Source organism: Capra hircus, chromosome 11 (assembly GCF_001704415.2).
Source record: "Capra hircus breed San Clemente chromosome 11, ASM170441v1, whole genome shotgun sequence".
Lineage (NCBI taxonomy): Eukaryota > Metazoa > Chordata > Mammalia > Artiodactyla > Bovidae > Capra > Capra hircus.
The window spans coordinates 86,052,972-86,341,329 of NC_030818.1; the positions used below are offsets into that span (position 1 = coordinate 86,052,972).

The 288,358-nt window shown below is 41.5% G+C and overlaps 3 protein-coding genes across 9 annotated transcripts; 1 reads left to right on the forward strand and 2 right to left on the reverse strand.

Moving 5' to 3' along the window:
- Nucleotides 28,088–162,191, forward strand: ROCK2 (Rho associated coiled-coil containing protein kinase 2). Of its 6 annotated transcripts, none has more exons than XM_018055646.1 (35): nt 28,088–28,688; nt 75,756–75,837; nt 77,804–77,904; nt 92,019–92,156; nt 102,227–102,487; nt 109,255–109,399; nt 112,003–112,141; nt 114,209–114,300; nt 115,141–115,300; nt 116,809–116,869; nt 117,258–117,269; nt 121,314–121,393; nt 121,553–121,601; nt 122,177–122,312; nt 122,407–122,498; nt 122,719–122,965; nt 123,357–123,463; nt 126,435–126,594; nt 128,361–128,521; nt 128,883–129,067; nt 135,641–135,710; nt 136,419–136,522; nt 138,510–138,696; nt 141,108–141,201; nt 141,297–141,391; nt 142,451–142,630; nt 143,144–143,312; nt 143,642–143,818; nt 145,712–145,782; nt 146,848–146,936; nt 147,602–147,680; nt 148,908–149,169; nt 149,255–149,468; nt 157,502–157,603; nt 158,857–162,191. In XM_018055646.1, exons 1-34 carry the CDS (start codon nt 28,548–28,550, stop codon nt 157,587–157,589), a joined length of 4,428 nt encoding a protein of 1,475 aa, XP_017911135.1. In that variant the 5' UTR covers nt 28,088–28,547; the 3' UTR covers nt 157,590–157,603; nt 158,857–162,191. The 6 variants fall into 6 exon arrangements, with proteins under 6 accessions (XP_017911135.1, XP_017911136.1, XP_017911137.1 ...); XM_018055647.1 differs by having other exon boundaries at nt 143,642–143,812; XM_018055648.1 differs by lacking the exon at nt 158,857–162,191 and adding an exon at nt 152,898–152,961 and having other exon boundaries at nt 28,548–28,688; nt 157,502–157,570.
- Nucleotides 163,789–175,686, reverse strand: PQLC3 (PQ loop repeat containing 3). 2 transcript variants are annotated; one of them, XR_001918845.1, is made up of 8 exons: nt 175,381–175,686; nt 172,472–172,554; nt 172,326–172,395; nt 168,945–169,002; nt 167,361–167,481; nt 166,553–166,594; nt 165,854–165,963; nt 163,789–164,870 (listed from the first exon to the last, which is right to left on the reverse strand). XR_001918845.1 is itself a non-coding variant. In XM_018055653.1 (7 exons), exons 1-7 carry the CDS (start codon nt 175,518–175,520, stop codon nt 164,779–164,781), a joined length of 606 nt encoding a protein of 201 aa, XP_017911142.1. In that variant the 5' UTR covers nt 175,521–175,679; the 3' UTR covers nt 163,789–164,778. The 2 variants fall into 2 exon arrangements, 1 of the variants encoding a protein (XP_017911142.1); XM_018055653.1 differs by lacking the exon at nt 165,854–165,963 and having other exon boundaries at nt 175,381–175,679.
- On the reverse strand, nt 188,157–193,590 carry C11H2orf50 (chromosome 11 C2orf50 homolog). Its single transcript, XM_005686999.3, has 3 exons — nt 193,132–193,590; nt 191,154–191,193; nt 188,157–188,527 (listed from the first exon to the last, which is right to left on the reverse strand). Exons 1-3 carry the CDS (start codon nt 193,371–193,373, stop codon nt 188,336–188,338), a joined length of 474 nt encoding a protein of 157 aa, XP_005687056.2. The 5' UTR covers nt 193,374–193,590; the 3' UTR covers nt 188,157–188,335.

Genomic DNA, 288,358 nt, shown 5'->3' on the forward strand with positions numbered 1-288,358 from the left:
AATATCTGCCTTTCCAGTTAGACTGTAAACACAGGAACCAGGACTTTACTTTGGGCACCAGGACTGTCATAGAGCTTCAGGGGCATTCATGAAAACACTTGTTGAACAAGCTACCAGAATAAACACAGATGTTAACAACTTACACATTGTTTGATTTTTAAAATTCTTTCCTTTGTCATTCTTCACCACTCTTCTTTCTAGATATGAGATGAGAAAAGATATTTTGGGTGGGACTCTTCAATAAGGCCGTAAAAGTTCCCATTATCTTTCTCATATTGAAACCACTGAGCATCTGGCTGCAAAGTAAGACCAAGGTCTTCCAGCCAATCCCCGGATTCACAACTGTCTCTGCCCATCTCAAATGGGCTTCCCTGGTGGCACAGGGGTAAAGAATCTGCCTGCCAAGCAGGAGAAGCAGGTTCAATCCCTGGGCCAGGAAGATCCCTTGGAGAAAGAAATAGTAACCCACTCCAGTGTTCTTGCCTGGGAAATCCCATGGACAGAGGAGCCTCGAAGGCTACGGTCCCCGGGGTTGCAAAGAATTGAACACAGTTGAGTGACTAAACAACAACAAAAACAATATACTCTCTGAATTTACATATCAACATCTCATAATTTACATGGTCCCCAAAGCCTTGTGGGCACTCAAAGAATTCATCATGACTGTGGAGTAAGCCAATTAAACTTCCTTACCTATGTAAGACACATAGATCATGGCTGTTTCAGCGCTGGTGGAGAAGCTCAGTTTGTCTAGATAAATGTTCAACTTGAACAGATTCGGCCAAAGCTCAGACCAGGCTGTCATTAATGTCTTAAATGTGCACTCAGGTTAACTGCACCATTTCCTGGCTGGAAATGCTGTCTTTCCTCCTCTATTCCAACCCCAGTCCTGGGAGTTACCAGACAACCACTAAAGCTCTGACACGAACTCTGGCACACTAGGAGGCTTAGTACCTGCTGCCTTCATTCTTTTCTCCATTTGCCAAGGAGGCCTTGGTCCTGGTCCTCTCCACCCAGCCTCCCTGCCCCCAGGTACATCCCATTCTCTGAACTCCCATGTCCCTAACTCCTCCCCCTGCAACTGGCTGGAAACTCACAAACTCTGAACTGAGTCACTTCTCCTCTGAGAATGTGGGTCTCTAAATCCAGAGAGTGAGCTTCTTACAAACAGGGATTCAGACTTGTTATCCTGGTCCCCAAAGAACACTGATTTCTGGGCTGGTTTGCAGGGACTCAGTTCAGTTCAGTCGCTAAGTCATGTCCGACTCCTTGAGACCCCATGAATTGCAGCACGCCAGGCTTCCCTGTCCATCACCAACTCCCAGAGTTCACTCAAACTCACGTCCATCGAGTCAGTGATGCCATCCAGCCATCTCATCCTCGGTCGTCCTCTTCTCCTCCTGCCCTCAATCCCTCCCAGCATCAGACTCTTTTCCAATGAGTCAACTCTTCCCATGAGGTGGCCAAAGTACTGGAGTTTCAGCTTTAGCATCATTCCTTCCAAAGAAATCCCAGGGCTGATCTCCTTCAGAGTGGACTGGTTGGATCTCCTTGCAGTCCAAGGGACTCTCAAGAGTCTTCTCCAACACCACACTTCAAAAGCATCCATTCTTCGGTGCTCAGCCTTCTTCACAGTCCAACTCTCACATCCATACATGACCACAGGAAAAACCATAGCCTTGACTAGACGGACCTTAGTTGGCAAAGTAATGTCTCTGCTTTTGAATATGCTATCTAGGTTGGTCATAACTTTTCTTCCAAGGAGTAAGCGTCTTTTAATTTCATGGCTACAGTCACCATCTACAGTGATTTTGGAGCCCCCAAAAATAAAGTCTGACACTGTTTCCACTGTTTCCCCATCTATTTGCCATGAAGCGATGGGACTGGATGCCATGATCTTCATTTTCTGAATGTTGAGCTTTAAGCCAACTTTTTCACTCTCCTCTTTCACTTTCATCAAGAGGCTTTTTAGTTCCTCTTCACTTTCTGCCATAAGGGTGGTGTCATCTGCATATCTGAGGTTATTGATATTTCTCCCGGCAATCTTGATTCCAGCTTGTGTTTCTTCCAGTCCAGCGTTTCTCATGATGTACTCTGCATATAAGTTGAATAAGCAGGGTGACAATATACAGCCTTGACGTACTCCTTTTCCTATTTGGAACCAGTCTGTTGTTCCATGTCCAGTTCTAACTGCTGCTTCCTGACCTGCATACAGGTTTCTCAAGAGGCAGGTCAGGTGGTCTGGTATTCCCATCTCTGTCAGAATTTTCCACAGTTTATTGTGATCCACACAGTCAAAGGCTTTGGCATAGTCAATGAAGCAGAAATAGATGTTTTTCTGGAACTCTCTTGGTTTTTCCATGATCCAGCAGATGTTGGCAATTTGATCTCTGGTTCCTCTGCCTTTTCTAAAACCAGCTTGAACATTAGGAAGTTCACAGTTCACGTATTGCTGAAGTCTGGCTTGGAGAACTTTGAGCATTACTTTACTAGCATGTGAGATGAGTGCAATTGTGCTGTAGTTTCAGCATTCTTTGGCATTGCCTTTCTTTGGGATTGGAATGAAAACTGACCCTTTCCAGTCCTGTGGCCACTGCTGAGTTTTCCAAATTTGCTGGCATATTGAGTGCAGCACTTTCACAGCATCATCTTTCAGGATTTGAAATAGCTCACCTGGAATTCCATCACCTCCACTAGCTTTGTTTGTAGTGATGCTTTCTAAGGCCCACTTGACTTCTCATTCCAGGATATCTGGCTCTAGGTGAGTGATCACACCATCGTGATTATCCGGGTTGTGAAGATCTTTTTTGTACAGTTCTTCTGTGTATTTTTGCCACTTCTTCTTAATATCTTCTGCTTCTGTTAGATCCATACCATTTCTGTCCTTTACTGAGCCCATCTTTGCATGAAATGTTCCCTTGGTATCTCTAATTTTCTTGAAGAGATCTCTAGTCTTCCCATTCTGTTCTGTTCCTCTATTTCTTTGCATTGATCGCTGAAGAAGGCTTTCTTATCTCTTCTTGCTATTCTTTGGAAGTCTGCATTCAGATACTTATATCTTTCCTTTTCTCCTTTGCTTTTTGCTTCTCTTCTTTTCACAGCTATTTGTAAGGCCTCCCCAGACAGCCATTTTGCTTTTTTGCATTTCTTTTCCATGGGGATGGTCTTGATCCCTGTCTCCTGTACAATGTCACGAACCTCATTCCATAGTTCATCAGGCACTCTATCTATCAGATCTAGGCCCTTCAATCTATTTCTCACTTCCACTGTATAATCATAAGGGATTTGATTTAGGTCATACCTGAATGGTCTAGCAGTGTTCCCTACTTTCTTCAATTTAAGTCTGAATTTGTTAATAAGGAGTTCATGATCTGAGCCACAGTCACCTCCTGGTCTTGTTTTTGTCGACTGTATAGAGCTTCTCCATCTTTGGCTGCAAAGAATATAATCAATCTGATTTCAGTGTTGACCATCTGGTGATGTCCATGTGTAGAGTCTTCTCTTGTGTTGTTGGAAGAGGGTGTTTTCTATGACCAGTGCATTTTCTTGGCAAAACTCTATTAGTCTTTGCCCTGCTTCATTCTGCATTCCAAGGCCAAATTTGCCTGTTACTCCAGGTGTTTCTTGACTTCCTACTTTTGCATTCCAGTCCCCTATAATGAAAAGGACATCTTTTTTGGATGTTAGTTCTAAAAGGTCTTGTAGGTCTTCATAGAACCGTTCAACTTCAGCTTCTTCAGCATTTCTGGTTGGGGCATAGACTTGGATTACCGTGATATTGAATGGTTTGCCTTGGAAATGAACAGAGATCATTCTGTCGTTTTTGAGATTGCATCCAAGTACTGCATTTTGGACTCTTGTTGACCATGATGGCTAATCCATTTCTTCCGAGGGATTCCTGCCTGCAGTAGTAGATATAATGGTCATCTGAGTTAAATTCACCCATTCCAGTCCATTTTAGTTCGCTGATTCTTTTGCTTCCTAAATAAGGGCAAGGCCTTAGAGGGTTTTGGAGAAGGGAATGGCAACCCACTCCAGTATTCAGGACAGAGGAGCCTGGCAGGCTGCAGTCTATGGGATCGCAAAGAGTCAGACACGACTGAGCAACTTTCAGTTCAGTTCAGCTAGGGCCTTTTAAAGACCAAGGCAAAATGGATGGAGAACAGGCTAGGAAAGCATGTAAACGTGAATCAGTCTTTCCTTCTTCCAGTTCTGAAATGGGTTCTGTGATCCAATCCTTCTAACTCCCAGGCCCCCATCCAAGGGGACAGCATGGGCCTGTTGGGGAGTGGCGGGAAGTGGGGTGAGATGCTTAGAATTATGACTAGAGTTGAATCATGGTGGGAAAATAGCACCGAAGAATTGATGCTTTTGAACTGTGGTGTTGGAGAAGACTCTTGAGACTCCCTTGGACTTCAAGGAGATCCAACCAGTCCATTCTAAAGGAGATCAGCCCTGGGATTTCTTTGGAAGGAATGACGCTAAAGCTGAAACTCCAGTACTTTGGCCACCTCATGTGAAGAGTTGACTCATTGGAAAAGAGTCTGATGCTGGGAGGGATTGGGGGCAGGAAGAAAAGGGGACAACCGAGGATGAGATGGCTGGATGGCATCACTGACTCGATGGACGTGAGTTTGAGTGAACTCTGGGAGTTGGTGATGGACAGGGAGGCCTGGCATGCTGCGATTCATGGGGTCGCAAAAAGTCAGATACGATTGAGTGACTGAACTGAACTGAACTGGAACAAAAACTAAATTAGGATGCGATGAGAGTTGAAGCAGAGAGCAGAATTCTGTCCAAGGGTTTCCTTTCATGAAGCGAAAAATGTTTTCAAAGCTCAGAAAGTCAGAAGTCAGTCTCTCACTGAAATGTTAGAGAAGATAGGATAAGAAAAGCAGAAATGATGACTGAGAGAGACTTGTGAGCCTGAAGCTCATTTTTATGGGTGTGGACTTGGGATCTGGGAGGCTCAGCCCACTTTGATGACTGGCAATCTGAGGATGCCCGCAGTAGCCGCCCAGTTTCCCTTGGCTCACTGGTGTCCAGACAAATAAGGAACAAAGCCATGGACAAACAGAGGTACCTATTTCCTGTTTCATGAAAACTGTACAAGTGCCTTTTCTCTCCCAGAATCTCTCTCACAGTCTGTCCAGGGCCCAGCCCCTGGCCCTCGGCCAACTTGCAAGATTCCATTTCAGTCTGGAGTTTGAAATTTGTCGTGTGTTGACGTTTTTGGCCAAACGGCTTAGGAGTGCTCATGTCCGGAATCCACTAAGTCTGCATTTTGCAAAACTGCCCTCTCTTCACAAGGTGCTGTCTCAATTTTCGTGGAGAGTAGCTGAACATAGCAAGAAACTTCAAACTAGAAATTACCCGATTTTTCCCTGGGAGCTTCTGCCGGGAGACAGCAGGGCCCAGGCTGCAGACACAGGAACTTATTCATTAATCTCACTCCAAGTCTACAAATTGGTTCCTTTTTCACAACAGGGAGCACGTTTCAGTGAGCCCTCTTTTGTCTTTCAAATCAGATATACAAATAAGCTGATAGCAATTTTTAAAAATACAAAACAAGAATCTCCAATTATGAGAGCTCCCTGGGCTTGAGTTCCTGCCTCATTGAGGAAATGGATTTGAAATGCCAGAGAGGAAACAAGGAGGTCAACTTTCATGTCTATTTTAGTTTTCCAGTGAAGTCCCATTTCCTTTTGACTTTGTATAAACAGAAAGAGGACAGTTGTTAGTTTGGTTATTGCAGATAACCCATGTCTTTAAAGGGAATGTAATTTATCTAAATGGGGATCTAATAAATGACTCAACTTTTCCAAAATACAATTTCTCAGCTAATAATGAGGATAATAGCAGGTATCATTTTATTGAGCAGTAACTACGTAACAGACACTTAGCATACATTAGAAATATTGTTGACTGGCTCTACTATTGCTGTTTCACCCAGACTGAAAATCTACTGCAAAGAAATTAAATCGATTTTGCAACAAGTGTGTGTGTGTGTGTGTGTGTGTGTGTTTGTGCTGCAGCTGAAACAAAGTGAATATCAATAAACATGGGAGCAGATGAATAAAATGTTATTTCCAAATCATGAAAAAATTATGCAACTATTAAAATGAGACCTTCACCAGATGCCTAGAGTGGATTTCCAGAATATATTGTTGCGTAAGAAAATGATGCATAAAATTGTGTGTAATATGATCCCCTGGAGTAGGAAATGGCAAATAGTATTCTTGCCTGGGAAATCCCAGGGACAGAGGAGCATGGCGTGCTATAGTCCATGGAGTCGCAAAGAGTCAGATACGACTAAGAAACTAAACAATGATCTCTTTCTACAAATGATCAAAAACCTTTCACACAAGGACTTATATTCACTCAAGTGTACTTGAAAAGTGAAAGGGAAAGTTGCTAAGTTGTGTCCAACTCTTTGCGACTCCATGGACTGTAGCCTGCCAGGTTCCTCTGTCCATGGGATTCTCCAGGCAAGAATACTAGAGTGGGTAGCCATGCCCTTCTCCAGGGGATCTTCCCAACCCAGCGATTGAACCCAGGTCTCCTGTATTACACGTGGATTCTTTAATGTCTGATCTTTAATGTCTGAGCCACCAGGGAAGCCCAGTGTACATATCAATATGCTTTTATTATTGTATAATCATGAAGAAGAATACAGAGGGTATCTTCCAGGTTGTCAGCATAGTGGTGGGTGATGGGCCAATGGCCTGGGTTTGAAGAGGAGCTATGATTTGAGAAGTGCTGAGCCAAGTGGGATTTCTTTGGAAGGGATGATGCTAAAGCTGAAACTCCAGTACTCTGGCCACCTCATGCGAAGAGTTGCCTCATTGGAAAAGACTCTGATGCTGGGAGGGATTGGGGGCACGAGGAGAAGGGGACGACAGAGGATGAGATGGCTGGATGGCATCACCAACTCGATGGATGTGAGTTTGAGTGAACTCCGGGAGATGGTGATGGACAGGGAGGCCTGGCATGCTGCGATTCATGGGGTCTCAAAAAGTCAGATACGACTGAGCGACTGAACTGAACTGAACTGAACTGAGCTAAGTGGGAAGGAGAAGTTAAAACAAAGGAAAAGGAAATAAAGGACTCCACTTTAAGAAAATCCCCCTTTATATTTAATATAATCATGTATATGTATTTACATAAAATTATTCATGTCAGTTATAAGTAATGAAAATATTAGAAAAATAGAAATATTAATAGTATTGAATTTTTCTCAATAATCTTCTGAAATACTGGAGTAGGTAGCCATTCCTTTTTCCAGGGAATCTTCCCAACCCAGGGATTGAACCCAGGTCTTCCCCATTGGAGGCAGATTCTTTAACATCTGAGCCACCAGGGAAGCCCTCTGAAATACTACTTTTCTCATTTTATAGTTGAGAAGATGATGATCTGATTTGCCAAACGCAATATGATACCAAAGCCTAAAATCTTTTCCTGAAAACATGATGCACAGTTAGCGTGGAAAAAAAAAATTCAAATATGATTCTAAAGTAAAATGAAGATGGTAAACTCACTAAAAGCCAGAGACACTGCTGTTACAATTTAGGGAAACAGCTCTCCAGACATTTCTCTGTGCATATCTACCCTTTTAACATATCTCCCCAAATACACCAACATCACTCTCTGTTGAGGTTATGGTGCCAAAACCCTGAAGGAAATGGATGTTTCCACTGTCAGTCATTCTGGAAAGTGGACCATCCTGGGCAGGAAATGAGGCTGGTCTTGGGCTGAAGGAGGAGGCAACAGGCCCAGGACCTTCTCTGGGAGGCTTGAAAGAAGGGGTCTCTGTGGTGGGAACTGCAGGTAGCCAGCCCCCAGCGATATGCATGGTGTTGAGTAGGATGTACCATGGTCTCCACCCTCCAGAAGAGTTGTCCCCGCACCGCCCTGCACCCCCGCCCCCATAGCAGTGAAAGAAATTAGGAATGACATTTTGGATGGGAGGAGGATGGTGTCCCCACCCTGAGGTCAGGGAAGATGCTGTCCCTGGGCAGAGCAGGCAGCTGGCATTCGAGTCATTCCCAACATGGCCCCACCAGTCCTTGGTCACACCTCCAGAGACGTAATCTTCTGCTAACGTGTATAGAAGGGGCTGATCCACAAGAGCTGGCACAATGGTCGCCTCGTGGCTGCGGGAGGCCTCTTCCAGAAGTGACAGGGGCAGGAGAGTGCCCCCACTCCCTTTGCTCCTGGGGAGACACTGAGATGAAAGAGCAGACCACCATGGAGGCAGTGAGTGGGGTCCAGAAGACATGCAGCTGGCTGCAGAAGGGACCCTGGTGCTTCCCCCAGCTGCCCAGGGATGGTCACTGATCTAGAAAGACATGGACCCCCTGTGTTGACCACTGCGGCGAGACCACCCTGGTGGCTGTATGCAGAAGTCAGTTGTTCCCTGAGAAGGGGCGCGGCCTCAAAGGACATAGTCAAGTTCATGCTCTTTGGGAGGTGGCAGCAAGGACATGCCTGTGAGGACTGACTCACTCACCAGGGACAGGTCTTGAGAGATATTTGGGTCAGTTATACATGGAATCTAAAAGCGCTGAACTCATAGAAATAGAGAGTAGAATGGTGGTTACCAGGGGCTGGGGGTGGGACGACCAGGGGAGATGCTGGTCAAAGGATAGAAACTTCGAGTTAGAAGATGAGTAAGTTCCGAGGACTTGATGCATATATGGCCATCATTGCTACCTAGACTGTATCAAATACTTGAAAGCTACTAAAAGACCAGATCTTAAATGTTCTTATCACAAAAAACAAAGGACAATCATGTGAGGTGATGGAGGTGTCAACTAACTCTAGGGAGGTAATCATATTGTAATAACAAGTATATCAAATCAACACGGTGTATCTTAAATGTACACAGTATTATATACCAATTTTAAAAAAAGGAAATATATTGAGAAGTGAATCTCAAAGATAGAATCTTTCTTTTAATCTGAGTGGGTGGAGGCTCCTAGCCATTAAGATTTGAATTTTCAGGAAGGGTATACATCTTTGTAGACCAAGCTGGTGAAGTGGGAAATGTCAATTGCACAGATACTGATATACACATCCAAATACAAATCTTACAATGTCATTGGCCTACCTAAAATCCACCAATGAGTGACTTCCCTTGGGACAAAGCCCAAACTGTGCAATGCAGACTCTGCCACAGGCCCACTGATGTCTCCTAGCTCCTTCCTTAGGTCTCCAGACCTTCACACATGCTTCTGCTTCTGTTTGAACCACTTCCCACTCCAGCCACCTAAATAGTTTCTATTCACCCTTAGAGAGTCAGCTTAAAAATGTCACCTCCCCTGGGAAGCCCTCCTTCAGCCATCCTCTCAGATTAGATTCAGTCCTCCTGCTTGCGGTTCTTATAATCAGAGCATTTATCACACTTTATGGACATGTTTCCCTCCAGTAGAGATTCTGTCCTATTTGTTATTGCATCCCATGGTTTCGTTTACTAGTTTTGTCTTTCGGTTGCTAAGTCGTGTCCGCCTCTTTGTGACCCCATGGATGGCAGCAGGCTATCTGGTGAATGTTTGAATGATGAAGGTAAACAATTTTACACAAAGGGATCATGTTCTGTTATTGTTCTGCTTACATTCAGTGATGCTGTAAGTCTGTCCTGAGCATGGCATTCAAGCCTTTTGTTGTACTTACTAACCCTCGTCAGCTTTATCCTATCTGCTTTCCATTCCCTGAATATTCTTCCCTCTACAGTGCTCAGCACACATTAGGTACACAATCAGTGCTTATTAAACTGCCCAAGTGAGGTGGTTTTGGACCTTTTCACAGTCTTTCCTGTTTTAATGACATGTCTTTCTACAACCCATGCCTGGCTACCCCTCACCTGCCCTCTGACATTCCCCTGACATACATCTCGGCTTGAAACTGTCTCCACTGTTTCCAGAGTAAATCAGACTTCATTCTGTGATCCCTCACACCCTGCTCCTGTCTCCTCATGGCTCTCAATATGGACAACAAAGATGTGTTTATGAAACTGGTTTGCCAACTCGGCTCGGATCACTGATGGTGCTGACGCCGTGTCCTTGACCAACTTCCCTCTCCAGCATCTCACACCGTGTCTGCCACATAAGTTGAGCAAGGATTTGTTGAAGGAAGGAATGAATGAATGGAGAAAATGGATAGTTTTGCATTTAGAAAACTACCAGGTTAGACTGCACGATCGATTGGAACCCATCCCAATTTACTGCTACAGACTTGCAGAGCCTGTCAGTTGTGATCAGAATCAGAGAAATCATCCCAGCCTGCTAGAGTTGGGTAGAATCCTTTTTTTGTACATGATGAAATTGAGTCCTGAAATGTGAAGGTCATACAGCAAATTACATAAGAAGGAAAGTGGCCAAGGTATGGAGATTGATACCTGTGCATTTCAAGAGATCTGATGTCACCTCTACTGCTAGTGACAGGTAATGCACATTTTACTTCTTAATAAAATAATGATTATTTTAAAAACTGAATGGTGCTTTACGGCTTACCAAGTCCTGTTCAAAACAAAAAAAACCTCTGAGTGAGGTATTTGTGGTTAAATAACTTGCCAAGATCATTCAGCTCTTCAGCAATGGATCCAGGGCTTGCACTCAAATTTCCTGGCTCTACGTCCAGTACACTTTCCAGGATACAATCAATCTGCCTCCAACATCACAATAAATGGTGGTTAAATATTGATTCTAGACTCACTCATGGGAAACACTAGCATTCTTAATCAATACCATCACTTCCTACTTCTAAGAATTTTCTGAAGGAGGCACAGAACAGACTTGTCAAATCTTTACACAAGAGAGCTGGTAAAATCTAAGGTAGGCTACCAGAAGAACCAGAATGCTGCGTGTGTGTGTGTGTGTGTGTGTGTGTGTGTGCATGCGTGCGTGCTTGTAAGTATGTGTATAGGAGTGCACATGTGTCTCACAAGCATGTCAGTGACTCTGCATGTGGAATACTTGGTATTTAGGGCACTGAAAATTGTGAACATGAACAAAATAAGCAAATCCCCAATATATAATGTCTTCATAGAGTATGACCTTAATAAATACTTGCCGATTAATTAATGTGCCTATGTTGATAAATTCTCATATAATTTTTCTGCATTTAGCCAGTATTTTTATAGAATGACTTTTTAAAATTTAAATGTGTTTTCCAAATAACTAAGTCTGCTCATTTATGCTTTCATTCAATAAAGAATGAATGCCTACTAGGTGCCAGACACGTGGTTCATCCACAACAAGGCAGTGAAACAGACAAACCCTTACTCTTGTGGAGTTTACCTTCTTGTGGGACAGGAGAGAAGGCTCATAACCAAACAGTACTATTATATACTACATTAAGTGACAGCCAGTATGAAGAAAACCATGTTAAGAAAAGGAATTCAGGTGTGCCAGGGGTGAGTGGGCTGCAATTGAAACTAAGGTTTAGGAAAGTGACAATTGAACAAAGCCCCAAGAACAAGAAGAATAAACTGTGAGGATCTCTTGGGGGAAACTCTTAAATTTTTGAACAGATAATTATAATTTTGCAAGGAATTTTTTCCCCCAAATAGCTTACACTTCACTCTTCTAAGAGAAGATAGAGCAGATCACCTGTGTGTGTGTGTGCGCGCATGTGTGTGTGTGATAATTCAGCAGTTCTGTGGCTATCATTTCCGGACGATCATGTAACAAAGTCCAGAGAGGCTGAGACTTGACATTCAGAGGACTCTTTGCCCCTCCACCCAATGGCCCCAAGTCTGTTTCTCTTTCACACTGATTCTGTGTCACCCAGTCAGCTTTTGCATTCTGCTGACTCAGGCAGTCTCTCTACATCACCACCCCCAACATTTCATCTGCTGTTTCTAAGCTGTTTGCTTGTGAGGGTTGATTCCAGAAGAAAAAGACTTGAGCAGAAGCTTAACGTTTAATGCTGGCACTTTATGACATCTGCTCTGCCTGTTCCCATGGGACCTGTTGTGCCGACTTCTTTGCTCTCAATTTCCTCTCTGACTGTCTCAGTGCCAGAGAATTAAACTCCTCATTTGAGAAATACTGCTCATTAAGGCCTCATTTTCTTTCTGTTTAGAGCTCAGAACCGTTTTCTTTCTGATTTCAACAGATTATCTTAATATGAGGGAAGATGTAGCCAAGACAGACTCAGATGGAGCCATGTCTGCGGGGAAGATTCCCAGGAAATGATCTCAAAGGTGGGAACCCAGAGTCATGCAGGACAGGAGCTGTTTTCATTCCTGGTGGCTCAGTGGTAAAGAATCCACCTGCCAATGCAGGAGATACAGGAGACAAGTTTGATTTCTGGATTGGGAAGACCCCCACTCCAGTACTCTTGCCTGGAAAATCCCATGGACAGAGGAGCCTGGCAGGCTGGAGTCCCTGGGGTCACAAAGAGTTGGACATGACTGAGTGACTAAGCATACAATCAAGCCTCTTGTACACAACTGGCGATACTGGTTGAAAAATTAAGTACTGGCACATAGCTTCTTATACATAGCTATCAAGAAAAGTCCTTCAAGAGAAATTCATGAAAAGTCCTGTGAGTAATAAATTACACAGAGTATGAGTGATAAATTCTTAGTGTGGACCTTGGGGAGTGTCTTTAAAAGAGGTGGCATTTGAATAAAGCTCTGAAAGATGAAAAGATTCTCAAGGTAAATAAAGGGAGAAGGTTTTCCAGATTGAGGGAACAGCATGGACAAAGTCATGGGTGGGGGAGGGGGATGCATAGTTTATGGACCAAAAAATGAGAGGATAATTAGTCAAATTTACCTTTCCAGGAGCTTTTAAGCTGAAACCTATCCTTCAGAAAATTCCTGCTGAAGATGCTGGGTTTTTTTCCCCTGTTCTTTCTCCAAGTTTATACTTTTGCAACGTTCATGTACACAAAAATCATCGACTATAAATTAATAATTCATTGGCCCTGGACTTTGGAGTAGACAGAGGAGATGTAGGAAGTGGGGCTGAGAGTTACCGGGGACCAGACGGGGTCTTGAATGGGTCTCTCTCCTTGGGGACATCCTGGAGCCCTGGGAGTCTGCAGGAGGCAGCGAGACACACCAGGCTGCCTTCTCTAGACTCAGGTGATGCGGCCTGGGTTTCCAAGGACTGCCTTGCAGGATGGGGGCCTCTTGGGGATACACTACTGCTACTCAATAAGGGGGTGTCACCAATGCCTTTGAGCTGGAGAATAACCTCAACCACGGAGGAGCCCCCTGTGAGCCTCATTGTATGGGCAATGGCCACAGGGCCACCCCAAGGATCACCTACCAGACGTGATGAGCCCTGCTCCCAGCAGTGGCAGTGAGGCAGGCCCATGACCCGTTCACAGAGGCCCAGTCTGATTGCAGGCTGGTGCTCTTGGTCTCCTGCAAAACCCACGCAGGGTTCAGAGTTGGGCAGCTGCCATAGCTTTGCAGCTCCAGGGGGCAACAAAGGGGTAAGAGGTCAGGTAACCAGAAACCAAAGTGGTACAAGTACCCTTGTGCCCTCCCAGGAATGCTGTTCTCAACAGAGGGGAAAGAGAGCTGGGAGTTCAGGGCCTGCCCGGGCAGGAGAGACTTCGAGAACCCACCTTTGCATCAATATGACATGTAGGGAGACTGAGATCACAGAATGAAGAGACCCACCTAAACTCCCACTGCTGGCCACATTTTCAAATAACTCCATTTATTTTATGGTAGTTTTGAATTGTTATTCTTGTCAGTTTTCATAAGTTTTTCCAAGCGTTTTGACTTCATGTCCAGGATCCCTCAAGGTAATATTCTTGCTCAAGGTCCAATACATTTTTTTTTTTCTGGATTTTGACACTTCTTCAATAATTTTAAAAAGTCACTGTCTTTTGATTATCTTGACTTCAACTTTCCTAACAGATTTTTAAATGAAAGTAGCAGCCATGGAATTAAAAGACACTTGCTCCTTAGAAGGAAAGCTATGACAAACCTAGACAGCACTTAATAAGAGACATCATTTTGCCGACAAAGGTCTGTATAGTCAAAGCTATGGTTTTTCCAGTAGCCATGTATGGATGTAAGAGTTGGACCATTAAGAAGAATGAGCACCAAAGAATTGATATTTTCGAACTGTGGTGCTGGAGAAGACTCTTGAGAGTCTCTTGGACTGCAAGGAGATCAAACCAGTCAATCCCAAAGGAAATCAACCCTGAATATTCACTGGAAGGACTAATGCTTAAGCAGGAGCTCCAAGACTCTGGCCACCTGATGTGAAGAGCCTACTCACTGGAAAAGACCCTGACACTGAGAAAAATTGAGGGCAAGAGGGGAAGCAGGTGACAGAGGTTGAGAGTATTGGATGGCATCACTCGACTCAGTGGACATGAGTTTGGGCAAACTCTGGGAGATAGTGAAGGACAAGGAAACCTGGTATGCTGTAGTCAATGGGGTTGCAAAGAGTCGGAACGACTTAGTGATTGAACAACAACAACAACAAGGATAATAACAGGAATGAAATTTTTGCCAAGATTTGAACAGTGCCAGAAATATCCCTTACAAATGGTTTCCTCATCTAACACATTTTTTCTCAAAGAAAGGACTCACACAAGGGAGGAGATGAAGACAAGGACGCTGGCTGATGGCAGTTGAGAGGCTTGAGAGGAGGAAACTAGGATCCTAGTTCTCTTCTGGCTTCAGGGGCCTTGAGGAAGTCAGAATCCTTCCTTTTACAGTGTTAGTTCCTCAGCCTGATGTCCAAGGACCCTTATGACCCCATGAGCAACTTCTGTTCCAGTCATGTATTTATTTTGGTCATCAGAATTGACCGGCCTCTCTCCTTATAATCCCCTCTAGTCTCTGCTCATTTTGCTATGTCCTTCTGCTGCTCTAGTTCTTACTATATTGTTCAGGTCCCTACATCTGCCCTCGGTGCTTCCTTAATTTCTTCAATTCGAATTGTTACATGTTTGTCTGCAATGCTTAGTATCGATAGGATATTCAAGTTGGATGGCCCCTTAGAAGTTATGAACACAACTCTTTTGTTTCATAGGAGAGGAAATAGAGGCATGGCATGGGGAAATAATTTTCCTGTGATCACACAATTAGCAAATGGAAAAATTGATTCAGTTTTTCTGATTCTTGACTTATGTCCATTGTATGATAACACAAGAGTTAATACTATCTATTACATTCATTTGCCCTTTAATAAGAATTATAATCAATATTTTATAGCTAATACATTAGCATCTTGTCATTAATTCTCATAGGTATTCATCTATTCATTCATCCATCCATCCATCCACCCACCCATCCATCCATCCATCCATCCATCCATTCATTTTTTCAAGTAGCCAGCATTTATTGAGAGCCCATGTTCAAGTATGGTACTAGATACTGAAAGTGAAAGTGTTAGTCACTCAGTCTTATCTGACTCTTTGTGACCCCATAGACTATATAGCTCACCAGGCTCCTCTGCCCATGGAATTCTCCAGGCAAGAATACTGGACAAGGTTGCCATTTCCTTCCTCAAGGGATCTTCCTGACCTAGGGATTGAACCCAGGTCTCCCACATTGCAGGCAGACTCTTTACCAACTGAGCCAACAGGGAAGTACTAAGTATTATTATTATTTTCATTTCAGAGGGGAAAACTCTGATGCTCTAAGAAGTTCCATGTCATGTTCTAATTTTCTGAATGAGTTGAGTCTCAACAGGAAACAGAATTGTTTCAAGTTGTTTCTAGGAAGGAACTCTCTCCAGAGGCGTAGATAGGATTAAAGGAAGGCAAGGCATACTGCGGCTCCCAGGTGTGAGCAACACTGAGAAGCTAGGGCCCCAGGGCAGGGGGAGGACCCTGTGTTTCTGGATCCCAGTGAGAAGGGAATGTAGTGTTTGGGAGATGGGGCTGCAGGTGTCAGGCGTGGAGCTGCAGCCAGAGGACATGTCAGTGAGAAGGGGAAGAAACCTTGTCCTTCATTCCAGTCTCTTCCCAGTGATGCCTTTTGACCAAACCCAACCTGAAGAAAGACAACAGGGGAGCCCAGGGGAGGTGGTCCTTAGAGGTCAGGCCCTGGAGCACAGAGCAGGGTGAACAAGCGAGGCATCCAGCCTAATAACCATGTGGAAAGTGGGTGAGCTGGAATGTCAGCTCTGCCTTCAGATGTCAGATCCTGTGCTTTCTTCTGTACCATAGGCTTGCTTGCATTTATGCCCTTGTGTGTTCATTCATCAGTCAACCCTTTGTTCGGGTAATAAACAAGCTGAGAGCTTACTCCTTGATAAACCATATGTGTATGTCCCATTTCCCTCCAAATCACTTCCTGCCAAGCTCCCCAGTCATAGTCCATGAGGCACAGTAGGCATTCCACCCATTTTGTTGATGAATAAAGAGCTCCACTAAGGACCATTGGAGAAGGCAATGGCACCCCACTCCAGTACTCTTGCCTGGAAAATCCCATGGATGGAGGAGCCTGGTAGGCTGCAGTCCATGGGATCGCTAAGAGTCGGACACGACTGAGCGACTTCACTTCACTTAAGGACAGTAATGAACTGCACTAAAGGATGGTGCCCCAGAGTAAGCCTTAAGCCCACTCTCATTCGCTGAGGCATGGGGAGGGGATGCTGATGCACTCATCATATCGTCTTGGAATGAGAAGGTGGATTGTATTTGAGAGCTAATGCTTCTGATGCTCTGGGAATTCGCACCCCTTCTGACAACACAAAGTTGCAATGCCCATGTCTTGCTGTCAAAGCATCTCCACTTTGCTGAGCTCCTCCCAGCTCTCAGCTCTGGCTGTGAAATCTCAGCACTGCTTCTTCGAGGGTTGTGGTGAAGCAGATGAAAGCAGAGCTTGCCCTCCCTTCAGACTTGTGGCTCACACCTCTTGGTTGGGGTGATCCGGTGATATATGTCAAGGTTTGAATGGCTTCCTCTGACAGGTCCTGCTGGGCTGCAGCGAACAGTGAACATGTGTAAACAGCCCAGCCCTGTTTAAACACTGTCAGTGAGAATGTCAACAAGAGATGGAAAGACTTGAAGACTGTGGTCATTTGCATTCAGCTTCTGGTAGTTGCCATTATATATATATATGTATATATATATATATATTTTTTTTTTCTGGAAAAGTACAAAAGAATCACAAAGGATGATCCTATCACTTGCTTATGTTTTTTTCAAATTCATCTACCTTTATGTACTTTAAGGTAAATTTAAAGTGTTTAGATGCAATAATCAATCTTGGTTACTTCCTTGGAGGAGCCTAGTAAAATCTGGAGGTCATCCTTGATACCTCTCTTTCTCTCCTCGTCCACACCCAGAGTGCAAGCTGGGAATATCTCAGGATATAAGAGAACAGAGTTTGGATGTGTATTAGGATCACATTTGTAGAGTCCCCTCAAATACATTGTTTTCCACTGGACTCAACTCTGTGGAGTAGCTTTGACAGATGAGGAAGCAGAGTTCAGCAAGTCTGAGTGATTTGTCCAAGATCACATAACCCATAGATGGTGGTGCTAAGCCCTGAGCCCAGGACTCATGAGTACAACTTCAGCTTCTCCCACGGGCTCTGCTGTTTCAGATAAGGGAGAAAAATTGGCCCTCTTCCCAACGGTGATCAGAACAAGGATCTATCTGACCAGGTGCTTTTAGATTCATCTGCTTTCAAGAATTACTACCAAAAGTACTTAGAAAAATGGCCACAAAGAACCCTGCAAACACTGAGAGTGGACAGGTAAAAGAAAACTCTTGAAACCTGAGTGGGCTAAATTTCAGGGTTCTGCACAAGTAAGTGCTTCCTCTCTACCCACTGTGGGCCTGTGACCTTCCTGGTGTCACTTTTAATGAACCACACTGCTGGTGGCTTAACTATGGGCCTGGCTGTCATGAAATGCTTTTATTTGTTAAATAGAAAGAGACTTTTCTCCTTGACCCTCTTCTTCTCAGCCCAGTTTTCCCCAGCTCTAATTACTTTTAGACTTCATCAGAATTATTTCTTTGTCATGAACTTTCTCTGATCCCCATCTGGACTAGGCTCTCCTGCCTGTTATAATTCTCTTCACACTTTACAGTTTTTCTTTGTAGCACTTATCACATTTGCAATTGCTTGTTCATTTGCATTGCCATTTGTATCCTATCCATCCCTTCCATTAGATCATAAACCTAATAAAGGCCCACAGGGAATATTTCTCTGCTGATTACTATTGTGTAACCAGCACATAAATGTCTTCATTGAATGAATAAATTAATCAATGAAAGAAATAATGCCTGACATCCAGTCAGTTCTGATGGGTGGGAAAGAATCAGTCTTTCAGGATGCTGAATGGTGTGGGAGCCTTATTTGTTCCCCATAGGAGAGAAACTGAAGCTCAAAGAGGTAAGTTAATTTGTCTGAGGTCACACAGCTAGAAAGGGACAGAGCTTGGCCTGGGATGAGGTTTCTCCAACTCTACTGCAGGTCCCAACCATTCATTGCCTGTCTGAAGATGTAGCTTTGAGCTGTTTGCGCTTCCAGCCACACAGTTCTGACTCCTTGTGGGCCCACTTCCTCTGGGTTCACTTCACAAAGGCCCCAAATTCATCTGGAGGCCAAAGCAGCAAACGGAATATTTCAAGGGCAACTTAGACATCAAAGTGCCACTCTAAAGGCCAGGAAGTTTAAAGTGGTTCCTTATTTCACAGTCAGACTGGCTTTTATGAAAACTAAGTGTTATCCCTGTATTCTAAAAACTGATCATTTTAACTACAGTTTTGTCCTTTGTATGCTTTGTGAGTTTTTAATTACTCATGATCATAAACTACTTAATTACAAATGGTGGCCTGTGGATTATGAAACAGCTCTCAGACGGGCCTCCTTCCACTTTGCTTTATCATATTGTTGCTGAGTCCCAAGTCTGTTCCCCATCATACCCATAATTGCTGAGAAGACCCCTAATGCCCATCACAGAGGGCCACAGATCCAAGGGATGGCACCTTGTGCCAGCATCTTCAATAACAGCAAGTCCTGGAGGACAGTAGTGGTGTATGTGGCATTGCACAGCACATTAGTACAGACTCTAGGCCTTCAGGGAAGCCAAGGAAAAAGAGACCTCTGCTCTCTTTCTCACCACTCATACCTCTGCTCTCTGTCATTACTTGCTTTCTCATTTATTGATCTCACACTTAATCACACAAGTTCCTGTTTTGTTTGGAGGACTGTCCTCTTTTTCTATTTACAAACCCTAATGAACCTTGAGGACCCAGGTCACAAGCAACCTACATGTCCTGACCCCCTTGCTAGAAGATATCTCTTGCTCCAAGATCCTCTGTATTCTGTTAGCATATTATCGGTGAATATTTTCAGTCACAATCTTTCTTGAATTACAATTATCTGTGGGGTTTTTTTTTAATGGATACATTCATTCAGTCATTTGGTCATTAAACACTGAGTACCAGTTCAATCACCAGTTCTTTATTTCTTTGGCTGTACTGGGTCTTAGCTGCAGCATGCAGGATCTTCCATCTTTGTTGCGGCATGTGAGATCTTTAGCTGTGGCACGTGGGATCCAGTTCCCTGACCAGGGATTGAACCCAGGCCCTCTGCATTGGGAGCGTAGAGTCTTAGCCACTGAACCACCAGAGATGTCCCTCAGTGACTGATTCTCAAATGCAAACTCTACATAGGAAGAATCCATACTCAGTTCCTTTTTGTATCTGACAAAGAACCAGCACGATACTCCAGTTACATTTAGGAGAAAACAGGACATAAGAAGCTGGACTGGGAGGAAAAGGAAGGGAAGCTGCCATCCAGGGTGGCAGTGATGGGAAAAAAAAGAAAAAAAAAGACTGGGAGGTAGAGGATAGGGCAGGTGGAACAGCAAGAGCAAAACTCAGAAGCGGGGATGCAATGGTGCCTTCTGTGAACAGCACATCCCATATGGTTTATAGTGTGCTGGATCAAAGTGTTTGGAGAATGAAATGGTAGGAAAGCAGTCTTCATACGGTGGATGGTAAATGATGAGAAATCACCAATATACTTTGGACACATAAAAGACCCATTTGGTGGGGTGGTGGGGTGTTAAAACACTGAAAAAGAAATAGACATATTGTTCTTTTCATGTATGTGAAACAAACACTTTGCTAAATATTTTGTTAAAAGCCACAGGTGACCCAGAGCTCAGGAAGAGTTAAGCTCTTCATTCAAGGAACAGAAGGGCATGGTAGAGGATGGTTGGAAGCTTGGTGGGTGGAGAAAGGAAGGAAGAATGACATTCTGCCTGAATGGAAACTGGCTTACCCAAAGAGCGAAGAGAGGAGTCAGAATGTTCAGTCGGAGAAGAAGAGAAACCATAGGAGAAAAGTCTGGCAGGGAACGTTGTGGACAACTTGCAGAAAGACCTGGGTTTCAGACTGAGGATTTCATGCATAATCATGGAGGATCCAATGAAGGTTTGGGAAGGGAAATCACATAAAACACCCTAGGGATGCAGAGAATGGGGTGGCCAAATGTGACATCAAATTCTCCTGCCAAACTGGAATCCAAGCTGAGCTTTCCAGGATCCCAGATATTTCTTGAAACCACTCTTTTCAAACATATATATTTATGTCTACGTGACTTATGTCTGTGTGACTCAAGTATACCTTCGAGCTGTGACCAGCTTGTTCTCCTCTGAGAATTTTTCATAGTTTACTGCTGAATAATAATCTGTCCTGGACGCATCTAATATCTTTCATCTGGAGATCTTAAGGAGACTTAATGACAACCAAGCTTCATTATTTCTGTTTCGCTTATGAGGAGACTGACTCACAGAGGAGTACTGCAATTTTCTCATTCACACTGGGAGTTACGACCAGAACTATGAATGAAACTTAGGATGAAACTCTGTTTTATAAACCATTAAACCCTGCATCCTTTATAGGAATGGAGTTTGCAAAAATAATGACACCTTTGTATCAAGAGTTCATCCCTTTATTCTGTTATTAAATCTTGGCTTATGTGAGGCGGAAGCATCTAGCTACAATGCCAGCTTGTGTACTGTACATGCTGTTGTTCTGACATGAAGCAGGACAGGAAAGGGATGTGTTTTGGTGACGCCTAGACCATTGAGAGCTCATTGTTTTCATTTATCTATTCATTTATAACTTCACTTATTCATTCCATTATCATATATCTGAGTTCCTATTACATCACCTGGAAAACGAGTGTAGTAATACAATCATTAGCGAAAGGCTGTTTTGAGAAGTATGATAATTTCTACAAAGCACATTGCGTAGCACATAGTAAGCCCTTATACATAATGATAATTACTCTCATTAAACAAGTAATTGCAAGTGCCACATGGAAAGACAAAAACACACACACACACACACACAACATCATTTTACAATCCTATTTATCTGTGGAGAGAGGAAGGTTGCATCTAAAGGGTGGCTTAATTCCTGGGGAAGAGATGGCCTCAAATTAAAAACAGAGCAGATGGGTCTCAGATCGACCCAAGGAGACATGTTCACTCAGTCTGGAATGTGAAGTATCAGAAGAGCTAGGAAGTCATTGCTGGGTAGTGGAGGTTAAATTCTACTGTTAACCCAACCACATAAGAGATGGGCTAGGAATGAAGAGACAGAGAGAGAAACACAGACAAAATTCATATGAAAGAGAGGGGAGCAAGGCCTACAGATCAAGCTAGCTGTGGCAGCTTATTCAAAAAGCCTTATACCATAAGGCTTATACCAATGCCTTATTTACAAAGAGGTCAGCCCTAGAGTCTCTGTGTTTACTCTCCTATTATCCTTCCTTCTTCTTCTTCTAAGTCACTTCAGTCATGTCCGACTTTGTGCGACCCCATAGACAGCAGCCCACCAGGCTCTGCCGTCCCTGGGATTCTCCAGGCAAGAATATTGGAGTGGGTTGCCATTTCCTTCTCCAATGCATGAAAGTGAAAAGTGAAAGTGAAGTCGCTAAGTCGTGTCCAACTCTTAGTGACCCCATGGACTGCAGCCTCCCAGGCTCCTCTGTCCATGGGATTTTCCAGGCAAGAGTACTGGAGTGGGGTGCCATTGCCTTCTCTGATTATCCTTCCTTAGTACTGCATTAAAGTTTTTGTCTCACCTGTGTTCAGGGCACATCCAAGACAGCATTAAAAAGGAAGCAGTCACGGTGGGACAGAGTCACAGAGCAGCAAAAATCTCTCCGAGAAGAGCAAGCCCAAGGAGACCCTCTTTCTGTGGATCATTTGGAACGTGATGAGTTTGATATTATTAGGAAACTGCCATTTCCTTATAGTTATTACAATTTCAGGCCTCTGTGTGCCCTAAAAGTTGGAATTAAAAATCTTTCCCAATCCAGACACAAAGCCCAGGAGCTGTAGAGAAAAATATTGGTAGATGTGACTTCATAAAAGGTAAACATTTAATGAGACAAAAGACACCAACATCAAAACTGAATAACAGGCAACAGACTGGAAGAAAATAATTGCAAACTGTAATTTTAACATATTTTAACATTATAACAGGAGGAATATCTATAAAGCATAAAAGCTCCTATAAATCAGTAAGAAAAAGACAAATCCAAAGGACAAAGGATATAAATAGGTAATTTCAGAAGAACTAGAAAGACAAAATGCTCATTTTCAGTAGTAATTCTATGCCATTCGTGTTCCTGCTCAGTTATGTCGGACTTTCTTTGACCCCATGGACTGTAGCCCGTCAGGCTCCTCTGAACATGGGATTGTCCACGCAATAATACTGAAGTGGATTGCCGTTTCCTCCTCCAGGGGATCTTCGTAACCCAGGGATTGAACCTGCGTCAGTAGTAATTCAGTTCAGTCAGTTCAGTTGCTCAGTCATGTCCAACTCTCTGCGACCCCATGGACTGCAGCATGCCAGGGTTCCCAGTTCATCACCAACTCCCAGAGCTTGCTCAAACTTATGTCCATTGAGTCGGTGATGCCATCCAACCATCTCATCCTCTGTCATCCCCTTCTCCTCCTGCCCTCAATCTTTCCCAGCATCAAGGTCTTTTCAAATGAGTCAGTTCTTTGCATCAGGTGCCCAAAGTTGTGGAGTTTCAGCTTCAACATCAGTCCTTCCAGTGAACGCCCAAGACTGATCTCCTTTAGGATGGACTGGTTGGATCTCCTTGCAGTCCAATGGACTCTCAAGAGTCTTCTCCAACACCACAGTTCAAAAGCATAATTCTTCGGTGCTCAGGTTTCTTTATAGCCCAATTTTCACATCCATACATGGCCACTGGAAAAACCATAGCCTTGACAAGATGGACCTTTGTTGGCAAAATAATGTCTTTGCTTTTTAATACGCTGTCTAGTTTGGTCATAACTTTCCTTCCAAGGAGTAAGCATCTTTTAGTTTCATGGCTGCAATCACCATCTGCAGTGATTTTGGAGCCCAGAAAAATAAAGTCAGCCACGGTTTTCACTGTTTTCTCCTCTATTTCCCATGAAGTGATGGGACTGGATGCCATGATCTTCGTTTTCTGAATGTTGAGCTTTAAGCCAACTTTTTCACTCTCCTCTTTCACTTTCATCAAGAGGCTCTTTAGTTCTTCTTCACTTTCTGCCATAACGGTGGTGTCATCTGCATATCTGAGGTTATTGATATTTCTCCTGGCAATCTTGATTCCAGCTTGTGCTTCCTCCAGATCAGTGTTTCTCATGAGGTACTCTGCACATAAGTTAAATAAGTAGGGTGGCAATATACAGCCTTGACGTACTTCTTTTCCTATTTGGAACCAGTCTGTTTTTCCATGAGTGGTTCTAACTGTTGCTTCCTGACCTGCATACAGATTTCTCAGGAGGCAGGTCAGGTGGTCTGGTATTCCCATCTCTTTCAGAATTTCCCATAGTTTATTGTGAGCCACACAGTCAAAGGCTTTGGCATAGTTAATAAAGCAGAAATAGATGTTTTTTCTGGAACTCTCTTGCTTTTTTGATGATCCAGTGGATGTTGGTACTATTTAAAGTATGCCTACCCCTTCATACAATTTCACTTTCAGGAATCTATGCTATTTAAATATGTCTGCATCAAGGCAAAAATAGAAGGATGTTCACTGCAACAATTTTTGTGACACTGAGAAAACACTAATCAACTCTCACATTTTTGGGGGCCAGCATTATTCTAAGTGTTTCATAGCAAACATGATGAGGAAACTGAGACACAGCTAGTGTGTGGTAGTGGCAGCACCCCGGCAATCTGTTTCTAGAGTCTGTTCTTAACCATTATGCCCTCTTTGTTGTTGTTTAGTCACTAAGTCATGTCTGACTCTTTGTGACTGCATGGACTGCAGCATACCAGGCTTCCCTGTCCTTCACTAACTCCCAGAGTTTGCTCAAACTCATGTCCATTGAGTCGGTGATGCTATACAACCATCTCTTCTTCTGTCACCCCTCTCTCCCATCCTCAATCTTTCCCAGCGTCAGGGTCTTTTCCAATGAGTCGGCTCTTTGCATCAGGTGGCCAAAATGTTGGAAAGTGTTGGAACTTCAGCTTCAACATCAGTCCTCCCAATGAATATTCAGGGTAGATTTCCTCTAGGATTGACTGATTTGATCTCCTTGCAGTCCAAGGGACTCTCAAGAGTCTTCTCCAACACCACAATTCGAAAGCATTAATTCTTTGGCGATCAGCCTTCTTTTTGGTTCAACTCTCACATCCATACATGACTACAGGAAAAATCATAACTTTGAGGACGTGGACTTTTGTTGGCAAAGTGACGTCTCTGCTTTTTAGGTTTGTCATAGTTTTCCTTCCAAGGAGCAAGTGTCTTTTAATTTCATGGCTGCAGTCACCATCTGCAGTGATTCTGGAGCCTAAGAAATGAAAATCTTTCACTACTTTCACATTTTCCCCTTCTATTTGCCATGAAGTGATGGGACTGGATGCCATGATCTTAGTTTTTTGAATGTTGAGTTTTAAGTCAGCTTTTTCACTCCCCTCTTTCACCCTTATCAACAGACTCTTCAGTTCCTCTTCACTTTCTGCCATTAGAGTAGTATCATCTGTATATCTGAGGTGGTTGATTTTTCTCCTGGCAATCTTGATTCCAGCTTTTGATTTATCCAGCTTGGCATTTCTCATGATGTACTCTGTATGTAAGTTAAATAAGCTGGGTGACAGTATACAGCCTTGATGTACTTCTTTTCCAATATTGAACTAGTATGTTGTCCCAGTCTGGTTTTAACTGTTGCTTCTTGACCCGCATACAGGTTTTTCAGGAGACAGGTAACTGCTGCTAAGTCGCTTCAGTCGTGTCCGACTCTGTGCGACCCCATAGATGGCAGCCCACAAGGCTCCCCTGTCCCTGGGATTCTCCAGGCAAGGACACTGGAGTGGGTTGCCATTTTCTTCTTGTAGTCCCTTTTCTTTAAGAATTTTCCAGTTTGTTGTGATCTACAGAGTCAAAGGCTTTAGTGTAGTCAATGAAGCAGAAGTAGACGTTTTTCTGAATTCCCTTGCGTATGCCCTCTCATCCACGCTATGGAACACAGAATAGCAGTTAAACAGAACCAGGCCAATCTCTGTGACAGATCTGAAGATGTCTCTAGGACATACGACTAAAGGGAAAATATCAGTGGCAAAACACTGTGATACGGTGTAATACCATATACATGGGCAAGAGATACACATAGGTATATACAAATATGTATGTATGAGAATGGATTAAGGCCTGGAATGATAAGAGAATGTGTGTAGAGAGATTTGAGAGTGTCATTTTTCAAGATATGTTCTATCTAGTTGTGGTTTGTGTGAACTTTTACAAGAATGTATTTGTGCTCTCTTGGTAAAATAATTATTGTACTGAAATAAACAAATAAGAAATAAATAAAAAAGATTTAATTCCTATCAAGAGATTAGTCTTTTCTTCCACACAGACAATGGTAGAGGTAGTGGATAAAAATCTTCTATACTGTGGCTTTTACTAATCTATGTAAATGACCCTATGTAAAAGGTGCCTCTTCTCTATATCTTGTTGATTGTTATGTTTTTCTTTTTAAGTAAGGTTTTCATGCCTGGTATTTGGGGTCATGGCTTTCTGTTAGTCCACCAAGCTTCATAAAAATATATGGCCAGCCACTGAAAAATCAATTTGAAAATTGAGAACCATATGGTGTTCTTTCTGCTTTGCCTATTCTATTGTGATCAGGTAAAAGGATTGGTAATCAAGGATTATCTCATTATTTTGCTTCAGTGCAAAAGCAGGTGGAGTGTCCAGCTCACTCTGACCTCTTGGTGTGGTCTGTGGAGGTATAAATGAGTCACTTAGCATACACAGTGAAAGGACTGACCTTTGACCAGAAGTCAGTGTTATTATCTGACAGGAAAAAGCTGTATTGGATCCTCCAGGATCTCTTCCTGCCTCATCCAGGTGAGGGTGGCTTTAACACAGAAGGAAAGATGACGCTCCTAGAAAACTCACTGACTTAAAATGCTTTTACAAGATTAGGCCTTTAGAACTAGGTTGCTCTTCTGTGGGCTTCTGACATGCCAATGAGAGAGGTTCTTAAAATTCTTACTATTTATCAGATATCAGAGTGCAGATTTTTGGAGTGGCCCCTGTATCCTAGTATAGTTTTTCAATTTTTGAAATTTAAATGTTCTCTTAAGCATCTTTTAGGAAGGAAAAAAGATCGCATTTACTTAAAAACAACTGTATTCACCTCCTCTTCATAAGGCTGCTCATTTTAGTTTTGAGTGGTGTGTACAAATTATTTTTTTAACTTCGTTGTTTTATTTAACCTTATTTCCAATACATCTTTTCATGTACTTGCCAAAATTTGACGTGCTTGACTTGAATCCTGTATACCTGCCAGGATTCCTTCTGTTAATGTGACAGAGCTTGTTTGGATTATTCCCCAAGCTTTGGACAACTGGGTCCCTTCCCAGGTTTTGGTCATTATGGACATTCTGAACAGCCCTGCTGTAAACATCTTTATGCAAGTTCTCCCCCCACCCTCCTTGGGATCATTTCCTTAGAAATGGACTTCCTTAAATGGGTTTACTGGGTCAAAGGGGCTCAATGAACAGCTTTACAGCTCTTGGCACATATTTTTCAGATTGCGCCCTGGGTGGATCTGACCAATGGCGCAGGCCGGAGAAGGCAGGAATGTGGACAAGCGGCGGCCCCTCTGACCGCCCCTCTTCCGCCACACCCCCACCCCCCACCCCCCGCAAAAAGCCCAAGAGCTCGAGGTCTGCGGATGGAAAGCAGTTTTTCTATGGCCCCTCTCGTTCTTTTCGTGGTCGGGTGTTCAAGCCCAGCTGGGGAGAACGACAATTAAGGGAGGCGCAGCGAGGTGTTGGGCAGTCCCGGGACGCCTGCCCTAGGGCGGGGGGGTGGAAACAAGCAGCGCTTCCAGGCCCTCCTGCCGCAGGACTCGCATTCCACCCGCCCGTTCCTCGTCCCGTTTTCGAGTCCTAGGCACGCCCTCCCAGCCCTTCCACTACCATCCCCGTGGCCCAGGCGGGCCCCTCGCGAGCGCGGAGCTCCACACGCGAGGGCAGCCACCGAGCAGCCGCTATTATTCCGGCGCGGGTGATGCAAGGCAGCGCATAGCTGCGCGCTGAGTCAGCTGAGCCGGGCGGGGGCGGGGGCGGGGGCGGGGGCGGGGGCGGGGGGCGCCGAGCCGCCCATCCCCCCAACCCCCACCCCGGCCTCTGGGCCCCGCGTCGGGCGCAGCCGGGTGACCTCGGGGCGCCGGTGGGGGTGGGTGCGGTGGGCCTCCGAGTACGCGGGGTCGGTCGCCCGGGCAGGGATCGGCGGGAGCTGAGGGAGCCGGCGGCTGTAGGGTGCACCCTCCCCTCCCCTCAGCTGGAGCTCGCGGGTCCAGCAAGGCGGTGACCGCGCGTCGCCCGACCGTTTACCCTGTGAGAATCAACAAGGGGAGGGGGACACAGAGAAGGAAGGAGGCTGAAAAAGGAGAAATGCGGAGCCAAGCAGACAGGAGGAAACGATAAAAAAAAAAAAACCCACACGAGGAAACGGGCGTGAGGAGGCGGAGGCCGGCGGGCGGCGGCGGCGGCGCGCGGGGGGCGGGGCCGGGAGCGCGCGGGGCGGGGCGGGGCGAGCGCGGGGGCGCGCCGCCAGCCGCGGCCCGAGGGGCTTGTGGGTAGTGGCTGCGCGCGGCCGGAGACGGGCGCCGCGCGGGAGTGTGTGAGGGGCACGGGAGTGTGTGAGGGGCACGGGAGTGTGGGGCGCGGGCGGCCGCCGGCGGTCATGGGAGCCGGCCGGCCGCGGCCGTAGTTGTCTGGAACCGGGGCTTCACCTTCCCGGAGACCCCAGAGGGCGGGACAGCTCCCGGGGGGCCCGGTGGTGGCGGCGCCACTTCCCCGCTCCCGCCCTCGGAGTCCTGAGGGAGCTCGCGGCGGAGGAGTGGACCGGGCGGCGCGAATCTGACTGAGGGGCGGGGACGCCGTCTGCTCCGCGCTGCTCCCGGGGCCGGGCGGGCCTCCCACAGCCCCAAGGCCCCGGGGCGCTGAGCTCCAGGCGCGCGGTGGGCCCGGGCGGAGCCCCGGCCGGAGCCGGTGGTTCGAGGGCGGCGGTAGGCCCCGAGGCCGGCCGGGCCGGAGCGCGGGGAGCGGAGTGCGGGCCTGGCGGCGGCATGAGCCGGCCCCCGCCGACGGGGAAGATGCCCGGCGCCCCCGAGGCCGTGTCGGGGGACGGCGCGGGCGCGAGCCGCCAGAGGAAGCTGGAGGCGCTGATCCGAGACCCTCGCTCGCCCATTAACGTGGAGAGCTTGCTGGTATGTGGCCGGGGGCCCGGGAGCCCTCCCTGATGACCGCTCGAACCGTAGATTGCCCCGACTGCCCACCCCTCTGCCCACCCAGCAGTGGGGGCGGGCGGCGGGGGGGAGGTCTCGCCCCACCCTGCCCAGCTTCCCGGCAGCTGGGCCCCGGGTTGGGGAGACCAGACAGTTCTGCGACCGAGTTCCGGGAGTAGAGAGACCCACCTTGGATTCTTCCCTTCTGCCTCCTGGAGCTGGTGTCACCCGCGGCTGCCCGGGTCTTGGAGCGCTGGGAGGAAGCACCCTTCTTTTTCTTCGCCCCTGCCCTGTGGGTCTGGGGTCGGGGGTCTGGTGGGGAGACCTGCTGTCCATCAGACCTCAGGCTAGCCCATCTGAAAGAGCGTCATGCTGCCTGGGGACGCGCGTCAGAGCAAGAGAAACCCGGTGGCTGTCCCTACGGGAAGTCCCTACCTGGGGTACATGACAAAGAGTTCAGTCTGAAATCTGGTAACACACAGCCTGAAGTTTCCATGTTTTCAGTTGTCTATGAACATTAATCGTTACAATTCAGTGCATTTCAATTTCTGTAAGTTTAATTTCCGCGATTATTGCCCAGGAGCTATAGAATTCACTTGAATTGTAGTGTACTATCAGTCTCTCCTTTTCATTGTTTCTTTTTCCTGAGATGGCCTTGGAGATCCCGATTAATAGCCACGTAAAGCCTGCTAGTTGGCTTTGTTTAAGAAAGGAACAAGATTGATCAGAAATGCACTGTAGAATGCTTATTTATTTCTTGCTTTTGTTAGGATACACTGTTGTATTTTACAGACTCTTTGATTAGTATGCAATAGAGATGCATTTATGGGAAAAGGTAGGGGGTGTAGGTTTTTACCTTGGGGAGCAGAAGAAAATGAAAAAGATGTGCTGGATGTTAAATTAACTCTGGACAACTAGAATTCCGGTAGGTGATCCTTGGATCCTTTAGGTATTTTCTTCCAGAATGCCTGTTATACTCCCTGACAGGAGAAATCTATTGACAATATGATGAGAAAAACTGTCTCTTCCCTTTCCAGTGACTGACTGACTTTCCTTCAGAAGCTGTTATCCTTTGAGGTTTCTGGAATCATTTGCGGAGTGACTCAGTACCCTTTGGCCAAAGTGCAGGAACTGACTAAAGAGTGTCTTTCTGTACAGTGCACAGAATGTAGTGATGTACTGTGTCAGACGTGTTTGACATTTTCTTTTACTGATTTTCCTGTCAGTGTGTTGTTCATGTTTTCATGGGAGCATGACACTCTCATAGTGTTTCAAAGTCTTCGATTGGGGATAGAGTTGGTTGCATGAAGGGCATAGCTTTTCCCAGACCAGAGCAGAGACTCTGGGCTTCACTCCCAGCATTTTCACTTTGGTATTTTGCTAGCAAAACTCTGACCTAAGGCCAGAAAGTTCAGTTAAAAATAGTACAGCAAATCTCAAGTATTCATCAGGTTCATATTCAACCTCAGAAATTTTTTGCACTTTCATCTCTTAGGCTTTACTGATGTTAATTATTAGGGTCATTATGAGCTTGAGCCTAAGCTATTTATGATCATACATTCTTTTTTTATTAAAGTGTTTTCTAAATTATTAAAATGAAGGCTGCCTTTTAAAAAATGAAGCATTACACATGCTCAGTAAACTGCCTGGTCCATTCATTTATTGAGTGCCTAGGTCAGCCAAGACACTTTACACCTTTATTAAGGTAACATACTGCTAGTAGGACATCACATGCTGCTGACTGGACAGATTTCATCTTAGCTGTTTTTAGCTGATTAACTGTTATGGTTCTGGGTTGCAGTAAATCTTATCAGGCCCAAAATTGTCCTTTACTCTTTGAGGTTGCTGGTGTTTCTACTGTAGAACGACAAGCTGAAGATTTTTTTTTAAAAACCATGTTATTTACAGTGTTAGCTTTAAACATGTATATTTAATTATATCAAATAGTAGAATGAATTGATTTTTTAAAATGTGGTAATGCAGGAGACATGGGTTTGAAGATTCCCTGAAGTAGGAAATGGCAGCCTACTCCAGTATTCTTGCCTGGAAAATTCCGTGGACAGTCCATGGGTAGAAAAGAGTCGAACACAATTGAGTGCCTGATTGCGCAGGCACAGCCTGTCCATAACATAAAATTGACTGTTTTAACCATTTTAAATGTACACTTCAGTGGCATTACGTTCACATTATTGTGCAAATATCACCACTGTCCATCTCTAGGACTTTTTCTTCTTTCCAAACAGAAATTCCATGAGTTCATTTTTTTTAAGTGTTATAAAAACATATTTCCTAAAATCATGGTGAGGGTCACTTTAAAGATTTAAAACCTTACTGTAAACCTACTGTGAATGGCATTTCTTTTGATTTTATTATAGAAGATATTAATATTTTTTATAAAACAGAGACAATTTAATATGATAAAAACACAGCCACAAATCTTAGTTACTTATTTTGGAGCTTAGAAAGTACCATTTAAAATTATATGCGGCCTAAGGTGACAAAACTAAGAGGTGAAGTATACCAGAAGTTACTGTTATAATAGTTACTATTATAGGTACTGTAGGCTAGGCCTTGAAGTTAAAACTGTTTGTTGGAGAAAGTATTCTGTGAGATAACATGTAAAAGTGATTAGCTCAGTGCTTGGTACATAGTAGTGCTTATTAAATTTAGCTCACTTCTCTGCATTTAGAATATTTTTAGGTAAGTGTTTTTAATTTCCTTTGAAAAGGAAAATGGTTCTATTGGCAGCTGTTTCTTGCTATAAAATTTTGAATGAATGACGTTATGTTTTGAATTTGCCATCAGAAAAGTGCTAGCAGGCATAGATAGATCTGAATTCTAAGACTGTCAGTACAGAGACTAAAGTGTCTTTTTTCTCTGCTGCGGCTCGTTTTAAAGAGGCTTTATGTGGATCCTTCAGATTAATCTGAAGAGCATATATCCCTTTTGTGGTTGCAGATTGTAAGTTGCTAGGTATTACTTAAAAACAGAGTTTTGAGAGAGATTTGTTTCTGTAGTATACCCCACCCTCTCTCCCCCCGAGGGAAGGATCTTCAGTAGTATACTTTTTCATCGTATGAAACTTTTGAGTATATACCCATGTTTTGTTGTTAAGACTAAGCTTCCCATACTGCTTACCCAAATATTATGGTAAAAAGAATTGTCCTTTACCGTTGTGCTGGAGAGATGTCTTTCTAACGGTTTGTGCTTTGATTTATTATTTTAAAGAGTAAATGTTTATTGTAACCCCTGGGATTCAGGCTTGGGTAAAGTGTTCTATTAGGCTTGTGTTGATGGGAAAAGGTGATTAAAAACTTAGGATTTTCAGTAACTTAGAATACAAAACACTTCATTTGATTCATTTTTATTACACCTGTAAACTATGTGAAAATATTTTTTATCAAAGTGGTTTTTGCTAAAGCTTATTTGATGTAACATCTGTCCTGATCTGATGTTAAGTATTTTAGGCGGTTTATCTCCCTTGGCGTAAATAATAATAGCTTCCCCTGGAGAAATATTGGAGTTTCCCAGGTGGCTCAGTGGTAAAGAATCCGGCTGCCAATGAGGCATGGACTCAATCCTTGGGTCTGCAAAAGCCCCTGGAGGAGGAAATGGCAACCCACTCCAGTAATCTTGCCTGGAGAATCCCATGGACAGAGGAGCCTGGTGGGCTACAATCCATGGGATCACAAAGAGTCGGACACGACTGAGCTACTGAGCACAAGAGAAATAATAGCGTTTGATTTCAGGATGCTACCCCAGACTCCCCAGAGTTTTGGGGACTATACTGTACATAGTATATTTACTTTATTACTATTTTAAAATCCAAATATTCTGAATTTGGAAACATCTTGCTCCAAGGTAAGGCTAGCACAGACTAAGTAAGGAAGTACTGACTTAACACACACCTTAAAAAGTTGTAAAGAAATAGTGGATGATTATCTTGAAGCCTAAGCTGTTGTCCGTTGTTTGGTTGAGTCCTGATCAGATAGTTCTCTTTTGCAATTTCAAATTCTGAAGTATTCTAAGCATACTAAGAGAATATAGCATCCAGAATGGTGCTAAAGATTACGTTTGCCTTTTCTAGAACTTTATATAAGTGGAATCCATAGTTCAGTTCAGTTTAGTCGCTCAGTCAAGGCTATGGTTTTTTCCTGTGGTCATGTATGGATGTGAGAGTTGGACTGTGAAGAAGGCTGAGCGCCAAAGAATTTTGCTTTTGAAGTGTGGTGTTGGAGAAGACTCTTGAGAGTCCCTTGGACTGTAAGGAGATCCAACCAGTCCATTCTGAAGGAGATCAGTCCTGGGTGTTCTTTAAAAGGAATGATGCTAAAGCTGAAACTCTAGCACTTTGGGCACCTCATGTGAAGAGTTGACTCATTGGAAAAGAGTCTGATGCTGGGATGGATTGGGGGCAGGAGGAGAAGGGGACGACAGAGGATGAGATGGTTGGATGGCATCACTGACTCAATGGACGTGAGTCTGAGTGAACTCCGGGAGTTGGTGATGGACAGGGAGGCCTGGCGTGCTGCGATTCGTGGGGTTGCAAAGAGTCGGACACGACTGATGTACTCTTATATCAGGCTTCTTTAGTTCAGGATAGTTTCTGAGATTCATCCATGTTATTTTGTGTATCAGCAGTTTGTTCCTTTTTTTATTGCTAACTAGCATTCTGTTTGGAGAAGGAAATGGCAACCCACTCCAGTGTTCTTGCCTGGAGAATCCCAGGGACGGGGGAGCCTGGTGGGCTGCCGTCTATGGGGTCGCACAGAGTTGGACACGACTGAAGTGACTTAGCAGCAGCAGCAGCAGCATTCTGTTGTCGGAGAAGGCAATGGCACCCCACTCCAGTATTCTTGCCTGGAAAATCCCATGGACGGAGGAGCCTGGTAGGCTGCAGTCCATGGGGTCTTGAAGAGTCAGACATGACTGAGCGACTTCACTTTCACTTTTCAGTGTCATTAATTGGAGAAGGAAATGGCAACCCACTCCAGTGTTCTTGCCTGGAGAATCCCAGGGATGGGGGAGCCTGGTGGGCTGCTGTCTCTGGGGTCGCACAGAGTCGGACACGACTGAAGCAACTTAGCAGTAGCAGCAGCAGCATTCTATTGTATGTATAGTGCACAATTTGTTAGGCATCTTCTGTTGATGGATGCCTGGGTTGTTTTCAGTTTTGGGCTATTTTGCATAATATACTTTAGCTTTTAATAAAGCTTACTGTAAGCAATCTAGTAGTACGTCTTTATGAGGACACATTTTCATTTCTCTTGAGTTAAATACCTAGTAGTGGCATTACTAGGCCATAGGGTAAGTGTATCTTTAGTTTTTTTTTTTTTATGTAACTGTCAGATCTTTTCCTAAAGTGGTCATACCGTTTTACATTCACACAGCAACCTGGGAGAGTTCCAGTTCCTTCCCAACACTGAATCTTAAAGTTTAGCCATTCTGTGGGTGGGTAGTGGTATCTCATTGTGACTTTTGTTTGCATTTTTCTGATGACTAATGATGTACTTTTTTATGCACATAACTGGACATTTGTATATCTTCTTCTGTGAAGCATCTGTTCAAATCTTTCATCCATTTATTCCACCAAATTAATATTCTTTATTTTTGAGTTACACAAGCTGTTTATATATCCTGTGTATCAGTTTTTTTGTCAAATATATGGCAAGGTGGTTTTTTGATCACACTTTTTTTATCGTTATTGCTTTTTCTGCTTGAAAGACTATTGTCTATTCCCATGTTTCAAGAAGTTTTCCTTTACTTTCTTTTAGAAGCTTTATTGTTTTACTTTTAGGTCTAGAATAATATGTTAAGTCAGTTTTAGTGTGCAGTGTGAATGTTTTTCCTCATATTCCCCAAATCCAGTTACTTAGCTTATTCAGCAACATTTTTTCCACAGCTTTATGGAGATATTATTGACATGTAACATTGTATATGTGTAAGGTGGTGATACACAATACTTCCTAATGTTTACCACAGTAAAGTTAGCTAACACATCCTTTACCTCACATAATTACTGTATTGGTGTTGTCATCTTGAGAGTATTTAAGATTTACTCTCAGCAACTTTCAGGTATATCTGTACAGTGTTGTAGTAACAGCACAGTAGTACAGTATAGTCACCAGCAACAGTTTGTAAAAAAATGTTTTTCTTTTCTCATTGGATTGCCTTGCTTGGCACCTTTGTTGAAAATCAATTTACTGATAGGTGCTTTTATTTTATCAACTTAGTAACTACATTAAGTCCTTAGTCATGGTTCTATACTTTAACCCATGCTCTATTCAAAATTCTTCTTTAATTTTTAATTTGTATCATTTTACTTGAAGGAAATGAGCAGGCAGCAATGGTTGAGACAGAGAAACATGGATTTTATTTTTTGAAGTGAAGTAAGATTTGTTATTTTTTAAATAATAAAAATAATGTGTTCTTATTGTAGAAAATTTAGAGACTAAAGAAAGGTACAAATGCAAGTGACACTTCTCCATAGTTTCCTCACAGAGAGAGAGAAAATTAAATGTAAAAGAAGTAAAATTACACTGTATCTATGCTTTGTCATTTTTTTATACTTAATAATAGAAACTTTTATGTAATCAAGTTTATTAGTCTTCTCACTGTAGAGTGTTTTCTGGCTTAGGACATTCTCCATTATCAAGATTATGATATCATAGACCTGAATTTTCTTTTAGTACTCTAATGGTTTTATTTTTAATGTTACTTTTACTTCATTTGGAATTCTGATAGAAATTTTGATGAAGTAGGGGTGCAAAAGTTTTATCAGGAGGTTTGTCTAACTACTAGAGTTCACAAAATATTAATTGGGAACCTCTGTTATATCTGTATTGTCATATAACTTTATTTGGAGAGTGGTGCTTGGGAGAAAAGAGAGAGTAATGATTATGAATTTGGTCTTCATTTGAGCTTCTTGAGTTTCTTCATGGAAATTACATCTCTACAACCATATTTAAAATCCTATCCTGTGTTTACATCCAAAAAAGCTGTTAGTGATAAGGGTTACTGGTGAAAAGACTACAGAGACCCGGAGCAGCATATTATAATACAGCTTCTGGGAAAAAAACACAAAACATTTTCTGTTGGTAGCTTAGCTTATTTTATAGAGGTTGATATTTCAATTGATATGAAATCATGGTGGCATTTGGGACTGTACTAAAACTGTCACTTTTATCCTTGATTGGGGTCATCTCCATTCTTCTCATCTGTATCATTTGTACCTTTTAAATTATAGAGATATATTTGTGAGTTCTGCAATTGAGTGTCCCAGATGACCCTCGCTTATCTTTTTGAAAGCATTTGGATCATGATAGTTAGCAGCGGGGGGGTGGGGTGGGGGGGTGGGGTGGGGGTGTGTGTGTGTGTGTGTGTGTGTGTAAGAGAGGGGGCGGGGCAGACAGAGATAGACAAAAAAGGAAGTATTGAGATTCACTTTGGGTTCATTATTGGTAAACTTTTGGGGAATGTTTCTAACTAAGTCCAAGAATGTTTATATGGTTTGTTATTCCATTCTGGTAAGGTATGGGTTGTTTAGGTCTGCCATCTAGATTGCTCTGTAGGTTTTTTTTGGTTATGAACTGATGACTTAGTGCTCAACATCTATTTCCTTTATTCTCTAAAAGAGTTTCAGATTTTTAAGTTATAAAGCAGTTGATAGAGATTTTCAAGAGATGATAGACTTGGAACTAAATTTTAACACTTCATTGTTGGGGTTATTTTTAAGCCAGGGAAATGAGTAGCAGAACCTGCTAATACTTCAGATAGAAATGGAGCAGATCCTGTTTGCCGTTACCTTAATTACTTGGATATTTGTGATGAGTGACTAAGTATTGTCATATGTGCTTCTTAGTTTTTGGCTTTATTTGATGGATAGAATACAAGCTCTTTTAGGATATGGGTCATTTTTTTCTTCCTCTTGCTGTGTCTTCTATATTTGTTGAATAACAAATAATGCTTGTTTAAGTAATGGAAGTGATAACCTGTAGAAATAGATCCCTGCTTGAAGAGATATTAAAGTATTCCCCAAGTAAAAGTTTTGATATTAATATATGTTCTTGTCACTTATTTCTTATCTATCTATAGGAAGGAAGATAAGTGAACGTGTATATATATGCAGAGGGGTTGCGTTTGGGTGGTAGAATTAATTGGAAGTCAAGCAGGAGAAGTGAATTGTGATTTGAATATTTTCTGAATTGTGCTTAGGCAGTTTGTCTTGGAGAGTATTTAAGCTGATTTTATTCAGTGTTTTAGGTAAGATAAAAGCAGCTTCTGAGGGCTGAACGGCCTTTATCATGTTCTCCTACTTTTTAACTTTTCTTCTGATTAAACATATCCAGTTCCTTCTTATGTACCTAGGTGATGCCTGTGTTTGAAACAGCCTTTCATGAGTTAGGGCAGATAAAATGTTAGTGATGTGTTCACAGGGTGAAATTCCTTAAAGTGGCATATTGGGTGTTATTAACAGTAAGGCAACATTTGTTAGCAGAATTAAAAACAAAGCCAAAGGGCATGAGAGATTTTGATCAGGATTTAAGAGTGTTATTACAAGTCACTTTGAATGACTATTTTGAAAAACTTTCAGATAGTATCAAGCATTCTGATTACTAGCCCCAGCCAGCCACTGATTCTGTTCTGTTTCTATGAAGTTTTCTTTTCCAGAAATTCCATACAGACAGAGTCACACAGTATGGAGACTTTGTTCTGGATTCTTTCACCTGGTGGTGTTGAAGAGACCCCAGGGATTATACAGTCCATGGAATTCTCCATGCCAGATTACTGGAGTGGGTAGCCTTTACCTTCTCCAGGGGATCTTCCCAACCCAGGGATCGAACTCAGGTCTCCTGCATTGCAGCTGGATTCTTTACCAGCTGAGCCACAAGGGAAGGCTTTCTTTCACCTGGCATAATGTTTTTGAGCTTCATTTGTGTTGTAGCATTTATCAATATCTTGTTCTTTTAAATTGCTGAATAGTATTCCATATACCACATTTTACTTAGGAATTCATCTTAATGTTTTTATTTCTCTTGACTAGATTTCAAGAAGTAGGATTGCTGGGTCATGTGGTAAGCTTATGCTTAACTTCTAATGAGTGAACAAAATGTTTTCCAAATTGGCTGCACGATTTTTCTTCCCACCAGCAATATATAAGGGGTCCCAGTTTCTCTGCATTCTCAGAGAACACTTGATGTGGGGTTTGTGTTTATAGCAGCTGTAGTGTGTTTTACTAATGACAAGTGATGGCTGAGCTCTATTTCATGTGCTTGCTAATTTTGCTTGTTCTTTTGATATTTTACTAATGTATCGTGAGAATGGTATAGTAAATGAAATTTAACTTTGTTCACACGTGGATTCTAGTGTTGAAAAATAGAACGCAGATAAATACAGAACAGAGCCCTTTGTAGGTGAAATTATCCTACTGTGTCTCCACCTGAAAGGCCTATTTAATACAAGGCTTGCAGGTGGTAAAGTGTCTGCCTACAATGTGAGAGACCCAGGTTTGATCCCTGTGTCGTCGAGATCCTCTGGAGAAGGAAATGGCAACCCACTCCAGTACTCCTGCCTGGAAAAGCCCATGGAAGGAGGAACCTGGTAGTCTACAATCCATGGGGTCGCAAAAAGTTGGACACAACTGAGTGACTAAACTTTCACTTTCTTTTCTTAAAAAAAAAAAACAAACAAACAACGAAACCTTGTTATTATACTTTTTCTTCCAAGTAATGAATGAGCCTTGTTGAACTGTGTAGGCCCTGTGATGGCAGTAGAGTCTCTCCTAGTTGGGTCTAAAGTTGAAGTACTTCTGACATAACATATGGCTTTTAAATGGTTCTCCTTTCCGCTCTGTGCTCATCTTTTCTTTTTTGATTATTTTGAGCATCTTGAAGTAAGCTTATAAGCATATTTCTCTCTTGTTGGACCCAACATTCATCTTTATACATTTCTGTTTTACATAAAGATTAGGAAACAATTCTTAGTATCAATTTAGTAACTTGGTTCCTATGAGGGAAGGATAACTATTGATGTTTAAAACACTGTATATTATGCTTACCTTTGTTTTTTGCTTTGAGTACTCATCTGAATTTAACAACAGATACAAATGTTGCCTTTTCCTGTTTTTAAGTGGCATTGGGTTGGGTATTGATTTTGGGGGTTACATTATGTGCAGTTTTGGACCTTAATCAAAATAGTGTTCTTTCTTTTCAGATGTAATAGTAACTGCCTTATTTGTGCACTCTGTATCAGGATATGACCCTGCTGTTTTGCCTTGCTTTTCATTATGATTCCTTTAGAAGTCATAAAAATATGCTTATTGAAATTAAAGTTTTCCTTTTAGCTTTAGTTTAGATGATTGTGGTTTTTTGTTTTTTTTTTTTGAGTTTGTATCAAGGATAACTGTACATAGGACTTCTGGGCAGTGAAGGGAAATTTTACGAAGTTATTCTTTTAATCTATAAGATGCTTTAATATATTAAAGATGAATTAAAAAATTTTTGGTTTAGTATTTATTTTTCTAAAAGAAAAGTGCATTAGCATAGTTGTGAACTTTGAGGCCTGTAAAGTGTAGTGAAATGTGTTTTTGCATGTTGAAACCCTGTAAAAATATTGAAAGTATTGAATGTCTAAACAGTATGATTTTGAAAAATGCTTCACTTTTTGGGGATAACTTACTATAGAGTTACAGTTTGTGACACCTTATTGTGTTACATAGTGGATAAAGTGCAGGTTGAAATTGAATGGTTAAAAATGGTGTGTTATGGTTGATTAGTTTGCCTTTGTTAGAAGAGTCAAGATTTAAAAATTGTTTTATGAACCATTAGATTTCATCAAGTGATGGTAACAGGTTGTATAATATAACCAGCATCAATGGGAGTTAGTAAAGAATAGAGGGAAATATATCAAAATTATGATTTTCTTTCAGGGAAGTGAGATACCAAGTCAGAAATTAGAAAAAGATAATGCAAAATGTAGTGTTTAATGTTAATGACAGTATTCCATCTATTCTAAATTTAGGAAAATTTGCTTGGAGTTAACAGAATATTTGGAGTGCTTTTAAATATCTAAAGCACAAATTTTGAATTTTTGTATTGGCTTTTCCATGATTTCCAAAATTATAATCACTGAAACTAGTATGCAAATGAAATAACATTTTTCTGCATGATGTGATCCTATATTAGTTGCATTCAGCATGAAACAATTTTTTTGTTGTTGTTTTACATTCTCTCAAAAAGATATTGTTAAGCTTTAATCCAATGCATTGAAAAAAAATTCTTACTGGATTAAAATAAAAATGAAAATATATACATATATCTGGCAATTTAAAAACTTAATTTAATACCAGCAAAGTGTATTTAGTTAAGATTTTTCTAATCTGTGTCTGCTAAAGCCAATAGCTAAGGCAGTGGTCTCCAAACCTTGTTACACATAGGACTCTACTAGAGAATTTTGCAAATATTGATGCCCAGATTCCACCTCCACCCATTCTAATATAATTGGTATGTGATGTGACCTTCGGATCAGGAGATTTAAAAGTTCCACATCTGGTTTTCAAATACAGGAAAGTGAGCTGAGAGGTGCAATATTCAAAGATTGGCAGAGGGGCCACTGGGTCCAAAATGTATCTCAGAAAAGGAGAATTTTGTTTCTTCTTTTATATCTGTGGCTCAGAGAGGTTTCAGTGAAGCCAGAAAGTCAGAATTATCTGATGAATGTCAGAGTCAAAGCTAAGGTGGCTTGAATGAAGCCAGAAAGTCAGAATTATCTGATGAAAGTCAGAAACACTGTTAAGGTGCTTGGTGGAAATGGTGTCAGATCTTCTGATGTAGATGACCTGTAGTGAGGCCAGGAACTTGCATTAAAACAAGCATATCAGTTGATTCTGATGCAGGTAATCTGCCGGTCAAAGTTTGAGAAACATTGTAGTGTTGCTTCTTATAATGATGGGAAAAAAGCAAAAACCAATGGTTGAGATCTCTGGCACACAGAATTGTATATGTGGAAAATTCTGGCATATGGAGAGATGCCACATTTTCCGAAATACGAGTCATCACATTTTAAGTGTTTTTTTTTTTTTTTTAGAGCTCCATAGGAATCAGACCAATGTTTTTCTTTTTCTCAAAGAAAAAAATTTAATTTGCTGAGATTTTCTGAAGGGAGAGTCAGATAAGATACACCAAATAGAAATGATTAAAAAAAAAGATTGTGATAAAATATACACAGTACAAATTTCAATGTGGAAATGTTATCATTACATCTTACCCTTCAGTGGGAAATATAGTTTCCAGAGACTTACTGTCCTAGAAATATATAATTCTGATGTTTTACATTTAACAAGTGATGATGGGAAAATAGGGACAGTCTTTTTATTCCTTGATTTAATTTAGGAAGAAAAATTTCACTAGAAATGTATGGCCTTTCAGAGAATGGCACCTGAAGCAGGATAGCATATGTCTGTGATTGTATCTATGTTGAAAAAATTGTAAAATCATTCAAAAATTTTGTTTACAAGGAAGCAAAAAAAATTGTAAAATATTCAAGCCTTTATGTTAAACTTTTGAAATTTTGCTTTCAAAGTGGCCTTCAAAGTTACTGGTTACATTAATAGTCAATAACATGTTATAATTTAGATTTTTAAAAATATACTTTATTTGCAATTATTTCTCTTCACTTTGTTTAAAATTAGAGAAATCCACGTGATTCATAGACAGTGGATAAGGTGGCCATATTTTTCATTCACTTAAATATTTGTATATCAGATTTCCTGCTCTTAGGCCATTTTAATTTTGGTGGTTAAGGGGTGTATACCTGTTTCAAATTAAAATTTGCATGTGTTGATTCTTGTGATAATAGTAAAGCTATTAGAGGTATAGCAGTTATAATTTTTTTAATCTTTTTTTCATATTTGAAATCCTTGGCAACTCACTTTTTGTAGATTTTATCTTGTGGCTAGAAAACTGCATCATTGTGGCCAAAGATACAATTAATTATTATTTATGAGTCTAGGGTGATACATAAGTATCTTTAAAGCCTTAAATTTTATAACAGTTTATCTTTTAAAATGTATCCATTCTTTGCAAATAATTACTGAACAGACAGATAACTATAAACCTGAAACAAATCTGGAATTGGGTGACTCTTCTTTCACTGCATAAATATATCAGTACTTCTGCAGTTATCATTGGAAGTTTGTTACATATGATTTAGTAACCTTTCATTGGAAGTGTTTTTGGATTTAGAAACATTTTACAACTAGTGATTAGAATCCCTGTTGCATAACACCTCAGTATTGTATTGCTTCCTAGCATTTCTAAATACTTGACAAAATGCAGTTTGAGACTTCATGATTCTTTATTCCATATTTATGCCAAAAATTTCTAGGTTGTTATTTCTGACTGTAGCTTAAATGGAATGTATAATTCATGATTGCAAAATTTAAAATTAGCGTATGAATGTGTTTTGTTAATGTTGTGTTCAGGGTAGTGAAAAAATGTCACTAAAGCAAGATATAACATTATAAAATAATTAGAGAACTGAACTAAAGGATTTTCTGGTAGTTCTGAAAAACAATTTCTGCTGCAAGCATATATTTTGTATAAAAGAGGAAGCTGTAAAATTACAAATTTTGAAGACATTGCTGAAAACAGTTTTGTTTTCCACATTTAAGACATTTCCATAATAGGAAAACAACGGATGATACAAATAAAACCAAATTTAGACCTGATAAGAAATTAGTAAAAAAATCAGCTAAAATTGGCTTATGAAATTTCCTCCAGAGGGAAGTAATAAAGTGAAACACTTAAGCTTTTAAGTACTGATTTGAGGAGGGGGGAATTGTGGAGAGGGGATTTTAAATTTTAGGAGAAGGAAGTTTTGTCTTTCCGGATGATATGGAGAATGTAAGTCCCTGGCATAGTGTTTTACTTTACTTCTTGTTCTCACTTATAAACAAGATTTTTCAGTTTGGTTCAAGTTTAATTTGTGAAATAAAAATTTTAAAAATTTAAACAGTGACTTGGTTATTTCAAATTATTTTATGTAGGTAAAATTCCACTAAAATAAGTCCATAAAATGAAACCTGTTTATCCTGTATTCATAATATGAAAGTACAGATGAACTTTTTCCTTAAGAATGTTTTCTGGTCTAAGGTGGTAAAGATGGAAAACAATGAAATGGCTTGATTATTTTCATGCGTATTTTTATTTTATTTTTTTATTTTTTTCGTTTACAAACAAATTTTATTTAGAAAGAAAACAAATAGTTTAGGCAGAGCATGTATTCTGTAGCTCACTAGACATGTGTATTTTTAGAAGAGAATAGAGTAGTGTAATGGAAAGAATACTGGATTTAGAGTCAGAAGACTGATGTTAATAAATTAGGTGTTTTGTTAATTATCTTTCTGTCCATGAATGATAAAATTTATGTCTCCATCCATCTGCCTCAAGGAGATGTGAAGATTAAATCCAGTGAGAAACTATATGTGCTAGTGTTCTGTAAACTGGACAGAACTTTAGCTTCTTTACCGGCAGTTGAAGAACTATGTGTAAAACTGCCTGTTTGTATATGTCTCTGTCTTCAAAAGGGTATGTATGTCAGTCTCTTGATGTTAGTTATCCAGCTTTTCCCACAAAGGTAACACATTAATTTACACATACTCAATTCTCTGAAGTATTAAGTCTATGAATGAAAAGCATTTTTATTTTTTAATTTACTGAGGATAATTAATTTACTTGGGTGAATATTTGCTTATATTCATTTTTTTTATTACTTTATTGCACTGCAGTTGTCACTTTTCCTAACTAATGTTTATTCTTTTTCAGTAGGTATGATATTGAACATCAAAACAGAGTCAGGTGTTTTTATGTAAAATTTCAGAAATCCTGACATAAGTATATAAGGAAGAGTCATGACAGAATTTTTAAACCATTGCATTATTCACTTGCAAAAATGTTAATTATACTTTATATAAGGTATAGAGGAGCATTTGGGTTGTACCAACAGTTCTTGACTATGGCTTGAATTTAGCAACTTTTGGCCTGCATTTCTTAACAGAAGTTAAGTTTAGGAACAGGTGTGAAGTTGCAGATTGCCAGTGTTCTGCCGTGTTCCCTCTGATACAGATTCTGGTCTTTAGGCATACCAGGGTAATTATTAATTTATCATGTAGAAAAATATACACTGGTAGTGTAAGAGGATATGCTCATTCTGTGTTCATGGCCACTAATCAGTAACTGATTTTCTTGGCTTCTGTAATTTCAAAGCTGATTTTGGGATTTAGGATCTGTTAACAGAGCTGGGTCTTATTACATAAGTCCATTGTCAACCATTTAACAACCTCATGAAATTGGAATTTGTATTTCTACAGGCTAGCAAATCGGAATTGGTATCCAGGCAAAATTGAAATGAATATGGGGAGAGTTCTGTTGGTAGCCACTGTTACGGTGATAAATTATACATTTTCTCTGTTGTGGCATTTATGAATTTGAAAGTGGATTTTATCTTTTTAAATTTTTTAAAATTTCAGTATTTTTCTTAGACTAGAAGTCTTCAGCATAGACTTTTAAATGTTGCGGTTGGTCTCTTTGCTCAGGTGTTTATCTGTCTGTCTCCATAATAGTCAGGCAAGGTCTTGAGGTTTATGGCTCACAGATGGTGGGCTTCGGGGAGTAGAGGCTTAATTGCAGAGATGTGAAAAGGAAGAGAGTGAGCAGGACCAGTCATCCTTTCAGCAGTAACTGAATATGTCATGTTCTTTTATACTCCTAGCTTTTTTTTCTACCTGGAATGAGCTCTCTCCTTCTCTGCTTCTGTCAGTTTACAAAAAAACAAAATAAACTTCATTTTTTAACTTCAGAAGTAATACATGTTTGTGCAAAAAATTAAAAATGATAGAAGTAAATGTACATTTTTTCCTTAGCCCTGTCTTTTTTCAGCCACTTTATAACACATCAGTGTATCACTTTCCCTTTTTCTGTGCATGTATCATCATATTGATATTTCATTTTTCCCCCCTTACATTAAAAATATATAAATACATACTATTTTTTAAAAACCAAAATGCAGCTATCCTATGTCTGTTTTCTGTATTTGCTTTCTTTTCATTTGTTTTGGAGGTTGTCCAGTCAGGTAGTTCTTTTCAAGAGGTGTAGAGTATTCCATTATCTGCATTTGATATAATTTATTTTACTATTCCAATATTGATAGACATTTAGGTGGCTTTCTTCCATTATAAAAAATGCTGCAGTGGACATTATTGTAAATATTTTTGTGCATGTGTGTGAATATTTTTGTAGATTTCTAAAACTGGAATTGTTAATGTGTGTGCAGTTCAAAATTCCAAAATAATCTTTATTGCCTAGCAAATTGAATCCTTCCAATAGCAATGAGAATACATATACTCCCATGTCTTTGGTAGGCTGAATATTGTCAGCCTTTTATGTTATTTGCCAATTTTATAGGCGAAAAAAGCCATTATCACCCTTTTAAAAATATGTATTTCACTATTTGATTACTAATGAGAGAAAAAAGTGAAAGTGTTAGTTGCTCTTTGGTGTCCAATTCTTTGTGACCCCGTGGACTGTAGCCCACCAGGCTCCTCTGTCCATGGAATTCTCCAGACAAGAATACTGAAGTGGGTAGCCATGTCCTCCTCAAGGGAATCTTCCCACAATATCTGCTGTTAATCACTCCTGGGTTTTAATTCTCCTTTAAGATCCACCTTACATTTTTTTTCATCTTAAATTTATTTTTATTTCTCTAATTCCTTACTTGTGCTGTGCTGTACTAAGTTGCTTCAGTTGTGTCCGACTCCTTGCAACTCCATAGACTATAGCCTGTCAGGCTTCTCTGTCCATGGGATTTCCCAGGCAAGAATGCTGGAGTGGATTGCCATTTCCTCTTTTAGGGGAGCTTCCTGACTGTCTCCTGGGTTGGCAGGTGGATTCTTTACTGCTGAGCCACCTCGGAAGCCCTAGTTTTGATGGTAATGAGGGCGTAAGTGCTTTAAAGATAATATCATTTTTTCCTTTCATTTTTATTGACATGTGGTCGACCTGCAGTACTGTATACATTTCAGGTGTGCCACATAATGTCTTGACTTAAATGCATTGCAAACAGATACCAGAGTAAGTTTAGTTAACATTCATCACCTTATATAGTTATATAGTATTCATTTTTATGTCTTTCCTCAGTATCTAGCACAGAGCCTGTAGTACTTAGCATGTGTTTAGGAGGCTTTATCAAATGGTTAGTCTGACTCCCAACTGGTAGTTTATATGTGAGGTTTGCTGCCTCCTTTTGCGGGGGAGAGAGAGGGTTGGTGCTTAACTTAATGGTAGTGGTTCTAGTTCAACCCCTTCATTTTACAAATGAGGAATCAAGTATAAAGGAGGGGTGCCTTATTTAGTAATGAGGTGTTTTTATTTCTTTATCACATTCTACTGGGTATTGTGAAACATAGCAAAGCTCCAAGCTGGGGCTTATCTGTAGTGGAGGACAAATGTTGATTTCTAAAATCTGAGATAGACTGTGTGCTTTTCTCAATTAACAGGCAGAGTTAATGAGGCTTTTGCCTGAAGGTCTTAGCCTGTAGCCTTAAGCCAATACAATTCATCCAAATGTCATTTGGCTCTTTTCAGAGAAGTCTTTAAGTCTTCACATGCTCTAGAAACAGACTTTCCTATTAAAAATTGCAGTTGTTCCAGGCACTGGCAGTTTCCTCAGAGGTTTGATATCTTTTCTTCCAGAAAATTCTTGAAGCCTGTCCTCTTAGCTATCTTCTTGTGAAGTGACTCCACCAAATCTCATTTCATTGTTGCCTTTACCTGCCCAAAGATATTAGCGCTTATACACACACATCTCTTTTCACTCCCCTACCTATCCCCCCCACCCTTTTAAAAACTTTCTAACTCTTCTTCTAATGTTAACATAATGATTTGCATCTTCAAATTCTTTCCTGAATGTTACTTTTTAATTTGCTTAAATAACACCTGTCTTTCTCTGGAGGGAAAAGAGAAACTTTTTCCCTGTTTTCCGGAACTTGTGCCTTCTTTGCCTCTCTACATGACCTTCATGTAGGAAAGGGTAGGAGGGGTTTCCTTCATTATGCTGCTGTGCCTATAAAACCCTTTCTGGTAAAATTCCTGTTGTTGAGTCTTACATATTTGGGGTAATGCATCTTTTCTTGCTTGTTGAAAACTACTGGCTTACATTCTTTCATTTCTTGTGAGGTTGTGCCACCATTCCAGTGTTATGTGAGCAGAGCACCCAGGGTCCTGGCTTCCCTGGCGGCTCAGATGGTAAAGAATCTTCCTGCAATGCAAAGACCCGGGTTCAGTCCCGGGGTTGGGAAGACCCCTTAAGAGAAGGAAATGGCAACCCACTCCAGTATTCTTGCCTGGAGATTTCCTTAGACAGAGGAGCCTCGTGGGCCACAGTCCATGGGATCACAAAGGGTTGGACACGACTGAGAGACTAATACTTTTGCTTTTCTTTCATAAAGCGTCACCTTTGAGGTCATTAATTTAAACATCCTGCTCCTACCACTAATCCCTTATCCTTTTTACTCTTTGTTGCTTTTGTGATCTACATTTCCTTGACACCCTTTTCTGTCAAATGCTTCCTATATAAGCAAGCAGAAATCCATTGTCCATCACTTCAAAATGCTAGCTAGAATTTTCAGTTTCTTTGCTTTGTTGAATTACTATCATATGCATCTGGTAAAACCTAAATTTTGGGTCATTTTGTGTCTGTGGCTTATACAAAAGGTGTTTGTTGAGTACTCATGGAGAAAAATCACAGACTGCCCTGCTGAGTGTGCTAGGGCTTCGTAGTCTCTGCAGGAGTCCCTGCAGTAGTTGTCAGGTCTGCAGAGCAATTCGTTCATTCCCCATACAGGCTATTTTAAACATTTTTATTTTCTTTCTTTAAACTTAAGAAACAAAGTATTCTCCACAGATGGTCTTCCTACTTTGTGAGAAAACAGAAGCCATCAAAAGGTGATCCCTTAAATTTCCTGTTACTTAACTCATTAGTTTATCTCTTCTGTATCATTTGTTCTTTCTTTTCCTTCAGTTTCAGTGGATGAGATGTCCATCATTATGTCTCAGCTTGATTCTCCAGAGTGCTTTGAATCTCTTTCTCTCCTTCCTGCTGATTAACTCTGTTTTGTCTTTTAATCTTTTTTTTTCCTTTCTCTTAATTCTGATTCTTTCTTATCTTGCTAAACTTCTACTATCTCACCTCAGTTCAGTTCAGTTGCTCAGTCGTGTCTGACTGTTTGTGACCCCATGGACTGCAGCATGCCAGGCTTCCCTGTCCATCACCAACTCTTGGAGCTTGCTCAAACTCATGCCCATCGAGTTGGTGATGCCATCCAACCATCTCATCCTCTGTCGTCCCCTTCTCCTGCCTTCAGTCTTTCCCAGCATCACAGTCTTTTCCAATGTGCTTAACATTTCTTTAATACTGTCTTTTCTTGGCTTCTGTGACAGTTATTCAGAGTATCTCTTAACTGTTTCATCTCTAACTCCTTTGCTGTCTCCTCTCCCTCTCCGAATGAGAACCCTTTCCCTCTTTTACTGTATTCTTTTCTTTTAAAGCTTGTATCAGTTTTAGGACTTTCTTTATCATTTGTATGTTGATGACTTGCATTTTTCCACATGAGACTTGCCTCTGGGCTTCAGGCTCACACTTCCACCCAGTTACTAGGCAGCTCCACTTGGATACCATAGACTCTTCAAGATCAACATGTCTGCAGCTGTATTCTTCTCTCTTGCTCTCATATCTTCATTTTCTCTAATCAGGAATCAGTGACTGTTTCTACTCTCCTAGCCTGGATAAAGCCAGAAATTTGGCTGGCTGCATCCTTAGTCTGACATCCAGTCAGTCACCAGGTCCTGTCAGTGTTATCTCCTACAAAGCAGCCATGTCTCTCATCCTACTGCTGCTTTCTTATTGCAAGTGGTCATGGTTTTTTTAGATTGTTATGGTATTTTCTCCCTCGGTGTTCTTTCCTCCCATGTTTCTAAGCCTTCTTTTTCTACTCTGCAGCCAACTATATATTATAAGATGAAAGTCTAATCATATTATCCCAAATTAATTACTTAAATGACTGATTGTCCAATTCATTCAGGGAAAAGTTCAAAATGCTCATTATTTCTTACACAGTTGTTACGATCTCACTTCTGCTGACTTCTTCAGCCTTATTTCTTTTCACTTCTCTTCTTCCTAGATTTTACTTCTCTTCCTCCTAGATCTACCATTTCATTTGAAATGGCTTCCTTCCTGTCTCCAAGGTTTTTTTTTAAATAGGCAGATCCCTTTGCATAGGAAAAAATGCTGACTCCGGAAATATTACTGATATGCTGCATGTGGAAACACTTCTGCATTAGTTTGGTTTGAACTCTGATTCTAAATGGAGAGAACAAGTTTGTATTTACAGTGATATTTTTCAGAAAGTGACCTAGTTATGTTAATTATAATGTACAGTTGGTTTATAGAACTCAGAATTTCCTTAAGAGAAGTGTTCCAGGTGGAGGTTGGTAATGTGAACTCATACTTCTTATGAGCATTTCTATCATGAGAGGTGTATATAAAACACTGCTCATGGAAAGTGATAATATAAATGCTGACATAAATTTCCTTTAGACTATAGAAAATAGGTAAGTGAGTTCTTGATGATAAAAAGTTGAAACAGCATATTGAATAGAGGCTTTTAAAAATCGTCTATCGTTAAGATTATTGTCAGCAATAATAATGATAATGTTAATTATAATGATCAGTAATAACAATAATAATAATATTAGCAAGACATTTTTCCTGTGTGCCAAGTACTGTTCTAAAAAGTGCATTTTTAATTTGTTAGCGTTCTGTTTCATTTTTTCAGGAGCATCAAAATGACATGTTCTTTAAAAATGTTGTCTTCACAACATAAACAGATGGAGAGATATTCCATGTTCCTGGGTAGAAAGAATCAATACTCTGAAAATGACTGTATGACCAAATGCAGTCTACAAATTCAATGTGATCACTGTCAAATTACCAATGGCATTTTTCACAGAACTAGAACAAAAAATTTCACAATTCATATGGAAACAGAAAAGACCCCAAACAGCCAAAGCAGTCTTGCGAAAGAAGGATGGAGCTGGAGGAATCAAACTTCCTGACTTCAGATTATACTACAAAGCTGCAGTCATCAAGACAGTATGATACTGGCACAAAAACAGAAATATAGACCAATGGAACAAGGTAGAAAGCCCAGAAATAAACCCATGCACCTATGGGTGTCTTATTTTTGGCAGAGGAGGAAAGAACATATAATGGGGCAGAGACAGCCTCTTCAATAAATGGTGCTGGGAAAACTGGACAGCTACATGTAAAAGAATGAAATTGGAACACTCCCTAACACCATACACAAAGGTAAACTCAAAGTGGATTAAAGACCTAAATGTAAGACCAGAAACTATAAAACTCTTAAAGGAAAACATAGGCAGAACACTCGATGACATAAAGCAAGATCCTCTATGACCCACCTCCTAGAGTAATGGAAATAAAAACATAAGTAAACAAATGGGACCTGATTAAACTTAAAAGCTTTTGCACAGCAAAGGAAACTATAAGCAAGGTGAAAAGACAAGCCTCAGAATGGGAGAGAATAATAGCAAATGAAACGACTGACGAAGGATTAATTTCCAGAATACACAAGTAGCTTCATACAGGTCAATACCAGAAAAACAACCCAATCAAAAAGTGGGAAAAAGACCTAAACAGACATTTCTCCAAAGAAGACATACAGATGGCTGACAAACACATGAAAAGATGCTCAACATCTCTCATTATTAGAGAAATGCAAATCAAAACTATAATGAGATATTACCTCACACTGGTCAGAATTGCCATCGAAAAGTCTACAAAGAATAAATGCTGGAGAGGGTGTAGAGAAAAGGGAACCCTCTTGCGCTGTTGGTGGGAATGGAAGATGATATGGAGATTCCTTAAAAAACTAGAAATAAAACCACCATATGACCCAGCAGTCCCACTCCTAGGCATATACCCTGAGGAAACCAAAACTGCAAAAGACACATGTATCCAATTGTTCATTGCAGCACTATCTACAATAGCTAGAACATCAAAGCAACCTAGATGTCCTTCGACAGATGAATGGATAAAGAAGTTGTGGTATGTATACACAATGGGCTGTACTCGGCCGTAAAAAGGAACACTTTTGAGTCAATTCTAATGAGGTGGATGAACCTAGAGCCTATTATACAGAGTACAGTAAGTCAGAAAGAGAAATATTGTAAACATATGTGCAGAATCTAGAAAGATGGTACTGAAGAATTTATTTGCAGGGCAGAAATGGAGAAACAGACATAGAAAATAGACTTACGGACATGAGGAGAGTAGAGGACAGGGTGAGATGTATGGAGAGAGTGCCATGGAAACTTACGTTACCATATGTAAAATAGACAGCCAATGGGAATTTGCTGTTTGTCTCAGGAAATTCAAACAGGGGCTCTCTAACAATCTAGAGGGTTGGGATGGGGAGGGAGGTTCAAGACGGAGGGAAAATATGTATACCTATGGCTGATTCATGTTGATGTTTGACAGAAAACAAATTTCTGTAAAGCAATTATCCTTCAATTAAAAAATAAAAAAGAAAAAATGTCTTCAGGAATATTTATAAATTCAAATATGGTTTCAGATATTTCTAAAAAATTATGACCCTTCTCGGTAGAACAAAGTTAGTTGCCTGCTTTTTGCAAACATAGTGAAAATCTGTTACCTGTCTGTATTAAAGTCAAAAAGTCAGAGTAGCATACTACCTATTAGAATAATCTCCCCAGTTCTTTCAGTGAAGGTTTTACTTATTCTGTAGCTAAAGGATTTAGTGGTTTTTAGATATAATATTTACTGAGCACCTTTGTATGATGTCTCATTTGAGGTAACAATCTGAAAATACGTGGGCAGACGATGTTATTCATATTTTCTGGAGTAGTGAGGACGCAAATTTGGAGAGGTTTAAGTAATTTTAATTTGTTCAAAGAAATGCAGCTACTAAATGGTAGAGCTGGAAAAGAATCTGTTTTTAGAGTTCTGAGGTAGTGTTCTTAAGTAAAACTTAAAGCTCTGTATAAGAAATTGGTAGCTGTTATTTTTAGACAAGCTGGATATCTAGAAAAATAATATTCATGTTAAATGTCTTAACATTAAAAGGATTTAAAATTTCAGAATATTTAAAAATCAGTGATGGTTAACTTACTCACCCTAAAGTCCCCTTTAGTTTGGTTTGATCTTTTTCAAAAGAGTAGTCAGTTTGGTTTTTTGTCTGTAAGTGGAGAGCACACTTAATTCTGTATGATCCACACTTCCTGGAGGGCTACAGTAGGATGGATAATTCCAGAACAGTGAATTATCTAATGATCACTTGTTATTTATACACCTTTTAAAGGTTTTCTGGAACACTTAAATATGGATATGTGTAGAATTCTGCGTATTAATAAATCTTAAGGTTGCAAAGGATTACTGTAAGGAGGACTATTGTTACTCTCTCTAATTGGTTTGCTGTCAGACTTCAGGGTCCTAAATGGTGTATTTCAATTGAGATAGCCTTAAATTTTCTATTATATGTCTGACTGGGATACAGATGAAAATGGTAATGATGTCTTTAAAGGAGGTGATTGAAGCGTCTGTCTTTTATTTATGTTTGGATAGCAAAATTAAGGAGAGGTGATAATGATAAGAAATTACAATATTTTAAAACCTGCTAGTGTTGTTAGTGTAGATACTGTCCCCTGATCATTTGACCAAGCTAGGGAGGAAATGGAATGCATAGCTCAGGAGAGAGGAAAGGAGCTCTTCACAACTGTGGTATCCTATAATGATAAAATTAGCAGTTAAAAAGTTTTTTTCTATCTCATATAAGATACTGATTCAGACACAGACCAGGTAATTCCCAAGAAGTTAGAGTATTATTTGTGAAGATAAAGCTTATTGTCCAATGGGAAGTTGAATGATCATTTGAAGAACAGTAAATGTAATAATATAAAATAGTGCCTTACTTGCTATTTTGAACAGCAAACAGTGAACACCATGAATTAAGAAAGGGTAGCAGTCACTGGCGAAGAAGGCAATGGCAACCCACTCCAGTACTCTTGCCTGGAAAATCCCATGGACGTAGGAGCCTGGTAGGCTGCAGTCCATGGGGTCACTAAGAGTCGGGAATGACTGAGCAACTTCACTTTGACTTTTCACTTTCATGCATTGGAGAAGGAAATGGCAACCCACTCCAGTGTTCTTGCCTGGAGAATCCCAGGGATGGTGGAGCCTGGTGGGCTGCCGTCTGTGGGGTTGCACAGAGTCGGACATGACTGAAGCGACTTAGCAGCAGCAGCAGTCACTGGACTTTGGAAATAGTAGAAAAGCTTTATGAAGAAAGAGGGACTTGATCTGCATGTTGCAAGATGATAATGATAGTGACCATAACATTGGTGATAGTAAGAATAGCATATGCTTAAGGTATACATGATCCCTGCCACTTTTATGTGTATTAGCTCATTTGGTCCTCCCTACAGCTCTGTGAAACAAATAATGTGATTTTCTTGATCTTAGTGATGAGGACATTGAAGGAGGGAAGGGTTAAATAACTTGTCTGAGACCACACTGCTTTTAAGTAGGGGAGTTGGGATTCTGCCGAATGGCTCCAGATTCTTTGGTTGGGCTACAAGGCATCTCACACCATGGGATTGCTATAGACTGGGAGGATAATCTTCCTCTTCCTTAAGTGGTAGTGGGTAATGTGTGTAGGCCTTTGGAATGGCAGTATTATATTTCTGAATGAAAAATAAGCACTTAGCCAGGGCACAAAGCTTTGGCTTGTGAAGTTTGGCTAAAATCTTTTTCTTCCAAGATAAAATGTGTTTCAGTGAGGAAATTTAAAAAGCCAACATAGCAGATATTTTTAAATAAAAAAGAAAGCACGTTTTAACCTTTTTGAGTGGGATTTCCCTCCCCCTGCCGACCTATATCGTTTTCATTATATTGTATTAGGATATTTGAGTTAATCTGTCTAATTCTCAATGTATAACAGACTTTCACATATAAAGATAGTTGGTACTGTGTAAGTTAATTAGGAAATTAAAATTTTGAAGAGAGGATTGTTGGAAGATTGTTTAAAAAAAAAATAGTGACATTGGGTTAAGCAAATCAAAAGACCTAGTCATACCTTTGTGTATGTGTGTGTAAAAATTTATAGGACCACCAAAATGAGTGGTCTTTTATGTAAACAACTAAAAATATTGATGATATGTATTTTAGAGGCATTGTTGCATAACAGCCAACATGTAGTGAAATACTTAATATTGTTTGGAATATAAACATGGAAGTGTTCCATTGTGTATATAATCTTAAATTTAAAAGTATCATGCTTTGTTGTCAAAGCACACAAACTCTTTTAGCCAGGAGCTCTCCTCTGTATATTTATTATGAATGTTTCTTTTGAAAACACTTCCTTCGTAAATGTGATAGGCATTTAACAAAAGCAGTATAACATAGTATTTAGGGAGTCAGGCTCTGGAGTCCTATTTGGGTCTATTTCTTGTCTTTGCTGTGTTGCCTTATGAGTTACTTAACTTTTAAACTTAGTTTCCTCTCAGTAAAATGGGGGATAATAATACTACTGTATTAAGTTGTAAGTTTAAATGAAGGAATCAAAAGCAAATAATGACAGACATGTCAGCCTTCAACGAATACCAGGTTTGTTTATTTACTATTGTAAAAAAAAATGCATAGCATACAATCTAACATTTTGACCATTTCTAAATATACAGTTCAGTAGTGTTAAGCTCATTCACATTGATTTGCAACCAAGATCCATAACTTTTTTCATCTTGCAAAACTGAAACTCCATACTCTTTGAAAAACAATTCCCTATTTCCTCCCCTTAGCCTCTGGCAACCACCCTTCTACTTTCTGTCTCTATAAATTTGACTGTTCTAGGTACCTGATATGAGTAGAATTGTGATTTTTGTGACTGGTTAATTTCACTTAGCATTATACTCTCAAGGTTTGTTCATACTTTAGCATATGTTAGAATTTCCTTTTTCAAGGCTGAATAATACTCCATTATGTATACACTGCATTTTGTTTATCCATTCATATGTATTGATAGTTGGAAACTTGGGTTGCTTCTACTTCTCAGTTACGGTGAATAATGCTGCTATGAACAGTGGTTATACAGATACCTCTCGGAGACCCTGCTTTCAGTTCTTTTCAGTAAAACGCAGAAGTAAAATTGCTGGATCATATAGTATGATGATTCTATTTTTATTTTTTTTGAGAAACCTTCATACTGTTTTCCATAATGGCCATACCATTTTACATTCCCACCAACAGTGAACAAGGGTTCCAGTGTCTCCACATCCTGCCAACATTTAATTGTTTTGTGGTTTTTTGATAGTAGCCATCCTAATGAATGTGAGAGTCTTCTCTGCTTTTTATTTTCTTCTACTTGTAGGCTTAAATTGTTCTTCTTTCTCTAGTTTTCCTAAGGAACCTTAAGTTACTGAATTTAGATATTTTCTTGACCAAAATTTTCATTTACTGGTATAAATTTCTCTTTAAATACCGCTTTTACTGCCAAATGAAGTTTGATAAATTATATTTTCATTTTTTTAAGTGACATCTTAATTCTTGCTATGTGTTGTATTCCTAGGTTGATACCTTTTTGTTTTGGTAACTTAGAAATGCTGCTCTGCTGTCTTCTGACTTACACTATTCCTCTGTTCATAATGTATTAGGGTTCCTCCTGAAAAGATAAAAAAGAGTTTCAATTAATCTGATTATGATATGCCTAGCGGTAGTTTTTTGTTTTTGTTTTTGGCTGCACTGGGAGGCATGTGGGATTTAGCTGCTCGACCAGTAATTGAACTCTTGCTTCCTGCAGTGGAAACACAGATTCTTAACTGCTAGACCACCAGGAAAGTCCCTGTAGTTTTCTTTATGTTTCTTGCTTTTGTCTTGATCTGTTACAGTTTTTGGTTTTCATCAAATATAGAGAATTTCCAGCCTTTGAAGAATTTTTTCACATATTTTCCCTCCCATCTCTTCTTTTTCCTTCTCTGATGTATAGTAAGTGTATCTTAAGGTTACTTCATGCTGACCCACAACTTATTGATAGTCTATTTTTTTTTTTAATCTCTTTTCCCTTCTGAGTCTCATTTTGGATAATTTCTGTGGCTGTGTCTTCAGGTTCCCTTGTCATTTATCCTGCAATTTAGGATCTGTTAGTCCTATTCAATGTATTTTTCATCTCACACATGGTATTTTTTACCTCTGGATTTTTGATTTATGTCTTTTTAATATTTTACATGTGCCTGGCTCTAATCTCCTCAAACCAAGGTGGCTGCTAAACTCAGCTTTGGTTCTTTCTCCAGAATTGGGCAACCGGTAACTGTCTTTAGGTAGTAGACTGTAACTGTCTTGTTGTTATTGTTCAGTCCTGAAGCTCTGTCCAGCTCTTCACAATCCCATGAACTGTAGCATGCCAGGCTTCCCTGTCTCAAACTCGTGTCCATAGAGTTGGTGATACCATCCAACCATCTCATCTTCTGTCACCGCTTCTCTTCCTGCCTGCAATCTTTCCCAGCATCAGGGTCTTTCCCAGTGAATTGGCTCTTTGTATCAGGTGGCCAAAGTATTGGAGCTTCAGCTTCCGCATCAGTTCTTCCAGTGAATATTCAGGGTTGATCTCCTTGATGTTCAGGGGACTCTCAAAAATCTTCTCCAGCACCACAGTTTGAAAGCATCAATTCTTTGGCGCTCAGCCTTCTTTATGGTCCACCTCTCACATCCGTACATGACTCATGGAAAAACCATAGCTTTGACTGTATCCTGGACATTATCAGCAAAGTGATGTCTTACAATTAATATGCTGTCTAGGTTTGTCATAGCTTTTCTTCTAAGGAGCACATGTCTAATATCATGGATACAGTCACCGTCCACAGTGATTCTGGAGCCCAAGAAAATGATATCTGTCACTGTTTCCACTTTTCCTCATCTTTTGCATCCATCTTAGAGCTCACTTGATTTCATCCTTCTCAGGGATCACTGTCCTTTATTTTTATCTAGTGCCTTGAAAATTGTTATTTCACTATTTTTCCTGGTTCTTTAGGTGAGTGGTAGGGTAGGTGGGTAAATCCAGTCCTTGTTATTCCATCTTGGCTAAAAGTGAAGGTTGTAGATATTTTAACTTAATCCCCTAAATGTTAGATAAAAATCCATTATCAGACTATGGTAAGACCTGTATGATATAAATTTTATGATATATCATAGTTTATGTAAAGAGTTATCACAGTGCTTGCACATGGCAGAACTGTTTCTGTTGTTTTCCTCATTATCTCATCAGAGATTTAATGTTGTTTTTCTTTAAATGTTAATTATTTAAGATGAGATTTAATCCGATTAATTATAATTGCACCATGAGAGAGGGCTATTGAAGGAACTTGGTGTGGTGGTAAAGAATATTAAAAAAGTAGATAAATTATGGCAGAGACTTTTATTGGCCCAAATATTTATTATATTCTGCTTCTGTATTGGGAAAAACCCCTGAGATTTACTTGGTTTGAACTGAATGAAATAAAGACTATGTATGTGTACACACATCTACATACACATATGTATATTTTAACATATATATGTCCTAAAAATATATATCTCAAAAAATATATATATTTAGCAGTTTTGGTTGCGGTGTGTGATTGGCTGCATAAGTGGAGGCTTACAGAATGTGAGCATAAGGGATTTGTGAGTTGTATTAAGGAAGAATCCTTACAAGGGAGCTGTTTATGTATCCTTTTCTTGTCATTTGTTTTTAATGGCTCATGTTGGTGCTTGCTATCCCCCATCATGATGTGGAAGCCGTGTATTGAGGTTGATGGTAACAAAGCAGAGAAACCTGGGTCCCTGGTAATCATTGACCCGTAACTGCTTTGAGGCAGAAAGGATGGCACTAAGGGGAGTTTTCTATCACTTGCAGCTGAGCCCAATTCGAACTGATAAGATACTTAAAACTTCCCATCATTTCCTTAATATTGCCAAGGAAATAAATTTCCTTGCTTCTGAATTGCTTAGAAATGTGTAGGGAAGAGCAGTTTGATTGGTTTTTAAAAAATTAATAGTTACTCCTTGTTAGAGTTCCTTTTATGTATGTGTCTTATGTTTTACAGACATTTCTTTCATTTCCTTCACGTCTTTTTCACAACAGTACTGCAGTATTCATTACCTTTTTGTCTATGCTATTGAGTTTTAGAGAAGTTATATAAGTTGGTAGTAGTTTTAGAGTTCATATTTCATTTCAAGTCTGTCTGGCTCCAAAATCACACTTTTTTTCAGTGAGCTATGCTTTTTCTAGCACGTTTGTTTTAAATCTTTATTTTTGAGGCAACTTCTGGCTGGTAGATTACTCTCTTAACTTTGAGGGTATCACTGTTGTTTGTTTATTAATGAAGAATTGGAAATTAAACTCTGCTGAATCTGTAAAGATGAAAACTATCTCAAATCCTTATTGTTGTTTCTATTCTTTGCAAAACCGTGGACTTTAGCCTGCCAGGCTCCTCTGTCTGTGGGATTTCCCAGGCAAGAATACTGGAGTGAGTTGCCATTTCCTTCTCCAGGGGATCTTCCTGACCCAAGGATTGAACTCACATCTCCTGCATTGCCGGTGGATTCTTTACCACTGAGCCAGTAGTGGTAATTCAACCTTAAGGCTTGTATCATAGATGATGATTATTCTGAAGATATCAACCTAGCCTTTGCCTAAATTGTTTGACTATTCCAGTATTCTTTATCAGTTGAAGATTTAGCTGAAAACTAAATCTTTAACTGATAAAGAACATTGCAGAGAAGGCAATGGCACCCCACTCCAGTACTCTTGCCTGAAAAATCCCGTGGACGGAGGAGCCTGGTAGGCTGCAGTCCGTGGGGTCTTGAAGAGTCAGACATGACTGAGCGACTTCACTTTCACTTTTCACTTTCATGCATTGGAGAAGGAAATGGCAGCCCACTCCAGTGTTCTTGCCTGAACAATCCCAGGGATGGTGGAGCCTGGTGGGCTGCCGCCTATGGGGTTGCACAGAGTCGGACACCTGAAGCAACTTAGCAGCAGCCTTAAATTGGGCTTGTCTTGTGGTTCAGTGATAAAGAATCCGCCTGTAATGCGAGAGACCTGGGTTCAATCCCTGGGTTGGGAAGATCCCCTGGAGAAGGGAAAGGCTACCCACTCCAGTATTCTGGCCAGGAGAAGTCCATGGACTGTATAGTCTGTGGGATTGCAGAGTTGGACACGACTTTCACTCTACTTCACTTCAGCCTTAAATTAGGGCTTCCCTGGTGGCTCACCTGTAAAAATGTGCCTACAATGCAGGAGACCAGGATTCGATGCCTAGGTTGGGAAGATCCCCTGGAGGAGGGCATGGCAACCCACTCCAGTACTCTTGCCTACAGAATTCCATGGACAGAGGAGCCTGGCAGGCTGTAATCCATGGGGTCACACAGAGTTGGACACAACTGAAGCGACTAAGCAGCAGCAGCAGCCTTAAATTAGTTATTTAAGATTGACTCTTCTAGTTTATTCTTAATCTCTTAGCTTGAGAAATTTCTATGCATTTTTGGTTTTTATTCTCTTGTTTTAGCCTTGTCTGTTCAATGATGAAATGAAAGCAGTCACGGGACAAACATCATATTCTAGGAGTGTAAGAGTGCCAAGAATTACTTAAAATACATGATCACATATAACATTTACTTCTTAAATTTAACTTTTGGAATCTATTATGAAACATATTTTTAAAGCCTGAGTATTCTAGAACTTGGTTTACTTGTTATCTCTTAAGTGAAATAAAGGCTGATTGTATACCTGAAAAAGAAATTCACTGGTGGAAGAGACAGATGCCAGACCTATTGAGAATAAGTGCTTGTTTGTATAACCTTTTCGTTTGTTGAGTCTTTCCTTTTTTGGAGTACAGGAAATTAAAAAGTATGGAAGAATTTGCCATTCCCAGCTGGTCACATGTTCACCATTCTGTAGACATTCTTAATGCTGCTTTTATTATTTTATGAATCTGGCATAATTTTTCTTTTTAGTCATTGATGAAGTGTGGATATAAATTTAATAAGGAAAATTGTTTAAGATTGATAATATTATGTATGCAAATGTTGTGCATATTTCATTTGCCCTCTGCTTTCACCAACCTCGGATATTGGATATGTGTAAGTTGTTGTTTTTCTTTTTTTCCTTCTCTCTTCTTTTGTGATAAAGTACTTATCTATTTTTCCAGCTTTTCAAGTTTGAATGCTAACAGCTGAGGGTAATTGTAGTTTTAAGAGCGCTGCCTTAGAATTGTGTCCAAATATGCCTCTGCCCAATAGAGTAGCCACTAGCCACATGTGACTAAGTTAATTAAATTAATTAAAATAAGTTCCTCAGTTGCATTAGCCCTATTTCAGGTGCTCAGTGGTCACATGTGGCTAGGGGCTACGTATTGGACAGCACAGAAGTAGAACCTCTGTTGAGCATCTGAAATGCTGATAATGAGATTGTCACCTGAACAAGGTACTTGTGTGACTCTTATTATTTTAGATATATGTCATTTAATAATGTAATTATTCATTTGGATTTTTAGCAGTGGTTGTTTAGAAAAGTCAGATCATTCACCTCTACATATAAGCCTTCCTATATTTTGATGGAAGTTTTCTCTCTCTACTTTGAGGACATTTTCAGAAGTCATTATATAGTGTTGCCTAGTTTGCAGATAGAACTTTGTTCCTATGGTGATTTTGAAGGTTGTGTTAAGTTTCTGGATTTTTGTGGATCTGATTTTAAAAAATATTTCTCAGTTTTATGATAGTTTATCTTCTTGTATAACTCCTAATGCTTGACTGACTGCTGGACATTGTGTATAAACATATGCTTAGATAATTAGATAGTGTTATCTTTCTTCAGAGGGGATTTTGTTTTTTCCTGTTGGTCAGTTAGGATTGAGGCAGATCACTTTAATCTATTTAGTGATTGAACTGAGAAAGATTTTCAATCTTTTGAGGGTTGCTTTTTTTCTGCCTATTTTTTCCCCCTTATTTATTTCTAGGATACTTATTTCCTTATTTATTTCTAGGTTGGGCTTCTTATTCTTTGTGAGTCTAACACTTTAATTTCTGTTTCCAATCCCATGAGAGCGCTGGAAGCTCTCTTCAGCTTTTAAACTTTTGAGTTACAGCTTTGTAACTCAAATTTAGGCTCACCCCTCCTTGTGCCTCCTTCTCTTCTCTGCATTGTTAGTCTCAGTGGTAGGACTGGCTTAAAATGTTAAGTCTATAGTTGGTGGAGGTAGAAATCTCCCTGTTACATTGTCTACAAATTACATGTTTCTTTAAAGAGTCTCCCTTCAGTGTACCATATATTGGAATTTTAGGGATTTGATATGTTACAGTTATTCAGAGCTAGTTGAGAAAGGAGTAAGTTATTATAGATAGGGATCTAAATTTATTTATTGTTGATCTAAATTTATTGTTAACTCTAAGGTACAGTTTCAGATATGGGACAAAATAGATTCATTGTCCTGAGTATATTTGGACTCTTCCAACAGATAGGTCTCCCTCATAGAGGTAGAATCCTCCTTTCTGTGTTTATGCCAAAAACAAGAGTAGATGAGATTTAGTGTGTATCAATTATGTGGATCAAGATTCTAGAAAAGTAATTTTGTTGTTGTTGAGTCACTAAGTCATGTCTGACTGTTTGCTATCCCATGAACTGCAGCATGCCAGGCTTCCCTGCCTCCACTGTCTCCCAGAGTTTGCTCAAGCTTCTGTGCATTGAGTTGGTAACGCCATCTAACCATCTTATCCTCTGTTGTGCCCTCTTCCTGCCCTCAATCTTTCCTAGCATCAGGGTCTTTTCCAGTGAGAAGTGTAACTTAAAATAATTGTCAGTAGAACTTGTGATCATTCTCTCTGTTATATACAACCTATAATTCTTGCTTCAGTAGAACTTATATTTTTAGCAATTTGGCCATAAAGCATGGATTTATAGTAAGTTGAAATGTTGACTGTGTAAAGATACAAAACATTGTTTTGTATTGTTAAGAATACAAAATGGAATATTTTACAGTAATCATGCTGGCAGTATGATGACCTTTATACAGCCTTTTGAATTGAGAATTTATCTAGGAATCAGTGACTTGCGCGTGCTCAGTACTCTCTCAGTGTTGCATATACTACAGTAATGTTGCCAGTTACGAAGTCTGAACCATATGACTGAGCACAATAAGTACAGGACTCTTTCTTAAAATGTGCTTAACTTTTGATTCCAAATCCAACTTTAACCTTAAAATTTTTTTATAATAAATAAGACTTTATGGTAACGGCCAAACTCATATTTAATATTTCCTGAAGGTTGCAGTCAGTGAAAACACAAGGTAGCACCAATATAGTAACGCTGCTCCTGCTGCTGCTAAGTCGCTTCAGTGGGGTCCGACTCTGTGACCCTATAGACAGCAGCCCACCAGGCTCCCCAATCCCTGGGATTCTCTAGGCAAGAACACTGGAGTGGGTTGCCATTTCCTTCTCCAATGCATGAAAGTGAAAAGTGAAAGTGACGTCACTCAGTCGTGTCCGACCCTCAGGGACCCCATGGACTGCAGCCCACCAGGCTCCTCCGTCCATGGGATTTTCCAGGCAAGAGTATTGGAGTGGGGTGCCATTGCCTTCTCCGTAGTAACGCTACATCCCTTTAAAAAAAACTCCCCAGATTTTGTGATCAGATTAACATAATAGACATGACTGAGCACACACATACACACACACACACACACACACACACACACACACACACAGACTAAGTTAGAAGAAGTAAAACATACCAGTACTTGTTAGTTTGACTTTTATTTTATTTAGTTCTGCCCATTCATAGAATACCTCAAAAAATATCGACACAGCTTTAATACTAAATGATTGGTTTCATACTTAGTAATGTTAAGCTACTTTTTTGTGTTTACATTTTATTATTATTGTTTTTTGGCAGTTGGTAAGGAGAAGGATTGAAATAGGTTTCGGGTAGAGAACCCTAATTTGTAATACTGTTTCTGTTGGAAATTAGAATTGGATTTATATGTTTGGATTTCATCCACTGTTTATAAGGTGAATGAGGGTCATGTATGTAGCTCATTTAATGATTATCAAACCATATTTATGAATACATGTTTATGTTACGTGCACATGTTTTATATGTGCATACAGTTTTGTATGTGTTTCATTTTTAGAAGTATTGGCTTAGATTCAGATATGTTTAAGATAATATTGTCTGTCATTTTTTTGACAATTATTCAAGAAAGGAAGGTCAGCTATGTTACCTTGGCATAGGAGATAAAAGCATTTATAAAATGAGATGTTACTGATTTGACCACTTTGTATATAGAAACCATAAGATCATTTTGTAGATTTTTGGATTGTATTTTTTCTTAAATACAAATGATTTAGTATGTTTTATAATACTGTAAACTAATTGAGATCATTGTGGTTAGCTTAATTATAGTCTTGATAAGTTTTCAAGGAAATGTGATAATAAAATATCAGAGACTTTTTCTTATATATGTCTCTTACTTCCCACCATTGACCTTCTTTGAATATGAGTTCACTGTCTGTCTTTCTCCTAAGAGAAAACTTGATTTCTCTATGTAGCTGTATTTTCCAGTCGTCTGATAGTTAATTCTTATCTGTCAGCATTTGGATTGTTTATACTGTACATTATGCATGCTATTAGCAGATAATTTCTTGCTGTATTAGCTCACTGCAGTATTACAGCTTTGCTTTCTGATGGAAATAGGTTTGCTCACTGAGCTCCTTAGAGCAGGGACATTATTTCATTCATTTATGCTGTAGACATATTTTTTGAAAGGATATCCCAGAACTATCAAAATTAACAGTGGAGTTCTTTTTGCCTGTTTTAGTATTCCTTTGCTAAGATTGTGAAAGTGAACTTATTTTGTAATTATATCTGATTAAGTCTTTTGTGTTTCAAGGACTTTGTGTACATTCCGTCATTGACTAAATATTTATTTGCAACTGTTAGTACTACATGTCAAGCCCTGGTTTAGGCCTGGAATGTAACAGTGAACAAAATAGATAAAAACTCCCTGCTATCAGTTTACATTTAAGATAACTGTATGTAAGGTACTGATTTGTGTTAAGGGGAGAAAGGTAAAATAGGAGGGAGATATGAATATATAGGGTGTTGATCATTTCAGCGGTGCCTTTTAAGTACCCAATGGAAGTAGGAGAGCTGGGCATGGGCAAACGTGGATGTGAGCATTCCAGACACAAGGAAATAGCAGATCCAAAGCCAGGAGTCAGGAACATGCCTTGATGTGATTTAAAAAAATCAAATTTTATTTGGAAACAAACTACTGCAAAGTTTAAAAAAACAAAACAAAACTGTATACGCTTTGCTCAGAGACCTCATTCAAGTTTTGTTAATTGCTCAGATAATGTTCTTGAAAGAGGGTCTAATCCAGGCCCGTGCATTGGATCCAGCTCTCATGTCTCTCCAGTCTCCTCAGTTTGGAACAGTTCCTCAGTCTCTCTTGCTTTTCATTCTCTTCACATACTGAAGATTATAAGCTACTCATTTTGTAAACTGTCCTTCAATTTGGGTTGTCTAATGTTTCCTGATGACTTGACCCAGGATACGTATTTTGGCTGCAGTTTCACAGAAGTGATGTTGTTTTCTTGATGAATCCTTTTTCGTGGCATACAGTTAGTTTTTATCCCATTCGGTAGTGTTAACTTTGACCACTAGATTAATGATGTTGTCTATCAAGTTTGTGGTCCATGTAATTAATAAGTATTTTGTGGGGAGATACTTTGAAACCACATAAAATCACATTTCATTCCCACTTTGGTCTACTAGTTTTAGCATCACTAATGTTTTTCACCTAAATTAATTTTTACCATGGTGGTTGCCAAAGGGTGGTATTCTGGTTCAAGTAGTCCTTCTAGAGGTGGTGGTAGTATAGTAGTTAGCATAACTGTCTTCTGCGTATTCCTCCTCCTTTTATTAGTTGGCATTTTACTGTAAGGAAGAGAATTAATTAATATCTAAACTTATACAGTGATATATCTATTAATTAATATCTATTTACACTATTTTTTGGCCATGCTGTATGGCATGTAGGATCTTAGTTTCCCTACCAGAGAGCCCAAGCTCTCTGCAGTGGAAGCATGGAGTTCTACCTGTTGGATTGCCAGAGAATTCCCTTAACTTTTTAAAAAAACTTTTATCTTGAAGTAATTAGAAATTCACAGGAAGTTGCAAAAATAGTACAGAATGGTCCTGTGTACCCTTCACCTAATTTCCTCAAATGTTTATGTCTTAGATAACTGTAGTACATTAACAAAATCAGGATATTTGCTCAATACAATGCATAGGTATAGATCTATGCAGTTTTATCACCTGTGCGTCTTTTTACTTTTGGCACAAGGTTCTGTAGGCTCATCTAAAAATTTTCCTGCTCTAGTCCTGGGATCAGCCATTTCTTTGAGGAGCCCTAATTTTTTTTTTTTTTTCTTTTAGTGGAGAAGAGTGTTTCAGGACTCTGGGTGGTAGGTGGGGTCATGGCTGTTGAGATTGCTCATGGCTACTGCACTCAGACCTTTGAGGTGGGCAGGTCAAGCATCAACATATATATTTTCATATGTCTTTATATATTGAAAATCATGAATTTACACTGATGCGTCCAGTTCTCCCAACACCATGTTTTCTTTCTAACTCTTCCCCCATTCCATATTTGCACCTCTTCTCCCAAAATTAAAAGCTGGCCCCTATTACTGTATAGTTATTAGTTTGCTCTTTCTTTTGTATGCAGCCAGCCCATCACCTCCACAGAACTGTGATGATGCTTAGGTGTGCCTTCTTGTGAAGGCCCTGACAGCTGCTGAACTGCCTCCGTGCTCTGTTTCCACTTCTTCCTTATGCGGGGCCCCTGCTGTAATTTTAGAAACCTTCAGAAGGCCAGTCTGGCTGGAGTAGAATGAATAAGAATGGAAGTAATAGGAGGTGAGGCTTGAGAGTTAACCAATTAAGTGGGTGAAGTATGATTATAAAGAGCCTCATAGCTTATAGCAGGGAATCTGTGCTTTCATCTCAATGAGATGGAAGTCCTTGGAGGTTCTAAGTGAGAGTGATGGGATAAGACTGGGGAGGATGAAAGACAGTGGAAAATGATAGGATCTGGATTGAAGGTCCCTCTTGAGTCACAAGGTTGTTGAAGTATTAGAAAAAACTGGTAGTCAGTGAGTACTGCTGCTGCTAAGTCGCTTCAGTCGTGAGTAGGATGTTTAAAATTGAAATGAGATGTTGCAGTTACTGATAATGATTAGGTTAAGGAGACCATAGGAATCAATAGGTGTTAGGATATCTAGTAGTATAATGACATCACCAAGAATTTTGACAGGATTAGAGAGTGTTAGAGAGTCTGACAGTCAGCAAGGAGCTAAAATCTTCAGAGACTGAGGGTTAGTGATAGTGGGCAGGGATGCTCATAAGAAGGGGTGGTGGGTGGCTGATGATGTGGTTCAAAGCTCAGAGTTTGCAGAAAGAGGAAGAGTGATGTAAGAGTGACTGCTTGGAGCAAAGAGGACACTTATCCCACCTCCAGGCTTCTACTATTTGGGAAGGTTGTTATGGTAGGTAGTGTCATCAAGGGAACAAAAAAGGTTTCAACTAGAGTAGGAAGGTAAAAGAAATTGGTCATAAAAAGAAGTTCAGTAATTGAATTGCATATCTATATGCAGTTCAATAATTGAATTGTGTAAATAATACTAACATGCATACCTGCTTTCTTGCTTTAGTAAGTGTAACTTATGTAATATTAGGTAATTGTATCACCAGTCCTCTTGTCTGATATCTGATTTAATGTTTGAGAACATATTCTATCTATGTAAAATTTTATGGTAGAAACATTAGAGGAATCAAATGAATTTGACAAATTCTGTACTTAAAGAATTTACAGCTAATAGATGTGATAAGCAGTGTATAGAAAAATATTTTAAGTAAAAAGTGACGTGTTCATTGAAGAACATGTGATGTGTCAAAGTTTGGAGGATGGAAAATTTTTATCCTGGCATATCAAGGAAGAAGGCTTCATGGAAATAAGTACCGTTTGAACCGGTCTTGAAGCAGAGAAAAGATTTGGCAAATAGAGATGATCATGCAGAACATTTTCTTATGCTTAGCACTCAGTCATGGTACATGGTTGACAAGTTATTAAGAAGTTTTGAATGTTCTGTGGTGAAAGACTGATATAAGCAAACTTATGAGGGTAGAAAGATCAGTGTGAAAATTTTGTTGGTCTAGGTGATGTTATCAAATAGAGATAATGTGAACCAAATATAAAATTTAAGTTTTACTAGTGGTGGTGGTGGTTTAGTCACCAAGTTGTGTCCAGTTCTTGCGACCCCATGGACTGTAGCCTGTCAGGCTCCTCTGTCCATGGGATTCTCCAGGCAAGAATACTGGAGTGGGTTGCCATTTCCTTCTCCAGGGGATCTTCCCAACCCAGGAATATAACCTAGGTCTCCTGCATTACAGGCAGATTCTTTCCCAACTGAGCTATAAGGTAAGCCCAAATTTTACTGGTAGCCATATTTTAAAAATAGAAAGATTAAATTAATGTTAATAATATATTTATTCCAGTATAACCCAAATATAATTTTAGCATGTAATCAATATTAAAAATTACTAATGAGATACTTTACATTCTCTTTTTGGTACTAAGTCTTTGAAATCCAGTTTGTATTTTATATTTACAGCATATCTCAGTTTAGGCTATCACATTTCAAGTGCTCAATGGCCATGCATAGCCAGTGGCTTCTACATTGGACAGTACAAATCTAGAGCAAATAAGAATGAAAAGTAGTAGAATAATGGGAAATAAGATTGGAGAAGGTTAGTGGGCCCAGATGACAAAGAATTTTTTATGCTAATTAAAAGGTTTTAGACTTTTTTCTAAGCATTTGTAAGCTGTCAAATAATTTTAAGGAGGGCGTGAAAGGTACAGATTTAAATTTCAGAAAGACTGATTGCCCAGTAGTAGATTGGAGAGGGGCAGGAGCAGTGGATGATTAAAGGCAAGGAAACTAATTAGTAGGTAATAAATCAGAATCTGAGCAAAACAACAGTGGGGAATGGAACAGAGAAGGGAGCGCCTGTGAGACCTTAAAGCTAGTAGTATCAGCCATACAGACGGAATGACCTGATGTGAGGGAGCAAGAAAAGAATTTCTGAATCAGACTTACATAAAATGGCACTGCTTATTAGAAACAGAGTAGATGACTTTTGAGTGAGAAAATATGAATTGTTTTGGATATGTTAAAATGTTTAATAGAAAAATCCTGACATTTAAGAAATTTGTCATCTCTAAATTTTAATCTTGTGTTCCTTCAGTAGAATAGTTTTGAAATATTTTCAGGTATTCTTTCTTTATAATTTGTGTATGTGTTTTAAGATACTGTGTACATTATAAAATACACATAAAATGAGTTCAAAAGTAAAAGCTAAATATGTAAGCATATTTGTGAGATAATTTTATAACACTGCAAAAAGTTTTCTCACTAAGTTAAAAGTGTTTAATTGCATTAAAAAATTTTTGGCTTCATGTTGGTACAGTGAATTGATGATTGGGTTTGAAGTTCAATTTATTTTGCTACTGGGTTTTTAAGGACTATGACAGGATATTTTAAATTTCACAAAGATATATGGATACAAATAGAAGAAGCACAACGCATTAGTGGCTGCAGTTATTAAGTCACAATACTCATTTTCCGGTTTTGCCTACCAGTTACACTACTCATTGATTGTTGGAATTTGGTTAGTAAATTTCTGTTTTCTCTGATTGATAGGAGGCTAGTTGTTGAAAACAAATTAGAAATAATTTATTTTTATATTTAAACACATGGCTGAATATTTTTAACTGGGTCAGAAAATTATGTTTGCAAGTTTTAAAAACATAGATGTGAAAGTTGAAAAAAAAATTTTAATAGGCCAAGCATCTTATTATTTGTAAAATTCACATATGGATGGAACCATTTCCAGACATATCCTTTTCAAAAACACTCCTTTCCATAGCAAGAATTTCTTCCAGAAAGTTTTTCTTCTTTTCTCACTTTCTCTCAAGAAAATAGATTATAGTTTGTTTTTTTTTTAACCATATTTTCATACGTTTCAGCCATTAAAAAATTCCAGGGTTTCCCAGTGGTGTCTGAATTTAAAAAAAAAAAAAAAAAAAAATTTTTTTTTTCTGGTGTGAAAGAAACTAACAAAGTTATTTTTTATTTTAGTAAAAAAGTTAAAAATAATAATAATTTTAAAAACTAATTAAAACTAAATATAGGAGACTTTCAAACATTTATCATTAAGTTTAATGAAAATTGGTTAAGTGCTGGGTAGAACACAGGTAAATATTATGCAAGTAATTATAGAGATTTTTTTTCATGTTCCTGTTGTTTAGGTTTTAAATTGGGGTGGCTTTGCTTTTGTCATTAACATGGAAATATGAATTCTTGAAAAGCTTTGTGTTCTGCAGAAACCATGTACCGTAACTAACAAGGCTTATTAGAATAATAGAGTAGGAACAGACTGTGTAGAACCTATACAAATTTTAATTAAAATGCCACCAAAAATATTTCAAATAGCAATAATCAACAGTCACAGATATTTGAGTATCTGCAGCCTTAAACCCTGAGGCTTGAGCTTCTTTCTTTGAGATTTATGTCTTCTCAGCTTTTTCATCTGCACTTGTAAACTTACTAGATAGCTTAATGTCATGAGTGTAAGAGTTTTTGAAGCTGCTATTTATTCGTACTTCAGTAAGGCATTTCTACATGATTTTTTTGGCTTTTTTCTTAATGTCATCCTATATTGCTAAGGCTTTCGGTTTTAATTTGAGAAAGCTTGCTTATCATTTAAAAACATTACCAACCTGGAAAAAAATTACATATTTTACTTAGTATTTGAATTATTTCCTTATTTTCTACTTGCATTTGGGATAATTTGTGTTACAGAAATTCAGATGATAGCAGTACATATTATTCATCATTAATGATTATGGATGTAGCACCATATTTCAAATAGCCTTTAGATAATTTTTAACTTTGTGGGTGGTGATATGATTAGCTTGCATTGTTTTTAGCCTCATAATTTGGGCAGTAAGAGCTTATATAAGGAGTAGGTGAGTTATTAAACTGCCATTTTTTTTTCCAGTTTGTACAAATTGCATTTTGGTATTATCTTAAATCTATAATTATATCCATTATAGTCATTTTAAAAAGTTTTATTAAGGTGTAATTGATATACAGTAAATTGTACATAATTAAATTGTACAATTTGACTTTGGCATATCATTGCACCCCAAAGTGGAATGGTTTTTAATCTGCTTGGCAACCTTTCTACCAGTAAATTTAAAAAAAGAAAAAAAATCTGGGTACATGTAAGCTGTAGTATGTCACAATTCAGTGAAAGTTAACAAGAATGAGATGTTGCTGAAAACCCCCTTGTTAAAAACATTTTAAGGTTAAATATGCAAAATTGTAACATTTTCTTCTTGGACTTCAGTGGATCATCTTATTCCCATTGAGTACATTTACTCAACTTGGGAGATTTCTGAGGTCTATTGGATATTTGGTGGGTCCTTGCATATATAATTCTGGGTCTCGGGGTAGAAGTAGATAGAGGTATTGGCCATGGAAAATGGTTCTCAGGATAAAGTTCGGATATGTGTTTGTTTCATTAACTTCTCCCATTGAATGTGGTGGTGGTGTGGTTTAGTCACTAAGTCGTGTCCAACTCTTGCAGTCTCATGGACTGTAGCCTGCCAGGCTCCTCTGTCTATAGGATTCTCCAGGCAAGAATACTGGAGTGGGTTGCCATTTCCTTCTCCAGGGGATCTTCCTGATCCAGGAATCGAACCCGGGTCACCTGCATTGCAGGCAGATTCTTTACCAACTGAGCTATGAGGGAAGCCCCCCACTGAGTGTAGGAGAAATTATGGCTGTTTGTGCATTCCAGTTAAGGATGATTTTATGTTCAGTATTTTTAAGTAATTTTCGTTTTCTTTTTAAACCAGTGATACTAGTGTGTCTAAATTGATTGACAAGAGATTCTTATTCCTGCTTGCTGTTGTCCAGTCACTCATTCGTGTCTGACTCTCTGTGACTCCATGGACAGAAGCACACCAGACTAACTCTGTCCTTCATCATCTCCTGGAGTTTGCTCAAACTCATGGCCATTGAATCAGTGGTGCCATCCAACCATCTCACCCTCTGTTGCCTCTTTCTCCTGCCCTCAATCTTTCCCAGCATCAGTATCTTTACCAGTGAGTTAGCTCTTGGCATCAGGTGGCCAAAGTATTGGAGCTTAGCTTCCTCATCAGTCCTTCCAATGAATATTCAGGGTTGATTTCCTTTAGGATTGATCTCCTTGCTGTCCAGGGAACCCTCAAGAGTCTACTCCAGCACCATAGTTTGAAAGCATCAGTTTTTGGTCACTCAGCCTTCTTTACGGTCCAGCTCTCACATCTGTACATGACTACTGGAAAAACCACAGCTTTGACTATACAGACCTTTGTCAGTCAAGTGATGTCTCTGCTTTTTAATTATGCTATCTAGGTTTGTCATAGCCTTCCTTCTAAGGAGCAAGCATCTTTTAATTTCATGGCAGCAGTCACTGTCCACAGTGATTTTGGAGCCCAGGAAAATAAAGTCTCTCACTGTTTGCATTGTTTCCCCATCTATTTGCCATGAAGTGATGGGACCTGATGCCATGACCTTAGTTTTTTGAATGTTGAGTTTTAAGCCAGCTTTTTCACTCTCCTCTTTCCCTTTCATCAAAAGGTTCTTTAGTTCCTCTTTGCTTTCTGCAGTAAGGATGGTGTCAACTGCATATCTGAGGTTATTGATATTTCTCCTGGCAATCTTGATTCCAGCTTGTGCTTCATCCAGCCCGGCATACTCTGCATAAAAGTTAAATAAGCAGGATGACAATATGTAGCCTTATCATACTCCTTTCCCAATTTGGAACCCGTCCATTGTTCCATGTCTGATTCTAACTGTTGCTTCTTGACCTGCATACAGGTTTCTCAGGAGGCAGGTCAGGTGGTCTGGTATTCCCATCTCTTTCAGAGTTTTCCACAGTTTATTGTGATCCACACAATCAAAGCCTTCAGCGTAGTCAGTGAAGGAGAAGTAGATGTTTTTCTGGAATTCCCTTGCTTTTTCTGTGATCCAGTGGGTGTTGGCAATTTGATCTCTGGTTTCAGCTTGTACATCTAGAAGTTCTCAGTTCATGTACTGTTGAAGCTTAGCTTGAGGGATTTTGAGCATTACCTTGCTAGAATGTGAGATGAGTGCAATTGTGCGGTAGTTTGAACATTCTTTGGCATTGCTTTTCCTTGGGATTGAAATGAAAACTGACCTTTTCTAGTCCTATGGCCACTGCTGAGTTTTCCAAATTTATTGACATATCGAGTGCAGCACATAAACAGCATCATCTGTTAGGATTTTAAGTAGCTCAGCTAGAATTCCATCACCTCCACTGTTTTTGTTTGTAGTAATGCTTCCTAAGGCCCACTTGACTTCATACTCCAAGATGTCTGGCTCTAGGTGAGTGACCACACCATTGTGGTTATCTAGGTCATTAAGATCTTTTTTGTACAGTTCTGTGTATTCTTGCCACTTCTTAATCTCGTCTGCTTCTGTTATGTCTTTACTGTTTCTGTCCTTTATTGTGCCCATCTTCACATGAAATGTTCCCTTGGTATCTCTAATTTTCTTGAAGAGATCTCTAGTCTTTCCCATTCTATTATTTGTGTTCAGGAAAAGTTAGGAAAATAGGTCGTTCTATACATATATTTTTTTCTGCCATAATAATTGTAATGAGAAAGATTGGATGTTGACTTGTATCTATTTATTCAGAAAGACAATAAGATAAATCACTTTTCTCTCTTGCCTTCTTCTGTTGCTAACTTTCTGCATGCAGACAATTTAAGTCAGTACTGGAGCTGATTCCCATATTTATAACTAAAGATATTAGAAATGTGGGAGATCTGGGAAGTGGGCAAGCTCTGAGGGCTTAGTTTAAGATTTATTTGAAAGCTGTGTCTGAACTTCCTCCTTATGCAGTTTCATATAAAAGTTAGGCAGTAAGATTTTTTTTTTTTTTTAAATGTCTTTTAGGAGCTGGAGCTGGGGTTTTTCACTGCAGTTACTGTTTTCCCAGTAATTGATCTTGGGGAAACATTTTGTCCATTAGGTTCTTTTAATTTTCAGTCTTTGGTCTTACTGCTCTCAGCACTGAAATCCAGTAGATCTTTGCAACTTTAGCTTCTACTCATTGCTTGGCATTTTTCCTTCTTATTCTTGAATATTTTGTGATGATGGTGTTGTTTTTTTTTTTCCCTTTCAGTGGGGCTATAACTTTTAAATCTCTCCTGTCATTTCTGTGCATTTGAAAGTAGGGAAAGAGATAAATAGTGTTAATTTTCTTCATTGCTTTGAAGTTTTGGTTGTAGGCTTTTCCTTAATATGTTTTATATTTTAAAGTTTCTTTATCTCAGTTTTAGTATCACTTTCTAAGAATTAGTGTTGAAATAAAAAAAAATTACCTCCTAAGGTTTATATGAAACTGCTTAATGAGGATGGTCATAGAAATAGGGTTTTAATCAAGTCTTGAGCTAATCCAGCAACTTGATCTCAGCATCAGTTTCGTATACTGAAAATACTGGTATCTTTTAATAATTCAGTATTTGTTTTTTAAAAATAGTACTAAATAGAATAAGTTTCAAGTGTAGAAATTTATAAATATAGAAGTATAAATGTAAACATATTTACCTCTGCATTATCTTCTGATGTAAATTATTAGCAAATTAACCTATTAGTATTATTCAAAAATAAATGCTACCCAAAAAAACCCCTTAATGTACAAATGAAATAGTATATGATCTTTAAAATATGGTTTACAAAAACAAAATAGTATTACCATTGAGTTGAGCCACTGCTCAAGTATTCCAACTGCTGAAAAAGCTCTGTCTCTACACTAGTAGAAGATATTATGGGGAAATATTTATAAACTATTTCTAGGTTTTTTTCTGTTTATTTATTCTTTATGGAACTCCATCTCTCTGTGATGACTTTTGGGGAGGCTGTAAAGTAAGCAAGGATTCAGTCCTTTTACTGATGTCAAGCTGTAGTTTTATTTCAAAGAAAGCTTTCTTTGTCTTCATTATATGGACATGGAGACAGTATGAAGTGTACAAATGATGTTTCTTGGGAAAGTCTGAACTAGAGGAGAATATTATTAATAGAAGCTTCTGCCTGTCAATTTAAATGTTTTCTCCTTTGTGGAGATTTATGGAGGTCCTATAGTAGAGAACCTTTCAAATGAATGTACCCTTTTTGATTTGAAATGTTAACACAGAGTATAAATCTGGATATATCTAAAAATATGTGATTCAGATTTTGTATTTTAAACTTACTAAAATATCAAAATTATACCAACAAAGATATATTGATGTTTTGGTACTTATAAATAGCCTAGTATGCTAAAATGCTAGTATGAAAAGTAGTTCAGCTATCCTTGAGAGGGAATTTGTGGGATGAGGATGGAGGAAGGGTGTCAAAATGTGAATGTAACAGTCTCAACTTGACTGGAAGTTGTATATTAATTTTTAATGTATTTTTTTCTTTCAGTTGAAGAGAATCACTCGTTTCAGTGTATCTGCATTAATGATATCAGTGGGGTGTAGATAACGTTCATTGTGATTAAAAATATTTATAGTTTACTGTTAACACCTCTACACCATTCTCTATAGAATATTTTCACAAAGTGTTGACATGTTTCTTAACAGAAATTGAAAATATGAAATATTACTTATAAATAAACATTATATGTGCAGTTTTTCTAAAATTAGTAAGGTAAAAATCCAAGTTTCCTTTCTAAGTTTTGCATGTGATTGTCCCCACATTTTCTTCCTACCCAGATCCTTAAAATCTCTCTTTATTACTGTTTCGTTTCCTGCAATCCTTTAGCTTCCTTCTTTACCCTTGCAAGCTTCCACTGGTGGTTGAGATGAGGGAGATGATTTTAAGTATATTGAACCTTAAAAACTTAGGAAGTATTTTGCTACATCATTTTCTAATAGCAAGGCCTTGGGCATGCCAAAGTGGCTTAATCTTTCTAAACTTTGTTTCTTTTTTAAATGAGAATGTCTTTTTCTGCCTTCCTCAGAGTTACTCCCAGATGAAGCAATATATGGTGTTTTAGAAATACTGTTTCACCTTCATAAGCATATTCCCTCCCTTGAGTAATTTAGACTTGGTTTGTTTCTTATTAGTTTTTTTCACTGCCACCAAAATACATATATGTACTTTTTCCTATTTTGCTTATAAATTTAATACATGTTGTAGAAAGTCTAGAAAATACAGAAAACTTAAAAAAATAGAAACCTGAATATGCCTCACCCTGTTTTCATGTTTTTAAGGGAAATTTAGTTTTGAACTTCACTTTCCTGAGGGTAAGGATAGTTAGTGTCTCACTTATTTTTAGATTTTCTGTTCTTTCCATGTACTAGGCACACAATTAATGCTTGTTGAATGAATGGGAACTAAAACTTATTCTAGGTATATTTCTTAAAGTCAAAAGCTTTGTAAAACTTTACCAGACATTCGAAGAGAGAAAAAACATCTGACTCACAAGAAATAATAGTGGATGCACATTTTAAAATGACCTTTTTCTATTGGCTAAAAGTACAGTGGAAAATATGATAGGATCAACCCTAATATTCTCTGGCAGAAGTTAGGAAACTATTTAAAGCTATTGGACTGGGAATTTCATATCAAAGTGGATTGACATTTATTAATAGTGAGAGTAGCACAGTAAAATTTAAAGGCTTTTTGTCTTGAATGCTTGAAAATTGTAATAACTTTTCTTTCCTCTGTTTATTTTTTGTTAAACAGGATGGCTTAAATTCTTTGGTTCTTGATTTGGATTTTCCAGCTTTGAGGAAAAACAAAAATATAGATAATTTCTTAAATAGATGTAAGTATGTGTAAACTTCATATGTGATCACATAACTCTACTTTTGATGAGAGATTTATGTTTAATATCATTACAGTCCACAAACTTTTAAATTATTAAACAAATATTTTTAGTTTGCAGTTTGATGTATTTAAATACTAATATTTTTTATTTTCAAACCAAAATTGGAAAACCAATTAAAGTATGTGAAATAGATAAAGTTCAAAATTTTATATAAATTAAGGCTATTTAAGAGATGGGAATACCAGACCACCTGACCTGCCTCCTGAGAAACCTGTATACAGGTCAGGAAGCAACAGTTAGAACTGTACATGGAACAATAGACTGGTTCCAAATAGGAAAAGGAGTACGTCAAGGCTGTATATTGTCACTCTACTTATTTAACTTATATGCAGAGTACATCATGAGAAACGCTGGGCTGGAGGAAGCACAAGCTGGAATCAAGATTGCCTGGGAGAAATATCAGTAACCTCAGATATGCAGATGACACCACCCTTATGGCAGAAAGTGAAGAAGAACTAAAGAGCCTCTTGATGAAAGTGAAAGAGGAGAGTGAAAAAGTTGGCTTAAAGCTCAACATTCAGAAAACTAAGATCCTGGCATCTGGTCCCATCACTTCATGACAAATAGATGGGAAAACAATGGAAAGAGGGACAGACTTTATTTTCTTGGGCTCCAAAATCTCTGCAGATGGTGACTGCAGCCATAAAATTAAAAGATGGTTGCTCCTTAGAAGAAAAGCTATGACCAACCTAGATAGCATATTAAAAAGCAGAGACATTACTTTGCAAGAATGGTCCATCTAGTCCAAGCTATGGTTTTTCCAGTCGTCATGTATGGATATGAGAGTTAGGCCATAAAGAAAGCTGAGCACTGAAGAATTGATGCTTTTGAACTGTGGTGTTGGAGAAGACTCTTGAAAGTCCCATGGACAGCAAGGAGATCCAGCCAGTCAATCCCAAAGGAAATCAGTCCTGAATATTCATTGGAAGGACTGATGTTGAAGCTGTAGCTCCAATCCTTTGGCCACCTGATGCGAAGAACTGACTCATTGGAAAAGACCCTGATGCTGTGAAAGGCTGAAGGCAGGAGGAGAAGAGGATGACAGAGAATGAGATGGTTGATGGCATCACTGACTCAGTGGTCATGAGTTTGAGCAAGCTCCAGGAATTTTTGAAGGACAGGGAAGCCTGGTGTGCTGTAATCCATGGGGTTGCAGTCAGACATGACTGAGACTGAACTAAACTGAAGACTTAGCTTTACGTTACCCAGAAGACTTAATGAGCTTTATGTTTGTATAAATGTAGACATTTCAGTCTAGTCAAAGATAATGTGATAACAATTATTGCCATAAATGTGGCAACTTTTACTAACTTTTAATATTTACCAGTATTGATGTTGCAGTGAAGTTGTGAATGAATTGAATTCTGAGAATTAGAAATTCTCAAAATAATTGTGTACACTTTATGTGAACACAGTAAGCTTTTAAATTTGGAATTATCAGAGTCTGGGCTATTTTCCTAATTGAAAACTTACATATAGCTATCAAATCTACAGTACGTAATTAATGTTTTTCAAAGAAATAGGTTACCAGAATTCATTATGAAGACTAACCTTGTATAACTTCATAGCAACTTTCTGCCATGATTTAGAGTGTACTCCAGGATTGCTTGGGTCATCACAGTTTCAGCTGTCATCTAACTTGCTATACAATAGACTTAGAAACAGCATTGCTTAAATACTGCTTTTTTGATGGTCTTATACGTGTTAAGCCATAGAGTTTTCATCCTTTGACGTAAAGTTTACATGTCTTTAGATTTTTAACAACAGCATTTAAAAGCTGACAGTTTTAGCTGAAAACTAAACCCAGTCTTTGAAATACAAATTTGTTTACCAATATGGTAATTATTTTAAAATGTTGTTTATAAATATGGTGATTGATATTATGCTGATCTTTTTATTGTAGATGAGAAAATTGTGAAAAAGATAAGAGGTTTACAGATGAAGGCAGAAGACTACGATGTTGTAAAAGTTATTGGAAGAGGTGCTTTTGGTGAAGTCCAGTTGGTAAGAATTTATTTTGTTCTTTTTATTATTTGTTTTGATGACATGGTTTTGTGAAACATTTGTCAGTGGCCCTAGAGTGAATCTTATTTTTGTGTCCAACCATGCCAGAAAATTAGCATTATGAGTTTCATCATTTCATCTCTTAAGTGCATCAGTGTCTTCATCTATGAAAGGAGATAATTATACTCTAAATACCAGCTCTTTTATAGCTCTAAAACATTGGGATTTAGAATAAGGCCAGGTTGGCTTCACACATGATCGGCTTAGCAGTTAATATTCTTTCAGAACTACTGTGTTTTTATTATGTTCAGATTCATAACATCTCTGCCTAATTAACTGACATTTAATATGAAAAACCCAACAAAGGCATTTTAATATTTGAAAGAAAATGTAAAATTTGCCTTTGCAGGGCAAAATGATAGCACTAGAAATACTTATAAATGTTTGCAGACATTTCAGACACTTTTTATATATGAGGAACAGTAATGTAATAATTTCTTTTTTCATCACTTGAATATAGGACTTCTCTTTTCTTTTTTTATAGTTAAACTATAAGGGTCAAATTATTTTTTTAACTTACAGTCCTTTATTCTCCTTGATGGAGCACCGAGAAAAACTGTGTGCTAGCTTAGGTTTCTCTAGGAATAAGTCATGACAGAGTAACCTCTGTCTTTTTCTTTCATTCCTTGTCTCATTGATAGACTTATTGAATTTGTAGATCAAGATAGTGCAATAGATGTAGTATATATCTATAAGATATTTGAAAAGTCTGCAATACTTGTGAATATGTAGAGAAATATCAATGAATAAGCATATGGATAGAGAGCTTTAAAACTAAGTTAATAACTGTTGTAGGCATAAATGGTTCCTTGGACACAGATCCCCAAGGACAGTTTTTAGAATTCTTTCCTGTCCTATTAAACATTTTATTAATGACTTATATTGAGGCAGTGGTGACAGGTTGAATTACTTTGTAGATGAGTTAAAACTGAAGTATGAGGGTGATTTTAGAAGATGAGCCAAACCCCAGAAATCATCAACTGGGGAGATAATTAGCCAAGTAGAATAAATGAAACTTAATTACTCCTTGGAAGAAAAGTTATGACCAACCTAGATAGTATATTCAAAAGCAGAGACATTACTTTGCTGACTAAGGTCCGTCTAGTCAAGACTATGGTTTTTCCTGTGGTCATATATGGATGTGAGAGATGGACTGTGAAGAAGGCTGAGCACCAAAGAATTGATACGTTTGAACTGTGGTGTTGGAGAAGACTCTTGAGGGTCCCTTGGACTGCAAGGAGATCCAACCAATCCATTCTGTAGGAGATCAACCCTGAGATTTCTTTGGAAGGAATGATGCTAAAGCTGAAGCTCCAGTACTTTGGCCACCTCATGTGAAGAGCTGACTCATTGGAAAAGACTTTGATGCTGGGAGGGATTGGGGGCGGGAGGAGAAGGGGACGACAGAGGATGAGATGGCTGGATGGCATCACTGACTCGATGGACGTGAGTCTGAGTGAACTCCGGGAGTTGGTGATGGACAGGGAAGCCTGGCGTGCTGCGATTCATGGGGTCGCAAATAGTCAGACATGACTGAGCGACTGAACTGAACTGAACCAGAATAATTACCTGTACTTGGATATGAAGAATTCAAGGAATAGATTGCTAAACAGTATATTGAAGAATGATTATTCTTGAATGTAAATGAGGCAAAAACCATTGGTGATATGGCTACCCAAAATAGTAAAGTTTGGACTTCTTTAATAATTTTCTAAGATAATACAGATAGGTTTTCTCTAATTTGAGGTGATTGGGCCATACCTGAATATTTAATTCATTCTAGATGCCCTGTTGCCTTGTTTTAAAAGACATGTTGATGGAGAGTATCAAGGAACAAATAGTGCTCAGGGACTTGAAATAGTGCCACCTAGGGTATTATTGAAGGAATTGAGATGTTGATTTGGAGTAGATTTTAAGAATGGGCTGCCTTGGAAAGTAAAGAGGTTTTGTTTTATTTTTTGTTCTTAGTGGAAGTCCTGAAGCTTCAGCTAGCAGAATGCTCTAGTGGGTAGGGTGGGAGATTAAGTTACATGACAGTTCATATGAAAGTTTCTAGAAGAGAGGGAAGTTATAAAGTAGTTGAATCTTAGCTCTACTGTGGCCTAACTCAAAAGACCATGAGTACAGGCAGATTTCTCAATCACTCTGAATTCCAGTCTGTAGAATGCTGATAGTAATACCTGTGTCATGGAGGTTGCTATAGGAAAACTAAGTGCATTTAAAAAGTAAGCCTGGTTGTAGTATTCTCTGAGTGTTAACCATTGTCATTATTTGCTATTTGATATAGAAGTCATTCCACATGTATTTGAAATAGGCACATTGTTTCTTCATGCTATATGATTATGGAAGAGACCCTAGAATCTGACGTTGTATTTTTGGGGAGAAATATGACAGACCTTGACTTGTCATGTTTTTGTGACAGGATGGTCATTGTTCTGTGTTAGGTGAAATTTAATTTGTTAAAGAAGTCTTCTATTTTGTTGTTAATTCCAATCTTATATTTCATTTGGCCACAAAATGTGCAGAAACAAAGTTAAATGTTTTTAAAAATGAAAATTATTTTAACATTCCATTAATCTGATGACCTGACCTGAGAGCTTGTACATGTTTGTTGTGGATTTAGTTCTTGGTTGTTACCTTAAGCAGGGACTCTTCAAAAGAAGGGTGAGAATAAAAAGGAAAAGTCGAGGTGCTTTCCCCATTGCCTTTTAAAGTTGATTTGTATGTTGTTTTAAATTAGGCAGATGTGTAGGGAATGTCCCATGTTTGGCATATTTTTATGATTATGTTTTTCTGTCATCTGAAGAAAGTTTTATAGTAGTGGGTGCAACTGTGTCTTCCCTTATGAAATGCTTTTTCTGATCAAGTTAAAAATGCATTATCACAGAGGATGTACCATTCAGTTTCTACAAAGATTCTCATTGTAAAAGTAACTCTGGTATGTCACAGCAGCTATTCCGTAGTGTAAGAGCTAGAGTCAGGCTGTTTAAAGTTGAATTCTGACTCTTTTGCTGACTAGCTGTGACGTCAGACAAATTACTTAATCTCTCCATGCCTTAAATTTCTAATCTGTTAATGAAGATAACAGTAGCATCTATGCCTCATGGGATTACATGGCAGTAGTAAATGTGACAATATATATAAAGCATTTGGAACAGTTCCTGGATTATAGTAAATACTTAGTAAACATTAGCAGTTAATTATTAGATATAAAATGGCACATTTATCTGTATCTATCAATGAAATATTTAATCAGGATCTGTTATGTCCCAGGAGCTGTGCTAGCCTCTAAAGATAGAATAACCGCTCAATCATGTCCAGCTACTTGCGACCCCATGGACAGGGTCCTCTGTCTATGGAATTTTCCAGGCAAGAATACTAGAGTGGGTAGCCGTTCCCTTTTCCAGGGTATCTTCCAGACCCAGGTATCGAACCCATGTCTCTCACACTGCAGGCAGATTCTTCGTGGTCTGAGCCACCAGGGAAGCCCCCTTGCCATCTGAGCCACCAGCGAAGCCCCAAAGATACAGTAAGATAGCCTCTTGCAAAGAGTTGGAAGCGACTGAAGCGACTTAGAGCGTGTGCGTGTGTGCACACAGACACACACGCGCGCGCGCACACACACAAAATCTTGCTGAGAGTGGTAGTTTTGTGCAAGAGATGAAGAATTTTACTTTAAACAGGTAAAGTATTTTTAGATTATGATAAACACTATGAAGGAAAAGATCTGTATGCTGTGAAAGAGAATAATGGCGGAATGTGCCTTATTCACATTGGGAAGTTGGGAATGCCCTTGCTGTGAGAAAGTGACAATTAAGTAAAGGGGTTGGCCATGTGGAGAAATGTGGATGGAATAGGAGTCAAAATACATAGGGAGTACTTGTGAAAGTGGCATAAATCAGGAAAGTGACAAGTCATTTAACTTCCTTGGGTGTAGATTTCCTCATCAGAAGAGGCATTTTTTTGTGAGTTGAAAAGTTCTATAATCCCAGCAAGGCAGAATTTGTTTATCTTGTTGTCTTATGGTTTTTTTTTTCCCCTATCTACCAAGATGTACATTTAGCTTCTGTTTTTATATCATGAAAAGTTGGTAACAATATATGATTTTATGTATAAAATCCTTATTGTTTTTAGATTATATTCTTTTGGAATATTTTATCACATCTAACTTTTGTGGAACATAATATGATTCAGTATAGTATATTGATTAAGAGGATGGACTCTGGAGTGAGACCTTTCAACTACCCATCCTCTTTGTGACTTAGTATTCTCAGTTGTAAAAAGAAGATAATAATAGTTCGTTATTTATAGAGTGCTGAATGTTAAATGAGCTAATATATGGAAAAGATCTAGAATAGTGTCTGACACATAGTAAATAGGTAATAGATTGTAGGATAAAATTGGAGCCTTCCTGGAAAAGCAGTTAAATTCCTTTTGAAGACTCATACACTCATTTCTTTTTAAAAATTGGTTAATTTTTGGCTGTTCTGGGTCTTTGTTGCTCTGTGTGCTTTTCTCTAGTTGTGGTGAGCAGGAGCTACTTTCTAGGGGCAGTCCTCAGGCTTCTCATTTTGGTGGCTTCTTTTATTGTGGAGCATGGGCTCTAGGGCTTGATTCCCAGGCTCTAGAGAGCACAGGCTCAGTAGTTGCGGTGCATGGGCTTAGGTGCTCTGACATGTGAAATCTTTACTGGATCAGGGATTGAACCCATGTCCTCTGCATTGGCAGTTAGATTCTTTACCACTGAACCATCAGGGAAGTCCTACTCATTTGACATATTGGCTTAACAAAACATGCTTTTATAATTAAGGTAGTTTAATGTTCAATTTTAATAGATATTTTTGCAGAAAGTACTCTGGTACTGTGGAAAAAAGAGTCAAGGTCATCCACTTTTGTTTTAATTCTATGGTACATAGGTTTCTTGTCATCAGAGCTTTCATTTCTTTTATCTCCAAGTGGCACTAATAATAGGACTTTTATAAGATTTTTTTGTGAGTACTAAATTATATTATACATATGTGGTACTTATCCAGTAAATATCAGCTGTTGTCATTATTGTGACTTCTCCATTAAGATGTATCACAGACATCTAAAACGTGAATTAGAACACTTGATTCCTTCTCTAACTTTGCTCTTCCTCACCAAATCTGTTCCTTCTTTTACTTTCCCATCTTAATAAATAAATGGCTTTAGCATCAACCCAGTTGATGCTCAAACCCCAAAATTAGGGGTCATTATTGATTTCTCTTCCCCTTATTTCTTATATTTAATTTTTCAGTAAGTCCTGCTCATAATATTTCTCTAGTCTATCCACTTCTGGGGAATATTCACCTTTCTCCAAGATAGCTAGTCAAGTATTAGGGCCTGCTTTGTTCCTGCTTTGTTTTTGGCTTCTGCTAATAGTTTCACTGTTGTACTGTTGATATTGGATTGGTAAGTGCTGATGGAGAGAATACCAAGACTATACTTATTAAATCTTCTGCAAATTCATGCCACCTAAGCTCAGCTGAACCCTTGTGACTCTTTGGCAGACTGTTTTCCCCACATTTCATATCATTGTATTTTCACATACCACTCTCTCCCCCAACTTGGGTATAATAGAATTAGCTGTAGGGCTTTTCTAACATACATGTTTTGCTTCATTCTGTTTTCTTTATTTCCCCCCTTCTCCATGATGAGGTATATGAAAAATAGGAAGTATAGATCTGTCTAATATGAGCTGATGCTAAATTGATCCTTCTAAAATGTATTCATTGTACATATCTTGGTATTTTATGGCTCTCTTGTCTACTGAATGAAGCAAGAAGTGTTCATCCTGGCTATCTAGGCTCTCTTTTAAGACATCAGTTAATCTTTTTTACTCTTATTTTCCATTATGCTGTTCACTCTGTCCACTCAAGGCTGATATGAGATGAGGATTTTTTTTTTTAATCTCCTACTGACTTGCTTTTAATTTAAATGATTTTAAACTAAACTTTTAATGTGGAACCAACCAGAAAGAAAGAGCATATGGGAAATGATTCTGTAATACTTGACAGATTTTTTAGTCCTCTTTGGGAATAAAACAGTCTCCTCTCTAGTTATAAGGTTATTTCGGATTTGTTAAAATTTTATCTCCCTCCTTCCATCTACAATGGAAACCTCGGCGGCACAGAATAACTATTCCAGATCTGTCAAATAGATGCATTGAGTCTTATTGTAAAAATAATCTTAAATTTTGCATTAGAAATCAGTATTAAAGCCTCAAATGATTTTCAGAAGTTTTTTTTCCATAAGTGTTTTAGGACCTCAAGGTCCATTTTAGGATTTTTCCAAGCATGTCTCTAGCTACACTTAAGAATGTTTCATCTACTTAAAGTTTTTTTTTTAAAGTATATATTAGCTATGGAAAACATAATTATAAGAAAATAAAAATCTCTCAGAATTCTATCAGCCGAAATAAAACTGTTAACTGTTTTGACCCTTGTTATCTTATTTTTTAACTTTTTTTCCCTCTATTTAATAGAGTCATTGCACTCATCCACTTTTAAAATTAGAAGTAAGGAATATAGTATTCTTTTTACTAACAAATAGAAACATTGGAAGAAAAGTGACATTTTTGTCCTTTAGGTAACCATAGATTAGTGACATAGGGGAGACATATGTAAAGCTTCATAATAGAATGAACTGAGTTCCATTTGGCTATAGTGGAATTAGTTAACGTTTTTGTGGACTGTGTTCTGTGTGCTATGTGTTTATATTCATTATGTTATTTTATCTTTGCAACAATTCTATGAGATTCTTAAGTAGATGAATTCACTGAACTTTAGAGAAGTTAAATGAGTTGGCCATATCGTTCATAAATAGCTGGGACTTTTGCCCAGGTTTGTTGACATCTGTGTCCATGCTTTTAAGCAGTACTCTCTGTACAGTGTGATAATGAATCACCAGTGTATCTGACTATTTATCCATCCATATGGAATAAAGGAGAAAGCTAGAGAACAAAGGGGAATATACAGAGTTGCTAAGGGAGATTATAATAGAATCATTCAGAAGGAGATATCCTCACAAGGAAGGTCAATGGAAACCAGCTCTCCTAAAATAACAATGCGTTATTGTAGTACTTTGTAATACTAGTACCAATGTATTTTAAGGTATGAGGCAGACATTTGGCATGAATACAACTACTGCCTCTTAATGTTTGTCCTGTAGATCAAGTCAAAGTCTGCAAGCCAGTGGTTTCTGTCTTATGTGCTGTGAGCCTGTAAAGTGTCCTAAAGTATCCTTAGATGAAATTCAGGCCTCATTAACTAGTGTCTAACCAAGTTTTCTTTATTTATTAAAAGTTTTATAGGTCTTATATAGCTATAATTTTGTTGAATTGGATAATTCCAACATTGTGCTAACCATTTGGCAGCCTCGCAAATGAAAGTTTATATTCTGTTCTTAAAGGAGCTTATGAAGCAGGCATATACATAACTAATTATGATATTAGATTATTGGAGTGGGTAGTATTTCCCTTCTCCAGGAGATCTTCCCAACCCAGGGATCGAACCCAGGTCTTTCTCATTGCAGGCAGATTCTTTACCAGCTGAGCCACAAGGGAAGCCCAACAATACTGGAGTGGGTAGCCTATCCCTTCTCCAGGATATATTCCCAACCCAGGAATCAAACTGGGGTCTCTTGCATTGCAGGTAGATTCTTTACCAACTGAACTATCACGGAAGCCTTATATAGCTATAATTTTGTTAAATTTGTTGAATTGGATAATTCAACATTGTGCTAACCACTTGGCAGCCTCACAAATGAAAGTCTGTATTCTGTTCTTAAAGGAACTTATGAAACATACTACTAATTTTGATATTAGATTATCATAAGCATTTTGGAAGCAGAGAAAGGGAAACGGTTTTGCATAATCACCAAGAGTGAAGTCAGCAAGTATTTTTCACATGTTCAGAAAATCATCTTAAGTCTGTATTCTTGTTTATTTGAATGAATGGCTCCTTCTTCTAGGTTTCTTTTTGTTTGTTTAATTAATTCATATATAAAAGATTAAGTGTAAATAAATGTTTAACTATTTCCTAGTAGCTAACAAATATCTAGTTTCTGTTCATTGTTGTTGTTCAGTCACTCAGTTGTGTCCGACTCTTTGTGACCTGATGGATTGCAGCACTTCAGATTCCCTGTCCTTCACAATCTCTGCTCAGCCTCTTAGCCATTGAGTCGATGATGCCATCCAACCATCTCATCCTCTGTCCTCTTCTCCTGCCCTCAATCTTTCCCAGCATCAGGTCTTTTCCAGTGAGTTGGCTCTTCACATCAGGTGGCTAAAGTATTGGAGCTTCAGCTTCCTCATCACTCCTTCCAGTGAATATTCACAGTTTGTTTCCTTCAAGATTGACTGGTTTGATCTCCTTGCTGTCCAAGGGACTCTCAAGAGTCTTCTCCAACACCACAGTTCAAAAGCATCAGTTCTTTGGTGCTCAGCCTTCATTATGGTTCAACTCACATCCGTACATGACTACTGGAGAAACCATAGCTTGGACTAGATGGACCTTTGTTGGCAAGAAGATGCCTCTGCTTTATAATATGCTGTCTAGGTTTGTCATAGCTTTTCTTCTAAGGAGCAAGCGTCTTTTAATTTTGTGGCTGCAGTCACTGTCCATAGTGATTTTGGAACCCAAGAAAATAAAGTCTGTCCCTCTTTCCATTTTTTCCCCATCTATTTGTCATGAAGCGATGGGACTGGATGCCATGATCTTAGTTTTCTGAATGTTGAGTTTTAAGCCAACTTTTTCACTCTCCTCTTTCACCTTCATCCAGAGGCTCTGTAGTTCCTCTTTGCTTTCTGCCATTAGGGTGGTGTCATCTGCATATCTGAGGTTATTAATATTTTTCCTGACCATCTTGATTCCAGCTTGTGCTTCATCCAGCCCAGCATTTCTCATGATGCACTCTGCATATAATTTAAATAAGCAGGGTGACTGTATATAACCTTGACATACTCCTTTCCCAATTTGGAACCAATCTATTGTTCCATGTCCTGTTCTTGTTACTTCTTGACCTACATTCAAGTTTCTCAGGATGCAGGTAAGGTGGTCTGGTATTCTCATCTCTAAGAATTTTCTAGTTTGTTGTGATCCACAAGTCAAAGGTTTTAATGTAGTCAGTGAAGCAGATGTTTTTCTGGAATTATCTTGCCTTTTTTATGATTCAGTGGATGCTGGCAGTTTGATCTTTGGTTCCTCTGCCTTTTTCTAAATCCAGCTTATACATCTGAAAGTTCTTGGTTCATGTGCTGTTGAAGCCTGCTTGAAGGATTTTGAGCATTACCTTGGTAGCATGTGAAATGAGCACAATTGTGTAGTAGTTTGAACATTCTTTGGCATTCCTGTTCTTTATAGCATGATTCTTAAAACTCTCGTCATGGTCTGGATCAGGCATAAATAATATTAGGGTATAAATTAATTGGTTATTACTGTTGTATGATTGCTTTCTCTAATGAAGTTAAGCAGCATTCAAAATCTCATTTGCTCTTAGAGTAAGTGAAGGTTTGAAGAATGGCATAAGTACAGAAGAGAGAGTACCTTAGCTGTCTTTTTTTAATAACGTAAACTAAAAAAAAGGAACTTTTATTAAAAGCTCTACTGGCATGAGCATTTGCTTTGCTATAATTTGCTAAGTAAAAATCTTGTCTGTTCTGGGGAAGGGAATGGACTAGGATCATTCATTCCCTAATCCCACACTCTCACAGTCATGTTTTCGTATTGCTTTCCCGTGTATTTATTTCCATCATTCTGTAAAAGGCATAGCACCATACAAATAGAATGAATTGTTATTTCAGGTTAATAGTTTGATATAGAGAATGGATATAATCGATGACCCTCATCATAATTTATTTGGCCCTTTGCATATAGGATTCTTTTCGTGTAAACTGATGTCAAAATACTTTGAGTGATATAACCCATTAATATAAAATCCTTTGTAATTATAATATGATTGAGCAGTTTTTATCCTGGGCTGTATTTTCTTTCGATCCATATTGGTTTTATTTATTTGTTATATGAAGTACTGAAAAGGGATATTAAAATTTCCAGCTGAAATTAGAATTTGCCTGCTTCTTTCTTTAGTTCTGTCGATTTTTGCTTCATGAAGTTTTAAGCTTGTTTATTAGATGCAAGCATATTTAGAATTTTTAATGTCTTCCTGATGAATTATACTTCTTTTTTTCTGAATTATCTTCTTTATCTCTTGACCTTGTTGTCTATTTTGTCTATTATTAATATTGTTCTACTTTCTCATCCTTGCTGTTTGGATGGTTTATCCTTTTCTTTTTATTTTTAATGTGTTTGATGTTATATTTAAAATATATGAGGCTATGTTTTGCTTTTTAATTAATTCTGGAAGCCAACTATGCTCACCATTGTACCACCAATGCTGCTTTTTAATTAATTGATAATTTCTGCCTATGAATTGTATGTTTAGCCCATTTATACTTGCACATACTTTAGACTTTAAAATTGTCTTATAGGCCCCTAAGTCTATATACATTTTCATTTATTCATTTTTCTCTCTATTCAGATTGATTTGTGTTAGGTTCACTGAATATTCTTCTTTTTTAAAAAAATTTATCTATTTTTAATTGGAGGACAATTGCTTTACCATATTGTTGGTTCCTGCCATACATCAACATGAATCAGCCGAAGACTATCCCTTCCCTCTTGAACCTCCCTCACCTACTGAATATCCTTTTGTCTCCAGTCTCTGTTCCCATCCAAAGAATTTTCTTAGTTATTGTTCAGTTATAGAATTTCCAATTGGTTCTTTTTTTTTTAATAGTTTACATTTTTCTGTTGGTTTTTCCTTCTGTTCATTCATTAAAACTATTTTTTCCTTTTTTCCTTTAACATACTTTCTTTTTGGCTTTTGAGCAGATTTGAAAGAGATATTTAATGTGTTTGTTAGATAAATCCAATGTCTTTTGGGGCTGTTTTCTGTTGACTGCTTTTTCTTGATAATGAGTCACATTTTTATTTTTGCCTTTCAGGTAATTTTTAAATTATGTACTGGTCCTTTTGGATATATGATAGAGACTCTGGATTTTATTTTTCTTTGACAAGTGTTGATTTTCATTTTTATAAGCTGTCCAGTTACTTGTTGATAACCTTTTAACTTTGGAGCCTTAGTTTTTTACTTTGTAAATGTAGATGTGTTTAAAGACCAAGTTGTTCCCAAGTCCTTTTAAGGACTGTACCTCCAAACTCTACTCCCTTTTTGATCTTTTAGGGTTTGGTATTATAAAACTTTATTAGGTGGTGCTAGAGTAGGCCTTGCTTTAGAGCATGGTTCTTTCTCCTAAGATGTCTTGTCTGGATGCCCAGGAAACCATCAGGGTTTCTTCACTCTCTTTTTTGTTGGCTAGAAATTGAATGAATCCCATATTAGAATGTAAGCTCAACAAAGGTAGGGATTATTCAAAGAGGAAATACCAGTGGTATACCAGAGAGCAACTGCTATGCAGCTGATAACAAAACAGGGACACCAGATGTTAAACAGTATTACAGAGACAGACAATACAAGGAAGCAAAAACTGCAAGTTATGATGTCTTCTTAGAAGAAAACAAATTGAGTTCTCGGGTAGAGAACAATGAGGTTATTTCCACCACATCTGTAGTTAACTTCCTTCACTGAGTCTTGAACTCCTCAAAGTCAGCGGTGAGGGTTGGAATTAACTTCTTCTGAACTCCTGTTAGTGTTGATATTTTGACCTTTTCCCATGAATCACAAATGTTCTTCATGGTATCTAGAGTGATAACTGCTTTCCAGGTTTTTAGTTGACTTTGCCTGGATCCATCAGCTGAGTCACTATCTACAGCAGCTATAGCCTTACAAAATGTTTTTCTTAAATAGTAAGACTTGAAAGTTGAAATAACTCTTTGATCCATGGGCTGCAGAATGGATGTTGTGTTAGCAGGAATGAAAATAACATTAGTATGATCGTACATCTCCATCAGAGCTCTCGGGTGACCAGGTACATTGTTGATGAACAGTAATAATTTGAAAGGAATCTTTTTCTTTGAGCATAGATCTCACCAGTGGGCTTAAAATATTCAATAAACCATGTTGTCAACAGATAAGCTGACATCTAGATTTTGTTGTTCCATTTATAGAGCACCATCAGTAGATTTGGCATAATTCTTACAGGCTCTGGAATTTTGGGAATGGTTATCTCAGCTAGATCCTTTGGATAACTTGCAGCAGCTCCTATATTAGCACTTGCTGTGTCACCCTGCTCTTTGATACTGTGAGGAAAGTTCATGGGCAGCCAACTTCTGCTATCTTCCGACATCTCTTCTATAGCTTCCTTCTCTCTCTCAGCCTTCACAGAACTGAAGACAGTTAGAGCCTTGCTCTGGATTAGGCTTTGGTTTATGGGAATGTTGTTGCTGGTTTGATCTTTTATTCAGACCACCAAAACTTCATCCATATCAACAATAAGGCTGTTTCGCTTTCTTATCATTTATGTGTTCATGGGAGTAGCACTTTTAATTTCCTTCAAGAACTTTTTCTTTGCATTCGCAACTTGGCTCACTGGTGCAAGAGGCCTAGCTTTCAACCTGCCTCAGCTTTCATCATGCCTATCTTACTGAGCCTAATCCTTTCTAGCTTTCGCTTGAAAATGAGAGATGCGCAACCCTTCCTTTCATCTGAGCACCCACAGGCCATTGTAGGATTATTAATTGGCTTAATTTCAATATTGTTGTTTCTCAAAGAATAAGGAGGCCCAATGTGAGGGAAAGAGGGGAATAGTAGGTCAGTGGAACAGTCTGAGCACAAACAGCATTTAAGTTTACTGTCTTATATGAACATGGTTTTTGGCACCCCAGAACAATTGCTGATCCCAGATCACCGTAACAAATACAATACAATGAGAAAGTCTGAAATATTGTGAGAATTACCAAAATATGACACAGAGACATCAACTGAGGAATGCTATTGGAAAAATGGCACCAGCAGATTTGCTCAACACAGTGTTGCCACAAACCTTTAGTCTGTAAAAAAAAAAAATGATGTAATATATACAAAGTACAGTAAATCAAAGTGCAGTAAAACAAGGTATTCTTGCAAAAACTGTCAGACCAGAGTGGTATCAGTGGAGATAGTTAGAAATGGTTGGTTTTGGAGACTGAAGGTAGGACTGATGTGATTTGCTGATGAGCTTTATGAGCTGTATGAGAAAAAGAGGAGCCAGAGGTTTTTAGCCAGAGCAGTTAGGAGAATGAATATGTCATTTACTGAAATAGAAACTATGGGAGGAATAAATTCAGGGGTGAAGATGTGGAGTTCAGTTTTGGACATCCTATTAGGTAATTCAAACGTAAATGTTAGTAGTTAACTATTTATTATTGATTATCCAATAGATGTCAACTATTATAAATATTCATTAAATATTTATTGTTTCAGTGGTAGAGTTTGCTGTATTATATTCTAGGATTAAAATGATGGTCAAAAATAGACGTTGTCCTTGCCCTTATGGAATTAGCAGTCTAATGAGAAAAGTAAGAACTGATCAAATAACCATATTATTGGTGGTTCTCCCCCTTTTTAAAAAAAAATAACCTTTTAAATAAGATACCTAAAAAGAAGTAAGGATGACTTAACAAAATCACAAATAACCCTTGGTATCTAAATTTATTAGGTTCTTATGTTCAAATGGTGTTGGATACATGTACATATCCTACAGTTTTTTCATTTAACAATGTCTTATTCTTTAAATTGGTTAGCTTACTTAATATGAAGGAATGAAGCTTCATGAATTCGGTTTTATTTAGATGAAATGAGGTAGTTTTATAGTGAGTTTAGCATTTAAAGGTATAGTATATTTCATGAAAAATTTAGGCTTTTTAGAATTTTCTCCTCTCATTAAAAATGTTATGTTTTTGCATTTTGTTAGCTAAAGGTCATTTTTTGTTGTTGTTGTTGTAAACTAAATCTTGAAGAATAGCATTATAGTATGATCTATTGTTCACCATTTTCTCATAAAATTAAAGTATTCTTGTGTTAAAAATCAACAGGTTCGTCATAAGGCATCACAGAAAGTTTATGCTATGAAGCTTCTTAGTAAGTTTGAAATGATAAAAAGATCAGATTCTGCTTTTTTCTGGGAGGAAAGAGATATTATGGCCTTTGCCAACAGTCCCTGGGTGGTTCAGGTAAGCAGACTTTTTATATGTTTATTTCCCTTTTTTATAAGTGCTTATTATTAGTTAGAATTGATTTTGCATTCTGAAAGTCCTATATCTTATTCACATGACAGTGTAGTTATTTTTAATAAGATCTGATTCATTACACTTGTTTAATCTTCTAAAGCAGTATATTATTTAGACATGATAGATATGACATAAATTGTACAGAAACAAGTACTACTTGCAACTTTGTCTTTTCAAATTCCTTTTTAAAGAATTGAGTTACCAGTATGCCATTGTCCCCCACTTACTCTTTCTCTTGATTTGTATGATTGTATAAGAACAATAGTTTGTCTTGAAAAGGAGAAAAAATTCTACATTAAAACGTTTGAAGATTCTCTTTCAGTCCTTTATGTGTTACCTGTAGTGTAAGACAGTATTGGGATTCCTAATTCAGCCTGTTATTTGACTGTGAAGTAAGTTTATTTTGCCCTTTTTTCAGTTATATTCCTTACTGGCTTTAGTTTTCTAAATTTTTTTTGTTTGCTAATAGCTAATTCTGCAGACATTTTTGGTCAGATGTCATGAGTAAACTTAGATATATATCAGAGCATGTTCAGTATGCTTAAATGATCCACAAGTTTGATACCATGTTTGTGGAAGGCTATTTGGAAATAAAAGATTTGCTTCATTGATGACCATGTATTTTAAAAACTCATTACCATTGCTTTTTTTGTGTGATGTTGAATTTCACCCTTCCTCCTCACTTTATTTTTTAAATGTAGCCAGTAGCTAGAAATTCTGGATATGTTTAGTTAATACTAAATATTTTGTAGCAAATTATGTATCATGGTAATCTACTTGATTAAGAAGTGATGGTAGCAAAGTATTAATCCACTTTTAGCTTTAAATTGCTTTCATAGTAACAGATTAATTGCCAGTTCTAGTTGCATTTTGTAAATTTATATCTTGGATTTTAATTCTGCAGAGTAGACCTGTAAAAACTGTCTACTGAGATAGTTAATGAATTTGTGGAAGCATATCAATAGTGAAACATTGCACAGTTGAAAAAGTAATAGATTATAATCCTGGTTATCATTTGTTTATCTCTGATAAAGCACATTTCATGTACCATCATATTTACATGTATGAAATGTGTGACTTTTGGGAAAACTTGTCAAAATAACTGACTTATTTCTAGTTATTTAGTTAGGTTTCAGTAATTTCAGTGTATTTATGGAGTTGTGCAGTCAGTCATTCAGTTCAGTTCAGTCGCTCAGTCGTCCGACTCTTTGCGACCCTACGAATTGCAGCACGCCAGGCCTCTCTGTCTATCACTAACTCCCAGAGCTCACCCAAACTGATGTCCATCAAGTCAGTGATGCCATCCAGCCATCTCATCCTCTGTCGTCCTCTTCTCCTCCTGCCCCCAATCCCTCCCAGCATCAGAGTCTTTTCCAATGAGGCAACTCTTCGCATGAGGTGGCCAAAGTATTGGGAGTTTCAGCTTCAGCATCAGTCCTTCCAAAGAACACCCAGGACTGATCTCCTTTAGAATGGACTGGTTGGATCTCCTAGCAGTCCAAGGGACTCTGAAGAGTCTTCTCCAACACCACAGTTCAAAAGCATCAATTCTTTGGCGCTCATCTTTCTTTATAGTCCACCTCTCACATCCATACATGACCACAGGAAAAACCATAGCCTTGACTAGATGGACCTTTGTTGGCAAAGTAATGTCTCTGCTTTTTAATATGCTGTCCAGGTTGATCATAACTTTCCTTCCAAGGAGTAAGAGTCTTTTAATTTCATGGCTGCAGTCACCATCTGCAGTGATTTAGGAGCCCAGAAAAATAAAGTCAGCCGCTGTTTCCCCATCTATTTCCCATGAAGTGATGGAACCAGATGCCATGATCTTAGTTTTCTGAATGTTGAGCTTTAAGCCAACTTTTTCACTCTTCTCTTTCACTTTCATCAAGAGGCTTTTTAGTTCCTCTTCACTCTGCCGTAAGGGTGGTGTCACCTGCATATCTGAGGTTATTGATATTTCTCCCGGCAATCTTGATTCCAGCTTGTGCTTCTTCCAGCCCAGCGTTACCTAATTATAGAACACTTTATCACAAAACTTCCCTGGTGGCTCAGACAGTAAAGTGTCTGTCTACAATATGAGAGACCTGGGTTTGATCCCTGGGTTGGGAAGATTCCCCAGAGAAGGAAATGGCTACCCAGTCCAGTACTTCTTGCCTTGAAAATCCCATGGACGGAGGAGCTTGGTGCAGGCTACTATCCATGGCTTCGCAAAAGAGTCAGGCACGACTGAGTGACTTCACTTTCACTTTATCACAAAAAGAAACTTTGAACCAATTAGCAGTTACTCCGAGTCTTTCCTGCCCAGTGGCAACCACTCATCTGCTTTCTGTGTTGTAGATTTTCCTATTCTGAACATTTTGTGAAAATGTGATCATACACTATGTGGTATTTTGTGACATCTTTTTTTATTTAGTATAATATTTTCCACATGCTTAGGTTGAACATATTTCAACATATTTTCATGTTACAGCTTGCACTTGATTCTTTTTATTATGGGTGAATAATATTCTGTTGTATGGATCCACCACATTTTATTTATTTTTCAATTCATGGATACCTGGGTTGTTTCTGCCTTTTGGCAATTATGAATAAAGTGAAAGTGGAAAAGTTAAGTCTCTCAGTCGTGTCCAACTTTTTGCAACCCCATGAACTGTAGCCTACCAGGCTCCTCAGTCCATGAAATTTTCCAGGCAAGAGTACTGGAGTGGGTCGCCATTTCCTTCTCCAATTATGAATAATGTTGTGCTCAATTTTCTTTCATATGAATGTTTGGCACATATGTTCCCACATTTCTGTTAGGGATCTATCTACCTTGCAGTGAAAATAATGGGTCATAAATAAACCTATAATCAATTTTAGTTGATTAGCAAACAGTATTCCAAATATTAGCCCCCCCTTTTTTTAGCCCCTTTTGTTTATGGTTATTAAGTGCTTAATTGTATGAAGGCCCCCATAATTTATTCCTATACCCTTTTAACTTTTTTTATATAGATTATGGTATAATATAAATCTTTGACCTATCTGTATTTTTTAGAGCTATATTCTTAGTGTACTTTAAATTTAATAGATGAATATTACACATTAAAAATAATATTTTTGCTGAAAGAACTTGTTCTTTTTTAATCCACCTATATATCAAGTTTGCTGGGTTCTCTGGGTGCTTTCTAGTGTCCTTTCTTTTATAGTAAACACTTACCTGCTTTCCTTTATAGTTTCATACATCCAAGTAAGTATATTCCTAAACACTTTACTTTTAGCTTGTTTTCTCTTGTGCCACTTGGTGAAGAAACCTGGTTTTTGCTGATTTCATCCTGTGGTGTAGTTTTAACATGTTCCTCTCATTTATGTTTTTGTTAGTTGGTGATTAAATATAAAGGCTTGATCACAATCAGGTGTGATGGGGAGCGTGGCAGACAGCTTCATGGGTAATGTTTTCTTCTTTCAGGAGGCTAATGTCTGGCTATCTCTTACTCTTGTTATTTTACCAGATGTCTGTGCTTTGTTGAGATCATTAAGTTTGTAAAGATTGCAAAATGGTAATATTCCAATTGAGTTATTTCTTCTTGAGTAGAATACTTCTACAAAGAGAAATAATCTCCCACTTGGTTATCTAGTAGTTCAGGTCACAGGCCACACACATCACTGAAATCTGATTTTTAGAACAGCTTCATCATCCCCAAATGATCACTTATACCTAAAGTCATTTCCCATTCCCCTCCTGCCCCAGGCAACCACAGGTATGCTTCCTATCTCTGTAGATTTGCCTTGCCTGGACATTTCAGGTAAATGGAATCATAGAACATGCTGTCTGTCTTTTGGATCTGGTCCGTGTCCCTTATACTGATTTTGAAGTTCATGAACATTGTTAGATGTCTTGTACTTCATTTCTTTTTAGTACTGAGTAGCATAGCACATTATATGTGGTTTAATCAAGAGTCTTTGTTCCTTGTTCTTAGCACAGAGCTTCAAAAGCTCTTCAATTTCGTGTGTTATGCTAATGAGGCAACTCCTGTTGGCATTTTGATAACTTTTGGAGGAGATAGACATGAGTTTGTGTAAACTCCAGGAGTTGGTGATGGACAGGGAAGCCTGGCGTGCTGCAGTCCATGGGGTCGCAAAGAGTTGGACATGACTGAGTGACTGAACTGACTGAACTGGATGAGATGGGAGCTGATCATTAGAAAGAAATGAGCACATGATTAGAGGATTAGAACTCTCAGCCTTTCAAGTTAGGAGTACTAGAAGGAGGTTGGAAATTGAGTTTAATCACATGCCCAGTGATATAGTTAATTGTACCTATATAATGAAATCCTAATAAAAGCTGCAGACATTGACACTCAGTGGAGCTTCTTGGTTGGTAAAGACATTGATGTACTGGGATGGTGATTCACCCTGATTCCACAAGGAGAAGATGCAGAAGCTCTGTTGCCTCCCAGACCTCATCTTATGTGTATCCTTTACAGTAAAATGTGGTCAAAAATATGGTGCTTTCCTGAATTCTGTGGGTTAACCCAGTAAATTATTGAACCTGAGTCATGGAAACTCTAGAATTTGTAGTTAACCAGAATGCTGGTGGCTTGGGGACTCTCAAGGTACAGAAGTACAGCTAATGTCTAAAGTGAGGGCAGTCATGTGAAAGACTGGGCTCGTAACTTGTGGTGTCTGATGCTAATTCTAAGTACTTGGCATCAGAGTTGTATTGCAGAATACCCAGTTGAGGGAGAAGGAGTTATGTGGATATTCCATTATCTTTGTCCATTTACCATTTGATGTGTATTTGAATTGCTTCCACTTTAAACTGTTATAAATAGTGAATATGTTGTTGTGAACATTTGCATAAAAGTCTTTTGTGGACATACTTCATTTCTCTTGGATATATACCTAGGAATGGAGTCTTAGTTGTGTGCTAAATTTGTGTTTAACTTTTAAAGAAGTTGCCATACTATTACCCAAAGTGGCTGTGCCATTTTACATTTTTATCAGAATCTGTGAGGTTCCAGTTTCTCCATATTCTTGCCAACACTTGTTATTCTTTGTTCTTATTATTATTATAGTCATTCTGGTGTGTGTAAAGTGAGGTCTCACTGTGGTTTTAACTTTGACTAATGACTGATGATAGTGAGCACCTTTTCATGTGCTTATTGACCACTCTTGTATCTTCTTTGGTGAAATGTCTGTTCAGACTTTTACCCTTTAAAAGATTATGTTGCTTATATTCCTGTTGAGCTGTAGGAGTCTTTTGCATACTCTAGATACTTTATCATATATATCACTTGTTAGTATTTCTTTTCAGTCTGTGGTTTGTCTTTTCCTCTTATATGATTTTCTGAAGCCAGAATATGTTAATTTTGATAAAATCTTATACCAGTTTTTCATTTTGCCAATTTTTTTATATTAGAAATTTTTGCCTAGTCTAAGGTGATAAATATTTTTCCTTTGTTCTTTCATAAGATTTTTATAGTTTCAGCTCATAAATTTAGTCCTGTGATCTATTTTGAGTTAATTTTTGAGTATGATGTGAAGTAGGGGCCTAAAAATGTTCATATTTTTGCCTGTGAATATCCAGTTATTCAGACACCATTCATTAGGAAGACTATACTTTTCCAACTAAATTGCTCTGACACCTTTGTATGTATGTGTATATATATATATATACACATATATATTATATATATATTTTTTACCTATAAATATAAAGGCTATTTCTAGACTGTCACTTCTGTTCCACTGATTTGTATATCTATCATTATACCATACCAGTACTGTTTTGATACAGTAGTTTTGTATTGAGGTTTGAGATTGTGATGCTTTGTTCTGTTTTGGCTCTTCTGGGTTATTTGCATTTCCATGTAAATTTCATTATCAGTTTGTTGATTCCTAGGAAATAACTTGCTGGGATATAGAGTTTGTATTGAGTCTGTTGATCAATTTGAAGAGAGTTGTCATCTTTATGATACAGACTTTCTCTCCAGAAACATGAGTGTCTCTCCATTTATATCCATCTTTCCTTTTGCCATTTAGCATTAGTAGCATCACACACACACACACACACACACACACCCTTCTCAATTTGGTAAACACACACACCCTTCTCAATTTGGTAAACACACACACACACACACACACACACCCTTCTCAATTTGGTAAACACACACAGACACACACACCCACCCCCTTCTCAATTTGGTAACCAGCCTTATAATGTCTTTTTTGTCCCTCTCTTCTCTGCATCTTACCACCTTCCATTTAAAAATTATTCTAATTTTGACATGACTCTCTCAAAGTGTTTAATTTTGTATCAGTAATTATATTTAATAAACTTTTCTTGATTATTTTATTTGTCCCCTTTTCTTATGTCTCATATAATTCTCGTACTTGGATTTATTCATTTTGTCAAACCATTTTCCTTGAGCAGTTCTTTCAGAAGTGGTTTGTTATCAGATTTCTAAGAATATGAATGATGTGATACATATTTATTTTGCCATTTTATTGGGTTTTTTTTAGACTGCCATATTCTAGAATTGAAATTTTTTTCCTTCACATTTTTAAAGCTATATCTCTGTTCTTTGTATTCTGTATTGGCTGAAATGTTTGTTAACAATATGATTTGGGTTTTGTACATAAGATACGTTTTGTCTTTGTTGGGTTTCTGAGAGTTTAGCATTATCTGTTTCTCTTTGTTTCATTTGCAGTCCTTTCAATCTAGATTTTTGATTTGATTCACTTCTGGAAGTTTTTGTTTGCTATTTATTTTTTCTTTTTCTTCTGGTCTGTGTTCTCTCTTCCAGGCTGCATTTAGCTAGATGTTGGAACCTTGCTAACTTTGCTGTTTTTCATCTCTGAATCCTTCAGTGACTTCAGAGAGAGAAAGTTACTTTGCTCAATTTTCTTGCTTTCTAATTTGTTTTTCTCTTATCATTACTTGTATATTTAATGCCAAAGCTTCAGACTTTTTCCCATATCATCCTGTTGTTTACTTGATGTGACTTGTTACTCTTTTGAGGCTATTGGTTTTCATATTTTTAGGGCTGTTCTTAATTTGTCCTATTTAAGCATCTCCTTGACTGTTAACTTTCTATTTCTTGAATTGCTTTGCTTCTATTTCATGATACTGGTTTTTCTCAACTGTTGATTCTTGTTGTTGTTCATTTGCCCAGTCCTGTCCAACTCTTTGTGACCCCATGCAGCACGCCAGGTCTCCCTGTCCCTCACCATCTCCTGGAGTTTGCCCAAGTTCATGTTCATTGCATCAGTGATGCCATCCAGCCATCTGATCCTCTGACGCCCTCTTCTCCTTCTGCCCTTGATCTTTCCCAGCATCTTTCCCACTCATCAGATAACTAATGAGTTATCTCTTCACATCAGATGACCAAAATACTGGAGCTTCAGCATCAGTCCTTCCAGTGAATATTCAGGGTTGATCTCCCTTAAGATTGACTGGTTTGATCTCCTTGCTGTCCAAAGGACGTTCGGGAGTCTTCTCCAGCACCGGAGTTCAAAGGCATCAATTCTTTAGCATTCTGCCTTCTTCACATTCCAGCTTCTTACAACCGTACATGACCACTGGGAAGACCATAGCCTTGACTACATGGACCTTTTTTGGCAGTGTAATGTCTCTGCTTTTCAAAGCACTGTCTAGGTTTGTCATCGCTTTTCTGCCAAGAAACAACCGTCTTCTGATTTCATGGCTGCAGTCACCGTCCGCAATGATTTTAGAGCTCAAGAAGAGGAAGTCTGTCACTACTTCTGTCTTTTCCCCTTCTGTCTGTATGCCATGATCTTAGTTTTTTGAATGTTGAGTTTTAAACCAGCTTTTTCACTCTGCTCTTTCACCCTCATTAAGAGGCTCTTTAGTTCCTCTTTACTTTCTGCCATTAGAGTGGTATCATCCACATATCTGAGGTTGTTAATGTTTCTCCTGCCTATCTTGATTCCATCTTGCAACTCATCCAGCCTGGCATTTCTCATGATGTGCTCAGCCTGTACGTTAAACAAACAGGGTGACAGCAAACAGCCCTGTTGTACTCCTTTCTCGATCCTGAACCAGTCAGTTGTTCCATACAGGGTTCTAACTGTTGCTTCATGACCTGCATACAGGTTTCTCAGAAGACAGGTAAGATGATCTGGTATTCCCATCTCTCTAAGAGCTTCCCACAGTTTGTCATGATCCATACAGTCAAAGGCTTTAGTGTAGTTGATGGAAACAGATATTTTCCTGAAATTCCCTTGCTATCTCTATAATACAGCAAATGCTGGCTAGAAATTTGATTTCTAGTTCCTCTTCCTTTTCTAAACCCAGTTTGGACATCTGGAAGTTCTTGGTTCGCGTAATACTGAAGCCTGGCGTGCAAGATTTTAAGCATGACCTTACTGGCATGGGAGATGAGTGCAACTGTCTGATGTTTGGCACAGTCTTTGGTACTACCCTTCCTGGGAATTGGGATGAGGATTTTCCAGTCCTGTGACCACTGCTGGGTCTTCCAGATTTGCTGACATAATGAATGAAAAACCTTGGTGGCATCTTCCTTTAGGGACTTGAATAGTTCTGATGGAATTTCATCACATCCACTAGCTATATGATTAACAGCAATACATCCTAAGGCCAACTTGACTTCGCACTCCGTAATGTCTGGTTCTGGGTGACTAACCACACCATCATAGTAATCCAGTTCATTAATATCTTTTTTTACACAGTTCTGTATATTCTTTCCATCTCTTCTTGATCTCTTCAGTGTCTGCTAGGTCTCTACCACCTTTATCCTTTATTGTGCCCATCTTTGGGTGGAATGCTTGCTTGATGTTTCCAGTTTTCCTGAAGAGATCTCTAGTCTTTCACCTTTTGTTGTTTTTGTCTTATAATAGCATTGTTCATCGAAGAAGACCTTCTTGTCTCTTCTAGCTATTTTTTGGAACTCTTTGTTTAATTGAATATACCTTTCTCTGTCTGTCTTGCTTTTTGCTTCTCCTCATTCTTCTGCTATTTGTAAAACCTAGATTCTTGTTTTTGTTCTTTTTCCTGTTTGTGGAAATCTTTACTGTTTATGTTGTATGCTTTCAGGAAGGGGTGGGACATATTGTTGGGTGGAATGTACAGATACCTTTCCTTCTGAATTTGTGGTTTCTTGTCTCTCCTGGGGGTCAGGACCTATCTTAGGTGCTAATAATAATAGACCTATTCTCACCTGATTTATTAGGAGACCCTGATAACTATGCCCCAGCAACTCCCCTAGCTTGGTGTCCTTTTTCTCAGGTCCCAGTGCCACTGCTTTAGTCTGAGTGCATTAGCATTGCCAGTTGCTATTGATTATGAACAAGATGATGGGGAAAGGAAGGGAGAAAGCCCTGTCCCATATGTGGCTATGAATTACTCTTCCCAGTGGTATGGGACTTATTCCCTCTTCTGGTATCTATTGAATCTGGTATCTTAGGTGTTTCTGTCTACTCAGCTCTCTGCTGTGTGAGTTATGTGCAGGAATTTATTTGCAGAAAGTTGGGCTATTTTATTATGGATTCTTTTGTCATCACCTTGTATATTCCTCTTTCTTATTCTGTTTCTCTTTTAAAATATGTCTATTTAAATAGATTCCTGTATTCTCCAAGAGGGAAAATGATACATTTATGCATATTTTGTTAGTTAAGCATGAAGAAGATATCCATATAATAGTTTTATCTGATAACTGGTTCTCCATTAAAGATATCCAGATCTAAAGTCAAAGATTTCATAAAGTTTAACTCTGTGTTGGTTTTATAGTAATTTGTCTTTTTCAATAGCAGTATTGATTTTGGGTTTTTTTTCTGTTAACAGTTCTAGTTTTCTTTCTTTTTTTTTTAATATTTTTATTTATTTGGCTGCACTGGGTCTTAGTTGTGGCATGTGGGATCTAGTTCCCTGACCAGAGATCAAACCCAGGCTGTCTGTACTGGGAGTGCAGAGTCTGAGCCACTGGACCACCAGGGAAGTCCCTCTTCTTTTTTTTTAAACTTTTTTTCCTTCTTGTTTTGTTTTCCAGCTCTTTTGTGCCTTTCAAGATGATAAGTATCTGTACATGGTAATGGAGTACATGCCTGGTGGAGACCTTGTAAACCTTATGAGTAACTATGATGTACCTGAAAAATGGGCCAAATTTTATACTGCTGAAGTTGTTCTTGCTTTGGATGCCATACACTCCATGGGTTTAATTCACAGAGATGTGAAGCCTGACAACATGCTCTTGGATAAACATGGGCATCTAAAATTAGCAGATTTTGGCACATGTATGAAGATGGATGAAGTAAGTAACAAGCGAGTTTTTTTTTTTTAATGCTAGTTTTTTAAGAGACAAAAAGAAAACAACATATCTAGACTTCATAATTAAAAAAAAATAGAAATTTAGTTTTACTATGTAATGACTCAAACAAGATAATAAAATATCTAAATCAAAACATTTCCTTTACTAAATCATTCATCTAGTTATAGAATACTTTGTAGATTTGGTGAATTCAAGAGTAATAAGAACTCAGATAAGTAATCATCTTCCTCATAGCATTTTGACAAACATTTGCTACCAGTCAAAACTAGTTCATGTTTATAATGATCTCTCTGTAAGTGTGCTATAATTCCTGGCGGTAATTCCTGATTGGGAGAGATCATGTTTTATTTCTATGTATTCTTGTTAATTATCTTGTCAAGACTTTTATTTGGAATTAAGCTGATTTTTTTTTCCTCTTGACTTCTCAACTTATTTATGCCACCTATTTGATATTCACTTTTATTGATTGTCATATTTTATTGATCCATATTCTTCAAGCTCAGCTCTGATTTTTTTTACCTCATGTGGAAAGTTTTCTTTGATAATGCTAACGTGACCGATCACTCTCTGTCATAATGTCCATAATGTTACTCACTTAGAATTCATGCTGTACTTCACAGGCCACTTTTTTCTATCTAGGTTTGTATGCCCTGTCTACCCAGCTAAAATGTAACATCTCTTGGGTTCTCTGGTCTTCTTCATAGAGTATTACTATGTTTGTGTTCTGCATACATTAATCAGTGTTTAGTAGGTGGACCAAAGCTCCCTCTTGTGGTGTTTATGTAGTATAAAGTGATTACCAGTGAAAATTAATGAAAATGAAATAATTATCTAATAGAATACTAAATTTTTTAATGTCTATTATACATAACAAATGATATTTATGTGTTGCACTTCCACAAGTGTGCTCTGATTTTCATTAAACCAAGAACCTTTGGGAGGGTGCCAAAAAAATCACACCTTGTGTTTTAGGATGGGTAAAGGTAGTTAAGGAAAGAAAGATGTTGACTATGCAAGTGTGGAACAGGTCAGAATATGGTGTTTATGAAATTATTTTACAAGCATGTAAGTAAATACTAAATTCAGCTGTTTAAATATCTTAAATTGTCTCTAGGGCAAAATAAAAGATGGTATATATAATTTTGTTTACTATTTTTAATTCAGGTACATGTGGTTAATTATGTTCCTTGGCTCACAACTTATTGTATTAGTTATCCACACAAAGACCTCATTTGGTTTTTTTTAAAATTATGCTTTCCCCCTTTCAGTTGTTTTTGTTTTATTCTCTTTCTCTAATACATAGCCATTGTAATGTGTATACTATAAGCTCTTACAGGCTATTAGTAAGTAAGAGGTAACAAGAATACACAGAATAACTATACCAAAAAGATCTTAATGACTAGGATAACCATGATGGTGTGGTCACTCACCTAGAGCCAGGCATCCTGGAGTGTGAAGTCAAGCAGGCCTTAGGAAGCTCTACTACAAACTAGTGGAGGTGATGAATTCCAGCTGAGGTATTTAAAATCCTAAAAGATGTTGCTGTTAAAGTGCTGCACTCAGTATGTCAGCAAATTTGAAAGACTCAGCAGTGGCTGCAGGACTGGAAAAGGTCAGTTTTCATTCCAGTCCCAAAGAAGGACAATGCCAAGGAATGTTCAAACTGCCAGAAAATTGCACTCATTTCATATGCTAGCAAGGTTATGCTCAAAATCCTGCAAGCTAGCCTTTAGCAGTGTGTAAACCAAGAGCTTCCAGCTGTGAAAGTTGCTCAGTCGTGTCTGATTCTTTGCGACCCCATGGACTGTAGCCCACCAGGCTCCTCTGTCCAGGGAATTCTCTAGGCAAAAATACTGAAGTGGGTTGCCATTCTCTTCTCCAGCGGATCTTCCCAACCCAGGGATTAAACCAGAGTCTCCTGCATTGCAGGCAGATTCTTTACCATCTGAGCCACCAGGGAAGCCCTCTAGATATATAGGCTGGGTTTAGAAAAGGCAGAGGAACCGGAGATCGAATTGCCAACATTCATTAGATCATAGAGAAAGCAAGGGAATTTCAGAAAAACATCTGCTTCATCGACTATGCTAAATCCTCTGACCATTTTTTGTTTGCAGTAAATCTTTCGATTTATGACACTTTCTGGTCAGTTATGAAACACTAGATGTATTCAGCAAGCACACATTATCTGATCCATATAAGATAAAGTACTTCTGAGGAAGCTTTTGAAAATGCATACCTGTTTATGTTTCTCTCAAGCTTGAAACCCTTTAGTAGATTTCTATCACTAAATAAAGTTGGAACTCCTTACTTAGTTACCTGAAGCCTCCTGTTAAGGTGATATAATCCCTACCTAGTGTTTTACCTTCATTCTCTGTCATTTGTTCTCTTGTACCTTGTGTTTCAGAGGTCTTAAATAGTTTCTTTTATACCCATGGTATTTCATGATTCCTGGCTTTTATATAAGGTTGGTGCAAAAGCAATTGCCATTTTGCTTTTTTAAACTTTGCCAGTTGATACTGGAATACATAAATAAATGTGGTTGTGTTATACATCATTTTAATGCTTATTTCTCGCTTTATGTATTTTTTAATGACTTATTACTAGCTGTGTATTTTGTATTTATTTTAAACTATGGAAATGAAGTTAGACCAAAAGCAAATTCAAATGATTTTCTTATTTGAGTTTAAAATGGGTTGTAAAGCAGTGGAGACAACTCGCAACATCAACAACACATTTGGGCCAGGAGCTGCTAACAGACATATAGTGCAGTGGTGGTTCAAGAAATTTTGAAAGGAGACAAGTGCCTTGAAGATGAGGAGCACAGTGGCCAGCCATTGGAAGTTGACAACGACCAATTGAGAGCCATCATTGAAGCTGATCCACTTTTAACAACTACTACACAAGAAGTTGCCAAAGAGCAATGTCAACTATTCTACCATCGTTTGACACTTGAAGCAAATTGGAAAGGTGAAAAGCTCGATAAGTGTGTGCCTTGTAAGCTGACCACAAATCAGAAAAAATGGTCATTTTGAAGTGTCATCTCTTATTCTACACAACTACAACAAACCATTTCTCAATCGGATTATGACGTGCAATGAAAAATGGATATTGTACGACAATCAGCAACGACCACATCAGTCGTTGGACTGAGAAGCTCCAGTGCACTCCCCAAGGCCAAACTTGCACCCAAAAAAGGTCGTGCTCACTGTTTGGTGGTCTTCTGCCTGTCTGACCCACTAGAGCTTTCTGAATCCTGGTGAAACCATTACAGCTGAGAAGTATGCTCAGCAGATCAATGAGATACACTGAAAACTGCAATACCCGCAGCCGCATTGGTCAACAGAAAGGGCCCAATTCTTCTCTACAACAGTGCCCAACTGCACGTCACACAACCAATGCTTCAAAAGTTGACAAATTGGACTATGAAGTTTTGCCTCATCCACCGTAATTCACCTGACCTTTCGACAACTACCACTTCTTTAAGCATCTTGAAACTTTTTGTAGAGAAAATGCTTCCACAACCAGCAGGAGGCAGAAAATGCTTTCCAAGAGATCGTTGATTCACAAGGCATGCATTTTTACGCCACAGGAATAAACAAACTTAATTCTCACTGGCAAAAATGTGTTGATTATAATGCGTCCTATTTTGATTAATAAAGATGTGTTTGAGCCTAATTATGATGCTTTAAAATTCATGATCCAAAACTGCAACTACATTTACACCAATCTAATACATGCTATTGAATACACTGTACTTGGCAAGTTCCCACTCACACTTTGAAACTCAGTTGAAAGTTTGCTTATCTTGTGAAGTCTTTTAAATTGGCTCCTCTAGCTTTTTAACATGTATCCTCTGGGGAGCATTTTCTTTTCTTTTTCTTTCTTTATACTGTAAGAGGTTGAACACTATTTTGTATTTTCTGTGTCCCAGCCCTGAAAACAAATACTTCTCGAAGAAGCTCTAATTCCTTTTATTCAAGAATGGTATTTAAAAATGAGTATTTGGGTGTTAGATGTATTCATTGCTTTTGGGGTGTCATTACTTCTAGACCCTGTAAGTGGACATGTGTATGTTGTATATACTATACTAACTCACGTGCACATACATGTTCATATTTAATTCTGTACTTACCAGTCTGTATATGAAGTATATTCAAAATTATGAGTTCATATGATACTTCTGATTCTAGTTTTACAGCACAGGATTCATTCTAGACTTCCTCCTTTCTTTTTTGTATTTACTTTTTTGGATAGTGAGAAACCTGGCTCTCATTATATACACTACAGCTGTTTTCCAAGGTAACCTAGGTCAGTTCCTTTCCTCTCTACCTTCTTGGGTGTGGTTATGTTATTAATTTATGAAACAGGTCCATTTCTTACTGTTTGTGTTCCATACATCCAGTTGATTTTAATTATTTATTTTTTGGATATGTGAAGCATTCCTCTGGTGTAAGAGTCGGAACTGTACAAATTACATCCTCAGAGAAGGATCACCCCCTCCTTATCTCACCACCCCATCCCTGTCCTGTTCTATATTGTTTCTTTCTACCCTTTTCCCACTCACCCCCTGTAGGTAAACCAGTCTCTTAGTTTGTAGTTTGTTCTTCCTGTATTTCTTTAGAAGAGAATCAGAGATTTGTCGTAAATATAAAGTTTACATTTATGTGATTTGAGAACTTGCCCCATGAGATAGTTTTTAAATGCGTGTGTGCTTAGTCCCTTCACTCATGTCCAGCTCTTTGCAACGCCATGGACTGTAGCCCACCAGCCTCCTCTGTCCATGGGATTTCCCAGGCAAGAGTACTGGAGTGGGTAGTCATTTCCTACTCCAGGATCTTCCTGATCCAGGGATCTAACTCACCTTTGTGTTGGCAGGTGGGTTCTTTACCACTAGTGCCACCATCTTTCCCAAATGTTTATTTAAAAAAATTTTTTTAACCCTCAGTATGCTTGCCAAAGATGGTGGTTGAAATATTAAAATTTGGAAAACAGGGTACCAGTAACAGTTTACCGTGTAAAAATTAATTAGTCCTACCAGAGTGTTTCTTTTCTACAAATAAGCAGTTATTCAAACTGATCTCCATCTTTTCCTTTTCCAGCTTCATCATGTGAAGTTTTACATTTAGCTGACTGCACTTTACTGCATTTCTTGAACTTTATGTAAAGTCATTCTTGTCCCTTTGTTTTTGCTCTTTTTTCCTAAGCTGCCATACCAACTCTCATTCCTTTGAAGCCTAACTTGTTCGCCAGTTCTTTTCTTATCCTTTTCTCTTATTCCTCTGAACCTTTGAATGCTAAACAATTTTTCTTTTAGTGGCACTTTTGTGTCTGACCAGGTTTTAGCTATTTAAGTGTCACGAGATTCATTTTTTGGAAGTCTGACTTACATGGATACATGTGAAATGAAGAGATTTTATTTACCTTAGTAAGTCTTTATGAATTTTTTCTTTGGTAGAAGTCAAATATAAGGTAGTTAATGATAAAAATTAATTTTATGTCCTGCTTTTTGTAGTCAGGCACTGTCATCTTCATTTTTTATCCTAAATAGTAACCCATGCAGAATATTGCCATCATAATTTGCTCAATTATTTCCTAATTTTTTATTTTATTTATATTCAACTCAAATGATCTCTGTTTGCTGTATACTTGGGAAAATAAAGTCATTGAGTTATTTTTGCTGATTTTTAAGGAATGAAAAGATTGCTTTTGAAATTAATTTCCCATATATAGTGTTTTATTGCATTTAAATAAAAACATTTAAGTAATCATGTTTCTAAAATACACTGAACTTCTGTTTTCCAAGGTGGTCATAGTACTTAGTAGTTTGCTAGTTTATATAGCTTATTTATTAGGAATGTAGGTGACGCACTTTTTTAATTAGGTAGTTAGAGAAAATGAAGGGCATTTAACTTAATCTGTGAAGTTTTTGCATGTTTGTACATAGCTGGAAGTAAATGGGTATTAGTTAGCACCACACTTCTATATACTGTCGTGATTTAATCTTGCAGCATATACCCACAGACAGACAACCCTAATAAATATACACATAGGTATTATCTACAGTGGTTCTTGTCAGAAAGACATCAGATAGGAATTTTATTATTACTCATGGAAACTAAACACAGAAAAGAGTGTTTTTATCATTTTGCCAAATACCTTGATGCTGCAGCTCCACATTTCTAAACGTGCAGCTTGGAGGTATAGCTTTCAAACAATTAAGATCTTTTGATTTAAACAGTTGGTCTATTTCTTCCATTTTTTTCTGGGTATAATAGGAACCATTTCTTTATCCAGCCTCCAAAGCTGGGGCCTTTGCAGTTTTAATCACTGCAGTTTCTTTGGAAATATTAAAGCTTCCTTTCATGATTCTTTTCTTTTCCCCAGTCAGGTGCATTAAGACCACATTTTGTACTTCTCTTGTTAACTCCTTAATAGGGTAAGAAAGAGAAGATGTTGATTTGCATGGAATCCCTGTGAAGTTAACCACCTTTTCCTTCTTTCATTGATGAAGCCTCTAATATTTTAGAGTTGGAAAATTATCACTGATCTCCCATAATCCATACATTTTTATGCATTTCATAATGCGTCTATCCTCTGTCCTCCCAAAACCATGTCAGCAGTGAAGGTCTGTTGGTAGCAGTGGGTAGTCACTGTATAAATAATAATAAATGGATTAGTTTTGCTTATATGTGGGTGTGTTTACTCACATTTTATATACATCTTTTTTCCTCTCTTTGCACTTTACCTAGACAGGCATGGTGCATTGTGATACAGCAGTTGGAACACCCGATTATATATCACCTGAGGTCCTGAAATCACAAGGGGGTGATGGTTACTATGGGCGAGAATGTGATTGGTGGTCCGTGGGTGTTTTCCTTTTTGAGATGCTGGTGGGTAAGTAAACTCGGATTGTTTTTTTAAAACCTATCTCACAACACTTTAGTTCTAAGTCAAGAATGTGAGACTGTAAAAAAATTTAATTGCTTGTGTTCTAAGGAGAAAGTAGAATTTCTTTAAACCTTTGAATTGGTAGTGTCTGATACGACAGATTGTTGATTGGAAAATTGAAACCTCATGCTGGTACAATAATTGAGTAGAATATGAAAGGAATTGCAAGTTTACTGCTAGGAAATATTCTTTCCATAGACCTTTTTGATTAAGAAAATACTAGAACAAGAAGCAAATTTACAGCTGCAGTGGGCCTTCATTCTAATATTTTCTTAATCAGTAGTATTTTGTTGTAAATAAGGAACTGAAAATATTCAGTTTATGTAATTATGTAATTAGTTTTTGTAAACTATGTTTCTTATATTTGCTACTTGTATATATATTTGGTTTATAATTCCAGTCAAATATGGTTATTGACCATTTGACTATCAAGATAAATATATTTTATAATAGTATTTCCATCTCAGAAAACTTAGAGACAAGTTAAATAATTTTTTTACTTTGGCCACATCAAAATTTGAAATGCTCAGATATTTCAAAATTTTTCTTTACACCATAGATTTCATTTTTAAAATTTCTTCTTCCTAAGTACTAGAGTCATAAAAATATCTTCTGGCCAAGGAAAGCAATGGCTTTAGGGTGAGGGGTGAAAGTGAAAGTTGCTCAGCCGTGTCCAACTCTTTGAGACTCGATGGACTATACCGTCCATGGAATTCTCCAAGCCAGAATACTGGAGTCTGTACCCTTTCCCTTCCCCAGGGGATCTTCCCAACTCAGGGATCAAACCCAGGTCTCGCTCATTGCAGGTGGATTCTTTACCAGCTGAACCACAAGGGAAACCCAAGAATACTGGAGTGGGTAGCCTTTCCCTTCTCCAGCAGATCTTGGCAACCCAGGAATCGAACCGGTGTCTCCTGCATTGCAGGCGGATTCTTTACCAACTGAGCTATGAGGGCAGCCCAGGGGAGATGTAGCAAAATCTACTTTAGAGGCAAATGTGTTAAGGCAAATAACATAAGAATTTAGAGTGAATTAATGTTAGAACTTGGAGAATTTCTTTTCTGTGACTCTGAAAGAAATTGGTAGTGGAAATCTATAAAATCTGTATAATGATTGAATATGGCTATTGCTTAAAAAAAAAAAAAAAATCTCAGTACAAAATTAGGTAACCCTTGGTCCTAGAACTTTTTGTAGTTAAAATGCTTTCTCTTGATGACCATATGTGTACGTGTACTGTTGGCCTTGCTGTGCTAAGTCTCATGTCCTACTGTGACTTGCTTTGTTCTGGGCCTTTGTCATTGCAGTGGGTCTCTTTGTACACACTGTATTCTCTTAGCTAGCTGTCTGTTCTCCCCATGTCTGGGCCCTGTCTGATGGTTTATTAGGTGCGTCTTGTAGGATTTTGAAAGTGGAATATATTCCATCATTTGCCTAGACTCTCCCAGAGTTTTAAAAAATAATATACTTTGGGGGAAATCACCTGGGTTATTTGAAGAGACCATTTATACACCTGCTAGCATTTTCAGCTCTGAAAGCTCAATGAGTTTGAGTGCCACTGATTTGCAGTGTTCTGAGCATACTCTGGTGCTCACTCATCAGGTTTGTTGGCACTAGTGACTTCACTTCAAAGAGTCTACTGCAGTGAAAAATCACACGAGAAAAATCTTGAATTCAAAACTCTCCTCTACTACCCTTGGAAAACAAAAACTATCTGAGCACTTCTTTTTTACTGATTTGGGGAAGTCTGGTTTGTACTAAGGTAATTTGAAGCCCACTGGCAGGGCCTTTAACGCTTAGACTTTGAGTACTGGCCAAAATGATGCTATGAACTTTTTTGAAAGTCTTGACACTCGTTTCAGTGCCTCTTTATCATAGTCATCAGTTGGCAGGAACACTGTATTTGGAGACTGATTTTGGCGTTTTCAGCTCTAGCTGTGTGTCCTCGTAGGCAAATCACATGTCATCTATCTGGGCCTGGCTTCCTTGTATGTAAAATAATGAGGCTGATCTGACTCTTAGAGATGCATTGTCCAGGCTATTGTGATGAAAGTGGCTTATGTCTGCACCATTTAGTATGGTGGGGACCTGCCATGTTGGGCTTTTGAAATACAGCTAATGTGACTAGGGAAATGAATTTTTAAATTTTATTTCATTTTAATTAATTTAAAGTGCCACTTGTGGTTGGTGACTGCTGTATTATATAACAAAAGTTTGATTTAGCTGAAGCATTAAAAGGCTCTAACTGATCTGATGGCACTTAGTAATCTTTTAAATTATTCAGTAAATTGATTTCTCGCTCTGTATTACCCAACACATTGTACAGTTAGTATTGATTTTATTTTGATCTTAAAAGTTTTTGGCCTATTTGGTATGGTTAAAATTCAAATATATTCTTGGTGTGTGCATGTTTGTTTTGACTGAGATTCCTGTCCCATAGACATTTCCTTCTTACATGCATGTGATAAATCTAAATGTACTTAAATATTAGGTAAAAAATGTTTAATTTGCATTCTCTGTTACACTCTGTGTCTTCTTTCTTGGTACTTTAGGGGATACTCCATTTTATGCAGATTCACTTGTAGGAACATACAGCAAAATTATGGATCATAAAAACTCACTATGTTTCCCTGAAGATGCAGAAATTTCTAAACATGCGAAGAATCTCATCTGTGCCTTCTTAACAGATAGGTAATATACATTAAGTTTCTTTATAGAGATTTCTTTGTAGAGAATCCTTTTAGCTTTTAGATTTGTAGAAGTGAAAGCTTACCAAACTGTTATATATGCACATATAAAATCAGTCTTTTTATCCAACTTGCATTTAATTCTGGTTTAGCCTTTTCCTACTGCTTAGCCTGGAATTGGGTTACCCTTGTCATTTTGTATGTGCAGCCTGATGGTAATCCAACTCTGATCTTAACCCTCATATCTAAAAAGAAAACTTGGTAAAATAATGCATCTGAGAGAAAAGAAAACTTCTGTATTTTTCACATTTTATCCTTTAAAATGATTGAGCCACATCGCTCTTGACTGTACAACATTTGAGAGAAGACCATTTTGTGCAGATAAATACTCAAAAGTTAATAATCTTAAAAACTGTGTTTGACTTTGCAGTGCCTCCTTCCCAGACCCTTTTAATTTGCATTTGAATATAAGCAAGTCCATCCTGAAAATTCTATATTTCTTAAAATAGATGAACATTATTGTGAAACCTGCCTTAAAAAAAGAGAAGCCTGGAAAGCTCCTTAAAGTGTCTCCCTTGCCCTGTCTAGTCTTTTCTGGTTTCCCACTTTACGTTTGTGATAGGAGTCATCCTGTCAAAGGGCCAGCGCATACACGTTGGTGCTTCCACCTCGGACCAGACTTAACTCACTAGCTTTATGATTTTAGGGAAATTATTTTACTTTCTGGGGAAACAATTTTACTCATTCTAAATATGATGGGATCAGATTTAGGTGATAACTGAGGACATTTCTTGCTCTGTGATGCTGTCTTCCTGAGCACGCCTTATTGTTTGTTTGCCAGTTGCTGTTACAAGCAGTACTATAGTGACCATTCTCATACATTTCTCTTTGAATACTTTTTGTAGGATAAAATCTTAAAGATGGATTTCTGGGCTATACATTTTAAAATTGACCTACTTGAGTTGCAAATTTGATCCCCAGAAATGTCACATGGGGTATATTTCCATTATTAAGAATTGTTTCCTTCATTTTTGTCAAACTAAGTACTGTGAATTATTTATTTTCCATACAAAGCAGAAAATTATATTTTTCCTCATTATTTTAATCTTTTTCATTTATCAATCATTTGTAAAGTAAAACTTCATTAATTACATAATGAACAATTCATGGTGATAAACTCAAAATAAATATTATGTAATGTTTGCTTTGAGGACTAGGTGGAGTTGATAGGAATGATTATAATTTGCGCTGAAAGGTAAAATATAAAACAGGATATATAGCATGTGTTAATGAAAGAGGTACCATTCATGAAAGACTAGCCTTAGTGATTTATGGTTGGTGGTAGTTGCATTCTAAAGAATGATTGTAGGTGGAGAAAAGATAGTTTGAAAAGAATTTAATGCCTTTAGTGTGGCTAGGAGTACTTCCTTCTATAAACTTTACAGGTTTTCTTGTTTTTGTTAAACTTAGCTCCAGGGGCACAATTGCTTATTATTTCCACATAGTCTTCACTGAAGACTCAAAAAGTCAAAGAATGAAATTATTAGCAACATTTTTCTTGTATTCAGATTGACAGTTTTAATATAAATGCAATACATATTTATATTTAACTTACATTTAATATAGATGTAGGTCTATCCAGAGTGAATATGGATAGCTTCAAGCACAGTATGTGAGTTCTTTTTAAAAGAAGGGGGGAGGGTTTTTTAAATAACATTTTTATTATAGAGGTTTTAGAAAAATTCTTCTGTGCCAGAAGTTAGATCTCCATTCATTTTATGCCCTAAAATTGGTCATATGATTTTGCCACAGGCCAGTGACTTGTTTAATTGAAAGCCTCCTGTACTTTCATTTGACACAAAGTGCAAGTAGAAACATAATTTCTTTTCTATGACATTCATTATTTAGAGAGATCACATGATGTAAAATTAGATTGCTTATTTTTGAGCAGTATTTAAGCTGAAGCTTTTCAACTTTTTAAAACTCATTTCTGAACTTCATTGAGATAAGAGTGTTTTTGTATTTTTATAATCTTACTCTTTATAATAGAATGTTTAACTGCATTATTTAGGGAGGTACGCCTTGGAAGAAATGGAGTAGAAGAAATCAAACAACATCCTTTCTTTAAGAATGATCAGTGGAATTGGGATAACATAAGAGAGAGTAAGTCAATAAATTTAAATATTTTCATTTCATCACATTTTAAATCTCATAAATTGAATCCTCTTCTGACTTAAAAAGCATGTCTGGTACTCTTAATAGTAATTTTTAAATTGAGAGGTTGTATTTCAATTCATTTTGAAGCTGTGTAACTAAATCTTATTTCAGTATCTTAGCAAACTAGTATGTCTTTATTTCCCAGTGCTTTTATGATAAACATTATAGGTTTCTTAATTTGCCATGCTAAGTTTTATGGATCTCAATAATTTTCAGAATTGGGGAAATATAATTCTTTAATTCCTGTTTGAATTAATAAATCAATAATTAGTTGCTCATGGAGAGTACTCTGGTGAAGACTAGGGTAAGCATAGGAGTTCATTTAAACTGCATGTGTATTTACATTAATTTGTTTTAAGAGTAAGAAATATTTCTTCTTAAAGATGCAGTAGAAAACTTATGGAAACTAAAGAATGTATGTGCAAGTTATTGCTGTTTGGAAGTTTAATACCTAGAATAATATCATACTGCCTTGCATAGACTAATTCATCTATGTTTAAAACCAATTATCATTATCTAATATAATGATAAAACACAGAACTTCAGTTCTTCGAAATGATAAAATAGTAAATCTGTCACTGAAATTTTCTATAGTAAATCGTGACAATATAGTATTGTTTGCTAATCAAATATCAATATGTAATGTATTTAATATTTATGTAGTGTGCTAATATCAATATAACATTAATAATCTGTAATAACTAATATAAACAGAACAGGCGTGGTTTCTGTCTTTTTAAATCGTATATATTATTATTAAACAATGTGTTTCTTTTCTTTTAATAGCTGCTGCTCCTGTGGTACCTGAACTCAGCAGTGACATAGACAGCAGCAATTTTGATGACATTGAAGATGATAAAGGAGATGTAGAAACCTTCCCAATTCCTAAGGCTTTTGTGGGAAATCAGCTACCTTTTATAGGATTTACCTACTATAGAGAAAATTTGTATGTGATTTGTTATATTTTTATTGTTTTCAACATCTAGCTGTAAAGAGTTGTCTTACTTCAGGACTCTGAATTATAGAAGATAAAGTGTTAATTTGTTTCAAACTGAGATTTTTTTTCAAAGAATATTATATATAATATTCATTTACAAATGAATGTAAGGCAGTGTTGTGTGTTTGAAGACCAAACACCTGCTTTTGAGGGAGTCTGTCAACTATTAAGGGACATAGGAGAATTATATAGTCATAGTGAAGGGTAGAATGTGATATGAGCCTTAAGAAAGGTACCAAGAAGATCTGAGAATCATAATTCTTCTAATTTCAGAAGAAAAATAAAAGCCAGATCTCTTTGGGGCTAGTGTAGGGGGAAGTCAGGTAAGACCTCAAGAAAGAGATAGCATTTTAACCAAGTCTAAAGATAAAAAAGGGTTTTGAGTAGCTGAGATGTAGGGAGGTTAGGTGAATGTGATGGGGAGGTGAATAGTGGAAGCAAAACTTTGAAATTTAAGCATACATTGGGAGCAGAGCAATATAGTCCAGTAGGTTTCAAACATGGTATGTATCACTGTATTATAACCATTTGGAGAATTTAATGGAACTGTTATTTTCTTGCCTGTAATACCTTCATCTAGTGCAGAGCCTGGCATAAGATCATTCAATAAATATTGCTCAACTGGAACGAATGTTGGGTATAAGATTAGAAAATAGACTGGAGTTAGAGTGTGAGGGAAGCATAATGGAACAGATGATTGTTGTGTATTGTGCTAAGGGACTTTTTACTTTGACAGGAAGTGAGGAGCTGCTGAAAACTGTTAAGTAGTTAAATGAAATGTTAAAGACGTTTGAGAAATTTTTGATACTTCCATGTTTGTAATGGTTGGGGTGATCAACTGTTTTGGTTTTCCCGGGACCAAGAGGTTTCCAAGGATGTGCTATGGGACTTTCATGCTAAAATTAGGAAAATCAGTGCAAACCAAGATGAGTTGTTCATCCTATTAAAGATAAGGTTCTGAAAACTGCTGTAATGCTGACAAAAGTGAAGACATCAGTACAGCAGAAATCCAGGCATGTTCATACATAGCAAGGAACGACCCAGTTAAGAGAGAAACTGACAGTTAAATGGAAGTGATGATTTATGTATTAAGACCAGGAGATCAGAGATGTTGTATTTGAAAAAGAGCAGAGAATATTTCAGAATATTTCAGAATATTTCTAGAAAAGAAGAATAAAATAGGAACTCAAAATGAGGTGAAGAGGGGGAAAAAATATGGTTCTGTTTAGTGACTCCAGTCTCAACAGTGTTAAAGACTAAAACATTGGCTTAAGGGTGAGAAGCAAGAAATAGCATTTTTAATTATTGAAAATGGTATAAACGTTAAGAGGGGGAAATAGTACTTCACTTAAAATATGTTCAAAGTGAAAAGAAAGAAAATTTAATTCTGAGGATAACTTGATATCAGAAAATGAGTTAAAATGGCATGCAAAAGAATCTCCTGCCTTTCCTTCTAGGTTACTAAGTGATTCTCCATCTTGTAAAGAAAATGACTCAATACAATCAAGGAAGAATGAAGTATGTGTAAATTTTTACTACTTTAATCACATGTTCAAATACTTTTAGTAATATCCATGTATTTTAAAAGTTCACTTGATGTTACTTTCAGATGGCATTCCTTGTTGCAATCCAGTTCAGTATAACACTGAAGTGATTCATTTATTTGATGAGTATTATGGTATGAGATCCAGTGGCTGATAAGGATAATTTTATCAAGATGTTACAGTATTTTGTGACCTCCATACAAAGCTAAATCATGTAGATACATAAATAAGGATGCTAAATATTTTTCTCTTCAAAACTTATAGAAACTAAAAAATTGAGTAATTTTGATACAATTTGTTTTAGGAATTTAACAAAGCATAGCAAGCATTTTAATTTTTTGTTTTTGTTTTGTTTTAAATAGGAGAGTCAAGAGGTATGTTGATGTCAAATATGTTGAAAAACGGGAAAATCTCATCACTCTAGCGATGTTTTGATATAACCATATTCTACCTAGTATTTGGAGTACTACACCTACCCAGGAGAGAAGTTCCCAACCTTTTTTTCTGCCAAGTATTCTTTTCATTATTGCACCTATGGATCTGTTGTTCAAAATATATATTATGTACTTTTCTTGGTTTTGTTTATTAAGGATGTGTAACTAGCAGCAAGAATTTTTGATTAACGTGTGATAACTAATCAGCATGTGATCAAGTTATACCAATGTAGCAGCAGCCAAAAGCTGTTGAACTTGATGAATTCATTGCCCTATATTTCCTTACTAGGGAAATATACAGTTTTTCTTAAGATACATGAAATATTTAAGAAATCATGGAGAACCTAATCACTAGAAAAAATAGTGGAAAAAACATTGTCCATGGAATCTAATACGTCTTTGAGGGCACTGCCACTTATTAGCTGGCTGTCTTGGCCCAGTTGTTCACCTTTTTAGGATTTCTGTTTCTTTATTGAATAAATGTATTACTACCCATCTTTTTATGGCTTTTGTTAGGATTAAAGACACAATAAATGTAAAGTGCATACCATTATACCTAAAATACAAAAGTAACTCAAAAAGTTAAATCCTTTAGAAAGGCAGTAATGCTCCCCAAATAGATTATTTAGTACTTTCTATAATTTTAGTTTTTTTAAAGACTGATAAATTTGGTCTATAAGAAGATTTAAAGAATGGCAAGATGACTTGTAATTAATTAGCCATCATTAATCCAAAAGAGTTATTGATGATAAAACTTTTCACAGTATTGTGCCTGGCACAGTATAGGAAATTATAAAGAGGTTGTGTGTGTGTGTGTGTGTGTGTGTGTGTGTGTGTGCCTTTTTTTGAGGTAAAATTGATCAGTTGCACAGTCATGTCCAACTCTTTGTGACCCCATGAACCGAAGCATACCAGGCTTTCCTGTCCAGTACCAACTCCTGGAGCTTGCTCAAACTCATTTCCATCAAGTTGGTGATGCCATCCAACCATCTCATCCTCTGTCATCCCCTTCTCCTCCTGCCTTCAGTCTTTCCCAGCATCAGGGTCTTTTCCAATGAGTCAGCTCTTCGCATCAGGTGCCCAAAGGATTGGAGTTGCAGCTTCAGCATCAGTCCTTCCAATGAACACCCAGGACTGATCTCCTTTAGGATAGACTGGTTGGATCTCCTTGCAGGACAAGGACTCTCAAGAGTCTTCTCCAACACCACAGTTCAAAAGCGTCAGTTCTTCGGCACTTAGCTTTCTTTATAGTCCAACTCTCACATCCACACATGACTGCTGGAAAAACCATAGCTTTGACTAGACTAACCTTTGTTGGCAAAGTAATGTCTCTGCTTTTTACTGTGCTGTCTAGGGTGATCATAGCTTTTCTTCCAAGGAGCAAGTATCGTTTAATTTCATAGCTACAGTCACCATCTGCAGTGATTTTGGAGCCCAAGAAAATTAAGTCTGTCACTGTTTCCCCAATATTTGCCATGAAGTGATGGGACCAGATGCCATGATCTTAGTTTTTTGAATGTTGAGTTTTAAGCCAACTTTTTCACTCTTCTCTTTCACTTTCATCAAGAAGCTCTTTAGTTCTTTTTCACTTTCTGCCATTAGGGTGATATTATCTGCATATCTGAGGTTAATGATATTTCTCCTGGAAATCTTGATTCCAGCTTGTGCTTCGTCCAGCCCGGCATTTCACATGATGTACTCTGTATATAAGTAAAATAAGCAAGGTGACAATATACAGCCTTGACATACTTCTTTCCCTATTTGGAACCAGTCTGTTGTTCCAAGTCCAGTCCTAACTGTTGCTTCTTGACCTGCATACAGATTTCTCAGGAGGCAGGTCAGGTGGTCTGATATTCCCATCTCTTTAAGACTTTTCTACAAACAAACTGACTGATCCACACAGTCAAAGGCTTTGGCGAAGTCAATAAAGCAGAAGTAGATATTTTCCTGGAACTCTCTTGCTTTTTCGGTGATCCAACAGATGTTGGCAATTTGATCTCTGGTTCCTCTGCCTTTTTTAAATCCAGCTTGAACATCTGGAAGTTCATGGTTCATGTACTGTTCAAGCCTGGCTTGGAGAATTTTGAGCATTACTTTGCTAGCATGTGAGATGAGTGCAGTGTGCAGTAGTTTGAACCTTCTTTGGTATTGCCTTTCTTTGGGATTGGAATGAAAACTGACCTTTTCCAGTCCTGTGGCCACTGCTGAATTTCCCAAATTTGCTGGCGTATTGAGTGCAGCGCTTTCACAGCATCATCTTTTAGGGTTTGAAATAGCCTAACTGGAATTCCATCACCTCCACTAGCTTTGTTTGTAGTGATGCTTCCTAAGGCCCACTTGACTTCACATTCCAGGATGTCTGTCTGGCTCTAGGTGAATGATCACACCATCATGGTTATCTGGGTCATGAAGATCTTTTTTGTACAGTTCTTCTGAGTATTCTTGCCACCTCTTCTTAATATCTTCTGCTTCTGTTAAGTCTATACCGTTTCTGTCCTTTATTGTGCCCATCTTTGCATGAAATGTTCCCTTGGAATCTCTGATTTTCTTGAAGAGACCTCATCTTTCCCATTCTGTTGTTTTCCTCTTGTTTGTTTGCATTGATCACTTAGGAAGGCTTTCTTGTCTCTCCTTGCTCTTCTTTGGAAGTCTACATTCAGATGGATATATCTTTCCTTTTCTCCTTTGCCTTTCACTTTTGATACTGATATGTAACATTTTGAAATTGATATGTAACATTATATAAGTTTCAAGTATACAACATGATGATTTTACTTCTGTGCTCATTGCAAAGTGATCATTAAGAGTGTAATAATCAACCATCACCATACACTTGACCCCATTCACTCATTTCATCTACCCCAGCCTCCTTTCCTCTGGTAATGACCAGTCTGTTCTGTCTTTTGAGTTTGTTTTTGTTTTGCTTATTTTTTCCCTTTTTTCGGTTTGTTTCCATATGAGTGATACCATATGATTTTTGTCTTTCACTTTCTGACTTGCGTTCTAATACCCTCAAGGTTCATCCATGTTGCAAATAGCTAGATTTCACTCCCCTCACCCTTTGTTTTTAATGGCTGAGTGGTTCCCAGTCTGTGTGTGTATATATATATATATCACATCTTATTCATCCATTTATGTTCCAGTGGATACTTAGGTTGTGTCTATATCTTGGGTGCATATATCTTTTTGAATTAGTGTTTTCATATTCTTCAGATAAAAACCCATAAGTGGAATAGCTGGATTATATGGTAATTCTGTCCTTAACTTTTGAAGAATCTTTGTATTGTTTTCCATACTGGCCTCACCAGTTTACATTCCCATCAACAGTGCACGAAGGTTCCTTTTTCTCTACATGCTCTCCAGTATTTGATATTTTTGTCTTTTTGATGATAGCCATTCTAACAGGTGTAAGGTGATACTTCATTGTGATTTTCATTCATTTCCCTAATAATTAATGATGTTGATGTATTTTCTTAGATCTGTTGGCTATCTGCATGCTTTCTTTGGGAAAATTGAAAGAAATTTTATTCTTATTTCTAAGAAAAGTAATATATTTTTGAGCATATTCAGTCAAATATTCCAGATATTTGTTTCAGATGTAGACCTTTTATCTTTATCTCTTTAGCACAAATGGTAACAATATTTTCATATAAATCTACAAAAGAAAAGTAGAGGATATCAATTTTTAAAAAATTTATTTATTTATAATGAATAAGAAACTTGCTATGATAGAAGAATTCTGCGAAGATTGGAGCTGCTCCTTCTTATGTTTACATAATGTGTTCATATATACACATGTGCTGTGATATAAAGCAAGAGATGGAGGATTTTTTCTGTCAGTAAAAATCACATTAAGAAGGTACAAATGCTGTACCTATATTAAAGTCAAAAGAAAAGAGAAGAAAATTATTATTGTTTTCTTTAAGCCTCTTGCCTTTTAAATGTGATCACACTTTATAATTATAGTTTTTAATTTTCTGACAGATTCAGAAAAAACTGTACACATTAGAAGAACACCTTAGCACTGAGATTCAAGCCAAAGAGGAACTAGAACAGAAGTGCAAGTATGTTCTGTGGATAATTAAATGTTATATTTTAAAATGTAAATTTAAACATTTTACTAAAAAGAGCTACAAAGTAATTCTATGATTATTTTACAATTTATGGTAAATGTCTTTATTGTAAGAATTATTTTATTTACTGTTGCCTTTGAAATTCTTCAGATCTGTTAATACTCGCTTAGAGAAAGTGGCAAAGGAGTTAGAAGAAGAGGTAAAGTTTCTCTATGCTTTTATTTACATTTTTGTTCGTAAAAAGTTTTGATGCCTGACTTACCTATAGAGTTCACTCAGTACCATATTAATACAAATCTTGTTATATAGTAAAATATATGTTGTAGCATTGGTGAGGACTGAGACTATAGAGTAAACCATGATAATAGGCTTCATTTTGTTACTTTTTTGCAAATGAATTAATTTAGTATGTGTAGATATTTCAAGGAAAAATAATTTCAGTCGTATTAATGACATGGCTTAAAAATAGAAATTGACAATTTTTTTTTATTATTCAGACCTGTAGTTTATATTAAGTAAAGGTGTTCAAAGGTGATGAAATGTTACAGAAATTTTGGCTTACAATAGTAAACAAAATACTTATGTTCTTGATTATTTAAGAATAATATGCTATTTTTAAAATATGGAAACCATTTGTAATTTTAACAAAATGGCTTTTGTTAGTTATTAGCTTTATTAAAGGTCTCTTCTGTTTGATGTAACTGAAGTATTTTTTATTTTCATTTGATTTTTATACATACTTTCCTTTGATAATAACTTCAAGCATTATTTCAGATTACCTTAAGGAAAAATGTGGAATCAACATTAAGACAATTAGAAAGAGAAAAAGCACTTCTTCAGCACAAAAATGCAGAATATCAGCGGAAAGCTGATCATGAAGCAGACAAGAAGCGAAATTTGGAGAATGATGGTTTGTAGTTTAGAATACTAAATAGTTACTAAGAATAAAAGTTTGTATGTGTGTGTTGTGTTGAAGCTTACTACTTAAATGCTTTTTATCATAGTTAACAGTTTAAAAGATCAGCTTGAAGATTTGAAAAAAAGAAATCAGAACTCTCAGATATCCACTGAGAAAGTGAATCAACTCCAGAGACAAGTAGGTTGATCCCAATTTAGTTACAATAAGGATTTTGAATTTTATTTATGACTGTTAGCATTTCTTTTAATTGGTAATGTTACAAAAGGGAAATCATTAAAAAGATATTTTTAGGGTTTTGCTTATTTTAAATAGTTTGCAATGGGGTAATAAAGTATTTTTATCATATAAAGCTGTGTTTATTTGTTTGTTTTTTGTTTGGTTTTGAATGGAATAACAGCTGGATGAAACCAATGCTTTGCTGCGAACAGAATCTGATACTGCAGCCCGGTTAAGGAAAACACAGGCAGAAAGTTCAAAACAGATTCAGCAATTGGAATCTAACAATAGAGATCTACAAGACAAAAATTGCCTGCTGGAGACCGCCAAGTTAAAACTTGAAAAGGAATTTATCAATCTTCAGTCAGTTCTAGAATCTGAAAGGAGGGACCGAACCCATGGATCAGAGATTATTAATGATTTACAAGGTATTAAAGTAAAGTGGAGACTGCACTTAAGTTCATCTTAAAGATCTGTGATTTAGAGATAACCTTAGATAGTGGATAATGTGCTGGAGTAGTAGGTGTATGGATATACTACTCTGTTCTATAAAGTTAGAGTATTAGATACACTGTTACAAAATTTTATGAATGAAGGATTTACTTTCAAATAGTATGAAGTATTTTAAGTAACAAGCCACTTCTGAAAGCAGTAGATTGGATTCCAGTTGAATTAACTCTGAAGTACTATACCAACAATTATAAAATTTCTGCTCATAAATAACAGCTTTAAGGTATGAGGTGAATTCTGAATTTTTTACTCTAAATTTAATTTGTATTATATATGAATTTATTGTTTTTTAAAATGTTGCAATTTTAGGTAGAATATCTGGCCTAGAAGAAGATGTCAAGAATGGTAAAATCTTACTAGCAAAAGTAGAGCTGGAGAAGAGACAACTACAGGAGAGATTTACTGATTTGGAAAAGGTAAAACATGTTAAGTTTTATATTTGTGTAAGAAGATGGCTGTAGAGTTTTGAGTTGAAAAACTTATTCTAAAATAAGGAAAATGAGTAACTGAGATATTTCCAGCACTCATGTACTTTCTTATATTGTTACATACATTGAGGATACTTTAAGGCTTACCGTAACACCACACAAGCAGCCCTTAGCATGTCAGTTGCTTATGAAGGGAGAACTCTCCTAGGGTGTGTTATGACGATGCTTCTCCCTAGACATCCCAGGAAAACTCAAATTTTTATGTACATTATATCTTCAAAATGGTGTAAAATTATCATGACTTTTCATGTAGAAGTTTACCAAAAAGTGCTATAAGCAGGGATAATTTCTAAGCTCTGTGTAGATAATATTTTGTTTTCATTCATCTAAGTATTTAGTGTATCGTATGTGTTAGAAATATCAGGATGCAGTTCTTGCCCTTAACAACCTCACATCTAGTAGGTAATTTCTAAAGTAAAGTACACAGATAATTCTAATGCAGTGTGGTGGACTGCAAGGAGATCCAACCAGTCCATTCTAAAGGAGATCAGTCCTGGGTGTTCTTTAGAAGGACTGATGCTGAAGCTGAAACTCCAGTACTTTGGCCAGCTGATGTGAAGAGCTGACTCATTGGAAAAGACTCTGATGCTGGGAGGGATTGGGGGCAGGAGGAGAAGGGGACGACCGAGGATGAGATGGCTGGATGGCATCACAGACTCGATGGACGTGAGTCTGAGTGAATTCCGGGAGTTGGTGGTGGACAGGGAGGCCTGGCGTGCTGCGATTCATGGGGTCGCAAAGAGTCGGACACGACTGAGCGACTGAACTGAACTGACTGAAGTAGAATGATAGAGATACAGGCAGGGTATCTTGGGTACACAGAATGAATCCCTAATCTGACAAGGCAGCATTGGCTGATAAAGTAAAGGTGCGTTATGATCTGGGGAGGACATCATGAGCGAAGGCACAGAGGATAGAAAATAAAAAAGTCATAGTTTAGAAATAAAGAGTAAAGGTCAAGAAATTTTAATCTTTTAAGGGGAAGACAGTGAATATTTTAGAAGTTGCAGGCCTATGGTCTCTACTTCAGTAAAGGAAATGGGCATGGCTATGATCTAATGAAATTTTACAAAAACAGACATCAGGCTAAAATTGGCCTTGCAAAATGTTCAATACTCTATTAAGAAACTTAGTTGCTCTAAGAAATGGACTAACCACTGAAGGGCTTTTAAGTTGGGTGATTTTATTAGTGATTCATTTAAGATATTACATACCATGTGAAAACTAGGTTGAGGAAGATTAATAGGTAGGTAGATTAATCAGAGGCTTTTTCAGATAAAGTAACTCAGATAATGGAGACTTAACTAGTACAGTAGTTCAAAGGATGGAAAATAGGAATGAATCAGAAATATTTGAAGGAGGTGTATTTGGGAACACTTAGTGATTGATTAAATGTAGCATGTGAATAGTACTTAAGAGTGAGTTTTGAGTTCCTAGTTTGTGACAAAAATCTATAGTGATGCCTTTAATTAATAAAGAATAAAGGAGAAATAGAGAAGACAGTGATAAATCCATTTTAGTCTTGAGGTGCTGGTGAGACAACCAAATTAGGTTGTCTACAGAGAAGTAAGCTATGGTAGTAGCAGCTAGAAATATTTGATCATCATTAATATTGAAGTAGCTCAAACTATGCAAATGAAAGAACCCATCTGGAAAGAGATTGCTTAGACCTGTGGTTTTTCAAAGCAGAGTAAACTACTTTGTTGATAGATTGTGTAGTTTGAAAAAAATTATTTTCATTATTGAAAAAAAAAGGTCTGTATTTATGATATAAACTATAGGAAACAAAGAATTAGAAAATCTCTTGAGGATATGTAGAAAATTAACTTCTATTAATGGTTCTCAACTTAAAACATGTTTTCCATGTGGAAAATAAAGATGAGTAGTAGAGGATCCTGAGTTTTATTTCCCCCCCGCCCAAAGGTCTAGCAAAGGAAAATGTTCAGTTCAGTTCAGTCGCTCAGTCGTGTCTGACTCTTTGCGACCCCCATGAATCGCAGCACGCCAGGCCTCCCTGTCCATCACCAACTCCCGGAGTTCACTCAGATTCATATCCATCGAGTCGGTGATGCCATCCAGCCATCTCATCCTCTGTCGTCCCCTTCCCCTCCTGCCCCCAATCCCTTCCAGCATCAGAGTCTTTTCCAATGAGTCAACTCTTCGCATGGGGTGGCCAAAGTACTGAAGTTTCAGCTTTAGCATCATTCCTTCCAAAGAAATTCCAAGGCTGATCTCCTTTAGAATGGACTGGTTGGATCTCCTTGCAGTCCAAGGGACTCTCAAGTGTCTTCTCCAACACCACAGTTCAAAAGCATAAATTCTTCGGTGCTCAGCCTTCTTCACAGTCCAACTCTCACATCCATACATGACCACAGGAAAAACCATAGCCCTGACTAGACGGACCTTAGTCGGCAAAGTAATAGGTATGATTTAAAAGTTTGAGAAATAATACAGAGGAGGAGAAGCATTATGGCTAAAGAATGCTACCTACAGAGAACACCCAATATTTAAGAGGTGGCTGGGAGAAAACTTCACACACAGCAGAAAAGATGAGAGAAGGGTGGGGAAAGCCAAGTGAGGTCAAGTATATCAAGGAAATAGTTTTAAGGGCAACAGTGAGTTCAAATGAAAAATGATTGAAAGGGTTGTTGAATTTGATAATTGAGGTATCATGCATTCATCACTTTATTGAGTTCAAGTAATCACAGTGAAGATCTCAAAACAGTAGTGGAGATATGGGCGATAAGTACATTGGCAAGCAAACAGGGGGAACAGCACATAGGGTACTTTCACAAGATTGGAGGGAACATGTTAAACATTGTTAGTAAACCTGTAAAGAAATTTTTGAAATTGTGAGCCAGTCTGTTTGGTTGATGGCTGCCATTTAAATCTTTAATAGGAAAAGAACAACATGGAAATAGATATGACATACCAACTAAAAGTTATACAGCAAAGTTTAGAACAAGAAGAAACTGAACATAAGGCTACAAAAGCACGGCTTGCAGACAAAAACAAAATTTATGAATCCATTGAAGAAGCCAAATCAGAAGCCATGAAAGGTACGCATTTTCATAAGAGGATTTTCAGCAGTATTTTACAGAATTGATTCTGTATTCAATTCTGATTTTGGAAAATATTTTAAAAAACTATTAGGAAAGCTTTACATATATATATTTATGTGTGTATATATATATATATTTTTTTTTTTTTTTTTTTTTTTTCCTTTAAGGCCATGACCATTTCTAGGATAGTAAGGCTCAAATGCAAAATTGCTCAACCACATTTTTAGATCAGAGAGAAATGAATATTTCAGTGGTATCAATAGTGGCAGGCATATAGTGTGTAGTTTTAGATATATCTGTTCAGATTTGGGGGATATGCTCTTTTTATAATTAGTTTGACATTTCAGCAGCTCATGTTACAAAATTCTTTCCTAAAGTTGATTGAGTATTTTGAAATTTGGCATGATGAAGATACTAGCTATATTTGGTCAGAGCCACAGAAAGCTAATAAGTGTAGGGTAAGATAACAAAGTTGACTTTTCCACAAACCAAGCCTGTTATCTTGGAATTGTCTTTTAGGTTATATCTTGTTTTTTCCAAACTGACTGTTTATATATGATGGATTTGAAGTTCCAAAAGAAATCAATAAAGTATTCTTGTCAAAGATTTGTAAAACTCTTAAACAGAAATTTCATTTCATATTAAACCATAAAATTTATAACTTCACAAAAAAACAGCCTTTTATTTATTGAATGTAGTTAAAATTGGAGAGTTTTTTTGGTCAAAAGCAGTTTAGTTTAAGACATTGATTTAAGATAATAAAAGATGAAATGAGTGCTATATTTAGAAAGACTTAGTAAGAAGAAAGTTAGTGGGACAAGACAAGAGTTGAATTTCTTTTGAGATCATAATTTAGGTGCTATAAATGCAAACATTTTTCACATTTGTAACACACATGTAATTACCACCCAAGACAAGATAGAGAATCTATATTTTCCTCATCTCAGTGAGTTCACTCATACCTCTTTCTGTTCTCTAGCCCCACATTCCAGTGATTAATTTTTTAAATGAGTACATTTGTTTATAAGTTGTTCTCAGAACTGTTGAAAATGAACCAATTTAGCGTAGTAACAACTGTCTTTTTTTTCAAATTTCTTTTTACAACTCTAACATACAGATGACTTTCATATTTTGCATGATTGCGCACGACTTAAATTTTGTAGATGGTACTCATATATGGTATAAAACCTTTGGTCTTTCTACTGCATGTCATTGCTTCCTTTGAGTAAGAGTGTGGCTTACCAGTGAATTACTAGCTATGTGATCTTGTCTAGTTACTTACCCTTTTATGCCTAGTTTCCTGTAAAGGGACAGTTCCCGTATTTGGTTGTGAAAAACAGGTGCATTGATACATGAAAAGTGCCTAGAAATGCTAGCTGTTTTTAGTAATATATGAAAAATGTTTCTTTTTTCCATGCTTTTGAAGCTAGTTCACTGAAAACTGAAAGTTCATAACGTTTAAATTTTACCTAATATAACTTTGCAGTAAGTGATAAAGGCAGAATTATTTTGCTTTCATTAAAATGAATATAATATTACAGAGTGTGGTAGATTTTTACACCCTGCAAATATAACTCTTAATTTTTAAGCATGAAACTGTTGATATTTCAGTTGTGTTAAGAGGAGTAATGAAAATGCTAAATTGGAAATTAAAAAAGTTTTTGAGGCAACATCATTTATTGCAATTTTTATTAGCACTGTGTCATGTATTTGATATGCTTTTTTTGTTTGGTTCATGATTATGTCTATTTTTGTGGCAATAGAAATGGAGAAAAAGCTCTTGGAGGAAAGAACTTTAAAACAGAAAGTAGAGAACTTGTTGCTGGAGGCTGAGAAAAGATGCTCTATATTAGACTGTGACCTCAAACAGTCACAGCAGAAAATAAATGAACTCCTCAAACAGAAAGATGTGCTAAATGAGGATGTAAGTGTGCAGCTTACTGTGTAATGACCTATTTAATTAATTAATAATAAACTAGGTTTATTTGTAGAGGTTCAATGATGGTTTTACAATTAAAAATTTTTTCTTGTAAAATAATATTCTGTACTTTTTAAATTGTACCAGATTTGGGTGATATACTAAATGAATCATAATTAAAATTTCTTTGAAGACTATGTATATTTTATTTAAAAAATATATTATTATGGAAAATCCAAAAAATACTGTGAAATGAATTAACTGTTTAAGGGGGAAAAGTCTGTTTTATGTCATTATATTTACTGCCAGCTTCATTGATGAAAAAATCAAAATAATTTGCTTACATACCAATAACACTGTTTTTTAGGTTAGAAACTTGACATTAAAAATAGAACAGGAAACTCAGAAGCGCTGCCTTACACAAAATGACTTGAAGATGCAAACACAGCAAGTTAATACACTAAAAATGTCAGAAAAGCAGTTAAAGCAAGAGAATAATCATCTCCTAGAAATGAAAATGAGCTTGGAAAAACAGAATGCTGAACTTCGAAAGTAAGTTAATTGTTTGAGACAAAGACTTATTAATATGCAGAGCTATCTCCATGTATATTATCTTAATTTTTACTTATCTGGGAATTTTCTTCTGACTCCTTTGTTTTCTTGAACACATTTTTCTCTTCTTTCTGTTTAAATGATGTGTTGAGTGCCACTGTCGTCATTCAAAAAGATTTTATTTGCTTCCTCAACAACTTTTACTACTGCCACATTATGATATAATGGTATAATGTTTGTGCTGAAGAAGAAAAGGTCTGGGGTTTGCACTCCACACTCTTAAGATTCCTCCTGAGGACTGTCTCGCAAACAAAAGTGTCTTTTGTTTGTTCCTTTAGTTTCTGGGACTTGGAAATGTTTGACTGTTAAGCAAAACCATATAAATTTTTAAATCATTGTTTAGGATACACTCTTATGCTATATCTCTGAGTCAGGAAGATCCCCTAGAGTAGGAAATGGCAACCCAGTCCAGTGTTCTTGCCTGGAGAATTCTATGGACAGAGGAGCCTGGCAGGCTACAATCCGTGAGGGTCACAAAGAGTCAGACACGACTGAGCAACACACTTTCTCTAGTGCAATATTTAATTTACTTAGAAAACATTGTTAAAATACTTTAAATTAAAGTATATAGTAAAAATACTGTTAAAAATTGCCCCATTGAGTCATTAGTAGTATGATTAGTACTGATCAAAGATTCTAGGAAATACCACTTCCATTAAACATGAACCTGACGTAAAAAGGAAAGACAGAATAGGAAGGAGCTCTTGAAGGTTAAAAATTATTGCCAATGTAAATTTATTAGAAGAGTTTGAAGAAAAAAAATTTTTTTTTTAATTTCACAAAATATAGAACAAGAAGAAATGACATACAATATATGAGAGAAAAGCTAAGACACACACCAGCTTATTCTAAGAGTTCTAGCACCAGACAAGGAATTCCAGAGAATCTTAGGGAAGGAAGTTACTAAAGAAATAATAGAAACGAATTTTTCATAGCTGGAAAAGAAGTCTTTATATTGAAAAGACCAGCAAAGATACTTGAGAAAAGACTCACATTTAGACATGTTCTTATGAAATCTCAAAACAGAATGGAATTGTTGCAGTTCTTATCTCCAGCTGGGTAGGTTGTGGTTTGTGGTTGATGCAATAGGAAATGAATGGAGGCTTGATTATGTCACTTAGACCAGTGATATAACTGTGTTAGGGGTTGGGGAGAGGTTAGGGGTGGTAAGAGCTATATTCTCACATATGGCAGCAGGGAATTGGTAAATAATTAAAACGTATGTCAAGGAATAAGCTGAGATGTGGTGGGAACCGCAAAAGAACAATAAAAGGAAATGAAACAAAGTGATTTCCTCTAGGGAAATAGGATTGTCATGTGGATGGTTATGGATAAGGAGACTGACATTTCATAATTTTTTTCTGTGCTAGTCTGTACTATCTAACTGTAACCATGTGCATATTATATAATTACTTTCTGAAAAATAGCTTTTATTAAATACCTAGTAAATGTTGGGTTTTAAAAGTTACATATCAGTAGCTCTTCAAAAAGATCATGATATTAATATTACACTGGAGTTTGCTGCATATGAGCCTAGCTAGTAATGATTTAAAATTTTTAAAACTTGCTGTTTCCTATGTTATTAGCATCTTTCACATCTTTGGCTCAGAGAAATAAGAATCATACTTTTTAAAATAATACACTGATTAATAATAAAATACAGAATTAACACAGTGAAGTGACATCTGGTGATAATTTCCTATTTATCCAGAAGTTGAAGGACCAGTGAGTAAACAAAGTGATCAGATTATATTAAATTAGAATAAGGATGAAAGTTCTCTAAATAATATTAAATTGAAATTGAAGCGGTGTGATTAAATCAGTTAATCTCTCTGAGTTTTTCTTGCTTTAAACACTTTTATTTATGGATTTATTTGGCCATTCAGCCTGTGGGATCTTAGTTTCCCGACCAGGAATAGAACCCATGCCCCCTGCAGTGAAAGTGCGGAGTCTCAATCACTGAACTGCCAGGGAAGTCCACCTATATACATTTTTTAAATATCCAACTGGTAGTAAAATATTTTCTCATTTTAAAATATTTAGATCTATATTAAAAGATAAAGAGAAAACAAATATAAGGTCTTCTTTATGAACAGTATGAAAAGGCAAAAAGATAGGACACTGAAAGATGAACTCCCCAGGTCGGTAGGTGCCCAGTATGCTACTGGAGATAAGTGGAGAAATAACTCCAGAAAGAATGAAGGGATGGAGGCAAAGCAAAAACAACACCCAGTTGTGAATGGGACTGGTGATGGAAGCAGGGTTCGATGCTATAGAGAGCAATATTGAATAGGAACCTGGAATGTTAGGTCCATGAATCAAGGCAAATTGGAAGTGGCCAAACAGGAGATGGCAAGAGTGAACATCAACATTCTGGGAATCAGCAAACTAAAATGGACTGGAATTGGTGAATTTAACTCAGATGACCATTATATCTACTATTGTGGGCAGGAAGCCCTTAGAAGAAATGGAGTAGCCATCATAGTCAACAAAAGAGTCCAAAATGCAATACTTGGATGCAGTCTCAAAAATGACAGAATGATCTCTGTCAGTTTCCAAGGCAAACCATTCAATATCACAGTAATCCAAGCCTATGCCCCGACCAGTAACACTGAAGAAGCTGAAGTTGAACAGGTCCATGAAGACCTACAAGACCTTCTAGAACTAACACCCAAAAAAGATGTCCTTTTCATTATAGGGGACTGGAATGCAAAAGTAGGAAGTCAAGAAACACCTGGAGTAACAGGCAAATTTGGCCTTGGGGTACAGAATGAAGCAAGGCAAAGGCTAAAAGAGTTCTGCCAAGAGAACGCACTGGTCATAGCAAACACCCTCTTCCAACAACACAAGAGAAGACTCTACACATGAACATCAACAGATGGTCAACACCGAAATCCGATTGATTCTATTCTTTGCAGCCAAAGATGGAGCACCTCTATACAGTCAACAAAAACAAGATGGGGAGCTGACTGTGGCTCAGATCATGAATTCTTTATTGTCAAATGCAGACTAAAATTGAAGAAAGTGGAGAAAACCACTAGACTATTTAGGTATGACCTAAATTAAATCCCTTATGACTATACAGTGGAAGTGAGAAATAGATTTAAGGGACTAGATCTGATAGACAGAGTGCCTGATGAACTATGCATGGAGGTTTGTGACATTGTACAGGAAATAGGAATCAAGACCATACCCAAGAAAAGCAAAATGGTTGTCTGAGGAGGCCTTACAAATATCTGTGAAAAGAAGGGAAAGTGAAGTCGCTCAATCGTGTCCGACTCTTTGTGACCCCATGGTCTGTAGCCTACCAGGCTCCTCTGTCCATGGGATTTTCCAGGCAATAGTACTAGAGTGGATTGCCATTTCCTTCTCCAGGGGATCTTCCCGACCCGGGGATCGAACCCTGGTCTCCTGCATTGTAGACAGACGCTTTACCATCTGAGCCACCAGGGAAGTCACCGAAAAGAAGGGAAGTGAAAAGCAAAGGAGAAAAGGAAAGGTATACCCATTTGAATGCAGAGTTCCAAAGAATAGCAAAGCGAGATAAGAAAGCCTTCCTCAGTAACCAGTGCAAAGAAATAGAGGAAAACAATAGAATGGGAAAGACTAGAGATCTCTTCAAGAAAATTAGAGATACCAAGGGAACATTTCATGCAAAGATGGGCTCAATAAAGGACGGAAATGGTAGGGACCTAACAGAAGCAGAAGATATTAAGAAGAGGTGTCAAGAATACCCAGAAGAACTATACAAAAAAGATCTTTAAGACCCAGATAATCATGATGGTGTGATCACTAAACTAGAGCCAGACATCCTGGAATGTAAAGTCAAGTAGGCCTTAGGAAGCATCACTACGAACAAAGCTAGTGGAGGTGATGGAATTCCAGTTGAGCTGTTTCAAATCCTGAAAGATGATGCTGGGAAAGTGCTGCACTCAATATGCCAGCAAATTTGTAAAACTCAGCAGTGGCCACAGGACTGGAAAAGGTCAGTTTTCATTCCAATCCCAAAGAAAGGCAGTGCCAAAGAATGCTCAAACTATTGCATAATTGCAGTCATCTCACACACTAGTAATGTAATGCTTAAAATTCTCCAAGCCAGGCTTCAGCAATACATGAACTGTGAACTTCCAGATGTTCAAGCTGGTTTTAGAAAAGGCAGAAGAACCAGAGATCAAATTGCCAACATCTGCTGGATCATCAAAAAAGCAAGAGAGTTCCAGAAAAACATCTATTTCTGCTTTGTTGACTATGCCAAAGCCTTTGACTGTGTGGATCACAATGAACTGTGGAAAATTCTGAAAGAGATGGGAATACCAGACCACATGACCTGCCTTTTGAGAAAACTGAATGCAGGTCAGGAAGCAACAGTTAGAACTGGACATGGAACAACAGACTGTTTCCAAATAGGAAAAGGAGTCCGTCAAGGCTGTATATTGTCACCGTGCTTATTTAACTTCTATGCAGAGTACATCATGAGAAACACTGGGCTGGAGGAAACACAAGCTGGAATCAAAGACTGCCAGGAGAAATATCAATAACCTCAGATATGCAGATGACACCACCCTTATGGCAGAAAGTGAAGAAGAACTAAAGAGCCTCTTGATGAAAGTGAAAGAGGAGAGTGAAAAAGTTGGCTTAAAGCTCATCATTCAGAAAACTAAGATCATGGGATCTGTTCCCATCACTTCATGGCAAATAGATGGGGAAACAGTGGCTGACTTTATTTTTTTGGGCTCCAAAATCACTGCTGATGGTGATTGCAGCCATGAAATTAAAAGACGCTTTTCCTTTGAAGGAAAGTTATGACCAACCTAGACAGCATAGAAAAAAGCAGAGATATTACTTTGCCAACAAAGGTCAATCTAGTCAAGGCTGTGGTTTTTCCACTGGTCATGTATGGATGTGAGAGTTGGACTGTGAAGAAAGCTGAGTGCTGAAGAATTGATGCTTTTGAACTGTGGTGTTGGAGAAGACTCTTCAGAGTCCCTTGGACTGCAAGGAGATCCAACCAGTCCATTCTAAAGGAGATCAGTCCTAGGTGTTGGTTGGAAGGACTGATGTTGAAGCTGAAACTCCAGTCCTTTGGCCACCTCATTCAAAGAGCTGACTCATTTGAAAAGACCCTGATGCTGGGAAAGATTGAGGGCAGAAGGAGAAGGGGACGACAGGATGAGATGGTTAGATGGCATCACCGACTCAATGTACATGGTTTTGGGTGGACTCCGGAAGTTGGTGATGGGCAGAGAGGCCTGGGATGCTTCAGTTCATGGGGTCGCAAAGAGTCAGACATGACTGAGCGACTGAACTGTACTGAACTTATAAATACAGACATGGTTAATCTCTCAAGAAGTAATATATCTTAATAGTCTTAATATATCCTTCCATACCTTTTTTTGTGCCCGTACCTGTACATGTGTACTGTATTTATAGGGTTGAGTTTTGTAGAATTTTGCTTGTTTTTTTTTGTTTTTTAATTGTATCATGTGTTGTTCTCCAACTTGTTTTCTCTCTTCTTAGCTTTGACTTGAAATAACTATTATATATATATATGATTTTGTTTTTTTGACAAGCCTAGAGTTTTATTTCAGCCCAACATCTGAAAAGTGTTACTAGGTTTGTTTTTTATTTAACTTTTCTCTTTACTGAGGGTTAAGATATATATAGAAAAAGTATACAAATGATAAATGTAGAACTCTGAATTTTTACAAAGTGTTCAAATCTGTGCAGTTACCATTTTGTTGTTGTTTGCTAAGTCGTGTCCAACTCTTTTGCAACCCATGGACTGTAGCCCATCAGGCTCCTCTGTCCATGGGATTTTCCAAGCAAGAATAACTGTAATGGGTTGCCATTTCCTTCTCCAGGGGATCGTCCCAAGCCAGGGATCGAACTCATGTTTCCTGCATTACCGGTGGATTCTTTACCACTGAGCCACCAGAAATCTGTGCAGTTACTATTTACATTTAGATATAAAAACCTGTACTCTTAACCTCCCTACAGGGCCCCTCCCAGTCGTTTCTACACTCATTCTAAGAAAATCGATTTTCAGGTGATCTTTAATTGTACTACGTGGTTGGCATAAATGGCTGATCACAATGCATGTCTGCGAATATAATTCAGTGTTATTAGTTTAATATAGCACTATTTGGTCTCTGAATCCCTTATACTCTTAAAAAAATTATTAAGGGCCCCAAAGAGTTTTTGTTTATGTGAATTTTATCTAATGTTGTTTATTGTGTTGGAAATGGAAACTGAGAAAATTTAAAAACACAGGAGCATACATGCACATGTTTCATTAGCTGTTGGAATAATAAAATCCTCATATGTCATGCAGCCTCATGAAAGTGTATATATGTGGAAAGAAGTAAAGCTTTAAAAATAGCCCTGATTCTTAGTATTATGAAAATAATTTTACCTCGTGGATTTTCTGGAAAGGTCTTAGGTACTCCCAGAGGTTTCCTAGACCACATTTCAAGAATTGCTGGCTTAATATGTGTCTAACCAATGTCTCCACAGAGAACGTCAAGATGCAGATGGACAAATGAAAGAGCTCCAGGATCAGCTTGAAGCAGAGCAGTATTTCTCAGTAAGTCCAGACATGTTACTTTGAAAAGTATTATATTTGTAGAATTATTAAAAAATTTTTTGGCTGAGAAACCAGGAGACTGATTCTTTAAATTCTTATAGCAAATTTCAGAGAGAATTTTGTTGAATGTTTTGTACCACACATCTGCAAAAAGGGATACTGGGGCAAGAGACTGTAGATAGTCTAACAGAAATCCATTATCATTTCAAAAAAAAAATAGTTCTAAGTACATACCCACACCATATGAAGTTCATTTTAAAAAGCATTGATTTTTGAGGAAGAATATATTTTTATAATGAAAGAAATAAGATTGTTATTGTAACATTTGCCCTTTTTTGAGTTTTAAAATATGAAATAGTAACTGTCACCTCTGTTTCATTGATTATTAAGCCAGCAAAATTTTCTTGAATAAATTGATAATATTTTTCTTTGCCTCTTCATCTTACCAATATGACATTTAGTGAGAAATTTCACTAGGATATCCAGTTGAAAATCACACTTGTAAATTATTAGCTGAAGTTTTATTAGTTAATTGGGTTGATTACCAGAAAATAGAAAAGCTCATTGAACTATCACTTTGCTCATGGGCTCAACATTACTCAGTTTTATGAGCCTATTACGTTGTGATCAGCTGAACTTTTTGTCTGGATAGCTTTTGAATATTTAGAACAATGATGATACATGTTTCTATTCTGTTTTGCTATTTAGACCCTCTATAAAACACAGGTTAGGGAACTTAAGGAAGAATGTGAAGAAAAGACCAAACTTTGTAAAGAATTACAGCAGAAGAAGCAGGAATTACAGGATGAAAGGTAAGGATAAGATCCTTGTCTCTGTTCATAGACATGTACCCTACTCCTAGAAAGTACCTGTGTGTGTGTTAGTCACTTAGTCATGCCCAACTCTTTGCAACCCCATTGATTGTAGCCTTCCAGGCTCCTCTGGCCAAGGAATTCTCCAGGCAAGAATACTGGAGTGGGTTGCCATTCCCTTCTCCAGAGGATCTTCCCGATCTGAACCCTGCATTGGCCGGCCGATTCTTTACTATCTGAACCACCAGGGAACTCCAGGTAAAATTTGTTGATGCAGTTAATAAAAAGCAGATGATATTAAGAAGAGGTGGCAAGAATACACAGAAGAACTACACATAAAAGATCTTCACGACCCAGATAAGCACTATGGTATGATCACTCAACTAGAGCCAGACATCCTGGAATGCAAAATCAAGTGGGCCTTAGGAAGCATCATTATGAACAAAGCTAGGGGAGGCGATGAAATTCCAGCTGAGCTTTTTCAGACCCTAAAAGATGATGCTGTAAGTGCTGCACTCCATATGCCAGCAAATTTGGAAAACTCAGCTGTGGCCACAGGACTGGAAAAGGTCAGTTTTCATTCCAATCCCAAAGGCAATGCCAAAGAATGTTCAAACTACCGCACAATTGCACTCATCTCACATGCTAGCAAAGTAATGCTCAAAATTATCCATGCCAGACTTCAACAGTATGTGAGCTGTGAACTTCTAGATGTTCAAGCTGGATTGAGAAAAGGCAGAGGAACCAGAGATCAAATTGCCAACATCCGCTGCGTCATCAAAAATGCCAGAGAGTTCCAGAAAAATATCTATTTCTGGAACATTTATTGACTATGTCAAAGCCTTTGAGTGTGTGGATCACACAGTCAGTTTGTGGGAAATTCTTAAAGAGATGGGAATACCAGACCACCTTATCTGCCTCCTGAGAAACCCATATGAAGGTTAAGCAGCAACAGTTAGAACCGGACATGGAACAACAGAGTGGTTCCAAATCAGAAAAGGAGTATGTCAAGGCTGTGTATTGTCACCCTGCTTATTTAACTTATATGCAGAGTACATCATGAGAAACGTGGAGGAAGTACAAGCTGGAATCAAGATTGCCAGGAGAAATATCAATAACCTCAGATATGCAGATGACACCACCCTTATGGCAGAAAGTGAAGAAGAACTAAAGAGCTTCTTGATGAAAGTAAAAAAGGAGAGTGAAAAAGTTGGCTTAAAGCTCAACATTCAGAAAACGAAGATCATGGGATCCGGTCCCATCACTTCATGGCAGATAGATGGGGAAAAAATGGAAACAGTGACAGACTTTATTGTTTGAAGCTCCAAAATCACTGCAGATGGTGACTGCAGCCATGAAATTTAAAAACACTTGCTCCTTGGAAGGAAAGCTATGACCAACCTAGACAGCATATTAAAAAGCAGAGACATTACTTTGCCAACAGAGGTCCATCTAGTCAAGGCTGTGGGTTTTCCACTAGTCGTGTATGTATGTGAGAGTTGGACTATAAAGAAAGCTGAGCACGGAAGTGAGGCTTTTGAACTGTGGTGTCGTAGGAGACTCTTGAGGGTCCCTTGGACTGCAGGGAGATCCAAGCAGTCAATCCTCAAGGAAATCAGTCCTGAATATTCATTGGAAGGACGGATGCTGAAGATGTAGCGCCAATGCTTTGGCCACCTGGTGTGAAGAATTGACTCATTGGTTAAGACCCTGATGCTAGAAAAGATTGAAGGCAGAAATAGAGCGGGATGACAGAGGATGCAATGGCTGGATGGCATCACCAGCTCAATGGACTAGAGTTTGAGTAAGCTTCAAGAGTTGGTGATGGACAGAGAGGCCTGGCGTGCTACAGTCCATGGGGTCGCAAAGAGTAGGACACAACTGAGCGACTGAACTGAACTGACTGATCTGATGAAGTTAACTAGAGAAAAACTTCAGTTTTGTAATAAAAAATTGAATGTTAAAATTTTATTTCTCTTAAATATAGGGACTCCTTGGCTGCTCAACTGGAGATTACCTTAACCAAAGCAGATTCTGAGCAATTGGCTCGTTCAATTGCTGAGGAACAGTATTCTGATTTGGAAAAAGAGAAGATCATGAAAGAGCTGGAGATCAAAGAGATGATGGCTCGGCACAAACAGGAACTCACCGAAAAAGATGCTACTATTGCATCTGTAAGTAAAGTCCTTGGTTCATTTTTGGCTGTAATTAAATTGTTATAAATCTCTCTTTAGAAATACTAGGAAAGTAACATAAATCTAAATGAAAAATTGTATGTTTTGGCTACAAGATATTTGAGCTAGTGAACCATCAGCTTCTCAATGTTGTTTGGCAGAGAGAGGGCCCCCCAAAACACAACTTCCAATGGCTTCACCTATTGGTAAATTTAGAGTTAAGGACTAAAGTTAAAAGAAAACACCAAAAGTACAAAACAGTTTAAGTCTTCTTTTTCTTGTTAAACCAACTGTAGTTTAAAAGAATTTGAAATTAATCATGAAGATTAGTTTAATCATGAAGCTAGCCATAATGTAGGTTGAAAATAATTGTAATAAAAATTTCAGATAGAAGTAAAATATCAAGTAGTTGAGTTAGCCTTATCAATTGTTCAGATCTATGAAAAATGTTATAGTAATTTTAAAGCATGACATTAGAACAGGGATATTTAATCCTGTTCAGTGAAAGTGAGTAGGGAGACCAGAAATAGACTGATGCACATAGGAGAACTTGGCATATGACATCAGTGGCAACACACAAATCAGTGGGAGAGGATACAGATTTATGGTTTTGAAATGACTATGTTTTTATGTGGAAAGGAATAAAATTAGATTTTTATTATCATTTACCATGAAAGTGAAGTTGCTCAGTCGTGTCCGACTCTTTACAACCCCATGGACAGTAACCTACCACGCTCCGCGGTCCATGGGATTTTCCAGGCAAGAATACTGGAGTGGGCTGCCATTTCCTTCTCCAGGGGATCTACCCAACCTAGGGATCGAACCCAGCTCTTCTGCATTGCAGACAGACACTATATAACAGTAAATTCTAGCTATCTTAAGAACCTAAATATGTAAAATAAAAAATTTTAAATATTAGAATGAAACTTAAAATTTACTTGTAACAGAAAAAAGTGACTGGGAAAAATACTTGTATTTATTAAACAAGTGATTAGTATCTAGAATATAAGTGGAACTCCTACTATTCACTAAGAAAAAGCTAAATAATCCAAAGGAAAAATTGGCCAAAAGAGAAAACCTAAAAATATGAGCAAATGTTTAACTTCACTATTATTTAGGAAAAGGCTAGCTAAAATAATTTTGTATCACAATTTCATAGCCATCATGTTGGCAAAAACTCAGTGTCTGACTACTTTGAAATGTTTGAAGGATGTGTGGAAAACGATGTTTTTCTTACTAATATCCAGAATATAAATTTAATATAGCATACTGCTGCTGCTGTTGCTAAATTGCTTCAGTCGTGTCCGACTCTATGCGACCCCATAGACGGCAGCCCACCTGGCTCCCCTGTCCCTGGGATTCTCCAGGCAAGAATACTGGAGTGGGTTGCCATTTCCTTCTCCAGTGCATGAAAGTGAAAAGTGAAAGTGAAGTCACTCAGTTGTGTACGACTTGTCGCGACCCCATGGACTGCAGCCTACCAGGCTTCTCTGTCCATGGGATTTTCCAGGCAAGAGTACTGGAGTGGGGTGCCATCACCTTCTCTGAATATAGCATACTACAGTATAGGAAATAATATTGCAAGTTCCAGTAAATTTTAAATATTCATATAATCCAAACAAAGTTCATAATAAGATAAATGTGCTAGAGAAATTCAGACACACTACTCCTAGCAGCATAAATGTTTATAATAGCAAAAATTCAAATATATTAATAGATGAGTAAATCGATAAATGAAATGCGGTAGAAGATAGAACTACTACATCAGTTAAAATTAATTATATATATCGACAATTTCATTCTTAATATAATGAGTGAAAGCAACTACAAAAAAATACAGCATCATGCTGCTTATGTACAGTTTAAAATCACATAAAACTGCATTATATTGTTTCACATGTGTGTAATGAAAGTGTACAATCATGGATGGGAAGGATGAACACATAATTCACAATAAAATTTCCTTCAGGAAGGAAGAATAGGCTTTGGCAAGAATACCAAATGTCAACTTCTTTAGTAAAATTGTATTTTCTGTTTTAAACAATGTTTTATAAACTATAGTTTTAAATTTTATTTATTCTGCATGCTGGAATGCAGAGCTTTGTTATAGCATTTGCTTTTGTTTTTACTTTACTAAATGTTACTTCCATTTAAAATACTACTAAAGATTTTTGAAAGGGGGCAAATTTTTGGCTTCCTGGGGTACATATGAAGTGTGTCACGTTTTATAAATTTTCATCAGTTTTGAAGTTTGATAAGGTAGGACAAAGGCAAGAACTGTAGAGATAGAAGTACTTAGAAAAACAAGAGTTTTAGCAACATTCTAGGATATTTTCATTTTGAATTACTACTTTATAACATAAAATTTTATAAATTAAGATTTAAATTTTTTTTCCATTTTCATTTCTTAGCTTGAAGAAACTAATAGGACACTAACTAGTGATGTTGCCAATCTTGCAAATGAGAAAGAAGAATTAAATAACAAATTGAAAGAAGCCCAAGAGCGTATGTATTAACAAAGAATAAAGTTTATTTTCAGTACGCCTAATGTTTACCAGTTGCTAAACTATTAATATAATTTTTACATTTTTCTGTTTTAGAACTATCAAGGTTGAAAGATGAAGAAATAAGTGCAGCAGCTATTAAAGCACAATTTGAGAAGCAGCTGTTAACAGAGAGGACACTCAAAACTCAAGTGTGTATATAATCTCTAAATATGATTTTGAAATTTTTCTTAGTTTATCTTTCTTGCATTTTACTTCTAACATTACAGATTGGCTGTAGCAGTCATTGATGGTACCAGTATTTGTGAACAGTCAGGATTATCCAGTTTTTTACCACATTGAGAGAAAGTAGATTTGATTAACATTGTTGAATTCAATGTTTATTAAGTTTCTCTTGATTTTTCCATATGGAATCATAATCCCTCCTAATTTTTTTATTGTAATCTGGTAAATTTTTCTGCCCTCAAGAAATGGTAGAGAAGGACCATTTGCTGACAGCCTAAAAAACAGTCACTCTGAAAAGGCATCATGATTATTAACTACCCTTTACTCAGCTCTCAGATTGTATATACAGCATGAGTCCTGGTGGGTCCAAGACACTCTGCTCTGTGGTTGGACATGTATTTTATCAGTGCGATGCAAGTGCAAAAGTCTCTTCTAGAATAAAAGAAGATCTGCCTCCCAAGTGGTAGAAAATGACATTCAGTTCAGTTCAGTCCAGTCGCTCAGTCGTGTCCGACTCTTTGCGACCCCATGAATTGCAGCACGCCAGGCCTCCCTGTCCATCACCAACTCCCAGAGTTCACTTAGACTCACGTCCATCAAGTCAGTGATGCCATCCAGCCATCTCATCCTCTGTTGTCCCCTTCTCCTCCTGCCCCCAATCCCTCCCAGCATCAGAGTCTTTTCCAATGAGTCAACTCTTCGCATGAGGTGGCCAAAGTACTGGAGTTTCAGCTTTAGCATCATTCCTTCCAAAGAAATCCCAGGGCTGATCTCCTTCAGAATGGACTGGTTGACATTAGAATGAACCTATAAACATTTTAAATTATAGTTCTCAGAGTACATGAGAGTGTTGGTTGGAAAAGGATGATGAATAATGATGAAGGTGTATTTTTTTTTAGTATAAAAGGTATTTCTTTGTGGACCTGTGTGTAGGGAAGATTTTGTAATGTGCTATTGGTGAGTTACCAAGAAATTATCAACATAATTTATTTACTTATTTGCATCCTTATTTTTATGTTTTTAAGGCTGTGAACAAGTTGGCTGAGATCATGAATCGAAAGGAACCTGTTAAGCGTGGTAATGACACAGATGTGCGGAGAAAAGAAAAGGAGAATAGAAAGCTACATATGGAACTTAAATCTGAACGTGAAAAACTGACCCAGCAGATGATCAAGTATCAGAAAGAACTGAATGAAATGCAGGCTGTAAGAATACTTTTTGAAGACTTCTTTTTAAGAATTAGAATTATTTTCATATCTGCATATATTTTGTAGGTTATGGAACATTTCTGTTAATAATTACAGTAACAGTAGTCTCCCCTTATGCAAGAGGACTATTCCAGGATCCCCAGTGAATGCCTGAAGCCAGATACTACTGAACTCTATACCTACTGTATATTTTCCTGTACTGTAATGAGTGGAGTCGCATATACAGTGTGAATAAACTAGACAAGGGGATGATTCATATCCTGGGCAAGTAGAACCAAGCGATGTGAGAGTTCATCGTACTACTTAGAACAGCACATGATTCAAAACTTAGAGACTGCTTATTTCTGAAATTTTCCATGTAATATTTTCAGACTGCAGTTGACCTTGGATACTTGAAAACACAGAAAGTGAAACCTTGGATAAGGAGAGACTGCCATATTACTGAACTAGGAAGCAAAATTACAAGATGTATGACATTCAATTAATTTAATGTAATTCAATTTCTTGTAGCAAATAGCTGAAGAGAGTCAGATTCGAATTGAACTACAGATGACACTGGACAGTAAGGACAGTGACATTGAGCAGCTGCGCTCCCAGCTCCAGGCCTTGCACATTGGTTTGGATAGTTCCAGTATAGGCAGTGGACCAGGGGATACTGAAGCTGATGATGGGTTTCCAGGTATAGATTCGTTCAGCCCTTACATTTACTTTTGTCTTAAATATAAATCAGTTGATGGTTTTAAGTCCTGTAACTGACTTTGCTCTTGAGGAAAGATATTTGTTATTTCTTTAAGGGAACACCTACTCCTTAGAGTAGGGGTTTAGATGACAATTTAAATTATTTTGTTTATTGATTTTCTACAAAACTTTTTATTAAAAAATGCAAGTGTAAATTTCACATATTTAGTTATTTAAATTAACTCTGTATATTATTCATGGCTCTCCTTTCAAGCTTTCATTTTTATTTTTTCTTCTTTCTGCATTCTTACTTTTATGTTGGGTGTGTAGTTCATATCACTCAGTCACACACTATGGAATCCATGTCATTCACCTACCAACGTTCCTCCACTTCTCTCAATATTGCCACTAAGCCTTCCAGTTCTCATATGCTTCTTGACTCTGATTCTGACTCAGAAGAAGAATCTGTTCCTTACTTACCTATTTCATCGGAACCTAATGGTACAGGTGACATCCTGAAAATCTTTGATCTCTGGGTTTTTTTTTCCCACTTCCCATAATTTTAGTCCTTTTGAAACTTTTTGTAATAATAACTAATATTCACTAACAAGTTGCTCCATTAACAAATCTCAGTTAAAAAGAAACTGCTGCATGAACAAAGATTTTGTTTTTTAAGGAATTTCACATTGCATTGCTGATACAATTGATAGAATTTATTTTGTCAGCTTATAAGAAATGGAGTAGTGCTTTATATCGTTTAAGAACATATGGTTTCACTGTCTGTTTCTTCCGTTTTTAACCAAGAAGAAATTCTTTCTGAAGTTTCATATCAAGAATGATGGTACAGAAAAAGCCTGTGTAGACCGTTTTAGAGGGTATATTTAGTTTTCCCTTGAGTGCTTACTTAGTCCACATTGTGAAAGTGATGTGTTAATTGCTTAGTTGTGTCAGACCCTTTTTGACCCCATGGACTGTAGCCCTCCAGGCTTGTTTCATGGGATTCCCCAGGCAAGAATACTGGAGTGAGTTTCCCTTCCCTTCTCCTGGGGATCTTCCCCATTGAGCAATCAAACCTGGATCTCCTGCATTACAGGGAGATTCTTTACCTTCTGAGCCACCAGGAAGACCAGCCAACATTGTACTTGGCCTTAAAAAAAAGTATAAGACAATTTGACCTGATCCTTGTCCTGAAAGGAATTATAGTTTAAATGAAGAAACCTGTTGGAAAACCCCCAAAATTGTTATGTTTAATACAAAGTTAGTGTAAGTACAAAAAACTTTTAAACACCACAGGAAATTAGTGCATAAACAGTTGGATGTAAAATAAAATTTAATCTGTTAGTTGAATTCAAAGTAAATTTGCTATATTTGTTTACATTGTCATCACACTTTCCAGGTATATATCAGTATAAATCATAAGTGATTATATTGAAGTTGTTTCAGATCTTAGCAATAAATTTATTTGTCTTACCCATCTTGTCAGAGATCATCTGATTAATCCCTTAAATTGGTGTAGGGCCATGTCCAGACATTCAAGTATATAGCTATTTTTAATGACATCATTTCTGTTCATGGGGTCTGGAAGGTTATTAATGTGAGAGAGAGGGGGATTGAGTATAAGCACTGGATCAGAGATGTGTCCCTGTGTGACCTTCTGTGGGATTGTTCTTGAGAGCTGAAGAAAATATATGTAAGGTGTCTAGCACAATATAGACACAAAGTAGGTGATAGCTACTTTTATTATTAGCATAATCTCCAAAAATGCTTACTTCATGTAATTATTTCACTAAAATAAACTGATCAGATACCATTAGAACAGATTCTAAGGATGCAGAGTTTTCTTGGCTGAACTAGAATTTTACAGATTTTAACTATTTTATAATTTAGGAATCTTTTGGCTTACTGCTACTTATTAGCCAGATTTGATCTGTAATTTATACAGTTTCACTTCATTTTATTTAAAACCATTCTAACAGTCCATTTTCTCTGAACATTTAATTACTCACAGAAAATATTTTGTCTTCAAAGTTGTGTACTATATCTGTAGTTAGGCCTTCTTCCAAAGGAAAGATAGAGGATTCTGATACAGGTGTACCAATGAGAATAGACAGCTGCTTTTCATTTTTGCAACTTTTCTGCGGAACTTGGCAAATGCATGAATTTAATTAATGGGGCATTTGACATTATAAACTACAGGATATATATTTCCAATGTGATATAACCTGGATTTCATTTTGCGTTGTATAACTTGCTTATACTGATCCTACATTATCATTATATGTTAGATGATGTATAAATTCTGAAGGGCATATTTGCTTGTGACTTTTATATTAAAATTTTTTAAGTTCCTCATTTTGTTAAGAGATTTGTTGTACTTACACTCATATCTTGTGCTTATAGAATCAAGACTAGAAGGATGGCTTTCATTGCCTGTGCGAAACAACACTAAGAAATTTGGATGGGTTAAAAAGGTAATTGATACTTTTGAATCAATACTTGATTTTGAGTTAATACCTTGAATACTTTTGAATTAGTACCTTGATACATTTGAATCAAGGTCTTCTGTTTTATTTTTGGTTTAGCTATAACCATTTTACTTTTGTCATTGTAAGATATAGATAACCAGAACTTTTAGACACATAAAACTTGTTTGTACTTTGTGATTTGAAATAGTTAATTTTATATATCTTTGTTTAAAAAAAGAAACTTTTTATCATTAACATGTTATTAATAATAAAACAGATTTTGGTGTTAGGAAAATAGAAGGCTGTATTGACTTTGGTGCCTTTGCTGTTTCCAGGAAGGCAACTCTAGATATGACAGAAAGCCCCAGATATTTCTTTTCCTCTGTTTCTATGATTATTGATATTATGTTCATATTCAGTAAGTGTCTTAGCTTTAGGGCTGCTATAACAAAATACTACAGACGGAGTAGCTTATGAACAACAAAGATTTATTTCTCACGGTTTTGGAGGCTGTAAGTCCAAGATAAGGAATCAGCCAGCATGATTGGGTTCTGGTAAAGATCTTTTCCCAGGTTGCAGACTTCTTGCTCTATCCTCATGGTGTAAGGGGTAAGAATTTCTCTGGAATTCCCTTTATAAGGGCACTAATCCCCTTCATGAGGTCTCTAGTGTTATGACCTAGTCACCTTCCCAAGACCCCACTTCCTAATATCATCACATTGGGTTATGACGTAAATTCATTAACATATGACTTTGGGAGAATATAACCATTCAAACCATAGCAATAAAGTCGCTTACACTTTTGGATCTTAGAGCCAAATCAGTCCAAAAATTAGTTGAATTTATCCCCGCCCACCCCCTGCCCCAGAATTTGGTTACTTAAAATGTATACAAACAGATCTGTTCTTATTTTAAGGAAGACTTTTTTAAAGGATGCATTAAGATAGCTTTTTAGGTATTTAACATATATTTTATATGATTTTTATTGCTAATATAGAATTTCTTTTCAAAGAAGAACAAGATATATATTAACTTCAATCATTGTTTAATTCCTTTCCTCCTTTTTAACAGTATGTGATTGTAAGCAGTAAGAAGATCCTTTTCTATGACAGTGAACAAGATAAAGAACAATCTAATCCTTACATGGTTTTAGATATAGAGTAAGTATTTTTATTAGAATATTTGTTATTGTTGTTCAGTCGCTAAGTCATGTCTGACTTTTTGCGACCCCTGTGGACTGCAGCACACTAGGCTTTCCTGCCCTTCACCATCTCCCGGAGTTGGCTCGCGCTCATGTCTGTTGAGTCGGTGACGCCATCCAACCATGAGAATATTTTGTAACTTTATCTTTTAAAGTTTAAGAGAGTAGTGTGACCTTTTGTCAAGTTAGTGTAATTTATTAGTCATATAGTACATGTATATACTCATATAGTATAAGTGCTACTTTAGATTTTCTTATATTTGCTTCATACAGATGAAAGTTTGGCATATAGAGTTGGCTAAAATGTGTCTCTTAAAATTTCATGAGTCTTCAATATGTTGTTTTCTGAAACTAATTAGAAAATTGCTGACTTATTGAAAATTTCTCAAAATCTAAAGGAGTGATTGAATTTATAGAGCTCTAACATTCTAATAAGAGTCAGTTGTTCAGTTGCTCAGTCATGTCCAACTCTTTGCAACCCCATGTGCTGCAGCACACCAGGCTTCCCTGTCTTCGCCATTTCCCACAGAGTAGTCAGTTTTAATTTCTGACATGAGTATAAGAAAACTGATATAATCTGATCCTTTGGTAATACTTTACTCTTTTATTAAAAATCTTTTATAGCAAGTTATTTCATGTCCGACCAGTTACACAGACAGATGTATATAGAGCAGATGCTAAAGAAATTCCAAGGATATTCCAGGTAAATGGTTTTATTTTGTGATTTGTTTATTTTGTTTTGTTCTTTTCACCTTTATACAGTCTCAGCATGATATGACATAATGAATTTCTTTATTCTTGGGCCCTTTTCAGATTATCTTTCTTCAGTTTTTGTCCCATTTAACGGTGATTTGTTCATTTGTGACTTTCAAGCTTATCCTGTTGGATACATCTTAAATTCTTCTCTCCATCTTACTAGTTAAAGTCTGTAGTCTGTAGTGTATTTATATCATGTTTCTAGCCTTTGCTGTCCTTTTGTTCAAGGTTGGTTATGACTTTGTTTTAAAATTTTTATTTTTAATTGGAGAATAATTATTTACTGTATTGTGATGATTTCTGCCATACATCAACAAGAATCAATCATAGGTATACATATGTCCCCTCCCTCTTGAATCTCACTCCCCATCCCACCCCTGTCAGTCGTCACAGAGTACCGGCTTTGGGATCCCTATGGGTTACAACATTTTTTGAGCATGAATGTTCTGTTTTGGGTTTATGCTCAGTGCTCTAGAAAGTTTAAAAAGTTGCTTGTGAAGTTAAATTATGCACCCAAGAACCCTTTTACTTCCAATTTAAGGTGAAGCCAAATTCTTCCGTTTTTTCCTTCCATTTTTAAATTTATCACAGCAACCATGAATCCCTCCTGGTAAAAGCTGTAGTGCTTGGTGTACTATAGGGAAGCTGGCAGCTTATTTTCTGGGTACTTAGCAAGTTTGTTTGAAATATCTTATACATCCTTTCCTCTTTTCCTTTTTTCCTCAATTCTCCAAATACAAATCTTTTCAATTAAAACTGTATTTACAGTTATCACTGAGTGGCTTGTTTTTGAGAATTTTAGGGCCACAGTTCATCTCTTCAGGTGATTGTTTTGAAAATTCCCTCCAAGAAAAGCTTTCTAACACTAATCAAGTGAAGATTTATCTTTGGCTAGCCTATTGTGAAAAATTTGCTGAAACATAGGAAGATAACATAGAGAAAATAAAGAGGCATCATTTGAACAGGATTGATTCTTTCGAGATGTGAACCACAGTGACTGGCTAGTGACTTCACTCATCTGAGCTCTTGATTGCGGCCTACCACCATTTGAACAACTAATGCATTTTTGTCTCATTGAATAGTTTAGACTAATTTTATTAATACTATAAGAATTATTACTACGTTAAAATAGCTAATGTTTGAAGATACTCATTTTTCTTTATGGTGTTTGTAGATTCTGTATGCCAACGAAGGAGAAAGCAAGAAGGAACAAGAATTTCCAGTGGAGCCAGTGGGAGAAAAATCAAATTATATTTGCCACAAGGGACATGAATTTATTCCTACTCTCTATCATTTCCCAACCAACTGTGAGGCATGTATGAAGCCATTGTGGCACATGTTTAAACCCCCTCCTGCTTTAGAGTGCCGTCGCTGTCATATTAAATGTCATAAAGACCACATGGACAAAAAGGAGGAAATTATAGCGCCTTGCAAAGGTAAATAATAAATCACTTGATCATTTAATATTACTTATGTTCAGATCATTTGAAACATTAAATTTTCTCATATATTTCTTTATAGTGTATTATGATATTTCATCGGCAAAGAATCTATTGTTATTAGCAAATTCTACAGAAGAGCAGCAAAAGTGGGTTAGTCGGTTAGTGAAAAAGATACCTAAAAAGCCTCCAGCTCCAGACCCTTTTGCTCGGTCGTCTCCTAGAACATCAATGAAAATACAACAAAACCAGTCTATTCGACGGCCAAGTCGACAACTTGCTCCAAACAAACCAAGGTAGTAAATTAAAATGTGGCAAAAATTAAAGCATTAAAAAAATATTTTACTATTTGTGCTCAAATTACAAACTTTACTAATTACAGTTTTTCTTTGCTTGGTATTTTCACGATGTGTGGAATACCAAAAGTTTGAATTTCATTGCTATTCAAACTGTTTCAAAACTATTTCATTCATTGGTTCAGCTGGATGTAATAAATTTACTTACTAAATCACAAACATATATTCAACCAAAAGTATATAAAAGGCTAAATTTTGTCATGTGTATAGTCATAATATTTTGATTTTATAAACACATTGACTTAATTTATTGCTTTACCAGACAGGATGCACACCTAGACCTTTTAAGTGTCATGTATTCACATTTTGTTTTTATTATTGCAAACCTCTTTAACCTCCTTTATATTAGATGACTTAGCGGGTAGGACTGAAATCTTAACTCTTAATTCAAGCAGTCAGATTTAACAAGTAATATAGATCAGCTTTTAAAATGCAAATATTAACTAATGAACATAGTGGGCATTTCTTGTAGTTGGGGTGAAGTTGGGAATATGGAGTAAGGTTAGAGATGATTATTGCACAAAAGCATTATAATGGAGCCATTTTCATTAGCTATATTATAGTAATTTTTGACACAAAGTAATCATTTCTTGGTTACTAGCTAATACAGTATTTATAAATAAATACTGCTCTTCACTGAAATGAACATGATGATTTGGTTAGCTGAAGGATAAAGTATACACTTGTATCATGTATCTGATTCCAGTTATCCTTTTAAACACAGAAACTTCTGTATTTGAATAGTGATGTGCATTGGCTGTAATATCAGAAATATTTTCATTCTAGCCAAACATCGTATATGAAACTTTTCTTGAAGCTAATATCACAAGGAAATAATTTAGAATGGAAAAGGTAGATTGGTGTTTCATTTCAGTGAAAATGGTGAATTTTTGTGTGAGGTATCAGTCAGTCAGCCCGTTCAGTCGCTCAGTCATGTCCGACTCTTTGCGACCCCATGAACTGCAGCACACCAGGCCTCCCTGTCCATCACCAACTCCCAGAGTTTACCCAGACTCATGTCCATTGAGTCGGTGATGCCATCTAACCATCTCATCCTCTGTCGTCCCCTTCTCCTCCTGCCTTCAATCTTCCCAGCATTAAGGTCTTTTCAGATGAGTCAGCTCTTCGCATCAGATGGCCAAAATATTGGAGTTTCAGCTTCAACATCAGTCCTTCCAATGAACACCCAGGACTGATTTCCTTTAGGATGGACTGGTTGGATCTCCTTGCAGTCCAAGGGACTCTCAAGAGGCTTCTGCAACACCACAGTTCAAAAGCATCAATTCTTTAGCGTTCAGCCTTCTTCACAGTCTAACTCTCACAACCATACGTGACCAGTGGAAAAACCATAGCCTTGACTAGATGGACCTTTGTTGGCAAAGTAATGTCTCAGCTTTTTAATATGCTATCTAGGTTGGTCATAACTTTGCTTATAAGGAGTAAGCGTCTTTTAATTTCATGGCTGCAGTCATCATCTACAGTGATTTTGGAGGTCAGAAAAGTAAAGTCAGCCACTGTTTCCACTGTTTCCCCATCTATTTGCCATGAAGTGATGGGACCGGATCCCATGATCTTAGTTTTCTGAATGTTAAGCTTTAAGCCAACTTTTTCACTCTCCTCTTTCACTTTCATCAAGAGGCTCTTTAGTTCTTCTTCACTTTCTGCCATAAGGGTGGTGTCATCTGCATATCTGAGGTTATTGATATTTCTCCCATCAGTCTTGATTCCAGCTTGTACTTCCTCCAGCCCAGCATTTCTCATGATGTACTCTGCATAGAAGTTAAATAAGCACGGTGACAATATACAGCCTTGACAGACTCCTTTTCCTATTTGGAACCAGTCTGTTGTTCCATGTCCATTTCTAACTGTTGCTTCCTGACCTGCATACAGGTTTCTCAAGAGGCAGGTCAGATGGTCTGGTATTCTCATCTCTTTCAGAATTTTCCACAGTTTATTGTGATCCACACAGTCAAAGGCTTGGGCATAGTCAATAAAGCAGAAATAGATGTTTTTCTGGAACTCTCTTGCTTTTTTGATGATCCAGCAGATGTTGGCAATTTGATCTCTGGTTCTGACTTTTCTAAAACCAGCTTGAACTTCTGGAAGTCACAGTTCATGTACTGTTGAAGCCTGTCTTGGAGAATTTTGAGCATTACTTTAGTAGCGTGTGAGATGAGTGCAATTGTGTGGTAATTTGAACATTCTTTGGCATTGCCTTTCTTTGGGATTGGAATGAAAACTGACTTTTCCAGTTGTGGCCACTGCTGAGTTTTCCAAATTTGCTGGCATATTGAGTGCAGCACTTTCACAGCATCATCTTTCAGGATTTGAAATAGCTCAACTGGAATTCTGTCACCTTACTAGCTTTGTTAGTAGTGATACTTCCTAAGGCCCACTTGACTTCACATTCCAGGATGTCTGGCTCTAGTTTAGTGATCACACCATCGTGATTGTCTGGGTCTTGAAGATCTTTTTTGTATAGTTCTGAGTATTCTTGCCACCTCTTCTTAATATCTTTTGCTTCTGTTAGGTCCCTACCATTTCTGTCCTTTATTGAGCCCATCTTTGCATGAAATGTTCCCTTGGTATCTCTAATTTTCTTGAAGAGATCTCCAGTCTTTCCTATTCTATTGTTTTCCTCTATTCTTTGTATTGATGGCTGAGGAAGGCTTTCTTATCTCTCCTTGCTATTCTTTGGAACTCTGCATTCAAATAGGTATATCTTTCCTTTTCTCCTTTGCTTTTCACTTCTCTTCTTTTCACACCTATTTTTATGTGAGAAAAGAGATATGGTATGGTAAAGCTAAATATTGTTGAATTAGTGATTATATGAAAGTAATTGACCTGAATAAACTCAAAGAATTCAGAGACACTGAAGATCATTCCATGTACCTAGTGTAAAACATCTAAAAATTAAATTTCTATTATTAATATTGTAGAACCATCAATGCATAAATACAAGCTATTTTAATATTTTACAATATATAGTACTTCCAACATGCTTCTATATCCTATTCTCTTTTAACTTTCTATGTATTCTATCATTTGATCTTTAAAATACTCTTGGAGTAGAATAGGTGCTTTTTTTTTTTCAGACTCTAAGAAGGCAGATAATTTGGTTAGATTCAGCACTATTAAGAACTCCAGGTTTTTTTGTATATTTTATTCTTTTGTGCTATTTTACAAGTTAATGATTTCACTACATATGATAACACATAGTTTATGAAGCAGTTTTCAGATTGAGTGAGACATGTTTCAGTTACATAAATTTTCATGTTCACCAACTGATAATTTTCTTGCCTCCCCCACTTCAGCATTACAGTTCATTTGAAAGCACATTTACTTTTAATTTTTGTTACTTTTTTTTAGTTCTGGCCCTGCCCTTCGAATCATTCTTCATTGATTTTTTAAAAATACATTTTGCATAGCAACAGTAAGTAATAGGGATTTCTTTTTTCACAACTATGCATGTAGATAAAACTAATACCAAAACTGACTGTAAAATATGTAGGGATTTTTTTTTTTGGACATTTTAAAATCTAATATGCTCTTTGAAATTTTATATGAAAAGATGGGCAAATTTATAATTTTGCATTTTATTATGCCTCTGCAACATTATTTCCATTGCTTTTAACATCTATGCCTCCATTGCTTCATTAACTCATAAAATTGTATCTGTGTCTGTCCTTATGTGAATAACCCTGCATTTTGCATTCCATTTTGGGTGTCACATTTTAGGAGTGGCATATATAAATTGGAGGGTATACAGAAGGGAATTACTGAGGGAGTAGTGGGTCATTTTATGGTGTTACACATGTAGCAAGCGAATGAACTGTAAGTCTTCTGAGGAGGTGATCTGAAAGGATGGGAGATCATAAATAACAGTAAGTAAAGACTTAAAGGATTTTTCCTTGAAAGAACCAAGCAGAGAGGCACATTCTAAATTAGCAGGGAAAGCTATGAAGCAATCAGATGTGCAAAACTGAAAGAATTGGCTTCCTCTAGAATGGTGAGTGCCCTGTCACCACAGGTGTGCACCCGGTTTAGCTGACCGGCTGGCAGAACTGTGAGGAACAGTGCTCTTCCTTCTGTCCTGTGTATGCAGTGATGTCAAGTAGCATGGCCCGAGAGGGGAGTCAAGCTTTGGACCAGATGATCTTTAATACCTGCTAATTTATAACCTATTCCTACAGACAAATGGGTAGAGCTTTAAAGCACTATCCAAGAAAACGTAGGAACAGAATATCTGGTTTGTATTAACAGTAATTTAATATGTAGCTCTTCATTTGTGCTCATTTAATATTAGCAGTCTAGTTTCCAGTTCAGTTCAGTCGCTCAGTTGTGTCCGACTCTTTGCGACCCCATGAACTGCAGCACGCCAGGCCTCCCTGTCCATCACCAACTCCCGGAGTCTAGCTTTAGTTGAACCAATTAATTCACATGGTATCTTTCTTAAAACAAATGTTTGGCTTCGTTAGACATCATCACATATGTACATTCCTAAACACACTAAAACATAGCACCCATAAATATTCATCTAGTCTTTTTTCTTTTAAGTTTACCTTTGTTAACAACTGCATCATTGCATTTTTTTCCTTTGGCTTCCGTCATGTTCTTGTTCTGAGTCTCCTTTTACATCTCTTGGCAGCGCGTCCCTTTTTCTATAGTTCTGAAGTGCTTGAAGTAATTTGTGTTAGCTACTATTATTATATACGATAACATTTCTGAGAGCATATTATATTATGCCAGGCTCTCTTCTGAGAACTTTAACTGTACTAACTTATTCATCTTCGTAACCACCCTGGGATTTAGCGGTTCTGTTTTACAGATGAGGAAACTAAGACACTGGAATGTTGTGTGCCCAGTGTAACACAGCTCACGAGCAGCAGGGTCACGAGTTCAGATCCAGATAAGCTAGTTCCAGATCCTGCGTGCTCGGCTATTTCACGCTTCTCTGCCTCATGGTGATTCAAGGAGACTTGAATTAATTGGCAGTTTATAAAACATAATGTATAGAATGCTATTGTAGAAGAAAGTTATTTTTCTTTAATTTGAATTAAAATACTATGCTAGAAAAGTAAGAAATTTGTGACTAAAATGCTGGCTTTTGATGAAGATAGTTTGGAGAGATCCTCATTTTTTCCAGTGCAAGACACAAAATGTTGGTCCCTGCTGAGGGCTTTTCTCTTTAATTTTCTATAAAGATTTTTTTTTAAGCCATGCAGAAAAATATAAAGCAGAAATGCAACAAATACTTGTTTTAAAAAATAAAGCATTACCAGTACATTTAAAACTTAAGGGTAGGGGAAGCTAGTATTTTATCATTATTTCATCTTTATTCTTTTCCAGTTTTAAATATTAGAACATTAATAGACTAATTGGGAAAAGATAATAAAGTTATATACAACTTGACATATCAAAAATAAATTCATAAATGAAGTAGAAGAAAATAGGGAATATGTATCTGATCTTGGATTAGAAAGGAACTTACTAATAAAAGCAAAGAAAGTAAAAGATTGACTAACCAAAAATTAAAGACTTGTAGATTTAAAAAATGCCACACATTTTACAACACACATGAGAAAGATGAGTTAGTGTCTTTATGCATGGAGTTCTTAGATAAGCCCTTTAGAAAAAAGAGATTGACTTTTCCCAATATAAAAATTAGGAACATATAGGTATTACCATAAATATGAAAAAGTTATCAACCTGATAACTGATTATTAAGCAAAGAAATTAAAATTAAAACTATATTGTAAAACTGTTCTCACCTGCCAAAATGATAAAGATTAAGAAACTTAGTATTGGTAAGATGTAAAGAAATGGACCCACTTATATGCTGCCAGTAGAACTCAAAACTCAGTGCACCTCCTTCTGCAGCAGTCTTTGGCAATAAGTTTCATAGCTCTGAAGTGTATACCATTGATCAGTTAACATGTTGTTTATTATGGAGGTATGAACAAGAGTTTTGGGAGAACAAAGGAAATCATGGAGAATTCTGCCATTAAACCGTCAAGAAAAGTCTCAGAAAGATGGAGGATTAGTAATTTTCCAGGCAAAGAAGTAAGAGAAAAGAAAGTTTTAGGCAAAATATTATATGCAGAGGCACTGGTTGTCAGGGTTATATGTGTGTTTGCAGTGTTGTATGGGGTTACGGTCGGGAGAGGGTCAGAATAGGAAGGGGAAGAAGGTGACACTGCAGAGAAAGCTCTGGGTCAGATTGAAAAGGACTGAGTTCATCACTATGCTAGAGGAGTCTTGATTTTGTTCTAATAGGAGTCTTTCAACAAGAGATTAGTATGTTTTGACTTAATGAGATCCTGAACTAAAATACTGACAGTAAAAATGGAGAGAAGAAATCAAGTTAAAGACGGATTTTTTAAGTTGAAATGACAAGAATTAGATGACTGACTGGGAGCGGTTGAGGCAGAGGTTTTAAGGGAAGTCTTATCATGCATTCCCTGGGCCTCCCTGGTGGCTCAGCTGGTAAAGAATCTGCCTGCAATGCTGGAGACCTGGGTTCGATCCCTGGGTTGGGAAAATCCCCTGGAGAAGGGAAAGGCTACCCACTCTGGTACTCTGGCCTGGAGAATTCCATGGACTGACTGTGCAGTCCGTGGGTCGCAGTCAAACACTACTGAACGACTTTTGCTTTTACTCATCATGCGTTACACTGATAGCCTAATGATGAGACTTTTAAAATCTGAAGATTGTGACCTGGGCACATACTTCACACATTCTTCAGAGGTTTTGGAAGGATATGAGATGGGTATTTTTCATAAAAGTATACTAAAACAGAGGCTTGGATACACAGGAAGAACTGATCTCAGTCTCCCAAGTAATAGAGTTGAAACCATAGCTATACATGTAAGGCTAAATAAATGAGTATATACTTGGCTGTGCTATGTTTTAAGGGAATAAATAATAAAATCTGAGTTTCTGTGCTTATATTTTGTATTTAGTGCCTATTGAAGTAGAGTAATTTGAGTTGATTTACTTTTAAATTAGGGTAATAATCATCCATCAACCTACCCTGTCAGTGATTCTCAAAGTCAACCAGCTGTATCAGAATCCATCTCAAAATTCATCTTAAAAATGCAAATACTTCCCACCCACCTTACTCCCAATTTAATTATATCAGAATCTCGAGATGAAGCCTGGGAATGTGCATTATACATAGCATTGGGTAAATCATATACACTAAAGTTTAAGAACCAATTGCATAGTAACCATAGATGAGTTTTGGGGACCAGGTGAGTTCCTTGGCACAAATGTATTCATGGGTGTCACAGTTATAAACAATGAGAAAGTTACTTCTGTTTCTAAAAATAAAAATGATTGCAATATTAGGTGATTGCATTGAATTGGAAAGGAAAGATTGCATATACCCCTGTTCTAAGTCTTAATTTATTTGGCCAAGATAAGTTGCTAATGCTGCTTATCTACCTTTGGTTTTTCCCTTATCTGTAGTTTTATGGAAGGCTTAACCTTTGGTGACCCATTGAACAAGTAGGGTCATGCTGGAATTGAGAAAGCTACATTCTTAGAATTAATCGTCTTTCATACTAGGGTTTATGGTACAACTCTGGGAAAATGTGAGCTGACAATCTGGGCACTTGTGTGAAGGGAACATTGACGCATGTTGAGCTTTCATAATTCTTAAATGGAGCATCAGGGTGGCTACATTTTTATGTCGACCCAGTGGAAAGAAGATTGTGTCTTACCCCTGAATATTATCTGTGTCCTCTGTTCTGTGATGGTTTGGAAGGCATACCTGTTCAACATGATTATGTGCATTTGCATATAAAGAGAAAGACTTCTCTGAGTGCTTCCATTTCAATTTTAATCATGTTGTTATCAGTGAAGGGAAAGTTAAAATGTTTACAGCATAACGTGATTTTTCGATCATAGGATATTAAGCTGTTGTTTTCTAAAGAGTGTTAGAGTATAAACTTGCAAACCTCCTATTGCAGATTGCTTGATTTGGCATTTAAAGACTGGGATTGGTCATTTGATGATGTTGATGGTGGTGATGATGATGACGATGTTTTTGATTTCTGAAGAAGTTAAATGGGGTAAATCAAAAAATGAGAAATGAGTTGTTTTAGTTTTTCCAAATAGTGCATGTGGTTTGCACTTGGGTTTTCATTCTTTTTTTTACCAGTTTGAAATTTTATTGAGTTGTTTTTGATAGTATATATTTGAAAAGTAGTCTTCAGACAAGTTTCTAACTGAAATTTCCATGTTAAGTATGAAAGCAAAATGCTATGTTCAGATTCCTTATTGGCTATATATTTTCAATACAGTTGGAATTGTAATTTTTTATCTTAGGAATGAAACATGTAGAAATAACAAATGGAACTAATTCTGATACTTTCTGTTCATTCCAAATAAGTCATATGCAGAGAAGTAAAATTTATGGTGTTTTCAAGTTCTTACAGCTGTATTAGTTTGTGAACATAGCATGGGATTCCTTCTCCCTCCATCCCTCTCTTCTTCCCCCCGCCCCTTTCCCTCTTTCTAACTTGCAAGAATTGAAACCATAAAAACTTTGATAAATGCTGTGAACTAGCTGTTTCTGATTTTGCTTTTTTTTGTGATATGAAATGTTTACTTTTTGAAAATTTAATGTTACTTTTGCTGAAGAATGCTAATGGTATGCTGTGAAAGCTCTTATGCTTTTAGAAAATGTCATTTGGTTAATAGAGGCTAACAGAAATCTGAATGAAAACTGAACCTCATGAGTTAAACCTTTTATATGGAATGAATGTAAAAGAAATAATGTCTATCTTAACCTAAGTAACATGTTGCAAAGTACATACTTAAATCACACATTATTTGGATCTGTTTATAACCAGGATTTACAGAGTATTTTTTACATATATTTACTATAACAGTGTGTTTGTTCCCATTTCATAGATTTTTAAAATGTGGCATAGGGTGAAAAAGCCAAATAGAGCCTAGTCCTTCAGTCCACTCTTCTTTCACCCACACGAGGAAGCTAACAGTTAAACCTCAAATCAAACAGATTCACTTGAGTTATTCATTGACATACCATCTCACCCTAATAGCCAGTTAACCATATTAAAACTTGTGTGTCATGGTTGTGGCCAATATGCGAAAATATGAGGAAGAATATAATTGCATGTACCTTGAAATAAGAAAAGTAAGACAGTAAATATGCTATATGCATGATTTAGGTGTTAAAAGTATAGTAGTTGGAAGACTGTAGAGTTTGATGTAAATGGAATGCCTTTTCAAAGAACTGATCACAATCTCTTAAATTATTTCACTGTATCAACTGACTTTATTTTCCTTTTCTTTCCAGCTAACTGCCTTCTGTGAATGCAGTCATCATTCAAGGTGATCATATTCTTCCAGTTGAAACAAGACTGAAATATGATGGCCCAAAATTTATTAAAAAGTTATATTTTCCTGAGAGACTAATACACATATATATTCCCTCTATTCCTGCAACATAAATTCTAAATCTTGGATAGGTTTTCTGGGCTCCTTTGGAGCAACAAGTTGAACCAACAGTGATTGGTTAATAGAATAAGAATATCATGTGCAACTCTTCTAGACTTGTTCCGTAAAGCTCTCCTAGCATCACTCACACTACATTGCATAAAGGATTTAGAAGAGTTACAGAAATCATCTTTGCAGCTTCAACAGAGAGATTTCACCAGCACATTTGCCAGAAGAATCTGGGAATGAATGGATTCCACTACAGTGATAGAGACTGCATCTTTAAGAAGTGACCATTGTATTGTGTGTGTGAAGACACACACAAGCATACATACACACACACACATAGTACTGTAATACTGCAAGAGGGTTTTTTAACTTCCCACTTTATTTTTTTATAAACATTAATCAGATATCATTACTTACTGCAGTTGCAACTATGCACTTGTATAAAGCCATAATGTTGGAGTTTATATCACTCATTGTGTGTACCTGCTGGAAGCTGCATGTTCATGTTTAAGCAATTATTGTAACAAGAAATTTGAAGTTAATTATATCAGTTTCTTAATGCTTCGTAATAGGCAACTTTACCCATTTTGAATGCCTTAATTTAATTTTTTTTCAAGATATCCACCCTTTCCTGTATTTAAAACAAAAAGTATTTACCAGCTCTTAGGATGCAAATTTGCTTTGCAGAAGAAAATTAGTGCACTATTTTTACACATAGTAGTTATCATTGTCGGCCTATTTTGATTGTATAACAGAATTTTGTTCTAAGTATTGGTGATAGAAACAGTAATGAGTAGTATTGGAACTAATATATCTTTTATGTATATCTATTACTCATCAAACCCCTTTTACAGACCTCAGTATTAGTGTGTGACTATGAAACATTTTCTTTGCTTTTAATTTGCTGGCTACTCTAGGTGTGTTTTTATTTCTGATAAAGACATTTGTGACTTTTTATATTTTCACACTCAAGATTCAAAAAATTATCTCAAATACAAAGAAAACTAAGACATACTGTAGATATATTTTAAGTATTTAAGTGTGATCCCGTAAACACATGACTGTGTATGGCAGCATTTCATTATTGTGGCTGGGAAGCAGTGGCCTCAAAGGCACTTCAATTTTTATTTTTTTAAATGCTATTCAAGTTACATACAGTTTATGCAGGACTATTCCTGCTTTATTTCTCATTATCCCAGAAAAGTGTATGTTTTGTACTGCTACAGTATACATCAGTGGTAAGAATCAAGTAAAGAAAAATTCTGTGGTCTTCTATCATCCTCTCTGTGTATATACGTGTGCACAGTTTGGCATAATACCGAGATACACCATCCAATATTTCTATGAAGGAAGTAGACATTTTTCATTGATTCCGTCTGGGGTCAGTGTTGAGGTGTTTAAAGAGTTAGATCCCCGATTATAGATACTATTGTGGAAATTGAAGAGTGGCCTTTGGCTGCTGATGTACTGAAACTGAATCTTATTATTACGTTATCCAGGCTGCACTCTTCCATGCTGTCTGTGCTAAAACTAGATATGCATGCCATTTCCCTTGCAGGTATGTTCTGGTTCGGGGGCACAGCTTTTTTTTTTTAAGTAAGATTAAAAAATGAAAAATATATAAAATTTATATAGAATAAATATTTCCATTCATTAGACTTGTTAAAAGGAGACTGAATTAATATTTTATATAGAGATTTTGTTACACTATGGGAGGTTCTATCATATTATTCTGAATTGGAGAGTATATATATATATTTTTAATAAACTTTATTAAGGTGAAATAATTTGAAGTTTACACGAGTAATTGAAATATTTGAGTAAAAATGGCAAAAGTTTAAATTTTGAATGCTGTATATATATTAGAGAATATGGAGAATCATGGTGTGATGCAACTATACAAGGAAAATTAATGTGAAGTTTTCTGGGGGGCAAAGAGATCCTAAGGGGCAAAAAAAAAATCTCTCCATGAAGATTCTTTTTATTATATGGTTTGACATAAGGATTTATAAGGTCATTTGTCCAGCCAATGGAAATGTGCTTAATAAAAAATTCTGACCTTGGGTAAGAATTTGCTTTATACCCTGTTGCTGGTTTCATGTACATACATGAGTGCATGCCCCCATCCAAATGTTTTCTTCCCAACACTCATTAAATATGACATTGACTTGGTCTAACAACCTGCTTTTGTGACAGCTTCTTTTTCTTGAGGCTCCAAAACCTCCAAGATAAAGTTAAGACCAAAAGTTGCTTGTTTCCTCACACCTGATTTCTCCTAGAGCCACAAATACCTCCTTTTGAGAACTAAGTAGTGAATACTGGGATTTTCTTAGCTGCGGTGTTTTTTGCTTTTTTACTTTTGTGGGAATACTGAGGCAAAGCAGAAGGAAAACTGGTGCCAGGGTTACTGCTGAGGATGACTGTCCAGTGCATGTTGAAAAGTATTAATAAAAAAAAAATGCTATCTAGAAGCAAACTTTAAAAAAAAAACACCTAGGTTTAAAATACTCTGGAGCTAACTAAAGGATAGTATATCAATAAATCTAAAATAAAGGTGAGGGTTTTTTTTAAGATTAACCTGTGCTGGAGTTACACCATTCTGGCTGTGAAGGCTCTCCTTTATCCCAGTTTACCTGTAGATACTGTAGGTTGCCAAACCACAATTTGAGAAGCTATGCTGCTGCTGTTAATCTATTACAGGATTTGGGTGGTAAAATAGAGAAACTGGACACTATATTACCTTATGGAAACATGCTTTAAATAACATGTTTTAAAAACCCAATGAGAGCAAGTCACTTCTGAGTTTCTTGATCTCTGTTGACACTGCTACTGACTCACCTCTCCTCCCCTGGAATAAGACGTCAGTTTCCCTATATTGTGAAGATACCATAGTTGGTTTGTAAAGCACTTTGAAGAATAAGCACTGTGTGACAGTGCTAGATATTATGTTTGGGGGGCTCTCTCCTTGATTCCCTTCCCCATAATAGTTTTGTTTGGGGTTGTAATAAGTTATGAATTGCATGGTTTAGATAATCATAAATATTTGATCAGCTGTCCCCTTGAACAAAAATCGTGGCGCTCCCCCCCCCAGTTTTTTTTAAATTTTGTTGCATCTTTGTAGTATTGTAATTGTATTTTATGCCTGCTTTTTATATTAAAAATTAAATAAAAGAAATTAAGACATAAGCATTTTCCTACTTTTCCTGTGAAATACTCTTGTAACCTTCTAAAATTTACCCCCCAAAATTACCTTCCTTTAAAGATGGGTATAGCAGAGAAATCTTAATTGAGGTTACACACTTGGGGATCTTCAGCCCTATCGCTTAATCCGTGGAGAAATACAAAATCAAGTTTCAACTAGGAGTTTGTATCTAACATCAGTATTTTAAGGAACATGCAAACGAGAATCTCATGAGTGTCAAGGATAAGGAAAAGAAGCAGTCTGTTTTGGTAGAATAGTGTGCTGACAAGTGGTTTTCTAGAAAGAACTTTTTGGTAATCAGTGGGGTCTTTTCTAGGATACTTGCTGGCTGTCTGATCTGGGACAGATTACTCATTATGGACCTCAGTATATTCATCTGTAAAATGGAGACTGTTTACTTACAGGATTCTTGTGGGATTAATGATGTGTACAGAATATCTGGGGTGGCTCTAATGTATGTTCCTTTCACTTCCAAAGGGGAAAAATGGAGAACTCTCCAGCTACGATACTATATTTTCTCTAAGGAGTTGCTTTCAGTTCAGTTCAGTTCAGTTCAGTTCACTCGTTCAGTCGTGTCCGACTCTTTGCAACTCCATGAATCGCAGCACGCCAGGCCTCCCTGTCTATCACCATCTCCCGGAGTTCACTCAGACCCACGTCCATCGAGTCTGTGATGCCATCCACCCATCTCATCTTCGGTCGTCCCCTTCTCCTCCTGCCCCCAATCCCTCCCAGCATCAGAGTTTTTTCCAATGAGTCAACTCTTCGCATGGGGTGGCCAAAGTACTGAAGTTTCAGCTTTAGCATTATTCCTTCCAAAGAAATCCCAGGGTTGATCTCTTTCAGAATGGACTGGTTGGATCTCCTTGCAGTCCAAGGGACTCTCAAGAGTCTTCTCCAACACCACAGTTCAAAAGCATCAATTCTTCGGCGCTCAGCCTTCTTCACAGTCCAACTCTCACATCCATACATGACCACAGGAAAAACCATAGCCTTGACTAGACGGGCCTTAGTCGGCAAAGTAATGTCTCTGCTTTTGAATATGCTATCTAGGTTGGTCATAACTTTTCTTCCAAGGAGTAAGCGTCTTTTAATTTCATGGGTGCAGTCACCATCTGCAGTGATTTTGGAGCCCCCCAAAATAAAGTCTGACACTGTCCACTGTTTCCCCATCTGTTTGCCATGAAGTGATGGGACCAGATGCCATGATCTTTGTTTTCTGAATGATGAGCTTTAAGCCAACTTTTTCGCTCTCCTCTTTCACTTTCATCAAGAGGCTTTAAGCATTGATAAAGCATATCTAAATAAAATATTTGTTGGACTAAAAAAATCACACAGTTTATACTACTAGTCAGATGATAACTGGATATGAGAAAAGATTTACTTGGACTTTTAAAAAAATGTTAACTGATTTTTGAAACTATAGAATGAATGATTTGTTTTTTTATTTTTAGATGCCGTTTCTTTTCCTGTTGGTCGCAAGCAGTAGTTCTAAAAGGATTAGTCAGTTTATATTTTTAAAACTTCACTTTACCTAACTTAAAGCTAATCACATTAAAATAATTGAGTTTTAAGACTCAGAAGAGTTCAAAATAAGTTTATTTTACACAGGAAACACTTTCTAATAAACATCATTTACTTACTGCATATAATAGAATAATGCTACTCAATTATTAGGTGAATGTTTTTAAATGTTAGGTTTTATAAACTTTTATAGGAAAATACAGTGGATAATCTTAACAGCATGTTTAAAGTATGATACCATGATGAGAATTAAATCCATGAGAGCTTGGCAGAACCCAGCAATACCCTTTGCTGCATATATTTTCAGTAGGCAAACCCTGGTTGAGGTTGGCTGTATTTTGTACCAAATTCCAGTAACAGTTAATTGTGCAGGTGTAATCCTTTTAAAAATGGCAGCACTGTGCTTGAATCTTGAAGTATATTGGGATTGCCTCTTCATAAGTAGAGATTGCTGGTATCTTTTGTTACGAAATGCTTAAAGGTACAGTATGAAGTTAAAGAGCTACTTTGGTATATGCATTCAAACCAGTTACATTTTTGCTTCCTTGATATCTTTGCCATAGCCAAGGAGGTATTTTATGATAATATGATACAATAAGGCCATCCTATTATGTCTGTATTACAATTAAACATTCATCCCAGGAAGTGAACCCTGGTAAGTTATTAAAATTTCCAAAATCTCACTCCATTCATGTGCATTTGTGTTTTGGAGACCATGTATTTCTTAAAAGATTTTAAAAGTTGAGAAGTAGATGTAGTTAGTTCCCAGAATAAGGGTCAAAGCTACCTCATCAGAAAGGGCTTTTTGGAAGACTTCCATCCATCACCAGCTTTCTCAGAATTGCAGATGTCTAAAGTCCTACCTTAACCTAATAAAGTGGGGGCAGAGGATTTTTAAAAATCAGCATTTTTAAACAAGTGTGTAACTGGGCTTTTTCAAGTCTAAAGTATCTTTGGCACGGTTGACTAAACTCATGATTTAGCAGTGAGCTTTTTTTTCCTTTGGTTCCGTTTTTCAGAATCCACTTTGTGTATAGGAATAATCCATCATTCAGACTTTATATCGGTCTTCCGGTAGTGAAGTATTGTAGCAGTTACCCATATGTTTAAGGCCAGCATGATCACGAAACGTGTAAGAACTGAAATCAGTCAAAAAAGAAAAGTGTATATTAAAAAATACTGTTTTCACATAAAATCACCACCTTCTCTAAGTAGAAGCCTAAATAGGCTTAACGTCCCCTACCCCCCACCCAAAAGGAAACAGAACTATGGGTCATGTAAACGTTGGTGCAACTGTGGTTCCAAATATTTCTGGGGGGAAAATGGTCTTATCATTACTACCTCTGGCCACTTGGCCTGACTTCATGAATAATTTCATCTTAAATGCTTAATTTGGAGGAATCTGACTGGTTGGTAAATGCTACAACTTTTTAAAAGCCTGTTATCATTTTTTAAGTCTTAAGGGTGGTGGTATCTTAGAAAATTCCATGTTAATTAAGCAAAAAGTGGTACACTGCAGTCACGTAAGATAATTCTGAAAAAAGTCAAGGTATGTTTTATATTAAAGTAACCATGAAAATGTGGCTTTTTGTTAAAAAGGAAAAAATAATCTCAATGACTTGATGAACACTCCTGATAAATAAGGTTTATGAGACTTAATGTGTCTTTGGGGTTATAAAACACTTTTAAGATAGATGAACTGTTTTTAAGAGATTATTCTCAGATATACTGGTCACTTTCATGAACAGCAGTCACCTCAGATACAAAACAAATCACAATTAGAAGATTCTCGACCTTTTAAAATTAATTTTTAATATGAAATTTGTTTTGTTGTTCAATTATGGTTTGACTCTCTTTTGCAAGCAGAGAATTCATGTCCCGTAGGGAAGCCTCAGGTTTCTCCCTTCCCCACTTGACCCAGGTATACACTCTGGCCAGACACTTTTCAACCCTTCTCTCAGAGCTAATGTAAAGTACTTGAGCCAAAGATAAAACCCTGGGATGGAACTAGCAAATGCATCCTGCTGCTTTGTGGCACTATGTCTCAGATAATAATGAACTTATTTAAAAGGTCTACACACCAAGGACACATTTCTAGTCTTCATAGAATAAGTCACCCTACCTGTTTTAATCATTTTCCAAACATTTATATGCTTGAAAATTCAGCCTAAGGAATGAACGACATTCTCTTTAAGTTAACCCAAGTTTGTTTTCTCCTCCATCACGGTAACCCTTTAAAAATAACAGAACAAGGACATGGAGTAAAATGATTGTGTCACTCCCCATCCTGCTGCCTGTGGGCAGTTCTCTGAGGCTCCCTGCCACCACCTTCCCTCTCATTAGACTCAACCCAGGGCTCTCCCGCCAGCCCTGCTGGTGTTCCTCCATCCTCCTTGCTCACAACCTCCATATGTGCTGCTCCTTGTAACAGTCTCTTCCCTCATCCCTCTCCCCTTCAAATTAATCTTCCCAGCTCCCTCCAACTACATCAGGCTTCCTTGTTAGGTGCTCATCCTGTCCTCTTTTGAAACACCTTACAGTATTTTTCAAATATTGTGTGATGACCTCACTCTTCATTTCCACTGCCAGAGTGGAAGCTTTACGAAGATAGGAGTCGACTATCTTGTGCATATTCTATCCTGGATACGGCAAGAGGGTGCTTAACACTATGCATGGAGACTGATGAGGACCTGCAGTGTATTGCAGCTAGCCTCCAGTGGGGCTAAACTGGCTGTGTTAAACCTCAAGATAATTTACAAAGTGAAGGAGGCAGATGGCATAAAGTTCAAAGAGGACGTGGGCAGAAAAATATTTTGCTTACTTGTAAGATCATTGGTGGTCATTAAAGTTGTCATTATTCTTGCTGTAAAAAAAATTTCAGCAATAAATATCAACTTCTCAGACAATTCAGTACTTAGCAAATATCTTTCCATTTTAAATACAGGAATACATGCTAACTGTTCTTGAAAGATCTGAGTAGAAGAGAACCCTGGATGGAGAAGCCGGTAGTTTAAGGTTTTAGAAGAAACATGAAAAAGTATAATTCAAATATCAACAATTAGGAAATCTAGTGAATGTAATAGCTCTGGATATTTTAAAAATGTTCCTACCTAAATAGAGTACATATTCATTTTAGGTAGTTCCTGCAAGAATCCAAATGAACAATGGAAATTCTAAAGTTGAGACTAAACACACTATGGCTCCAGGAAAACTCCACTGCTGCAAATTATGTTCATTCACAAAAGTCAATGTATGAGTCTCATCTCTTCAATTTATTACATCATAAACATTCATATGTTTAAAACAAGTTAATGGATTTAATATAATCTTCTTGACGCTTTGCAAACAACAAGAGAAGATTGTTAATAATAGGTCATATTTTTGGAGAAAAGTGTCCTTTTACATTTTTTTAGCAACTGGAATACAGATCTTGCAGAAAATGGAGAGTGGTGTGCACGAAATCAGTCTTATAAGTAAGGATACACTAGAGATTCAAGAATTAACATGCAAAGGATTTAAGCTCAAGGGATTATGACCCTTGGACATCAAGTTAGCCCACCCCTCTAGGTAGACACCCCCCACACACACACCAACAGGGGACACCCCATCAATTAGAGTTGTGTTCTTACCTGCACAAGTATAAGAAGCGAGGCTCCACGTCAGAGCGCTTGCGGCTCCTGAGTCCCTGCTCTTCCACAGGTATTGGAGCTGCGCAAACTTACTGGCCGCACTGATGAAAGTGCATAAGTTCTGTTTGAAGACAAAACAGGAGGAAGGACTCCCTTAGTTTCAAATGCAGAAGAGCACCAGATACTGAAAGCCCCTTTGAGGGGAGAAGGGGGGTTATGCTTTTCGGGATTCCCCAACCAGGGATTGAATCTGGACCACCAGAGTCCTGGCCACTGGACCACCAGGGAATTCCCTGAAAGCACTTTTGAAACCAAGCTTTCATGTCAAGTAATAACCAACAAGGACAAACGCCAAGTTTCATGATAAAGAATGGAGGCAGCAGCAGCATACTTAGGTCTAACCTACCAACCCCTTCAGGTGAGTAACCAATGTGCCGCAGCAGGTAGGACGTAACCGAGGGTAAAAATCTGCAACGGCCACAAAGGCTTATCTGTCACCACCGGCCAATAATAAATTGATGTATAGATACTACAGTAGGGGATGGGGGGACCATACTGCTTTGCACTGAGATTTATAAACTCAAAGCAGCAAGCTGGGGCGCATCAGCTCCGAGTTTCCGGCTGTTCTGATGAGCCACGTGAGACTCCGGCCCTGTGCTCCCTGACCTCTGCTCCCCAATGAGGTTAAGAGTATAGCACCCTCCACCCTGAGCCAGGCCCAGGCTGCCATGGTAACCCTACATATCTGCTCTCCGTATGTCACAAGGCTAAGAGCCAAGTCCACTTTCCAACAAGATGTTGGAGGTAGAATGGGTCGAAATCCAGGAGTTCGGGTGTGGCTGGCAGTGACCACCGATTAGTTCTGCTCCTTTTCCCATGAGGTAGAAAAGTTCATGTCAACCACCATTTGATCTTTGGTCAAATGCTTCCTGACCTGCTACCACAATCCTATTCTTACAGCAGGGAATTTCTGGCCCTTAACCAAGGATGGGAAAAGAATACAGCACTTACCTTTTTCCAAGGAAGAAAAAAAATTGTATCAATATGTAATTACTAACCTGATAATATGGCACTAGCAGCAAAGAACCCACCGGCCAATGCAGGAAATGTAAGAGATGTGGGTTCCATCCCTGGGTTGGGAGGAGGAAATGGCAACCCACCCACTCTGGTATTCTTGCTTGGAGAATCCCCATGGACAGAGGAGCCTGACGGGCTACAGTCCATTGGGTCACAAAGAGTCGGACACAACTGAAGTGACCTAGCACCCAACCTGAAACTCTTCACTTCATGCTCAGTTCTTCATTTGACTACTGACTCCACAATCTGGTTCTCCAGGGCTCCCCCCGCCGAATGAAGTAAAAATATTGTGCCATACATTTAAGTGAGAATAATGTATTTTTAATATTTGGATAGCACTGGGCTTTCATCCCAGCATGCTTTGGTACAGCTGCAAAGCACAGGGGTGCTTTCGATACAGCGGGTTGAAGATCCAATCTATAAAACTGCTTGCAGGGCAGGTGTCACAAGGAAAAGAGGGAGACAGACTCTGTGAACACACGATCTTCTCTGGGGCAGTTTACTCACCATGGCCAGATCTAGGATCCACTGCTGCAGAGTGAGGAGGAACCAAGCAGACACGCAGCTTACCACATGCTAAGGGACACAGCAATGGCTTGTTGGCTGGTAGCTCCACCACCCGCCCGTGGAAACAAACCGAGAATACAGAGGTTACACGTGTAAGCCGAGTGTGGACTGGAACAACTGCTAGAACTTGTCAGTTTGGAAAAGACAAAAGTGGTCCAGGTGAACACTTGCTAAGGAGTTCAAAAGCACAGAAGCAGAATTCTGGAAGAAAATTACAAAGAACCCTGTGTTCTCGGACCCATCCTAGAGCTGGGAACGTTCCAGATGATCTTAATTGCCCATTTCATTCTTGACCACATAGACCTCTCCAACATAATGTCAACAGTTAACGCACCTTTGATGTAAGATGTAACACAATTTATTTTTATTATTTTAAAACATGAAACTGTGGGATCAGAAGCCTCCAGGGTCTAGCCATATCAGTCTGATTAAAAGCCAAAATAATCACAGTAGTTCAGAAAGTGAAAGTGGCTCAGTTGTGTCTGACTCTTTGTGACCCCATGGACTGTATAGTCCATGGAATTCTCCAGGCCAGAATACTGGAGTGGGTAGCCTTTTCCTTCTTAAGGGGATCTTCCCAACCCAGGGATCGAACCCAGGTCTCCCGCATTGCAGGCAGATTCTTTAACAGCTGAGCCACCAGGGAAGCCCAACAATACTGGGGTGGGTAGCCATTCCCTTCTCCAGTGGATCTTCCCAACCAAGGAGTCAAACTGGGGTCTCTTGCATTGCAGGCGGATTCTTTACCAACTGAACTATCAGGGAAGGATCCTCATTTGCTATCATCTCTCCCAGAATCATTCCATTCCAGACACAATGGTATTGCTATTCCTTGAACATTTTCATCTGAGCCCTCATATACTTACCTGTTTATCCTCTTCTTAGGAAACTTTTTCACCTGGTATCTTTATGGCTTGTTGGCCCACTTCCTTCAAGTGTTAACTCGTATACTACTTTTTCAATTAGTAGCTCCTTGTCCACCCTATGTAAAACTGAGATACCTCCTATTACCTGTCAGTGCTTTATTTTGCTCTGTAACTCATACCATGCAATATTCAATATATTTAGCTTATTAAGTATGGTTTTCTTTCCCACATACCTTTTGTGAGCACAAAAAGACTATGCATAGAACAAGACTGGCTCATAATGCATGTTCAAGGATCGACTAAAAAACTAGTTAAACACTTAGGATGCCTGATACAGGAGACGTCTTCTGCAAAATTGTTGTCACATGAAACTGTTTACTGGTTTTCTCTTTCCTGCTAACTCCAGTGTAGAAATGACACAGTTGGGTAGAGCAATGCTAGGAGACAGGAGAAATGATACCTGAGTGCCATCAAGTTCAGTGATGCTACAGGAAGACAGCTCAGCTAGAGAAGCAGAAACAAACATAGAAGGCGGTGGCCGGGCCAGGGCGGGGACGGCCAGGAGCCTCTGCCGTGATCACAGGCAAGTCATCTTGCTTCTCTCAGCCCTAGTTTGCCTATCTGCAAACTGGGACTTAATATTCCTTACCCTACTCATCTCCTCACTGCTTCGTGGCATATTGTAGGGACTCAAGAGGCTGCCAGGATTACAACTGATAACATTATTTAAATGAAGGGCTTTGAAACAGACAATCTCTGTGCTCAGGTCAGTGGAACGAAAATACTAGTCGATACCAGAAAAGGCAACCTGAATCTAGGAGGGAATTTTGTTTTTCAACACTCTCTAATTTGAATTTTAAACTACTGTTGCCCAATTTTGTACCATTGCACCTCATTCCACTCATTCCAGATACACATTTTATAAAACTTAAGCAGCTGTTGCAGCAACTGAGATCCTAGAGATGACTTATTTGTAGGGTGGCCAGACAGAGCAAATTAAAATACGAGACATCCAGTTAAACTGGAATCTCAGATCAACAAGTGATTTTTTAGCATAAGCATGTCCTGCATAGTATCTGGGACCTACTATTACCTACCGCCCCCTTTCCTCTACCCTGAAGCTCAGATCATGTCACTGATGTGGCAGGACTGATTGCCACTCAAAAAGGCTCTCAGCCTCTTAAGGAGAGTGAAGTTCAGCAAGAGAATAACGGGAGTTTTGACAAGCAGAATGAAGATGGAAGGCAGGCCCACGTGCACAGAAAATGCTGTGTGACCTGAGAGGGGACAGGTCTGTGTGACGACTGGAGTCCAGGGAGATCTGAACCAGCTGTCAGGAGCCCAGACCCGCCCACTAATAAGCAGTAAGAAGCCAAGCTGACCAGGTGTCTTAGCGGCATCGTGTTACAGACCAGACATGCCTGTCATATGGGTACGTTTGGGGGGAAGGAAGAAATACCTCCTTTCCCCTAAAGAAGACACGTGGACAATGTGGCTGTTAGCAGAGGTGCTCCTGCAGCCCAGCCTTGCAGTCCTAAGTCTAAATCCCCCCAGCTGGTGGGTCAAGGCACCATGGGGGCACCCTGGTCTCAGAGGGGAGACCCCAGGCAGAAACATCTAGGGCATCTCTGGGCTGTGGAGATACACTAGCCCACAAGGAATCTTACTTTGGGGATTGTTTTTTCTTAATTTGACCAAAAGAATAAATATCTGGTAAAGGATCCTGCTTTAACAGGGCTTCCATGGTAAAGAATACACCTGCAATGTGGGAGACCTGGGTTCGATCTCTGGGTTGGGAAGATCCCTTGGAGAAGGGCATGGCAACCCACTCTAGCATTCTTGCCTGAAGAATCCCATGGACAGAGGAGCCTGGCGGGCTCCAGTCCATGGGGTCACAAAGAGTCAGACACGACTGTAGCACAGCACAGCACAGAACCCAGCGTAATAACATCCTATTAGCAAAATGGGTGGATGTAACAGTTGGACTATAAAGAAAGCTGAGCACCAAAGAACTGATGCTTTTGAACTCTGGTGTTGGAGAAGACTCTTGAGAGTCCCTTGGGCTGCAAGGAGATCCAACCAGTGTATCCTAAATGAAATCAGTCCTGAATATTCATTGGAAGGACTGATGCTGAAGCTGAAGCTCCAATCCTTTGGCTACCTGATGCGAAGAGCTGACTCATATGAAAAGACCCTGATGCTGGGAAAGATTGAAGGCAGGAGGAGAAGGGGACGACAGACGATGAGATGGTTGGATGGAATCACTGACTAAACGGACATGAGTTTGAGCAAACTCTGGGAGTTGGTGATGGACAGGGAGGCCTGGCGTGCTGCAGTCCATGGAATTGCAAAGAGTCGGACACCACCGAGCCACTGAATTGAACTGATTTGCAAAACTAAACACACCCGCCGCCCCACCCGTCCCAGCTCCGATTCTCAGATGGTGAAAGGATACACGATGATGTACGGCGCTGCCCGTCTCACATCCCCATTGAAGTGGAAGACACACAGCAGGAGGATGAGATCTGGAAAGAAAAGGCTCTGAGCTGTGGGGGTAGGTGCTGAGCACCGAGGCTGGGCAGGGGGATGGGGGTCGGTTACCTTGTGCGATGAGGATGGGGTACTCCAGGTATGTCAGCAGCGGGTACTCATAGTAACACTGGTACCGGAGGAAGACCAGGAACCTGGGGAGAGGGAGGACACTCCTGAGGTCTGACTCACCCGACCCCCACAGCAGGCAGGCCTGGCCCCCACCCAGGAGCCTAGGTTTGTGCACAGAACCTGAGAACTGGAGCTGGGCATCAGCAAATGGTAAGGAGGAAGGTACAGAACAAGGGCTTCCCTCATAGCTCAGATGGTAAAGAATCTGCCTGCAATGCAGGAGGCCCGGGTTCGATTCCTGGATCAGGAAGATCCCCTGGAGGAGGAAATGGAAGATCCCCCGGAGAAGGAAACGGCAACCCACTCCAGTATCCTCGCCTGGAGAATCCCATGGACAGAGGAAACTGGCAGGCTATACAGTCCATGGGGTGGCAAAAGTTGGACACGACTGAGCGACTAAACCACAAATCACCACAGAACAAGGAGGATGAAATATCAACCAAATCGTCTCCTCGACTTCTGGAGCTGGGGCACTGGGGTCTGCCAAGCTGCTTCGGATGGTCAGTTAGAGACAGATCTGACCGGGAGGAGGAAGAGACCAGGCTTCCGGACCCAGGCCTGCCTGTCTCTAAGGCTGGGCACTTCCGAGGCCCCAGGCAGCTGCCTCAGGACACGCTCAAGAAGCTCAAGAGGCCAGGAAGGACCTCTGAGGGGGGCTGAGAGGCATCCTGGGCGGGCATCCCGGGCAATGGGCATATGAGGGCCCAGCAGCAGGCTGGGGAGCCTGTCTGTGTTTTGAAGAGGAGGAACATCCCACAATGATTCCAGTGGCCTCCAGAGTGCTGTGGGGCGGGGGACAGGGAGGTGGGGGGCAAGACAGGGGGACTCTTTAGTTCCTTTAAGAAAATTCTAGCCCTGGAGAGGCTGTGAAGACACCCCCCCAGGCCCCGTGTCCCCTCCAAGGTGAGCCAGAGCCTCCACAGACAAAGTGGACTTAATAGTTCACAGCTTCCAAGCCAGGAAGAGGTATGACCACAGCCCCACACCCTCACCTGGGGCCCCGCTATGACACTGGCCAGCACTTAGCGCTCTGGCTACCTGCTGAGCCACCTTCCTGAGACCACCTGGACTCCTCCCTCCAGCATCACCTGCTGAGGGTGGAGCCCCAAGGGGAGCGCAGACTCCAGGACTTGGGTACTGGGCTCACAATCCCCAGCAGTTACTAACCTCTGGGGCTTCGGCTTCCCTATCTGTAAAATGGGGACAAGAGCACACCTACCTCATTCCCTGTATCTGCACAGATGCTTTAACCCTAAGACCATGTCTTCAGCATCTTTCTCTGGCCTCACTGCCTCCAATCCAGCCGCTGAGTTTCTGTTTACAAGGCTCCCTGCCTGGAGGGCCTACCTTTTCTGGTCCCTGAAAGGATGCCCAGGGGTTCCCCTTCCCTGGAGCAGACCAGGGCATTCCCCCGCCCTGAATGATGAACTTCTCAGTTCAGTTCAGTTGCTCAGTCCTGTCCGACTCTTTGCGACCCCAAGGACTGCAGCACGCCAGCCTCCCTGTCCACCACCAACTCCAAGGCCTACTCAAACTCACGTCCATCATGTCGGTGATGCCATCCAACCATCTCATCCTCTGTCGTCCCCTTCTCCTCCCGCCTTCATTCAAAGGGTATGGCAATCCACTCCAGTATTCTTGCCTACAGAATTCCACCGAGAGAGGAGCCTGGAGGGCTACAGCCCATGGGCTCACAAAGAGTCAGGCACGACTGAACTTCTCAGCAATTATCTATTCTCCCCCAGAGCAATGGGGAGCACTGAGGCAGGGAGCACTTCCCCAGGGGGGCCCCAAACCGATGGAGGTCACATACCCTAGGGTTGGCCCCTCTGATGGGGGTGTCCCTGGAGGGACCCCACAAGTCCCAGGGTGGCCCCTCATGCCTGCGCGCTCTAAAGGTCTCCTCTTTCTCCCACCCTCTCCCCTACCTCCCTTTTGGCGGGAGAAACCGGGTCCCACCAAGCCGGCTGCCCCCACCCAGAAGTGCTTGCCCACGACCCGCCCTCAGAGTTGCCCAGTGGTAACTGGAGTCCAGCGGCTGGCGCTGGCGCGGGGCAGCCTGGAGGGCTGGGCCTCACGGGGAGAGGAGCTAGACTGCTGGGTTCGGTCTTTCCCACCAAGTTTACAACTCTGCTTTTCGCCGTTCAGGTCTTTATGATTATTACTCTGCTTATTCAGAATATTTACTACTTTTTCTGTAGACTGATGTATAACTGATACACATTATATTAGTTTCAGGTGTACAGCATAATTCAGTATTTGTATATATTGTGAAATGACCACTGCAACAAGTCTGGCTATCATCCATCACGTTCAGATCTTTAAACACCGAGTCAGGGCACCCACTCCTGACTTTTAAGGATAAACCAGCTCTTGCAACCGTCTTCAAGTGCCGACTGGAGCGCCAGCTGAAGTCCAACTCCAACTCAAATTCCCCTCTACCTCCAAAAAGCTCTACCTTCTCTGACACCCGTGCACCGCCTCCCCCCGAAAGGTGTAACTTTTAAAAGCCAGAGAGTCCAACCCCTCATTTTATAAGTGAGGAAACCGAGACCCGACATAGGGGGAGGGTGGGTTTAGAGAGAATGCACACACGAGTCTCGAGGGCCCAGTGGCCTTGCTCAAAGCGGGATGACTGGTTTTGTCACTAACCGGTGGAGTGACGATTTCTCGGAGTGTCGGTTTCCTTATCTATAAAATGGGCGTGCGCCCACTTTCGTTCCGGAGCAGCAAGTACGGAAAGGAAGTGAGCGGCCCGGGCAGGCGCTACTCCCCGCGGCCGGGGCTTTGGGGCTCGGTTCCCCGCGCGCCTGCTTTAGCAGAGTCGGGGCGCTCCCGGGCTTACTCACCCCGCCAGCTCCAGCAGCAGGCTCGGGAGGCTGATGCCCCGCGAGCTGCGCGCCCCCAGCACAACCGAGATCTGCGGCAGCTTGAGCGCCGCGCACACGCCCAGCGTGCTCCAGTTGCAGAACCACAGCAGCGTCTCCATGGCGCCCGCTGGGCTGGGACTCGGGGGGTTCCTCCGGCCCGGCCGCCTGGCGAGGGGAGCAGTTCAGCTCTCGGCCGCAGGGTCCACCGGCCCGGTCCTTCCGCCTTTCCTGGCCCCCGCCTTCGGGGCCGCCCCGTCGAGGTCCGCCCCTCCGCCTCCCCGCCCCCGATCTCCGCCCTCGGCCCCGCTCAGGGGCTCCCTCTCCCTCTGTTCACTCCGGCCCCGGCTGGTCCCGACTCCTCCCTCGGTTCGCCCCCACCCTGGACCCGCTCCGCCGGAGCCGGGGGCGGGGAGGCTCGCATCTTGGGTCCTTGCTGTCGGTCCGCGCCCCATATCGCGCCGCCGGCCCCTCCCCGGGTCCTGTCCCTCCGCCCCCGGGCCCGCCTCGTGCCCTTTGCGTGCTGCTGATTCACTTTCCCGCGATGTAAAAAACAGACTGGAGCAGTTCTGAGCCTCCGGGCGACGCCCCAGAAGGGGCCGCTTTCCCACGGGTAGGGGGTTGGGGGCCAGAGCTTGAATCCCGGAGAGCGAACGGGCACCTCTCGCGGGGGCCAGGGACCATTTTGTTAAGTTTATTACTTCTGAAAAGTGTGTTTTGTTTTGTTTTTCTCACTAAAAATTTCAGAGATAGACTTTTTAAAACATCCCAGCTTAGTTTCTGTGCGGCCTCCGCAATTTAGACGCGGAGACAGGGCCCAGGTCCAGCCAGCCCTTCCTCCTGCTGAGAGCGGAGGGCCCCCCATCCCTGCACCACAGGAAGCCTCTTTCCTGGGGGCTTGCTCCTCTACCCTGAAGACTACTCCGCCAGAGCCTTGCACTTCAGCGCTTGAGTGAGATTTTTTTTTTTTCCTTAAGGAGGTAAAAATAGATTTCTATTGACAAAAGAAGGAACTTAGACTGAGGGGTCGGGGCGGGGTGTGTGTGCATTTTCCAAGTTTTCGAAATGGTATAGGTACCGAGTCAAGATTAAAAAACAGAAAGAAAGAAAGAAAGAAAAAAGTCGCATAAATGCACTGCCAGAAAGCAAGGTAAAGAAGAACACTGCCTGCACTTGCCCACCTCCCGTCTGTCCTGAGGGGAATTCAAGAGGGAGAAGGCCAGGAAGCTTTCTGTGCCGGGGTTTACTGGCTAGCTAGTTAAGCCATCTAAGGAAAAATGAAAAGCCCTGAAAATCATCCCCTGGAGAAGGAAATGGCAATCCACTCTAGTATTCTTGCCTGGAAAATTCCAAGGGCGGAGGAGCCTGGCCGGCTGCAATCCATGGGGTCAAAGAGTCAGAGGGAACTGAGCCTTTACTAAGGGGGCACACGTGCGGGGGACTGCTATGCTAGACTCTACTTCTGCATAGGTTTGACACGGTCAGTATTAAAACCAAGTTTAGAAACAGAAGGAAGAATGGTCATGAGGTCCTGTGACGCTCATTTTAAGGTGAGGATTCTGAGCTCCAGAAAGGTGAAGGAACCTAGGTCTCGGGACCAGATTTAGTCCTGGTGTTATTGATCTGGGCTCTTGAACACTTTGCTCAACAGAAATCTATAAGAGGGCAGAGGAGACATTCACGCAAGGCTTTCCTGGGTCTTGGGTTGAGCCTGAGTGGTGGCTTAGGTGGTCTGCCCACCCCATTGGTATTGCTGTGGGCAGGGATTGGGCATGGTACCTGCTTTTGCTCCCAGCACCTCAGAAGTGGCAGTTGAGTTTTGGCCTTGTTGTATCTAATTACTCATACTTTGCCCCAGCTGCCCAAGTATGCAATTATTTTTAGTCCCTTATCATTTCTTTGTATTCTGTTGCTGGAGGAGACATTTGTCCTGGTGGAACTACTGAGGTAAAGAGTCCCAGGTCCAGCCTGTCTCACCAAGACTAGATATGCTTATTGCTCTTGAGATGTCCTTGCCTCTGCCCTCTCAGGAGTGTGTGTGTGTGTGTTTGTGTGTGTGTGTGTATGTGTGTGTGTTATATTTGTCTGCTTGGACAGCATTAACAAACTTGGGAGGGTTAAACAACACACACTTGGGAGGGTTAAACAACAAGAAATTATTTTTTCACACTTTAGAGACTGGAAGTCCAAGATCAAGGTACCAGCAGGATTGGTTTCTGAGGATGCCTCTCTCCTTGGGTTGTAGACAACTGCCTTCTCTTTCCTCTGTATGCACATCCCTGGTGTCTCTTCTTATAAGGATACCAGTCCTATTGGCTTCGGGCTCCACCCTTAGGACCTCACTTAACCTGGATTACCTCTTTAAAGGTCTTATCTCCAAAGTTTATGACAGTGTGGGTTGGGACTTCGACACGTGAGTTTTGAGAGAACACAGTTCAGTCCATGATAGAAACATATAGATGTTCACATCGCTCTGCATATACCCACATACATTTTATTGATATGTATGTTACATGTATATGTTACCAAGTCCGAGCTTACTCTGCTCACTGTGGGATAGGCCAATCAATCCGAGATCAAGTGTTGGGATGAGGAGGGGACTTTATTCGGGAGCCAGCTGACTAAGATGGCGGCCTGAAGTGAAAGTCAGGTTTGACTCTTTGTGACCCTGTGAACTCTACAGTCCATGGAATTCTCCAGGCCGGAACACTGGAGTGGATAGCTGTTCCCTTCTCCAGGGGATCTTCCCAACCCAGGGATCAAACCTAGGTCTCCTGCGTTGCAGGCATTCTTTACCAGTGAGCCACAGGAAAGCCCAAGAATACTGGAGTGGGTAGTCGATCCCTTCTCCAGGGAATCTGGTAGCAAATTCAAATGAGTCCCATGAGCCACCAAGACAGGGTCCTGGGAGATGACAGAACTTTGGAATTTTGTAACTTCTGGAACTTTGGAGGGTCCAGAAGTTCTCTGCCAAGAAGAGCATGTCAGTGAGGGCTCGACTGCAGATCACAGAATCTGCCTGTTAGTAGTAACAGCAGTGTGAGTCGTTCAGTTGTGTCCAGCTCTTTGAGACCCCGTGTACTGGAGCCCGCCAGCCTCCTCTGTCCATGGGATTCTCCAGGCAAGAATACAGAGTGGATAGCCATTTGCCCCTCCAGGGGACAGAATTTGCCTCCTTCAGTTCAGTTGCTCAGTCCTGTCCGACTCTTCATGGCCCCATTGACTGCAGCACGCCAGGCCTCCCTGTCCATCACCAACTCCCAGAGTTTGTGCAAACTCATCTCGTCGTCTGTCGTCCCCTTCTCCTCCTGCCTTCAATCTCTCCCAGCATCAGGGTCTTTTCCAGTGAGTCAGCTCTTTGCATCAGGTGGCCAAAGGATTGGAGTTTCAGCTTCAGCATCAGTCCTTCCAATGAACACCCAGGACTGATCTCCTTTAGGATGGACTGGTTGGATCTCCTTGCAGTCCAAGGGACTCTCAAGAGTCTTCTCCAACACCACAGTTCAAAAGCTTCAATTCTTCAGTGCTCTGCCTCTGCCTCCTTAGTGAGCTAATTAGTGTTTCGAGATGCTAAGCAGAGTGTGGAGTCACTGGGAGGGTGAGCAGGTATGAGGAGGCCCTCAGGAACAGCTTCCAGAATGTCACGGCCCTGGGAGGGGAGTGGCTGCAGCCACCTCCGCTGCTGTCCTGTGACCAGGAGGGCCGCCCAGTCAGGGCGCCGAGGACTGACCCCCACAGCAGTCGGCCCAGCTGACCCTGAAAGACCCGCCACTGCATCTGTGAGCTTCCAGAAGGGTCCTGGGCTTTGCGTTCTGCCCTCCCACTGCTCTGGAGAAGCCTGACGGCCAGGGTGTCACATCCAGCCCCCTTCCTGCCTGGCAGTCACGGTCAGGGGCTTAGTCTGCGAAACAGTGACCACTGGGCAGTGCCACCAAGACCTCGGGGGCCTTGGACAAAAGACAGTTTCTGTTTGTTATTCCTAGTGGGTGCTGGGGAGCAGTGGGAATTACGGAGGGCAAATTTAGTCGAAGCTGTTTGTTGTCTGATGTGTTTAGGTATCAAAGCTGGAGGTCGAGGGCTGAGGTCCCCAAGGGCTCAGGGGACTTCCATCTGAAGTCCTTGCCGGGTCGGTCCTGGCTTCTCGTCTCCTTCCTGTGGGCTCTCAGGGCTCTGGTGCTCCGACCAGACTGCAGGGTTCCCAGGGCTGAGGGGGTGGCCGGAAAGCAGACAGGGGCAGCTGGAGAGGGCCCAGGACACGGGGCGTGGGCAAGAGAGGGTGAAGGACTGGCCCTGGGAACCAAGCACAGGAAATGTGGTGGAGACAGCCAGGAGTAGCCCGCCGTCACCTCACGATGCTGTCGTTAATCATCTCAGGGCCCTGCTCTCCATAACCTCTCTCTTTGTGTTCTTCTGAAATCCTCTGCTGCTCTGAACACTGGGAACTGGCTGTACTTGGCCACGGAGCTGCAGTTCTTCAGTTCTGGGCTGTCTCCTGTGAGCAGCTGAGGGCAGCAGAAGAAAGAGGGCATAAGGGTGCCCTGTCACGGGGCAGGGAGGAGAAGCAGGCTCTGGAGGAGAGAGAGGCGGCGGGGAGGAGGGGCACGCCTGCTCACCCTGGATCCCGGATGGAGTCTCAGTTATGGTGAGGTATACTTTCAGGTTTCACTTGCAAAGACAATCTAGACAGTTGGCTAAATGTCCCCCATGGTTTCAATAAACCCAGCTCATGCTCAGATCCCATGCTTTTGGTGCGAGCGGTTCCCACTTTGGCACGTGCCACGGGGATGGCCCTGGCCTCCACCCTGGTTAGACTGTTAGTCAGTGGACGGTTACATCATGTAGGAAGAGTAACCTAGGGAAGCAAAGAAATTCCTTTAAAAAAAATCTTATTGAATGGAGAACAATGTGGAGATTCCCTAAAAACACTGGAAATAGAATTGCCATATGACCCAGCAATCCCACTGCTGGGCATACACACTGATGAAACCAGAATTGAAAGAGACATGTGTACCCCAATGTTCATCGCAGCACTGTTTATAATAGCCAGGATATGGAAGCAACCTAGATGTCTATTGGCAGACAAATGGACGAGAAAGCTGTGGTACATATACACAATGGAATGTTACTCAGCTATTAAAAAGAGCACATTTAAATGAGTTCTAATGAGGTGGATGACACAAGCCTATTATACAGAGTGAAGTAAGTCAGAAAGAAAAGCACCAATGCAGTATATTAACGCACATATATGGAATTTAGACAGATGGTAACAATGACCCTATATGTGAGACAGCAAAAGAGACACAGATATAAAGAACAGACTTTTGGACTCTGTGGGAAAAGGTGAGGGTGGGATGATTTGAGAGACTAGCATTGAACCATGTATATTACCACATGTGAAACAGATGACCAGTCCGAGTTCAATGCATGAAACGGCACTCGCAGCCGGTGCCCTGGGACAACCCAGAGGGATGGGATGGGGAGGGAGGCGGGAGGGGAATTCGGGATGGGGGACACATGTACACCCGTGGCTGATTCATGTCAATGTATGGCAAAGACCCACCACAATATTGTAAAGTAATTGGCCTCGAATTAAAATAAATCAATTAATTAAAAAATCTTATTGAAGTATAGTTGACTTACAATATTGTATTAGCTTCAGGGGCATAGCAAAGTGATTCATATACAAGTATTTTTTGATTCTTTTCCATTAAAAATTATAAATTACTGAATATTGTTCCCTGTGTTATATAGTAATTGTTTACTGTTTATCTATTTCACATGTGAGACTGTCTTCTTCTTAATCCCATACTCTTAAAATATCCCTCCCTCCCATCCTTCCCCTTAGGGAACCATAGTTTTTTCCCCTATGTTTGTGAGTCTGTTTTTGTTTTGTAAATAAGTTCATTCATACTCTTTTTTAGATTCCACACATTAGTAACATCATAAAATACTTGTCTTTGTCTGTCTGACTTAATTCATCCAGTGAGATCATCTCCATGTCCGTCCATGTTGCTGCAGTTGGCGTCATTTCATTCTTTTCTATGGCTGAGTAATATCCCATTATATATATGTGTATCTCACATCTCCTTTATCCACTCATCTGCCCATGGGCATTTAGGTTGCTTCCCTGTCTTTGCTGTTGTAAATAGTGCTGCCTTGAACATATGCATGTATCTTTTCAAATTAGAGTTTTCATCTTTTCCAGATGAATGCCCAGAAGTAGGATATATTTTAGTTTTTAAGTTCTCCATAGTGGCTGTACAAATTTACGTTCCCACCAACAATGTAAAAGGGTTCCATTTTCTCCACACCTTCACTAGCATTTATTATTTGTAAAGTTTTTGATGATGATCATTCTGATCGGTATTGAAATGACTATAAGTTTTGATTTGCATTTCTCCAATACTGTAATTAGCAATGTGGACCACATTTTCATGTCCTTTTTTGACCACCTGTGTGTCTTCTTTGAAGAAATGTCTATTTAGGGCTTTGGCCCATGTATTTTGATTGAGTGGTTTGGGTTTTTTTGATGCTGAGTTGTATGAGCTATTTGCATGTTTTGGAAGTTAAGCCTTGTCAGTCGCATCATTTGCAAACATTTTCTCCCAATCAGTAGCTTGTCTTTTTGTTTTGTTATGATTTTCTTCACTGTTCAAAAGCTTATAAAGTTTGATTAGGTCCCATTTGTTTATTTTGAAGTGAAGAGCTTTCCTGCAAGCATCAAAGGCTGATGATCAACCGCAGCAGTGACAACGATGGATGTGTCTGGAATCTGTTGAGTGCCTGCTGTGTGCCCAGGTGCTTGACTTTCATTAAGTTGTTCCATTTATCCCTTGAAGCAAGGAGGCTGTTCCCGTTTTGAGGTGGTCTTGGCTGGGAGTTCCTGCCCTGGCACATGGCTCTGGCTCCTTCTTTCCCCTCCCTCTGTCTTAGACTCTGTTTGTCATTTTGCCCCAGGACCAGCTGTAGGAGAGCTGCCCCAACCTGGGGCCTAGCCCATCCCTGCTGTTAGTGAGTGCTGGCTGCCCCAGGGACATCTTTGGAACCTGGAAGGTGCGAGATGGGACTTAGGCGTTTTGTCAGCCTCCACTGTCCTCACAGCCTGGCCTTTACAGGCTGTATGATCTTGGGCCAGCCCTTGATTTTCCTTGGTCTCAATTTCTTCATTTTAAAATGGGGATCACCATTCCCGAGGGCTTCCCAGTAGCTCAGTAGTAAAGAACCTACCTGCCAATGCAGGAGACGCAGGACACAAAGATTCAATCCCTGGGTCGGGAAGATCCCTTGGAGAAGGAAACGGCAACCCACTCCAGTGTTCTTGCCTGGAAAATCTCATAGACCGAGGAGCCTGGTGAGTTACAGTCCATGGGGCTGTAAAAGAATTGGACACAACTTAGCGACTGAAACAACATCAACAGTAACAACCATACCTGCCTCGTAAGGTTATTGAGAGGGACACGGTTGGCACTCAAAATATGGTAGTTCCCTACCATGTGCAAACTAGCAAAATGTTTTGGGGATTGTGGACACAGGCTTTGCTCCTGGAGCTGTGGGTGAGGGCGGCCCTGGGTGGAGTCAGGTGTGAGTCCTGGAGGCCACACATCCCAGCTGGGACATCCCACGGGCATGATGGCTGATCTTTGGGGCTTCTCTGTGTCCTCAGGCGGGTGTGGGGGGTGTTCTTCCATGCACACTCACTGGGATATCTCTGCAGCCCATAATAGTGTCCCCATCTGGAAGAAGTCTGCTCTTCCCTGTACGCACAGTTACCTAGCCTGTCATGTGAACCTGACCCCACTTCCCGGGCCACAGCTGAGCGGAGCCAGGCAGCTCCCTGACTGCAGCTGGCTGGAAATACCTTCCAGGGAACATTGGCATCAAGCACTGAGTGACTCCATTTTCAGTCCGTCTCATCAGTAGGTGAACCATCAGCTCAGGGGCCATTCCTCTCATACGTGCATTTAGAAGGTCCCCAAGCCTGTAGAAAGCTTGCAAGAATAGTTCAGTGAACACGCATATGCTCTTAAGTTTATCAGTTGTTACCATTTTTATCCACCTTTGCTTTATCCATCACTCGCCTACAGACCACCCACATTTTTGTTGTTATTGTTAAACCATTTACAAGTTAGTTACAGACATGACGCTTCATAACTTTGTCAACAAATGTCCGTCTAGTCAAAGCTATGGTTTTTCCAGTAGTTCATGTATGGATCTGAGAGTTGGACTATAAAGAAAGCTGAGTGCCGAAGAATCGATGCTTTGAACTGTGGTGTTGGAGAAGACCTTTGAGAGTCCCTTGGACTGCAAGGAGATCCAACCAGTCCATCCTAAAGGAAATCAACCCTGAATATTCATTGGAAGGACTGATGCTGAAGCTGAAACTCCAATACTTTGGCCACCTGATGTGAAGAACTGACTCATTTGAAAAGACCCTGATGCTGGGAAAGATTGAAGGCAGGAGAAGGGGATGACAGAGGATGAGATGGTTGGATGGCATCACTGACTCAATGGACATGAGTTTGAGTAAACTCCAGGAGTTTGTAATGGACAGAGAGGCCTGGTGTGTTGTAGTCCATGGGGTCACAAAGAGTCGGTCACAACTGAGCGACTGAATTGAACTGATGATGCTTTACCCCTAAATAACATATATCTTGTAAGAAGAAGGATGTTCATTTACATATCCAGGTATAATTATCACCTTGTGCAAATTTAAGCTGATATCTAATCTTTAGTCCATATTGTCTGACATTTAGTCCATTATCTAATACTTAGTCTCAAGGTGTCCTTTAGAGCTGCTTATGTTTAATTCGGGAGCTGGTCACCTTGACCTGGGTTATGTCCTCAGACTTCCTTTGTCTTGTATGACCTTGAAGTCTTGAAGGGAGCCTGGTGTTTCTCCAGTTCCCCTCAGGTTATGAGGCAGGCGGGAGTGCTCCCTGGGTGAGCCTCTGCCCCCATGGGGCCCACGATGTCAGCTCCATGTGGACCTGTGAGCAAGAAACGGGCTGGTGTGTCCCCCTGCACTGCTGTACCAACTCTGTAAAGGTCCCCTGGAAGCTGGGAGATTCAGGGATCACAGAAGGCTCAGAGCTCAGAGAAGCCCTGAGCTGGGGACTTCCTAGGAATCTGTGCCCCAACCCTATCCCACCTCCCTACTGAGCCCTGCAGAGGAGGATGCTGCATGGTGTAGGACTGGGCCAGGATGAATAAAGTCCTTGGTTTAATTTCCAAATTGGGAGAGGATGGCAATAATACTTACAAAGGAGATGGTTTGGTTAACGGGCCAGGCACAAACTCTGTGCTCAATACACCTCACTTCTGTCAGTGACTGTGCTCCAAGGAAGTGGTGAGGCAGGGTGAGCCCCAGCCCCCACCCCACCCCCTGCCCAGGGCAGACAGAGAAACTCCCCTAGGGTCCCTCCAGTCTGCAGGGGCCCAATCACCCGCATCCTATTTAACCTTGATTACTCTCATGTCCTGGGAGTTCCCAGAATGCCTCTTTCTTTGACATACTCTCTCTAATGGGAAATAGCTTTTTTGTTTTTGTTTTCTGGGCATAAATGTAAAATGGAGCTTGCTTATAGCAAAAATGCAGATTGAGTCTTTAAGGAGCCACCAGCAGCTGTCTTTGACCAGCCCAGTCCCAGTTGGGTACTTGGCTGTCCTGTGATGCTACCTTGATGTGACCTTGACCCTGACTGTACTGACCTCTGACTTTTGTCCAGGCTGTTGACCTCACATTGGACAGGGAACTCAGTTTTGTCTCAGATTCTGAAAAAGAGGGCTGCAGCCTCCGAGTCCAAGTGCAGAGGGCTGTGTCCTGTTGTGAGTAACCTTGTCTCATTCCAGAATCAGGCCTGGTTTGTTCCATTACACTCTGCAGGGGTCAAGGGTTGGCAGTGAAGTGGGTGTCCTGAGTAACCCCTGATAATACCAAAGACCTATTCTTGGTGGTAATGGAGGGTCCTGCAGGTTGGGAAACAGTCCTCCTTTCCCAAGGACCCAAAGCCTGTCCTTGAGCAGAAGAGGTCTAAATTTTGCTAAATACTGGGGACTCAAGTTTTGGAGGATTACGGAGGTCCAGTACTGTACAGTGACTGAGTGTAGTCTCAGGCCTATAGTCAGTCTTTGGAAGTAGGCAGCTGTGCGCTGTTGGGCAAGTGACTTAACCTCTCTGTGCCTCAGTTTTCTCCACCTTAGGGCATAATGATACTGAAGTTTGCTGAGAGGAGTAAAGTACTCCAAACACATAAATGACAGTGACATTTAAGGTTAGCTGTGAAACTGAAAAAAGCCCACGAAAGTGTCAGAAAAGTGGCCATTCTCTCCCCTGATCCATTTTCCTCTGTCTTCAGGAGGCGGTAGATGGGCTCCTGCAAAAGACACAGCGGAAAGCCCAGAGACTTGGGCTTTGTCTCCAGAGTTTCAGGATTTTAGCCTCTCGTGAATATAACCTCCCTATCTGCTAACTTTTGGGGGTTGTTATGAGAAGCAAAGTCTGCCCTGGTGGCTCTTGCAGTGCAGAAGACCTGGGTTCCATCCCTGGGCTGGGAAGATCCTCTGGAGGAGAGCATGGCAACCCACTCCAGTATTCTTGCCTGGAGAATCCCATGGCCTGAGGAGCCTGGCGGGCGACAGTCCATAGGGTCGCACAGAGTCAGACAGGACTGAAGCGACTTAGCACACACACAAGAGGAAGAAACAAGGGAATACAATTTAAATGCTTCCCACTGGAAATGTGGGTGATGGCTGTTTCTGTTTGTTTACCTGTGCCACACACACACACACACACACACACACACACACGTCCCTCATAGGCTCCTCCCACCTGTGCACCCCCTCTGGCCTCCTCCAAGTCCTCTCCCCTCCTCAGCTGTGGAGACAAGACCACCGGCTGTTTCGCTCCTGGGCCACAGCTTTGTCTCAAGGCTGCACCTGCACCGCGAGGCAAAGTCCAGCCCAGCTGCATGAGGAAGAGGAAGAGCAGGACTAACCCACTGGCTTGTTTGCTTAAAATATACCTTTGTTATTTTATATTTTTGGCTGCACTGTGTGGCATGTGGAATCTTAGTTCCCCAGAGATCAAACTCATGTCCCAGGCGATGGAAGCTTAACGTCTTAACCACTGGACCACCAGGGAAGTCCTTAAACCATTGTTTTCTAACCAAAAAGAGGAAAGAAGCCCTAACTGCAATTTTTGCCTGGACATGAGTGGCCCAGACTGTCCTTCATAAAGGGGACACGGGCCACTGACACCACGCTTGGGAGGCAAAGGAGATCAGCACTCAGGGAGTGTCCCCTCCTTCCAGACCCTGGGCCAGCCCTGCTCACGTGAGCATCGCCTGGACCCCAGGCATCCTGCTCCCTTTTCTGGCCTGAGCCCAGGCCAGGTGCCTCCCTGTCTGCCCCGTGGCACAGAGGATGGATCCTGGTCACGGACTCCCTGGGGCGGCCGGCACTGTCTCAACTAGGATCCGCTACAGGCAGGCTCCCCTCACTCCAGCTTCACCCTGACCGCCCTGCCCATGACATGGGTAGCGAAAGAGATGGAGACCCTGACTGGAAAGCTGACCCTCTTGGCAGCTTCTGTTTGAGGACCCACGTCTTCCCTGGGTGACGGTATTAGGACAGTGCTCACCCTCCCTAGAGGGGGGCATCCGCGGCAAATACACCCTCCCGTTACAGGCACTGCTGTAAACAATCACACAGGGTAACTCATTTAACCCTCCCAACAACCGGACAAAATCGACCATTTTATCCCTATGTGTGGTGCAGAAAACTGGCTCCCCAAAGACGCCCATGTCCTACACCCTGGGACCCTGCATGTAAAAGGGATTTTGCAGGTGTGATTAAATTAAGGACTGTGGGCTGGAGAGATTATCCCAGATGTTCGGGGTGGGTGTAGTCACAGGGTCCTTAAAAGATAGGGGAGGGAGGCAGAGAGAGAGAGAGATTTGAAGATACCATTGCTGCCCTTCTCCAGGAGAAGACTCTTGAGAGTCCTTTGGACTGCAAGGAGATAAAACCAGTCAATTGGAGATAAAATCATTCAATCCTAGAAGAAATCAACCCTGGATGTTCACTGGAAGGACCAATGCTGAAGCTGAAGCTCCAAAACTTTGGCCACGTTGGTGTAAAGAGCCAACTCATTGGAAATGACCCCGATACTGGGAAGGATTGAGGGCAGGAAGAGAAGGCGGTGACAGAGGATGAATGAGATGGTTGGATGGCATCACTGACTCAAAAGACATGACTTTGAGCGAACTCCGGGAAGTGGTGAAGGGCAGGGAAGCCTGGTATGCCACAATCCGTGGGGCCACAAACAGTTGGACATGACAAGCAACTGAAAAACAACAACAACATTTCTGCCCTTGAGGGTGAAGGAGCCAAGGGCCAAGGAGTTTGAACAGCTTCCAGAAGCTGGAAGAGGTGAGGCGTCAGATTCCTCCAGCCTCCAGAAAGGAATGTGGCCCTACCAACGCCTTCAGTTTAGTTAGTCCAGCAAGAGCTGCTTTGGATTTCTCTCTTCAGGATTGCAAGGTAACATGCATGTGTGGTTTTGAGACCCTCAGTTTGTGGTCACCTGTTACAGCAGCGATGGAAACACCACGTCACAGATGGGGAAATGCCCCGGAGGCTGCAGTGATCTGCCCAAGGCTGCAGGTATCTAGAGCCAGAAGCAGGATCCTGACTCAGCGGTCAGCGCTCCTGACCATGTGCACGGCCCCCTCTCGTGGGCCCTGACCCCTAGGGAAGCCCCACCATTGCCGGTTACATGGCCTTGGGCAAGCCCTCAAATCCTGTCCTCAGGTGTGACGATGAGCCAGGAACCCTCTTGACCTCATGTGGGGCTCAGAGATACTGACCCCCAGCTTGTGTGGGATGCTGTCTGAGGCTCTGGTGATGGCTCCCCAGTAGCATCCGCCCAGCCCTCCTCCTAGATGGGCTGCAGCTCCTCTTCCAGCTTCTTCTTCCGGGCTCCTTCCACGAAGAAGAAGTCAAGGCCGATGAGGGTTTTCCCCAGAGGCGTGTCCACCCGGCTGCCCACAGCCCGGTTCGTGGAGTTGGGGACAGTGTCAGAGAAGCGAGGCACGTAGTCTGGCAGCTTCACGGGCTCCTTCTTGTTGCCCTGAGGACGAGGGGACAGTGAGAGTCATCTGCTGGGGGAAAGACAACTGGAGAGGCCTGAGCAGGGAGGAGAAGGGGGAGGGGGGCAGGTGGCCTCTGCAGGAAGCATCCTCTGGGGGCCTGACCCCAGACCCCGCTCTGGATCCAAACTCAACTCTCCAGCCCAGACACCCTCTTCATCCTTCTCACCCCAAGGGCTGCCTACCCAGCGGCTTCCCTTCCCAGACTCCTTCACTGGGTTGCTTGACCTGCAATGGCCAAGGGAGGGACCACATTTAACTCTTTCTCCATCGTCCTGGCTAAAGACGCTGCCCCACTCATAACGGGAGCACCATGGGGTTGGTTTTATTTCTTTGGTCAATTTTTACACACATTACATTTACATTTAAAGTCACTCAGTCGTGTCTCTTTGCAACCCCATGGACTATACAGTCCATGGACTTCTCCAGGCTAGAATACTGGAGTGGGTAAGTCTTTCCCTTCTCCAGGGGATCTTCCCAACCCAGGGATAGAACCCAGGTCTCCTGCATTGCAGGAGGATTCTTTACCACCTGAGCCACAGGGAAGCCCAAGAATACCGGAGTGGGTAGCCTATCCGTTCTCTAGCGGATCTTCCCCACCAAGGAATCAAACCACTGCATTGCCAGTGGATTCTTTACCAACTGAGCTATCAGGGAAGCCAAAAATCTGACGCTTGTAGTCTGTTTCCTCCTTTTGGAGACCCCTAGCCCTCCTGCCTCTTACCCTCTCATTCCCCCCTTTTCTTTTAGGAGAATTATGTTGTGTCACCAATTTAGGGACGACGCCCCTTATCACCTTGGAAGCAGTTATCGAATGAAAACGACCCCCCTTTCCCTGGGCAACACACACACAAGTACCCAAGTCCCAGCTCAACCCAGCCTCCCCCAACTCCCCCCCGCCCCCCGACCAGGAAACAGAACCCCATCCGCCTCAGAAGCCTACATTTAACCCTCAGTCACTGTCTCCACCTCCAAGGGGACCTGGTCTCGACCTCGTAACACCAGGAGCTGGCTTGCCTGGTTCTGAACTTTACTGCAAAGGGATCCTGTCTCTGCCCCCCGGCCCCTTTCTCTCACTATGTGATGTGAGATTCCCCCGTGTTCCTGTGTGTGGCTGCGGCTCCTTCGTTCTCCATGTTACACGGTATTCTGTGGTGTGGCTGTGTGAATACTCCACAGGTCACTTCTCTATTCTGCCACGGGGGCATTTGGGCTTGTTTCCAGTTTGAAGGGGGGTCTTAAGGAGGGGTGCTGCCCTGAACATGCTACCTGGTGCCTTCTGTAAACTGAGGATACGTTGAGTAAATGTCTGGATTATGACTAATCTGATAAGCCTTCCCTGTCCTTGTTTATGGTTAACTTTGTGCTGCTCTGTGTCAAATTGAAGTGACAGGACCAGTTTTTAAGAAACAGGATCCTGGCTCTCACCTGGGAAAGTCTGTGCGGAGGTGGCCCCACGGTGTGGGCTTTCTGGGCAGGGCGTGGGTCTCAGGGGTCAGGTTGCTGATACACAGCCCTGGGCATGGAGAGACTCTGCAGCCTGGGAACCCGGATCAGGGGCTCAGGGTTGGAATTCAGATCCTGTGAGCTAAATCTTCCATCTAAGGACCAGCAGCAGCCCCACAAGGCTAGTCTTACAGATGTCACACCATCCCTAAAACCCACAGGGGCCGTGCCCGTGCGGCTACCACCTTGGTTGGCTGGTTACATTGTTCAGTTTGCAGTTTGGTTCTCTGACCATGCTTTTAACAGCCAGATCATTCTTCATTTGCTCATTGCTCTAACATGAACTGAGCGCAAAATAGTTACTGGGTGCTGGGGGGTAAAGACTAGCTGGAGGTGTGTGTTCAGCAATGAAGTCATCTTTGTCCTTTCTCCGAGGAAGCCCATGGCCAGGTAAGATTGTTCATTGCACTTGCCCAAGGAATGCGTGAGATGTCCTGGGGAGTGAAGAATATGGTGATCTGGCCATGCTTGCCAGGAAGAGGCCTCTTGGGTGGAGCCTTGAAGGATGATTAGGAAGCCATTAGGCTAAGTGGGAAGGGCATAAAAGAGAGTGCCTCGGTCAGTGTGGAGTGAGCAAGGAGGGGGAGGAGGCAGGGCTGGATCATGGGAAGTGTTGCAAACTGTCCCGGAAAATGCAGATTTATGGAAGGATTTTAAACCAGGGAGAGAGAGAGAGAGTCTTGCAGTTTAGAAAAGTCACTCTGGTAGCCACGTGGAGGATGGATTGGGGCTGGTGATATTAGATGCAGGGAATTTGTTTACAAGTGTGTTCACTCAGACTCATCCTCTATGTGGGGCCAACCTCACTTCACTCTATCTTGCTGATACCGTCAGACCCGGAGAAACGTGTCAGCAGCTGGTACCTACCAGTTCCAGCGAGTTCATCTCACTGCAGTCAAGGAACACTGGGGAAAATTCATTTCTAAATGCTCTACAGAAGTATTTTCTTTCCCATCAAATCCAGAGTTTCTGGAAACAAGGTTGCATTTTATTCATCTCTGTCCATTGCAGCATCTAGCACCCAGCAGGTCCTCAATAAACAGATGAATGAACAAACACTCCAAGTGCAAGCATTTCAGATGGGAACATGGTCTGTCTTACCATGGGGTCATAGTCTTTCAGGAAACTCCAGTTCTGAGCCCTGGAAAGGAAAGCATGATGACAGTGTGATCCTCCCTGTGGCGTTTTTACCTTCATTTTAACAGGGTCACTCAGATGGTAAAGAATCTGCCTGCAATGCAGGAGGCCTGGGTCCTATCCCTGAGTCAGGAAGATCCCCCGGAGGAGGAAATGGCAACCCACTCCAGGATTCTTGCCTGGAGAATCCCATGGACGGAGGAGCCTGATGGGCTACAGTCCATGGGGTCTCAGAGTCGGACACGACTACATGACTAACACTTTCACTCCATTTCAAGGGAATAAGTTGCTGCCACAAATGCGTGTATTACATCATGCAGGAACTACAATCATTAAGTGGAACAAACTCCAAGGATCAACATTTCAATAGAGAGGAAAGTCTGATTGCAGGGGGTGTGGCAGGTGGATCGGGAAACCGGAAGCCATTTCACCCCAAGCGTCTGCCGGGGTGGGGTCGGGTGTGCGTGGGGCGGGGTCGGGTGTGTGGGGGTAGGGTCGGGTGTGTGTGGGGGGGTGGGGTCGGGTGTGCGGGGGGCGGGATCGGGTGTGTCGGGGTGGGGGGTTGGTCTCCCAGTCTTTTGTGAAGAAAAGCCGGCTTTCATCTTCACAGAGCTTGGTAACCTTCCAGGGCATGAGGCAGAGGAAGGTGGGTGGTGCTGGGGAAGTGATACTGAGAAGAATGGTGTTATCTGTGCTGGCAGTTTCATTTTTAATCTATTTTTAAAAAGTCAAATAATTCTCCAAGACTTAGAAGAAAAAAAAAGTTTCTCTGCCCCAATCCGCACAGACCACAAACACCATGACCTAGAGTCATGGCACCAGGGGGACCCTGTCTTTGTAAATGTCCCCTGTACCCCAACACACACACACACTCCATCTCTCCGACTCCAGTCCATCCATCAGCAATTCTAATTCTACCACTAAAACCTCCCTTGAATTCTCCTACCGGTCCCCAGCTCAGGCCACCATGGACTCGCTCTGCTGTCACTTTAAATGTCACTTTGCCCTGTCCCCTCCATCTCACCAGGCACAGCAGCCAGACTGGTCATTTAAACTGTAAACTAAATAAATAAATAAACTGTAAACTAGCTCCAGTCAGCCTCTTGCTTAAGACCCTCCAGGGTGTCCCATGACATTTGAAAAAAAGTTATTGGGACTTGAGAAACTGCCCAGCTGCCTCCTCCTACTCCCCCCACTGAGGCTCTTTTCCCCTTCCTGACCACCCCAGCCACACGCGTGGTCTTTATATTGTGGCTTTTTTTAATACACCAAACTCTTCCATGGCCCTTCTCATACTCGGGTCCCAGCCTGAATGCCACCTCCCCAGACAGGCCTCCGTGAGCCCCCAGAAAAGCAAGACGCCAGTCTGCTCCGTCGGTCCCCTCCTGACACCAGCTGCATGTTGCTCTTGCCTGTGTCTCTGTTGCTTTTTGGCTCCTCGTCCTGAGAGTGAGGACTCCCGGAGATGGGCCTGGGCCCGTCTTGTCCCCTGTGGCAGCCTGGCACAGCGGCGGCTCTTCTAGGGACTTCTGGACTGAATGATGCCTGAAGGGACGCCCTTTGCTGGGTCAGAGGGCCGGCGCCCCTCCCCAGGCTGCTGCCACCCCACACCTCCCCAGGCTTCCTGACCTCCCCACGCTCCCACCCTCGCAGTTCATCCTTTGAGCTCCAGCTGGAAGGATTATTGCAAAGGGAAGCCGGGCTTCCAGAATGCACATGGTGGAGTCTCACCTCCCGCCTACCTGCCCCTACTCTGTGGGCCCATGCTGGGCTCCCTCACCTCCCCTGGTCCAGGCTCTTGCTCCTTGGCCCAGCACTTTTCTATCAGTGTCCTTCACCTGGCTTACTCCCTCTCACTCCCAGGTCTCGCTTTCTCCGGAAGCTTCCTAGACCCTGAGCTAGGCTGGGGGGCCCTGGGGAGAGGACAGGGCAGGACACTCACCAGCGCTGTTGGCTCCTCCTCTCGGCCTCCAGCAGCTCCCTCCACAGCTGGTCCTGCTGCACACCATCAGCCCCTGGGGCTGACCGCTTGGCCTTCAGGGCCTGGGGGCCACCCGCGGGACCCCTGCCCACCACAGAGCCTCCTGGGGCAGTGGACGGGACTGAGGCTGGAGGCCTGGTTGAACGCAGTCGGTACTCAGCTGATGTAGTTCTCTGGAGCCCAGGAGTGGGGCGGCTTCCCATGGGTGCAAGTGTGTAAGACTCTGTGTGTGTGTGTGTGTGTGTGTGTGTGTGTGTGTGTGTGTGTGAGAGAGAGAGAGAGAGAGAGGGAGACTCTTGCCTGAGCTCAGAGAGCTTTCCCGCATTTACACCAGGAGAGCTGTGCAGAGGTTCTCTTTGGCCCCCCGGATCCTGAGCTCAGAGTGGCCGATGGGGACCAGGCCCTCCAGGCTGCAGAGAGCATTGGAGCCCAGTTGTGTCTGAGCTTCTGTCTGTGTTGACTGCTGCCCTGGGAACGGGCAACTCCCTAGTGTGCTAAGGAGGGGAGGGCCCTGTGTGTCTGTGTGTGTGTGTGTGTGTGAGAGAGAGAGAGAGAGAGAGACATCTGAGCCCCAGGCTTGGGTGGAGAGAGTTCCTGGTCTGAGCCAAGCCAGCTCGGCTGCCCTCAGCTCTGCCCCTCTGCCCCGCTGGCTGGAGACCTCAGTAGAGCCTGGGGGAGAGAAGCAGTAAGAGACATGTGTGGGAATCTGCCCCAGGTGGGTGCCGTGGGGCTCACAGGAGAAGGTGGATGGGCGGTGCTTTGTGAACGAGAGTGCGGCGCGTTGCGTACATGCCAGGCGAGGGAAGATCAGTGATGCTGCACACTTAACACCTGCTCTTCTGCAGAGAACTGGAGGGTTTGCAAAGTGCTGCCCTCGATCTTGCTTGAGTCCCCTAGTCATGCAAGGCAGGCATCTCCAAGCCCACTGTACAGGTGAGGAAATGGAGGCCCTCACCAGCACGATAAGTAGCTGCCCAGGGCCACTCAGGGGCCAGTTGTAGCCAGGCCTTGAGTTCAGATCCTCAGAAGGAAACAGTGAGAGCCCCCAGGGTGGGGATTCCTGTTCTGAACCTTTGGCTCTGTTTCTGCTCTGACCCACACAGCCCAGTTCCCTTGTGGCCCCAGGCCCCTCCTGCTCTGCTCAGCTGGCATCCTCAGGTATCTTCCCCTTTGGTTTGTGTCCCCGACCCGTTGCACTTCCCGGGCTCTTGACTCCTTCTTACCCCCCGTGTGTGTTGGCAAAGTCATGGATCTGTGGGATGACCCGCTGGGCATGGTGCTCCTGCCTCTGCAAGGCTGGGAAGCAGACACACGAGCAGATGGCTACACACATACACACACGAACACACGTGCACACACACGCCAAGTCCTGCTATGTGGACGGTGCACAAGGCACCCCAGGGTGTTCGCACAGGTGTAGCCAACACACCAGCTGTTTGCCCACCCTGGGAGCATCTTTTGGATTCAGTTTTCATGAAGGAGGCCCCAAGGACTTGGGTCTTATGGGTGCCTAGCATTTCCAGGTCGAAAAATTGGGGCAAATGCGAAAGCTTGCCCGGTGGCTCAGTGGGTGAAGAACCTGCCTGCCAGTGCAGGAGATGCAGGAGATTCTGTCCTTGGCTGGGGAAGACCCCTGGAGGAGGAAATGGCAACCCACTCCAGTATTCTTGCCTGGAGAATCCCATGGATGGAGGAGCCCGGTGGGCTACGGTCCCTGGGGTTGTAAAGACTTGGACACACGACTGAGCTACTGACTGATTGAGTGCAAAAGCTTGGACACAGGAGAGAACAGGTATTTGAGCTCGGTCATTGGGTTGCAGGGAGGGGTCCAAGCCCTGGGCTGTTTGGAGCTATGTGGGGAGCTTGTGCACGGAGCTTGTGCACAAGGGAGCATTCCTGTCCTTGAGCCACAGGACAAAGAAGACCAGGGAAGGACACGCAGGTGAGGGGACGTGGCCGTGGTCCAGGTGAGAGGAGGTGGTGAAGCCCCCGCTGGCCTTGGCTGAGGGCTGGAGGGAGGAGACGGGGTGAGAGCTGCCAGACTGCCGAGAGCTGCCGGCACTTGTCTAAGGAAGGGGCTGAGTGAGTGTGACCTGCTGGGACGTCTGTCTAAAACCTGGGGCTGCGGGACTGGGCTTTTGTCTCTCCAGAGCCAGGATGAGAACTGCTGGCCATTGGTAACTGGGAGGCCTCAGGGCTCAGAAGCAGGGTTCCCTGGCTGTCGCTCTCTCTTAGGTGTTTGTGGCCGCAAGCAGAGCCAGGACAGGTCCCTGCAGTGCCCAAGAAGTGGCAGCTTTGATCTCCTTCAGCCTCTGGAAGGGGTCTCATCAGTGTGTTCACAGAGCCCAGTGCCTGCTGCTGCAACACCACGCACAAGGCCGACTGCAGCCGATGGCACAAAGTAGCCTGGAACAGCCTTGCAGTCTGCTCAGATACCCTGGCCCAGGTTTCCTGGTCACCTGCTCCAGAGATAAGGGACAGGACCAAAAAGGCCAGCCAGGGCAATCCTGGATGGCCGAGCATCCAATGTATGTAGACGCTGAATGTTTCCATGTGGACTGGTTTTTAAAAATTAAAATGTATTTAGAAATTATTTTCTAAATCAGTCCTAAAGGAAATCAATCCTGAATATTCATTGAAAGGACTGTTGCTGAAGCTGAAACTCCAATCCTTTGGCCACCTGTTGCGAAGAGCTGACTCATTTGAAAAGACCCTGATGCTGGCAAAGATTGAAGGTGGGAGAAGGGGATGACAGAGGATGAGATGGTTAGATGGCATCACCGTCTCAATGGACATGAGTTTGAGTAAACTCTGGGAGTTGGTGATGGACAGGGAAGTCTGATGTGCTGCAGTCCATGGGGTCGCAAAAGTCAGACATGACTGAGTGACTGAACTGACTGAGAAACCATTTCAGACTGATAGTAGAGAGATGAGTATATATGTGACAAGCATACACAATAGGATGTTCCTCATAAAATCTAGGGGATGGTTAGATGGGTATTCACTGTACCATTCTTCTGACGTTTCTGTGTATTTGGACATCTCCAATATAAAATACTGGTGGGAAAAAGAGACTGCACCTGCCAGTCTAGCTTGAACACATTTCTTTCCGCAATCACTGATCTGGAAAAAGTGTCCAGATTCACTCTGGGTAGGTCTCATTAACCCCACCCCCATCCCTCCAACCCCGGGGAATCAGGGGGTTGCCCCTTGCACACCTCACATCCCATAATATAACTTTCTGTATAACTTTCTAATAAAGGGGAAAATCCATGGATTTGGGAGGTTGCTGGAGTTGTGTTTCTCTTCCAGAAATCCAGAGTCCCAGACAGCAGCAAAAGGCCAGCCTTATAAGCAGGCCTTTTGAGGACAGCGGTCTCAGGGCTGTTGTGTTAACTCTTCTGTGCTTGTGCCACGTGGCTGACTAACAGCTGACTATCCCGCTTTCCCCAGGAACATCCTTGGTGTGCAACGCGTGTGTGTGCGTGTGAGTGTGTGGGCACGTGCTCAGTTGTGTCAGACTCTTTGCGACCCCATGGACTGTAGCCCACCAGGCTCCTCGGTCCATGGGATTCTCCAGGTGAGAATACTGGAGTGGGTTGCCATTTCCTCCTCCAGGGGATCTTCCCGACCCAGGTTTCAAACATGCTTCTCTTGCATCTCCTGCATTGGAAGGCAGGTTCTTTATCAGCTGAACTGCTATGGAAGCCCAGAGGTCTTGATAATTTCCAGGAATTAGGTACACTACATTTTCAACACCAATCTCGGCTCTGAGAGATCATTTAAATATTCCCTGATAATCACATTAAAAATAGCATTTGTATAGCACTTCAGGATGGAGAGTGTGCTCACCTGCATTTCTGCCTGAAACATCACGGCGGCCTCGTGAAAGGGGGCTGGATATTTCTGAATTTGAGTGCAGAGCCTGGGAGCTCAGGAGAGTGACCGCCCTCACCGCTCACATGGGTAGGAAATGCAGTGTCAGAACTGCAGCCTCTCCTGACTGCCATGGTCTCTTCTTAAATTGTTATTTGAAGAGAAAAAGCAACCCTCATAAACGGTTTTACTTTGTGCAAAATATAAATTCACTGGTAGATATTCTGGAGACTCAGGCTTCCCTGGTGGCTCAGCTGGTAAAGATTCTGCCTGCAATGCAGGAGACTGCAGTTCGATTCCTGGGTTGGGAAGATCTGCTGGAGAAGGGATAGGCTACCAACTCCAGCATTCTTGGGCTTCTCTGTGGCTCAGCTGGTAAAGAATCCACCAGCAATGTAGGAAACCTGGGTTCGATCCCGGGGTCGGGAAGACCCCTAGAGAAGCAATAGGCTACCTACTCCAGTATTCTTGGGCTTCCCTGGCAGCTCAGTGGGTAAAGAATCCGCCTACAATGCAGAAGACATGGGTTCGATCCTTGAGTTGGGAAGATCTGCTGGAGAAGAGAACGGCTACCCACTCCAGGATTCTGGCCTGGAGAATTCCATGGACTGTGTAGTCCATGGGGTCGTAAAGAGTCGGACAGGACTGAGCGACTTTCACTCACTGGATTCCTGGGAATTAGGAGTGCTGGAAAAATACGCTGGGCCATTTATTTTCTATATTATTTTCTTTATTCTGTAACTTCTCACTAATGGCAGGTTGAGTGGAGAAAAGGGGAAATTGAATTGGGATTGGTTGCAATACTGAACTGGGGCAGCAGGGGGCAGCCTGTAGCTTTGCATCCTCTGTGGGGCCCTGAACCACCAGTTACCTCTCCTACCGTCCTCCCAGCACCCCCTCAAGGAAGCTGGGCCTCTTTAAGATTGGAGGCACTTTGAGAATGAGTGTGACGTCCAGAGAAAGTGTCCGTGAAGGAACCCCGTGCAGCAGGCTTCCGGGAAGAGGTGTGGGACACACAGCCCTCGGTGAAGAGAGTCTCCAAGCAGCAGTGATGCTGTAACAAGAGGTGAGGCCCAGGCCCAGTCGATGGGAAAGCCCAGGAGGCCTCTTGCTCTGCAGGTGTGCAGAGGTGAGAGTGGTGGGGTGGACAGGGGCAGCTATTTTCCAGTGGGCCTGGAGGGTTGTCAGTATTTTAACAATTGCCCCGTGCTTGTTGTTGTTTAGTCGCTCAGCCATCTCCTACTCTTTGGCTTCCCGGTGGACTGTATAGCTCGCCAGGCTTCTCTGTCCATGGAATTCTCCAGGCAAGAATACTGGAGTGGGTAGCCATTTCCTTTTCCATGGGCTCTTGCTGACCCAGGGATTGAACCCGCGTCTCCTGCATTGCAGGCTTGTTCTTTACCACTGAGCCAGCCTGGTGTTTTCCAGCCCAAATGCTGTGGTGTCAGCGGCTCATAGGATTGTTCTTCCCCTGCCCCTCCCCACCGCAAGACAAGGGGACAGGCCACGCTATGACAGTGGATCAGGCCGCCTTGCCTTTGACCTTCTGAGCCCCGATCTGAGTCCTCAAGATTTACCCCCATTCCCCTCTCCCCCACTGACGGTGTCCCCAGGAGCCCAGTGGTCAGCCCTCATGCCTGCTCCAAGCTTGCCGCCAGCTCCAGGTGGTCTCTGACCCAGGGAACGAGGGCACTAGAATGGGCTGCCTCCTGCATTTTATTGGGCTTGAAATTCGGTCAGTGACTTAACATACAGAAAGGTGGTAAAATATGATAATTACGAGCAAGCACTTAGGGGTCATACCCAGAGGCCAGCAGAAGCTCCTGCCCTCACCAGCACTCAGAACGCTGAGAGCAGCTGTGTTGGTGAAGGCCCTGGTTTGCAGATAGCTATCAGACAAGCTTCTCTATGGGGCAGACCCTGTCTCAATCCCCTTTCTGCTACTTATGGTTTTCCTCTCTCAATCTCAGTCTTATCCCTTGGAGTAAGATGGTAATAATAGCAATCATCCAAGAGGGTTATGGCAACATGAAATGTCTCAAATTATGGATAAAGCTTTTAGCAAATGGCCTGGCAGCTATTAAGAGTGATGCTGACTAATTTTATCGTGATGATTTAGCAGCTCACCTCATAGGGTAACCCCAAGAGCATTCTTGGAGCCCCAGTGCTGGGTTTACAGGGCTTGCTGCAGCTGGGAACCCAAGGCCAACTTGGAAAGGAGCTTCATAATTGGCCTTGTGCTGGGCGATTCTAGGGAGAGTGTTAGTCATTTTGCAGCTGCAAGATGGCCTTGCCCGGGTTTCTTTGTTTTTCTGTACTGTTGGCGTCATCCACGTCCTGTTGGAAACCTCATTTACCTCAATTTGCCTGCCAGCAGGGCTAATTTGCACTTTCTCAGTGATTATACAGATCTTTGTTATCAAAGCCTTGGGTCTTGTTGAAGGCAGCACATATGAGGTCATTCTTCCCCATAGAAACTGGAGCAAAACCTCTCCACAATCTTATGACTGCAGCTGGGCTCTTCCTGGGCTCCAGGTGGCCCTACCTGACTTCTCCAGCTCCTTGCTCCCTGGGACTTTCTCTGTGGTTGGTTCACACTTGACATTCAGGTCTCAGCTCAGATCCCATCCTTTTCATGACTTCCTACTAAAGAACTCCCAACAGCTCTCTGCCAGTCTGTCTCATCTCTGTTTTCTCCTTAGCATTGTTATCTCAAATTATTTTGTCCTTGTCTGTTTCCTTTGCTAGAGACAAACCATAGATGAACCATAAATGTATCTCCAGCTAGAATGATGCCTGGCATATAGTAGGGGCTCAGTAAACTGCTGTAGAAGGAAGGAGGGGATGAAGGAGAAATATCCCAACGTATGATGCTTCTCTGTTTGGTCCATAGGGTTCTAAGGAGCTGGAAGAGGAGCTTCATGTCCTAGGTTCTGCATCCTTGTCAAGCCCATGGTCGCTTCGGCAGCATCCTTGCCGTGCCTCGGTTTCACCTTATCCATTGCAGAGAGCTCTCTGTTATGACATGCCTGGTGCTCTCCCATACGAAATGCCTTTCTGCGAGAGGGTCTGAGCTTCTCCATTCTGCCCCTAGAACTGCTGAGAACAAGATACGGGATGGCCTTCTAGGTAACTGAGGATGTCTGTCAGACCTCCAGTGAGTTGACTTTTTTCCAGTCTCTTCAAACATTCCTCCCAAGATGTGGTTTCTAAGTGTTTCAACTTCATCTCTATTAGGGACCCTGAAAAATCTGAACAGTGTCCTTCAGAGGTACAATAATAAGGAGAATACCTACCTGTGAGCATTAAGTGGCATAACACACGTAAAGGATTTAAGTACAAGCTAAGCACGCAGTGAAGGTTGATCTTATAAAAGACTGGGATTTATCTTGGAACTCCTATACACCTCGGGTTCAGGGCATGCTGCTCCAGAGAGAATTTGCAGTTATTTCTGCCAAGCACACAGGGAACCATCAACCCTAGGTCACTCATAGATAATTTCTTGATTTTGGTTTCCAGACCAAATAGTGTCAGTTCAAACTCCATACCCAATGAGGGCAGGTATGTGATTATGGCTGCTCATGGAGGACTCTCTTTCCCTTCTTAGCAGGTAGGAGTGGGAATTGAAAGGTTTCCTTGACATCTTCCTCTGCTAATTTTTTCGTGTTCCATCTTATCCCTGAGCCGTCTTGTCCCCCAGGCTCCAAGGATCCTGCATTTCTAAGGCGTCTTATTTCCAAGTACCTTCCTGGTACAGGCCCACGGTTTTGTTCTGGTTTCCGAACAGCATGGACACCAAGCCTCCTTGTTCCCGAGCTTGGCAAATGTCCCTGGGAGGGCAGGAGCTTGAGTTCTCAGTTTCCTCTTTGCTTTTGGCTCCTGGTTCCTCTTTGACTTGATCGAAGGCACCACTATGCATTTAAGAGGATATTTATCATATATTACCCAGGATTTGTAGGTGTTTTGTGGCAACAGAATTTTCAGATTATGGAAATTTCCACGTTGCTGGAGACAAAAATATCTAGATAGATGTTATGACTCACTCAAACCCATGCAGCCTGAACGGAGCCAGACCCACCCCCTCGCTGCCCCCTGCAGACATGCAGGCTGGCCTGCCAGTACAAGCCTGCTTCCTGCTGGGCCTTCAGAAATACCACATCTGGCTCACAGACCCACCAGCACCTTCATGGGTCTGTAGGCACGTGGGCAATTTGAACTGGCAAGTGTGGTTGGTGGCATCACCATCCCTTATGGTCACACTGAGGCCGCCAATTACCATCTGTCATTGTTCATCTCTAGATGTTGCTGCCGCTTCATTTTTACAAAGCATTGTGGAAAGAGGTGAAACAATTTTTCTTGCTAAAATAAAGATGATTTAGCTCCTTGCCTTCCTTGGGGCTGTCATCCTAACGACCTCATTAAAGTGACATGAGGTTGGTTCCTAGTGACTGTTCACCAGCTCCCAGCAATTAGCTCTTTTTTTTTTCACTAATCATTTAAAAATTACACCATTCTGTGGGAGAAAATATTTGCAAATGATGCGACAGACTAGTGCTTAATCTCCAAAATATACAAACAGCTCATACAACTCAACAAAAACAAACAGCCCAATTGAAAAATGAGCAGAAGACCTTAATAGACTTTCCTCCAAAGAAGACATACAGATGAAGACATACAGATGGCTGGTAGAGACAGGAAAATATGCTCAACATCCCTAATTATTAGAGAAATGTAAATCAATACTACAATGAGGTACCATCTCACACCAGTCAGAATGCCCACCGTTAAAAAGTCTACAAATAATGAATACCACGGAGTGTGTGGAGAAAAGGGAACCCTCCTACACTGTTGGTGAGAATGTAAGTAGGTGCAGCCACTATAGAGAACAACGTGGAGATTCCTCAGAAAACTAAAAATAGAACTACCATATGATCAAGTAATCTCACTCTTGGGCATGTACCCAGAAAAACCTGTAATTTAAAAAGATACAGGCAACCCTATGCTCATAACAGCACTATTCACAACAGCCAAGACATGGGGACGACACACGTCTACTGATCTATGAGACTGCGGTGCCTACTCACGATGGAATACTGCTCGGCCGTAAAGAGCGAACTAATGCCATTTGCTGCAACATAGATGTAGCTAGAGATTATCACACCAAGTGAAGTAAGTCAGAAAAAGATAAATAGCGTATGATACTTCTTACATCTGGAATCTAAAATATGGCACAAATGAACCTGTCCACAAAGCAGACACAGACTCACACACATAGAGAGCAGACTGTAGTTGCCAAGGGGGAGGAGGCGAGGGAGAGGGGTGGACTGGGAGTTGGGGTTAGTAGATGCCAGTTATTATATTTAAAAGGGGTAAACAACAAGGTCCTACTGTATATCATCAGTCACTTCAGTTGCTCAATCACGTCTGACTCTGCGACCCCACGGACTGCAGCACACTAGGCTTCCCTGTCCATCTCCTACTCCCGGAGCTTGGTCAAACTGAAGTCCATTGAGTTAGTGATGCCATCCAACCATCTCATCCTCTGTCATCCCCTTCTCATCCTGCTTTCAGTCTTTCCCAGGATCAGGGTCTTTTCCAATCCGTCAGTTCTCAGGGGTGGCCAAAGTATTGGAGTTTCAGCTTCAGCATCAGTCCTTCCAATGAATATGCAGGACTGATTTCCTTTAGGATGGGCTGGTTGGATCTCCTTGCAGTCCAAGGGACTCTCCAAGTCTTCTCCAACACCACAGTTCAAAAGCTTCAGTTCTTTGGGGCTCAGCTTTCTTCCTGGTCCAACTCTCACATCCATACATGACTACTGGAAAAGCCATAGCTTTGATTAAAAGGACGTTTGTTGGCTGTATATCATAGGTAACTATATTCAGTCTCCTGGGATAAATCATAGTGGAAAAGATTATAAAATAAGAGTGTATATATGTGTATAGCTGAATCACTTTGCTGTAAAGCAGAAATTAGCACAGCATTGAAAATCAACTGTACTTCAATTAAAAAATTAAAATGGAAAAAGTAAAAATCAATAAAAATTACACACTCTGGAAGTTTGTTCAAAATTGGTCCATCTTACTAGTTTGCTCCCAGATTTCACCTTTTCCCTCCATTCTGGAAAACTGCATGACATTTTCCTATCTTCAGTCAGCCGACCTCTTTCTTCCTCTCTTAATTTCTTCTGTGTTATTTCATTTGATCTGGAATGAGGCCTTTCACTCTCCCAGCTATAAATTGTCTGGTTCTGAAACTGTGAAATTATCTAACGTGACCAGAAACTCTTTCTTTCCTTTACCATCTCTCTCTTATCTGGGATAATGGCATTGCATTGTCTATAATGTGAGAACTCTGGGGATAGAGCATGTGGATCGGAGTTGAAGTTGTATTGGTAAACCAGGTTATGGACTGAGCTATTAAAAATATAAGCCCCCCATGTGGAGCAGTAGAATTCAGATGAAACCTCAGGACTTGGAGAGGGAAGGGGGTGGGCATTGATAGTTATTTAACACCTTTCTTTCCCAGACCACGTGCCAGACCCTCCCCCAATTCCCACAACCACCAGAACCTCAGACATTATGGAGTAGCCTGCCTAGGTGGGTGGAAAGCAGCCTCCAGCTGGTTTTGTGACTTGTGGAATTTAATTACCTGTTCATCTTACATTCATATATGGATGCATCCATCTTTTAAAAATATTTTTTCTTTTTATTTCTCAGTATATACAAAGTTAGTGCCCCCTCTGGTTTAATTTTCCAAGTTGTAAGCTGAGGTGAAGGCATTGTCTCAGGGACCTTCTAACTCCAAGTTATAACTCCAGCTACAGCAACGTGGGGAAACAAAGGCTGGGTCAGCGAGAGATCTGACATCTGTCCCGGTAGAGACAGGGCAGGCCCGGGTGCTGACTGTCCCGCTGTCCCCTCCATGTTGGGCTCAGGTTCGCTCTTCCTTTTAAACTGGGAAGGTGAGTTTACGATGGCAGAGCCTAGTGGACAGGTGGCTCTGTTGTTGGTGTGTAAATCGGTGATGCTTCCCTAGTGCCTCCCCGCTCTCTCCTCTGGGCTGTTCCTTAGCCTTCCGAGGAGCCCAGAGCATCACTGCAAATGTACAGCAAGATTCTGGCAAAGCAGAGCAATTTTGTAACAAAAATATTTCTTTTAATATTTTAGTTGGGAATGCAGGCAGCTGTTAGAGGCTCTGAAGCTAAATTCCAAAAGTGAGGCAAAGTGACTGACAATCTGGGCACACTTGGCCAGGCAGTCTCTCTTTACCATAGCTTAGTTGGTAAAGAATCTGCGTGCAATGCAGGAGACCCCGGTTCAGTTCCTGGGTGGGGAAGATCCCCTGGAGAAGGGAAAGGCTACCCACTCCAGCATTCTTGGGCTTCCCTTGTGGCTGAGCTGGTAAAGAGTCCACCTGCATTGTGAGAGACCTGGGTTTGATCCCTGGGTTGGGAAGATCCCCTGGAGACGGGAAAGGCTACCCACTCCAGTATTCTGGCCTGGAGAATTCCATGGACTGTATAGTCCATGGGGTCACAAAGAGTCAGACACGTCTGAGCGACTTTTTCACTTTCACTCCCTTTACCGTGCTCAGGCGGGAGTTGGTCCTGGGCAGGGTGGTGGTCATGAAACAATGTGGTGCTCAGGGAGGGTCCCCATAAAGCAATGCGATCCTCCCAAGAGCTCTCCCCTGGACTGTTCTTCCCTGTGAGGGACACAGAGGGCTGCTTGAGGACCATCCTCAGAGATGGGAGGCACGTCTTCTGCATGACCGCATCATGTACATTACCCTCTGCCTCCCCGCCCCTCATCGCCCAACGAGGCTTCCTGCTGCTGCCCACCTGAGCATCAAGCATCTCATTCAGCCCCTGACCTCCACCCGTGGCACTCCCCGCAACCCTGCCCCTTCCTCCTACTGCTTCTCTGGCATTCTCCCTTTGGTCCAGACACACTAAACTACTTGTCATTCCTGAGATGTGTCTGGAATGCCAGTGGTGTCGTCTTCCGGGAAAGAGCATCTGGGAGGACTCAGGGCTCAGGGCTGGCTGTCAGGGCTCACAGTCACTGAGCCTTCCTGGGACCCCTACTCCAATCTGGGTTCCGTCCTCTCCTCTCTGGACAGCACCCCGCCCCCCAGCCTGGGACTTGCCCTCCCTGTACTGCAGGCACTTGTTCATCTCTCTCCCCGCCTGGGTTGAGCAACTTGAGGGCAAGGAGCTGCGAAGTTGAGTTCCTGGATGACCCCCGGGGTGTAGCATCAGCCTAGCTTGTAGCAGAGGCCCAGCACATTTCTCTGGGATGAAGGACTGAATCAGTTCAGTTCAGTTCAGTTCAGTTTAGTTCAGTCGCTCAGTCGTGTCCAACTCTTTGCGACCCCATGAATCGCAGCACGCCAGGCCTCCCTGTCCATCACCAACTCCCGGAGTTCACTCAGACTCACGTCCATCGAGTCAGTGATGCCATTCAGCCATCTCATCCTCTGTCGTCCCCTTCTTCTCCTGCCCCCAATCCCTTCCAGCGTCAAAGTCTTTTCCAATGAGTCAACTCTTGGCATGAGGTGGCCGAAGTACTGGAGCTTCAGCTTCCAAAGAAATCCCAGGGTTGATCTCCTTCAGAATGGACTGGTTTAATCTTCTAGCAGTCTAAGGGCTGAATAGATGACTGAAAATAGCGAAAAGTCTCCCAGGCCAAGGCTTATACACCAGGAGCTCACCAGGGATGGGCTGTCAGTGGGAGGACGTTCCCAGGCCTGCTCATAAAGGGAATCAGGGGCAGTTTCTGGGACTTCCTGAGCACAGGTAACATCCTTGGAGAAGCATATCCCTTTGCTATGTGACGAGAGGTGTCCCTCCTTTGGCTGCCGGGTGTGGTGTGTTGGGGGCTTGGCTCCCCATGTATTGTGGGGAGCCCCAGGAAACCAGCCCTGAGACAGAGAATGGGTTCAGGCAAGTTAGTGAGGGCAGTGCTCCACAATCACCCTCTACCCAGTGGAGAGGGCTGCCAGGGGGCGGGAGGGAGAAGCTGGGCGACGACATCCAACCGCAGAGGGGAGGGGCGTTTCTCAGCCACCCCCTGAGACCCTTCGCAGCCCTTGCGAGTTCCCCAAGTTGGAGCTAGGGGCCAGGTTTTACACCCCCACGATGACCATCAAGGGAGGCAGGCATGTTATGGATTCAACTGTGTCCCTCTGAAGAGACGTGTTGAATTCCCGAGGCCGCCCCAACCTGGGAATATTTGAGAACCTACTACAGAAAATGTTGTGCTCAGGGATCTCAGGATGGTGGGGCGGTGTAGGTAAGAGACGTGAGATTCAAAGTAGCCTGAGTGCTTTCCATTAATTAATTCTTTTATTCACACGCTGCCTTCATTTTCCAAATATTTATTGAGCACCTGCTATTTGCTCTGCTAGGGGCACACCGGGGGCATGCCAAGGCAGTGTTGTGAACCCCTCAGCCAGGCGCTGGATGGTTCCTGCCTTTCTGTGTTTCTGCAAATGAACCCGCTTTCTTGCCCCCTGGGATCCAGACCAGCAGCTTCATTCCCCCGTGCCTGCTGCGGCCCTCGCCACATACACTCAATGTAATGTGATGGCGTAATTATAGAAATGGATAACACCCCGAGCTTCCCGAACCACCCCAGAACACGTTGCAATAATTTGTCACCCATTTTCCAAGGTAGAATGCACTAACCCTTAATTATAAGCCAAGGCTAGAGATGAGTAAATAAATATGCATGCCAGTCTGAATGCTATAATTAGAACTACCATTTAGCTAAAGAAAAGTAGAGACACTTTAATTCCAGGCCTCTGCCTGAATGTTGAGCTGCTGCTAGGGAACGGTCCATGTGTGTTAACACGTTAAGTTCTGAGCAAGCGGTAGCATAGTGAGAAGGCAGTGTTTTGTAAATGGAGCTGAGACGTACTCTACATGCCACTAGATGTTTCAATTCTGTGTTTATTTCCCAAAGCCAACTTAATGTGATGGTCAGTAGTTTTCAGACACTTCAGACAGCTACTCTGAATGACAATTTGGCATAAAGTGTCTAAAACTATTTGTATAACAGGTTGGCATCGCTCATTGGCAGCAAAGAGTTGGGTAATAATGAGATGGACACACATCATCTATTCATTTAACATTTTTTCTCAAGTACCCACTCCATGCCAGGCACTGTTCTAGGTAGTGATGGACACAAATGACTTGGACCTAGAGATTATCACACAGAGCAAGTCAGACAGAGAAAGACAAATATCCTACGGTATTGCTTATCCTGGCATGCTGCAGTCCGTGAAGTGGCAAAAAGTCGGACACTACTGAGCGAGAGAACTGAACTGATTGCTTATATGTGAAATCTTTAAAAATGGGACAGGTGAATCTATTTACAAAACAGAAATAGAGTCATAGACATAGAAAACAAATTTATGGTTACCAAGGGACACAGGTGGGGAGAGGGATAAAATGGAGATCGGGATTAACATATACACACTCCTGTGTATAAAATGTTGTTGTTCAGTCGCTACGTTGTGTTCAACTCCCTGTGGTCCCATGGACGGCAGCACGCCAGGCCTCCCTGTACTATGTATAAAATAGATAACTATTAATAATAAAGACCTACTGTGCAGCACAGGGAACTCTGCTCAATACTCTGTAGAAGTCTATATTGGAAAAGAATCTAAAAAAAGAGTGGGTACATGTATATATGTAACTGATTCATTTTGCTCTGTAGCAAAAGCTAATATGACACTGTAAATCAACTATAAATAAAAATTAAATAAAATTCTAATTAATAAAACTTAATTAAATGTAATTAAATAAATAAAATATAATTATCTTATTTTTCTCCAATAAAAATTAAAAAACATAAACGACTTGCTTTCATGGAGCTTACTTTTTAGTGAATGGAGACATACAAGAAAACAGTCAACAAGTGTATCAGTTCAGTTCAGTTCAGTTGCTCAGTCGTGTCTGACTCTTTGCAACCCCATGGACTGCAACAAATATATAGCCAAGTACATAATATATATGCTATATGGTATGGTGATAAATTCTGCAAAGAAATATGTCAGGAGCAGGGGAGAGAGTGGCGAGGGAGTTCTGTCTTAGGTCGCATGACTGGAGAAGGTTCTGATGAAGTGACATTGCAGTGAAGGCCTGAATTAAATGAGGGAGTAGTGGGGGACACATGGAGAAAGAGTGTTCAAACAAGAAGAAACAGCAGGTGCAAAGGCCCTGAGGCATCTGAGGCAGGATCTGCCTGGAGTGTCTGAAGATCAACATGAAGGCCAGTGTGCCTGGGAGAAGAGGCAGGGAAGGAGGTCTGGAAATAAGATCAGAGAGGAAGGCAGGGCCAGATTAGTAGCCTGGGGGCCACAGCACAGATGTAGACTCACTCTGCAGAAAATGGGCGCCTTCTCATGGACTTGAACAGAAAAGTGACATGACTCAGCTTCAGTTTTAAAATGATCATTCCGACTTGGTGCAGAGAATGGACGTAGAGGCGTGGGCGTGTAAGGAGACAGCTGCCCGGGGAGGCTGCTGCACCTCTTCTCGTCTCACTGGGGTGCAGCTGGCAAAGGGGTTTGTGAGCAGGACCCGGGCTGTCTGGCCCTGATAGCAGCTGTGCGGTCCTCGTCAAGCTGCTGGAATGCTTTGTGCCCCATTTACTCCACGTGGAGCCGTGGTAAAGAACTGCCTGCAGTGCAGGGCATGCAAGAGACTTGGGTTCCGTCCCTGGGTTGGGAAGAGCTTCAGGAGTAGGAAATAGTACCCACTCCAGTATCCTGGCCTGGAGAATCCCATGGACAGAGGAGCCTGGCGGGCTACTGTCCGGGGGGTTGCAGAAGAGCCAGGCATGACAGCGACTACACAGCAACAGTGAGATTGGTGGGTTCTCCTCCGGGAGGGCTCTTCCACCGCTTAGGTGCTAGGATGCTTGGAAACGTCCAAAGTGCCCTCATCCCGTTGCCTGAAATTTTTCCCTTCTCTCCCTCCATGGGGTTGATGATGGGGACCCAAAATTGGGGGAGTGGGGAGCATGCTCTCTCCCTAGGCTCAGGGCTTGGGAATTGTGTGAAAGTGAAGTTGCTCAATCGTGTCCGACTCTTTGCGACCCCATGGACTGTAGCCTATGAGGCTCCTCCATCCATGGGATTTTCCACGCAGCAGTACTGGAGTGGGTTGCCATTTCCTTCTCCAGGGGATCTTCCTGACCCAGGGATCAAACCCAGGTCTCCCACATTGCATACAGATGTTTTACCATCTGAGCTACGAAGGAAGCCCTTGGGAACTGTGTGGGTTCCCCTATTTTGCAGTGACCATTTCCCTAATTCAGTGACCAGAAGGTACACAATCTACAAGCCAGCTTGTTAATGACACTGCTGGTAAGACCAGATTTCTGATTCTGGATTGTTCTTGCCAGCTTGGCCCAGCTCCTGAAGTGGGAAGGCAGTGCAGGGGACCTGAAAGAATGACCCTCCTAAATGTTAACTGAAGTGGCTCAGAGAAAAGGGGGTGAAGTTTGTTCCCGAAGACAGTGAGGAAAATGGACTTCTTGGCCTCACTGGAAATAACAGACACATATATCCTAATTATGTCTGGGAGAAGATCACAGCTGACATGTCCAAATGCAGTATGTAATTGAGAAATTCCAATTAGGTGGGTTTTAAAAGACAGATTTCAATTATGAGGGATAACTACCCGTTAACTGAATTGAATTTTCGTTTCTCCTGATTCCTGCAAGGCCAAGTGCACCATTAGACCTGGTAAATGCTTATGTTTGCTCACAGACTTGCATCTGTCTGGAAATCTGATGCCATAGCAGCCACACAGAGGCTTTGTATGGGGAAGATATTAAGATAGTAACATGTGCAAAAGCCCCTAACCAGAGCCCGGCACTTAACAATTACTTAATAAACACTAACTAGATCTTCACAATAATTAATGTGGACAGCTGCTCATTTGATAACTGCTTTACTCTTCATATGACAAAGGTCTGTATAGTCAAATCCTTGACTTTTCCAGTAGTCATGTATGGGTGTGAGAGTTGGACCAGAAAGAAGGCTGAGCACTGAAGAACTGATGCTTTTGAATTGTGGTTTTGGAGAAGACTCTTGAGAGTCCCTAGGACGGCAAGATCAAACCAGTCAATCCTAAAGGAAATCAACCCTGAATGTTCATTGGAAGGACTGATGCTGAAGCTGATGTTCTAATCTTTGGCCACTGGATTCGAAGAACTGACTGATTAGAAAAGACCCTGATGCTGGGAAAGATTGAGGGCAGGAGGAGAAGGGGACGACAGAGGATGAGATGGTTGGATGGCATCACCTACATGAGTTTGAGCAAGCTCTGGAAATTGGTAATGGGCAGGGAAGCCTGGTGTGCTGCAGTCCACAGGGTCACAAAGATTTGGGCTGAACTGAACTGAAGTAATTAGGGAAATCAAGTCAGAGAGACAGAAACTAGGATGATGGTTGCCAGTGCCCGCGGGCTGGGGAATGCAGAGTTATTGTTTAATGGGGCAGAGTTTCAGTTTTACATGATGAAAAGTCTGGAGGTGAATGGTGGTGGCGGTTGCACAACATTATGAATGTATTTAATACCACTGAGCTCTATGATCTAAGATGGTCAAGTTGTGTTATGTGTATTTTGCATGCTAAGTCACTTCAGTTGTGTCTGTCTCTTCAACTCTATGGACCGTAGCCCGTCAGACTCCCCTGTCCATAGGCTTCTCTAGGCAAGAATAGTGGAGTGGGTTGCCTTGCCCTCCTCCAGGAGATCTTCCCGACCCAGGGATTGAACCCTCATCTCTTAAGTCTCCTGTATTGGCTGGAAGGTTTTTTTTTTTTTTTTTTTTTTTAACCACTAGCACCACCTGGGAAACCCATGTATATTTTACCACAATAAAAAACGTTTGAAAAAAATTGAGGGGAAGTTGGCAGAGTTTCTAGAAGTCGAGGAAGGGAAAAACATGGTAACGTTGAACTTGAAATTTACAGTATTACCTTTTTGGCCAAACTACAGACAATGGGGAGCTTGCCAGGGGGCACTAGTGGTAAAGAACTCACCTACCAATGCAGGAGGCATCAGAGACGCAATTTCCATCCCTGGGTTCAGAAGATCCCCTGGAGGAGGGCGTGGTTCTTGCCTGGAGAATCCCCATGGACAGAGGAGCCTGGAGGGCTACAGTTCCATAGGCTCCCAAAGAGTCAGACACAAAGGAAGCTACTTAGCACACAGCACGCACAGACAATGGGTATCTTAAAGAAGAAAGATAGAAAGGCCTGGTGATATCTTGTCTTCTGCATAATTTGTTATGAAAATTAAAATGTGTCTGTAGAGCTTATCTGTTACAAGTGCAATTTTGCAATCTTTTTCTAAGGGAGAGCTTCACACTGTAGTTATATTGGGGGAAATGTGCTTTAAAATTCATTACTTTTAAATCTTTGAAATTCTCCCTTGTTCCCCCTCAAAAGTCAGCATTCTGTAAAACTCGTTATTATTAAGCCTTCGAAATTCTATCTTGCTCCCCTCAAAAGTCAGCTTTCCGTTTGCTCCTGCATGCCCAGTGCTTTTGTACCAGGGGTTTTGTGCTGTTTTAAAAGCAGCTGTCTCTTTCCTATATGCCCAGCGCCAAAGACAGCAGTGGTAAATTGGATTCATTTTTTTCAGTAACTGTGGAAGCGATGCCCTGGGAATGTTGAATTTATTATCGTGCTGCCTTACACGTGTACAGATCTGAAGAACCATTACTGAAAAAAATATAAGCTTGTCATTTCCTTAATTACCCATCCAAGAGGCTCTTCTGTGCCTGGAAGAGTTTCACAAAACACTGACAGGGAAATGGTGAGCGAGGTGTCAGATGTGTTATTAAGGTCAGTTATAATGATCCAGAGGTGAGCAAAGAGGTAATAAAAGAGAAGCTACACAAATGTGGCTGATCCATGGGTCTGATTGCTAACATCTACTCATGTACTAAGATATGTTTTCAAGATTGTGGAATCCGTAAATACCTGCTGCTGCTGCTAAGTCGCTTCAGTCATGTCCGACTCTGTGCGACCCCATAGATGGCAACCCACCAGGCTCCACCATCCCTGGGATTCTCCAGGCAAGAACATTGAAGTGGGTTGCCATTCCCTTCTCCAATGCATGAAAGTGAAAAGTGAAAGTGAATTCGCTCAGTCGTGTCTGACCTTCAGCGACCCCATGGACTGCAGCCTTCCAGGCTCCTCCATCCATGAGGTTTTCCAGGCAAGAGTACTGGAGTGGGGTGCCATTGCCTTCTCCGCCATAAATACCTATAGAGGGAAAAAAGAGAGAAGCAGAGAGGAATCTTTGGGTTTTCCCAATACCAAAATTCTTCATGAGTTTCAAGAGTTACGGCCAAACGACAGAGGATAAGGTGGTTGGATGGCATCACTGATTCAATGCACATGAGTTTGAGCAACCTCTGGGAGATGCTTTGTACTTTTCATGTTTGGACATTTTTTCTTAAACACTGAACCCTCTCTTTTCCCCACCATTCTGGCTGGAGTTTAAGCAGGCTAGCATTTGATGTTAACATTTTGCAACTTTATTAGCAAGTTTTAAGAAGGGAGGGTCTTGAGGAACTGAAATTGTAGTTGATGAACTTAGACAATGAGCCTTTTTGCCTAGGCATGACATGGCAGATCTTGGGTACCTTGGGGGGTTTGGGGAATTAAAAGAAGATGCAACCTTGACATGAGAGTAAGCACTTAGCAACAATGATTCAAAAGCCCGGTGGCCTTGGTCAGTGTTACAGACTGAATGTTTATGTCCTTGAAGATTCATATATTGAAATGTTAAGTTCCAGTGTAAGGGTATCCAGTGGTGGTTAGGTTATGAAGGTGGGGCCTCAGGAACGGGGTGGCTATTGTTCAGTCGCTCAGTCATATCTGACTCTTTGCGACCCCATGGACTGTAGCACGCCAGGCCTCCCTGTACACCTTCTCCCGCAGTTTGCTCAAACTCATGTCCATTGAATCAGTGATGCCATCCCACCATCTCATCCTCTGTCATCCCCTTCTCCTCCTGCCTGCAATCTTTCCCAGCATCAGGGTCTTTTCCAGTGAATCAGTTCTTTGCATCAGATGGCCAAAGGATTGGAATTTCAGCTTCAGCATCAGTCCTTCCAACGAATACTCAGGACTGATTTCCTTTAGGATGGACTGGTTGGATCTCCTTGCAGTCCAAGGGACTCTCAAGAGTCCTCTCCAACGCCACAGTTCAAAAGCCTCAGTTCCTCAGTGCTCAGCTTTCTTTATAGTCCAACTCTCACATCCATACATGACTACTTGGAAAACCATAGCTTTGACTAGATGGACTTTTGTTGGCAAAGTAATGTCTCTGCTTTTTAATACATTGTCTAGGTTTGTCATTGCTTTTTTCCTAAGGAGCAAGCAGATGACACCACCCTTATGGCAGGAAGTGAAGAGGAACTAAAGAGCCTCTTGATGAAAGTGAAAGAGGAGAGTGAAAAAGTTGGCTTAAAAATTCAACATTCAGAAAACTAAGATCATGGCATCTGGTCCCATCATTTCATGGCAAATAGATGCGGAAACAATGGAAACAGTGTCAGATTTTATTTTTGGGGGGCTCCAAAATCACTGCAGATGATGTCTACAGCCATGAAATTAAAAGACACTTGCTTCTTGGAAGAAAAGTTATGACCGATCTAGACAGCATATTAAAAAGCAGAGACATTGCTTTGCCGACAAAGGTCCATCTAGCCAAAGCTATGGTTTTTCCAGTAGTCAAGTATGGATGTGAGAGTTGGACTATAAAGGAAGCTGAGCGCTGAATAATTTATGCTTTTGGACTGTGGTGTTGGAGAAGACTCCTGAGAGTCCCTTGGACAGCAAGGAGATCCCAGCAGTCCATGAAGCTGAAACTCTAATACTTTGGCCACCTGATGCAAAGAACTGACTCATTGTAAAAGACCCTCATACTGGGAAATATTGAAAGTGGGAGGAGAAGGGGAGACAGGATGAGCTGATTGGATGGCATCATCGACTCAATGGACATGAGTTTGAGCAAGCTCCAGGAGTTGGTGATGGACAGGGAAGCATGGGGTGCTGCAGTCCATGGGGTCACAAATAGTTGGAAATGGCTGAGCAACTGAACTGAACTGAACTGAGCGTGGCCCTGCCTACCAGATCAAGATCCAGTTTTACCCACAGCCAGTCTCTCCCAACAGGAGCTTCCACAAGTCTCTTATCCTTATCCATCAGAGGGCAGACAGAATGAAAACCACAATCACAGAAAACTAACCAAACTGATCATATGGATCACAGACTTGTCTAACTCAATGAAACTATGAGCCATGCCATGTAGGGCTACCCAAGATGGACGGGTCATGGTGAAGAGTTCTGACAAAACGTGGTCCACTGGAGAAGCGAATGGCAAACCACCTCAGCATTCTTGCCTTGAGAACCGCATGAACAGTATGAGAAGAAATGGGGTTAGTGTCCTTATAAAAGGGACCCCAGAGAGCATCCTTCCTACTTCCACCACTTGGAGGAGCAGTAAAAAAGAGGGCTGTTTATGACCTAGGAAGTGAACTCTCACCAGGCATTGACTCTGAGGGCAGCCTGACCTGAGACTCAGGCTCCAGAACTATGAGAAATACATGTCTGTTGTTTATAATCCACAAAATCTATGGTATTTTGGTTATAGCCGCCTGAATAGACTAAGACAATTAATGCAAAGGCATTAAGGCAGTGCAGAAACTGGTTCATCGCTTAGTCAGGTCTGACTCTTTTTGACCCCATGGACTGTAGCCTGCCAGGCTCCTCAGTCCACAGGGATTCTCTAGGCAAGAATACTGGAGTGGGTTGCCATGCCCTTCTCCAGGGGATCTTCCCAACCCAGGGAGCGAACCTAGGTCTCCTGCGTTGCAGGCGGATTCTTTACCATCTGAGCCACAAGGGAAGTCCAATGCAGAAAGTAACCCAAAGCAAATGTAGGCTGCAAATCTGAGTTGAAGGTGGTTTGTGTGCGCTGGTAGAGAAGACAGTTTCTTGTCACAGCTAGTGCCAATTAAATACTTTTTGAGCCAGATGGAAAGGTAATTAACCCCAAACCCACTTGTACTTTTTCCAGCCACAAATTCTAGTATCTTGGGAGTCCCAAGGAACCACTAGTGATTTATGCATAAGTGATATAGTGCCATCATTTTGACTACTAACATGCACTTCTGTAAAACTTAGGTCTGTCTTTTGAAAGATGGATAGAGTCAGAGAAAGTACAGCAAGGACAGCAGGAAATATTGAAGTGATGTGTGTGTGTGGTAGCGTTGAAGGTTACCAGGTTCACGATTCCACACACCTATGTTTAAATACGGTACAACTTGGGCATTCTTTATAAATTATCAGAGTCTGTTTCCTTATTAGTTAACTTTTTTTTTAAGTGTGTGTTTCTTAAAGGATTAAATAGGATGAGAAAAATAAATAAATTAGCACCATGACCAGTAGATGCTTAATAAATATTAGCTCCTCCATCTTGCTTAGCAAGTAATTCTGGTGCTTTAACAACTGTTGCAAAAATTGGCTGAAAACTGACAGATGAAAGTTATTTATTAACATTTATTCATGATATAAAATAGTGATCAGTATGATAATCTATTAAAATTTTCAAATGTGCTTTGAACAATTTGTTGTCCAAAGTAACCTAAATCTGGAGTATGTTTAAAACAGCCTTATTCTGAGGTGTTGAAATGCACAAAGCATCGTGTAGTTGCAAAAACACTGAGAAAGGGTAGCTCTTCCTGTGTTTTTTTCCCTCTTCTTCCATTGAAACAATGGACTTGATAGTGCTGTTTCTTCTTAATGAGCTCCCCTTACTGGAAAATCAGTGAGCTTGAGGTTTGTATCATGGATTTAATCTTCTTTGTAAGACTAACATCCAAGTTGCATGGAGTCTTTTATGCATTTTTATCACTGAACTGGAGGGTTCCTGAACCCCTGCCTGTGAGATTGTCTCTTTTGCACATGGCCACAGGACCCACTGAGCCATTACTCAGCTGTTACCTCCTTATAGCATGGGTTAAGGATGTGTCCATCACGTACTTCTTTGCAGTGAGATGTTGGAGGAGTTGTCTCCCTCAACCTTCTGTGGAAGTCTTACTCATCAGAAGAAATGCATAGAGAGACATGCTTTTCTTGCCCTGTACCACTGGACGCGATGGTGTTTCCTTGAAGCACCGGTACTGCAACAACTATCTTATCACTTTGAGGGAGCCAAGCCAACGTGATGAGCTACGCAGAGCAGAGAGCAGAGCAGGAAGATGGGGAGGACCTGTGTTAGTCAGGTTGGAGCTGGCCTGCTCTAGACTTAGCATTATGTTGCTCATAAATCTGCCTTACTGCTTAAGCCAGTGTAGTCAGGATTTTCTACGAGTTTTTGACTTTCCTGGTGCATATTTTTCTAAATTAAAGTATAGTTGATTTACCGTATTAGTATCAGGTGATACTATGTTTATAGATTACACTCCTTTTTATTAAAAAGCAATGGTTATATTTCCCTGTGCTGTACAATATATCCTTGCAGCTTATCTATTTTGTACATAGTAGCTTGTATCTCTTAATCCCCTACCCCAATCCTTCCCCTCCCTTCTCCCCTCTCCCCATTGGTAGCCACAAGTTTGTTCTCTGATTCTGTGGGTCTGTTTCTGTTTCGTTATATACATTTGTTTGTTTTCTTTTGTAGGTTCCATATATAAATGATAACAGTCTGACTTATTTCACTAAGCGTAATACTCTCTAGGTTCATCCACGTTGTTGCAAATGGCACAATTTCATTCTTTTTTATGGCTGAGTAATATTCCATCATATATGTATATTTATGCCACATCTTTATGCGTTCATTTGTTGATGGGTAATTAGGTTGCTTCCATCTCTTGGTCACTGTAAACAGTGTTGCTGTAAATCAGGATGCCCTGATATGTGTTTTAAAAGAGGGTGTGATAATGACAGTCACAGACACAAAAAATGAACATATGTCAAAGATTTTATTTCATTCACTTATTATTGGGGGAACCAGTCAGATGTTGCAACAGTTCAAAGGCAAATTCAGAGACAAATACAAATCAGTTCAGTTCAGTCCCTCAGTCATGTCTGACTCTTTGCGATCCCATGGACTGCAGCACACCAGGCCTCCCTGTCCATCACCAGCTCCCGCAGTTTACTCAAATTCATGTCCATTGAGTCAGTGATGCCATTCAACCATCTCATCCTCTGTCATCCCCTTCTCCTCCTGCCTTCAATCTTTCCCAGCATCAGAGTCTTTTCAAAAGAGTCAGTTCTTCACATCAGGTGGCTCCAGGATTGGAGTTTCAGCTTCAGCATCAGTCCTTCCAATGAATATTCAGGACTGATTTCCTTTAGGATGGACTGGTTGGATCTCCTTGCAGTCCAAGGGTCTCTCAAAAGTCTTCGATACAACAGTTCAAAAGCATCAATTCTTCGGCATTCAGCAAATAATGCAAACAAATAAGTAATGCTAAAAAAAAAAAAAAAGGAATTTATAGATAGATTAAAAGTTGCCTTTTTCCAGGGAAGGGAAGGAAAAAAACCATTGTCCTTCTTGATAGAGTTAATTTGCATGTCTATGGACAAGAATCATTTGCACTAATATTGGCTACAATTTATAGAACAGTAAAAAAGTTGGATCTCTGCAAGGAGATCCAACCAGTCCATTCTGAAGGAGATCAACCCTGGGATTTCTTTGGAAGGAATGATGCTAAAGCTGAAACTCCAGTACTTTGGCCACCTCATGAGAAGAGTTGACCATTGGAAAAGACCCTGATGCTGGGAGGGATTGGGGGCAGGAGGAGAAGGGGACGACAGAGGATGAGATGGCTGGATGGCATCACTGACTTGATGGACGTGAGTCTGAGTGAACTCCGGGAGTTGGTGATGGACAGGGAGGCCTGGCATGCTGCGATTCATGGGGTCACAAAGAGTCAGACACGACTGAGCGACTGAACTGAACTGAAAATAGCTTAAATAAAATGAGAGGTGTAAATCCCAGAGAATGAGAAAATCCAGAATTAGACAATGCTACCTTTCCCATGAAGACACTCGGTAATCATTTTGGTCTGTTTCAAAGTTTTTCACATATGAGTCATACCTGTCAAATCTAAGAGGTGTGTTACCCGTGTTTCCCATCCTTTTTCTTAGTCTGAATGCCAGGATGGTTTTGATTACTTCTCAGGCTGTTTTATGATTTTTCTTTTTATGACTCTTAACCTCCAAGAATGCAGGACCCCTGTCAATTCCTCTGTTAAGCCCAGTTTCACTCCAGTGTCTAAGCTTTATAAGCAGGGCTGTAAATAAGTCATTATGGCCAGCCCTGCCTTCTTCCTTGACGGAGAAGACGTTTATGGATTAAAGATGGATTTCTACTTGGCATCTGTAGCTTCTATCTTGGATACGTTTTTGGGAATAGATTAATCATTTCTGTTGCTAGTGTTTTCCCAGTAATTGCTCAGGCTAGTGATTTCCAAACTCTTACTTGAACGGGTACTGAATCAAAATTTTAGTTTGACAAGAACTTTCATCCTTATGTCCATACACACCGCCTCTAGGATAAGTTATGACTAACATCTATCTTTAAAGTGGCTTCAAACCAGCTTTGCTGTTTTGGAGACATTTCTAATGGTGATGGAGACCACTTCACAACCTCCCCACCACCCACATGCACAGGGACCAGTGGCAGGAAGGATGGAATAATCTGCCTGCAGCTTCTAGGTCACACTGATTTCCTTGACTCCATTGTCCAGTCCCAACTGTTTCTCTCCTTCACGGCCAGATAAAGTGTTATTCTTCCCCAGTCAAGTTTTTAATCCAACAGTTCCGCATTCTAAAAGGCAACTCTGTGTCTTTATGATTAAGGATCAACAATTTAGTGTTGACATCACCTGGTGTCATTGTATCCCTGTGGTTGGAGGTGGCGGTGGTGGCCGATGCACCAGGGACACGTGGTTTCATCTGATTTCCAGGGACGGATGAGGGCCCTGCTGCCCTCACCTCCTTTGCATCAGCTCTGTGAGCTGCTGCCGCCTCTGCTTGCCCGCTTTGGTTTGTTGGCTGCTTTCAGTGTTTATTGCCTAATGAAATGACAAATTGCACTGGATGTGGCTGTCTTGTCAATGAGGAAGCAAAGTAATTAAGTGTTAAAATTATATTGCTTCAACCCCTCCAGGCTGGGCTCGCTTTGTGTAAATTGAACGACGATGAAAGATCCCACAGTGGGCTTGGTAAATGGCCTGTCATATCCTACAGGAAGGGAACTCCACAGGCACCAGGACCTTCTGGGCTTCTAATGTCACAAGTGACAAAGGGCTCACGTCTTCCTGCTTGGTAATAATCACTTGTCACTCACTGATGGCAGAGGATCCAGCTGGAGCTGCTCATTTTCATAATCTAACGAAGATGTCTGGGGCAGGGTGGCCATAAACTCCTGAGGGGCAAAGGCCCTCTGGAGGCCAAATTTGGGAAATGGCAAAACCCACAAGGCCCAGCAACTTTAGGTCTCCTCCTGACCCTAGCCCAGCCTGGGAGTCTGTACCCTACTGTATGAGAGGCCAGACTTGACCTTCCCATGCCAGGGGCCCTCCCCTGACACACCCAGCCCTTTCTTCATTTCTGATGCCAAGACCCAGCATTCCTGACCCACTGGGTCGGTTTTTGTATTTTAATTGTGGCACAACATATGCAGCATGATATTTATCAGTTTTAACCATTTATTCAGCATGTAATTCAGTGGCATTGAATATATTCACAGCTTTGTGCAACCATCAGCGTTATCTGTACTCAAAACTCTTTCATCCCAGCAAGAACTCTGTGCCCAGCATAACTCTCACCGTTTCCCCTTCCTCCTGGCCTCCTAGCAACCACCATTCAACTTTCAGTCTCTGTGAGTCTTTTTAAACATTTATTTATTTATCTGTTGATTTATTTGGGCTGCCCTGGGTCTTCATGGCAGTGGGCAGGCTTCTCATCACGGTGGCTTCTCCTTTTGTTGTGGAACATGGGCTCTAGGCACGCAGGCTCAGTGGTTGTGGCCCATGGGCTCAGTTGCTACAGCAACATGTGGGATCTTCCCGGACCAGGGATGGAACCTGCGTCCCCTGCATTGGCAGGGAGATTCTTAACCTCTAGACCACCAGGGGAGCCCTGCTCCTATGATTTGACTGCTCCAAGTACCTCTTATAAGTGGAATTATGCAATCTTACAAGTCTGATTTCTTTCTCATAGCATGATGCCCTCGAGGTCCGTCCGTGCTATAGCAGGTGTCAGGATTTCCTTCCTTTTTGAGGCTGAATAATGCCCCACTGTGTGTACAGATCACATTTTGCTTGTCCATCCACCTGTCACTCAGGCTGTGGGGTGGGTTGGGAAGGTGGGCTTGGGTTCCTGCCCTTCGGCTGTGGCTCCCAGCGCTCACCCCGTGTTGGTTTCCCTCCCCACTTCGAGTCCACAGCTGCTCTGGCCTCCCCTTCAATCCTCCCTTCCTCTGTCGCCAGTGCCCGACCCAAGACTTGCCTGTCCTGTCTGTTTCTCTGTAGCTCTCACCCGGCTGCCTCTGGTGCCATCTCTCAGCCACCCGCATGCCCTTTCTTCTTTTGGCTCAGTGACCCCAGGCTGCCCACTCCAGCTCAGGCCATCAGAGAAGGGACATGGATCCACAGAGACATTCTCCTGAGTCACCCTGCTGGGAACGTTGCAGGGACTCCAGGCCTGGTCACTGCTGGCCTCTTACAGGTGAGGTCCTAGGGGCTGAGTGATCCGGCAGGGCCACAGGCCAGCTCGGGACAGAGCAGGGGCCATGGCACCTCTGCTCCTGTGTCTGATGGTGGGAATTCTTCCCATGGCTCCACGTGCTGCCTGCAAACCACACTTCTGGGGCCACGATCAACCATGATTGGTGCCATTTTAAATTTTACCCTGGGTCAGAGTGAAACACATGGAAAGGAAAGCAGCTGGGCTGTTTCATTAGAAAAGAGAGCGAGCCAGTTTTAGACAATAGCCAAGCGTGATGCTGGCCTCTTTGAATAATAACCGGTGACAGGACACACTTCCTCTGGCATGAAGAGCACAGGGGGTGATGTAATTGCACCTGCCTGCATCCGACTTGGCTCTTTTTGTGCTGGTTTCTTCTTTGTTTTTCATTTTGGGAACAGGGTGCTGGGGGAAGGGCTCTCAGAGCTGAATGGCTGTGCAGAGAAGGTCAGAAGATGACCAAATGGGGCTCATATTGACCGCACTTGGGCTTCTCGCTACATGGCTCCTGAACAAGGGCGTTTGCCATCTGCCTCTTGGAGGATTGAATCCCGTGCTGCTGCAGCTGTTGACCTTTGACATTCCCTGAAGGCAGTTCAGGATGGAAAATGAGGTACTTTGTGCTCCAGGGAAACTGGTGGAACAGGTCTTTAGGTGGATTATTTTCAGAAGCTGATTTCATGATCCCAATCTTCGCATCTCCTTATATCTAGAAAAGCTCTAAATCCCTTAATGGTGAAATCAGTTCCTCGTGACCAGCAGAAAACCTTTTGTAAAATAAGGGCTTGATTGCATGAACATCCCCTTCACCGAAATCACATATATTGACCTTTCCCCAGTACCTCTTAGGAGCAGTTTCTCAGAGCTCTCTGAGGTGCTGTCTCCTGGGCTGCAGTCCTCATTTTGCCCCAAATAAAACTTAACTCTCAGCTCTCAGGTTGTGCATCTTTTTAAATAAACAATTTGAAGTGGATTTTTTTTTTAAGTATGGAAGTTATTGATTTTTCTATATTCATTTTATAACCTACTTTTTCTAAATTCTTATTGTTTGTAGATTTCCCATTTGTATTTTGGGCTTTTCCACACACAAAAAAAAAAAGAGAAAAAGAAAAATTCAGTATCACTGGCAGTGAGAATTTTGCATCTTTCTTTCTGAATCTAATGCCTCTTCTTGCTTTCTCTTGCATTGGCTATACTCCAACACAATGCTAAATAGTAACAGTAAAAGGCATCCTTGTCTTGTTCTTGACTTTAGCAAAGATCTTCTAGTATTTTCCATTTAATGTAATGTTGGACTTTATATATATATATGGAATCATGTTAAGAAAATACTTTCTGTTTACTCTGTTTGGCAGTCTTTTGAATTTGTATTTAATTCATTGTGTTTATTTTCTCCATTTATATCATTATTATAATTTAATATATATATTTTTCTGACAGTTGCTTTTGCAAAATTCCATTGATTCTAATATGTCATGTTTTCGTTCGATTATTTCCAAAATATTGTGTAAACTCCTTTTGTAGTTCCTATTTGTCCTAAGAATTGTTTAATAGTATACATTTTAATTCCAGGTAGAAGGGCTTTTTTGTTTATTTTCTTTTTAATCTTACTATTCTCATTGCATTAGGATCAGAGGATGTCGTTAGTACAAATCCCATTCTGAGAGATTTATGAAGGTTTTCTGTGTGGTCTAAGATAGTTAATTTGTATAAATGTGCTATCACACTGTTATTTGTCATCATTGGAGAGCTGATGTCAATTAAATGAGAAAGAAAAATGAGGCATACAGAGTGGAAAGGAGTGTCATTACTATCAGATGTTATCATTGTTAAGATGAAAAATCCAAATCGAAAGAAAGTGAAAGTGAAAGTCACTCAGTCAAAAAAAAGTCTGTATGACTCAATACACTTCAAATATGTACATGTGTGTGTGTGTGTGTGTGCGTGTGTCTGTGCTATGCTTATTCTCTCAGTTGTGTCCAACTCTTTGCGACCCCATGGATGCAGGCTCCTCCGTCCACAGGGATTCTCCAGGCAAGAATACTCTAGTGGATTGCCATTTCCTCCTCCAGGGGATCTTTCCAACCTAGGGATTGAACCCTGGTCTCCCACATTGCGGGCACATTCTTTACCATCTAAGCCACTAGGGAAGCCCAAGAATACTGGAGTGGGTAGCCAATCCCTTTTCTCCAGGGAATCTTCCCAACCCAGGAATCAAACCGGGGTCTCCTTCATTGCAGGCGGATTCTTTACCAGCTGAGCTATTAGGGAAGCCCATGTATATAGAAACGTAGAACTAGCTATATATTTGTAAACATTTGTGCATAAAAAATACATATCTACTAGATATGTTTAGCCATGCAAAGACTGTTTCTGAAGGGACATCCAGTAAGGAGAACCACTGGCTGCTTCTAGGGGAGGACCTGGGAGACCCAAAGATAAGGTTTGCTTTAGAGCTAAAACCTAGTCATGGTAGCCATTCCCTGTGGTTCACAGAAATATTACAGTGACCAGGAAATCTGGGTATCTAGGAAGAAAAGCAGTCCAAGAAAAACTAAAGAATAGAAAGAGAGGTGCTCTGTGCTTGGCTGTAGAACAGGGGCTCTTGGGGTCGGAGGAGAGACTGCTGGCCTCTGCCCAGGAGGAGGACACCAGGACCCGAGATGGAAGTTGGCTGAGTCCCGAGTCCCTCCTGTTGAAGAGAAGAGGCCACTTGTGATTGGATGAAAGCAATCCCTAAAAGCAGATTTCATCTCTTCTGTTATCGTTGAACAGACGGTGTTTGTGCACTCGTTTTCCTAAAGGAACTGTCGAAAACAAGCCCATGTGTATATGGCTCCAGAATAAATGGCAAAAAAATAACATCGTTTGGGGACCATTTTAAGGGCAGAGCTTTTGTTTGGGAACTTTTTTTTCTTCTGAAGAGAGAAAATTCACGTGTTTGCTCCTGAAGCTTTAAAAGCTTTTTCACTCTCTTGCTTTAAACATGGTCGTTAATGGAATGAGAGCTTTTCCCCCTTCCAATAATGGTCTGTCATTGCTTCCGAAGCCCACATCTTTAGAAATGCCACAGTTCCTCTTTGCCAGTCCTGATTCCATCACTAATGGAGCCGCCTGAATTTCTAAGCATTGCTGCCAGACTCTCCCTTAAATTTGGGAGATGCACAGCCACTTGGAATTGTCTTGACAAACGGATGTCTTTGAAGAGAAACCTAAGCTATAACCCTTTTGGGTAACACTTTGAGAGCTGAAATAATCCCTCAGTCCTGCCATTTATTGGCGTTCCTGTGGAAGGCCGCCGGGCTTAGAGCCAGAAGTCTCTTTATCATGTCTTGCATTCACCATTAACTTGCTCTGTGAACTTGAGTGAATCACTCCTCCCGCTCATCTCTGTTCATCTGTCAGGGAGGAGAGCATACATTCTGCCTCACAGGACCACTGGGAAGGTTGAAATCAAAATTACATAAACATTAAATGACACAGTGCTTGGTACGTGATAAAGGTCCTGTGTCCATTTCTAGTTGAGGGCAACGGTCCCCATACAAAGCTCCTTGGAATCATCTCTGAAACTCAAAACAAAAACACAGAAAATCCTGACCCACCCACACAGATCCCCGGTGTCTGCCCCAGACTGATTCTCATGGTTCTGCGCAGTCTCTCTGTGCATTGCTGTTTGGGATCCACAGGTCCAGAGTGTTTAGTGTCATGATACAGAAATGTGACCATAGACAGGTCTCTGTGCCTACATTCCCTGTGCCAATATTCAGCACCTAGCTGATTCTATCATGCTCCCTCAGCGCTGACGGAAAATCTTCTTTGGAATTTCTCATGGCAGAACAGATTTCCTCAAAAAGGAACACAACCTCAAAAGCTGAAACATCTCGGAAGGTAAAATTCAAACAGGAACAATTTATAATAAACACCATTCTGGTTGGTGCTCACACTTTATTTTTGTAATGCTTTGTCAACACCAGATCAGCTTCCTGATGGAGTTTGGTGTTCCTCCTCTGAAGGTCCCTACAAGATAATGGTTATCCTGGCCAGTCCCCCGCAGTCCAGAGGGGAACTCACACTAACTCCCCTCAGGGAGTCTGTCATGCCAAGCACCACACACACGACTGGGCCATCCCCAGAAGTGCCCCTAACATGCGCAGGGCCAGGCCAGAGCTTGAGGAGGCCCATAGTCCATGGCCTAGTATGAACAGTTCAATAAAACATAATGCCCTAGTCTCTTTGCTTGACACCAGTGCTGAAAGTAAGGTTTGTGTACAGAACTCTTGGGCAATTTGGGTAAGTTTCCAGCAGAAATGTGGCTACACTGCAGCTGCTGGCCCCGGGCCTCCCCTCTCTCCGATGTCTCCCCTTCCGTATTCTCCTCTCCTTGCATCAGGAGGGACCACAGCCTCAGCTGCCACAGCCTCACAGAGACAACTGCTAAGCTTCCATTCGGGCCTAGGGGTGGTGCTCAGTCGTGTCTGACTCTTTCGGACCTTGTGGACTGTAGCCTGCCAGGCTCCTCTGTCCACGGAATTCTCCAGGCAAGAATACTGGAGTGGGTTGCCATTTCCTACTCCAGGGGATCTTCCCAACCCAGGGATCGAACCCGTGTATCTTGTGTCTTCTGCATTGGCAGGTGGGTTCTTTACAACTAGCCCCACCTGGGAGGCCCCGGGGCTTAGGGATGTGCAGTGAGCGTCCCCTTTGGGAGAGCAGGCCCACAGCAGACTTGGGGTCATTTGGGTGGGAATTCTGGGAGCCTGAGCACCTGTACCGTGGTCTGAGAGAGGAAGGGACAGGGGCTCCAGGTGGGCACAGCTTAGACTTGATCCATGGGGAAGGTCAGGTTGGTACCTCTATAGCGTGGGGCACAGGGCAGTGTCCATAGGCAAATCTCACCTGACTTAAGGTGCAATAAGGACTGTTACAGGCTGTGGAGGAGTCACCAAGGGTCCCCACACATGGTCGATGGCACTGGGGAAGGGAATTAGGGACCTGTTCTTGGCAGATAAGAGGAAGGATTTGAAAGAGGTCTTCAAAGATGAGTGAGAGTCCTCCAGCAAAGAAGGGAGTGTTGATCGGGAGGGTAATTTTTTGTTCATTTGTTTAATATTCTAGTGATTTTTATTACATCACTCTGATCTAGCTGTTTCACTTTTAGTAAATTATCCTAAGAAAATGATCATTATTGTGTCCAGAAAATGGCAACCGAGGTGGTCATCACTGTTGTGTTGAAGCACTGGGAATAAGCTAAAGACTCAAGCCTGAAGATCCCAGACTGATGGGGAGGGTGTTTTTAGATGGAGGGCAAACCTCATTCAAAGAAGCGGAGGTGTGAGAAAATATACAATGTTCAGAGAAACCACACTGGATTCTTGTAAACAAAATGTGGTGGTGGAGGAGGTTGTTGAGGGGACAGGGAATGATCATCTAGGTCCTCAGGGACATCGCTGCAAAGGGGACAGAGAACCAGTGAATTAAAAGCAACACTTAGAAATAAGAGAGGAGAGGAGAGCATCCTTGGTAACATACACTTTCACACGTGCATAAAGTGCTCTTACAAAGCGGGCATTTGTTACTGTATTTGCATTCTGTGAAGAATTTCTCCTTAATGCTGGAGCGTGGATGCTAAAACCATCTGATGCATTAAAGTTTAGGTATCACGGTAATTTTTATTTGTTAGTGTTTTCTTTAAAGCTACAGAATAACGAAGAAACAGTTCCTGCAAGAATTTTGTTCTTAAGAACTGCATTTATTACAAGAGTTTATAGCACTGGGAGCTTTCACAGGCTTCATAAGCCACAACATTGCTCCAAATAAGTAAATCCAAGTCCTGCCCCAGGATATTAAGAACAAATAGAACAGAAATCTTTCTCGTTCTCATTTTCATTTATATTATCTTACAGGTTTTTAGGACTGCTTGTTGGTGGAATGAATCTGAACAGTGGAGGCCCCTGGAGGGGAGGAAAATGTGAGTTGTGAATATGACTTTTCTACCAAACAAAATGAAATAGAATTTAAATCCATTATAATAAACTCCACAGGGCGCATCTATTGTCTTGCTGCAGCAGAATTCTTCTGTAATGACTGTTCTGTTGACATTCAAACTCTTTGCTCATAGTGACTAAAAATGAAATGGTTTAGAAGGCAAAAAGCAGTGCTTGGAACCCAGTAGGGGAAAGTGGGTAGCTGGCTCTTGATTAAAAATCCATCTCTCCTTCATTTTGCCTGATTTTATCTAGATGTCCCCTCCATCCCGTGTGATTTAGGGAAGATCATTCTTCTTTTCTGTGGCTGGCGGAGGTATAAGTATGAGAAACAGCTCTTCTAGTCCTTCTTAGATTTGGATGTGATGGCTAGATAGCTGCAACCAGAAGAGCCAGCCTAAAGCCAGGTCAACAAAGGGGAAGGGGCAATGAACTGGGGTCTCTGAAGATGTTACTGAGTCACTGAGTTAACTAATCTGGAACTCATCTTGCTTGGAAAGCCTTTTTGGGTAAGATGATACTTTTTTATTTTGGCAACTGACAGCATTTTCACCACCAGAGAAGGCAATGATTTTTCCTAATCTTCCCACCTCTCTCTTTCTGGATCGGTAGACAAACAGTAAATTCATAAGGTTAGCATGAAAGTTCTGGTGGGGTCTTTGGAGACTGGTGGAAGTCTTTGCCTTAGAGAGGCTGAGGGGAAAGCTATACATATGACAACCCCCAAAAGCAAGAGAGGTCAGTTCAGTCATCTTAGAATCTTACCCACTATAATGTTTATGTACATACATATATTCTTTATACCAGGAGCTAGAGTGATCATATAAAAAGGACACTGGACTTTATGTCAGACTAAATTCTGGATTCTGTTTTTCATTAACCTCTATGAGTGATCTTGTGAAGGCTATTTTGCCTTTTCTAGGCCTGAGTCTTCTCTTTTTAGAAGGAGAGGTTGGAATAACTTTATCTTTGGGGTACCTTCTGGCTCTCACTGTCAGTGACTCTACCCCACTTGTGTTTGTGAGAATGTCACAGCGTGGCCTGCCCCCTCTCTAGCATAGAACGGAAGATTTCTTCCCACGTTCTAATGGAGGCACAGGGCCTAGATATTTGGACCAGGATTAAGTCTTAATGATAGTCTTCCCTTGGATCTTTTAAAAATGATTGTATTTATTTATTGGCTGTGCTGGGTCTTCTTTGCTGCATGAGCCTCTCTCTAGTTGCAGCGAATGGGGGCTGTTCTCTAGTTGCGACACGCAGGCTTCTCCTCACAGAGGTTTCTCTTGATGCAGGCTTCAGTTGTTGCAGTTCCCAGGCCCTAGAGTGTGGGCTCGTTGTGGTGCAAGGGCTTAGCTGCTCCAAGGCCTGTGGGATCCTCCCAGACCAGGGATCAAACCCACGTCTCCTGCATTGGCAGGCGGATTTGTTACCACAGAGCCACCAGAGAAGCCTTTTCCTTGGATTTTTAACTGGTGTCTTTTGCAGAGATCAGGGTAATGCTGACCTGAGAAACTCAGAAGGGCTGGAACATGCTGTATAAATATTGGCAGGTGTGTATAGAGTGTTGCTCAAACTGTCCTGTATTATTCCTTCCTGTTTATCGGTGCAAATGTTCTGCTTCTGCCTTTGCACAGCCACTTCCTATGTCTGAGCATTTTGAATAAAGCTGTGTTTTACAAGGCAGCAAAATTCCTGAGGGCAGGCCCATTCAGTTGGTCTCTGTTCACATCTAGCTCCTGTACCTGAAGAATTAGATATCAGCTAGTGGAACTGATCAAAATGAGGTGGACTGAAAGAGTTCACTATATTAAATCAGACAGAGAAGGTGAAAGATCATAGGACATCCCTTAGAGGTGGCATCTAAAAAGAAACCATACGAATCAACTTACAAAACAGAAAGAGACTCGCAGACTTAGAGAACAAACTGAAGGTTGCCAGGTGTAGGGGGAAGGGTGGGGGAAAGGGATAGTTGGGGAGCATGTACACACAGCTATATTAAAAATGGATAACCTGTAAAGACCTATTGTACAGCACAGGGAACACTGCTCAGTGTTATGGGGCAGCCTGGAGGGGAGGGGAGTTTGGAGGAGAATGGACGCATGTACATGTATGGCTGAGACCCTTCTCTGTTCACCTGAAATTATAACAACATTGTTAATCAGCTGTGTGCATGCATGCTAAGTTGTTTCCGTTTTCTCCGACTCTTTGAGACCCCATGGACTATAGCCCACTAGGCTCTGCTGTCCACGGGATCCTCCGGGCAAGAATATTGGAGTGGGTTGCCATGCCCTCCTCCAGGAGATCTTCCTGACTCAGGGACTGAACTCACATCTCTTATGTCTCCTACACTGGCAGACAGGTTTTTTTTTTTTTTTTTTTTTTTATCACTAGCACCACCTGGGAAGCCCTGATCGGCTATACTCCAAAACAAAATAAAAAGTTAAAATAAAAATGAAAGGGGAGAGGGAGGGAAAGATGGCGGAGGAATAGGACGGGAAGACCACTTTCTCCCTCACAAATTCCTCAAAAGAACATTTCAACGCCGAGCAAACTCCACAAAACAACTTCTGTAGGCTGGCAGAGGACATCAGGCAACCAGAAAAGCAGACCATTGTCTTCAAAAACAGGTAGGAAAAAATACAAAAGACGAGAAAGGAGACAAAAGAGGTGGGGAGGGAGCTCCGTCCCGGGAAGGGAAGCCCGTCCTGGGAAGGGAATTTTAAGAAGAGAGGTTTCCAAACACCAGGAAACACTCTCCCTGCCGAGTCTGTGGCGAGCCTTGGAAACACAGAGGGCAACATAACAGGAAGGAAAAATAGATAAATAATTAAAACCAACAGATTACAAGCCCAACAGTAACTCCCCCAGCGGAAAAGCAGCACAGACGCCTGCATCCGCCACTGGGAAGTGGGGGCAGGGCAGGGACGCGCGGGAGGCGCGGGCTGCAGTGCTTTGTAAGAATCGGGCAGGAACGCCCCACGCGCAACCAGAACGATCTAACTTGGGCTAGCAAACCAGACTGTGGGATAGCTACCACGCGAAAAGCTCGAACATAAGACACTGCCAGGACCGAGCACAGAACAAAGGACGGAACGGAAAAAGCCGGCTGCAGACCATCCCCCGCCGGGGACAGGCAGCCAGAGTCTTAAGGACTGGAAAGGGGCAATTGCAGACCCGGAGAGTCTTTACTTACCTAACTGCAAGCAGGCTCCTTTGCTAAGACTTCTGGGGGTGCTGGACAGTCACAATCTGCCTCACGGGGTGCGCCAGCGGTCCACTCAGAAAGCTGAGCAGCAGCGGCAGAAAAGGTGACAAGCCGCGGCGATCGCGCTCGCCAAACTCCTGAGCTACTCGGACCTGGGAAGGGCACAAAGCACAGTCCCAGCCGCATTTGTGCCTCTGAGGGCTGCCTGAGCGCCGAACCTGAGCGGCTTGGACCGGGGAAGTGCACTCAGCCTAGGGCTGGCCCCAGACGGTTCCCGGCTGAGCATCGTAGAGCCGGAGCGGTTTGTGCGCCGCGAGGAAGGACAGGTCAAGCGGGGCTGAGATACTGTGTGCACACGACAGTGCTATTTGTTTGCAGCATCCCCCCTCCCCACAGCGTGACTGAACTAGTGAGCCTAAAAAGCCAGCAAACAGAAGAAGTTAAACAGAGGGAACCACCTTGGAAGTGATCCCACACGGCCCATAACATCAGAGAAGGACAAGATATATTTTTACTGTTTTTAAAATCATTCCTTTTTTATTATTATTTTTTTTTGCTTTTTTGTTTTTTTTTCTTTTTTTCTAACTTTTTTAAAATTGTTAAGTCTTCTATTTCTCCTCTAATTTTTATTTCCATAACCTATTATTACATTTAAAAAAAAAAAAGACTTTTTTTTTTTTTTTAAGGCAAACACCATATATAGTCTTTGGATGGTTGTTGGTGGTTTTTTTTTTGTTTGTTTGTTTTTTAATAATTCTTTTTTTTTTCTTTCTTCCTTTTTCCTTCAGCTTTTCTTTAATATTGTATCTTTGAAAATCCAACCTCTACTCTAGATTTTTAATCTTTGCTCTTAGGTTTTTGTTGTCAATTTTGTACATTTAAAAACCCAAACTTCACTACCCAAGTTTACCTGAGAGCGAGATTACTGGCTTGACCACTCTCTCCTCCTCTGGACTCTCCTTTTTCTCCACCAGGTGGCCTCTGTCTCTTTTCTCACCCATCTCTTCTCTATCCAACTCTGTGAATCTCTGTGTGTTCCAGATGGTGGAGAACACCTAAGGAACTGGTTACTGGCAAGATTTATCTCTCTCCTACTCATTCCTCTCTCTTATCCTCCTGGTCACCTCTGTCTACTTCCTCCCTCTCCTCTTCCCCGTATAACTCTGTAAATACCTCTGAGCGGTCCAGACTATAGAGCGCACATAAGGAAGTGACTACTGGCTAGCTTGCTCTCTCCTCTTTTGATCTCACCACATCTCATTCCAGTTACCTCTAACTACCCCCTCCATCTTCTCTTCTCCTTGTAACTCAGTGAACCTCTCTGAGTGTCCCTCAATGTGGAGAAACTTTTCATCTTTAACCTAGATGTTTTATCATCGGTGCTGTATAGATGGAGAAGTCTAGAGGCTACTGTAAAAATAAAACTGAAAACCAGAAGCAGGAGGCTTAAATCCAAAGCCTGAAAACATTAGAGAACTCTTGAATTCAGGGAACATTAAGCAATAGGAGCTCATCAAATGCCTTCATACCTACACCGAAACCAAGCTCCACCCAAGGGCCAACAAGTTCCAAAACAAGACATACCACGCAAATTCTCCAGCAACACAGGAACACTCCCCTGAGCTTCAATATACAGGCAGCTCAAAATTATCCCCAAACCTTTGATGTCTCATAACCCATTACGGGTCACTCCACTGCACTCCAGAGAGAAGAAACCCAGCTCCACCCACCAAAACTCCAACACAAGCCTCCCTAACCAGGAAACCTTGACAAGCCACTGATAGAACCCCACCCAAAGTGAGGAAGCTCCATAATAAAAAGAACTCCACAAATTACCAGAATATAAAAAGGCCACCCCAAACGCAGCAATATAACCAAGATGAAGAGACAGAGGAATACTCAGCAGGTAAAGGAACAGGAGAGTTGCCCACCAAACCAAACAAAAGAGGAAGAAGTAGGGAATCTACCGGAGAAGGAATTCCAAGTATTGATAGTGAAAATGATCCAAAATCTTGAAATCAAAATGGAATCACAGATAAATAGCCTAGAGACAAGGATTGAGAAGATGCAAGAAAGGTTTAACAAGGACCTAGAGGAAATAAAAAAGAGTCAAAATGTAATGAATAACGCAATAAATGAGATCAGAAACACTCTGGAGGCAACAAATAGTAGAATAACGGAGGCGGAAGATAGGATTAGTGAAATAGAAGATAGAATGGTAGAAATAAATGAATCAGAGAGGAAACAAGAAAAACGAATTAAAAGAAACGAGGACAATCTCAGAGACCTCCAGGACAATATGAAACGCTCCAACATTCGAATTATAGGAGTCCCAGAAGAAGAAGACAGAAAGAAAGATCATGAGAAAATCCTTGAGGAGATAATAGTTGAAAACTTTCCTAAAATGGGGAAGGAAATAATCACCCAAGTCCAAGAAACACAGAGAGTTCCAAATAGGATAAACCCAAGGCGAAACACCCCAAGACACATATTAATCAAATTAACAAAGATCAAACACAAAGAACAAATATTAAAAGCAGCAAGGGAAAAACAACAAATAACACACAAGGGGATTCCCATAAGGATAAAAGCTGATCTTTCAATAGAAACTCTTCAGGCCAGGAGGGAATGGCAAGACATACTTAAAGTGATGAAAGACAATAACCTACAGCCCAGATTACTGTACCCAGCAAGGATCTCATTCAAATACGAAGGAGAAATCAAAAGCTTTACAGACAAGCAAAAGCTGAGAGAATTCAGCACCACCAAACCAGCTCTCCAACAAATTCTAAAGGATATTCTCTAGACAGGAAACACGAAAAGGGTGTATAAACCCGAACCCAAAACAATAAAGTAAATGGTAACGGGATCATACTTATCAATAATTACCTTAAACGTAAATGGGTTGAACGCCCCAACCAAAAGACAAAGACTGGCCGAATGGATACAAAAACAAGACCCCTCTATAGCTGCTTACAAGAGACCCACCTCAAAACAAGGGACACATACAGACTGAAAGTGAAGGGCTGGAAAAAGATATACCACGCAAATAGAGACCAAAAGAAAGCAGGAGTGGCAATACTCATATCCGATAAAATAGACTTTAAAACAAAGGCTGTGAAAAGAGACAAGGCCACTACATAATGATCAAAGGAACAATCCAAGAAGAAGATATAACAATTATAAATATATATGCACCCAATATAGGAGCACCACAATATGTAAGACAAATGCTAACAAGTATGAAAGGGGAAATCAACAATAACACAATAATAGTGGGAAACTTTAATACCCCACTCACACCTATGGACAGATCAACTAAACAGAAAATTAACAAAGAAACGCAAACTTTAAATGATACATTAGATCAGTTAGACCTAATTGATATCTATAGGACATTTCACCCCAAAACAATGAATTTCACCTTTTTTTCAAGTGCTCATGGAAACTTATCCAGGATAGATCACATCCTGGGCCATAAATCTAAACTTGATAAATTCAAAAAAATCGAAATCATTCCAAGCATCTTTTCTGGCCATAATGCATTAAGGTTAGATCTCAATTACAGAAGAAAAACTATTAAAAATTCCAACATATGGAGGATGAACAACACACTTCTGAATAACCAACAAATCACAGAAGAAATCAAAAAAGAAATCAAAATATGCATAGAAACTAATGAAAATGAAAACACAACAACCCAAAACCTGTGGGACACTATAAAAGCAGTGCTAAGAGGAAAGTTCATAGCAATACAGGCATACCTCAAGAAACAAGAAAAAAGTCAAATAAATAACCTAACTCTACAACTAAAGCAACTAGAAAAGGAAGAATTGGAGAACCCCAGAGTTAGTAGAAGGAAAGAAATCTTAAAAATTAGGGCAGAAATAAATGCAAAAGAAACAAAAGAGACCATAGCAAAAATCAGCAAAGCCAAAAGCTGGTTCTTTGAAAGGATAAATAAAATTGACAAACCATTAGCCAGACTCATCAAGAAGCAAAGAGAGAAAAACCAAATCAATAAAATTAGAAATGAAAATGGAGAGATCACAACAGACAACACAGAAATACAAAGGATCATAAGAGACTACTATCAGCAGTTGTATGCCAATAAAATGGACAACGTGGAAGAAATGGACAAATTCTTAGAAAAGTACAATTTTCCAAAACTGAACCAGGAAGAAATAGAAAATCTTAACAGACCCATCACAAGCACGGAAATTGAAACTGTAATCAGAAATCTTCCAGCAAACAAAAGCCCAGGTCCAGACGGCTTCACAGCTGAATTCTACCAAAAATTTCGAGAAGAGCTAACACCTATCCTACTCAAACTCTTCCAGAAAATTGCAGAGGAAGGTAAACTTCCAAACTCATTCTATGAGGCCACCATCACCCTAATACCAAAACCTGACAAAGATGTCACAAAAAAAGAAAACTACAGGCCAGTCTCACTGATGAACATAGATGCAAAAATCCTCAACAAAATTCTAGCAATCAGAATCCAACAACACATTAAAAAGATCATACACCATGACCAAGTGGGCTTTATCCCAGGGATGCAAGGATTCTTCAATATCCGCAAACCAATCAATGTAATTCACCACATTAACAAATTGAAAAATAAAAACCATATGATTATCTCAATAGATGCAGAGAAGGCCTTTGATAAAATTCAACATCCATTTATGATAAAAACTCTCCAGAAAGCAGGAATAGAAGGAACATACCTCAACATAATAAAAGCTATATATGAGAAACCCACAGCAAACATTATCCTCAATGGTGAAAAATTGAAAGCATTTCCCCTAAAGTCAGGAACAAGACAAGGGTGTCCACTTTCACCGCTACTATTCAACATAGTTCTGGAAGTTTTGGCCACAGCAATCAGAGCAGAAAAAGAAATAAAAGGAATCCAAATTGGAAAAGAAGAAGTAAAACTCTCACTGTTTGCAGATGACATGATCCTCTACATGGAAAACCCTAAAGACTCCACCAGAAAATTACTAGAGCTAATCAATGAATATAGTAAAGTTGCAGGATATAAAATCAACACACAGAAATCCCTTGCATTCCTATACACGAATAATGAGAAAGTAGAAAAAGAAATTAAGGAAACAATTCCATTCACCATTGCAATGAAAAGAATAAAACACTTAGGAATTATCTACCTAAAGAAACTAAAGACCTATATATAGAAAACTATAAAACACTGATGAAAGAAATCAAAGAGGACACTAATAGATGGAGAAATATACCATGTTCATGGATTGGAAGAATCAATATAGTGAAAATGAGTATACTACCCAAAGCAATTTACAAATTCAATGCAATCCCTATCAAGCTACCAGCCACATTTTTCACAGAACTAGAACAAATAATTTCAAGATTTATATGGAAATACAAAAAACCTTGAATAGCCAAAGCAATCTTGAGAAAGAAGAATGGAACTGGAGGAATCAACTTGCCTGACTTCAGGCTCTACTACAAAGCCACAGTCATCAAGACAGTATGGTACTGGCACAAAGACAGACATATAGATCAATGGAACAAAATAGAAAGCCCAGAGATAAATCCACACACATATGGACACCTTATCTTTGACAAAGGAGGCAAGAATATACAATGGAGTAAAGACAATCTCTTTAACAAGTGGTGCTGGGAAAACTGGTCAACCACTTGCAAAAGAATGAAACTAGATCACTTTCTAACACCGCACACAAAAATAAACTCAAAATGGATTAAAGATCTAAATGTAAGATCAGAAACTATAAAACTCCTAGAGGAGAACATAGGCAAAACACTCTCAGACATAAATCACAGCAGGATCCTCTATGATCCACCTCCCAGAATTCTGGAAATAAAAGCAAAAATAAACAAATGGGATCTAATTAAAATTAAAAGCTTCTGCACAACAAAGGAAAATATAAGCAAGGTGAAAAGACAGCCTTCTGAATGGGAGAAAATAATAGCAAATGAAGCAACTGACAAACAACTAATCTCAAAAATATACAAGCAACTTATGCAGCTCAATTCCAGAAAAATAAACGACCCAATCAAAAAATGGGCCAAAGAACTAAATAGATATTTCTCCAAAGAAGACATATGGATGGCTAACAAACACATGAAAAGATGCTCAACATCACTCATTATTAGAGAAATGCAAATCAAAACCACAATGAGGTACCACTTCACACCAGTCAGAATGTCTGCGATCCAAAAATCTGCAAGCAATAAATGCTGGAGAGGGTGTGGAGAAAAGGGAACCCTCCTACACTGTTGGTGGGAATGCAAACTAGTACAGCCACTATGGAGAATAGTGTGGAGATTCCTTAAAAAATTGCAAATAGAACCACCTTATGACCCAGCAATCCCATTGCTGGGCATACACACCGAGGAAACCAGAATTGAAAGAGACACATGTACCCCAATGTTCATCACAGCACTGTTTATAACAGCCAGGACATGGAAACAACCTAGATGTCCATCAGCAGATGAATGGATAAGAAAGCTGTGGTACATATACACAATGGAGTATTACTCAGCTGTTAAAAAGAATACATTTGAATCAGTTCTGATGAGATGGATGAAACTGGAGCCGATTATACAGAGTGAAGTAAGCCAGAAAGAAAAACACCAATACAGTATACTAACACATATATATGGAATTTAGGAAGATGGCAATGACGACCCTGTATGCAAGACAGGAAAAAAGACACAGCTGTGTATAGCGGACTTTTGGACTCAGAGGGAGAGGGAGAGGGTGGGATGATTTGGGAGAATGACATTCTAACATGTATACTATCATGTAAGAATTGAATCGCCCGTCTATGTCTGACGCAGGATACAGCATGCTTGGGGCTGGTGCATGGGGATGACCCAGAGAGATGTTGTGGGGAGGGAGGTGGGAGGGGGGTTCATGTTTGGGAACACATGTAAGAATTAAAGATTTTAAAATTTTAAAAATAAAAAACTATAAAAAAAAATGAAAGGGTTCACTATCAATTCTTGGTTCTGAGAATGGGAAAAGGGCTTGATGTTCTGATGTCTTCCTCACCTCGTCTTCCACTGCTGTCTGCCCTTGCTTTCGGCTGACCAGCCCCACAGAGCTTTCCTCTTTAGGCAAGATGGGCATTCTCCCTGCTGTCTCAGGACATTTGCATAAGCTTTTGCCTCTCCCTGGACCACCCTTCTCCCTGCCCTACATACTCCAGACTGGTTAACCTCTACTCATCTTTCAGGGCTCAGGTCTAACTTCCATCCATTGAATATTCATCATCTGGGTCAGTTTGAGGTGTTATAACAAAGTGTCACAGACTGGAGGCTTAAACAACAAACATTTATTTCACACACTTCGGGAGACTGAGTGTCCAAAATCAAGGTGCTGGTAGATTCTCTGTCTGGCAAGGACCGGCTTCCAGGTTCATAGATGGTTGTCTTGTTGCTCTGGCCTCACGTGATGGAAAGATAGGGTGAGGGAGCTTTTATAAGGACACTAATCCCATTCATGAGAGTGGAGCCTCCCCAAAGCCCTGTCTTCTAGTATTATCAAACCAAGGTTAGGATTTCAACACATGAATCTTTTGAGAGACATGAAGGTTTGGTTCATTGCATTTATTGAGCATGTACTATGTGCAAGGCTTGTGGCTATGAGGTCTTCTTTGCTGTCCCCACCCTCATCCTCACGCCTAGTCCCTTCTTAAACGGACTTCATCATAGTTTATGATACCGAGTTTATGTGATTATTTGATTAATGTCTGAGTCTGGTAAGGTGGACTGGCAGATCTCTGCAGATCTCCACTGGTAACACCCTGCCCCCATGCTCTGCCCTGAGCTGCTGGCACATGACTCAGGCCTGACATATCACAGGGACTCAGTGGACACTTTTTGTGAATGAATAAGCCGTCGAAGAGATTTTGTTGTAATCTGGTCCACACCCAGGTCATGGATGGGCTTGCCTTACACAGATCCTCTGTTCAGAGGGCGGACGGAGCCCAACCCATGTACAGCTGTATGTCTGAGGACATGAATGTTCTTTCTGGGGCAGAGATCCTGATCTAAAATATCAGAGATTTGCATGCATTAAATGCAAATTTCTCCAATCTTTCCTCAGTATATTGACCTTAAAGAAAAGTGCTGCACAAATGTCAGGCTGTTGTTTGTTGGAGAGATGAGGAATGTTCCAGCTTTGGGAAGGAGCCTGTGTATTCCCTGTGTTGAGAGAAGTCTGCCAGTAGGCTTCATTCGCCATGGATAGATTGTTCTGGAACCTAAGGAGGAGACAGACAGGATATTCCACGGAATTAATCACAGAAATATCTCTGTCACGAGATTTTTTTCCTGTGATTGTTCACAGGAATCTTCCCTGCTTGAAAGGATGACAATAAAATAAGAATAAAATAAAACAATAAAGTAAGACATTGATTTTATTGTTTGAATGGAAGCTGGTGGTCCTTCTTTATTTTATTTTTTTAAAAAATGTTTTATTTTATTTATTTTTGGCTGTGCCGCACAGGATGTGGGATCTCAGTTTCCTGACCAGGGGTGGAAACTGCTGGCCTTGCATTGGAAAGATGGAATCTTAACCACTGGACCACCAGGGAAATCCTGGTTGAAGCTTCTTGGGTGAAGCAGTCATTGCTAACTTTTTGAGATTTGGAGGGAAATGAGGATGTATTCAGATTAAGTGGTAATGCTCAACAGACTTCCTGGCCAGCGACTTACACTGGAGACACAATCGCTCAGCCAGGACCACGTGGCCACATTTCTCTGGATGACTCTTTCTTCCTTTCACATTGAGAAGGATAAGGACCTGTCTTACAGATGAGGCAATGGAGGGAGAAGGGCAAGAGGTGACTTATGTGAAGTCTTACACCTACGAAGTGGTACAGCTGGGCCTGGGATCTAAGGCTCGAACCTCTTTCTACTGCCTCCAGATGCTTTTCTTCTGAAACCAGGGTGAGCAATGATGAGAGAGGCTGGCAGGAGGGAAGGGATGGATAAACCTATTAATAGGAAGGGAACTCAGTTCAGATCTCAGGAGACCCGCGCCTGGCCGAGCAACTGTTTTGAGAGGGAAATTTAGGTGGTTGGATCCTGCCTTTTCAGGAAAATGACACCACCTTTGACATATGTACACAGTTCAGAGAAAGAGGTGGGGTTAATATGGGGACAAAGGGGTTTGTAACTCATCCCACAAGGGTCAGAGCCTGGCTCTAAATGTGCTGTTGATGGTGAAAGTGTCTCCACAGATTGCAACTTTAACAACTCTGATAGTACAGGGAACTATATTCAATATGCTGTAATAAACCATAATGGAAAAGAATATGAGAAAGAATATATTAATATATGTGTGTGATTGAATCACTTTGCTATACAGTAGAAATTAACACGGGCTTCCCTGGTGGCTCAGATGGTAAAGAATCTGCCTGCAATGTGGAAAACAGGGGTTTGATCCCTGGGTTGGGAAGATCCCCTGGAGAAGGGCATGGCAACCCACCCCAGTATTCTTGCCTGGAGAATCCCATGGACAGAGGAGCCTGGTGGGCTACAGTCCACGAGGTCGAAGACGACTGATCACCTATGCGCAGCATAGAAACACAACATTGTGAAACAACTATTCTTCAATAAAATACATTTAAAAAATGAAAATTCTCCTCCTTCTAAAAACTTTGCATCCTGTCCAGGTGGGCTTTTAGGTATGAAATTCATACAAATCCATTCATTTGGCAAATTGATGCTCTACTATATTTACGATGCCTTGGTAAGTCCTATAGGACTGGCAGTTGCTTAGTCACATCCAACTCTTTGTGACCCCAGGGACTGTAACCTACCAGGCTCCTCAGTGCTTGGGATTTCCCGGGCAATAATACTGGAGTGGGTTGTCATTCCCTCCTCCAGGGGATCCTCCTGACCAAGGGATCGAACCTGGGTCTCCCATATCATGGGCAGATTCTTTACCTCTGAGCCACCAAGGAAGCCCAATAGAACTGACCTCTGTAATTAGTTTGAATTCCAGCCTAGCTTCTCCCTGAGTGGATATCCCCTGTACCCTCTACACCCAGAAAAGGTCAGCTTTTGGTTTGACAACTCTGCATAAATATTAGTAATAAAAGTTATAGTGAATGACACATATTTTATACACTTAATAAAATTATCTTCTTTAGTTATGTATTTTGCTTAATTGTCTCCATTAATTTTCTTCTTACAACAACCCATAGTTTTCTCTTCATCCCATTCACAGATGCAGAATCTGAAAGTTGAAAAGATGAAATGGTTCCAGTTGGGTCACAGGTTCCTCTTAGGGCAGAAGTGGCTCCAGACTCCGGACCAGGTCGGCTTTTCTCCAAGTCTCCACTCTCAACACCACACTAGAAGGCAAACCTTGCCTTACTGTACTTCGAAAGGGGATTTTTTTGGTTTGTGGCCACCCTGTGCCGAGTAACTCTATTGGTGCCATTTCTTGAACAGCATTTGCTCACGTCCTGCGTCTGTGTTACATTTTGGTAATTTTTGAAATATTTGAAACCTTCCACCAGCAAAAAGATTATGACCTGCTGGAAACTCAGTGATGGTTAGCATTTATTAGTAATAGAGTCATTTTCAATTACTGGCTGTTGTTATTTTAGACATAATCCTATCCCACATTTAACAGACTATAGTATAGTATAAACACAACTTAATGCACTGGGAAACCAAAAAATTCACGTGACTTGCTCTATTGTGATTTTCTCTTTGTTTCAATTTTTGCTTTGTTGCGGTGGTCTGGAACTGCCCCCTCAATGTCTCTGAGGCTTGTCCTGTCTCCCACGGTAACTGCCCTCGAAGAGCAGAATATGAGCCATTAATACTAATGTGCACCTTTGTAGGAACTAATTCATTAATATTGGAGCTTCCCAGGTGGTTCAAGCGGTGAGGAATCAGCCTGCAATGCAGGAGACACAAGAGATGTGGCTTCGATCCCTGGGGTTGGGAAGCTTCTCTGGAGAAGGAAATGGCAACCCACACCAGCATTCTTGGTGGGAAAGTCTCATGGACAGAAGAGCCTGGAGGGCTAAGCAATTATTAAAATAAATGAAAACTGAAACCAAGTCTTTGAATTATTATACCATATCAAGTTAAACCAAAATTTAAAAAGAAATCATTTTCAATTACTCTGCAGTCACTAAAAATTGCTTTTAATTGCAGACATATATTTTTAGACATAGCAAAAGATTTTGTACTCTTAATGAGTTGTGTATAATAATATAACTGATTGAAAGAGTTTATTCCTCAAATATACTAGCAATTCACATCTCTTAAGCATTTTATAATTTGAAAAGCACAGTGAAGTATGTTATGTGGCTGGTGCTCATAAGGACCCTACAAAGTAGGTCTTAGCTTTTCCAGTTTATAAAAGACGAAATTGGAGACATTTGTTCCATGACATCTAGCTAGTGTGAGTGAGTTGGTGGTTTGAACTCGGGTCCTCCAGTTTTTGAGCACAAGCAGAGCCTCCTTGGTGCCAAATGAGAGCAGGGCTTTGGGGTACAGGGCATGGGGGGACACACACACCCCCTCTGAGCACCAGGGCCTGTTACTACTGCCCATCGAGTCCTTTCTCAGATGTTTCAGGGCTTCCCAGGTGGCGCTAGTGGTAAAGAATCCACCTGCCAATGTGGGAGATGCGGGAGACGGGGGTTCCATCCCTGGGTGGGGAAGATCCCCTGGAGTGGGGAATGGCAACCCATTCCAGTATCCTTGCCTGGAAAATTCCAAGGGCAGATGAGCCTGGCGAGCTACAGTCCATGGAGTCTCGAAGAGTGGGACATGGCTGAGTGACTGAGCAGGCACAGGGACAGTGTGAAATGTTATGGGATTAAATGTTACAAATGGTAAAAGTTACTACTTATCTGAAAGGTTTAGATGTGATGGATTTTTAATCTTATATTCATTTAATTAAAGCTCATTTTGTTTTTGGATAGCCCGATGAAAACTGTTATTTGGCCTAAATCTCCGAGGCACACTGGAAAACCTCAGACTCATACATTAAGGGCCAAGATACGTAGACAACACCACCCTTATAGCAGAAAGTGAAGAAGAACTAAAGAGCCTCTTGATGAAAGTGAAAGAGGAGAGTGAAAAAGTTGGCTTAAAGCTCAACATTCAGAAAACGAAGATCATGGCATCCGGTCCCACCACTTCATGGCAAATAGATGGGGAAACAGTGGAAACAGTGGCTGACTTTATTTTTCTGGGCTCCAAAATCACTGCAGATGGTGATTGCAGCCATGAAATTAAAAGATGCTTACTCCTTGGAAGGAAAGTTATGACCAACCTAGACAGCATATTAAAAAGCGGAGACATTACTTTGTCAACAAATGTCCGACTAGTCAAGGCTATGGTTTTTCCAGTAGTCATGTATGAATGTGAGATTTGGACTATAAAGAAAGCTGAGCGCTGAAAAATGGATGCTTTTGAACTGTGGTGTTGGAGAAGACTCTTGAGAGTCTCTTGGACTGCAAGGAGATCCAACCAGTCCATTTTAAAGGAGATCAACCCTGGGTGTTCATTGGAAGGACTGATGTTGAAGCTGAAACTCCAATCCTTTGGCCACCTGATGCAAAGAGCTGACTCATTTGAAAAGACACTGATGCTGGGAAAGATTGAGGGCAGGAGGAGAAGGGGACGACAGAAGATGAGATGGTTGGAGGCATCACTGACTCAATGGACATGGGTTTGGGTAGAGTCTGGGAGTTGGTGATGGACAGGGAGGCCTGGCGTGCTGCGATTCATGGGGTCGCAAAGAGTAGGACACGACTGAGCGACTGAACTGAACTGAACTGAACCAGTGTCCAAGTTACTCAAGTATTTATAAAATCTATTTGCACAAGAATCTACTGCCCCACATCTACACAACTCTCCACGGGGCTGCCCATTAAATAGGAGAAAGATACCTTTTGGCACTTTTAATGCTTTCCCCCAGAGAACACCTCTAACCGAGCAGAAGCAATCAGATCCCTCAGCTGGAATGATCTAAGTAGAATTAAATATTTTTAAATGATGTCTTGATAGTTGTCGAAATTCCTGGGCTTCCGCTGTGACTTGACAGCTTGGTAATTACTAATTCACTTTTATGCTAATTTAACTCCATCCTAGTTGACGATTTTTCTGTTAAACTCTGAAGACTTGTTCAGATGGAATCTGGGCTGATCCTCCAGCCTGACTTGATGGAGGGTGTGGAGGGCAGGGGTTCCCGCAGACCCTGTGGCCCCAGCACCTCACACAGGAAGATGCTCAGTACATATGCATTTTGTGAGTAAAAGCTGTAAAAGGGAGTAGGGAAAATCGGTGGTTCTTCAGCCCTGCAAGCATTCATTTATAGCCGTTGCAGAGAGCCGATTCAGGGGAAAGAGTACAAGTTTTAAAGTAGGACACAGTTGGGTTCAGATCACTTCTCTGCCATCTTATTTACTAGCTGAGTGACTTTGGAAAATTACTTAACCTCCCTAGGTGTATTTCCTCATCTACGAAATGCAAATAATGTACTTACCTTAGGGTGTTGCATGCATTTAAAGAATCAGTGTATTGGCAGTGTGACTATGGCACGTGGTATTCAAGAAACACAGGCTTCATTTTTCTTTCTCCTTTTAAGCAGTTGGGATGCTATTTTCTGCTGTTTCTGTTATAGTCCTTCCTTTTCCCCAAAACACTAAGAGATGAGCAAGCTCAGCCTCTGTCCTCCAAGGTCTAATGGGCAATGGAGGCAGGGAGGTCACACGGAGGCCTGAGCCAGGCAGGGAGGTTGAGGCTCAGACTGCCTGCTGAGTCCTTGGCACAGGGATGGCACACAGGAGGCCACTAGGAAGCACCTGTGGGCCTCCCAGCGAATGCGTACACCTCTTTTATTCCAGAAACAATTCCTCTCCTTAGCCCCAACTCTCAATTCTGAACCCATGAGTGAAAATCTATGTCACCTTCTTTCCAAGCGTACAATGAAAAGGGATCTTAGATCTTAGAATAAAAACGCAGAGCATGAAATGCAAGGTAGCAGAAAATGGTATACAAGAAGCAAAGACTTCCTTTTTATTCTGTTATTCATGATTTTTGAGTTGCCATTCTCTTGAAGTGGCAAAAATTCAGCTTTGGTCAAGGTGAGGGGGTCTCCTCTTTATCCCTGGGGAGTGTCGCAGCATCCAGGGGCCGATGTCAGGTCAAAGCACTCCACATGGACACCCACTGTGCACAGCTCCTGCAGCTGCTGCTCCGTCTTCCGTCCCTCCCGGGTGTCAGGACTTGTGGGTCCACATCATTCTGCTCATCCACTCTTGTTTGGGCCTCGCTTCCCTGGGAATACCCACCCCATGCCCCTCCCATGGAGGATCACATTACTCTTCAAATTCATCTAGGACTGTGTCATTCTTGATGGCTAGGCAGCTGGCTCTTTCAGGTATTCCTGTCTCTTGGATGCCCTCGGGGAATCAGCCTCTGGCTCCCTTTGTGGAATTCCCTATCTGGAATTTTGCTCAGACATTGGCCTCTTTGTGTGTGCTCAGTTGCACTTTGGATGCCTCCTAATTTGGGACACACAGAGACTCTATCTGTCTCTGCAAAGCCAGGCTGGAGAATGACCTTGGGACCAAATGAAGAAAACATAGGTCTTCTCTTCAGAAACCCCCTCCTCCCACAGCTGGTTCCCCAGGAATAGGTGCATTCCAAATCTGAAAGAAGGGCTTTCTGGCCAGCCCCCTGGCTTCCCAGGTGGCTCTAGTGGTAAAGAACCCGCCTGCCAATGCATGAGACGTAAGACATGGGTTCAATCCCTGGGTCGGGAGGATCCCCTGGAGAAGGAAATGGCAAACCAGTGCAGTACTCTTGCCTGGGAAATTCCACAGATGGAGGAGCCTGGTGGGCTACGATCCATAGGGTTGCAAAGAGTTGGACACAACTGAAGTGACTTAGCACACACACATGCCCCGTGCTCAAGGTGGGTGTTCTTTGTAGACAGGTGTCCGCACTGTATCTGGGGTGTGTGGGTTTCGGGCTGGGTGAAGAGGAGACCCCCCAGAACGTGACCCTAGCCATCTCTGTGTTCTAAAGCAGGACACACGCTGATTTCATGCGTTTACTCCTCTGGCCACTTGTTTCTCCTCATTTTCTATTTTTAAGAGGTTTTAAAAATGTCTGGGATGATTCTTTTTTTTAAGATGGAAATATACATCTTCTCGGCTTGACATGGAATTTTAACTGCAGAAAAGAGCACAGCGTCTCCCCAGAATGTATTTCAAGAAGTTTCCTTTGCCTTTTCACTCGCCGTTTTCCTGGGGAGCATCTCCCTCCAGTCCTCCCCTCCCCTACCTCTCACTTAAGGCTCTCCTCCTCCAGGGAGCTCTCTCTGGTTGCCCAGCCAGCAGGGAAAGGGGCAGGGGTGGGGCGGGGTGGGGGGGGCGGCTCGTGTGTGAGCTTGTGCAGCGCCCCATCTATAACACTTGCCTTAGTCTGGTCAGTCTGCTGTAAAAAGTACCGCAGACCGGGTGGCTTACACAACAGACATTGATCTCTCACACTTCTGGAGACTGAAGTCCGAGATTGAGGTGCTGGTGGATTCTGTTTCTGATGAGCACATTCCACCTGGCTTGCAGATGGCGACCTTCCCCAAATCTGCATGCGCATGAATAGGGAGAGGAAGAGAGAGGTGGGGGGGAATCTCTCTCCCTTCCTTTTATAAAGCCACGGCCTGTTGGATTAGGACTCCTCCTTGTGACCTCATTTGACCTTCATTGCCTCCTAAAGGTCCAGTCTCCAAATGAAGTTCCTTTGTGAGTCACAGCATCAGTACTTACGAATCTGGGGTGAGCTTGGGGAGAGGGGGAGACACAGCTCAGTCCTTAGCCTCGGCTCTCCTGTCTCCTCCTCCTCGGGGGTTAACTCCTTAGCAGCACCCATGCCTTTCCTGTTAGCTCAGTGGTGCTAGGGGCTCAGCAGACAAGCATTCCGAGGCCGGCCTCTCTGGGGTCCGGCCTCAGTGCTGACCCAGCCTCTCCAGTTGGGCTCAGTCCTCTGGCCCTGGGCCCCCTTCCTGTCTTTTGGAGGAATCCCCCTTTCCTTCCCCGCCCCCATTGGCTATAGGCAGTAAAGCTCATTCTCCTTCTAAACAGCTGGGCTCCCCTCTCCTCCAGTGCCCTCCCTGCGGGTGGAGTTTAGGGCGTGGAAGGGGATTTCTCACAACCCAGCATCTTAATTAGCACGGTGAGCTTGGGGTGGGTGGTTGTGGGCAGTGGGTCTTTCCCCAGGGTCTGCCTATGAAGTACTGGCCACCTGTCTGGCCGAGCTGAGTCTCCTCTTCAGAAGGTGGGTGATGGCCCCACCTTACAAGGTCTGGGGGCACCCAGGGTGATGATAAACAAAATGTACTCTGGGTAAAAGTGAAAGTGGCTCAGTCGTGACCGACTATTTGTTGACCCTATGGACTATACAGTCCGTGGGATTCTCCGGGCCAGAATACTGGAGTGTAGCCTTTCACTTCTCTAGGGAAACTTCCCGACCCAGGAATCGAACCAGGGTCTCCTGCATTGCAGGAGGATTCTTCACCAACTGAGATATCAGGGAGGGGGGTTACTAACTACCCATGTAAAGGTGCTTGAAGACATCTGCATCTTGAGATGGTGTCTGCCAGGTTTCTCTGCTGTAAAGGCACAGTGCATTTGTTCTTTAAAGGGGCATCATTAAGTCCAAAGACCCTCAAGGGAAGGAGAGTGAGTGTGGGTAGTTTGTACATATACTACTTGGAATTCTTCCTTATGGAAATTGGCTCTTGGAAGTTACCTCCTGTGTTCCTTTGACATGCCTCATTCTTTTTTTGTTTTTGAGGTTTTTTGTGTTTATTTTTAATGGTGAATTCTTTTTTAAAAATAGGACTTTATTTTTTAAATTCATGAGTTATTTTTATTTTTGGCTCTGCTGGGTCTTCATTGCCGTGCATGGGCTGTCTCTAGTTTCAGGGAGCTGTGGCTACTTTTTGTTGTGGTTCTCCAGCTTCTCTTGGTGTGGGCCGTGGGCTCTAGGCGCAGTAGTTGCAGGACATGAAACTTGTTGCCCTGTGGCATGTGGGATCTTCCCAGATCAGGCATCAAACCTGTGTCCCCTGCCTTGGCAAGCGAATTCCCAACCACTGGACTACAAGGGAGGTCCCTGTGTTTGAGTTTTTGAGCACTGCTTTACCTTCTGATACTACAGGATACTTCACGCTCATCTTGTATTTTGTTCCTGCTTCATCTTTGCTGCTGCTAAGTCGCTTCAGCCGTGTCTGACTCTGTGAGACCCCATAGACGGCAGCCCACCAGGCTCCTCTGTCTCTGGGATTCTCCAGGCAAGAACACTGCAGTGAGTTGCCATTTCCTTCTCCAATGCATGAAAGTGAAAAGCGAAAGTGAAGTCGCTCAGTCGTGCCCGACTGTTAGCGACCCCATGGACTGCAGCCTACCAGGCTCCTCCGTCCATGGGATTTTCCATCTCTAGAATTAGCCATTTCTCCAAGGGACCCCGTTTCCTTTTTTTTTTTTTTTTTTTGGAGAATCACGTTTAGAAACCAGGTTCTTGGCTCTAAGTGGGAGATACCTGTGTTTTGAAGAAAGTTTAGTTAATATGTGTTGACTGCCCTCCTTACCAAATGTGGCCTGTGGCCCCAGCAAACAGAGGTCAGTCATGACGAGCATGGACCAAAATCATTATCACCGAAAGGAAGAGAAAGGTTTGTCTCATTTGTAGGAGAGAGGTATCTCAAAATGTGTGGCTCAGAGCCCAGGATGAGGGCTTTGGTGCCAGAGTCCACACTGTAGAAACCTACTGCCCACAAAGCTGAGTTCTTTCATCCCCTCCAGGTAGGCTGCCAACATGCGTAAAGTTAAGCCATCCTGAGATGTCGGCAGCAGGAAGGGGGGACGTCCCAGAACGTGTGGGATCAAGACTGAGAACAGAAAGACAAGCTAGAAGGAGAGAGGATCGAACTCAAATCCCAGAGAAGTGCCCTTCAGTGAGTGTCCTTGTAGGACAGTGGGCCGCAGAGCCGGAAACGGGGATCCTCTCCAAAGATCTGGGCAGCTGGGTGTCGGATACACGTGGGGCCTGGCAACTGGACGACGGATCAGACCCGGTGTGTCAGCTCACGTGGGAAAGGCGTGCAGTCTGCCCTCATTCGTGTTTGATGTCAGGTGTGGCTGAAGCAGGTGGCACTGCAGGAGACGGTGTATCCAAGTCCTGCAGGGAGCTGGGTGTCCTCTCTGGACCAGGAAGCTCTGGTTTCCTCTCTGAGGAGCTACCTGCTCTGATGATGGAATCTGGAGCCTCTGCCATCCCTGACACATCATAACATAAACTCATGGCGATGCCCACGTACATCAATGGCTGGAGGAGGGGTGAGATTTGTTTTATGACTTGGTCAATTTGGACAATTTAATTTGATTTGCCTATATCTAATTCTGCCCAACAATGAGAGATGTGCATGCATAAATATGGTTGGCTTGCATGTGTGCGTGTGTGCATGCTAAGTTGCTTCAGTCTTGTCCAACCCTGTGTGACCCTATGGACTATAGCTAACTAGTCTCCTCTGTCCATGGAATTCTTCATGCAAGAATGCTGGAGTGGGTTGCCATGACCTCCTCTAGGGGATCTTTCCGATCCTAGGACTTTTGTAGTGCAAATTTTAAAGTTTCTCACATCACTAGAGTCACTGCTTTTATTTTATAAGTCTGGTAGGAAAATCTTTGATATTTGAAAGACTTTTTCTTGGCCTGAAAAAGAGCTTCCAATATTGGATTGGGGTGGGATCTCCCCAGCATTGTTCATGCTTGGGCTACAGTATAACTTCTGGAGAGGTCTGTCAATTATTTCTCAGAAGGGCTGGTTAGAGCTTATGCAGACTGCACTGTGGAGCTGAGATAAGGAAAAACCCAATTTTTCATAATTAAAATTATCCTCTCCTTGATTTTCAAATAAGAAAGAAAAATGAAGGCTTTTGTTCAATATATTTACAGATATGTTGCTCACCTCTGACTATAATGTTAATGTTAACTCATTTGTTTAGTCATTCAACACATATTCATTTTTAGAAAGCCGTCCATGCCTTTTGCAGAAGAGCTGTTGGGGGCCATGCCCTGTGCTTGGAACTGGGGAGAGAGAACTTGGTTCCTGCCTTCACAGGCTGATAGCCCCGTGGGGTATGTGCTACAGAGGGAGAGAAGAGAGGAAAGAGGGGTGCCATGTGAAAGCAGGGAGACCCATGATGCTATCTTTGATGAGCTCCTTGGATGACTTACGAGGCATTAACAATATGATCGGGTTCTGGTTCAGAATGGTGAACTGAGCATATACATATTTACCTCTCCTGCCTCCAAAGTGGTTGATCACCAGAACACATATTGTAATAATGAAAAACTTTGAAAGATGTCAAGGATTGCTATAATGTGACACAGAGGCATGAAGGGAGTCAATGCTGTTAGGAAAATGGTGCTGATAGGTTTACTCAACACAGGGTTGCCTCAAATCTTCAATTTGTTTAAAGAAAAAAGCAATATGTACAAAGCATAATAAAGAGAAATGAAATAAAATGAGGTATACCTATACAACGCATTTTGTCCATTTACTACTTGGTAAAATTTGGCTTCCACCTTTTTGGCTACTATGAATAAAGCTGCTATGAATATTTATGTACAAGTTTTCATGTGGAGATGTGCTTCCAGTTTTCTTGAGCATGTTCCTTGGAATGGAATCACTGCATCAGAGGGTAAATCTATGTTCACATGTTTGAAGAACCTCCAAATTATTTTCAAATGTGGCTGCCCTATTTTATATTCCCACCAGCAGTGTACAAAGATTCCAGTTTCTCTACATCTTTGCCTTCTGATTATAACCTTCCTAGTGGGTGTGATGCTTTTGAACTGTGGTGTTGGAGAAGACTCTTTAGAGTCCCTTGGACTGCAAGGAGATCCAACCAGTCCATTCTGAAGGAGATCAACCCTGGGATTTCTTTGGAAGGAATGATGCTAAAGCTGAAACTCCAGTACTTTGGCCACCTCATGCAAAGAGTCGACTCATTGGAAAAGACTCTGATGCTGGGAGGGATTGGGGGCAGGAGGAGAAGGGGATGACAGAGGATGAGATGGCTGGATGGCATTACCGACTCAATGGACATGAGTTTGAGTGAACTCCGGGAGTTGGTGATGGACAGGGAGGCCTGGCATGATGATATTCATGGGGTCGCAAAGAGTCGGACACGACTGAGCGACTGAACTGGACTGAACTGAACTGGACTGAACTGAACTGAACTGAGTGGGTGTGAAGTGTTATCTCTTTGTGGTTCCCATTTGCATCTGAATAATGATTAATTCTGTGACTACCTTTTTATGCCTTCAACACTCAGACAGGCAATTGACAACTCTGTCTCAGTCTTCACTTCCTGCTCACACTGATCCTTTAGGATCAGTCAGAGTCTTTCAGGTCTTTCAAAAGGCATGCTCCCAGAGCTTCATGTGTATAATGCCTTTGATATCTCAGCAAGTTTTTCGGTCAGCTTTTGGTTTGTTCCAACTGGTACTACCCTTGGAGGCCTCTGTGGATGTTGAATAATTGCTGCGGGTTGTTTTTGGCAAATACCCTCAGGGAGAAGGTTGTTCACACTGTGTAAGCTCTAAGTCAAGTCATGTAAAGAGAAGTCTTCCAGTAATGGTTGCCAGAGAACTGCCAAACTGTCGAAATAAAGAAAATTCTACAGAATGAGACTTTTGGGAAACCCAAATCAGGGCTTCTCTTTCCAGTGCCTGCTGAGCGGCTTCTGGTTTTCAGTGCAACGAAACTTGATTTCTTAAACCAAGGAATGACACTATGAGAAGGAATGACAATGGGGATCATAAATACCATAAATTTCACTGCTGTTATCAACATTCAGCCACTTTCTTAAGTATGAACAGTCTTTACATCATTGCAAACCTTTGGTTAGTTTTCAAAGTTCTAAAAAAAAAACTGATTTTGGCATTTTTGGTTACTGTTCTCATTGCTTTTATGGGGAAGTACATTTTTGGAGATTATTCCTTTGTCATTCCTGCTGTTGTCACTCTGGGATTCCAGATTCTTGACCAGAGCAGACCATGCTGCCAAGTGGCAGTTATTCACTGTTGCTGATTCAAGAGAACAAAGGAGTTAACAACTGTTATTTCAATAATTAGTTTAATTTGACAAAAATTTAAGAATCTGGGATATTCTGCCCCAAGCAACATTTGACAGGTCAGTGGAACACCTGAAATTTCCTCTCTGACTGTCACCTTTTGAGCAGCAGCCTTTATTTCTTCATTAGGGAAGTCATACTATGAGACCTCCACAGTTTTGTTGTATGATATGTGACTATTGGTGGCTCATACGGTAAAGAATTTACCTGTAATCCAGGAGACATGGGTTTGATTCCTGGGTTGGGAAGACCCCATGGAGAAGGAAATGGCAACCCACTCCAGTATTCTTGCCAGGAAAATTCCATGTACAGATGACCCTGGCGGGCTATAGTCCATGGGTTTGCAAAGAATCGAACACGACTGAATAACTAAAACACACACATACACACACACACACACACACACACACGTGATTACTGTACTTTGATATGTTTGTCTTCTAGGCTGAAATGCAATTCAGCCAGCCAGTGAAGCCTGAGGTTTAGGCAAAGGCTTTTGATTACAAGATATATTTTAATTTTTAAAAACCTTAATTTCTTCTGCTCGCCCAAATTCTATTAATGTAAGTTAGCACATTAACAGAATAAAAGAATACAGTGATTTCAATAGGTGCATTAAAAGCATTTGAGAAAATTTAACATCCACTTACAATTTTTTTTAAAAGGAAAGAAAACTTAGGGCATAAAAAATAGAACAAAACTTATTAAACCTAATGAAGAATATCTGCAAAGAACCTACAGATACCATCTTACTTAATGGTAAAGCATTAAAGTAATTCCTGGTAAAACACAGGAAAAAAAGAGAATGATACATAACCCTGTGATGTGGTACAAAAAGTTCTAGCCAGAGGATTAATAATAAGAAATAGAAGTTTTAAGAGTTGGAAAAGAGAAACCGAACTGGTGTTTGTTTTTTTTTTTGCAGATATTATGTAGAAAACTTAAGGGATTAGATAATTAGAATTAATAAAAGAGATACTAGATTTTTCAGGTTTTAAATTATAGACTTTATTTGGAAGATATCCTCATTAAATATTTTAAATTTTTATATCATTATTAAAGGTTACTTTCCATATACAGTTATTACAAAATATTGGTCTTATTTCCCATGTTGTACAACACATTCTTGTATCCTATCCTGTGAACCTCACTTGTACCTCAGTCATGTCCGACTCTTTGCGACCCCATGGACTGTAGCCCGTCAGGCTCCTTTGCCCAGGGGGATTCTCCAGGGGGATACTGGAGTGGGTTGCCATGCCCTCCTCCAGGGATCTTCTCAACCCAGGGATCAAACCCAGGTCTCCCACATTTCAGGTGGATTCTTTACTGTCTGAGCCACCAGGGAAGCCCTATCTTTCACCCAGTAATTTGTGTCTCCCACTCCCGCACCCCATTTGTCCCCACCCTCACTGGTAATCACTGGTTTGTTCTCTATATCTGTGAGTCTGCTTCTTTTTTTGCTATATTCACTAGTTTGTTGTATTTTTAAGATTCGCTTAGAAGTGATATCGTATAGTATTTGTCTGTCTCTGTTTGGCTTATTTCACCTAGCATAACGCCTTCCAAGTCCATCTCTGTTACTGAAAATGATACATTTTTGTTCTTTTTTATGACTGAGTAGTATTCTATTGCGTAGTATTCCACTGTGGGTATAGGTGAATAGGTGAAGTCGCTCAGTTGTGTCTGACTCTTTGCGACCCCATAGATGTAGCCTACCAGGCTCCTATGTCCATGGGATTTTCCAGGCAAGAGTACTGGAGTGGGCTGCCATTTCCTTCTCCAGAGGATCTTCCCAACCCAGGGATCGAACCCGGGTCTCCCACATTGTAGGCAGATGCTTTACCATCTGAGCCACCAGGGAAGCCCTATTTATGTATACACACACACATACTTATTGGAAAATACCCTGATGCTGGGAAAGATTGAAGGGGATGGCAGAGGATGAAATGGTTATATAGTATTTCTGACTCAGCAAACTCTGGGAGACAGTGAAGGACAGAGGAGCCTGGTGTGCCGCAGTTCACAGGGTCCCAAATAGTTGGACATGACTTAGTGACTGAAAAATAACAAATATATACGTATGTATGTATGTATATTTACACATATATGTATGTGTATGTATGTGTGTGTGTGTGTGTGTATCACATCTTCTTTATCCATTCAGTTCAGTTCAGTTCAGTCGCTCAGTCGTGTCCAACTCTTTGCGACCCCATGAATCGCAGCACGCCAGGCCTCCCTGTCCATCACCAACTCCTGGAGTTCACTCAGACTCACGTCCATCGAGTCAGTGATGCCATCCAGCCATCTCATCCTCTGTCGACCCCTTCTCCTCCTGCCCCCAGTCCCTCCCAGCATCACGGTCTTTTGCAATGAGTCAACTCTTCGCATGAGGTGTCCAAAGTACTGGAGCTTCAGCTTTAGCATCATTCCTTCCAAAGAAATCCCAGGGCTGATCTCCTTCAGAATGGACTGGCTGAATCTCCTTGCAGTCCAAGGTTACTTCAATATCTTGGCAATTGTAAATAAGGCTGCTGTGAACATTGGAGTGCATGCAGGTTTTTGAATTAGTGTTTTTGTGTTCTTCTTCAGACTGGAATTGCTGGGTTATATGGTGGTTCTATTTTTAGTTCTTTAAGAAACCTCCATATGTTTTCCACAGCGGCTGCACAAATTTACATTCCCACCAACACTACACAAGGGTTCCCTTTCTCCCACATCCTCACTAACATTTGTTTTTTTTTGTTTGTTTGTTTTTTTGTTTTTTTATGAAAGCCATTCTGACAGGTGTGAGGTATTCCACTGTGGTTTTGATTTGCGTTTCCCTGATGATTATCAATGTTGAGCACCTGTTAGCCATGTGTACTTCCTCTTTGGAAAAATGTCTATTCAGTTCTTCTGCCCATTTAAATAAGGTTGTTTTTGTTTTCTTGATGTTGAGTTATATGAGCTGTTTATACATTTTAGATATTAATCCCTTGTTAGTCATATCATTTGCAAATATTTTCTCCTATTCAGTAGGTTGTCTTTTCCTTTTGTCTATGGTTTCCTTTTCTGTGCAAAAGCTTTTTAAGTTTGGTTAGGTCCCATTTTTTTTTAAATTTTTTCCCTTTACTTTAGGAGACAAATCCAAAAAAATATTGTCTCAATATATGTCAAAGACTGTTCTGCGTATGTTTTCCTCTTGAATTTTTGTAGTAGTCAGTCTTGCATTTAGGTCTATAATCCATTTTGAGTTAATTTTTCTGTATGGTGTTACAGAGTGTTCTAATTTCATTCTTTTACTTATAGCTCTCCAATTTTCCCAACACCACTTAAAGAAGAGTTTTTTTTCCTTCATTGTATATTCTTGCCTCCTTTGTTGTAGATTAACTGACCACGAGTGCATGAGTTATTTTTTAAATTGCAGTTAAAAAAAAATAGTATTTCCTTAAGACTACACATTAAGCTGTTATAAAACATCATTTGAAACAGAATACCATTTATGATAGCTATAAAAACAAACAGATCCAGCTACCTAGAAATAACTCTAGCAAAGATATGCATGATTTTTGTGGAGAAAGTGGTAAAATTTACTGAGCAACATTTCAGAAAATCTAGAGATATGTCAGGTTCATGGATAGAAAGATTCAATATCATAAAGACGTGAATTCTCCCAAAACCAACACACAGATTTAATATAATTTTAATTTTGAAAATCCAATAGGTCGTAGCTATGCAAAGATGGTTAAAGCTGATGCGCTACTGGTTTCCAGGAGTTGGAGGGAAATGTAGAACCAAGAGGGTCTGAAGCAATGAAGAAATGTTATCTGATAAACACGCTAAAGCAGGACTTCGCTGGGGGCTCAGCAGTGAAGAACCTGCCCGCCAATGCAGGAGACACGGGTTTGATCCCCGGTCCTGGAAGATCCCACATGCAGCAGGGCAACTAAGCCCGTGCGCCGCGACTACTGACGCCTGTTCGGCTAAAGACCGTGCTGCACAACAGGAGAAGCCACAGCGATGAAAAGCCCGCACACAGCCGCAAAGACCTGGCCCAGCCAAAAATAATTAAAATAAAGTGCTTAATCAACAGTGACTTAAACCCAACTTTGTTATGATGTGCTTACCTTTTAAATACCTTTCTGAATTCTGTTTCCGTCTATTTTATTCACAATTTTGCATTTCTCTTAATGAGTGAATTTTTTTTTCACATGTTAGTAGGTGGTAGCCAGGTTATTCTGACATACAATCTGCTGGGGACAGTATCATCTTTTCCGAGTCTCTGAAGGAGTTTTAGATGGGTGCTCTTCTGAAAGGACAGAACTCACTGTGAATCTATGATCTGGAATTTTCTTTGGTTTTAATTATGGCTTTGACTCCTTTTAGCACCAAATAGGTGTTCATGCTTTCTCCTTTTGTCTATTTTGATAAGTTTCTTTTTAATGGAAAGTTTTCATTTTTCTAAATTTTCCAAGATTTGAGATAAGGTTGCCCACATTTTTTCCTCATTAACCTTTTAAGAACTGGAGGATCAATGACGACACCTCTTTTATCATTTTTGATGCTGGTTTTTAATGCTTTCTCCCTTTAAAAGAAGCTGGGGAGATTGGTAGTGAAACAAAGAAATACATTAGGAATTAAAAGGTGGTGTTGCTGCTGCTGCTGCTAAGTCGCTTCAGTTGTGTCCGACTCTGTGCGCTAGCACCTGCCAAAGCAGGAGACACAACAGATGCCGGTTCGATCCCTGGGTTGGGAAGATCCCCAGGAGGAGGAAATGGCAACCCACTCCAGTATTCTTGCCTGGAGAATCCTATGGACGGAGGGGCCTGGCGGGCTATGGTCCATGGGGTCACAAAGAGTCGGACACGACAGAGGAGACTTAGCATGTGTGAATCCAGGAATTTTTTTTTTTTTTTAAGTTTCTGTTCAGCAAGCTCTCTGATAAAGAACCAGGAAGATCCTAGTGTTCTGGTAAAGAAACACAATTATTTTTCTTTCCACAGTAAAGAAAAGAATTAGAAACCCAAGAAAAACAAAAAAACTGTACATGAAAGTTGTGGCAGAAGGTGAACCTGCTTGACATGTGGGTATAGAATATTCCTTTCTCCATCATGGGAAATTAAACACAAGAATCCTCATGTACAGACATGAATCCTGCCAAGCTCATGTTACAAATTGCAGGCTGTACATGACAGTCAACATTCTTTAACTAATTAGATGAATTGAAAGGGAAAACAACATGAGGATTTTATGACCCACTTTGTGTTGGCAGCTGAAGAATCTCCTGGCAGAATGTGATGGGAGGGAAGAACAGCAGGAAATGCCATGCAGGGTGGGTTACCTGACAAAGAGAATTGTGTCTGGCATTTGTACCTGACAGCCTAGCGTCCCCAGAACCACTATGTGGGCAGCACACAGGGGGTCCGGTTGATGTTGCTGCAGAAACCCAGCCTCTGCTCACTGGCGCAGCATAGAAACACTGAGACAAGAGTTTGAGGGGACATAGAGAAGAAACAGCTTTATTGCTTTGCCAGACAAAGAGGGCCATAGCGAGCTAATGCTCTTGAGATTGTATTTCCCATCCTGGAAAGGATTCATGAGGAATGTTCACGGAGCAGGGTGTGATCACTGCATGGACATTCTTCTGATTGGTTGGTGGTGAGGTAACGGGGATTCAGCATCACTGACCTTCTGGTTCCGACTAGTCTGGGTCCATGTGCTTGTGGGGAGCATACATTCGCTTCTTCCACCTGGTGGAAGTTTCAGTATCTTCAAAGCAGCTCAGAAGACACAGCTCAGAATATTACCTTTAGTCCCTGAGGAGCAACTAAAGGCCCTTGGCTTTGTTTAATGGCTAAAGTATTATTAGTTTGGGTTTCCCAAGTGGTGCTAGTGGTAAAGAATCTACCTGCCAGTTCAGGAGACGTAAGTGATGCAGGTTCAATCCCTGGGTCGGGAAGATCCCTTGCAGGAGGGCATGGCAACCCACTCCAGTATATTCTTGCCTGGAGAATCCCCATGGACAGAGGAGTCTGGTGGGCTACAGTCCATGGGGTCTCAAAAGAGTCAGACACAACTGAAGTGATTTGGCACATTAATTTGTCTTCCTTGACAGTTTTCCTTTCTTTCTGCATTTTCTCATTTCTCTGATTAAACTTATTCTTTGAATAAAGGTTTTTTCTTAGACGTAGGGTCCTGCTGAGTTACAGCTTCAGGAATCCATGGAGAACAAGCCCATTGCAGTTGCTTGCTGTGGAGTATTGATCATTTTTCGAATCAGATTTGATCCATGTTATAAGCTTCCTGTCAGAAGACAGTGAGAGCCACACAGACACGGGACAACCACCAACCTGATATTTAGGATGGGGTGGGGGCAACCAAGGATGCAGGCTCCTGGAAGTACCACCACTTCATGTGGGGTAAGCTTCTAATAACATGGAATTCTGTTTCCTTCTCTATGTATTGAACCACCCTTCTTTACAGAAAATATTTGCATAATTATAATATTATCAGCACCCTTGACTTTAAGTGGAGTTTTAAAAATGAACCTACAGACAATTAAGTTGTTGATACAGGAGTTGATTATAGATACAATTGTCCTGTTGTTTAATCACTAAGTCATGCCCAGCTCTTTGCGACCCTGTGGACTGCAGCCTCCAAGGCTTCTCTGTCCATGGGATTTCCAGGCAACAATACTGGGGTGGTTGCCATTTCCTCCTCCAGGGGATCATCCTGACCCAGGGATCAAACCCAGGTCTCCTACACTGGCAGACGGATTCTTTACCACTGAGCCACCAGGAAAGCCACAGATACAGGATAAAACATTAAGATTATAAAGCACGATAAACCGAAGGCAATGATGAAGACGACAAGACAGGGAGCCTGGGAGCAATATTTCCTTCATCTTATTCCCAGGTGGCACTAGTGGTAGGAAACCCACCTGCCAACGCGGAAGACATAACTGGTGTGGATTTGATCCCTGGGTTGAGAAGATCCCCTGGAGGAGGAAATGGCAACCAACCCTAGTATTCTTGTCTAGAGAATCCCATGGACAGAGAAGCTGGGTGGGCTACAGTCCATGGGGTCACAAAGAGTCAGACACAATTGAACTAAGAAATACTGTAAATAGTTGTTGAAACAAGTAATAGTTTTCTGTATATTTTAAGGTTAAATATATTAAATTAAGCCAACAAAAACCATTTGGTATAACTATGAAAGTTATGGAAGATAAGAGAGGTAAGTAATAGTGTGAGCTAAATATTTTATTTCTAGAGTTAGGAGTCAAGTTGCAAAACAGAGATATTAGTATATAGGTTCCCTGGACAATATACTAATATTGGGGAAAGATAGGAGGCATTTAATTATTTAAATATCATGCTTGGTTGTTTAGTTTTTTAAATCTGTGCGGATATTTTTCTTCTCTTGCTCTGTCTCTCTCCCTTTCTCTTTCTCTCATGGGTTCAAACATTCCATGAATGTTAAAAGATAAAAAGCAGCTGTTCTCTTTCAAAACTTGGCCTCTCAAAATGTGAAGATGTGTGAATGGAGCCTCCAGGAGAACAGCCAGCTCAGGAGGTGATAAAGCAAAGGACCCTTCAGGTAGATGTGTGTCCACAGGAGGCGACCGGATGTCTCTCACTGAGGACCTTTCACGTGGGTGTGTGTCTGCAGGAGGCGACCAGATGTCTGTCACTGAGGACCCTTCAGGGGAGTGTGTGTCTGCAGGAGGCGACCGGATGTCTGTCACTGAGGACCCTTCAGGGGAGTGTGTGTCTGCAGGAGGCGACCGGATGTCTCTCACTGAGGACCTTTCACGTGGGTGTGTGTCTGCAGGAGGCGACCGGATGTCTGTCACTGAGGACGCTTCAGGTGGGTGTGTGTCCGCAGGAGGCCCCCGGATGTCTGCCACTGAGGATGCCTGTGGGACAGCAGCTGGGTCAGGGGCTGCTTCTGTCTCTGGCTCTGTGTGCCTGCTTCACCCGTCTGAGTGCTGAGGGTGGTGCCCCTGCTTGGGATCAGCCAGTGTTCCCCTGGCATGTGAGCTTTCTCCCACTCCTCATTGCCTGTTCTGGAACCTTCTTCTCTGACTCTGAGGCCAGCTCCTCCATCAGAGGGAATGCAGGATCATAGTCTCATGTTTGCACATCTTTGAGAAAAGTTTCTCTCTACTCCGTCCTGTTTGCTTTGTTCCTCTGCTAAGCAGCCCCGCCCCTACATGCCCACACATCAGAAGCCAAGGAGCTGACCCTTGGAGGGCCCAGTGTGACCAGAGGCCCTGAGGGCAAGGGTGGGAGAAGAGTCAGCTTCAGACATCTTTTCAGGGACTGGATGCTGGAGCGAGGGAGCAACGCAAGTTCTGATTTATACTTGAGAGAGACCACAGCATCCTAGGGGAGCTGAGCCGGGGGAAGGACCCATGCAGGTGGGAAGAGCAGCTTGCTCCTTCCCAGTGAGCAGGTAGGGGGTGACGAGGCCCACAGAGGGAGAGCTGGCAGGGGGGCTGGAGGAGGAACTGAGTTTCCCTAAATCTGGAATGGGGGACCGTCTTGGCCTCCCCCAGGACCCTGTGAATGAAGCATTTACAACTGAGGTTCCAGGGTCAGGTGGAAACACAGGCTCAGGCCTGGCCATGCACCCCTTTGTCCCAAGGATGGTGATGGAGATGCAGCGTGGACAGCAGGACACACCAGGTACGAGACCTTGACCGGGTCCAGACCTGGAGTTCAGCCCCTGCCAGCGCTGGCCTCTCTGTTCTGACTCTTAGAAGAATCCCAGCCCATCACTGGAGGCTTCAGAAGTTAAATGCAAAGTTGCCAGGGGCTTTGAGTCACCTTTTCTTCTTTTTCTTCTTTTTTTCCAATAACGACTCTTGAGTGAAAATTAGGCTGTTGTGTGGGTGGCTGTTCAGGGCGCCTCATTTCCACTTCGGAGAGCTACCCACACAGCAGATTTTAGTAGCACTTGAAGTGGGACCTGATTTTGCCTCTCAGCTGCTATATTAAAATAAAAAGCCCTTAAGCTGATTATAAAGATAGCAATTTAAATGTATGGATACCATTTCCATGAGGGGAGCAATGTCTTCATTGATTCTCTGAGACCTCCTGTCTCAACCCAGGGATCAAACCCAGGTCTCCCGCATTGCCGGCAGATTCTTCACCAGCTGAGTCACCAGGGAAGCCCAAGAATACTGGAGTGGGTACCCTATCCTTTCTCCAGTGGATCTTTCCAACCTAGGATTTCAACTGGGGTCTCCTGCATTGCAGGCAGATTGATTCTTTACCAGCTGAGCTACCAGGGAAGTCCATAAAGATACCAATTTAAACGTCTGGATACCATTTCCATGAGGGGAGCAATGTCTTCATTGATTCTCTGAGACAGCCTGTCCCCAGTGGGGGTGCACGTCACACCCACTTTCGGACACTTTTTGGCTCAGGATGGGAGGGATGACAGTGGAAAGAGCTCTGGGCAGAGAGTCAGAAGCCAGGGGGTCAAGCCTGGCTCTGATGCTAACTTGCTGTGTGATTCAAGAGGCATCTCGAACTCTGTCCACGTGGGGACATTTACATCTGCCTGGAACCTCGAGGCCTAGATGAGTTAATGGAGAATGAAACTTTGTCTCCTCACTGAGCTGCCCTGGTTCATGACCACCCCTCACCCTTGAGGACTTTTGGGGTTGGCTCCTGCCTTTGCCCTCTCTGGAGTTTCTTTGGGCTCCTTTGGAAGATTTCTATGAATCAGACTGTCAGCCTCTCAGCTAATCTTGTTTCTCTTCGGTCCACCTTCAGATAACAGCCTGAGCCAGTCCTCCAGAATGCAGTTCTGAGCACATGACTCCTTTGCTTAAAAGAGAAGTCTTCAGGCTAAGCTTGGAACTCCAGTTTGGCACTCAAGGCTTTCCTTCCTCTTCCAAACCATCTGCAAGCTTCTTCTCACCCTCTGGGTAGAAGCCTTCAAACCTCCCCCAGGCAGCAGAGGTGCTCAGACCCCTCTAGGCAGGCAGAAATCTAAAATCTCAGTTCTCCAGGGTGCAGCCTCTATCCTCCTCCCAGTGACACTGAATAACTCTGACCCATCCTCTCTGTTCTATACTGTGATGTTCCGGGACGTGGTGGGTGGGGGTGACGGGGTAGGAACTGATGCTCACCCCGTGGTGGTACCCTTGTAGGCACTGAGTTATTGAGTGAATGAATGAACAAATGATTTAAGGGGACCCTTTGTTGAGAACATTCTTCTTCTCCTCCTGACCATTCTAAATTCAGTGGGGGGCCACACCCTCTAGGGATGACTCCTGAGGGCCCCTTTAGGGGGACGTGAGTTCCCTCTAAGTCCCTGTGTAGATGTCTGTCTCAAGACTAGCGAAGGCTGTTTTCACTCAATTGCTCATACAGTCCTGGTGTTTCCCCCCTTCTGTGGCATAGAGTCAACCCTGGAACTTGGTGGGGACAACCATGATGCTGAGTCTTTTTATCTCTAGAATCTGGGGTTTAACGAGGGGTTTGGAGGAGGTCCTCAGCTGCTGCCTCTAGCAGAAGGTGACCCTCAAGTGCTGCAAGTGGGAAAGAATCCCCCTGTCAATGGAGGAGATGCAGGTTTGATCCCTGGGTGGGGAAGATCCCCTGGAGAAGGGCATGGCAACCCACTCCAGTATTCTTGCCAGGAAAATCCCATGGACAGAGAAGTCTGTCCATGGACTGTAGCCTGGCGGGCTACAGTTCATGGGGTTGCAAAGAGTCGGACACGACTAAGCGGGACCTCCCACAATCTGTAAGGTGCCAGAGGTGGTGGCCTATGACTCGCCAGTCTGTTCTCTGCTAAGCTGGCAAAGGATGACACTGAATGAGACAAGCCGCTTCCTGAGGTCACCCACCCTCCGCCCCCATCAGCCTGTTCCAGACTAGCCCTTCCAGAGGGCAAGGTGGGGGCCTGCTCTTCTTTCCCAGGGGGCAGGGCAATGTGCAGACGGTGTTACCAGCTTGAGTGCTGCTGTGCTGGCCCCATACCTGCCCCTTGAACTGCCTCTAGATCCAACTCACTCCACTTCTGACCTGTCTCTCTCACCTCCAGCTCTTCTGCTCACTTGGAGGCCCAAGTGTGACAGGTGGGGTGGTGGACGCTAGGGAGGAAACATCAGGGAGGGCTCCAGTTCTGGTTTGATTTCCTCAACAAAGAAAGTGGTGGCTGACTTGCTTAATGAATCCCCCCAAAATCAGCCCACCTTACACAGGGTGAGCATCCCTGCTTCCTTAGAGACATCATGGTCTAACCTCATACTGAGGAACTGCTGTGTCTACTTTTGACTCTGAGGTTCCACCTCTTGGGAATAACAGATGCCAACGTTACCACGCCAAGGAGATTTAGCTCTTTCCTGCCCTCCCCAGCCTGGCTGCCCTCCCAGAGAAGTGTCATGAGTCGTCTGTAGTTTCTCTCCCTGCCTCCCGGCTACGGGGTCCCTTCACTGATTCATCTGGTCTGGTGAAGATGGCATCCTCTTCTCCTTCTAATGGTTATGGCAGGAAGGGGGGCACATTTGGCTGGTTTATTCTGTCTTCTAGCTGTTGCCTCTCCTAACCTTGAAGGCCAGTGCATCATTTATTGGCCACTTTATTCCCAGGGCCAAACAGTGGACTTGATCATGAGTGCCTACTGAAAGGTTCTTACAGCCAGGCTGTAATTAAGGAAGCTGCCACCCAGCACGGAAAAGGGGGAGTTGCCCCAACACCGCTGGTGGGAGATAATGGAGAAAAGTAGAACCGGTCCATGTTGATTCCTTCTCCACATGCGGCTGCACAGACGGGGCATCCCCCCTCTCACCTCCCAGGGGCCTTGTGAGCTGGAGATTATTGGCACTATAATCAGAGTGATGAGCACTGAGGTCCGGAGAGGTCAGGACCTTGGGCAGAGCTGCACAGCGTGGGAGGAGCCAAGCAGAGATTAGACACAAAGTTGTCAGACTCCAAAGCCCAACCCATAGGAATGTCATTTACTGAGCATCTATTTGGTGCCTCTTGTTTGTCCTCAGTTCTCCTCCAACTGGGAAGCCAGCCTTGTTTTATTTTTTACCAGGAAAGACCTTGAGTCTCAGACAGGTAGGTAACCACTCAGGAAGCACGGTGCTGACGAGTACACTGCACCCCAGTTGAACTAACTCCAGATCTGTTTCTTTCCCCAGTATTCCCAGCTGCTCCATCCAGAGTCCGGCAGGACAGCTTAGCATTGCCCAGCCTGGAAGCCTCAGTCTTATGTCCACATAGCATGACTGCTTTGACCTTCAGCCTCAGCTCTAAAAATGCAGTCTTCTGAGTTCTTCTGATTTTGGAAATTGCTCTCAGCCCCCAAACTTTACTGTTTGGCCTGAAACCAAGAAAGGCTGGACCCAATCAGACAACCGCTGACTCCCCAGCGCTCACGAGCAAGCTCTCTGCAGGACCTTCCTGCCTACCTGTCTTCTGAAGATGGATTGGGGGTAGCATGGTTAAAAAGAAGAAACATGCAGTCCGGAGAATGCCACTTGAAAGTTTGTTAAAAATAAATGCTGAGGCTCTTTCCTTTTGTAAGTGCCCTCATTTGAAATCTGTCACTTCCGGGTGTGGAACCTCAGCAACACTGCCTCCTCTGGGATGGGGGAGGGGGATGTTTTCCTGGATGGATGGAGTGCACTCATGGATACTTTCTTACAAGTCTTCCGGCACGCTGTTTCGCTTTCAAAAATAGGAAGCATGCCAGCAAATATATAGTATTTTGCTTGGCAGTACTAAATTCGCAGCATTAGTCTTCAGTTGTACCTTGACTGAGGTCTTGGAGATTCTTGGAGTCCTTTTGGGCCCTCTGTGGTTCTGCCTTCAGTTCCTGACTTCATCTTTTCCCTGCTTTGAATTTTGAACAAAGTATCTGGGAAGCCCTAGAAACGGTCCTGGATCTGAAGTCAGAAGGGCTAGTTGTGTCTCAGCTCTTTCCTTCTCTGACTGTGTGAACTTGGGCAAACCTACCCATTTTTTTGGAGGCTCGTCCGCTCCCTCTGGAAGGATTTGGGGCAGCTGAGAAGACTCACCTGGCAAGTCTGCAGTCCTGGGATCCCGTTAAACCCTTGATTATTCACACAGTCTGATTTCCTTTGAACTTGCTTTTAAAGCTCTTGTTTGTTCTATTCTGAGTCTCTGTTATCTGCTGGGTACATTTTGGGGTGTTGATTATTTTTTTCTCTTTCTCAGATGGAAATAACCCTCACATCCTTCCTTCTCTACCTCCTGTCTTTGCAAGTTTCCCTTTCATCTGCTTGCTGCTCCTGTTAATTTCCCACTCCTCTTCCTGAGCAATTGCTTATTCCTCTGGCAGCCTTCACAATTTACGTTGTTTCTATTATTTCTCTGTAACTAGCATTTATCATTAGCCTCCATCTCACAGGCACATCTGAGATGTTTTCTCATTTTGGTACAACCATGTTGTTCTTCCTCCTACTTCCTTTCTCCCAGAATATATTGAAATGTTCCAAAGAAGGAACTGACATTGACAAGATAGGAAAAGGTGGGCCGGAGGTTGCTTTCTTGCCAAAGGTCTTAGTAATTTCTATTTCCTGCCTTCCATCTTGGTATTTGGCTTAGAGTAGGCGGCAGTGGTGACAACGGGCACGGGTGAAAGAAGCGGAATGACTTAATCTGTCATCACAAAACATGGAGGCCTGCAGGGAAACATGCTCATTTCTTAACATCAGGGAGACGCAGGCTTTGAAATCAGAGAAACCTCATTTTGAACGCTTACTGTGTACTTTGACTTTTGTTTTGTTTTGTTTTAAGATTATTACATTTCCTTCCAGATCCAAAGTCATACACTTAGTTATCTAATGTACCCAGAGTTTACATGTGAGATTTGAGGTAGGGCTCCATCTTAATTTTTTACTAAATGGATAGCCCATTTTGACAATACTGTCTATTGATTTACATTTTCCCACTGATTTTAAATAATCATCTTTCAGTTCAGTTCAGTTCAGTCGCTCAGTCATATCCGACTCTTTGTGACCCCATGAATCGCAGCACACCAGGCCTCCCTGTCCATCACCATCTCCCGGAGTTCACTCAGACTCACGTCCATCGAGTCAGTGCTGCCATCCAGCCATCTCATCCTCGGTCGTCCCCTTCTCCTCCTGTCCCCAATCCCTCCCAGCATCAGAGTCTTTTCCAATGAGTCAACTCTTCGCATGAGGTGGCCAAAGTACTGGAGTTTCAGCTTTAGCATCATTCCTTCCAAAGAAATCCCAGGGCTGATCTCCTTCAGAATGGACTGGTTGGATCTCCCTGCAGTCCAAGGGACTCTCGAGTCTTCTCCAACATCACAGTTCAAAAGCATCAATTCTTGGGCGCTCAGCCTTCTTCACAGTCCAACTCTCACATCCATACATGACCACTGGAAAAACCATAGCCTTGACTAGACAGACCTTAGTCGGCAAAGTAATGTCTCTGCTTTTGAATATGCTATCTAGGTTGGTCAATAACTTTTCTTCCAAGGAGTAAGCATCTTTTAATTTCATGGCTGTAGTCACCATCTGCAGTGATTTTGGAGCCCAGAAAAATAAAGTCAGCCACTGTTTCCACTGTTTCTCCATCTATTTGCCATGAAGTGATGGGACCAGATGCCATGATCTTCATTTTCTGAATGTTGAGCTTTAAGCCAACTTTTTCACTCTCCTCTTTCACTTTCATCAAGAGGCTTTTTAGTTCCTCTTCACTTTCTGCCATAAGGGTGGTGTCATCTGCATATCTGAGGTTATTGATATCATACGCCATGTGGGTAATACATAGGTCTGTTTCTGGATTTGCTTTTCTCTTCCATGGATTTTTCCATCCACGTGCCAGTATCACATATTTTAATTATCGTTGGAAAGCTTGAGTTTCTGAGCCAGAATATCCATGGATACTCGTAATTCACTTTTTTACAAGGATAAAAGGGTAGTGGCAGAATCCGTTGTTCCTACTAGCCATCTGGTATTCCCCAATACTTGTAAAAAAGAGTGTAAAATGATAATTTAGACTTCTATTTGATTATTTTAGGAATCCGAGTATCCGAGTTAATAAGACATTCACTAAATTTTTGAAGTGAAGCAGAATTCCAGATGATTAATTTATGAGATGTTTGTTTCATGGAGACTAGTTTAGTCTCAGATCTGGGAAAACAAACCAAACTTGGAAAAATTTTCTCTTGTTCTGTGGTCCTGGCACTGGTAAATAGTTTATATCCACCCCGCGGTGAATGACACCGAGTTTAAAGGGGAGCTGCTGCGTCCTCCAGTCCTGGCCTGGAAGCCTCCTTCCAGATTCATACCTAGTGCCCTACAGCCATGGTGAAGGTCAGGTAGTCCCGGATCTCCTGGGGTCCGGAGTGGGTGCCAAAGACCACCAGCCATCACATGCACTGTCAGTAACTTTCACTGACAACTACCCTCCAAGAATTATTCTAGAGGTTATTTATCAGGTTTCAAGAATTTTTGTGCAGTCTCCAATTTTGAAGAGTAAATAGAGTTCTCGTGCTGTTTAAGAGGCGGGGTGAAGGAAAGTTACACGGCTCAAAATAGCCTGGAGTTAAAACTCCCCTCCTGTCCTCCCCACCATTCTATGCAAAACAAAGAACTCTCTCACCCGAAGGAAAAAAACGGGTGTTAAGATTGATTACGACCAGCTCCCAGCCAGTCCCAGCCTCTGGCCGATCTCCAGAATTCCTTGCCCCAGCCGTTTAAGAGATAACTAAGCCGAACAACCTTGGAGAAGAATAGGCCCCCTTAAGACAGTAGATTTCCACATATATGCCTATATATATTTACTCTTGGGTTAGTGCAACAGCTCACTAATCTGACTGCTGCCCCTTCTCGCCTCATTAAAGGTGATCTGCTCCTGTAAAGTGCTGGTCTTGTTCTTTTTCTGAACCTCGCCTTCTCTTAACTCCCTTACCCTACAGGGGGCATTTACTGAGCACCTGGTTTATTCCTCAACACTGAGCTACTCTATTTGTACTCTTGGATTCTTAGGGCCTGAGAAAGTGGCCGAGACATCCTGAGAGAGAACCCAGGCTGAGAGTTAAAAGCAGAATTCAGTAACTTTCATTGACGTCTACCCTCCAACACCGTGTGACCCTCAGGTGATAAGAGGAGATCCAGCCCCACCCCCTCTCCTTACTTTAAACCATGTGCTTTCTACCCATAATGCTTGAGCCTCCGGTCCAGATTCTGCTGGGTTCCAGGCCCAAGTGCCCACAACTGACAGTGCTTTCTTTCTGCCTTATCAGTAGGACGAACAAAGGCCAAGGCTGATGCCCATTATTATTTCTGACGTTTTCTACGTTTGTTTTAAGGTAATGAAATTGACTTGTTGTTTTAGACACAAGTAGATATCTGAGGACTTCCCTGATGGTTCAGAAGGTAAAGAATCTGCCGGGCAAAGTGGGAGACCCTGGTTCGATCCCTGGGTTGGGAAGATCCCCTGGAGAAGGGTATGGCTACCCACTCTAGTTTTCTTGCCTGGAGAATTCCATGGACAGAGGAGCCTGGCGGGCAACAGTCCATGGGACCACAAAGAGTTGGACATGACTGAGCGACTAACACACACACAGGTATCGGATGGCCCAGATTCGATAGTTCTTGTCTGTTTCTGGCTGCCTTACACCCCCACTTCCTCCTGGTGCACCTGGCCTCAGGTAAACCAAGGAGAGAACAGAATAGGCCATTCCAGGCATGGGAACCACACCCAGAGAAGCAGCCTCACTCGAGCTGGCATCAGAACACATCCTGGAATTGGAAGACTCAGACAGTGACCTTCACAGAACTGGTGAGAGCAAACCTTCTTTAAATGGAAAAGAAGCTGGGGGTGAGGGGCAGAGAAGGGGCAGGCTTTCCGCTGCAGGAGTTGCAGCAGGAGACAGGAAGGAAGGAGAGAGGGCGGAAACCAGGGCTCCTGCGGCAGGCGGTAGGGAATCTGTCTTCTAAGCCAGTGTCGGTGACGTTGAACAAGCCCAACGGGCTCCATCTGGATGTCTGAAAAGTCGAGAGACAGGAGCTTTTAGACCTCCTCACCTGTTTGCTGGTTATTTGAGTCACATTGCACCCGAGGAAAGATTTATAGAGATGTTCTCCTGACAGTTATTTAATTAGGGTTCAGCTATGAATATGCAATCAAACGGTGGCCAAAACTGCATGTCCCATTAGAGCTTAATGACATAATTTCATTTCTCTTTTATCACAAACAAGGGTATAAACTCCGACAGCAGCCATCACTGGGGACAAATGAGAGGTACTGATTAGAATCCACCAGTGTGACAGCAGATCATGGTGCCTGGGGACAGGGGTGAAGAGGAGGGGAAAGACAAAGGGGCCCGGAGACTATTGAGGTGATGGGTGCTGGTCATCCTGGTGGGGGGAGGCCTCAGGAGCACACACATCTGACCCATCCAAGTGCGTGCCCTAAACATGTGAATTTCCTGACTGTTCCACTGAGTTGACGGCAGCCTAGCCGTCATTTTGTGGCCCCCAAATAAACCCTAGAGTTCCAGGGTCTTTAAAATACGTTACATTGTTTAAAACTTGTATTGACATAAAAGTCAGGGAGGGGAGGGGAGATCTGCTTCCTGAGCTGCAGTTACAGCTTTGTCAACTTGTCTGATCTGATGGTCACAGCAGCCTGGGAATGAGGGGTGTTTTCTTCCCATTTTACAGATGATGCAAGACAGTAGTGAGAAGTGACAGGACTATGTGATGTCTGGTGAAACCAGCCTGACAAATTCTCCCTGTTTTTTCAGGATCCCATGTTGGGAACTCCTAAAGGAGCTACATAAGACCACATCGGCCCCTCATTCCTACCAGCTATGAAGTTATCTATTTCTTGTTTATCTCATCAAGGCTTTGGCATATTGCCATCGTGGAGTAAGTGTAATTCTGCATTCTGCTGTTTGCGTTTCACATTGTTTGTAAATATTTCCCCATGTGGTTCATACTTACCGTTTTGAAAATCTCCCTAAACGCTATGGAGCGGCTGCATCACCATTTACTTAATCCTGTTGTTAGATAACGAGGGGGTTTCCAACATTTTGCTACTATATTTGCAACCAGCTTATGATGTCTAAGACAGTATCGGATAGTGGATGAGAATACAGCCCTGCAGTCACACTGTCTGGGCTCAGATCCTGAAACTGACACACAAACGCTGTGTGAATGTAGGTAGGTTGCTTGACCTCCTTGTGCCTTCATTTCTTAATGTATCAAGTAGAGATAATAATATCTTTCTTGGAGGCTCTGCATCCCTAGACTAGGGAAGCCTGGCTCTGTTCACAGAGTCCTAGGCCTGCTGCTTTCCCTTTGCAAGCAGAAACCTTTTGGTGATTTAGAACGTTCCTCTGAGATGGGAGAGTGCCTTTGTTTTCCATGGCTGCTGTGACAGATTAGCACAGACCTAGAGGCTTAGAGCAACACGTACTTACTATTTACAGTTCAGTAGATTTGGAATCCAGCACGAGTCTCAGTGGGCTCAAAGGAAAACACGGTCCTATCCTGGAGGCCAAGGGGAGAATGTGGCTGCTTACTGTCTGCAGATTTTTGGGGCCTCAGCTTGGCTCATGGCCCTTTCTGCATCTCTAGAGCTGACGATGCTAGCTGAGCCTTCTTGTGTCTCTTCCTCTCTCTGTTTCTCTTTGGATCCCTCTCCCATTTGTAAGAGCACTAGACTCACCTGGATCACCCAGGATCATCTTCCTGTTTTAAAGTCAGTTGATTAGAAACCTTGATTTTATCTGCAAGCTTCATTCCTCTTTGCCACATCACTTAATGTAGTCATAGGTTCTGGGGATTAGGACCTAGCTCTCATTGGCAACGTCAGTCTGTCTACACATAGATGGGGCTGGAAGCCTGTCAACCACAATCCCACCCTCCCTTGCCAACTCACGTGGGCCAACAGGAGGCCCTGGCACCAGATCAGAAGGTGAGCGAAGGTGTGAATCCTCATGCTCCTGGTGTCAGCTCTGGGGCAGCAGCGGCCTTGGTCCAGCACCATCGGGGCATGCTTGGCTGTGGCCCCAGCCCAGGGTGCTGACAGCTTCCCCATCTCTGCGTAGCACCCCTGCCTGCTCTGCATCTTCACTTGGAAGCAATAGAGGTTCCCTGGTCTCTAGGCCACACCCACTTCTGCAACACTTTTGTCATCAGCTCTTGTCTGTGGGGCCCTAAAGAGTCAGGCATGCCTGAGCACACACGGGAGAGACTTGATCACAAGGTTGGGAAACACACAGCCTCCCCGTCACTGCTTAAGCAAAGGTAGCCACACCTCGTCTAGGGGCTGCTGCAGAGATTAAACAGGGTGGCATGTAAGTGCCTTGCACAGGACCTGATGCTTAAAACATGCTGAAGACATTATTGTCAGACATGGTTTTAGATTTGAGACTTTTCTTGGCTTTGCTACACTAAGGATTTCAATTTTCAGTGACAGTCAAATGCTCTTTTCCATTGAAATTTCTTCTGTTGACTCCATTTTGAAGAGTCTAGCCTCCCTCTGAAGTTGAGATAAATATTCAAATCTATCTTTAGCAGATTTCCCTTCAATTTTACATATTTAAAATTATTTAACTCCTTGAAGCATCTGGAGTGTATTTTGGAGGCATGATATTAGATGCAGGTCTCAATTAAACTCAACAGCCCTATAAATTAGCCTCTCTCTCTCTCTCTCTCTCTCAGTCTCTCAGTCATGTCTGACTCTGCGACCCCATGAACTATGGCCCACCTGGCTCCTCTGTCCATGGAGTTCTCCAGGCAAGAATACTGGCATGGGTAGCCATTCCCTTCTCCAAGGGATCTTCCTGACCCAGGGATCAAACCCAGATCTCCTGCATTGCAGGCAGATTCTTTACCATCTGAGCCACCAGGGAAGCCTATGCAATTAGCCTAACTTCATTTAATAAATGGGGCCTCCCTGGTAGCTCAGCTGGTAAAGAATCTGCCTGCAATGTGGGAGACATGGGTTTGATCCCTGGGTTGGGAAGATCCACTGGAAAAGGGACAAGCTACCCACTCCAGTATTCTGGCCTGGAGAATCCCATGGACTATAAGTCCATGGGGTTGCAAAGAGTCGGACACAATGGAGCAACTTTCACTTTTCAATTTCCTTTAGTAAACAGCCTTGTATTTCCCCAGTATTTGGTGTTGCTTACTCTGGTGTGTAATAGGTTCCCATGTGTAATGGGGTCTATGGGGGCTCTGATTTGTGGATTCATGCAGCCATATAAGGACATTCTGCGGATCCTAGAGCATCATTCTGCAGCCTACAATATACAGCTTGTTTGATTAACTAATTCTTAATGAAGTCGTTGCTCAGTCATGTACTGAGCAACATGGATCGTGTAGATCCCATGGACTGTAGCCTACCAGGCTTCTCTGTCCATAGCATTTTCCAGGCAAGAGTACTGGAGTAATTGCCATTTCCTTCTCGAGGGGATCTTCCCAACCCAGGGATCGAACCCAGGTCTCCTGCATTGCAGGCAGACACTTTACCCTCTGAGCCACCAGGGAAGCCCGGTGAAACTAATTCTCAGAGCACCTTGTTTTCTGCCAAGCTGGGGCTTATAGATCTATGTCTTTTGTCTTTGGGAAGTTAGGTTATTGGAGAAATCAAAGGTAGCTATGATTCATACTCTTTCATCGTAACCTGATTTTTCTACTTGGATGATCGTTGAATTCTATCTTTTTCCCTGCAGTTTAAAATTTTTATGAGACACAGTCTTGGTGACCATCTGTGATTGTAAGTTTCAGACCCTGTGAACCTTCTCCACTTGCAGCCTTGGCTCTTGCTTTTCCAATATCATCCCTCCCACCCCTTAAGGAGACTCGATTTTATTTTCTAATTCCATGATGCCTCTGTTTCCTAAAGTGACTTGAATTGCTCAATTGTGATTTTTACTGCTTTCTTTTCAGTAATAACAGTTGTCCTGGTTTATTCTTATCTACTTGCTGTGATGTCCTCTTTTATCTCTTTAGAAGAGATGCCAGCAGCTTTCTAAATCCTCACAATCCTGTCTGATGGAGAGGTCAGCGTGTGTAACTTTGGAGATCGTCCCACCCTGCACCTCGGTGGGGTACACGCTTTACTGGCAGCCATCATGTCTTTCCGCCCTGCTGTCCTTTGCGTTTTGGCTCTGTTCCCGCTTGCTCATTTGTGCTTGTGCCTCAGGCCACATGTCCTGTTCAAGGAGGGCAAGGGAGAAGGAGCGTTCCCTTTCCATAAAGCAAGGAGCACAGTGATTCTTACTTCCGATGTTGCAGCCTACATTAGCAACCAACAAATCCCAGAAATTTAGTAACAATTAGCAGCCGCAAAAGCAGCCTATTGTTTCCTGGTGACGGCCCCGGAGAATAAAATGGAGAACCCAGTGGAAGGAGGTGTGTCCTTTTTCTAAGTGACCCAGGGAAAGAGAGACAGTTGGGACCACTGAGCGGTGGGGACGCAGTGAAAGGTAAGCTTCTGTGTGTCTTGTTGTATGCAAATTTCCATCAAAATTTTAAAAGTTTAAGTGTTTCACTTCTTTAAAGGGTAAAGCAGTAATTTGCAAACTTTAATTATGCAAAAATAGCTCATTTTCTAAGCTAATTAGAGGCGGGACTGGGTTCAAACACAAACTCTACCATACATTGCAGGGTATGGCCAGTTACTTGACCTAACACCTCTCTCAGCCTCGTTCCCACATTGGTGGAATGGAGGCATAACTGTAACTGCCCCTCTTAGAAGATTCAAGCGTTACGCTCCCAAGAGCCTGCCTGATATCTCTGCTCCAATTCTCGGCACCTCCCATGGCCAGTTCTCTCCCAACTATCTTTGCTTTTGTCATATCAACGTCCACCCCGAGCTCCAGGCAGAAGTCTGGACTTAATCCTTCATTTCCCTCTCCCTCTTTTTATCAACCCAACCCATGAGCAAGTTCTATTCTGAGGCCATTCTACTCTTTTCTAAAAGATGACTTTTCTCCATATTGCCTGCCATGAGCCTACCCTTAGTTACTGAGGGTCACCTTAAATAAGGTAGTTAATTAATTCAGGAGTATCTTAATCTCTCCCCAGGCCACTGCAAGAGCCTTTTCACTGGTCTCCCTGATCCCTTGTCCACATGAATGCAAAAGTGATTTTTTAATTAGCAGATCCTTACTTAATTGTCTGAGATCTAGCCCCTTTCTTCTGCCCTCCCACCCCTCCTTGACTCCACTCTCATCCCATTGGTCTTCAGTTCTCAAACACACTACGTTCATCCCGACTTGAGACCTGTGCACGGGCCCTCCCACTGCCCTGCTCTCTCTGAGATGAGCCCACTGGGGAAGGGATGAAGCTGAGGCTCTGATGGAATGAGTCATCAGGACTGTTCTGATGCTCCCCACTCACATTTAGTCATGAAATTAATGAACAAATTAACTGGGAACTGATTATTCCAAAAATAAATTATAGATTCAGCTTCTTTCTTTTGGCTTCACGCCTTTGGAGTCCCACAACTTTTCCAGAGGAGAATGAAATGAAAAGAGACATTTGCAATTTTAATTTTTTATGTCACTTTTACAGAAAACTACAAAAGAAAGAAGAACTATCAACATGATCAAAGGAAGTAGAAAAATTACAAAGAGGGGGAACAGTACTATCTTACCATTTTTTACAGACTATTTGGAAAGACATGAATAATATATAATCCTACAGACTAGTTCAGGAAAACAATAAGCTGGTACTTAATTATCGCGAATGCAGAATGTAGGTGGGCTGGGAGTCCAGAGGAAAGGGTGCTTAATCTTCTAAAAAGAAGATTACAAAGAAGACAGTTCAGGGAAGCAGCTTATCTACTGTGAACTAGGACACCAGAAACCAAAGCTGGGACGAGAGTAGGAAGGAAGAGTTGATTCTGAGGGACTCTGGAGTGAAGTTTATGGGCATTGTGACATTCCATTTCCCACAGAGGCTTCTTTGCTGGCTTTTGACTTTTTGATGGTGTTCCAGAGGCTCCAGTTTGGCTATAATCTCATTCTGTCCCAGAATCCCAGAATTTTTGCTTGGTTTTCTCTTTCCCCTTTCTCACATAGCACATTTCATCCTCAAACCTTTTGCCTGTACTCTTCTGTGCCAGGAAAGAAATGAGTGCTGTCTCTGAAAACGAAACAGAGAAGTCCAAGATTTATAGAAAGAAAATAGTAGCATGGTGTGCAGAATGCGCTGGAGAGAAGAGGGATCCCCGTGGACATGGGGCCAGCTGGACTCTGAGGCTGTCTCCAGAGAGGGTCTGTACGCTCCACGTCACCTGCACAGCCTCGTGGCAGGGGGCCTCTCAGGAGGCTGGTGGCTCACTGCCTTTGGCAGATACATCAGCTTCTGTAGGACAATGCCAGAAACAATAGTAGGTCAAGACCCCAGTAGAGCAGTGGACTTGTGCTCTAGCTCTCCTGGAGTATGGAAGAACAAATCTGACTCCATATTGCATCTGTTTCTTTTATTTTCACCTTTGGATCCCATTGTTTCTGCTACAATTAGTCGCTGAAGTGATGTGGCCTATAAGCTTAAATTATACGTGACAGTGCACCTCAGGGAACCCTGCCTCCCCACCTGTAAATGACTACAGGAAGGAAGAAATTAACACCCGCCCCCACTGCCTCCTACAAAGGCTCATGGGAACCAGAAATGTTTGACTTTACTCCTTCCCCTTTGAGTATAAAAGAAGCCTAAATTCTAACTCGGGCAAGATGGTTCTTTGGGATGGGAGTCCACCATTGTCTCTGCCAGCTTTCCGAATCAAGCCACTGTTTCTTTGCCCCAGCAACTCTTTTCTTGATTTATCAGCCTGTCATGCAGGAAGCAGTAGGAACTTGGACCCAGTAACACTCTGTCTGTCCAGGCGCCTATCCGAACATGCATCCATCCATCCTTCCATTTTCTACTTTCCTCCAGAAAAAAGAGCAGTCTTGTAAAGACACAAATAATACTTTAAGATAGCTAGGTAAAGTTAGTACTAAGAAAAGGTAAAGTAAGTATAGGAGGGTAAGCTGAAGCCAGGAGTGAGGCTGTCACACATAATACATGCCTCTGTGTCTTAAGCACCTACTAGGGATAAGCCACATCCTGGTTCTGAGCCTTTGAGCAGCCAATGGAAATGGAGAAACCCAATAACGTGATCGTTCCCTTAACTCTTCATATCTGTAAGGTAAAAATAAACCCGTTGCCAAGGAAAAGCATGGCTCTGACTGATTACAAGACCAGTGAGAATTTTCCTGGAACTTTTGTAGAAGAGGAGGGTTGAAGTTGAGCTATAACCCTGGGCCTAGTGACTGATAACCAAAAAACCCTGTTGAGAGATTGTGATATAAAATTAAACAAGGAGGCCATTAGACCAAGTCAGGAAGGAAGGGACAATGCTGAGGATGGGGATGATCCTGACTTGATGAGTCCCCAGGACTGACTCTGATGCTCTGGGGGAGTAAGAGGGAGATCTGGGGTCTGAAGTGGCCCAGCACCCCGAGGTCACACTCAGCATGATGGCCTTCTGTGGGGTTCAACAGCAGGACCTTGGCAAGCTGCTGTATCACCTTAGTAGTCCATGTAAGCAACCCAAACCTAAGCCTGTGTTGCCTGGAGGTAAAGGAATTCAAATTTAAGGAAAACTTAACCACAACCTACCAACAACGGTATTCTAAATAAGGCGACTGCATATGCTGTAGCCCAACAGAGAATGAAATTCTCAACACAAGCTGCTGTTTTGAACCAAAGGATAAAGAAAGGGGCAGCCTGGTAGGACAGACGGTGTGGGACAAGGACCATCCTGGTCCAGGAGACACCACCAAAGACACTGGCCCGATCCTACCCCAGGCAGCACAGGTCCCTGAGGCACCAGACTCCCCTCTGGAGCTGCAAAGGGGCAACTTCCCTTCCTCGTGGGGAGGACACCGTGGCCGTGGTTGTGGTCATGGCAGGGTGGGATGGGTCGGAAGGGAGCAGAGACAGGATGGGAAGTGAATGGGGACCAGGGCCAGGGCCTTGGAGGAGGGGTGAGCAGAGGTGGAATGGACCTGGGGTGGGCTCTTCACTCCACCATCCCAGGTCTTCCCAACAGCACAGGGCAGGACAGAGGAGACAGCCTAGGGGGAGTCAGGGTTCACTTGCCCCTCTTCCTCGAGGTCCCCACACCCGTCACTGCTGGGCTTCACCACCAGATAGAGGGCACTCCCAGTCGGGCTCTATCTCTGGTCACTGAGAAGCTGACAGTGGGTTGTCCCTCAGTTCCTATGACTATGTGATACAGAACAGTTTAGCCTGCCGTCTGCCTCACTTCTCACCCATCTGGTCTGGGATGTCGCGCCTCTCAAACCGTACAGGACGTTTTCTCCAACAGAATGGTGAAATGCTGTCCGTTTGTTAGGACGTGGAAGGTGGCTGTCGCTGCTTTCTCTATATTTTTATTAGCACTTTTTTCTTTCTCTCATATTCATAAAATGACTGTACTGCCAAGTTGACTAGCAAAGGATAGCAAGAAGAAGCCTCCAGAATTTTCTAAAAAGAACTTGGCTCATGGATCTCAGGAATCAAGAGAGGAGGAAGGACCAAGAAGTGAGAGGTGGAGAGGGGTGGCTCGGAGGACTGGAAGCCTGGCGGTAGGTATCCAGGCTGGACAGTGGGGTGAAGAGCTTAAATCATCCGACACTCCCCCGGGCTGGACCTTCAGCAGGAAAACTCTGTGAGGACAGAGGAGGCTCCCTTTCTGGAAGGAGAGAGATGGCCGGATCCGAGCTAGAAAAAGCTCCACTTTATGTCTGGGCAAGATGTTCTGGAAGCTAAGACTGAGCTCTTAGTTTGAGCCAGATCTGCCTCAGGGCAAGCTCTGACCCTCTGACGGCCTGGAGAGCATCTCTGTGCCCTGACCCACCCCCTTCTGCCGTGTGAGTGTCTGTGCTGCCCCAGGGAGCCAGTTTGAGAACTTGAAAGTGAAGAGGAGATTGGGTGGGGGCACATGTCTTCCAGAGGTGGGGGGGTTAGCCGGGGACCCAGGCCCACTCGGTTCCAAGTAGGTATTGTAAGCACTCTCCCTCTGCCCTAATTTTGCTACCTTTAACCTTTCCGCAGCACAGGCTCCTTGAACAGTGCTACAGGAAAGAGGCGGATATGCGCTGACACAGCATGTGAGCTTGGAGACAATTCTGAAGGATGTCCATCAGCAAGAAGGCTTTCTGAGTTTTGTTTTATTTTTCTTGTTTGCTTTCAAATAACAGAGCAAATCAACAGATGCATCAGGCAGATGATGCCTTCCTAGCATTTAGCAAAATACCAAGCAGCACTTCGATGCCCAAGAGATTCCTTGTTTTTGCAGTCGGTCTGCAGAGATGTGGCTCCTAGAACCACGGCACCCGGTTCACCCCCTGCTCCAGCCCACGTATAGCCAAACCATCTTGGTCTCATCCTAGAGACTCGCTGCTGCTGCTGCTGCTGCTGCTGCTGCTGCTGCTGCTGCTGCTGCTGCTGCTGCTGCTGCTAAGTCACTTCAGTCGTGTCCGACTCTTTGTGATCCCATAGACGGCAGCCCACCAGGCTCCTCTGTCCCTGGGGTTCTTCCGGCCAGAATACTGGAGCTGGTTGCCATTTCCTTCTCCAATGCATGCATGCATGCTAAGTCGCTTCAGTCATGTCCAACTCTGTATGACCCTATGGACAGCAGCCCACCAGTCTCCTCTGTCCACGGAATTCTTCAGGCAAGAATACTGGTTGCCATTTCCTTCTCCAAGAGACCTGCTAATGTCTTCATATGGACAACTGGGATAGGAACCAGCAGTCTCCCAACCTCCAATCTAGTTCTACATTGAAATATGTATATATTCAGTCCTACTTTAGTGATACATTAGTTACAAAAATATAAATTAAAGATGCATGAGATAAAAACCGAGTATAAATGTCCTGGGTTGGATAACGTCCCTCCATCAAAATTCATGTCCTTCCCTTCATGAACCTCAGAATGTGACCTTGTTTGAAAATAGGATCTTTGCAGATGTAGTTAGTTAAGAAAATGTCACGATGGAGTCAGGTGGGACCTTAATTCTATAGGACAGGCGTTCACAATAGAAAAGAAAAAACACACACGCACACACACACACATGCACACACATGTAACACACACACATACACAGGCACACACAGGGTCATGTGACCATGGACACAGAGACTGGAGCAACGCATCTATAACCCAGATTATGGGCAGCACCAGGCAGCACCCACCTGTAGTGCCACCAGAGAGAGCGGAGTCCTCGGTTTCCAACTCCCAGCCTCACTGAGAGCGTCCTGTTCCTTGGCAGCTGCGTCCCTCAGTCGTGAGCGTGGTCAGTGTTGACACCATTCTCGAAGGTTCCCAACCCAGAAATCTAGGGGTCCTGCTGATGTTGTCACCCCCTGACCCCACCCCCAGCCTCAGCAAGTCCTGTTGCTGGAGCTTCTCTAACTTGTTCCACCCAGGCCACGTGCCTCGGGCTGTACCGACAGCCACCTCCCTGGACCTCTCTCTGGCCTCCAGTCTTGCCCTCCTGCAGTCCTTTTCACGGCGGCTGCAAGCCCTCACAGTACTGGCCTATCACCACTCTCCAGAACACACAAGATGAAGTACAACTTAACTCAGCAGCAGACTATGCAGACGCTGTGGACTGGCCACACTAACGCTTCCCAGCTCCCCACTGTGCTTGTTTTTCTGTGTCCTTCTTCTCTAGAGCCTGGGAAGTTAAAACAAATTTTTCTGGACATCTTCCTATCAGAGGTGGCCCTGTGACACTCCTATGGCCAATAAGATGTAAGTGGAAATCTACTTAGGGGTGGGCTTTCACTCCAGATGAAAAAGATGGAGAATGAAGGGATTTTACCATCTTCCTAAGTGAAAAGCAAATGTGATGGCTAGATGTGTGGCAGCTATCTTATCACTAAGAGGATGGTGGAAGACAGATACAGAGAAGAGACTGGATCCCTCATGAATTCATGGAGAAGCCACACAGGCCCTGGATAGCCTACCCTTGAGTTACATGAGGGAGATACACCCTTGCTTGTTACCCACTCAGTCACGTTTTATCTTGATTCGAGAAATGGGTTTCCTGATCTGTACTGGAACATGGTAGTTACTCAGTCAATGAGAGCTCCTTTTCCCTTCTCCATTTTGCTTGCTGCCTGACTTCCCTGGTGGCCCAGATGGTTAAGTGTCTGCCTACAACGCGGGAGACCTGGGTTTGATCCCTGGGTTGGGAAGATCTCCTGGAGAAGGAAATGGCAACCCACTCCAGTATTCTTGCCTGGAAAATCCCATGGATGGAGGAACCTGGTGGGCTACAGTCCATGGGGTCGCAGAGTCGGACACTGAGCGACGTATATTTTACTTTTACTGATTTGTTCATCCTCTCTGCTTTCTTAGGAATTTTCTAGAATTCTGGGAAGAAAGTTTATTATGCTGGCAGACAACTGCATGGTAAACAGTAAGTTCTTTGTAGGCAAGACAATCCTTCTTTGAAATGTCCTGTGTCTGACTCCTGACAAGGGCTCAGGAATGTTTGTGGACACAAAATCCCAAGCTATTTCTCTTCTCTTTGGCAGAAATCCTGAACAGCATGGCCTTAGACATCTGTCTTCCACCCCCACCCGGAGGAGTCACTGGGACATCTCACTAGCTCGGGGTGGGGGGGGTGGGGAGGGGACCTTGTCCTTCAGCTGTGTGCCCTGCGTCTGCTCTGTGGGGCACTAACCAGTACTTAAGCTCCTTCCTTCTCCTTTCCTGGCCCATCACTCTACTGCCTTGCCCCCTGCATGCCAACACCTAATAGATGCTTAACACCTGTTGACTGGCCCTCCCACATGGCTCTGGGGTCTGTGGTTCCGCTGCCTCTACCTTAGTTCAGGCCCTGGTTGACCTGCAGGACCCATAGCCTCCTTTCTCTTCCCTCTAAGTCTGCTCTCTGTCACCCATCATCATCAGCTTTGCAACCTTGCAAACAGGCGGCCCACGGGTCAGTTATGTCTGGAGACGGACTTTGATCTATGAAGCTGCCTTCACAGTGCTTTACATATTTTAAAATATTATTTGCTGACACTAAAAAAACAACCAAACAGATCTTTCACATGAATATTCCAGTTTCCAGGTTCTTAGTTCTCAGACTAGGGATCGAAACTGCACCGCCTGCATTGGCAGTGCAGTCTTAACCACTGGACCATAGGGAAGTTCCTCCAGGTTGTTTTGACACATCAAAGCGTCTCCTGAGGACAGGCCCACCTTTCTTTCCAGGAGAGCAGTAGGAATGAGAAGGAGCTGCCCACTGAGAAGGAGTCTGTGTCCTTCACTTCCCACGACCCACTGCTCCTTGTCCCAGACACACAGGCCTGCTCTGAGATGGAGGGCACCCCCATGGGCTCTGCTGGCCTTTGGAGTTTACACAACCTGCTTCACAACCTTCTAATACAACCAGCTGATAAGGCAATCTGACTCGCCTGGGCTTTCTCACAAAATGATCTTCATTTTCTCCAGTCCCTGCTCTTAGCCAGTGGCCAGTCTCTACTGTGGCAGACTTCATAACTTCCAGGAACTTTAATTCTAAAAGATCAGTCCAGTCCTGCGCTTTTTGCATTGCATGTTGTGACCCATTAGAGATTAATGAAATCCATTTAGTAGATCATAGCCTGCATTTTTTTAATGAAAGAGAATAGATAGAAAATATCAGATAATATTACACATAGCAAGGTTAAGTATTGTTTAGTGAAGCTTCTAATTTAGTTATTTATATGCCTATGCACATTTATAGGTGCATATAAGTGTAAACTGGGTTGCAATGTAAATATTTCTTTAATGTGGCTCCGAGTTTCCTGATCTCTCTTTAAAATGACCCCCAATTCCAAAGGATGGAGAAGAGAAGTAGGGGAGGGTAAGGGGGTGGGCTTCGCTGTTGTGCACTCTATCCCAGTGCCTTGGAGGTGGGGGCTGCTGTGGTCTTGTCCAGGAATGGTTCTTCCCTCAGTTATCAAGAGCTAATTCCTCTGGGTTGCAGTGAATACAAATTCTTATTTTTAAAATGGAGGTCTTCCACAGTTTAGAATGGATTTTCATATCCCATGCCTTGCATCACTTTATTTTGGATGTTAGTGGTTATTACTTGAAAGAAGTCTTGTGCTCTAGCAAGTTTGGGCAATGTCAAACTTAACAAAAACATGGGATTCTTGACCATAGGACTTCTCAGACAATCTAAGAATTCTTGATGTCGTGAACTCTAGAAAGTGCTTTGGAAAATGCATGGTTTGAGGTTAACTCCAAGGTTCTTAAAATCTGAAAGAAGTTTGAACTCGAATCTTGAAAGGAGCCTGCAGATAATTTGGTTTCATCCTTCCCATCCAGCCAGTGAATAATTTCTCTTTATTGCTTTCATTCAGCAAACAGGATAATTAGACATCGATTCTGCCAAGACAGGCTCACTGTCTACAAATGTTATTGGATGAAGACATCAACCACTACACAGTAAGTTGGAGGGAGACCCATATGAAAAAAGCAGGGATGTCAGAGACAGAGGCTCTGCACTCAGAACGAAGGCTCCTGCCACCGAGGGTCGGGTCACTTGACCTGGAGGCAATTGGCTTAAGCCTTGAAGGCCGTGTGAGATGGCCACTTTCAGAGGAGATGGGTGGCTGGGAGGCTTGACAGATGGAGAACCTGGGCAGATACAAAGGACGACTGTCTGGACCATAATTGTCTCTCAAAATGAACCATTGGATGACTGCTTCCGGCGCAGAGTATAAACAGAAAATGGGAGCAACATCCCAGACCAGGTGCTGGGAGCCTCACATAAGGGCCTCAAGGCTTCCGCCTTTACACTGCTGGGCAAAAGGGGCTCCAGAGGGTTTGGGGCAGTGACGAGGGACTCCAAGACTTTGACCAAACCTGTGCCGACGAGAGGCCCTGTCCCACGGCTGGATTATGTGGTGGACCCCTCCTTGCAGCGGGGCCCCAAACTGCTGTCCTGCATCTTAGTTCCCTGTGACAAGCACCCAGACAGGGCTAGAGCAAGAACAAGCCCCTGTGGGCCTCTGGGGGTCTCCAGCTCCCCAGTATTGGCCCCTGGACACAGGGCCCCACCCACCCAGAGCTTTGTTTCCGGGGTTGGCCTCCAAGATGTACAGCATCTGGGGACACTCTTCCTGTGAATGAAGATGCCTCCGGGCCCAGCCACCAGGCACCTGGCACCAGCCTGTCTGGGTGGCAGTGTGGAGGCTGCGTTCCCTCCTGCCAGCAGGCTCAGCAGTGCATTCTCAGAGAAGCAGACTCATGTCAACAAGCGGAGCACATGAATGTGCCCAGGACCAGCTTGTTGTGGACCCCTCTGTCTCAGGGGCTGAACGCTCACAATGTTTGGCCCAAGAGCACAGCCCAGACAGGCAGCTGATGGGGACCCTCTCCCAGCCTGAGGGCTGAGTCCTTCCCATGAGACTCGGGGGAGCGGGTGCTCCAGCTGGACTCGTCTCCCATGAGAGAAGCCATCTCGTTTCTTAGATTGCTGGTCTCCCAGAGCTGGAAGGTTGCCCAGAGATCCCCCAGTCTGGTTCTTTTTCTCCAACATGACCCACAGAGATGTTATGGGGAGGGAGGTGGGGGGGGCGGTTCATGTTTGGGAACGCATGTAAGAATTAAAGATTTTAAAATTAAAAAAATAAAAAACTAAAAAAAAAAAAAGAATTAAAAAAAAGAAAAGAAAGAAAAGAAAACATCTAAGCCCCCAGCTGGTGCCGAATGTCAACCCAGAGCCAAGTGGGAAGCCACATGAAGGAGTCTGGGGAGGTGAGAAGACAGTGTCTTGCTCACCCTCCCGGTACCCCACCCAAGGCTGAACCCCCACTGGGAGGTGCAGGAGCTGAAGCCCATTGCCAGGTGAATTGGTCCATTTTTAAGAGGAAGTCTCAGTGAGGAGCCCACATTGAAGACAGATCATGGGATTTGAAATCAGCTTGAATCTCTGAGATGTTGGTTCCCCTAAGCCATAAACTCCTTTAAGTGGAGCCTACTGAAATCCGAGTGTTGTTTCAGGTTATTATTTCAATCAGAAGGCATTAGACTCCACAGATAAGAGAAATATTCTGGAATTTGATCCTTTATTGGGGAAGTGATTATTTGGCTGCAAAATCTCATAAAGCAGTAATAACTGTGAAATCACCATGTACATTTTATCATTGAGCTGTCCCCTCACTCCGTATCTACTGAGAAATAAAACAGGACTCTAAATTTGTTGTTCATATTATTTTATCCATGAATGGGCTCTGGCTTAGAAAAATACTCACGTCATTCCAACGAGAAAGCAACAAGGTTTATCAGCAGATGGAGAAACTAGAGCAGGGAAAGGAAACCTCTCAAGTGGAAGCTGAGGCCACCTGATCCAAGAGGCTGGGAGAGAGGCTCGGAGACGTTCCTGCTGAAAGGTTCCTATACCCTGTGGCTATGGAGCTGCTTTCCTGGCCAGGTCCTCAGGGGCCCAGTGCCCACATGCAGGCCACTAGGCCCATGTGTCCAGACTCACAGGAGGCTGGTTGGAAAACCCAAACTACTGGATGCTTTTAGGATTGTTAAATGGTGTTAGCCACCCTGGTGTGGTTGTCACTTGAAGTCTGCCCCTTCATCCCAGCCAGGATCTGCATAGATACTGCCTCACAGAGCCTGGCACCAGGAAGTGCTTGGGGACACTTGGAGTTGGGACACGTGGACACATCTCTGTCAACTGCAAAGTGGCCCTTGCCACAGGCACTTGCCCTCTACAAGGATTAAATATTGTGCTGCTGCAGCTGCTGACCTTCAACAGCCCCTGCAAGGGGTTCAGGGAGGAGAGCAGAAATGAGGCACTCTGTGCTCAGGGAGAAGCCAGCAGGACAGGTCTTCAGACAGCGAGATATTTTCAGGAGCTGATTTTATGAGCCCAATTCTTATATCTCCTTATACCTAGAAAAGCACTAAAATCCTTCATGATGATGACCATTCCTTGTGACTAGCCAGGGCTTCATGAGAGCAGTAGAAACCTTCTGGAAACATATGTGCTTGATTGCATGTGTTCCCCTGTCACCAAAATCACGGGTATACAGACTTTCCCCTCTTCCTCTTTGGAGCAATTTCTCAAAGCTATCTGAGGTGCTGTCTCCTGGGCTGCAGTCCTCATTTTGTCCCCAATAAAAACTTAACTCATAACTCCCATGTTGTATATATTTTTTAATAAGACGGCATCTCTGACTTGGAGACCAGGCCGTTCGTTCTCTGTGAGCTTCACCAGTAACTGCCGGCTTCCACTAGATGTAGAGGGAAGAACTCAAGTTTTGGTGTCTTGTCTGGATTAAAATCTTGACTCCCCATTTGCCAACTGGATGAGCTCAAACATATGATTTCAGTGTTTTCACTCCTAAAATGGGGCTACTGTGTGACACCTGAAATGGTGCGTGAACCATGCAGAGAACAGGAGCACCTTGTAGGCCTCAATACAAGGAAGCATCATTCAGGCTCGAGGTTCATGGAGCCGGCTTCCACAGCACGGACAGAAGGATGTCAGGACTTTCTTTGGTGCACACTCGAAATGCACAATGAAGGCTATCTGTTCATCCTCTAGGTTTCTTCCCTGCATCTAACCTATGTAGAAATTCAGAGGAAATAGACTTGGCAGATTCCTGAAACTCCTGTTTGAATTTAGTCACTGAGTCATGTCTGACTCTTTGCAGCCCCATGGACTGTAGCCTGCCAGGCTCCTCTGTCCGTGGGATTCTCCAGGCAAGAATACTGGAGTGGGTTGCCATTCCCTTCTCCAGGGGATTTTCCTGACCCAGGGATCAAGCCCGCATCTCCTGCATTGCAGGCAGATTCTTTAGTGCCTGAGCTACCAGAGAAGTTAAACACCAGTAATAGAGGTATCCTTAACACATCTGAATATTTTCTGAATGTCTCCAGCTGCCACAGTGGGTACCAAGAGCCACTGGCTGGGGGATGGGAAGAGTGGGAAGCCCTGGTTCTGATGATAGGTGTGACTGACTTCTCAGGTGGGGTGGAACCCGGCCAGGGGAACCAAGACCAGGAGCTGGAGATGATCAATAGGTTGGTCTGGAAGATGAGTGCAAACAAGGGTTCTCAGTCTTGGCTGCACACTGGAACCACCTGGAAAGCTTTTAAAACTCTTGCTGCATGGCCTGGATGGGAGGGGGTTGAGGGGAGAATGGAGGCATATATATGTGGGGCTGAGTCCCTTTGTTGTTTACCTGAAACTATTACAACATTGTTAATCGGCTATACCCCAATACAAAAAAAAAAAAAAAGATAAAAAACAAAACTCTTGCTGCCTGGGTCCTGTCCCCAGGACTTTATGATTTCATTGGTCTGAGGTATTCCTTCAGAGCAGAGTTTTAAAAGTTCTCCAGAAAATTCTAAAGTACAGTCAGACAGTGATACAGAAAGCAGGAAATCCGGGAATAAACGCGTGGAGGTGTTGGCAGCATCTGTCAGCATCTAGATGTGAGAACACCCAGATGTGCTCAGGAAAAACAGGACCAGCTTCTAAGCTGGAACACAAAAGCTGAGCGAGAGAAGACTGGCAGGCGCCCCACTTCCTGCGATCTGGTCCAAAGTTAAAGGGCATTGTTCTCCATTCTCTGGGCCCCTCCAAGTACCCTGTGCCGCCCTGTCTGAGCCCTGACATCGCCACACTGTCATTATCTGATTATGTCTCTCTCAAGCTGCAGAGAGATTCTGGGAGGCAGAGGTGCTGCCATTTCTGTATTATTAAATCTAAGTGTCCCTGGTAACAAGCAGCATGCCCAGTTCCTGGTGTGTGTGCTGAACAGGGCAGACACCATCATGATGAGTTGTCTGATGCCAACTTAATGTTCCGAGATTCCCCCCCAGACAGAGGCTGTGTTGATCCTAGTGCCTGGGCTGAAACTACACCTGTATCAGAAATCAAGTGATGTTATTGTGAGAAGAAGAAGAGTCTGGGGTCCCAGAGGATCTGACACCCTTTCTGATTATTTGCCTAAATGAAGACTATCTTTAACAAAAAGGAGGATTTCCAGTTGCCACAAACTGTTTTGGTTTTAAGAAGGACATTAAGCCGCTATTACATTGTACTGAGTAGTTCCTCAAGCTGCTTTATTTTTTTGGCTTGTGCTCAAGAGCCATTAATTGCTGTGCTAGGGTGACGTTCGCAACCTTCCATTTGGAAGGGGTGGTGGTAGGAAGGAAAGGAACTTCGAACTGCTTTTCTGAGTATGAGTTTAGTCTGTCAGCTTTGACCTTTCCATTCCAACTCAATGCCTATTCAACAGAAACCTTGACATTTAGAAAGGCAGCATACCCAGCCCACATCTTTATCTTATAGGCCGACCACTTTTCAGATCGTTCTTTTTTAGAGCTATAGCCAAAAAAGCAGTCTGGCATTTCTGCTTCTTGTGTTCCCCAGCTTTCTGAAAAATACAGGGGAGACAGGAGGTTGAAAGATAAAAGTGTCTGTTAGCCGATGTCCGTTCCCTAAATGTGCTCACCTTCGCTAGTGGGCGTCTGTGTGTCTGCACGCAGCTTTATTTTGCTTTGAAAAGGAGAGGACCGCAGGTGTCAGGAAGCAAGAGAAGACAGGTGGAAACCCACTTCAGTACACCTATTTTTAGTTCAGATTCTATTTAAGTGGAAGTGATAACTCCAAGGTAACTGGCAAAAGAAAATGAGTCTGTTTGCACAGTAATTGTTTTGCCCAAAAAAGGAGTGAGCATCCTTCAGGTATTACAAAGGCTGAGTGAAGGAGGAAACCAAAGCAGATGACTTAGAGAGGAAACTTTAAAGAAAAAGGAGGCTCTTTACAGACATCAGTGGAGTCAGAAAAAGATCCAGTGATGAGTAATGACATCGCTGATGGACTCAGGACCAGCCGTAGGACTGCTGTGTTATAATCCTCTCTTTTGGGCCTCTCCTGGGATTCTAGGTGCCCCAGCAGGGAAAGGTCACTAGTTATGGAGTCTGGTCAGTGCTGGAACTTACCACCACCCAGAGGCACACCTGCCCAGAAATCTTGCAGCCTGGGGTCCACTCTGACCACAGTCTCTACGTCCCTGAGCCCTCCCTCTCACAGAGGATGCCCTGCAGGGGGACCTCAGGGAGACCTCCGTCCTCTCTCCCTTCCGCACTCTCGGCCCTTGTCTTGACTTCCTTCCTTTGCTGGCGTGGCCTCCATGGAAGAGTGCTTAACCAAATTCTTGTTGAGACTCTCAGCTCCCTTGTACCCCAGGTCATTCCAACCACTTCCCTTCCAATGCAAATCCCTCGCAGTTCTGGCTCGCATCCACCAGGCACATTGTCCAGTTCTCTCCTCTTTTCTCTTGGTTAAAGGAAGACAAGGGAGTGAGAATCCGTCTTGCACACCCCAGAGACCTCCTTCAGCCTAGTCCAGCGCCTGGTACCTGGTGAAGCCTGTGCTGGTAACTGTGTGTAGAGAAAGAAGCATTTCCTTTGGCATATTAAGTGGACATCATGGCAGAATTTAAGAGGTTTTTTTTTTTTTTTTTTTTTTAACCTCTGCTGATGCTTGCTGTATGGTATGGGATAATTCACCAGCCTGTCTTCCCAGTTTGCTCGAGTACATCTGGGAAGGAAACTATGGCACAGGAGTGGGTTAATGCTATTAATGGTGATACAGGATGAGCGAAGACAGAAGCTTGGCCACCTGAGACAGCAGTCAGCCAGGAGCACGCACTGAAAACCTGCCATAGACAAGATGCTCTTGTGGGTTGCAAAGAGGGTAAAACTCCAGCCTGTCCTAAAGACGGCAGAACCCAAACGCATCTCCTCTTGGAGGGAAGTGGATCAGGGAGACGGTGATGAGCAGATGGCTGCCCTAGAGGGGAGGGCATAGCGGAGGAGGCAGTGAGAACACCGCGATGGGAAAAGGGTGCCAGGGGTCCCATCTCGGCTCTGCCGATGCTCTGGGTGACTCCAGCAGGTCCTTCAACTCCTGGTTTTTCCCAGTAAACGATGGAGTCGCTCTGGTCCCTTTTGGTTCCAACCAACCCTCCACAACTAAAGTCTCATCCAGCTAACGGGTAGTTGGAACTTCTTCTTGGGAATCAGAATGTGTTTGGACCACATGGCTTTCCCTGACTTCCCTGCCCCCGACCCC

Coding starts and splice junctions, on each gene's coding strand:
- ROCK2 (XM_018055646.1), top strand. CDS start 28,548: ATGAGCCGGCCCCCGCCGACGGGGAAGATGCCCGGCGCCCCCGAGGCC. Junction 77,905..92,018: donor CTTTTGGTGAAGTCCAGTTG/GTAAGAATTTAT, acceptor AAAAATCAACAG/GTTCGTCATAAGGCATCACA. Junction 102,488..109,254: donor CATGTATGAAGATGGATGAA/GTAAGTAACAAG, acceptor CACTTTACCTAG/ACAGGCATGGTGCATTGTGA.
- C11H2orf50 (XM_005686999.3), bottom strand. CDS start 193,373: ATGGGAAGCCGCCCCACTCCTGGGCTCCAGAGAACTACATCAGCTGAG. Junction 191,194..193,131: donor AGGAGGAGCCAACAGCGCTG/GTGAGTGTCCTG, acceptor TTTCCTTTCCAG/GGCTCAGAACTGGAGTTTCC. Junction 188,528..191,153: donor TGAAAGACTATGACCCCATG/GTAAGACAGACC, acceptor CCTCGTCCTCAG/GGCAACAAGAAGGAGCCCGT.
- PQLC3 (XM_018055653.1), bottom strand. CDS start 175,520: ATGGAGACGCTGCTGTGGTTCTGCAACTGGAGCACGCTGGGCGTGTGC. Junction 172,555..175,380: donor CTGCTGCTGGAGCTGGCGGG/GTGAGTAAGCCC, acceptor CCCTCTCCCCAG/GTTCCTGGTCTTCCTCCGGT. Junction 167,482..168,944: donor GGATCCTAGATCTGGCCATG/GTGAGTAAACTG, acceptor GTCTTCAAACAG/AACTTATGCACTTTCATCAG.